We start from the raw sequence: 288,358 nt of genomic DNA, 5'->3' as shown, positions 1-288,358 counted from the left end.
TAATGTATTTTTATGTTTCCAAGCAATCAAGGCTCCTTTGGTAAGGCACAGGTTTAGTATCATAGACACTGCATAAATTTTTCCTATGATAGAAACATTTCTTTTTTGTGAAATATTATTCCTAGCATTTATTTCTTTCTTTGGACACAATAAAAGACACTGTTTAATCAGCAGCACTAATCAAGACACCGTTTAAGTAAGTAGGATTTCTTCCCTTCAATGGTATTGCAATATTTCTTGAATCATTCCTTTCCTTGAAATTACTGTATAAAATCTTTGTCCTTCTTACCAATAGCACAGAAAATATATGTCATCCAACCCCATCAGTTGCCTCAACAAAATAGAGCGAACAAATTGTTGTTAGCTAAAAACACTGGAGAGTTATACATCAAAGGAACAGATTTACACCCATGCCTTGTCTTGATTAGAGTGTTCAAATTTAATTCAGCATGCCACTATTTCCTGCTGTCTGTTCCTCTTCATCAGTAACAAGCACTACTTAGAAGTTGTTGATACTGAACACATGGACCCAATTAAATCTGTCATGACACTCACTTATTTGAAGTTTCAGCCCTGATGTGGTCTCCGATTCATTCACTAAATTACTTCCATTTACTGAAGGATTTTTTACTTGCAGTGGAACTGTGAAGTGCAAAACTGAGTGATCATAAAGTGGACAAATTAGACACAGAACTCGCCTTTGATAGAGTGCCCCATTTAGCATTTCACTTAAACAAACTACTAGTTTTTGAAACTGTGGCCTATTCTGGTCAGTCTTGGATATTTGTTGAATACTACTCTATGTATAATATTTTATATTAAATATGCATCTACAGAGAATGTGTAATACATATAATATTGACTAAATATTATATTGTGGCACACCAACAAAAGCACCTCAAAAGATAAAGTAACAAAATAAAAAGTAACTAAAAAATCTGGTCACCTTATTCCTCCGTGGTTCAAGGTCATGATAAAGAAAGAAAAGGTGATCTGTTCACACCTCATATTGTGCCAGAAAATATTTAATAGTACCACTAGCACATTTCATTTGGTTATCCTTTTACCTTTGAGGCAGATTGTAGTTCCAGCATAGTTGGTTAAGACAGAGATAATTTTTTTCATAGATTTTTTGGAGCTGGTTTGGCTTTGTGATGAAAACTGGGTTGAAAACAGAGGGATTTTTAGTTATTGCTGAGCAGGGCTTGCAGAGTCAAGGCCTTTCTGCCCATCACGCCACCTCACCAATGAGTAATCTGGTGGTGCATGAGAAGCTGGGAGTTGACACAGCCAGGACAGCTGACCCCAGCTGATCAAAGGGGTAGTCCTTATCATATGGCATCATGCTCAACAATAAAAGCTGGAGGGAAAGTTGCCAAGGCTTCAATTGTGAGGTTTTGCATCACTTGTTCCATTTTGGGTTTTTTAGGAGTGGAAGTTTTTTGTTCCTTTTTTTAACTTATTAAACTGTCTTTTCCTCAACCCTTCAGTTTTCTTACTTTTGTCCTTCCAATTCTGCCTGCCATTCCAAGGTGTGGTGCTGAGCTGTCAGATGGGGTTAAACCACAGCCAGTGCTCACACTGAAAATAGTTTTTGTTACTGTGGATGCCATAGCATCTTGTCACGAACCAAACTTTTTAACTATTAAAAACTATTAAAAACACTCATAAACACCTAAAACCCAATAATTCGGCATTCTTATTGCTCTTTAAGGAGAGGAACAATAGTGGAAATAGATAGATGAAGGGTCACATGGAGATAAAACCAGTCGACATTAATTTTATTGAAAGTGGTGTTGGCAAATGCACTATGCTTGTGGAGGGAGGCACTGCCCTGAGGCAGAAGAAGTCCTGTAGTTAGAAAGTGCATGGCTAGTGCAGATGGCAGTAGTCTTTCTGATACATCCTGGACTCAGCAGCCCACAGAGTGCTCACATGAGGGTGTATTCTCCAAGCCCACTTACAGATTGCTAACACCCTATTCCCTTTCAGGAATCACCAAATCTCACAAAAAAAAAAAAAAAAAAAAAAAAAAAAAAAAGAAAAAACAACAGACAAAAAAAAAATAAAAACAAGATGCACAGAGACCACTTAGGAGGATAGAAAAAAAATTGTTGAGGATCTGATTAAATTTCATATCCAAATAATGACAGGAGATAGATGGTACATACATATTTTTCAACAGTTTAACTTCAGATTTCAGAAGAAAAGAAAGAATATCTAGATTCTAGCATTTATCCAGAGCCTTGAGGAAAGGACATTAGGGCAAAAGCCATAAATATGCCTTTCTAAGGAAATCTTTACCAAAATGAAATCTGAAAGGGAAGAAAGTCATATTACAGGAACAATTTATGATAACAATGCATATCAGGTTACAGATACCCTTCATTCTTCTTGAAAGGATTGTTGCAGGTCTCCTGCTCTATCAGCTTCTGGTAGGTGTGACACCTACACTAGAGCAAAAAGGGCAGAGCACAGCATGTGAGGGGGTGGTGAGAAATTCAAGTACCAATAGCAAGTTTCAGCAGGACACTTCATTTCTAGTAATGCCTTCCCATTAATTACAAAGAGTTGATCCCAATGCTTTTTTGGGATGCAGCTGAAATATAACTGACCTGAATGTGTACATCATTGAAAAGGGAAAACTCTACTGCACAGTTTATGATTATTTTCATCCAAGAGGGTGCACCCCAACTGGTGATGATTACTCATAACCTTGAGGATATACAAGAATTTTAAAAGGTTTGATTTAGAAAGAAGCTGCTTAATGAATGAGAAGCTGAGAGCTGAAATTTGATTATTTCTTACCCTTTAGATGTTTGATGCTGCTATTGGAGTACAACAGCTTGTATAGCTCAATCTGCCTGGTGACCAAATCACTGTCTTTAACTTGCAGCCAAAACCAAGAGCATCTACCTACTAAAAAATTAACTGAGCAATAGTAAAACACCACACAATACACAAAATTTACTAAGAATATCTAATGGAATGACCCTTACATTTGGCTTTTTTACTCTACTCCTTCATATATCCATGTATTTTTGTCTCTCAGTTCCTGAGAACAAACTCTTTCCTTCTTGGGCTTCTGCATTTTGTAGAACATCCAGCTAATGGTAAGTAAATACAGATAAGAAAAGAGCCTTCCAGTTTAGGTTGGAAGCTGCTATGAGACAACTGCTGTGTTTAATTAATTTTAAACTGTTTATGTAGCCTCTCAGCCTCTGAAGAAGCGTCCTTTACCAAGGATGCCTTTACAAAGTGTAAATTAGTTGTAACTTGTTTTTCCCATTAGCCTTACTCCTTTGTTTTCCTGAATAGGGTGTTGAATTCTGGGTCCAGAGAGGCTTTTTTCCAGCTATTTTTACTCTGTGTGGAAAAAAAATCTCTTTCTTTTCTAGTTTTTGTGACAGCTATTTTATATGTCTGTACTGAATGCTTTTGCCAGTGATTCTGGATCGCAGTTCAAAGGGCATTTGTGATGGGGAGTCCTTACTGCCCTGTGCCCTTCTGCCAAGTGCATAACACAAGAAGAGTAAGCTGGAAATCCTGGTGGTCTCCAGCAAAGGAATAACTGTCTTTGCTGTGGGAAGCCTGTAAACCCATGTTTGTTTATATATTTATATTTCCTCTGTTATTTTTCTTTCCCCTTTTTCTTCCACATTTCTCTAAAAAAAGAAGCTACAGCAGCCATCCAACCCACGCATTCTCCCTGGTTAAGGCTCTCAGTTTTCACATCTCCTACCCCTGGCACCAAAGAGAGGATTTCAGCAGTTCCTACAGATGCCTTAGAGAGTCCTTGCTATGTGACATACCCCAGAATACCCCAGAACCACATCAGGAAGCATCTGTCTTCACCTCCTGTGTTGTATGTGCCAACCCCATACAGATGTGCCTCAGACAACTGCAGTGCACTTGAAATGATTCTGCCTAAGAACCTAAATCTCTTTCCAAATAAAACTTTCTAATATGACAGTAGAGGGGGAAAAAAGGGGGGAAATGGGAATGGGGGGGTGAAGTAGGGGAAAGTAGAAAAAAAAGAAGGAAAGAAGAGCATGGAAAGAAGAGTGTGCAACTGTTGAAATCCAAAGTAAATTGAGCTGGCTCATCTGTCTTGGAAATACAGTGCATCTTAAAAAAGAGGCTTTAAACCAAATTTACTTAATATAGCTTTCATAAAATCCTGCTATGAGGTCCTAGAGAATTCTTTCCAATGCAAAAATAGGTGTCCTGCCTTCACAGGCACTATTTGGGGATCTCTAAGAAGTAGAAGATATTTAATGAAGTTGATTTTGCAAAAAGGCATCCCCACACAAGTTTTTTCAGTCAAGGAAGGGGAGAGAACCAAGGGGCTGGAGTGTGCAGCACCTCAAAGTGATGGCATCCTGCCAGCTTCTCTTTGCATGCATATCCATGCCAGAAGTGCTTAAGTGCAAATGGCATGTAAACCAGAAACACCTGTCATTATTGTGTTGGGGGTGTATGTGGATAATTACGTGAGACTCTGTGAAAAAACTGTGCTTTCCTGCCCAGAGAATGTAATGAAAAGTTTCACTGTGTTGAGCAGCATGGCTGGGGTGGTTGTGCTGGTTTTATCAACAGCTGGCCTTAGAGCATGCAGCAGGGCTCTGCTCAGCCCTCCCTGGAAGCACCGGCACACCTGGACCTCCCTGCCTCCTCTAGATGCCTTTTCACACCCGCCTCACCCTGCTCACCCTGTGCATCACTCACAGGAGATGGCTACGCTGTGGTGAGGCTCACCCGAGACCTTTTCATTTCATTTCAGCAGTACTAAATCTGTCATTTAGATTGTAAATACGGATTTTTCAGTATTACCCTGCCACCTTATCTTCTTGTCTTTGTCAGCAAGCAGTAAAGCTTTGACAAGACCCTGAGAGCAGTTTAGTAAAGGGCACTCAGGCTCTGATTTTGTGCCAGCATGGCCTGAAGCCAACACACAAATAAGCTCCCCAAGCAAGCAACAGCTCAGGCTCTACAGCTCTTTGATCCATGTTATACTATAGGACCTCAGTACATATGTCAAGGAACTGCACTTATCATTTGGGTGTACATAGCTCTGGATGAAGCAGTCTTTGAGTTCAGTATAGCAAGAGAACATTTTCTTATGAATCTCCTCATGGCTGTGAGTATGGAGTGAACCACCATAGCACAGGAGAGACCCTCATTTCCCCTGCCCTCCTCCCCAGTCAGGTGTGATGGCACAGTGTTGTTTTCACTGCCAGCTGGTACAGGAACAGTGTCTGGGATTAGCTGCTGAGATAATTAGGATAAACTTCTGTTCCTTAATCATAAACGTAGCTGGTACTCAGGACTGAAAAACCCTCATCTACAGAACTCCGAAGTAAAAGTTCTACTGGTAGCACTTAAAACACAGAGAACGCAGTATGTCAGAAGACAAAACAATGAAGAAGGAGCAGAGAACACTTTTATACTACAGAAAAGCTGTTTAGCTGTGGGACTTTTCAAGTCAGACCTATTTGCCTGTAGTAAAGGAGGATCATGATTCATAAGAAAGTGCATGAACTGAACAGGAAAGATATTTTATAGCACAAATGGCGTTTGTTTGGGACCCAAGAATACCTTAAAGTGATGAATAAGACTCAGAGAGGTTTATGTTTCATCTAGATCAGTTACTGAAGGACAGCCAGTCTTCCCTTGCTCTCCTGCAAATTTGAACTATAGAAGTTGTACAGTCTACTTGCTACAGAAGAAACCAGTGAGGTGAGGCTTCCATCTGGCTGGGACTCAGGATGTGTGTGTGCATGAGCTACAAAAATATGTCAGATTGTGGGAATTTCATCATTCATCAGAGGAGCCTAGAAAATTTCTACATACCACAGGTGTCACTTGGAGAGTTTAGCCCACAGCAAAGCCTACTCAATAGGATTTAGAGATTATCTTTGTGCCAGACTGCCAAGCACTAACTGGAGCTGCAGAAGCTGGGACTACCCTTCCTGTTTGCTCTCTGGCCACATTTCATACAGGGAGCAAAGGACAGACATGTGCCTGGGCTGAAATCCCCCACACCCCCTTGGATCCATATTTCCAGGCTGTACTTAGAGGCCTCACGAGTGGAGGGGCTGCCAAAGGTGGCCTTGAAAAGTGATTGCAGTGCTGTGCTACCCAAACAAATAGATCTCTCTAAACTATATTAGATTCCCCAAGAGCAGTACTCAGTTGTGGGGTACAGTTTGGGTTGTGGCTCAGGCTCTTGGCAACATGGAAACCAATCAGTTGAACTTTCCATATTTGAAAAGTAACCTAGGAGCTCAGATGAAAAATCATGACCAGGGACTACCACTGGGAGTCAACTGTTGGGAAATGACAGAATTATTTCCAGGGATTGGTCTCTGGTAAATTTTGAAATTTAAATAGTTTCACATGCTGTGCTAAATTTTCATTAATAAGGATGTTTACAGCAATCTTCCCATAATTTTTTAGAGTTAACCAAAATATACTGCAGCAGAAGTTCATTTGTTGCATTGATGTATTTTAAAGTTGGTTCAAGCGAAACACCCACATTTTAGAGCCAACTTTTCATGTCCCTGTAGTAAAAGTTGTTCTTGTCTGCAATGAATTTAATAAAAATAGTAGGATTTTTTTGTTAGTCTTGAAAACATTTTCTTAATCTTAAAATTCTGCCTAGATTTCTTGTTCCCAAATTAAATAAATGTGGTCTGATGTACCTCAAGCCAGCCCAAAAAGTGCTCCTGAGTCCAGGCCCACAATTGTCAATAAAAGGAGCTGCTAACCCTCTACAAAGGGCCCATGCACACATTTTATTTTCAGAGTTGTTCTTAGCTCCCTGAATTAAGATATATATATATAAAGTATATGCACTTTTACAGACATTTTATACATTAAACTAGTATCTTTTTTTTTTCTTTTCCCAGAATTTCAAAGTTATCCAGAGGGTAAACCACTCTGAAATGCTAACATTTCTGCTTTCATTCCTGTTGCTGCAGAATTCTACAAGTGATAAGAAATTGAATCATGCTTTAGAAATATCTTACAAATTATTTAATCATACATAAGAGCTTCTTAGGTTTGATCAGAGTCCCAGGTAGAAGTGTCTCATCCTGAAACATCTCAGGGCTGCATCTCAGTCTTCACCTGGAGACCATGGGCCATGTACTGATCTAGCTGCTCACACAGAGGTCAGTTCTGCAGGCTTTGTTTAAAGTCAATTTTCTCCAAGTTAAGCAAACAAACCACTCAGCCTCTCCTCATTCCTTGTATGTACCAGCCCCCCAGACATCTTAGTGGCTCTGCACTGCACACCATCCCTTGCTAATCTTTCTCTGGGGATGCAATACTGGGGAGATGAAAGCTGGACACTGAAGATACAGACTTACAAGGGCATAGTAGAGTGGACTAATTATAGTTCTGGACCAAATAGCTACTACGGTCCAGAATGTGATGAGCCTTTTTCTCTGCAAAAGCATCCTCGGGACTCCTGTTCAGCTTCTTCTGTACCAGGACCACCAGACCTTTTATAAATTTTCTCTCTACCAGTCAGTTCCCAGCCTGAGTTCATTCCCTCCAAGATGAAGACCTTTGCATTTCTCTCTGCTAAATTTCTTGAGATACTTGTCAGCCTACATATCAAGGTCCCATAAGGCAGTCCTACCCTTTTGTGAATCAACAACTTCAGACAAGAATTCACTGATATTACTGTATGAAATCCACCTTAACAATTACCACTCATTCCTAAAAATAACTCACATAATTATTTTTATTCTGTAAAATAAGTCAGTATTCTGTGATGTGTATGTCTCCAGGATTAAAGATATTCCCAATTTCTTCTTGTTACCGCATTGTTCAAATAAATTAATAAAAATCAGTAACTTTATTCTGCTCTGGTCTGTTAGCAGGGAATGACAATAGGGTCATATGAAGTCTTCCCACTCACTAGGTTTTCATTGTCAGATATTTGCCAAGAGTTCAGCCACAGTTTGTTAGCTTGTGTTTATAGCACTGGAAACTCCCAGGTGGTCTCTCTATCCAATTACCCACCAGGGTGGAATTAGCTTCTGTGATGAGCTGGAGGCATCACACTTTAGTCTGGCAGAGCCAAAGGCAAAATGTGCTAATATGAAGCATTCTATTTCAACAGTTTGTTAAGCAATATACATTTCCCAAAAACACTTCCTTTTTTGGGCTGCCAAATAATTTTTAGACTAGGAAATGTATTAAACCTTGGGTTTAAGTTTGGTGAAAATCCTCAAAGTTTTATCTCCATCAGACATTGCATTTGTGGTCTTTATAGGAATATTCTACTTATAATTTAAAAGTCCATTAATCAACAGAACAATAAAAATTGGTCACAATTTCCATCACATTGCTACTTTCATGGTTTAGTAGCATCCAGTATCTTCTTTTTTCATTCTGTACAACTTACAGGAGAATCTTCTAAGTTTCTTTCAAAATGTAGCATGATGAGAGAGACAAGTGGTAGAAAATTCAACTAGGTGAGTTTGTGGAGCCAAAAATATGTGAGATAAGGATTAAGAAAATACTCACAGAATAAATCTCTCCTCATGTGCATATGAGCCATAAGAGAGACAAGAGATGTTGTCACCATCCCTGCTAATATTTACCATCTGCACAATGACAGGATCCAAATTAGAAAATTTGGAAGCTCTGACCTAGACAAGACATCAGACAATATGTTTAAGCCACAGTGTGGTCATAATAACTGACATAAATGTTGATCAGAGAGCAGGACCTGGAGTCTAAAAAACATTACCATTACATGAGAACTACTCATCAGACCAGAACTTCTTGCTTCTCAGGCAACCGTAGCAAATTGAATAATAAACTCTAATCCAGGACTATTTTATATTGAACAAATTCAAAGAAATAGTGTTCTTTCACAAAGGATTGTGACAAACTGCTTGCATTTTGTAGATTTTTCCCAGTCTTCTAAGAAATGAGCAGTATTGTAATTCTTAATTTTAATTAATTTTTCCAGTAGAACTTCAGGAACCTGTAGGGGTCTAGAGTAATGAGACTCCACCATGAAATCATGCTGATGCCCTTACAGCTGCCAGCAGTTGAACATGTTAGGATGGACTTTTCCAAATTTGCTGTTGGCTCATAACAACAAATCACTACATACCCAAGATTATTCTATGCGCTGGTGTTACAAGCCTTGTGGGCAAGGGACTGGGACTGCTTTCTATTACCTATTTTACTTACAAAAAATTCAATGAGGGATTATTACTTCTATTTATCACTCGGAGGAAAATCAGCTTCAGCTTATTTCCTTGTTTTGGCTACTAGATGACACAAAAAAAGTCACAGTCTATTAATTTTATTCACATTTGAACTGAGATTAAAAAAACAAAAGGCCAAAGCATGAAGACTTAGCAGAAAACTAGGAGACAGGACTTTATAATACAGCGGGAACCTGGTATATTTAGCCATGTGAAAATAAGAAGGATAAAGTAAATTCTGTTGCAGAAATACATTTGTTTATTTTTCTCAGCAGCTTCAAAAAAATTCTTCAAATTCATGGAAAACACATCTCAAAATCTCTAGTGACCATACTCTGTCTACCTAAAAAGCTGCTACTTATTGGTTGAGAGAACATTATCAACTTGCAAAATAGAACAAAAGAGAACTTTCATAACTGCACTAGTTCTGCTTATCCCATAAAGTATCCAAGAGTTTACTTTCTGGGAAATACCAACTGGAGACTGTGCAGATCTTAGGCTAAAAATTGCAACCAGAACTTCAGTGTATTTATCACAGTCCCTTAATTGTGACTTAGGCCAGACTATGCTCTGCACCATTTGTCTTTATTAAAAGTTCTGCAGAAGTCAGGTCATAAGACATTTCTGGATTGTTTTCTGCATACCTTGGATGTTGTAGACAGCCAATTGTATTTACCCAGGTAGTTATGCTATAAAAGGACCATTATGGCCCTGTTCCCAGTTTGAACTCTCAGCAGCTTCTGCCTTTCTTAGCCTTCAGGTAAGATAATTTTTTTCCGAGAGACTTATAAGTGCCTGTATTTGACTTCACCCCAATCCTTGAAACAGGACTACTTGCTGAAGTAGATTTCCTTGAAAAACATCTCAGGGCTTTCCCATGGCAAGGCTCTTACATAATACAGAGGAAAGAAAGCAAACACACTGTTCAGGCCTTGATCTCCCACTTACATGAAAAATTAATTTCACATGCAAAAATATTTCCATTGATTTAGGACTCTTCATAGGTGGAATATGCAGTTCATATGTATTTGTAGAACTGGGGGGTCACACACCGTATACAACTGGACATCTGGTATTATTATTGGGGAAATGTTGAAGTAAAGGTCTGGATATTTAAGTATTAAAAGAAAGTTTTATGGTTTATAGTGTGGAAGCCTTTTCTAGGCTCAAGAAGAGTCACAGTGTAATGATTTTCTGGCTATTGGCACATAGGCTTTAGGCTTTGCCAGGTCACCTCTTCAACAATATTGGCTAATCCAAAACGTTTTGAAATTTCCCATTCTCTAAATTACTCCAGTCTAAACAGATCAGTGATTAACTTTAAAACTGCTTTCCAAACAGCACAATTCTCCAGCTCTTTAGTTAAGCTTTCTCTTTGCAAAGGAATTCTTATTTGCTTTTATTGCAGTGTTTCATAGTTTTTAGTCTAGATGTGAACGCTGTTTAAGCATTTAAAAATTAACCTGCTGTTTGGAATAAGTGGAGTAAAAGTTCTGGAAACCCTCAGTTCCTTTGTCTGACTCCAATAAACATCATAGAGCAAAATATTTTTAAAAATTCCAAGTAGATCAGCTTGGAACAGCTATTGGTATGCTGGCAAAAACTTTGCTTAAGTATGTGCACTTAATAAAACTTTCATATTGGGAACAATTAAAATTCTATTATATCAGAGTTCTGAGCAGGCAGCCATGCCTTATTTCTATCTCTGTAGGAATAAAACAATTCATGACTTCAATGCCCACTTCTCACTGCACAGAACTGTTTAATGCTGTCAACAACACCACGTTCCCCTCCAGCATCTGCGTTATTGGCCAACACATATAAACAAAGTAGCTCAGGTCATGCTTCCTGCTCATTCAAAATAAGGTACCAGGCATTGAACTCTTTTACCCTACTTGTACTGAGCTCCATAATTTAAAATAAAAAGAATCCTTTTCCCCAACATTTCTTGCAATTCTTATGCCAGGAGAACACATTAATATATAACTGTGACATAAAGCAGTACTCCCTTATCAAGTAATATTTGAGGTGAAAAAGGATGAATCTACTGAATATAGGCTAACATTATAAGTATACGAAAAACATTACTAAGCTAATGCAAACTAAGATATGGGCTTCTTTCTCTAGTGATGCTAACATCTGTACTAGCAGCAGTTTGAGGAAAAAAAAAAAATTTTTTTTTGCATTGTTTGAAATGTCTGGATTCTTTCACAGAGAGTTTTGTCTAAATCACCAGTCAGGTTCATTGAAATTCAGGTGCCACACCAATAGCCCCTTATTACCAACTTCCTAATATTTACCAGAATTTCCAAGCAAATTTACCCCCAAACCACCTTTCATTTTAGAGCACTAATCTCTGTAAAAGAAGAAATAGTAACAAAAGGTTTTCAACCTTCCTTAAGAAGAATAGTCACTAATACTCTATCATTTTTAGCTACTGTAAGGTAAATGATTTAGTTCCTAGATAAAGAGAATTACAGAGATTAAACAGCAAGGTCAAAATCCACATGTGAATCGCTACAGAAAAGTTCAAATAAAAAAATAATTCCATTCTTCATGTCACTCATTAGTGAAAAGCTGATAAGCTGTGAATGTTCAAAAGTATCTGTGATTTCTGGTGTGCAGCACAGTCCATTCATATGCAATTTTCCTGCCTAACAGCATCAGATCACAGAAACAGAAATGTTTCAGAAAAGAACCCCTGCAAGTCTCAAAATCCCACTCAGAGAGAAACAATTGTCAGTATTAGATCAGGGATGGCATAGTTTTTCTACCCAAGGCTGGAAAACCTCCAAGAATGGAAACTCCATCAGCTCTCTGGCTGACCTAGGCCTGTTTCTCCAACCTCTCAAAATGAACTCTGTGCCATTATATCATCTGCCACTACTATAAAGACATAAGATCCACACTTTTACAACTGCCATTCAAGTATTTGTAGGCTGCTGCCAGACTATCCCTTCACTCCCCTTTTCCACGCTGAATAAGCCAGCTGTACTAACCCCTGTGCAAAGGCCCTCTGTTCAAAATCCCTGCCCACTGAAGAAGGTTTTCTTCAGACTCTTGCCATTTCTCAACATCCACATGAAAGCAGGACTTAAAACAGGTTGCTGCATTCCTGATATAGTCTCACCAGAGCATGCAGAGGATTATAATAAATTCCTCCAATTGTTTGACCACACCTTCCTAATGTGTGCCATAGCTCATTATCCACTTCTCCTTGTTCATAATGGCAGTGCACTTTTGTCTCTTATTCCAGTAGTTTTTCAGAAAATCGTCTGGTGTCCCTGTGGAAAAGAAACTGATAATGAGTCAGTAGTGTGCACATGCAGAGAAGAAAGACAGCCAGATTTTGGGCTGTATTTAAAGGGTTTAGCCAACAGTCAAGGGAAGAGACTATTCCCTCTTTCCAGCTCTGTGAGGCCACATGTTTTGTATCCTGTTTTGAGTTCACTCCAGTACAAGAAAGATATGCAGCTTTGGGATCGCTCCAGCAGGAGAGTGACCAAGGTAGTTGGTAGGCTGAAGCACAGGATGTTCAAAGAGAAACTGAGGGAGTTGGGTTTGGTCAGTATGAAGAAAGAGGCTGTGGGAGGTACTACTGCTACGTAGAGTGTACTGGGAGAGTGTAGAGAGAATAGGGCCACTCTTGTCTGAGGTGCAGGAAGGACAACACAGAAAATTCCAGCTCAATATAATTGGAATAGAGAAACACTATATCAAGTTGAGGTGTAGAGAGATTCAAAATACAGTAAGACAAGGCTCTAAGCAACCTGATCTTAAAATGTCAACCTCCAGAGACTTCTTCAACCTATGTGAGTCAGTAACTATTTGTCCCTCACTGTATTCCCAAGGTCTCCTGCAGCAAGGCTACTACTCAGCCAGCCTGTTCCCAGTCTTCCACATGCATATATTTGTTCTTCTTATTGAAATTCATGCTGGCCCAATCCTCAAGTTTCTTAAGGTCAGTCTGAATATAAACTGTGTCCTTTGCTGTATCAGCAGCTCCTTCTTAACTTAATGATGCCTGTAAATTAGCTGAACAGTGCTTTCTGCTTTATTATACAGGTCGTGGACAAAAACACTGAGGAACATCAGCTCCATTATCAGCCTTGGAATACTTTGCTTTTTACTGACCACTACCTGAGCATAGAGCCATTTCAACTTGTCCAATGGTCTGATCACCCAGGCCATCATTTCTCAGCTTCCAGATAAGTCTGGGGTCAGAAACCCTACTAAAGGCATATCCACCCTTTCCCCCTCATTCTGATAATCAGTCATTTCACTGCAGAAAGCAATCAGGATGTCTGTTTCTGATTACCTCCTTGTCCTGTTTGAGTTTAGAAATGAGTTCCAAGAAAGGATCGTGCACCATAATCTTTGCAGGGACTGAGGTAAGCCAGCAGCTGATTGCATGCCAGATCCTATTTTTTGCCATTCTTGAACATGACTGTATTGTCTGCTTTTTCCATTCATCATGATTTTTCACAGATAATACACAGTGGTCTTGGAATCACAGCAGCCAAGAAGGCAACTAAAGCATCCAACTTTTCCAGCACCTTTAGGTCAGTACCAGGAATATGAATATGTCCAGATGAAACAGTTTCTAGCTTGTTCACAAAGCACTGACTCCTTCCTGAACTGTTCTGATACTTGTAGAGATCAGGGAGAAGGTTCTGGCTGTGATAAGAAAGGTGAAAAAGGCCCTGAGTACTTCAGCTTTTTCCATATAACCCACACTCTGTTGTCTCTTATACACCAGCAGCCCCAAATCTCTCCTTTACAATTTGTCCTTCTTGCTCAATATAATGAAGCTATTTTAAGCTTTAAGGTTTTGACTTTCCTGATTTTGTCCCTGCACACCTTAGTGATCCTTTTATATTCTTCTTTTCTTGCCTGTTTCTGTTTCAAACACCTTCACTCTTTGTATTTCAGGTCATCAAGAAGCACCCTTTCAGGCAAACTGGTCTCATTTTGAAACTTGTTTTCCCACATAAAAGGATACCTTGTTCATGATTCATCAATGAGTTGACTTTGAAGGAGTCACTCAGCTCTGTTGGATATTCTGCTGCTGCATGGCTGCTTCGCAGAAGACTTTACTTAGCAATTCCTTAAATAGCCAGGTCTGTTCTCTGCAAGCCTAGAGCCTTAGTTCTGCAGTTTTATTTCCAGACTTCCTCCAAATCCTGAGCTTCATTGCCTTGTGCTCCCTGCAGCTCAAGATGCCACCAGTGACTGTGTTTGTCAGTCCTTCTCAGTCTGTGGACAGCAAGTCCTACAGAGCAATGCCCTGACAGCCTCTCAACATTTGCATTGGAAATGTGTCACCCACGCACTGCAACCTTGGGCTGGCTGCATGAAGCCACAGTGACCTCATAGCAGTTGTCTGGACAGCTGAGACCACCCATAAATACAAGTGCCTGCAGGTGGAAGGCTTCCACTGGTTGTTTGGAGAAGGCTTCTTCCCCTGTTTTCTATCAACCAGGTCTGTGGCAGACTTCCAAGATGTCCTCAGTTTTACTTTCCTCTCCAAAGCTGAAGCAGAAGCTTTCAATTTAGCATACCTCTACTTTTGCCCTATAGAGCCCTGTGAACATAAAAGATAATCTGCTGCTTATTTTCCTTGGATATCACTCCTCAATGGCCTGTTTGCTCCATGGATTTCCTTCCCAGTATATTCCCTGTCTAATGCAAACAGACCCTGTTGAGATTGGCCCCACCTTTTTTCTCCACAAACCTTGATCTCCTGCTTCATCAAGAGAGGTCACTAAAGGCACCAAGGGCAGTGAAATATTCTAGATATTTAAAAGAAGCCATATAAAGGTAGGAAAAAGTGAATAGCTTATGCACAATTATTCTCAGGAGCAAATGGGATTTTAAAATAGTATTAAAATACCTAATATTTGCATATAGCTGCATATTAACATAAATTGCAGAGGTAAATAAAAAGCATTCATCTGGGAATCTTAAGATCAATTTTGTGTTCTTCATCCTTGGATCCATAATCTGACTATAGGGCTTCTGTTCTTTGTGCTAAGTTTTTAGATTCATGTAAGAAACAGCTGAAATGTCATACCAAAATCTTAAACCTTTTTTCTACTGAATTCTACTAGTTCAGGCTGCAGAAAGATCAACTTTATTTATCTTTATTTTAGCTGTTGTGGCTCTTTTAACTGCCAGATTCTCTGCATTTGTACTGAACATTATTCACAACAATACTAAGCATTGGTATGAGCATCCATGTTTGAATTCTCTTTCAGTCAGTAAGCAGCTTTATTTGCAGCAACTAACATAATTTTACTTTCACTTTGTTTGAAAATATTTTTCTTTTCCTCTAGCCATTATATTGTGCACTACAATAAACACTACAGTAAAAAATTGTAAGTTATATTAAAATGCTCTGGCTTCCTAAATGTAATGTAAAACATTTGGACTTAATTTTCTTCCAGATACATTAAGTTTTTATGACTTCTTTTTGAAAGATTCTGTTGTGCTTCATTATTCATATTTGTTTCTGCTCTGGCACATTACCCATTTACCAATAAATTTATTATAAAATGGATTTTGGATTTCTTGTATTTTGTGTTCTTGTATTTTGTATTAGGTGCCAGCAAATCCTATAGAAAATATTTTTAGATTTACAATGTCACTATTTTAGGCAAAAAAAAAATACTTGTGGAAAACTAAATTAGAATTTCCATCACATGAAAAAAACCCACCTTTTAGTTTCTCATAAAGTCTAAGGTTTTTAAGAGGTGGCTGAAGGCAGCTTCTGTTAGAAGCATTGGCACTTACCATCACTATGATCCTCATCACACATCTGTAACACTCAGTTTGATTTGAAACTCTTGACCACATGGGGTTTACAATCAGCCTCCAGCTTCTGGGGTTAAGGTTGTTGTTAGAATTAATAGTGTTAGAAAGCTTTCTTCTCCAAGGCCAAAAATAGTTTCTGGTGATCTGCTTCTACACAGAATTCTGCACCTGCATCTGCCACCAGCACTCCTTGCAACTGTATTTTCTGAAAAAATAAACCTTTTTTCTGCCTGCTTGCAGTGCATCCTTTTTATAATAGTGATCATAACTTCCATGGTGTAAGAATGCACCTGGTGCATAAAACAGAGCTCACTGATCCCCAGTCAGGTAGAAATTTGACAGAATAAATACAACTCTCCTTTCTTTCAGACCCATGTTGATTACAAGGCCCAAATTGTAAAACTTGAGAAAGCTGTATCGATGGATAAATTTAAGCCATATCAAATTAGATATTTTCCAGCTCCTGACCCTGAACCTTTTGTTAAAACTTGTGCTTTTCAAACCAAATTATTTTTAGCTTAAAAACTCTTGGCTAATTTATTTTCATTTTGCATGTCTTTGTGCCTCCAGTTTCTGGCAACTTCTACAAGTAAGAATGCCAAAGTCCTCCATTCAAATTGTATCCTCAGCCAAGGGAAAGGGGGAAAACATTCAAAATCATGCAAGACAGTTTTTTCTCATGAGTTTTCTGTTCTCATGAACTTTGTAGGCCAATTTTGGATATACACAAGTTCATAACATAAGAGACATCAGATAAGGAATCAAACTTTTGGGATTCACCCATTTGTCACTAATTCCTCTTCCTTGCAGAAATACAGAATACTGGATGAGAGCCTATGTCCTGGATCCAGTATTGCTAACAGTTGCACCAGTATAATGCAATTCAGAATAAGAAAAACCTTGTCAGCAACCACCTTTTTCAGCCTGACACAACCTTGTACAGTTTCAGGAAGGCATTTTAATTTCTGCCCTCTTGGAGAAAAATTCCTGGCATCTGAGTGGGTAAATCCATGGCTCACAAGGTTCTGCGGCAATCACCAGGAGCAACAGGTCTGCCCTTTGCTGGTCCTTCAGTCAACTTCTCGTGTGCCTGGTAATGCATTCCTAGGGATGAACTTTCTGCTGAAACATACATTTCCTCAGTGAAATGCAGTTAGGAAAGGTTACTCCTTCCCTTCATTATTTCAGCTTCATGCTGAATACTCAGTGGGACATATCCAGGCCTTGCTGACTCTGAAAGGCTTGCAAACCAGCCACCACTTTGAGGTGCATCTGTCTGCACTTAGAGGGAGGGTGCCAAAACTAGCAAAGGTTTAGATCTCTGCGGCCAAGATTTCTGAAAATGCAGCCCAACAAGCAGTAACTTTGACATCAAAATGAGTCTAATCCAACAGACGAACGATTACAATACAAGGTTAGAAAACAAAGCTGCCCTTTGGCATGCAGATTGCTTTCACCAGCCTTCTCTCAGGCCAACAGATTTCTCCTGATGCTCTAGGCTGCAACAAACACTGGGCAGTCTCTGCATGGGGTCCACTGGGAAGGTCTTCTTCCCACCACCTTTAAACAAGTGTTTGTTCCCTAAACCTCTCAGAAAACTTCTAACATCTGAACACTACAGACTCCCTCCAGCTGCCTCCCTCATGCTCCATACTGACCATTCCATCTTCTGCTCCAGATGCTTAGATAGTCCAAAAGAAACCTCCCAGGAGCTACAGCTGTCTCAGAGAGTAGCATCCAGAACAAGTCAGCCAGGGGCCTTCTCCTGCTGCCCAGCCAGTAATAAGGTAGTAGGCACATCAAATGAATGTATAAATGTTCCTATGTCTCTTTCATCATCTTTTCTTATCTTCAGAGATTACAACTCTGTTGACTAAAAAAAAAAAAGAAACAAAACCAACCAACCAAAAAAAAAATGAAAAAACCAAACAAAAAAAAAACCTCCCAAAACTTTCTTCTCTCCCCAGACTTTAACTGGTGAATATTTTCTCTTTATTTGCCCTTGTGGTGTAGGCCCACAGATACTCCTCTGATTTTTCTAAACTCAGGTGAGAAGCTAAAGTAATTTTAACAGTCATACATTTCTTCTATGATATGACACTTATATGTAAGAGATTTGTTCCATCATATCCTGACATACATACATCCTGAAATACATAAAAGTTTTAATTTCTGCTGTTTCTGGTAACAAATCCTTTTCCTTACAATTATGTCTTTCAATTTACTCTACATTTCTAATGCTGTCTCTGGTCATATATCTACAGTCAGTGTGGGCTTATAAAATAGACCTATTCATGTCTGGGGATTCAGAAGATTATTTCTCTAAAATTCCATGACCAAAATGCTGCTAATAAACATGTATACAGGCCAACCTTCACTTACAGTGGTGCTCCTTTACTGCCTATTTGCCACTAACTGCTTAAAAGGGTAATCTGGCAGATAACATATAATCAAGTAAACTTCCAGTGTGTCTGACTTGTCTGTCTCAGGTAGCATCCTTCCTCTTCTGTGTCTCAGCTCTATGGACAGGAGCTGTGTAGGCCATGGTACTATGCAGAAACAAGCTCTTGAGAGTTGTTCTATAATTCACTCTAAAGTCTGGGCTGGAGAACAGCTTATTACCACTACAAAATTGTATTTAGACTTCAGTGATTGCACAGTTGTTTCTGTTTTCCCTTTAAGTGCCCAGGAATGATGACCATCCCTGCCATTAAAAGTTTTATGAGTAATATGTCAGTGGAAGTAAGGACCCTTCAATTCATAATGTGATAGTCTCATTCATCCTTAATGTCTCAGGGGCATTTATTTTTTGCATAGCAGCTCATGTTACATCTCCATGAGAGAGACCTTGAGCATGTCCCTTGTGTTTTTGGCAAAGGATTTGTAAACTTAGGACACGATTCATGTAAAATGTGTTTATAATTAAATGAATGGTCCATGTTGCCCAGTCTGGCAACTCCTAAATCTAGAAACATCTAAAGTACTGAGGCCCTTCTGATTATCCTGAATGTTCTGTAAGCAGATGAAGTACATACTTGAGAAATGCTGGATTCAGCGTCAGATCTTCTGTAAGGAGCTGGAATTTCTGGTAGTTTGTAAACTGAAATGATCATCTATGCTCCATTGTTGAAGAAAACAGAAAAATCCCATTCTGACAAAGAAATTAGGATCTGCAAAGTACATGACTAAAAAAATCCTTTTCATATGGTTCAGATGATAGAAATTTAGCTGAAGTATTTTGTCCAGTTAAAGGTGCTGCAGTCTGGTAAAACTGTGGATCAATTAGGGAGAGTCCAAATGAGAGCAAAGAGAAAGTATAGAAAAGGATACCTAGGCGGGAAAAAATTAAAGCTACCAGAAAAATTATTAAAGTGCAAAAGAGAAATAAGACCCCTAATCATCCTTTTGTTAGGAAGATTTCTGTTCATTTGCTCTGTTTTACCAATAAAATGGTCACCCAATGGAGACAGCATATTTGAAAGCATTTCCACAATTGACTGAGCTTCTAAATATTTTAGAACAAATTATAGGATGTAGGAATTTAGCTTCCTTCCTTACTTTGTACTATCCTTAGTAATGGATCTAGTAATCTTACTAACAGCTGACTTCAAAAAGGACACTACTCTTCAGATTCTGCTCTGGATTCAAGGATGACCTCAACCATTTATCTTTCACTGCTGTTCTTTTCTTGTAAATAAAATTCCACCAGCTGCTACATTTACACTCCTTGAAAAGTGAAGATGTCACTGTTCAAATATTTTAGTGGTTATTTCTTGGGGTTTTTTTTATGGCTTTGTCACTAGTCTGTTTTTATGCGAGGTTTTTTCCAGATATGGTGTTTGTATCAAACCAGTAAGAAATAGCTGTGGTGCCAGGATGCTGAGCTTACGTAAACAGAAATAATATAATTTTAACCCATGGACTTGTATTTATGGAGTGTTCTGGACACTTCTCCAAGGTCAGTAGATCTGGGTCAATGAACATCACTGATATCCAGAGGGTAGAAAGAGTCATTTTTAAACATGCTGTTTTCTGAAAATGCTTTTGAGCTAGTAGGTCATCCAAGACTTCCAGACTCTTACAAACAGGGAAGTTTGTAGTTTAGACTTTAAATACGTTCCATCACCTTGACCCACACAATATAAGGGCAATAAATAGAAAGATTTTGAATCAGGGGAACTAATTAAGTACGTTAGCCACCTCTCATATATTCTGCTCCAACACTGTGCCCATGTTGACTCATCACATGTTTCTTCTCCCATTCCCTAAGTTTAAATCCTACCTGTGTAGGAGCATGAGCTATGGATATGATCTGTATAAAGGGTTTCTGTTAGGGCCTGAATAATTATGGAAAAAAAAAATCTTCCCTGAGATCAGCGGCTACTCAGAACATACAGCAAATTTGAGTATAAGCCTAAAAGTCTATTAAGGTCAATTATTCAACTGAAATGCCAATGACATTTTAGGGCCTATGAAAAGAAGGGGATGTTCAATGCTACACAATGTCACAAGCTGACCACAATTAAAAAGAAAAAAACTTACAATATATCTTCCTTCTAGGATATTCCACTTATCTTCTAAGCCAATGAAAAAAATGTCTAAGGACAAAGTTTTTTAACAACTTAATTCTTAGAAAAAGTACAGTATCTTACATGTCCATAAGTCAAAAACTTCAGAGTAGGGTTTACCCTACGCAGCATTAACGTAGGTCTGTCTTTGTGGAAATTTTGTTTATCTGTAGGAAGTAATACTGCAGTGAATAGTAGCAATGTTGGCAGTGTAAATGGCCATTAGGGAAATGATAAAAATTATTCCAAAAGCTAAACATTTTTAGAAATGCTTCAGTTGCCCTGCTGTTTTCTTCTTTTTTTCCTCCTGCTGTTTTTATTCAGTCTTTTTCAGTCTTTGCCAATCACACAGCAGTCTTTCTTGTTTTACACTCACACAAGGATGCCCCAAAAATCTCATGCTAAGACCATGAAAAACATTTTTAAAAAATGCTTATCCTCTGCCCTTCTGTTCAGCCACAGATGTACATGTAATGGGACTGTGTCAAGAAAAAACATATGTATATATTAACTTTGATCAGCAATGAGCATGCTGCTAGTGTCAGGAGCTTGATTCATCTTTCCACATATCTGATGCCATTTCAGGAGTATTCTACACATGCTCCAGCTACAGGTTTCAAAGGTCATATCAGCATCTTATTTCCTGGCCCTCTGGCAATCTCTCAGATTCATAAACATAAATATCTAGGATAATTTTAGGCACCCCAAAGTAATTGAAACACTGCTAATAGAATGTCTACATTAGGGTGAAGTTGTTCTCTGGGCTCAGAGCAATGACAAGAGGCTCAGTTAGATTCATCTGACGTGTACAAAAAAGTCAAGAGAAAAATAAATAGCATAAGCAACAAAATAAAAGAGCAAAGCTGTAATATTGAGCAAAAGGCCCAAAGCAATGCCTGAAAATATTTCTACTCCAGTGATGGATATCCAGAAATTTGGACAGAAAAAGCACTGGGCAGACAATGTGTAGTCACCCTGATAGAACAGCACATCAGAGGCCTCCTGAAAGGAGTCCGAAATCCCCCGTTTGTAGTTAACCAGCTTTAGAGAGGCAGGATGAATAGGTGAGGGAGTAGTGCTGCACTGGAAGTGCTACAGTTCCAGTATCAAAAGAAAAAATAACACCCTGAAGTTGCTAAGGGGAGAAATCCCTTGTTCTAAAAGGAAAAGCATAATACCAGAGCTGCTCTACTGAGCTCATTTTGGAATTAAAATACTGATCAGGAAAAGCTGGACAGGAATACAGAAGGTGCAAATATTGAAGATTTAGTTTCAATGTGAGATTTCAGCTTCACAGTAAAAAACTGCTTCCTCAACCATCCAGCTGAGGGACCTATAAGATATGACACTATTCCAGATTTGACCTTGAGTGTTCCCAGGACTTAGTTCAAAACATATTAATGAGAAGATTCTTCTCCAGTAATATCCACAATGCAATTGATTGCAAAGCTGTAATAACAGGCAGTAAAGTAAATCAATACATCACAAGGAATTTCATGAAAGAGGACTCTCTTAAATCAGATAATTAGGGGAGAGGGGGGGAAAACAAACATCAACAAAATTAATAAATAAACAACAAAGCAGCAACATAAAGAAATCACACATGAAATTCACAAAAAATGCAATCGCAAAAGAAAATCCCCACAAGCAGACTGAAGATGCTTCAAAAAACACCAGCATACTCTAATAACCTCAATACTAATTCTGTAATTCAGAAAGAAATTTAAAAGTACTAAAAATAGATAGGGTGCCACTCACTCAAGAGCTCTGAAGTAACTCTAATATAAAACTGCAGAACTGCTGGCTAAGGTATACAATCTGTCATGCAAGTAGCCATGAGGCCAGAGAACTAATGATACAACAGAAGGAGATTCTGAAGCAAAACCTGGGCACCATAGACTAAAGAGACAGATCTCAGCCCTGGTGACATGACAGGGTTTATAATTATGATCTATACCACAGAACACTTGATTTATTTACAGATAAATCAAGTCCATTATGAAAGAATCTGTGTGACTTCTACAAAGGGAAAATCCTGCCTCATTAACCTGGTACCCACAGATGTAATATATTCATATCTTTAAAAAGCTTTTATAAAGCTCCAAGCTAACTTTATTATTACCAGAAAGCAGCAAGAGAAGGGCTGTTCCAAGAGGGGGTAAGTATTTACAAGTGTAAGTACAGCCCAAGCAGAGCCCAGCTTTGGGCTCTGCAGCGCATCACTCCGAGGGCAGGTGGGTGAAGGTGAGGGGTGACACCCAGGCAGGGCGAAGCCAGGTGCTGAATGGGGGCCAGGTTGGTTCAGGACATCCTGCCAGGAGGAACAGAAGAGAAAGCAGGAGATTAGAGATTACAGTATAGGCCCAACCATGAGACAGGTCTAGAGACAAGGTGAAGCCAGCAGTACAGTAAAATCTCACCCAGAGCAGGAAGACAAAAGGCCAGGAAAAAGATTTGCCCACAGCATGACTGAGGGCTAGAGCTGAACTGAAGCCCCTGGGCTCTCAGTTATAGGTGTGGATGTGGCCCCAGGTGAAGATGGTCAGGGCAATTAAGGCTTATTGCTGCCCTCAGACCCTGAAAACAAGAGACATTAAGTTCCACAGAACTGTATTAAATGTCCTATTGTGAAATAAGAATTGGTTAGACAAGAGGAAGCAGTGTTTCAGTAGTAGCATCCCTTGGGATGTGCTCTTTTGATTTGGTTTAATTCACATCTTTATCAGTGATCTGATGAGAGGAACATGGTTATACAACAACATAATGAACTATCAAAGTCTGGCAATGATACTAAAACCTTTCACCTAATAAAATGCTCAGTGGGTGGGCAAAATGTGGTGAGTTTCAGTATAGAAAAAAAAAAAAGGTGATGCATTTAAATACTAGAAATATGATTTGGGGCCTGTATCACCTCAGTTGTGAGGAAAGGCTGGGGGAGCTGAGACTGCTTAGCCTCGAGAAAAGTGACAGGGAGTCCTAACAATGCATACAAGTATCTGAAGAGAGGGTGTCAAGAGGATGGAGCCAGGCTCTGCTTGAGCAATAGGACAAGAGACAGCTGGAAATAAAGGAACACAGGGGAAGATCTTCTTTACTATGCGGGTGACTGAGCACTGCAACAAGTTGCCCAGAGATGCTGTGGAGTCTCTTTCTCTGGAGACTTTCAAAAGCCATCTGGACACAATTCTGTGCAGGGTACTCTGGGGGACCATGCTCAACAATGGCTATTGGACTAGGTGGCCTCCAGTGGTCTTTCCAACTTTACCCATTCTGCAACTCTATAATTCTGTGAAGTAGAAATTATGTATATCATGTGTAGTGTACAGATGCATTTCTCAAGTCTAAATTCAGCAGCTCTGTGCAACTCAAACATTTGGAGCCAGTTCTCTGAAATCAGCTTAGTGTGCAGGAGCAGCCTAGAAAATACCACTGCAGTGCCCTTTGTCACTAGAAAAGACATGGAGAACTTCATGGGCATCATTTTGTCGCACTTGCTTTTGGTATAAGGTGTATAGTCCTGGTCTTCACCTCTACAGGGAGCAGAGAAAGGCTCTTAAAATGATCAGAAAGATGAAGCAGCTGCCATATAGTATGAAACTAAAAACCTGGGACATTTAAATTTGGAAAATAGGAGGTTGAAGAATATATTCATGTGGTTTACAGAGTGGTTAAAAAGAACACAAAACTTTTTTCAGCATAATCCACAAGACCATAACAGCAGGTACTGGCTGAATTAGCAGGAGGTTATTATGAAACAGCTTTAAACTGAAATACATTTTTTATACAAGAGGTAGGGTGTGGGAGGATGGATTGTGAGAGAATAGAGATAGTGCTGAAGGCAGCCTTACTCCTGAAGAGTTGCAGCTGTACAAATTACCAAAGAGTAAGAACAGCCTTGCCTTGAATAGGTCACAAATGTGTCCAGTAAGGATGGGTGTTATAAGAGTGTGGGTCAGGTGGTTGAGAGGAGAGTTGGAGTCTGTTGGCTGTGCTGCTGCAAAGGTCAGGCAGTTGTGCTAGGGACAGTGAGGATTATTATGTGCTGCTAGGGACAGAAGGGGTCAGATGGTGGTGACAGGGACAGGTAGAAGTCAGCCAGCTGTGTGAAAGAAAGAAAAGGAGTCAGTGTTGCAAGGAAGTGCCCATGAGAACTCACAGAGTGAAGGTATGAAAGTCTTACAATAAGATAATAAACTAACAGTGACTGTTCCCATCCACCGTCGATTGGTGCCAAGCACCGACGCCAACAATGTGTGGCCCATACAGGGAACAATCCTGACAGTAGTGAACTTCTGGGACTTTTTGCCACAGATGTTTGTGGAGACAGGAAATATCAGCAGGCTTAGAAGGGTATTAAACAAATCTAAGGGCAGCAGATCTACATAGAGATACTTTGGGACTACAAATTGTTCTGAGTAGGAAGTGGTTCATTCTTTACTGTTCAGTATGGTATTCTGATTGTTTGTCCTCAAGGCGTTGTTGGACAGGCTTTTATAACTGGCAGTGTAACAGTTATCTGTCGTTTATCTACATTTATTCAAACTACTCTTTGTTAAAGCCATCATTAGCAAGGAGCAGAAATCCTAACCAGCTTTACAAAGCAGTAGAGGGTTTGGAAGCCAAGCAGGTAATCTAGAGCAGCGCAGAGAAGACCACCAAGCAAATTATTTAGGCTCACAATCTCTGAAAGGCTCGATACACATTGTACGTACCTGGCTCTGTTGCCCAATTTACTTCATAACAAAAGACTCTTCAAATTAGTACAGTTCAGTATGATATTTGTCTCAGGAAATTCCCTGGGCTGAAATAGTTGGAGGTGAGAAGAGTACTGGGGAGAAGTACCTCTCTTGGTTGCCCTCCAGGATTCCCCTTTTGTTAAAGGATATTGGTCTGAGTCAGCATGGTTGCTCCTACTCTGACCTGTGCTCCTGCCATATATTGACTATGTGAACAGAATGTGCTAATATTAAATTTGAAATTAAATCTACTTATCCATTGAAGACTATATAACTAATATACACTCTCTATAATGGCACTAGTTCACTTTAGGACATAAAGCCCCAGTATTTCAGAAACCATGCCTTGACAAAGCTTAAGAAGGGTGAAGTGCTAACTCAACATACTGATGGAAAGCCAAAGCCTGGAGATAGCACATGACTTTCTTGAAGTTACTCAGGGAGCAGCAGAGGAGCTAAATTAGTGCTAAATCTCTTGGGTTCTGAATCACAACCACAACATGGCCCTCCCTCTTCTCACTACTGCTACTCAAACCATGGCTTCATATACTGATCTTCTGCAACTACATTCCTAGGGAAACCCAATGGAATCTATCTTTTTGGACCTTCCTTCTGTGGGTAAGTGTGCTGGCAGATGGGTGGCCGAGTCACAGATGCCAAACATCTGACTGGGTGAGGCTAAGCAGTAGCCAGTGACCAAGGCTGCCAAGCTGGTCCCTGCAGACAAGGATCTGAGCCTGCATATAGCCAGCAAATGTCCAAATGAGGATGTTAACAGAGACACAGCTCTTAGCAAGAGTCATGTGTTTTGGCTCCTTCTCTGCCTTATGCCATCATACTGACCCATCATGGAAACCAAACTTGGAACAAAACAAAAACTCTGGACACATATAAAAATTCAGTTTATCCAAAATAGTATTTTCCAGGCTTTCTCTGGGGTCAATGCAATATTTGCTTACTCTGAGCAGTATTTCTCCCAACAATACAGACATTGTTTGAACAATATGGACCCAGACTGAACAACTGCCCTTAACAATACAAGCCCTTAAACTCATCAGCCAGAGAGGTTAGCAGAGTTAATGAAACTGGAAAACTCTGCCATCTTGGACTATTTGCTTAGAAGTGAAAGGAAGTGCCAAAGGACACATTCCCAAGAGCTAAATTTCATCCAGTACCCCAGACCTGTTCTGGTCAGGAGAGAAGGGCCTGAAAGCAGTAATCTGAAATACAACTTAAAGGTTGTTGGAGAAGAACATTTCCCTTCTTTGCTTGTAAAGGTGGCCATTTGGGGAAAGAAGCTTCCCATATGTTCTCAGGCCTTTGGACATGATCCAAGGCTTCTGGCCTTTGTGAAGGACTTACACAAACTTCAGAGGGACTCCTGAGACCTTGTGAGCCATCTCTCTCTGACATAGGGACTTGAACCTTTTTCCCACTCACCTGGTTTTCTCAAGTCCATTATCCTTCCACATCAGGGCATATCCTGTGGGATACATTAGATATTAATTAACTAATATTAATGTATTCTTCTTTGTGTCCAATCTTTAGATCACAGGTGATTTCAAGTCCAGATAATGTGTCATAAGGAACAAAGCCAATACTCATAGCAGCTGTTTTGCCAAGAAGCCTGGAAAATCTGAGCCAGGATAGAGAAAACCATTTAACTTTTCTTCTCTTGTGACTGTCTCTCTATTCTGCTTATGGATCTTCATTGAGTTATTCCCACAACCAGATCATATGTTTCCAGTGTGCACAGCTTTTACTTAGAGATTTAAATTGTGAGAAATTACATTTCCTTAGTTACAAAATTTTAATAGTTACCTTCATAGTCAATAGTGTCACCTGGTTTATTGGGTTTGATTTCCAACTGCCGGACCTTTTGTTTTCTATTTTAAGCTGCTTTAGTTTTTCAGTGAATTAAATTTATATCCCCAATGAGAAGCATGGGAAACTATTTTAATAAATGATGGAACATGAATATATTGTCAGTTACTGGGTAATGTGCTTTAGCTTTTAATAGGTGACCTGAACAAAAATACTGTGAGCTGCCTCTAGGTTTTTACATAAATAATTATTCAGAAGAGTAGTGATACATAGTAATGACATGGCAGTTGGTGCAGTTTTGCATTGCTTTTGAGGCAAATGTTAGATCCAAAAATCAGAGAGAAAAGATTTCTTTTTAAAAGTAGAATCCAAAGTATCATGAAAATGGTGAACTATAACTCAGGATGGTCAAACCTTATCCCTGACCGCTTTTTGAAAACCACATCCTCTGATAATTTTGTGTTGCAACAATAACAGTGTTTTCACAAACATTCCTTAGCTCAGCAAATCAATTTTTTGTTGTCTGTTGTCAGTAATAAAATAGAAGGACATTTTAGTGAGTAGCTATATGCTCATATAGATTTGCAGGAAAAATAATGTGTGTGTGTCATTTCTATCTCAACTTTTCCAAACTTGTTCCCTATCTGACACAGCCTGATTAAATATTAATGTTATTAATATTAATGTAATTAAATGTTAATGTTATTAACAGATGTTAGATTCCTCTCCCTTTCCTACACACATGATAATTTTTCATTTCTCTCCTGAATGGAGCCCAGGATAGGACCTCATCCCCTAACACATGGAGGAGTGTCTTGTGACTATTATTACTGCTACTTTTTACTGATTATTTGCTTTAGTGACATCTCTGTGTGTCAGTCACATTCAGAACCCTTGTGCACTACACAGAAAAATTTATATAAAGGAAGAGAAAATAGTTATATTTACATAGATAGATAGTACTTAACCTGATAGGCAACTCTCTCAGCATTTCACCAACTAATTCAGAGCCCCTCAGGTACTATAGAAAAGGCAGATGCTAAAACATCTCTGGGGTTACAGAATTTATGAATACATATGAAGAGGTTTCTATCTCATCAGAAGAGAAACTTCGGAAAATGTATGAAGATGCTTCTCATAAATATGTGATAGGAGGATGGTACTGTATTGCTTAGAGCTTGCACTGGCAATAAATAGATGATAAAACAGCTGGAAAGGCCAAGGAAAATAACAGTTGCAGAAGCATTCCTAATTAGGAGCCACAATATTTGGCATGCCATTTTCAGGTCAGGTGCTAAAATACTATGCTAATATGAGGCAAAAACTGCAATCACAAAGGAGGAAATCTAACCTTTTTATTTATTCCATTACATATCCTAAATAATGGTTCTATATTGCTTAAATTTGTGTTAAGAAAAAGGTTAGTCAACAGATCCTTTATTCCAACGTACATGGTTTCCCAGCTACATCCACCCATCCAGGAGCTGCCAGACCCTTCTGGTGGAGAGAAGAGAGAAGGGGTAGCAAGAGCTGATAAGGGGTGTCTGCTGTACCTTTCTACTCCAAAGGACAATCAGTGCATTACTTAGCTGCATCTGAGGCAGCAGCTCCTCAAAAGTATTTATCCCAGCTGGAGAGTTGGAGGACTTCTACAGCAGGCTGGACTGCCAAGGAGTGCAGTGGAAGAAACGGAGAAGAGAGTGAAGCTCAGGGTGAGGGCTGAGTCCTGGCTCATCTCCCTACAGCAACACAGCCTTGTTGAAAGCTAAAGAAGAACATCTGAAGGAGTTCTACAAACCAGTGCAAGAAGCTTCAAAGCAGTCTCGTAGAAGTCATGTCCTGCAACTGTCAGCAGAGTTAACTATTACTTGAAAAGAAACAAAAAGTACTGAGCAGAGCAGAATTTTGAATATACCAAAAGAAGACTCAGGGCTCTTGCCTATTTGTTGTGATTTATATCAAAAATGAGGAGTAAAAAACACAGAACCCTTCTCAATTCTTTGTCTCGAGTCTTACAAGTAAAAAGTAGCTGTATGATTGTGTTGGATATGACCCAGATTTGCCAAGAATAGAAAACCTATTCAATTCTTCAATTCTTTGGCTTTAGATAGCAAAAAAAAAAAAAAAAAAGAAGGTGCAAGGAGCTATCAAATAGAAAGCACTGCTCTGTATGCATTAGTGTTCACATGTTCAAAAAAAACCCCAAACCTTGATGCAAGAACAGAGACAACCCTAGTCTAGCTGGGTTTGGTAAACACATCCTAAGGTTCTTTATGACTGTGTGGTCCTGCTCATTCTTCTAGCTGCTGGTGGGAGAAAAGGGCAGTGAAAATCCTTAAATTGCCTACATGACAGATTAAACAGTCTGATGTCACAGGAGCATTAAGGAACTTGCTTACAGACAAGGCTGAGCAGGAAAGCAGGACAATTTAAATATTATCATTAATATTTACAGTGGTATAGACAAAATCCAGACATCCAAAGATTGCCTATATTTCCTTCAGGCAATCCATTCCAGATGCTGTCAAGTGACTTCTAGCAGTGACCTGCTTGAAAAGAGGAATTAGCTGGATGATCCCTACAAGGACACTAACTCATTCCAGCATAAAAAAATGTCAGAAGGACAATACATCATAATTATTTCTATTTCTGACACACTTTATTTACACTATACAGTTTCAGAAATTGAAAAATATAGTTAGTAAAACCCCAGCAGTGATGATGTAATTTGATCAGAACACTAATATGGTATAAATCAGGAAGGAATTAATGAAAATACTACCATGAATACAAAACTTTGCTCCTACTGACTAACAGCCTCTTTCCTGTTGGTATATCTCCAGAGAACTTCCAAAAGTAAATTCAACTGGTTTCTAAGCTATACATTTTGGATTATACTTCTGTAACTAAGTGATCATAGAAATTACATATCTAGAACAGGAAATTAAAAATCTGAACATTAATAAGGAGAGATTTTTTTAAGGAACTTGCAAGGAACAATAGTTCCAATTTACTTAAATGTAGATTTAGAAGCTGAATAAAGTTTTCTAAGTATCATTGTGATTTTTGGCATTTCCAGCTGAAAAATGATGTAAAATTCCAAGCCTGATCACAGTAAGAGAAAAACCTTCCCAAGGTCAGGGAGTGGTCAAAGATAATGCTCCAAATCCCCTTGCCTTCCTTCTGTCCTGATTTTCCACAATTAATTTCTCAGGGTCATGAATGTGTCAAATGTAGGATAATGCTGATTTTTTTTTTTTTTCCCTAAAAATCCTACAGGATTTTTTTCCCTGAAATGGACATCTGTTTGTCTGCTGCACCTGTTCATGAGAAGTGGAAGTATAGGTTATATGGCAAGAGGAGGTGCTGATACTCACAGTGAACCCAAAGAGAAGGACATAACAACTGGAAGAATTTAATCAGTGTATGTCTTTTCTCTGTCCCATAGCCAGTGTCCCATGCTTTAGCTGCACTGTTCTGTTCTATTGCATCACCACATTCAACTCTGGCTACACCAAACACTTCCTTCACAGCAGCTAGACAACAGGAGGGACCAGATAAATTAGAAATTTCCTTGTGTCCCTAAAGCTGCAGACAAATTCAGATTGGATCCACAGAGAAAAAAATAAATTTGTAGGGGATGGCCCAGGCAGAACAAAGGAGAAATAGCCCTAAGAATATCTGTGGTGGGAATAGAATCAAGTCTATGGGCATAACCCGACCATGTGTGACAGCCTTTCTGATTAAGGGAAGACAGCAGTTGTTCTGCTTCCAGTCTTCCAGGACATATGTTGTCTTGTCCTAAACAGACTCTGAAAAAGGCACAAGCACCCGTTTCTGTTTGTTTGTTTGTTTGTTTCTGTTCTTTTTGCAAGTTAAGAAGAATCAAGAGCACAGTCTAGTACAGGTGGGCTTGGTTTGGACTATGGCTTTGTAGCTCCTTTAAGATTAATAATGTTAGGGTTTATATATGGGAAAAAAGCTGTTCCTCACCCTCACATTCATTCTATGCTCACGTGTACTCCCAATCATCCATGAAAGGTCTGCAACATAATCACCAAACTGGTCAAATATGAAAGGCAATCTTTGAAAATTTTACTCACAATGCCTGTGTGAGTCACCTTTTATTTTCAGCAGTTAAGTAAAGCATTTTTTGGCTCCTGTTGTCACCACTGATGAAAATAGAGATGAATAGATTTTCTGTAAGGCAAATTCTTCTTCTGTGCTACTTTTTTCATGGCATTTTTGCAAGTCTGAAGACAAAGTGTTTAATTCTGATCCATTTTTCTTGGTTTTTTCTCAAAATCTATATGCTTCCAAGACACAAAGAGCACCCAGTGCATATACAAAACCTCATATTTTGATTTAGCTGCAATTTCACTTTTCAGGATTTAATCAAATGACAATGATAGCCAGCTAACTTTTGGAGAATTTTCCATGATTTCCCAGAACAGTGAATAATTGTCTAACTAGATGTTGCCCTCTGTCATGTGTTCAGTTGTTGATGTCTAGCACTCCTCTCAATGGACATACTGGTAATGACTCACTCTTGAACGTCTTCTGCCATATTTGGGAAGGTGCCACAAACCTGAAGATTTTTTCTTTATTCCTGAAACTGATTGATAAACCAGGCCAGATTATAAGACTCCTTCTGAAGAAAGCAATTGTTAATCATTTTTTAAGCACTTGTAAGCAAGGAGCAACAGTTTTCCAATCTTCTCACTTCTGTTCTTTATACACACTAAACCTCTTGGGAATATCTGAAGCATTGCCAGAAGTAATTTTTATTTTCTTAGCCAACATGAGTAAAAGGTTACAGATGCTGAATGCAGTTTACATTCTACTTAACTGTGCAATTGATTATGCTCACCTGGAGATGCAAACACATCCTTCTCAGGAATACCTATGGGGAACTAGCTGCCAGTACAGAAAACAGCTGTCTTTTAGACCACCAATTCTCAAGAAAAGATAAGCAAATTCTTAATTATTTTGGTTATTGTTTATGTAATTATTCTTGCAGTGTTTTCCATCTGTGCACGTTAAGTTTCCTGAAAATGACTTACTAATAGTCTAATTTGTTCCAGTGAACAGAATTTTTCAGGTCATTGGTTTCTGGTATTTTTTTTATGTGATGATGGGAAATTAAAGTTCAAAGCACTCACAGTCTCTTAAATGTTGTACTTAAAATCAACATGAGAAATAACTTTTGAGACCCATGACTGTTCTCCAGTACTGTATGACATTATGTTACACCTGAAGAGATTATCTGAGTACCTCGATAGAGTGTACACAGAAATTTCCCCTGCATGTTTTTGCAGCTTCCTTGGTAGCTGTATGCCTTGCGGTCTTCAGTGTATTTATCATAGCATAAATATATACATTCATTGGACCTAGTCTCCACAATAGCAGACACTGTGCCATGTAATCCCTTCCTAGACTCTGGCTACCAACTTTGCCAGACTCAGATTGCTCCCATAAAATTCCCCTCCTTAGATTTACCAATCTTAATCTCAAAACTCATTTGTAGGTTTAGCTTACATCAAAGGTCTGCTTTCAAAAATCACTGTGTTCCTACTTTCCAGGCCATTTTCAGAATTACATTCCACCTTTCCTGAGATTTACTAGTTCCTGCCCAATATGCATCTAGCTAGGAAAGTTTTTGTTATTTTTTTAATAGCCGAGGACTTGAGTCACAAGAAATCTCAGCACCCTGGAGGACTGGAACAGGTTGGATAAAGGCATCTTTCTTTTTGTAAGTGTGACTTGGATTTAAAAAAGCTGAATCTTTGAACTCTGGCCCACTGCCTGCATTTCCTGGTAACTATAACAGACATGGACCATTTGTGAACAGCTCAGATATTTGGACGCCACTTACATACACAAGACTTGATCCAAAACCCACTACAGTCAATGGAAAGACTTTTGGTTGACTTCCATTCTCTCTGGATCAGGAATACTTCATAGGGCTAGAACATACATGCTGTCTTTTGCTGCTTTTTCTCCACGTAGTAGCACATCCATATTGCCTTTTCAAATATTTTCCAAATAATGGTCCAAAACAAAGACCCAAGTGCCTCAGCACAAAGTTCCCTTCTTCACAGAAGAATTCCAAAGGGCACAAACAGCAACTGTGAGTCACCACACCCAAAACAACAAATCAGTAAGTAGCAAACGTTCAGTAGAGATAATACATCATCTATAATGTGTATAAAACAAACAGAAAAGCTTTTTAACGGGACTACCACTATGAAAGTATTATTTGTACAAAAGCTGATCCATTTATGAAACACTGCAGCAATCAGAATTGCCAGGGAAATTAACAAAAGAATAATGTGTAACTCTACCCTAGGAGCCACAGACACAGCGATTTTTGTATATTAAAAGAAATATTTCTTCAAATTTCTAGTGGAAATAATTGATTGTTTTCACTGACAAAAATTATTGTTAGATTGCCAAAATTGTAAAATAATCAAGAGATGTTTCATAAAACGTGGCAATTGAACTGAGCTCATAAAAGAATGGGAAAACTTGGCACACTGAAAATTTTGGGCTCTTTGCACAGCCTGTGAGCAAAAGAAGATTTTCCCTGTTATGAAAGGATCAGAAAAGTGTCTGAGAGAGGGAGCACAGGAACTTCTGTGCCTGGGGCTGCTGGACGTGGATTTTTTGGCGTGGAAAACCTATAGCTTCTGGGACACTGATGAGCTAATTGCACGAGTACAGCTGGTGCTGTGAAAAGCAGCAGTGGCCCTGCTGAGTCTCCATCCCATGGAATCACAGCAGTCTCATGAGATGGCACAAGTGTCAGCATGTACAACCAGAGAGAGCCACCACAGCAGCACAAGGAAAAAAATAGGGATTTAATAGTAATAGAACATCTAGCCCAGATTCAGTCTCCAAGGAGCACCTCAGGGTACCAGGATCAGAGCAGGTGGACCTGCTGCCCTGTCTAGATGTGTGGGCACTTGGAGGCCCTGGGATCCAGGCACTGGACATACAGCCACTTCTACCACCTTGCCTCGTTGCTACTCCCCAATGAGGAGGACCCAGCTCTCACTGCCATGAGATAATCAGAATGGTCTAAGTCCTTCTTGAGCCCAAGGTCCTGCCATGAAAACAGTCTATTTATTGTGTCCTTGCTCTTGTGAGGCTGCTTCTGAATTTGAATTTGAAGGTAGGGCAAAGTGCTCCAATTCATGAATTTCCAAATGTTCTGGAGTAGCGTTATGGTTTTAAATAACCCAAATTTGATTGTAAAGTTGAGGTAATTGAAATGATCATCATAAATCTGAACACGCCAAACCAAAGTTTCTCTTTGGGGATGCAAAAATAAGAACAGGAAAATAAATCCACCTGGTTTTCCAGTTGCAGGTAAACACTGAACAATCAAGGCCACTGACAATCCAATTACTACTGGATTAGTGCGAAGGAGGATTAGGATAACCCATCAAAAAACTTAAAATGACAAATAAAATATCAAAAGAGAAGATGTCTACAGATATAAAAGATAATTTTTGCTTTTCTTTCCAAACCATGTGTGAGAACCCAACATTCTTCGAGAACAGACTGTACTGGCATGGGCAGACAAAAAGCAATAGGAAAGACCAGTAAATCCCCCTTCAGTCACATAAACAAACTTGTCTCTAGGCATGACATCACAATCCATAAAGGCCTCCAGTGCTAGGGTTTCATTATGCTTCGAGTGTCATAAGCATTAATTTTAGACTTGAGTTGTTGAATAACCCCAGAGGGGAAAGGAAAACAAGCCATCAGGACTTTCCTCTATCCATCAAGTTCTGAAGGCAGTTTCCCACCAGCTGACACTATGTATTTCAGCCTTTTTCTTGAAGAGCAGCATAGCTAGAAAGTGCTATGGGGCATGGATTTTACTCCTAGCAGGGAGGTGAACTGCTGGTTTATATATTGAAAGGTCAGATGTTTTTGTTTGTTCACAGTATATTGAACCAAGAGGGTCTACTTCGACATGTATAAACATATAATTCATCCCTTCCTGAAAATTTTTGTGTTTGTGATAATGCCTGGCAATATAACAAGCTTCCACTGAAAGACCTGAATCTATGTCTCCAGAAAGAAAAAATTAGTGATAACATCAAAATAATATGTTACATCCAAACAATAATGTGCCACAAAGTGACAAACCACTGAGAAACAGATGTCAGCGATCTGAAAAATCAACAAACTCCTTCAATGGATAAGAAGGTTCCACCTTGGGCAAGTCACTGGTGTTCCAATTTGTGCTGGGGTCCACACTCCAAAGTTTTCTCTGAGTGGCAGCTAATGGTTCATTTAAAAGCAGAGCATCTGAATGAAGGGAAAGATTGGTCTTCCACTTCTTTCTCTTCCATTGCTTTCAGAGTCTTATGAGGAAAGAGAACCAAACTGGGCAAAAAAAGAGCTGAATCTGTTATTGCTTAACTTTTTTAGTCTAAAAATAAAAAAGGTTCTTGTAAAAATCTCACTTCCCATGCTGTCTATAATTATTTATTTTGCAAGGTGCTGGGGAAAGGTTAAGAGTAGGAATTGGATGAGTACAGTCAGAAAATCAGGTATTTTATGACCTACCAACTCCATTACTCTTCCTCAGTCCTAAGATGGCTCCTTCCCTAAAAGCTTTTCCATGGAATAAATCGCTTCATTTTTGAGTTCTACACAAAGCAGTTCAGAACTGCAGTTTTTCAAACCATGGTAGAAACTAGTGTTTGAGACACAGCACACAGTTCCTTTGTGTGTGGGATCAGAGCTACGACATTCTGGATAACCTGGGGTGGGAAATTATGCAGTCCCTGGAACTGGGTCCATGGAGAACCCAACAGAATGCTTATAGCCAGGTCTGCACACATCTTCTACCAAAACTGCAGCCACTATTCAGTATTTTGTCATCTGTTTGCATAAAAATTTTGACCTCTCAAGGGTTCACTTCTGAAAATAAGCCTCTGTTTTAAATGCTTTGACAGTGACTGCATAAATTTACATGACGCATTTCACAATCCTTGGAAAATTGCTTTGCTTATGATGAATAGTCAACATTTCTTTGAGATAAGTTTGCAGTGGGAGCTGCGGGGGAAGGCTACACTGGCAAGACATCAAAATCTGAGGAAATCATAGAACACTGCTAATAACATCTTTGTGCTTTACTTCAACAATTATTTTTACATCTTGAGCAATTGTGCCAGAAATTCAAATTACATTCATTTTATTACATTTGCCCAAGTGTTTTGTATGCAGGTATAATCCACCTTTTATCACAAGAATTAAGTAGGAGCCTATTACTGAATTATATAATTAGAGAGCTGTTGAGCCTGGAAGGAGCCTCTGGAGGTCCAATCTACCTAGAACCAATGGCCCAAGACTATGTCCAGAGAGTTTTTGAATGTCTATCCAGAGATGAAGACTCCACAGTCTCTGGACATCCTATGGCACTGTTTAGCCACTCAGTCAGTTAAAAAGGCTTTCCTGATTCTCACACAGAGCCTCCTGTGTTTCAGATTGTGCCCATTGCCTCTGGTCCTGTCACTGGATACCACTGGAAAGAGCCTGGCTCTGTCCTCTTTTCTCCCTCCATCAGGTGTTGATACACATTGATGAGATCCACCCTGAGCCTTCTCTTGCCCAGAATGAACAGTCCCGCCAGGTTCTTCCATCTGCTGCCATTATATTTATTGAGTGTAAATGTCCAGCTGGTAAATCTGACCTGCTGCTTCTTTACCCTCTGCCCAATGCCCTTTGAAATGTGTTTAGATGATTACAACATGGGGCTTTACTACATCAACTTTTTCCCCAGTTTAGAATAGCAGCATTAACATTGACCTCATTTTTCAATACACATGAAATCACAATTGGAAGGAAGCAACATCTGAAAATATTGTAAATGTTAAAGTGCAAGAAAAGGCAGAGAGGTAAATTGCTGGTTATGGTGTTTTTTAAATTGCTCTTGTTCAACTACCTACATTTCATTTAAATCTATATGATGACAGAGAGACATAATAATTACAAAACTGATTTCATTTTTACTCATCTTTTGCTAAAATAATTTGGCTTTTATATAAGCTAGCTCATATGCTTCTGTTCAGTGAGAGAAATTTTGAGCAGATGTGTCTTGCCTCTTAGGAAAGATGGATGGATACTTTTAATATGAAAGACGAAAGAAATTCTTTTATCTATTGTATTTATCCTTGGAGAATTTTCTGGTTTCTACACTAATAATTTCCCACAGGAAAATTATTCTGCATTTTGCTTTTGTACAATGTACATAACATATTTATCTAAGAGATCCAAATTCACCCACTAAAAGATTATGTTTTCCCAGTCTTCATCTTGATGAAGTTCAACAGGAAATGAGGTTTTATATCCCAAAACATAAACTAGACATGGGATCCCCACCACAGAGCACTTGCTATGCAGTTTCTGTCTAGATGTCCTGGTTGGCTCATAAGGGAGGAAAATATTTTAACAAAAGGCTTCATATTTTACTCTTTGCTCTTCACTTTTCTGCAAGAAGGCACCTCCTCCTTCCTCATGGAAAGCACTGGGTGACTGCAAAGCACAATTTCATGATTTAAAGGGAATGAGTTTACTGTAGCTATGGATGGCAAGTAAATTAACAAGTGTACTAATATGCATGCTCATGGAAGTCTCACAATGAGTACTTATGTGGAAGGAATTCTTGAAAACATGACCATTTAAATTAAGGCTGCATAGAGACACGTTATCCCGACCTGCATCTGAAGATGAGGAGTTACAAGTCACCTCCCATTCAGAAGTTACTTAGATGTATTAATGTGGTACTAGATCTCAGCAAAAACTGCTATCATACTCTGCTGTCATCAGATCTTGCTAGCTAGGGCTCAGCACCATGATAAGCACAGCTAAACAGACTTCTTTAGAAAGCTAGTTCATGTCTGAAACCAGAGTATAACCGGCCCCTGTGCCAAACAGAAGCTGAACTTTCTTGGATACAAAAACTAACTTAACTCAGGGTACTGAGACCTATTGGAAATCTGGCCATAATTTATGAAATTCCATGCTGATCCATTTCCAATAAGTTCATTAAAGGCAAAACTCAAATGGTTTGGAAGAAATTTGTTCTTTCTCCAGTGGAATTTCCACCACACTGAGATGTGGCTTTTCCCACATTAAAATGCACAATGCTACTAATGTTACAGCATAACCATAGTCCAATGTAATGTGCCAAAAAACTGCATTCTAAGTGAGAAATGTTGGTTGTAAAATCTGGTTGCCAAAGCTGAATTGATTAATTCAGCTTTAGAAATAAGTATCCTTTTGCAGCAATTTCTGTAGGTCGGCAAACTGGGGAAAGACTAGCAAAAGCACAATCCAATGCAGTTTATAAAGGAAGGTGAATTTTAAACTGAAACAAAATGCCATACTATGTTGGTATAAACGTAGGATCTTCCCAGCTGTTGTAGCTGGAGCCATTCTCAAAACTGCAAAATCACTTGTATATGAGAAACATGTATATAAGTCATGCTAGTGAATATATAACTTAAGAATCACAAAATATTTTATTGTAATTATCATAATTTGTCATAATGATCCTAATTTATCATTCTATTCACTCTGTGTACACAGAATGCAAAACAAGGGGAAAACAAAGCCATTTACATGTGAAATGTAAATGTAAGCTATTTGGATCTTATGGGGTTCGAAAAAAGCACAGTTGACTACACTTTCTTAATTTACCATGTAGTGGAGTGTCTAGGTATCATAGAAGTGTTCTTCCAAAATGAAAAATATTTTAATGAAAGTTATGGTGTTGTAAGTTATCACAAAAACCAATGTGTTATATTCTGACCTCCATACATTTTTGAAGACTTCAATATATGCAAAAGGTCTGACAAAAACTGTTGATAGGTAACAACAATGATATCTGCCTTTTTTGATCACTTCTAGGTAAGACCTATACCTTGATATGAAATGAAACTGTTCTTGCACATGTCCAACCAGAGGGTTTTTTAACCTCTCTAGCATTTCTAAGTTCAGTTTGAACACTACCACATTTTGTGAGACCATCTTAGAAGCACTTTTAAGAAGGAATGAATAATATATTTTGGTTTTGAGACCTCAAGTAGTCTTCATTTACTCCAGTGTGCAAGATGGATCTATTAAAATACATTGTATTACTATACAGAAAATGGGAAAAACTCTTCTTGTGAGACCTAATCATATGTGTGTATACACACACAAACACACACATACATATATACATATATATATATATAGCCATGATATTACCCATTCATATCTGAATAAGAGACACAGAATGATTCAGAACTAAAAAAAATATTTTTTTTATGTGAAAGACAAATTTAAAATTCTAAGTTGCAACTCTAAGTAATGTATTTAGACTGAGTTTGAGACATCAAAAATGGACTGAGTCAGTCACACAGCTGAATGGTTAAGGTTGTTAAAAAAAAAATCTTTATTTTAGGAAATCAGTAAATCACTCCTGATACAGTCAGTGTTTGGCTGAAAGATTTATCATTTATGCCTCCTTTTAATGTCTTTCCATTTAGAGCTAATTTCAATGAGAATTGTCTAAAATATTTATTTATAAAAACTGCCTGTGACTCATTCATTCTACATTTCTAGGACTATTTCTATATACTGGTACATAATGCAGGATATAGGTATCATTCACATTTCTAATATATTCCCTTTTGAAAAAATATCAGTCACATTCTGCTTTCAGTTATTGTGTTTAGAATATGCATAAATTGTGCCTGTGTATCGTCTGCCAGAAAGGGATGGTGAATACATTTATTTTAAAGCATAGGCCTCTTACTTCTATTTTTATATTTCTGTAGATCATCAGCTACAATCTTCACCATTTTTTCCCAGTAAGTCTCAATTAATCACAGCACAAAGATTCTTAAATTTTACATTTATTTCAGTGTCTGTAATTCAATTATTATGTGTGCAATATCTCACTTCTTAATTTATTCCACTTCTCTGTTTCCAGAGAGGCCTCATTTTCATCTTTATTTAGTGACAAAACTCATTCTCTTCCATCCCTTCAGCAAGACTCTGCTGTGCTGAGTCACGTTCCAGTGTCAACAGCCACTGTCCCTCCTAACACATCTTCAGCCTTAGTAGGATCAGCCCAAGAAACCTGTCCTAAGGGAAAGGTTTTGTACAGTTTTACCATCCAATCTAGTGAAGGAATAGTCCCAGTGGCAATCATTTAAGGATTTCCCATACTAAATATTTTTAAAACACTGCATGAGCAGAAAATAGTAGTTTCAGAGAAAAATGCTGAGCCTGACTGCCCTTTCCAAACAAACATGGGGGACCTCCCCACCCTCCTATGCTCCAGGATGCCATTTCAGCCCAGCCTGGGGCATTCAGCCCCTGCCCCAGCACTGTTATAAATCATGAAAACACTTTAATTTTATACCACTAAAGAAAGATTTTGATCTTTACTATACATTTAAACATCTTTCTCTTAAATTTTCTGAAAGCTTCCTATTTCACCAGGAAATTTCTTGCCTCATTTGTAGGAGAAGCTAGTGCCATAAAAGGAAGACACATCTTTCAGACTGGACAGAAACTGGACAGATATAGGAAATGTTTGGTGCTGTTTTGACTTTTGTTGCTACTGAAAAGAGATCCAATCAGGAGACTGAGAAATATAACTGCAGGATACTACCTTAGAGGATGTACTAGCTGGGATTTTACAATCTACAAGCATTTTCTGTAAAATGTCTGTACACAAGGGCATTGCCAAATAACAACAGAGAGTATTCATGGTATTCTGAGGAACTGCCAAAGAAAACAAGCCTGCAGATTACCCTTTATTTGATGTTATGGTGACATTTTTCACATGAACAGGGTTTCTGGAACTGAAGATTAAAGGATGAACATCTAAGAATGGATTCTGGGCCAGGATTCCTGCTTTCTATTCAAACATTAGTTATGGTTTTATATCTTTGCTTATTTACCCATAATGCAAAATAATATTAAGATTAAAGGCAATTGTAGTTAAAAGACTTAATCTTTTCCACTGTTTTCCAGTGCATCAAAAAAGTACTTTTGTTCCTTGAAATTGCATAGAAGTAATAGATTTGAGTTTAAATACCGTCTTGAACCATCTCACTTCTTAGTTGACAACTATGTAAAGCTACTGATAAGAAGAAACTAATATCATCTACCCAGAAGACTTCCCACTTGTTAATCTATCACAACAGAAGTATAAAAGCTGGAAGAGGTCTAACAGTTCGAAAAGATACAGATAGATTTGGAAAGGCCAATACTTATAAAAGTATCAGCTATAAAAAACTCTAAAATTCTGTGTCCAATCCCCTGCTTTGGAGTTCTGGATGCAAGATGGGTACTAGCAAAATGCAAGCACATAGAGTACATGATTCAGGAACCCTAGAGACTTTCTTAACCTTTTGTTCATGTACTGCCAGAAAAATAGTAAGTCCGTGGAATAGCAGGAAGGCAAAAGGGAGTGGAAGAGAGCAGAAAGATTTCTTCTTGTCAGACTTTACTTTGCCAGGCTAAATAAGCCCAACTCATGCAATCACCAGGTGCTCTAGGCCCTGGGCCCCTTGGTGCTCCTCAGATGAACTAGCTGTAACATGCCCTTATCCTTCACATTTCCCAGAGCTAAACAGGCAGGAGGCCTTTAGAGTGAGGAACAGCACATAAGCCTCAGGAAGAAAAGAGGGCATGGAAGAAGGGAAGGAACACCATGCCAAGTTGGCATGTTGGCATAACATGAGACACAAAAATGCTCCTGTACCACGTTCAGTAATTTTAATTACTTTGCTCTGTTCATTGTCATGAACAGAACCCAAAGCTGCAAACACTGAATAAAGTGTTGCAATTTTTCAGTAGAGGTTGCTATGAGGCTTAAACATCTAGGCACTAAAACTGATAAACATCCCACTTTTTTTCAGTTTAGCAGCTTCAAAAATTGTATTGCTCAGAGTATTTATCTGTTTTATATATTTCTGCTTATCCCAGACAAGAATACTTTTTTTTTATAATGCTGGAGCTCTGTTTCTTGCTCAGAGACCAATAATTCTGGTGAGGTTCATGACAGTAGGCCCTGGATATGTTACCTCTCTAATGGAAAAAGAGACAGCTTTTGTTTTCTTCTTTCTGGTATTTCCTGTGCATCTGAAGATTTTCTCCTCTCATTGCAGATGAAGGAAGAAAATACTCTCCTTCAGTATTTTTAACTTCAGAACTTTACAGGGATAACACACTCTGAAAATGAGAAAGTATGGTATTTCTTCACTGTCCCATTTTCATTGATTTGTTCAATAAAGAGAACAAGTTATTAGGGCCATATTGCTTTCTGAAACTCAGAGATCAATGGGTGTCTCAAAGTAAGCACCCAGAAATGTCATGGTCTTAAAACTTTAGGAACTCTTGAAATCCAGTGAGTAGCTTGCATCAGCCTAGGAAGTAATAAATATAAGCTTCATAAATAAAATGTACGGAGGTAATTAATAAAAACCTCAAGACATCTTGAACTGTCTATAGAGGAATGACAGATGGGGGAGTCAAACTGTGCACAAAACTATTCTTTACAAACAGTTCAGAAACAAACAGGATTGCTCAAGGATAAAGAAATTCATAACCACAAAGCTGACACATAAATGAAACTGAGACCAGTGCTTGTGTAACAGCTCGATACAGTCCTGCTGCATTTCCTCATCAAAAAGCAAATCTCTGACTACTAAGGGTTTTCTAAATCTCCAAGCTTAGGGAACAGATTTGTTCACTCAAGGCAGGAGTAAAAATGCAACCTCACTAAGTTTGGTGGAAAAAACATAATTGATCATACAAGAGAATTTCACAATCACTCTCAGAGGTGTAACTGTCACAATTAACTCAATGATTGCACAAAATAGCAAAAACAAAAAGGTGGAAACATATTAAGCATAAATCAATGAAAACACAATTGAGCATTTTTTTTTTCAGATGCCAAGAGTCATCAGCACTAAAATCACTGTTGTATTCTATTCTTTTTAGCTGAGTGTCATCTAAGAAATATTTAGATCTGGAGAAGCATTCAAGAGAGTTTCTTTTAATCCTCAAGTCCTTTTCCAGAACGTGAAAGTGATCAGTAAGCATTCTTTAGCTAGTTGGTCAAGGCAAAACTGCGAGGCCTTCTGCAGGATACTGAAGGTAATAAACCCTTTATTAGAAGCTGTGTTTTCTCAATATAGCTATAAGCTATATAAGGTATGATCTTTTTTACTTTGAAGACCAGAAATACAACTACCTTCATACCAGTAAGTTCAATGGTGCATCAAAAATAAAATTATAAACAAGGTGTTCATTCTTATTTAAAAATTGACATTAAAACAATTTCTATTCTCACAGTGCAACATCTTCCCATATTTTTTTCCTATTCATAGCTGTGATCTGAGCTGCAGTCAAAAAATGCCAACACATTATTTCATTTCTTAACAGCAAGGGACAACCTCAAGGATTATGTGCCTTCTTTAATATGTTTTACATAGAAGAACATATTTTTGAAACTTGCTAATAAGAATTATTGCCTTTAATCTATAGAGATTGATCAATTTATCACTAATATATATATTTAATTTTTTTTCTACAAAGAGGAACCTTCACGGGTAACCCTTTGTGTCTGGCCAAATCAGTTATTTTCCCTGTATCTTCTTCTTTTATAAGTCTCTCTGCACTGTCACACTAGGGAATTCAACAGAGTACTTCAAAACCACAGCAAAAGTAAAAATGAAGGACAGCACTATTACATCCTTTCCTTTGCTCCATTTTTGCCCACTATTGCACAGAGATTTTAGCAGAGATGCATTACCACAATACTTAGCCTCCATAAATCAGTAACATTGGGTATTTTTTCAGTTTGGCTATCCATGCTATCAGAAATGCAAAGCACTTGCTCTCTGAGCAGGGGGCTTGTGGAACAAAGGCTGTCTTCATTAAGCTCCTCTCTGCAAACACGGAATAACAAAATCACAGAGTCACAGAATTGTCAAGTTTCAAAGGGATCACAGTGGGTGATGTGGTCTAACCTCCCTGCTCAAACAGGGTCATCCTGGAGCATATGGAACAGAATTGTATACAGATGTTTCTTGAATATGTCCAGTGAGGGAGACTCCACACCCTCTCTGGGGAAATCTGTTCCAGTGCTCAGTCATTCACAAGTAAAGAAGTTCTTCCTCATACTCAGATGGAACTTCCTGTACAAGAGTTTTTGCCCATTGCCTTTTGTCCTGTTGCTTGGCACCACTGAGCAGAGCCTGGAAACATCCACTTGACACCCTCCCTTCAGGCACTCACAGATTTTGGTGAGGTTGCCTTTTCTCGAGGCTGAACACGCCCAACTCCCTCATCCTATCAAGGGCTCCATACTGATTGCCAGCAAGCATCAGCCCTTTCCCACCTGCTTGTTTGAATCCACAGCTTTTTCCAAAATGAAAGGAAATGTCTATGCAATTAAAATTGTGCTTTCCCTGCCGGACTATGTAAACTGCTCAGTTGTATATGAAATATTCAGAAACTGAAATTTGTTTGTATTTGCACTGAATCTGTATTTTTGCAGGATTTCTTTGGCTTGCCTTTGCAACAGCTTTCCCAGAAGTGCCATCAGTAGCCTCTACCACCTCCTTAGAGCCTTCCCCTGAGAATTCCTGGAAATAAGTTTTCTTCTTTGTTGGCCTCAAACAGTAAACACTCGTTTATAAGCTGCCCAAACACCTAAAGTATTTTCTTTATATTCTGGATGGCCCAGTCAAAGTTCTTTTTGCTTCAAAATGTAGTCAGAAATCTGACACATTTCAAACAGGTGAAAGATGTGTTAACCAGTTTTGGGGATTACAGAGATTTTAAATGAAACATAAACACTTATCAGCACTTATCTCAAGTACACAGATGGTCACAACTCATACATTGCAATTCTGTAGGGAGCACACAACCTAGAGCTTACATCTACCCTACAGACCTATGAGCAGAATTTTGCCATTAAAAATGTATTGATTACCAATAGGCTCAGGTTTCATTGAATGTTTAAATATTTCAGGCCACCAGATAGTCAAATAGTGGCATCTCTGTTAGGATTGATACTGATAAAAACACAAAAAAATACAAGGCATCCTTGGCAGGCATTTGGTGTATTTTGTGAAGAAATAAAAAAAAAATTAAAATATATGCTTTAAAAAAGGTAAAATTTTCTGTTTAAAGGACAGAAAGGAATCTTTTAAATGAATACATGGGTATCTATTTAAATTTGTCAGAGACAATGCCAGAAACAGACAGATGCAAGATCAGTGCAAGATGACATTATTGTTAGATACAATTCATATAAACCTTTTAAATTCTCCAAATTTCTACCAGTATCTTTTGCTTTTACTGCCTGACGTATACCTTTATTGTACATGAAACTGCTGAACACTTAGAAAAAAATATAAAGAATTAATAGCTTTGATTCTCCTTCCTCAACCCAGTTCAACCCAGAATTAGTCTAAAAGACATGTGGATGCAATCTGGATCACTCTTTGAAATGCCATTTGTTTTTATTTCATTTCACTGATAACAAGTCAGGCAGTCTATGGAGTAATTTCCATTTGTGGACACTAATTTACCATGCAGCTTCCAGTGCAGGGTAAGATTCAGTGATCAGGAAGCCAGTCAGCACATCTACCTTCACTTCTGTGACAGACGTCTTGCATGATCTTAAGAAACACAGCTCCGGCTTTCCTAGTTAAGTCAAAAGGCTTTGCTCCAGCTCCTATGGCAAAAGCCATTCCTACTTATCAGGAAGACAGTGGAGATACCATGGAAAAGAAGCATCACCACAGTCCACTCTTTCCTCCTCAGTTAGCAAGTAACTCTCCTGGCCCACTGTTGCTCTCTCCCAAATCACTCTTATCACCCTCTGCAGGTAAAGCTCCATCATGGCCACTACTGCGGTCAGATCAAAATCTGTGAACACAGATGAGCACCCAAGCAGGGAGGAGTCAGCTCTCCTACAGTCCCTGCAGGAAGGAGCTTGGCAGACACCACACCCTGCTTCCTCAAGCTTTTTGCTAACGTCAGTGCTGCCGCAGCACACCAGCAATGAGAGGCTGTGTAGCTTCAGGCACTCTCTGCAGTTCAAGTAGTTCTTCAAGTGGAGAGTCTCTCCCTACAGCAGCCATCCACCAGAAATCCCCCAAAAGACAGCACTTAATCCTCACAGTCAATCTCATTTTCCTCATCAAAAACCTTGCAGACTGAATTTCTTAAAAGTTATTCACACCTCAGACAGAGGAGGCATCTCCTGCTTTCAACCCCACCGCCTCTAGCCACCACAGCCCAAATACCTATTAGACTATTCCCATTCTAATTGACTTTTGATATCTGGCATTTCCAGATTGTTGAGCAAGTAACACTAATACAATACAAATACATCAGTCCCACAATGCCTTTCAAAAAATGAATAGACACATACATTTTCAGTAGTTTTATTGAAAAATGCCTCTTTCATTTCAGAAATAAATAATATAAGGCAGTGAAATTCACAATTTGCAGTTAAAATATAAAAGCAGCAATTCTATATCCATAGTCTTGCAAACAATTTCCAACTGCTTTTGGTAACTAAGAAACATTGTATTCTGGAAAAAAAAAAAATCCATACTAAATATACAACATAAACATGCAATTCCATCTCTGCAGGATTGACTGCAATTTGGAATAAATGTAACTGTGTCTACAAACAAGGAGATTTCAGTCATTATTAAACTGTACCCAGCTGATACAATGATTTCAGCTACTTAATGTTTGTGGTGTTTAGAGGAGATGTATAAGAGCAGTATATGCTCTGCAGATTGTAACTCAGAATAGAAGAAAATTACAATGATACTGGAAGGAGAGGGAAATTTTTGGTTCTCTTTAACTAGATATTGCAGACCTGTGATCTGACTGAACTGAAAACATGCATTTGAAAAAGAAGAAAAATGTAGAGCTAAAGCGGACAGTCCATAGAAAATTTGCAACAGCACTGTGGTTATTTCTGTTTTGGTTTTCTTTTTTTTTTATGAATTTGTTGTTACATTATTTTAATGAAAAGGCAGCACTGGAATAACTGAATGCACACCTTAATCTGTATGCAACCACTATAAGCAACAGTATTTTACAAGCATTTCCAGAGCAACATGAAGTGTTTGGGTACACACATTGCTATCCCCACATAAGCGAGATACAAAACAGGGGTGCGTCTGATTTGAAAAGACCAGAACGGAATGATGCACTCTCCCTGTGTGTATCTGCAAATGCAAGCACAGCAAAACAAACAAACAAACAAACAAACAAAAAAAAAAAACAGCAACCAAAGAAAACCGACACACAGATCTTTTACGGTTTTGTTTTTGCATTTCTTGACAGTGATCTTTTCCAGCGCATGTGCTCAGGGTATTCTGGTGAATGCATTTCAACTCCATAGTCCTCATATTCGTCCTCTCTCCTTTCTGACTCCATAGGTACTATAAAGGGTTCACCTTCAGGCTGATAGGGTCCACTTTCAGGCACGTATGGTTCTGGTTGAAAATAGTTGTCCGATTGAACATAATAGTTACCACATGTCTTTGAATCCACATATGCAATGAAAGTTAGTCTGTCTACATAATGTTAGTTCAACCTTATTTTCATATAATAAATATATAAATAATTATTTCACTGGGGGTATTTCTCAGGTTTGCTCATGAATGCTTTTTTGGCAGTAAAATAATAAAAGGTCTGAAAGTCATCTTTAAAGACTTTGTATTTATAATAAACAAAGCAGTGCAGAAAGAGTCATAAATTATGCAAGGGACAAATCATGGTAAAACTACTAAAAAAACCAAACAAAACCAAGAAAATCAAATAAAATTACTATTTTACAGCTACTTCAGTAAATCTAAGCATTGGGCTTTATTTTAAACTGCATAATTAAAAGAAGACATGGAGCAGGTAAAATGAAGAGATGGGTTTGCCATATGCTAATTTTCTCTGAGAATGGGAAAGTAAGTATAGACATAACTATCACCAGCGGCAATATACAGTACATGTCATTTTGTCGTGCTGTTCCTCGTAACAAACCGAGTTACAGCTGGTGCTTCAGGAACACCAAAAACTACAGCAAAACAGAAGAAAAATTATTATAAAACTTTGGTATTTATAACTGCAGTTACAGATCCAACAAGATTACACATTAAAAAAGGTATATGCCCCAATTCAGACATGTTGGTAACAAGCAACAGACAGGTAGGTTTCATAAGTTGTCAAAGATGTTATTCTGGCATACAGCAAGCAGCAGCAGGCTTTTATGCAAAAGTATCACATAGAGTTGTTAACAGATTTTAGTGGATACAGTCCCATACAAATCATCTACAAGCCACAATTAGTTTACTATTTACATAAGTTATTTCTCATTTTCCAGGTTAAATCTGTCTCTCTTCTAATGGCATTACCTTTGCTGGTTAGTAGTTTTACAAGCCTCCTTTGCCATTGAGGTTTTTTTGGTGGTCTAGGTCTTTTTTTAAAAAGAAAGACTGTCTATTTTATTATTGAAATGCAATAGGCTTAATGAATTGACGTCACTGTCCTTTATCTCATTCATGAGTTGTGTTAGTAAAAGTATCTCCCCGTTCTATGAGGTCAACATGGTTCAAGAACCATATCCGTGGTGAAATATCCATACGGACTCATTTTCTAATAAGCACGTGCGCAAACATCTCAGAAACAGGATTTTCATGTATTCAAACTGTAAGCAGCACTGGCGACTTAGAAAATGTGTTAGCCGAAACCTGAAACAGGTCAAAGATGATGTTAGTCTTTTAAAAAGTCCATCTGATGTGCAAAAACATACTTTCATCCAACTAAATACATAACAATTAAGTCTTTGGCATATATTTATATATGTATACATAGCTGCTTGCTAGAAAAAACACTGCTGAATCACACACTCAATTTTCTTTATTTTTCATTTAAATAAGAATTTTTTTGTGAGATCTGCACAACCACCTGGCTCTTTAACCAGTATCACTGAGTCTGCAAGTGTGTACATATATATATATATTTTCTTTTCTTTTGCTTTTCATGGATACATGCACAATTACACTAACAGCAAACCATATCCAATAGTAGTATCACATACACTAATCTGGCAAGGCATACATATTAATTTGTTAACAATACTGTGGTCCCCAATACAGGATCCCCATGTTAAAATATATTAGAATCTTTCCAGTCAAAAATTGGTGGTCACTGTGACCCTTCATTTTGGTTCCAGAAGCAGCCTACTGCTTTGAGCAATGTCACAAAGTGGAAGGCTTATATGACTCAGGGCTAATCAGAGACTCCATGGCGTTTAACTTGGTAGATATTGTAGGACAGTGGAGCTTTTCAGTTGTCTGCACTGTTATTACCAAACAGATTTCCTTTATGGAAAAATTTTATTTCAGTAATCAATTTTGTATAAATAATCCTGACATGGCTCAAAAAGAGACACATGGAAACTGCCAACCACAGCATTCCTTTTATTTTTCAAGAGAAACATGGAGAATTCAACCTTGTTCTGAAGACGATTGGAAGGGGTGGTGATAGAGGGGGGAAAAAAGAAGAGAAGAAATTCGTCACTTAAATCCTATGAGCAACACTACCAGCTAGTAACCATCTACATTAAAAAAAAAAAAAAAAAAAAAAAAACAGAAACAAAAGCAAAAAAAACCCCAAGGCTAAAATATTTACTCACTACTTCCTATTTAAAACAAACCATGCATAGCATCAAGTAATCCTACACCAAATTCTAATGGCTGCTCATATACTTGCACATTACAATGAGGCAGACCTGCTCACTGCACCCATCTCCTCCTGACTCACTATGTTCAGATTAGCAGGACTGTCTCTTGTAAAGCAGCTCAATATCAACAGCCACATCTGTGAAGGCTATTTAGGGCAAGGTTAAGTTGTTCATAACCTACCTGGGAATCCTTGGCCATTGTAAGGGATGCTAGCACACTGGGATGAATCACAATATCCTGGTGGCCCTGGGGGACCCCGAATACCCGCATTGCCAGGACGGCCTGGTGGCCCTGGTGGTCCTCGTGATCCTGTGGAGCCTGGTGGACCAGTTCTAGATTCTCCTTGTGGACCTAATTTTAGAATTGAGAGGTTGGGAGGTTGTTTTCTTTAAGAGACATAATAAACAATAAAACAATTAATAATACTTCTGTCTAGACTACACAGCCCAGGCTGTCTTTGGTGAGAAAGCACTCGCACTCTTTGCTGTATGGGGGTCAACAAAGGAAATACAAAAGAAATCTAGAAATGTGACTCATCATGAGTTGCTTCCCTGTGTGTGGCTTATTTAAGTATTTATTCTTAGAAACTAATTTAGTAAGGTTTGAGCCAAGTAAGAAATGTCAATGTATTCTCTTGTTAATTTCCCCTTTGTGTAAGATATGATGATCTCAAGGGAAACTACTAGATTAAACAAGGAAACTGGATTTCTATTAAAATATAGGAGTACATCAATTATACTGCCCAGTAGCCCCAGGATAGATGAGGTAATGTTGGTTTTGGAACCAATCTTATTATGGTTAGCAGAAAAGTAAAGCTTCAAATAACTGGGGCTACAATTTGCTGCAAGCATATTATGGTTCCTGTAATGAAAAGCCATTTTAGCCTAATAAACTACAAGCAGAAACAAGTGATGCAGCTGATTCATGCTAAGGTGTAAACAAAATTTCATAACACAAAAATCAAAATTAATAATCAAATAACCTGTCTCTATTATCTGGTAACTCTGCATTCAGGAGTATTTTGTAGTCCAGCAAGTAAAAAAAACCAAAAACCTACATACTACAAAAGAATCATCTGATAAGACTTATGAAAAATAGCTGTCAAATATTTGGACAATGTATTTTCATGAAACACATTTTCACATTAACAAGCATGCCAGATGACTAAATTAAAAGATAAACACCTATTAGCCATGTCCAAAAATCTTTCTAAATTGCTATTTTTGTGGTGATATCCCACAAATTTATTAGAGTAAACTCTAATATATGTCAAAAACATGAAGTGGGCAAAGGATTTCATTCACCATTTCAACTCTGGTTCTCTATGAAGAAATATTTGCTTTTCTCCTACTTTGATGTAATCTGATTAAGCAAAAAATATTTACCAGGTGGTCCTGGCAAACCTCGTGGTCCTTGGGATCCAGTCCCTCTTTCACCTTTCTCTCCAGGGATTCCTACAGAATAATACAAAGGCAATTAAAATCAAAGAAAGAAAACCACATCAACATATATTTCTTCACATTCTCTCACTGACATTAATATTTATTTCCCATTATTTAATACAACAAGAGTGATTGAAATTTATGTTCTACATATGTTCAAATGTGAATTTGGGAAAATAATTTGGATATAAATATAGTAACCGAAGAATAAAATAGGATGTAGATGTAACTTAACATGAATAAACTCTCTCAAACATAGAAAAGTTTTGAGATACTGAAGCACCACAGATTTTAATTTTAAACTAAAATCAGAATGGTATTTTCAGTCTTGTATACTTCTGCACTCTCTTAGGAGTAGTTATAATCAAAAAAGTTTAAGAAGTTCTTCTGAATAACTTAATTTATTCCTAGCTTTTTTAAAAGAGTGCATAAAATACATCCTAGAAAACATAACACCGAGTCTATGCTATAGTAGAGTAGTGGAAATAAGCAAAGGCCACAAAAGAGTACACTACGGACACCCCATGTGATTGCAGTGATCCAAGATAGATGTAAAATAGGTTTACCCATATGTTTACATTCAGTTCATCTTCTTCCTTCCCTCAGAATATTGTAAGGAGCTAAGGGTGTTGATCTAATTCTTTAAAGTCCTACATTTATACTTGTTAATGACTAGTTTTTTCTCTTAACCACTGTTCTACTTTGCAAAGAGTTGTCTTACTCCAAACAGCCTTTCAAGATGCAGCTGTATAGTGCCAGAACAGATCTGAGAACATTTGCTTTCCTGGGATATTATGTGGAAGTCTCAGACAGCAGCCAAAATGCTATACCAAATTGTATTTCATGAAACCTGAGCAAGAGAGAATCAGGAAAACACTGATCGAGTTAATCTTGTCCATCAGTACATCAGTGTCCCTTGGGCAATCCAACTGGCCTAGCAGGGCTTCCTAGTCCAACATGGTAAAGGGAGAAGACTGCTCCTCTGGCAACCTCTGCACTATGTCCCCAGTACAGCTGCCTTGGAATTTATTCACCTCTTTCACCAGGTGGTCCTTGAACCCCAGGAGGTCCTGGAAATCCTGGTCTTCCTCCAGGTCCAGGCTCTCCTCTTGTCCCAGCAGCTCCTGGGGGACCAGGTGGACCTGGTGGCCCTGGCTGGTTTCGGTTTGAATAATAATCATTCGGGATTTGATTCAGCATTTGATTGAATCGGCTCATTTGACCTTTAAAAGAAAAATAAAATGTGAAATGAGTGAAAATCTTTTATGAGAATGGGAAGGAACAAATTAAACCCCATTCTTGTTTCTATTCAATAAATGAGTACAGATTAATTAGAAAGACTTAAGATGAATATCCGATAAGAAAACTGAACATAAATGGAGGAGGGAGGGGATCAGGGAAAAAAAGTAAGGGAACTTCTGGAAGCCAATGACATTAAAACAATTATCATAGAACTATTCAAATCAAAAAAGAGGCAATTTTTTACAATACTCTTGCTCTTGGAGTTCTATTTAGGGGTTGTTTTTACTCTGAGAAACAGAAAGGATTTGCTCCACTTCTAAAACTAGGATCATATTTCTATGTACTTTCAGACTTCTGCAGCTACTACAGGCAATATAAATTATTCATGTGTAGAGTTAGCAGCACAGTCGATGAAGTCATTTTCTTAAGCCTGTAGGATGTGCATGCTTGCACCTATACACCTTCTGCATATGGGCAAATTTCATTTCCAAAAAAAAGGATTTGTGAACAAAAGAAACACCATTTTGAGGCTATGGAGGAAGGAAGCCTTAATGGAGAGACACATGTGATTAGTATAATGCGTCTGTCCTACTGTCCTAGCATAACATCAGCTGAACACAAAAAAAATGAGGCAGGTACGCTCTAAGAAATGTTAGATCTTGGACATGATATCCTTATTTATAAGCATATCCTTATTCATTCATATTCACAAATGTACTTTACTTCTTCCGTGATGGTGAATAGAAATGTTTTTATTAGCAACCATCACAGACATTTCAAAGGACATACTGTCCTCCTCCTGTACACAGGCACTCTTAAAGATCCAAAAGGTATATCTGCTTTCCTCAGTCAACACTCAACCTTGTAATTAATATAATATTGAAAACCAGTTTACCTCTGTCTTTTTTGGCAGGTCTACTGATAGCAAAAGCACTGCTTCAAGATCAGAAAGAACGCCTCTGTAGAGAGCAACTTCATGGGCTGCAGCGCTGCACTATGTGGCAGTAGAGGACTGAAATTGAATTCTAAGTCCTTTTCCAAATAAATATTTTTTCTACTTGCATAGCATCACTTATTCTGTACACAGTGTTTACTCCACCACTCATCTGTCTTTCCCTGCTGTCAAAGTACCTGCAGTAAGCATCGTTTTCTCACTGATTCCCTTCTCTTGAAGTTAAAACATGTTTAATGAGAAAATATATACCGATTTTATTTAAAAGATGAAGTAATTTTGGAACAAAATTACAAAGGAAACCTCACCAGAATGTTAAAATTGCATATGTATTTCCAAAGATCACAGATTAATTCCAATTCAGTTTATTATTCTGTGATTATCAAGTTAGCCTCTGGATCTGGCAAAAATTTGCTGCTACATTTTTTCCACCAAATCATTTGCATTGGACAGCTATCAGATTATCAAGCTCTTGCTGTGCTCTGTGGCCAATATCTGTCACTTCAAATTTAAACCATTGTTTTATCTTTTTAAGAAAGTAGTTAATTACTTGTATGGGATACAAAGCAAGCAACACTGTTTACCATTTATCAGTTGTTCACAAACTTGTCTTGCAACTGCTCGCATCATGTTTTGAGAAGCAATATCACCCTAAATAATCAAATGCAAAACAAGTGTTTCATTAGTACTTTGTACTTTTAAAGACATGGTGTTTAATTTTAAAATTATGAGGACTTTTAAGCAGACTTACTCTGTCGCCTTTTTCTCCCTTCATTCCAGGTGCACCCTAAAATGAATAAGTAAAAATTAAGCAACTGAAGGATTATGTTATTTCACCCCAACAATTGGTCATCTGCTGCTTTGCGTGGCTCTCTATATAGTAACACACACATCCTGAGTGTTGCTGCTTTTTACAGTGTAGTATTTCTTTAAGGAATGTATTTATCACCATTAACAAAGCAAAGGCCAAGTGTGGGCTGCAGCTGTTTCTCATAACATTCCTGCAGTACCCGCAATTAATTTCAACAACATGAAACAGCAAATCATTCCACTGAGGTCACAGCAGACACCTCTCGAATGTGGTGACACTGTTTCACAGACTTCTGTCGAGGGTTTGGGCAGACAAATGCCCTTGGGGTATGTCAGGGTGTGAGCTTAGTGTGGTCTCTGAGCTTCTCTGCTGCAGAGTTGCACACACCTACCCCATGACATGCCACAGAAAATATGAGACAGTTCATCCATCATCGAGTTAAGTAGTTGTCATACGGTACATTTGCATCATGAATAACAGATCGTTCTTGCAAAATTAATTGTACAGATGTAAATGAAAGATTTAGAATGGTGACACCATAAATGTGCCATTGGAATAAATTATGCCACCAATGAGGCAGCTGCTAATATGTATAAAATATACCCATGAAGCTGATGAATATCCTTTTCTCTTCTGTCCTTTGCTTTTCATCTATACTTTTCTTATTCTGTGAAGTCCATGGGGAAATGTTTGTCTTTTAGTTTTAGTTTATTACAGCCATATGCTGAAACAGACTATGGACTTGCAAATGCCATACCATAAAAAATAGTAACAACTAAAACCATCAGGAAAATATGACACTTCTGTCTGTCATTCTCCAGTAATTAACATTGTGGTAAAAGATGACGTATTGAAACTCTAAACAAACCTTAATTTGATTCCCAAATAAGCAAACATTAATATCTCATTCATAAACTATTACATGTACCTGAAATATTCATTGAACAGAACTGTAGGGTTTTAATTGCACTAGTCTATTACATGAAAATCTGGAAGAGGAAAGTGGTAAAGAAACTATTCATGCTTTTCTTTCTGTTTGAAGCTTGCCAATTTTTCTATTTCCTGCAAGTGTTTTCCTTTGAAATTATCTGCTGTGTACGTGTTCATAATACATACTTGTTTTATTCTCATTCTTTCTATGGCTTTCATACTATGACCTTCTACCAGAAGCAAATCATACAGTATGCCTTTTGTTTATTCACTAGGTAAGGAGGGAGGCAGAGAGGGGAGGCAAAGCAAGGCAAGACAAGGCAACAAGGTCCCTCAGCTAGGAAAATGCTAATGCTATGTCAGTCAGTTTTAAAATTCATTGAAATAAAATGAGCCTCGTTACTCAATTTGTGACCTTGCAAATACACACTGATTCAGCCTTCTGGCTGGAAGTCTACAGCCTATTTGGAACTAACTTTAAAATTTGAAGATTAGAGGCAGACTGGCCGTGTTAACAATAAAGTGCATTTTGCACCTGGATATTTTAGAAATAAATTTTTAAAAAAATATTACAACTGCAATTACTGAGTTACTATTTGCATCTTCCTCCCACTTGGTTATATGCCTCTTAAATTTCAGTTCATTTTCTTTTAATAGACAAAAAAGTGCAGTTTAACCTACTGCTTGACAGCATTTTGAGAAACAGCAGCTGCTGCTGGCATTCTGTTTTGTTGCTATCCTGCAGCGAGGGAGTCACTTGGGGTCAGTGCAAGGAAAACTTGGTTTATGCTGCATGTGGGATTTTTCTGAGCTGTGGGATGAAGGCTGGGGCTGCAGCATAGTTCTACTTCTGAAGGAGGACAAAACAAAGGAAGTTTTGCTATTTTTACTTTTAAAGATAATGTGCTCAATTGTTTTTCCCAAAAGAATGTTTGCTTTCCTCAAGAACCACCAGCTCATTGCTCCCAAAGCAGCGCCTTTTTGAGGCTTCATCTAGGACATCTGCATAGATGGATGCAAAAGCAGTGAACACATGACAGCAGAGAATGCAAAATTCTCAAAACCTGCATGTAACTCACAACAGATTTGGACTACCCTCAAAAGGTTTTCAGTTTATTTGATCCTGGAGACTTCAGTTTAATAGCACCTTACTTATTAAATTTAAATGCAAGTTTTCCCAGGAACTGTCTAAATCAACTAAGTCAGACCCTGTTGTCAGAGAGTCTGTTTTATAAACAGGACAGCTCTACCTTAACACAACTTAGTCTGCCTACCCATCATTACAATTTCCAGTCTATAAAATAAGCACTGGAACGTCTCCTCTCTAATAGTCCAACATCTTCTATTTACCACTATATTTATTCATAGAAAACATATCCATTTCTTCTTGAACCAATATCCTCTTCTAGTTTAATGAGTCTTTCTTACTGTTGATGGTTTTTACCTTATGATATGTGTATGAACCACTATGGAATTCTAACTCTCTAACAGATATTTTAGTCTACTCAAGGATAATCTGCATACAGTTCTCAATAAATTACCAACTCATTTGTATTCTTATGGTTCCTTTTTCAGTCATTTTGCTGCTACACTGGAAAAAACACCTAAGTTTCTCTTGGAGCTATTTGTAAGCAGACCAAAAAGCCAAATTTCCTATTTCCATGAAAATTCAGTTAACACTTCTAGGATTTAGTTGTTCTAGTGTATAAGTACACAGTGAGGTAGAGAAATGTTTACAGTGTGGTTTGCCTCAGCTTAGCACATTAGTGGTATTGAATACATCAGGAAGGAGCTCCAGCTGACCACATTCACTGGGAGTAACTTCAGAACACCAAGGCTGCTCATAATTTGCAGATAACTGTATACCTTTTACCTGGAATGCAATATCCCTCAGTTTGCAGGGCTTTTCACTTTCATTTAATAGTACTAGCAATACAGATTGTTCAGGTAGAAGAAAAACTGGCAGGATCTGGTAAAAAATTATTTATTCATTGTATTTACCAGAGGCAAAGTGAAGCCTCATTATCCTTCTCTTCAGGCAGAATTATGATTCCTGACAGTGCAAGTTGCATTTGGCTGTCAGGCTGCACCTTTGGCAGCTGTAATACTGCAAACAAAGGAAGGCCTTGAAATTCTGTCCACCAGGAATCTGATAAAACATCTGTACCAAGGTACAAGCCAGAATTCCTGCTGGGATCTGTTCTAGAAACATTAGAAATGGTAAATATGATGCGTAGTGTCCCATTACAAGACTGCAGGGGAAAACATTTATTTCTAATTGAAAGGAACTCTTAAGAACTAGAGTACAGGAGAATTTAAACATGGTGCTTGGACAAGATTTGACTGTCTTGCTTTGCAAAAGCCTTTTAAACTGGGCTTGTTGCCAAATTTCCTTCTAAATACATTATTTACTTTCAGAACATCTTTACTTCTGAACTGGGTCAGTTATCAATTGTCGCAGGTGAAGGAAAAATCAGATACACCTGACAATTTAAGACTCCCTCATGAACAAAGCACAGCACTTTGTGTTCCAGCCATGTCTATTCAACATATTACCAAGCACAAATATCCCATTAGCCGTTTACGTCTATAGGCAGGAAAGTGTCAAGACCTTCCTAAGACACTCCATGTCCTCTACTACAAGGAGAAATAGAATCTGGCAGACACAGATTGAATTCAATTTGTGCATGAGAAAATGACCCAGCTTCCAGGTGCTCCTGGGAGCTTCCACTTCATGGCAATCAAGTTTCCCAGCATACTACATATTCTTTCAAATTATCCAGCTTTTTTATATACCACTACACTGAGGCAGGATAGAAAATTCTAGATGACTGCCATATGTTATCCACAAGTAATGAATGAGTTCTCATTTCACTTGCTGTCTCCACTCCTGACTCAAGGATAATTTCTCAGAGATCCTATGAATGAATCAAATTAAATTTCTCTGAAACTGTTGGTGGGAGGCAGCACCTCCTGATCTTTTTCCCTGTTCAGGAAGCACTTTAAATGTTTGAATAGAACCCACAGAAACCACTCCTAAATAATAGTGAAATAACATTGTAAAAATAATGAAACATTTGCAAAACAGAACTGATTATGTAATATTATCAAAGATTGTCTACCTTCAGCACTTTATCACTTTTTTACTACACACATATGCACTAGTGTAAAGACTTTACAATCATTTTGCTGACCTAGTTTTCCATGCTTATGCAGTGTAGGAATGAATATATGTCTTGGCATATAATAGCCTACAATCTTCTTAGTGGAAACCAGAGACTACAATTTCCAGCCCCAACTATTAAACTCAGCAAAATGGCATACTGTAAAAATAAAATTATTTTTTAAAAAAGACTTGTGGGTTTAGGTCAGCTCCACTGTATTAACCACTATCATAAGTGCAAGACAACTATTTAAAGCAGCAGAAGTCTCATGTTCATCAACAGACTGTAATTTTAAATTTGATACTCCAAGTGTATCATTATCTTACTGGTGTCCCACGATCTCCTGGTTTCCCTGGTTTTCCACTTGGGCCAGCAACTCCTGGAACTCCGGGAGCACCCTGTAACACAAGGCATGTAAAATGATTTGTGGAAATGCACATTTACCTAAGCACTAATAAGAAATGTGTTACTGTATTGAGTACTAAGCAATATTGAAAGAAGTTCCTATCACGTTGTTTTTTCTGTTAGGTACATATCAGGCTTGAAATTTTTTTATGGAATAAATAGTTTGTTTTTTCTTGGAAATGTGTTCTTTTATGTGACACCACAGTTTAACGGCATTTTGACACTGTATCAGTGTGTATATGTTTTTGGTATCATTGTCAATGACTGATTCCTAAAGCAAACAAAACAGTTTGGCCTTCTAAGTTTGCCTAGCAGATCTGTGATCCACATAAAAATCCACAAAAAGAAGACCATAAGCCATTGTAGTGATAGTAGATAAATACAAAATATTAAAAGACCAGATTACGGGACAAAAGCTCATCTGCACATTCACAAAAGAACTTAAGAAAGACAATTCTGGGGGTGTGGGGCCAGCGCAGATAATACCCTGCCTTAGAGAGTGCTGTCTACATATGTAATGCAAATATGTGTTCTGTGTTCATCTGCCTTCTGGAAATGCACCTTCCAACTTGCTATAGGTTGGACCTGGTGACATGGGGCTGCAGAAAATTGCCTATCTCAGGCTGTCTGATCCAACATAGGCTTTTCTCTAACAGCCAGCCTCTTTTCTAGCATGGTGCCACAAAACACAATGAAGCAGCTCTGTAAGCAAAAACTAATCCTCAAATACCCTGGTCAAGAAAAATTTGTATTAACAGTGTTTGTTTTCACCAGTGTACAAGCAATAAGCCAATTGGTTTCAGAAGACCTAGTTATTCACTTAAAGATCATGGCTAAAGAGCTGGATAAACTAGTTTTTCACTTATTTACCCTGGCAGAAATCAGTTTCAAAATCACTGTTACGAGTGTTTGGGAATATATGTTTTGCCCAGCTATCTGCTCACCTTCTACCAAGAGTTTTTCAGACCCATTTAGAAGATTGAGCAAAGGATCCATTTCAGAATTGGAACATGTCAATGTGGCTCTCCCTTGGCTCAGGTCTCTTAATTCAGAATATATCAAAGACAAAATTATATTTACCGCTGGTCCTGGTGGGCCTCTGGGACCTGTGGGACCATCTTTTCCTGTGAAACCCTATTCAAAAACAAAAGCAAGATTACAGAAAATTATATAATTGCAATACCCCTGATTACTACTAGCATTTCTTCTAAAACCTATCCACAGTACAAGTTATAAAATAGCTATCACAAATCATGCTGGAGAAGGCTATGGAACAATGAGCTTCACACACTTTAGATGTTCAGCTGCTCTCGAGTAACTGAAAAGGAAATAAATTTTTTTTAATATTTTTTTAAAAAGGAATCATTATTCTATCCCAGTGGAGCAAAATCTCTCTTTTCACTGTTCTCTCTTTCACAGTTTAACTGGACCATCAGAGGTTTATACTTAACCGGAGAGCCCCCTCGCTCTCAGATACTTCCCCTGCAAGAATGAAGGCTGAGAAATCCCATTTCAGTAATCCAACATAGCATTCACAAGTTGATGTTGATGGTCCATGACCCACCAATCCAACAGTATCCTCTTTGGCAACTGGCTATCACACAGTCATCTATTTTCCTTTCCAGCTATGAATTCCCACTAAAGGACAGCTATAAATGCATATATCAGCTATTAATTTTGACTGCAAGGGCAAATAATTGCTCCAGTCATCTTAAAAGTGATATTCCATTGTGACAACAAAAGAGATTTACTTGACTCCAATTTAAATAATGGAATTGCAGCTCCACAATGAAATAACCAGTGTACATGCTCTTCATTAGGAAGACATTTCTGAGTTCTCCATCCAAAGAAGCCAAAGGTTTAGGGGCAAGTCTAACCTTCACAGTAAGTTGGGCACAGACAGATTCCTTATGAATATGGCATCTCCCAGATGTTGAGATAAGCAGAGTTTCAAAGGGATTCCCTGTAGCAGCAACAATGTGGGGAAGACAGCAGGGCTGAGTCCCTCAGCAGAGCCCTGCCCAGGGGACACACTGCTCTAAGGGTGAAGGCAGCTGAGAATCTAGTCAGGGGAGGAAGCAGGGCAATTTTTACAGAACCTATATGTCTACCAATAGCTGTCTGGAGAGATTTTCACCCCTGAAGTGTTTTCCTTCTGCTTGTGTCTCTCCAGAAGGGATGCTGATAAAAGGACTCCTCTTGAAAAAAACATTTGAATATTGAAAGATATATAAAGAATGGGAAAAATCCAACAAAACATAAAAATGACATTACTTGGTCTTTTCAGAACATAAACTGAGGAAAACTTACCCTTTCTCCTGGAGGTCCCACTGGTCCAGGTGGACCAGGTAAACCTGGCGTTCCCTGGAGGGAGAAAGAGTGAGAAATTGTATAATGACAGAACAAACACAACTGCTATGTCATTCCATATATATCAAGTATATATGTTCTTCCCTCCTTTCTGTCTAATGTCATTGTACACTGACATGTAGCATTGCTTCCTACAGGACATTACTACTCCCTAATAGTATACTACTCAGGGTTATAAGGACTAATGAAACAGATAAAGAATACAAGGCCCTTGGCCCATGACTGACCTTATCTGATACATGAAACTAAGTCCACCACAACACTTAAGCATTCCTCATGTAATTTTTTATATCATCAGTAAAATTAAGTAGTAACCAAGGAATATTCATTATGCCATGACATGTCCAGATCAATGATCTTAGATAATCTATAAATATGGCAAATTAAAAAAGAACTTTTTTCTCTTCCTTGTATAGTTCACAATACAGAAACCTACAAGTAACTGAACTTTAATATTGTTTTCTTCTTTCAGAAAGCATACAATTAATGTCCCAAAGCTATTTGAATTCCAAAAGTAGAAAGTAATTAGGCAACATTGCTAAAGAAGGGTGCAGCAAAGGTTCTGCAATCTTTATTATAGGAAGACATTTAACTGCAAGTGGTCAGAAGACGAGAGACCTTCCTGGGGAATTATCAGAGTACTCTTCCTAATCAAATAGTCTGTCATTGTGCATTCTCAGCTGTCCAGAGGGACATTTGGCTTGACCAAGCACAGCTGGATTTTTCACATTTGATGTTGTGAAAGACTTACTATTGCCTTCATTTCAAATTTCTAAGTGTAAGGTAACTGTGTTTCCAAAACTGTGGCCCAGGGAGGTATGAGAAGAGCCTATGGCTCCTAGTGAGGTCAAAGACAGCTATCCAGCAGCCAATTGAATCAGGAATAGAGCAAAATCACCTTGTCCAAGTATCAACTTACCGATCGCCCTGGGAGTCCAGGCTGGCCAGCATCCCCTTTCATTCCTTGACGACCCTATAATTTTCACAGATTATTACAGAATACACCATACTTCTAGGACACAAAGAGTACGAGGATATAAAGAAGCAATTTGTTGCCTTGCACAAATAGCTGGCCTTCTGTATATGCTACAGCACTGTAGTATAAATGCACAGTCCAAATCCACATGAGCTAAACTTGACAATAAAATATTTATTTTTTTTACAGTGGCTTGCATGATAATCCAGCATTAACAACTGGTATTTGTAAATATAGACTGAGAATGTGGTTTGCAATTGATATGAAAAATGAAAGTACATGACTCAAAGTGCTCTAAATTCTTGTTAGCTAATGAGAAATTCCATTAATGTTGGTGTTTTCATTCTTTAGACTTTTTCAAGTGAACAAATAAATGTCTTATTTACATTACACATGTAAGAGGAATGCTTTTCCTTTCTTGCTGTTTGATACCTCTAGATCATCTTTAATAAATTTTTCCTCCCAGTGTATAACCAAAAAAAAGCATGAAAAGAAACTACACAGGGTAACAAAATCATTCTACTTTGTCCTTAAAAAACAGGTGTTCCTAATGTCTATCTTAAAGCATAATTTGTTTCCCATTTCCCAAATTCCATTAGAGATGGAGCAGGTAACCAATTTTCAAATAAAAAATGACACAGTATGCAATTAGACATTGCTTCTTCTTTCCATAGACTTTATATTCTGATCAAAGACTTCATGAAAAAAACTCCTGAATATATTAAAATTCAAGCTAATCCTAAATAGGAAACATCAGAATCATATTCTTGCTTTTAGGGTGATTATTTTTGAAATATGGCAAAAACAGCCTTAATAAATTCACAAAGAAGAGTCAAGCATGTAGTCTTCTATAAAAACCAGAACATAGTGAAACTTCATCAGTGTTAATAAGAATTACTCTGACTTTGAAGGCATGCACATGAAATCAGAAATGGCATCTTGCGAAAATATGGATGCTGTTGCTAAGAAAACCCCTAGCTACTGATTTAAGCCAGACAATAGAAGCTGAATATATGTCTGTGAAAAAGTCTTTGCAGCAATACTGCATGCTTCATTTTTCTCTATCACAGTTTGATAGTTTTGAGTCCTTAAACTGGAATGCCTAGCAACTCTACAGAAAAGACTGACAACAGAGTGGCACAACTCACATTGCTGCACTCAGACTTTTCCATTCATTAGAATCCCATAAGCACATTTAACATTCAGGACAGAAAATACTATTTTATTAAGAGACTTGTTTCAGAAAGAGGTGCGTTTCACAATACTACTGCATTGTAGGGACAAACAAATGCTCTGGCAAAGCTGCCACCCTCTTCCCAAGACCACCATCCCCATGGGCAGCTCTGGCTCCACACAAATTGCCCGCTGATGGTGTTCAAAAGGCGCACTCACCGGTTCGCCTGGGATTGACAGCCCATTGGGACCCTGTGGACCTGGGGGACCTTGAGGGCCCGGAGGACCTGTCTCACCACGAGGACCAGGTGGCCCCTTAAAGCAGAGAATTAAAACAACATTGTAAATGACACTCCTGTTTGAAATCCAAAACTGCAAAATCCTTTGGGTTAGACACTTAAGGTAAGTCAGAAGCCTGAAGACACATTTAATACTTCAGAACAACAGCGGAAATAGTTGTTCAAGAGGCACACTCTTTCATAAGCTATTCTCTGATTCATGTTGGCAGTCTCAGGCCAATACATGCCCTCTGGCAGTGCCAATTAGAAGTATTGCCATGTCCTCTGTACAGATGAGAGAACAATAATGCTGCAGAGTGTGTATCAACACTCTCATGACATAATCCCAGTATCCTGATATGTGGTCAAGGCCTTTGAGGCTACATAGACTGTGATATATAGTCTCAAATAGGTAGGCTGCACGTAAGTATCATAAAGGCATATTTTTAACTAAATTTTTAATCTACATTCTTAGACTAAAACTAAGCATAAAAATTTTCAACAGGTAAACCTGTAGTAATACCATTATAGTTTAATTTTGGGAAACATACTTACAGATGATCCAGTCAAACCCCTTTCACCTCTGGGACCTTTAGCGCCTGGGCCACCCTAAATTGAGTATTTGGAAAGAAAATATATTTCACACACAGAAAGCAAAGGTGAATAATACTTATGTGCATTATGAATTCTCTCTAACAAACTCTTAAGTGAAGACCCAAAATTTTGAAGTGTACAGATTGTACTGCTAAAAAATGTAGTAGAATGAAATATGCATCAGGAACTCGGGAAAACCACAGCAGCTTCAGCCTTGCCAATTCAACCAATGAAAAATTATTTGGATTTTTGTCTCTGCAGACATAAACTTCAATTTATATTAATCAAAAACTCTGAATACATCTCTAGTAGACTACCAGACAACTTAACTGGGCTTTAGATTCCTCATGCAGCACTTTTGATAGCTTCAAAATATGACTACTAGGCTGACTATTACTCTCTAATATTCAAAGCAATTGATAGCACTATGTCCATTACATAAATTAATATCTGTCCCCATAAAAAAAAAAGTCATTTATTTCCCAGACAGAGTAAAGACTCTTTCCTTGGAGTGAAATCTGGACTCTGTATTTAGGAAGGATATTTTTGCAGTCCATTAAAAATGTCTTGTACATGATGTGCAAGAGACTGGGCCAGAGTCTTTCAGCCTTTCAAACAATGAGAAGCTAATCTCAGTGATCACACTGGAAATATAGGAAAACATCATAAAAGCAAGTTAGATGTGGTGGGAGTTCATCAATAGAGGATGGATTAGCATGTTGTTAAGGATATATTGATAGAAACTATGTCTCTGACTGACATTTGTTTCACAAAACCACAGACCAACATAAAACTACTTCCATAAATATAAAAATCATAGAATTTTTCTATTGTGAATAGTTACAGCTGGTAACTTACAGCTGGTCCAGGAGGTCCTGGAGGTCCAACGCTGTCTTGAGTACAGGTACAAGCATTTGGAAGAGCTGGGCACTTTGCTTCATCTCTCTGAAAATTTAATCACAACTTATTACTGTCCTTTTAAAGAAATGTACTCAGTGGCAGCATGCTTTTCTGAAACAATAGCAGGAAGTTTCTCCATTACCCTGTTTCCAAGTAAAACTCAGCTAAACTGTGGTTTTGAAATGTTTCTACAGGATCTTTTATATTTTTAGAAATATTCTCTGTGAGCTATGCTAGGCATTAACGATAGAGACACGAGCAAAATGTTCAAGTATTTATATCCATTTGACAATCAGCTTGTGCTGACAAAGAGGAGTTACTTTTTGAATGCCACTCCAAGAACAGATTAAATAAATAAATAAATAAATTCCCCATTTATAATGCCCAGAATTTGAAACATCACTGGAATACAAATATAACAAACTTTTTTTATACAATTTCTAAGGGGCTCAAATCTAGCATTACAGCTATACTGTCTCAGACACAAAACTTTGAAATAAGTTGAAGGGCTGCTCTGACAGCTGTGATTTAGATGTGTTGTCAGTACAAGGTTTAATAGCAGCCTAATAGTAATATTATTAAATTTACTGTCAATAACATTTTTCTGGATAGCCTCTTGTTCATTTATACTTACCATAGAAGGGAGATCACAGCATCTGTCTCTGCTAGTCCAAACTGGACTGCACACAATGTCAAAATTCTGGATTTCTAACTGTAAAAGAAAGTAACACTCTTGAAAGATCATTAAGTTAGGTGTGTTGTTAAGTATGAAATCTATTGACATTACCATTAAAAATCACTCCTCCATTATTTCCAATGATAGAGTATCCACAGTAAATGCACTCAATTACTATCTGCTCTCCCTATTAATAGAAAAATATTCCTGCCCTTGTTTGAGTTTACCTGAGTGCAACTTCCAGCTACTACATTTTTGTTCTTGCAATTCTGCTAGAACAAGAAGCTGTAAAGACTAAACTTCTCAGTTAAGTACATTGGGTTTGACAGTACAGATGCTTGAAAGCTTCGGATGCAACAGTGTTTTCCCAATAATCCCTAATCTCTCTCCTCAGAAAATTTCAAAGTCTTGCAATGATGAATGGATTCATATTTGTTGCTTACTGTTGCTGATTTTCGGTCCCCTTTTAGAAGCTTCCCAAGTATTTCATAGCCATCAGTTGTGATATTGCCAGCCTCCTTAATTGGTTTTTCCATTATTTCACTGCAGTCAATGTAAATCTTAACATTTGATGAAGTTACAACAATATGGACCTGAAAAGAAGTTTAATGAAATATTGAGACACAGCACACAGGCACAGTTACTTTAACACCTTAATAGCATTTAACTGATTCAATAGTACTGTTTTAAATTTTATTCCCAGTAATCATCCTTTACTTCCAACTGGTGGAAACATTCAAACTTACGGAAAGTCTATTATATTTATAATCTCTTTAGAATGTGTTGAAGGTCAATAAGATGAACACACAAGCACAGCTAAGAAATACTATTTAATGTAATAGTTGAACTATTATTAACGATTTTAAAAACTTGCCTTATTTTTTTTTTAAGATGGCATAAAAGTAAAAAAATAAAAACTTTTGAGAGGAAGTGAATATAAGCATTTCTTGTTCTCTTCTGATGGCTGGGACCACACAAGACGTTTATAAGCCTGGGACTGCCCACTGGCTAACTGACTCTGTAGTTCAGAGGCTGGATTGTTTCAGACCCAAAGATACAGAGTTCAGTTTCCACAGATGACTCAACCAGAGGTATTAACTACATTGAGATCCAGGAAATGACCGGAGAAAACTGCCCAGAACAAGACAAAATAATGGAAGATGCAAGAGAGAATTTCCATGAAAGAAATCTGGTTACAAAAACATATGCCAAAACAAGGGGAAACAGAGAAGAGGAAGAGATTCATTATTGGAAATAGAAGACACCTAGGAGGAAGAAAGGAATAATTGTAATGAAGAGAGAGTACGTTTACCAGGAGACAAGAATGAAGTGCTTGGGGAAAACATAGTAAACCTTAAACAGAGGAACATACAAAACCTAAGCAAATATTATCTTTCCAAACATTTATGGCAAATGTTACAAAAGTTAATTTTCAGCATTTCTCTGACAGCACAGAAAATATTTAGGGGTCTCTGAGAAATAAGCAAGGGCCACTTGAGCATGTCTAATACGCAGTTGATAAAAGAGCAATTTCAGGCAACAGGAAGTTTTCAGGGGCTTTATATACCTTACTGAAAGCACATATTTCATATACATCATTATAATATCTATGTAGTTGTTAAAGTATCAACACATTAAGATCAGGAGTAAAGAATCCCTGAAGTATGTATTTATTTTTTAAATCTTCTCTTATCACAGTACATAAACATACAGAAGCATATTCTTATTTGATGACTGTTTTAAAAATTGGCATAAAGTTGAGAGATTCCCCTAAATGTCCTGAGTCAATAAGTGCCTGAACAATCTCCTGGGAATTTTTACTTTTTTTTCCCTTTTGAATATTTTCCCATGCAGACTTGTCTCCAAGGCATCAGCACAGCTTATCTAAACTCTTTAAAAATTATGTGCTTACACTTTTTATCTCAGTGCTGTGTATACAAGTGGGGATTGTAATTAAAATTCCCAACCATATTCATTGAACAAATAATAATAAAAAATTATTACTGCATCATCCAGTTTAAACACATCACAGATGTAATTTGCTAGCTCTGACAGGTACTTAATATGCAAGTCCTTCTACTGGAATGTTAAGTATTTGTCACAATTTAAATAAAATAAAACACATTGCATAGCAAATATAGATTATTATATTTTCATTAGCACAAAAAAACAATTTAGGAAGGGTAAATCTACATCAGAATGTTGAATGTGATCAGCTTGAAAAGGTTCAAACAGGAATAAATGCTGAGCATCAGCTATCCATCCAAAGAAGCAATCCCAACAATCAAAAATAAGGAGAGCTCTCCCAGGTCATTGACTCAGTCAGTTAAACTTACATTTACTGCCAGATCTGAATTCCAGCCTGAATCTCACGGCCTAGGCAATAAATCTAATTAAAGGAGGCATCTGGTGTTTACAATAAATAACACGTCTCTGTACTCAACTCCAACTTATTTTGTTTTCAACAGTTTCTAACACACCAGCATAAAGAAACTGTTCTGATTAGTTCTATTTATTTTATTTATGACATTTTAGGAAATAAAACATAATTTAATTTTTCTCTCCAACTGCCTTATAAGATAAAGTCTGATGGTGCTCTGATCTGCTGCTAAGTGAATCACATCAATAAGCCAAGCAAATATGTATATCCCATATGTATATCAGGAGAAAAAGATACTCTCATTATCAAATTTCCTTTTGCTAACTACTGCAAAATGGCAAGCTAAAAGGAAGTCTAGTGTGGTAAGGATAAGCAAGTAGAAGCTGTCTGTCTCTCCAAAACATCAGTTGGAAATTTAATGACTGTCTCAGGCAGTCAGAATTTTTCCTATTGAACTTGCCAGATTCAACAGCTTTCACCATGGCTCTACTACACAGACTGTTCAAGGACGCCAAAGTAAATTTCCCCACAGTTAGGTGTAGTTAACTGTACTTTAGTGAATGAGCCAGTAAGTCATCAAATGAAAGCTACAAAAATGTTTAATATTTTGGAAAACCTCTCCTTGCATTGCAAAGATTCACCATTTCTTTGAAACAGGATGGTAGGAGAAATTGCAAACGTACCTTTAGAAATGTGTTAATCTTATCTTCCTTCCTTCATCCATCTGAAACCACTGCTATCCATTATTACAGATGATACATAAGGCTTTCTCAGCAATTGGGCTGGGGAAGCTCATTATGCCATCATTAACAACCTGACTGAGACAGCAAATTTAGTAATCATCTGGAGAGAAGCCAGAAAAGTCATCTTTGTTTCACGGTGAAAACTCCCAAATAGAGCTCTAAACCAAGGCTTTTCCAGCTACTTTAAATACTATCAAAATCTGAACTTTTGATTCCTTTCTGGGAAAAAAAGATGGGGAATTACACATTGCATTAAGTAACTGAGAATTTTTTTTTAAGAAATAGTCTCTTCAGCAAGAATTTGTAATTGTAAAGCTTTAAGATAATTTGAAAGTCACTGCTACTCCTGTCCATTTTTTGGCATCTTAGGATCACTTTCTCTCCATATGTATTTGTGTATTTAGCTATTAAAATGATACCAAATTTTTGATTTTTATTTGCCCTGTAATTTTTTTTTACTATCAAGTGTAATAAACAATTTTACATAACTTCTAATTTCTGGCAGCTAGGAGGGGTCACAGATTTTTCCCCATTTGCTCTGATAAATGAGCAGAATATCACTGCAAGTGCTGTCAGATAAGTTTGCTCAGCTCTATCAGATTTAAAGAAACTATAAGGAAAATGTGATTCTAAACATCAACTAAATCAGCAACAGATATTTAAGAGATGTAGAGAGCTCCACACTACTGACCTGAAGATGTGTCAGCTCTCACAGTGTTATCTAAAATGAGGCATGCTACACAATGCTTTGCATCTAAACAGTACCTGGGGATGACTCAACCCTCATACCAAAACAAGATACATCCTACCCTTTACTGACAGTTTTTCTCAACCCAGTAGATTCATATATTTCCTTAAAATTGTCCTGTCCTACTAAGCTATTAAAAAAAAAGGCAAATGTCAAAGGCAAAATAAAGGCTGCTTAATGTACATATGACCCAAAGCTACTCTTAACTATCAGTTACAAAATCAATGACATAAACATTTCTTCATATAGTCAAAAATAATCAGGCCTAAATTCTAAACTAACCAGGCATAAATTCTAAAACAATAATACCTGGATATAAGACCAGTTTGGGGGAATTACTCCAAATTCTGAGGAAACCAATAGCTTTTATACTGTGTTATTTTCATAATCACCTGTGTTTTAAACAGATGAAGTCACAAAACATTATAATACTGGCACCAGTTATCTTTCCTGGCTTTCAGTCTAGCAAAGCTCAGTTGACAATTTGGCCTACAGTATCTGGAAGTTGACAGAGGCAACCCCTTATCAGTATCCTCAAAGGAATGCTGGTAATGACAAGTCATGCAGAAGATGGTATCATAAAGAAAACAAATGCTATACTCAAGCCATATTTAGTCATCAGATGAGAATTTAACTAAATAGAAGGGAGATAAATGAAAATATGAGAATGTGCATTTCAGCTAACCAAAAATGTTGCAATTTCAGCTCACTTTCTTGCCTTAAACATATATACTTAACACAGCAAGAAAACATTTTAAAAATATTTTTAGGTGTACATGTAGCCTGAGTCAAGCACTTTCTCATGACTAGAGGTAAAGAAGATTAGGAACATCAAAGTTTCATAACTTAGTGTACAAAATTAGATATGCAAGCACAAATCTATGACAAATGAAGGCAGATGCAGACACATGTAAAGATTTCACTAGCCATTTTGTCAATTCAAAACCTGTAAGTTTCATTCTAAATTGTAAAGTAACATTTTATGCGTTCACTTTCTTGTTGTTTCCTCAGTCAACATGATATCGGAATATTTTAAGCCCAGCGTTTTTAAGAAAAAAAAAATATTTACTAAATATATACATACACATGTACTATGTTTGTTAAACATACAAATCTTATTCAATATGTTATTTACCTCCCAACACTGGTTCCCTGCCTTCTCACTTTCTCTGGCTGTATCTTCCTCTGCTCTGAATAATTTCAAATCATTACTCCCACGCAATCTTTTCTCACCACAATTTCCTTTCCTTTCCTTTCCTTTCCTTTCCTTTCCTTTCCTTTCCTTTCCTTTCCTTTCCTTTCCTTTCCTTTCCTTTCCTTTCCTTTCCTTTCCTTTCCTTTCCTTTCCTTTCCTTTCCTTTCCTTTCCTTTCCTTTCCTTTCCTTTCCTTTCCTTTCCTTTCCTTTCCTTTCCTTTCCTTTCCTTTCCTTTCCTTTCCTTTCCTTTCTTCCACTTTAACTTTTGTTCTTCTTCTTTCATGTGGCAGGAACCAGACTATAGTTTCTTCTTCAGATATATCCCTCCACTTGCACAATCTTAACCAATTCTTGACATATCTCTTACATTGATTTAAAGAAGACCTATAACTTCTTAGATCTTGTTTTACATGATCTGCAGGTCCTTATGTCAGCTTAAAATACCATCCAAAAACCAGATACAATCACCTGAGAGGGACTTGTGCTTGGCTTTCTTCTATTTAAAAGAACAGTGCTTCAGAAAGCAACATCATAATTTCAATCCTTTACCTTATGGAAGCTTCCATAAAAGATTTTCTTTACATCATCATTATCAAAAGTTACAGTTTGAACCTCTCCTCTTGCATCCTTGTTAAAGAATGACAGCACTTTGCTGGCAGCTGCAATAAATAAAAATAATACATTTCATTTCATGCATACTACTGAAAACACCATACTAATACAACCTTATAGATAAAGATCTAATTTACCCCTTATTAGGGTAAACACAAATCATAGATTATCTTAATGACCTGTAAGTATATAGATGTATTTTGATTTTAGAGTTAACCCTAAAGTTGAAATGCAGTTTAATTATTCTTAGTCGAACTATAGATGTACAAAGTTTAAAAGAAATTTCTTAAAACTAAAAATGTATAATCCTTTTAGCATGTAGAAATGCTTTGGGCTTGGAAATATTTGATAAGAACACATGCAAAGTAACATAACATGTAACTTCTCCATGCAATATGTATAATCATGCTTACGATCAAGCACAACTCCAACTTGTGGTTTGTAATCTCTGTCTGTAATCTGCCAAATTGCAAAAGGCTCATTGGGGGATTCAGGCAGAAGACGGAATAACAAAATGATAGTGTATGCCTGTGGCAACCCCTCTGGGTGAATCTCCCTGTTAAGACAATACAAAGACATTTTTTCACATGGAAACACATGATGAAATTAGATCATCATCATTTGCTCATTTTCAAAGAAAAGACACAAGAGTAAAAGGGAAACCACAGCACTTAGTGGAACAGAGCATTTTAACTACTCCCTCATAGAAAAAAACATTGTGATATAAAAACACTATGATTTGTTAAGATGAACTCACAACTGTCTTCAGTTGGTCCCAGCACCACAATTAAAGAGGATGCCAGAATATGACCAAGATCTCTTGGGTATGTATTCTTGTGGCAAAATTCTATATAAACTACACATTTTAAATTTATTGTTGATAAGTACAGGAAAAAAAAACAGGCCACAGCTTTATTCATTTTTTTCATCTGGCCTGCTTCACTCAGGCAACAGCATTTAACTATTGCTGCCCTTCAGGCACAGATACAGAGATTCTTCTTTGCAATTGATGCTGCATTTGGGCTCCAGCTCATTCTTTAGTGGCTCAGGTTTAAATTTCTGATATATGGACTGTTACACATTAAATAAGCAGAGAGCCAAAAGTTCATAAATACATGCATGAAATCGCCTCCAGAATTTTCTGCAGGGGAAAGGAGAGAATGGAGGAAGAGGACGGCAAGAAAAGTGGTAATCACTGCTTCTCCTTAACCATTATAATGGAGCTCAGAAGATTTAGTCACATGAACATAAACACAAAAACCTTAAAATGAAAAGAGAAGCTGCTTTGTATGTTGGACAAAGCTTATGAATCCATACAATTAGGAGTACTGCAATAAAAACCATATCACTGAGGTAACAACATCATACAGCACAATACAAGAATTCAAATATTAAAGTAGATATAGCAATACAATTTATAACTTGGATAACAAGTTATTTCAGACATGGAAACAACTATGCCTCTATGAGTTTATTGCTTTGCTGACTCAGTCTAGAGTTTTATTTTCTGGGTTCTCATGAAAAATAAGGGCCCAAAATACTCTGACAAGTCTATTCCACCTCTTGAGCAAACATTAAACTATGTACCACAATATTTCTAAAAAACTGAAATAAATATGAAGCCTATCTTTTTATTGTCTTTTCATCAATTTATCCTAAATGCAATGTCTATCAATGCAAGACAGTTGAAAAACTGGTATTATCTATATTTCCCTAGACTGCAAAAATCTATGCTGTTGGAGACCTGTCATTCTTACAGGTATTAATGGCATGACAATGAACTTAAAAATCCTCAAATCCTCCACTTTGGAAGCTGTGATCTCAGAAGGCTAGCAAAAATAAATTACTTCTTCATAAACCTCCGCTTCTGTGCTTGTGATCTTATCTTTACCCAATCTGGCAGGATTGCAGACGATTTCAAAGACTTCCATGAAGAGAAAACTAAATTTTCCTAAATTTAATAGGAACAATGGGATATTTTTAGGCATCTCCTCTGAACAAGAATAACCTTTTTTGAAACTTACTTAAATAGATGGGAGAGAAACTAATTAAAATAAATTTAAAAGGGAGAAAGGTACTGCTCCACTTCTAATAAAACTAACTGCTAACTAAGTCCTTTTTCACTTTGGGAAAAAATGTTGGCAAAAATAACCATCATATTACCCATCCATAACCAAGCTCTAAGACCACAGGCCCTTGAAAACTCTGCTCCATTTGCCAAATAAGGCAAGTCAAGTAGAGGAGAAACCACCCTAAGTAAACAGCATCAATGTGCTGCCTACTGCAGTAAGAACAATGCTTCTGGAAAAAGTGATGCTAATGCCTCCATATTGAAACCATTTCTGTCCAGCAATGTGGAATTCATTGTACTAAGGAGGTTGGTGTTCAACACCCTAGGTATAAACTGTGGATTATATGCAACTTGAATGGTTAAGAAAAATAATCTCAAAGAAAAATAAGCAAATAAATTAATAGTGAACTATGATTGCAGTGGAAGAAATAGATTAGCATGTAATGAAAACAATGGTAGATGTTCTTCAAGAGTGTATTTCTTGAAGCTCAGAAAAAGAACATTAAATTAATCCATCTTCCATAACACACAAATGCTATCTATAAACGCTATTAATCCTTCATCACCTGGTCACCCTAAATATAAGTCTTGAGGTTTACTTACCGTATTGGCTGACTAACAAAGGCATTTTTGTGAAGTCTGTAAGCTACATAGCTTGGGAAAGAGCCTGATTCCAGTGAAACTCCTTGTACAGAAGCAAAATGCTTCTCTGTTAGATTGTATGATTCCAGCATCTTGAAACCTTCAAGTCCAGAAAGAAAATAAAAAATAAGAAGCTTTGTAGAGTTGCAAAAGACACAAATGAACCTATGCCAAAATATTAGACAATTGCTTACCGGGTGAAGTGTATCCATCCAAGTAAATAAGGGGACAAGCTGAAAGACATGAAACAATACATAATTCAAAACTACTAGGCCTAACAGGATATGAACATGTGTATAGTTCAGAAAAATTTATTACCAAGAAGTCTATGCTATTATTATTTCTGAAAGTTTTTGTTACATTTGTTATGAGCTGTGGTAGATGTAATGTCAAAATCTTTACTCATCACTTTTAGTAGGGTATTTCTACTCTGAAAAATTGTATGGAATGACAAATGAACCCCAAATGTTTTAGGATTATAATTCATAAGAAGAAAGGAGGACAATGACACAGTCTTTCCATTAATATTTAAGGCATGAGTCAAGCTGCATAATAGCTGTCAGATTCTCAAGAAATAACTGCAAATTTATGTGTCTTCTCAGGAGCCAGCAAATGAGGCAGTTAGGGAACATGCCGTTGCACATGACAAGCCTGAGAATTTCTTATTTTTGCCATAGAAGGATTTCACTTGAATAAACAACTAAGCTTTACTTAGATAATTTTAAAACAGCATCACACACTATAGCTATACATCTTTAGCACCATTTACGTATTCCAGTGGTAAATTACTTGCTGTGCCCTGCAGTTTACATTAGGCATCATTCTACTTCTTAACCTTGTCAGTGACTGTTATTCTTTTCTTCTTCTACTAGTACTTTTGAAATGCAAGATTAGATTACATAAAACATAATACTCACTTCAAAATTTTAAAAAGCAACTTGCTCCCTTGAACAATATCCAGTTATTCTGAAATTTAACTTTTTAATATGAACGTATCTTCTGATGTACGTTAAATAAGATGGCAAATTGTATTTGGTTTGTGTGGCAAGGCTTTGGTAATGGGGGTGATACAAGGGTGATTTCTGTGGGAAGCTGCCAGAAGCTTCCCCTGTGTCTAACAGAGTCAGTTCTATCTGGTTCCAAGACAGACCTGATGCTGGCCAAGGCTGAGCCCATCAGCAGTGGTGGTAGTGACTGGGGAATAACAAATTTAACAAGGGAGGGTGGCTGGGGTTGGGGGTTATATGTGTTGGAACTGCACAACAGCCTGCAGCTGAAGAGAGGAATGAGAATATGTGAGAGCAACAGCTCTGTCAGGCACCAGAGCAGAGATTCCACTGCATTCCTCGTCTTCCCTGTGGTGAAGACTATGGTGAGGCAGGCTGTCACTCTGCAGACTGTGGAAGTCCACAGAGGAGCAGATATCTGCCTGCAGCCCCTGGGGGACCCCAGGGCAGAGCAGGTGAATATCTGAAGGGGGAAGCCCATACTGGAGCAGGTTCCTGGCAGGACCCATGGCACCTGGAGAGAGAAGTCCATGCCAGAACAGGTTTGCTGGCAGTACTGGTTTATCTCATAAGAGACCTACAATGGAACAGGCTGTGCCTGAAAGACTGCACCATGTGGAAGGGACCTAATGAGGTTCAACAAGAGCAAGCATATTCACACTGGGAGCAGACCTACTAGACAGCAATTCTGCTGAAGAGGACATGGGAGCAGACTGACTATGAGCTGGCAGTGTCCTTGCAGCCGGAAAGGCCAATAGTATCCTATTCCATCAGCAAAAGTAGCCAGCAGGTCAAAGGAAGTGATGCTGCCCCTCTGCTCAGCCCTAGCAAGGCCACATCTGGAGCACTGTGTTCAGTTCTGGGCTCCGCAGTGCAAGAAAGACTAGGAGCTACTGGAAAAGTTCCAGCAGCGAAGCATGAAGATGAGAGGTCTGGAGCAGCTCTCTTTGAGGCAGGTGAGCCTGCTTGGTCTAGAGAACACTAAGAGGGGAATCTCATTAATACATATAAATATCCAAAGGTGGGTATCAAGAGGATGGTGCTAGACTCTTTTCAGGAGTGCTGAGCAACAGAAAAAGGAGCAAAGGCCACACAAGAAGCTTCCCCTCAATATGAGGAAGATCTTTCTTATGTTGAGGGTGGCAGAACATTGAAACAGGCTACCCAGGAAGGTTGTGGAATTTCCCTCTCTGGAGAAATTCAATATCCACCTGGATGTGTTTCTGTGTAATCTGCTCTATGTGACCAGAGGTGTTGGACTGGATGATTTCCAGAGCTCCCTTCCAAACCTAACAAGGTGATTCTGTGACCCACACTAACACAGCTCATTAAGAACTGCAGCCCATGGGAAGGACCCATGTTGAGAAGTTTGTGGAGGACTGTCTCCCATGGTAGGGACCCTCACTGAAACAGGGGAAGAGTTTGAAAACTACTTCCCCTGGGGAGGAAGGAGCAGCAGAGACAACATGTGATGAACTGACCACAGCTCTCATTCTCTGTACTCCTGTGGTGCTCAGGGAGAGGAGATAAAGAAAATTGGGAGTAAAGCTAACTCCAGGAAGAAGGGAGGGGTGGGGAAAAGGTTTTTGATACCTGGTTTTATTTCCTTATCCTACTCTGATTTCATTGATAATAAATTCATTTTTCACATTGAGTCTGTTTTGCCTCTGACAGTAACTGCTCAGTTATTTCTCTTTGCCCTTATCTTAATCCATGAGCCTTTCGTTGTATTTTCTCTTCCCTGTTCAGCTGAAAAGGGAGAAATAGAGCAGCTCTGGTGGCACCCAGCAAACAGCCAAGGTCAGCCCACCACTCACTTTTAGCAGTATATAAGCAAACATATTAATTTGGGAAAAAGGAAAACAATGTCTTCTACTCACTTGAGGTAGCTGTCTCACACACAAAGGTGACAAGGTTATCTTGAATCTTTTCAAAGGCATCGAAATCATCAACAATAAATACATGACGCTCACTGGGCTTACTGGCAATCTTGGCCAGTTCATTGTAATCCACATCAGCCACACCAACCACAAAGACACTGAAGCCTGTAAAAATAACATTTGTTACTTGAAAATCAATAAACATACATTTACATTTTTTTATGTCAATATTGCACAAACCATTGACTTGTGACGAGCTACCTATGAGCACATATTCCAGATCTCTTTTCACCCTGTCAAAGCTCTGAAAGATATTTCACATCTTTCTTTCACAACTTTCTCCTCTTTAATTGTTTTCTGAGGCATCATCCAATCTCATGCACTCTTGGCTACATAGTCACCTCACTCATTAACACAATACAATTCTCTCAACTCTCCAGTGTCTTAAATCTGTTCTGTGGCCAAAAACTGTACAGATCATTACTTATCCAGCTGTCTATCCGTTTTGATCTCTTGCATTTCCTGCCTCTCAGTTTCTCTTTATTAGAGACCAACTTCTACTTTCCAAGTTATTGACTAATTTTTCTCTATAATTGCCAGATAGACATGGGCAGATTCAGAAAGCAATTCATCTTAGCTCCCTCACATGCTGAATTCAGGATAGGAAAAGTCATAGATGCCTGTCTGTTGCTCTCTTCACCAGTCATAAAAGGACCCTACATGATGACCTTAGACTAGACATTTAGTTGTCAGATGTCTTAAGGTAAATAAGAACCAGACCATAGAAATCATTTATATCACCAGGTGTAAATTTCATTGAAGAGAAACTGCACAGACATTGGAAAAGCCACTTGGAGGCTGAAACTGGGATTCACATTTATTCCAAACTATAAAAGTAACTTTTTTTTTAAAAAAAAGAAGGTAATTATTCCCCTGTAGCCAATTTTGATGAAACTTTGGCTGAAATACTCTGTCCAGCTTTAAGCATGCTTTGATATGTGTAGAAAACAAAGCAAGTAGAGAGGAAACTAAAAATGATAAGGGGTTTCAAAATCACGATCAACATGACATTGAAGGAAATAAGTTCATTTGGTCTAGAAAAGAGAAGACAGAAAGAGGAGATGACAACAGGTTTTAAATACAAAGACCCCTTACAGTGTACAGTGATCAGCTTATTTCCTGGTTAACTAGGTAAATGAAGACAACAATCTCACTAGCATGGAGAAGGACTTAGGTGAAATGCAAGACAAAGGTCTCCTACAAATAGCACAGTTAAGCAATGAACATATTGTCCAGGGAGACTGAGAAACCATTTAGACAGAGCTAATTCTTCCAGATTAAAGAGACAGAGAAGATGACCACTTGTGCTTTACATGCATGTGATTCCCATAAGGATGTACAACATCTCCCTGCTCAGAGATCAGGACTAGGTGGTTCATGCACTGAAATGCAAAATGCCGAGTGCTGGGTCAGAAACAGCTTAATACACTCACATAAACCACAATCATTAAATCTGATGAGGAAGTGCTTCTTAGCTCAAAAGGCAACAGAAGAGTCTATTCAGACCCAGCTCCTTCAAAAACAGTTACTTAAACTGAAGATCCACTAGTTGATACCAGATAAAACATAAACCTCAGCAAACCAGGCCCGTTAAAACATAAACACTACTATGGAGTACACTTCCCAGTGATTTCTGGGGTCCACACACCAAAAAGAGGAAGTAACCAAAAATCACATCTTTGAAATAATATTCATATGAAATCTTTGGGAAGCCACATCCTTCCCCAGAGAGAAGGCTTAAGAGAGAAAATGTAAGTCTAGGTCCAGAGAGCACAAATTCTTTGAATTGTGCTGAGGTTTTCCCAAATACACAGAATACATTTCCGAGTCTGTAAAGGATGAGTAAATGATTCCCAGATAATTGAAGCAATACAGAAAATAAATAGCCAGGTAGGTGCTGTGGATTGCTTACCAGAGTGCTGTATGACTGTTGCTGCTTTCCTCACCTCATCCTGAGACCGACCATCTGTGACAACAACAAGTACCTTGGGAACACCTCGCCGCATGCCACTCTCCCAAGTCAAAACCTTTTCTTTGATAAATGTTAGGGCTTTGCCTGCAACGTGTACAATAAACAAGGAATCATCCATATTATCCACAAGCGAAGAATTCTTTTATTTCATAAGGGCAACAGCCACAGAGCTAAAACACAACAGAAGAACCTATTTCTTCAGCCATGCATATTAGGATAATTACACATTTTCTGACAATAGTTTATCTTAAATAAATATAATTACAGCCCAGAATTACCTGTCCTTGTGTTTCCTCCTCTATACTGAATGTTTTGAAGAGCTCCCAGGGCCTGGGCTTTGTCATCAAATGTATTCAGTTTAAATTCAGATTTTGCCTCATCACTGTACTGCACAAATGAAACCTGAAATGGAATATGACAACACAGTGTTCAGTCTCATACCTCTACATTCAGGTCAACTCTCTCCACTGAAGTATGTAAGTTTGTATATTAATAATTCTTAAATAATAAAAAATCCTGTTCCATATGTATCTGATTGTATACATATATATATATTTTCTATATGTCAACATCATGGACATGTGCACACAACTATCTTTTCTTTTTTTTCCATCTTTCCTTTTTTCTTTCTTTCTCTTCTGTGTATAAAATGTAATATGGCCTTAAATGCAAATGATCAAATTCTTGCTATTACTATGGTGAGGTATATATTCCTATTCTCTATTTCTGAGCAGATGTACAGTAGCTACTAAACCTCTTCCAGCTTTCTTTTAGGGATAAAAAATTATTTGTCAATAGAATGTCAATAAAGTTGAATACACATATAAGTGTATACTCTCTTGCCTTATATAGAAATATTTCTATATGTATATATTTACATTTGTGGTAGTAAATTCCCCTTTTAAAATTAATAATTTTCAATTAAAAACCTGAGATTGTTGCATCTCAAGTGGCATGTGACTTCATTTTTTTATTAAACATTAGTGTTTATATGTGTCTGTCACCAATATTGTCTTCTCCACTTCCAGGTATGTATTAGTAAGAAAAATATATTAAACCAGAAACAAATTAAAAGGAAAACTACCCAGTATAGATTAGAAATTTTTAATATTTAAGAAAGGTAAAGAGTGTCTGACACAGAGTGACTCTAAGGAGTATCATTTCCTTAAAAAGTCTAGAGAGTTAAAGATAGGGAATCAAATGACTAAACATATGCCTAGAAGATTAAAAGCAGATCTTTAACAATGCAACTATCCTGTCCGCCTTCTAACCAAAGAAAATGCATTGCACCTGCAGCTCTGTGCAGCCAGAAATACCACATAAGAAACTCTCTCAGACCTCATGTTATTCATTTCATCTAGTGAAAGAGAAATGGTTGTGGGAACCTACATACACATTGATTTCATCCAGCTTCCTACAAGTAGAAAACTGATAATGGTGCAATGCTTATGGTAAGAAGCCTGACAGGAAGTTACTTTGACACAACTGTGAGCAGCCCAGAATTCCTGAAAGTCAATCCCTTATTAGCTGTTACTGTTTACTCTCTCCTAATGCACTAATTCATTAGGAGGACCCTCTTTCATACTTTTACTATGCCCACTGTGGAGTGGACCCATGTTACCACAGCATGAAAAGGTTTCTGCAAGTGCCGTTTTCAAAGGCAATCTGCCATTTAGTGCAGTGGGATTCTAGGGAGCTGAGCAATGGCAAGCCAGCTGAACCCTGCAGGCACATGACTCATCTTTTACACTGAAAATTAAAAATTTAGCCCTCAATCAAAAGTCAGAATGTCCCTAAAAATTTTTCTGATATGACAGAGACAAAACTTAGGATATAAGAACTAAGCAGTGTGCCAGTTGTTGCTGCTGTATGCAAATAAACAAAAATATAAAACTGACTATACATTGTCTCAATTTCTCTACCTGGAGGATTCCCACAAACTGTAACTTTTGTATTTCAGAATATTAACATCTCAAAATAAACTGAAGTTCCCTTTTATTTATAAAATACCAAATATATTTAATAAATAATAGGCATGCATACCCATATACATGTCTTTTACAACAATCTAATACAAAAAATGACAGCATTCTGAAAGAATGTAATAATCAGTTAATCTTCAATTTCCCTACAAAATGTACCCAACAGGAATAACAAACCTACCTGGATTCCAGCAGGATTGATTAAATCAAAGGCTCCTACTGTACTAAAAACAAATTTCACTACTTTGTTGAAATTATCATCACCAATACTCCAGGAAGCATCAGTCAAGAATACTATGTCTGCTTTGGCACCTCTGCATACTGAAAGTCCAAGAAAAGGAACCCTTAAAATACATCAACCATACCACCATGAAATAATTATTGCTTCAAATTTGAAAATTCAAGAATGAAAAATATTTAGCAAATGTCTACTACCACACATTCAACCTGGCACATGAATAATACTCTACACAAAAACATTTTTAAACTATATCAAAGAAAACTTCAAGAAACGTGAAAGAGTTCAAGAATAAAATGCAAATGTTGTAAATTACTTTTTTTCCTACCATAAAACATGAATTGTCTGCTGAGAGCAGATAATCTCATAGAGTTTCTGCAGAGCTATAGAATATCAATAATTTTTTCCCTAAAGGTTTTCATCTTGCTGTTCTAAAACAGGAAATGTGGAAGTCGAGTAAAGCTCTAGAGCAAAGGGATCGCATTAGGAAGGGTCTCAATCCTCACTTCCCTAAAATGCTGTGCTGTTTTAAATTCACTTAAAGTTATGAAAAATGGAGGTAAACTATGAAATAGTACAGCAACTATACAAAAATATTGAATAATTCTAGAAATAAACATACCATCCCGAGCTGGAGGGATTGTGGGAGGTGGAGGAGGTGTAGGTGGTGGAGTTGGTGCCTCAGTAGGTTTGAGGACTGAAACGAAATCATAATTTTATTCTACAGCTGAAGCAAGACAAATTCTATAGCTAAAACTTAAAGTTCACAGTATCTGTTACCTACCTGTATATGCCCTCATAGAGACTGGAGGTCCCTCAAGGTTAGGGGTCTGAACAAAGACAGTAGCATTGTATTCTGTGTCTGGTGAGAGGCCAGTAAAACAGTGGCTCGTTTCTGACCCACGTATTGTGATTTCCTGTCCTCTGGAACCTGTCAAAAAAAGCCCAGTGGAAAAAAGTCAGAACCTATTACTTCCCTTCTAAGGTATATATACATAAGTGTAGAAATGAAAAAAACTTCTGGAGAGGAGATTGGGACAGCACTCTTATTCTCGTTCCATAACAACCTTTCTAGATCAAAACTGTGTGGTGATTATGAACCCTGGAGCACACTGGAAAGTACAATTGCAGTGCACATGTGAAACCAGCCAACTGGTAGGTGTAGTCCACTTGACAATAAGCAGTACTCCCTCTTTGCAGCTTTTTCACCACTCAAGAAAAACAGGTTATGCTGAGAGCTTTAAAGTTCAACCAGATGTATCATTATGTTTGGCGCTTGCCACAATCACAATAAGTGGCGCTGTCACTGACATTAGACAATTATGTTTCTAGAAAATGCAAAAAATAGAACACACTTACCATCAGTTGGGTTTAGCTTCAGTCTGTAGGAAGTTGCTGACCGATGAGGGGACCACCGGATACAGAGAGTATCCCAACCCACTTTGTAACTTGTGAGGTCAGTGACATTCAAATATACTGTGGAAAGAGAGAATTTTTTTTTCTCTGGAAAATAGTATTTAATAGGTAAAGCACACCAAAATGAAAATTATATTAGCAGTGCTTGGAACTTTATTTTTAAAAATATTTGCAGAAAGAAAGAGCAACTCTAGTCAAATCTCTTTATTTTACACCCTACACATCCTCACCTAGCTATTTGCAAAGACCCCAGATCCCACAATGGGTAACAGCCCATTTTATGAGTTTTCACATGAAGTTAATTTCTTTACAAAATAAGAAACTTTCAAAAATAAAAATCTGACACATATATATAGCAGCACAAAAAGAATGTCCTGAGTCAGGATTCTTGACTCATCATAACTGAAGAAATTTTTAGACATTTCTTAGCTGAGGCCATCATCAAAATCACTGGACATTCCTATGAAGTAAAAGCAGAGTATCAAAAAGCCTAGACTTGCTTTTTTTGCTAGATTCTGTAGTCCCCTGGAGACAAGTAAAGATTGACGCCAAGTATAACTTAATAACATTTTAGGAAATGGACTGGAAAATTTTATTTCATCAAGTCATTGCTTTAAAATATAGTTTCATTACTCTTTCCAAAATTATTGTTTTTAAGATGTACATTATGGACAGATGACAAGTATTCTCCATGAGAGGATGCTCAGGCTTCCTAGCAACCAGCCATCAAAATCTTCTCTTAATCAATGTTATCTCAGAACAGCATATGTATCTAGCATGACTACAATAAAATTGTTCTGACTTACATGTAGTGCCTTGATCTGTCAAAGGTATGCTCATTCCAGAATCATACTGGGCATAAACATTCACATCATAAGTAGTACTGGGAGACAGATTATGCAAAGTGTAGGAAGTCACTTCTCCCACAAAAAACTCCCTGGGCTCATTTGAACCTTGAATTAAGGAAGCATTAAGAACAGAGAAAGAAAGACAGAAAGAAAGACAGAAAGAAAGACAGAAAGAAAGAAAGAAAGAAAGAAAGAAAGAAAGAAAGAAAGAAAGAAAGAAAGAAAGAAAGAAAGAAAGAAAGAAAGAAAGAAAGAATCCTGATTACATGAGTTACAAAACTTCCATCTCTTATACATCAATCAATGTTAACCTCATTTTTTCTAAAATAAAGCATATTGATTTCTTAAATTTTAGCATATTACATATTACAATGTTGCAAACAGAACATACACATGGTTTTACAAACTATTGTGCAATGTTTGTGTTCAGCTTCTAGAAAGATATATATATTGTTTGAAGGCCACATACAACAAAAGTTCTGCAGGCCATTAGTACCCAAATACCTGTCCAATATCATCTCATATAGACCAGTTCATAGCCTTAGAAGGACAAGAGGCATTAAAGAGGCTAAAAACAAATCAAGTCACTGTATAAAGTTTTAACTATACAATTCAATCCCTGTAATTGAATGTATGAAACTGCGATTGATAGTTTGTGTTTATTATAGAATACTGATCATAAGATTAAACTTCTCATGAAAATTGGTAAACAGAGGAAATAAATAGATCCTTTAACACAAAATTATACATATGATTTCTACTCTGGTCTGCCATTAGCTACTCACTGTTCTGAAAGTGGTATACTCAGAATGAAAAAGTATTCTTACCTACAGGCTTGTATACAATTTTATAGCCAAGAACAGGGGATGGTGAAGGATCCCAGGAAACTCTGAAACGTGTATACCATTCATCAGTTATATACATATTTTGAGGAGGAAGCAGGCCAACTATAAAGAAAGAAAGAAAAAACATTCTAATTAGGCTAGGAATTGTTTTCAATTTTTAGACATGCAGATTGTTACTCTGCAGATATCACATCAGGGACATAATTAACTTAAGGAAACCTTTACAATGCTGAGGTGTTCAAGGAATATTTCTTAAATTTAAAAAAGAATAATCAATATGAAAACTATAATTACCAGTTCTGCCATTTCCAGTCAGTTGACCACCATCTCCATCTTCATACACAGCAACAACAGTAATTTTATATGGTGTATCTGATTGTAGTGGTTGTAGTATCACATTATTCCTTATGCCAGGAACTGTTGTCTAGAACACAAAAGAATCAGAGGGAAACACATTCACACTCTTGCAACTGATCAGTAGTGACAATAGCTAGAAATAAAAATATGTTCTGACATTTGACACACTCTGTTTTATGTCCACCATAAAAAAGTCATTAAGGATACCTTAAGGGTAACAGCCTATAAACAATTATCAGTATTTGTTATTTTGAATTACAAAACACTGTGAACATCACAAAAACATAAATCGACTCTTGAATCCCAAACCTCACATTAGACTGAGATGCTGCAGTTCTCCACCAAGATTTCAGTACTCTTTCCTCATAGAAATACAAAAGTCATAATGATGTGGTTTTTTCCCTTGGCAGAAACAAGTTATTCTGAGAGAGAAGCTCTAAATATATTGATATATAAAAATGTCCCTATTTATGCATCCCTCAATCTCAACTTCCTTATGGAGCCATGTACTATTGCTCCCTTCTAATGAAAATGTAGGTATAAGGCCATAAGTGATCTTGTTCCATAAGAAAGACATAAAGCACTGAAACTAAGGGAAGTAACTTAAGGTATCTATCTCAAAAGTGCATGCCAGTCAGTACTTGCTATGAATACTCAATTAAAATTTTCAGTTGTTTGAGACTTGCTATTTTTATGGATTGTCCAATCTTTTCTGCAAAGAAGATATGTGTGTTGACAATATGTGTGTCCTGATTAATGAGTCCAGTAGGGAATTTTCAAACTGTGAATTTTCAGCATGTGCTATACAGTAATATAAAAGCAATAAAAATGTCATTTTGGCTGGTGGCAGTTGGGAGGAATTCTGCTATTGTCCTCTATAGGATCTGAGCTTAGATTTGCTATAAATACTCTGTGAATTTTATAAGCTTCAGAATAACTTGTGTTATCATTAAGGTTAAGGAAATGAAACACAATTCATACTGAAACTCAGAACAGCAAGTTTGATGCAGAATCAAAGTTACCATTGCTATCTTATTAGACTGTCAGTTATCTTCTATTTATGAAATGCAGACTTATGTTTATTCTGTATCCTAGAACACTGACTTTTTAATGAATACAGTATGAATTAATAGATGGCTATTCAATGCATCACACTTCAACAAAATGCCAGGAAGCAGATTCTGTTCAGAATCTTCTGATAAATGTGTGACTCACATATTTAACATTATTTCACACACATATTTGTTCAAGAAACCATATATTTTCTTACCTTCATGGGAAAAAAAACCCCTGTTTTATACAAACCATGTCTTTCTAACATTGACAACAATGACCAGAAAAGCCACAAAACCTGCACAGTGTTCTTCATGTGGAACAAGTGTCTTATTTTTTCTGTAGCCTAAAGAATTGACTGAAAACATCTCAGTGCTTACTAAGGAATTACAGAACTTACATATTCATCAATAGGGTCTCCCACAGTGGGTGAATAAATGATTCTGTACTGCTGGACTGGCCCATCAGCATGATCCCATTGTACAGAAAGGCTGTTTGTAGTCTCATCAAATACTCTCACATTCCTTGGACCACTGCGAGGCACTGAAGAATGAAAATACAGAAGGTTATATGTGGCATGATACCTCTAGAATCAGTGTCACCCTCATCAATTCAAACGCTGCCCTGAAAAACCTGAATAAATAAATATAGATGGGGAGATTAAGTACATGGTCATGCAGCAGTGCCTGAAGGTCTTAAACAGAGAGAGCCCAATTGGAGGAACTGGAGCGGTATGGAAGGGAGAGAACATCCAGATGTGAAAAGTGAGCATCTACACACATTCTGCTTCTCAAAATCCTTCAGACAAGTATAACTATAGCCTGTCACATCTTCAAGTTTTAGCTGAATTTGGGGAATTTACAGGGAAAACATAGAAGAAAAATTTCTTGTTGTTGACAGGTTCTGCACCTGTTACTTCTAGTATGAATTTTAAAGAATCTAAGCATAACTCAACCAAGATCCTGTGAGATAAGTTTCAACAAGGAGATTTTGGTGTTTAGGTATCTGCAGCAAAAAACAAAGGGCTGGGGAAGCCAACACATACAATTACTATATCAGACACTGAACATGAATCCCTTTTTTTCCTACTGACAACCAATTCTACCCATCTTAATAGACTTTTTTTTTTTTTTACAAAAGATTAGTTGTTATTCACCAGTAATTTGATTTTGGAAAGAGCTTTTTAACTCTTACACATTCAAATTAAACTTATTTCACAGTTTAAAATTACATTACTAATTGTTAAAGTACCACAGCTGACAGACAGCATAGCAAAAGTTCCCTGCCACAGAGGCCTATAATTGCTGCAGGCATAATTCAGATTCATTAATTCAGACTTGCACTAAATAGCTTACATTATTTATGATGGTAACTAATTTTATAAGTTCTTCACACACCAGTTTTGACATATATTTCATAACACAAGCATTGACTGTCTCTTACATGTTCTTCCCTGTGCTTGGCTTGGATTTCCCTCTCCATCTGCATACAGAGCTATAACACTTATTGAGTAAGCGGTGTCAGGAGTCAAGCGCTCAAGAATCACATCACGAGTGTTGCCTGGCACCACAATCTAAAACAGAAACAACTTTATTTATTTATATAAATAAAGTTTCAGCTTATACCATCTTTTTTAGAAAATAATTTGAATGAAATATAGAAAAATTGGAAACTCACTGTCCAAGAAAAATAGCATCAGTTTAAAATAAACATGTAATATTGATAAAAATTCAATAGCAGTGAAAGAAAAAATCGTATAAGGAGCTCTTGTTCTGCAAACACAATTTTTACTAAAAAGTCCTTAAAATTCCTTACATAAAATCATGTACAACTACATGTACTATATGGGTATACATTTTGTGTGAATACATTTATGGTCGTAATTTTAAAACTGCACTTATTTCTATAGAAATCCAAGAATTCTTACTTCACACCTGGAGGGTACCTTTTTACCCATATCCAGATTTCAGTGCTCACCAACCCGCAAAAAAGAATAATGATTTGGGATAAGCAGATAGTTTGGTGGTAAAATCACATAAACCTGGCATCTGGTTTCATTATTACACAATTCCTAATAATATGTGTTGTCTCCAATTCTCTTGGGAAAAAAAAAACTTGTATTTACCCGCAATATGATAAAGGATACTTCATCCTCAATGCAGAGTTCTAAATGGGGGAGTCTAATTTCTTTCATTTTACCAAATTAAGCCTTTATTAACAATGGACTAGACTCCTATAAAAACTGTGCTTTCAGCAGAGACTCTCCTGGGCAGACAGTTGGCCTCAGTTTACTATTATTTTTTACACTCATGGAAGGAAGCAATATTCTCTACACACTTTTGACTAATAGTATAAAAGCTAAATTACTTACAGATTCTGATGGCCTTGGGCCAGACAGTGGAGCATAATTAATTCTATATTGCTGTACTGGACCTGGAGCAGGTTCCCAACGGACATTCATGCTGTTTGGTGTGGGATTGTAAATGTGAATGTTTCTTGGTGTTCCTCTCTCCACTAGATCAAGGATAATTTAAAATACATTTTACAAAGTTGCTTGTATAAGTTCCATTTCTAAATGAATTTACAACAGTGCTCAAAAGAAGCTGAAAAGCACCTCAGCCCAAGATAAACACATTACTTTTGTTAGCCCAAAATTTATTACTTTTGTTAGCCCAAAATTTACAAAGCTAAGAACCTCCATATTCAGTCTTTCCAAACTTCCATACCAAGCAGCAAAGTACATGTTTGTACTGCAAATTGAAAATATTATCATAACACTTTGTTATCCTATTGTTGATCAGATATGTATGAAAAATACCCATAAACTACACATTTGGGCTACTAATATCAGGTCAAACTGACATTAGTAGCCCAAACTTCCTAGAAAATTTTCAGTACATACATGGACATTACCATGGATTAACACCAATATTTACTCTTTGTTCACAAGTATTTCTACTAGCACTGCAATTACTATTTTACTGTTCTGTGAAGTAAACAGTAAATGTGCTGCACAACTTTTGGAGCTAAGCTTGCCTGAGTTAAGTGGACCAAAATCCCCCCCACAAATAAGCAAAAGAAACAGAATAAGTTTAAAAGCTGCAAAAATAACCAAGCAGGTAAACTTTTAATGTAAAATCAATTTCTAATCATCTGAGGCCATTCATTAAAAAATTCTAACATCTTCTTGAAAAGGGCCATTTTACTTACAGGTACGTCCAGTGTCAGAGGTACGCCCACCATCCCCCTCTGGGAAAACTGGAACCACAGTTACAGTGTAAGGTGTGTTGGGTTCAAGAGTCCTCAGGATGACATAGTTTGTATTTCCTGGTACTGTGGTCTATAAATTTAAAAATACAAAAGCTTACAGTCACATGACTTAGCAGTAAAAATGGGTAGAAATGAAATCTGCTAACTTTATAACCTTTTGCACACCCTGAAGTCAGCGTTACATTCACACACAGTGCCCTAGGGATAAAGAAACTGAAAATTGTGTGTGGTTTTAAATCCCATGCTGAGAATGGTCTAGTATATGAAATCAAACATCTTTAATACATATGGGAGGAACTTCCATGGAGGTGCTGTGCATTTTCTACAGACTGGCTATGAACAGAAAAAAAGCCACTGCATAGGCAAACCAGACCTACTTCACCCAGCAGCATTTCTCTCACCACCACCATGAGCTGTAATTTTTCTGAGATGGTTAGTGAGATCCACATGAAAAATTTACCATTTCTTCTGCACCTCCAGCTGTAGGTCCATAAAACACTTTGTACTGACGAGGACTTCCTTCTGCATGGTCCCATCGAATATTCAGAGTACTGGTGGTTGGGTCATAAACTAGCAAGTTCTTCACAGTGGTGAGAGGTTCTGAAACAGATCAATAAGATGTCAGAAATGTGGAACTCTGTTATCTCCTTTTTGCTGTCAGAACATGCCTCTGTAATATATCCTTACATTACATTAAAATTTTAAAAATAGGTTTCATAGCACATGCTAAATGTTATTTATCTTCATCAATCAGAACACATCAGCCCTATCCAACACAACAATGCTAGTCAGAAAAGTTTATTTCTAGACACTATGTTGGAATTATGCAATGAGTTCACTAGGATTTTTTCTTCATTCCTCACCAAGTCCATTGTTGTGTCCGACTTTTTACTGCAAGCTCATAATTAAAGTAAATGAAATGGAATTAATAATCTTCTAGTCATACAATTGTTTAAGTAAATACATTGAAATGGGTTTTATACCCTTGGAGTGTCTCTGATAGCAAATCACTCAGTGATTTCTATAGCAGAATCAAAATAATGCATCAATATAAAATGGCAGAGTCCTAAAGTGCACACTTTATGCACTATGAAGATCAGCCTCTCAATTGAAGCTGCTTAAAAGCACACATATATGAGGGTAACATGCTCTCAGATGCTCTAAGGTGTTTACTAAATTATGGCATAAAACAATTAATCAAATTAAAATGAGGAAGAAGTTCCATAGTAAGATTAGGGTTTCTCTCAGCTGTAAAAACTAGGCATCCAGTCAAAGGCAGTGGTCCAAGGTTTATGTACAACCAGTAGACTAACAGGTGTTCTTACTTCAGAAACTTGAAAGCCACCAAAGGAAAAATTACAAATACAAATTATATGAAAGTTTTCTCAGCTCTTCTGAAAAGCAATACATCAATATTTTCTTGTACCTCATAAGACCTGAAGAAATTACTTACTGGTTCTGCCTCGTCCTGTCATTCGCCCCCCCTCACCATCTGCATACATTGATGACACAGTAATAGCATATGGTGTGTCAGGCTGCAGCTTCTGTATCACCACGCTGTTCTGTCGTCCCCCAACAGTAGTCTGCAGTAAAACAAAAGGAAAATATTAAAATCCCTTTTATACTCTCTGTTGGTGCTTATTGCTACAGTAAAGAACACAATCATTTGATGCAGACTGGAAAACACTGTGATGCATCAAATGCTGCAATTTTCTTGTGACTGACACTGGCAGTAGACATTGAACAGTAGTAATATTTAGTATATATTTGTTTTAGCAAGTTTAGACACAAAGCCAATATTCTTTAAAATCTCTAAACTTAAATACAACCACAATTATATATAAGCCCACAGATATGTACCTGCACAAATTATAATGTAACTTCTATCATTCTTTGTACTTTTAAGATCATTTTCAAAGCCTATTCAGCTAACATGTTCAGCATAACACTTCAAATAATCTGCTGATGAAGAACTGACAACAAGAAAGCATTTACACATCTTCACATTTCATAGCAGTAGATTATTTTAATTTACAAGCAGCCTACTTTAACTTACAATCAAAGAGTTTTTTTGTACTCAAGTGTATAAAACTCCTTTCAAAGCACAAATGCTTTTATCACCCCACTATGGCTGCCTCTACATTTTAATATCTGATTGCCTTTCAAAACCTGACCCTAAATGATCCTGATGGTCTCTCCAGTTCAGTGTGCAGATTTTGCAGACCTTTTTTTCTATCTTCAATTCACCTGTAACTCCTCTTGGTGCTGAGACTATTAAAAGTCAGACAGGGCAATGAAAACCCCCCAGAAATTATATTTTAAATACTTTGGTGGGAACTATTCTACTGCCTACCCAGCACCTACAGTTTAATAAAATATCAGAGTAGCAAAAGACAAGGCATTATGATCATGTGACTGCAAGTCATTTGCAAACAGACATTAAATGCCGTGAGTAGACTAGGAGAGTTCTGTGTGCTCTCTTTAAAAAGAGATTTTTTTTCTCCAACAGGCACTGCTTGACTCTATAACAAGCTGTAAGCAATTAAGTCTATTAATCGTATTCTTTGCACAGATTTCAAGACAATGATCCTAATTCCCTTTTTACTCGACTGCCAGCAATTAATTACAGATGTTAATTAAACTTATTGCTGTTCTTTATTCCTCTAGTGATTTCTCACTAAAATATTGTTTGACTGCTCAATATACATTTCAATTACCTCAACCCAAATGCATGGTGTTCAGGAGAGTTAAAATGGGTGTGTAAATATCCAACTGATTCTAAAGTAAATATTCCTAGATATACTTCTGAACATGTGTGATCTCCGATTGCAGAGGCGAGCTAAATGAATGTGGTTCTCATCTGAGACTGTTCCTCTGACTCATTTGACAGTAACCACAACAGCCTCCCACTACAGAATCAGGCATTTTTAAGTAGCCCACACTTCTGATAAACAGCCTGACTGAATTACCATTCCCAGTCTGTGTTGCATAGGCTGCCAGTAGCCAAAACCATTCGTGCTGACAACACAGGGAAAGCTGGCTGATCTTAAAATACTGTCTCCCCACAGCATTACAGCTTCTCATCACAGTAAAAGAGTCTAAAATACCTTAAATACTTCATTAGCATATGCTTTGCATGTAATTCTCCTTGCAAGTGCTACCTCTGTGTGTTTATTCTGACCCTAGAGTGGTGAGAGACAGTCTCAACTGTTCACAGCATGTTCCATGGCAGTCTTCTGATAACATGGGAACCACACTATGGGAACTATGGAAAACTCTGGACTATGAAAGTAGTCATGGTAGTTCATATTATTGATTGTCCTGACACCTCTATCCGTGACTTGTAGCCTTAGATGCTGATTGACTTATTCCTCAACACACTTTATTTTAGTTTTATCCATGGATAATCAGTTGGAATTTATGAACTCAAAGATCTTTTCCAACCTAAATGAGTCTATGATTATGAGATTTTTTGAGAAAACAGGATGCATCCAAAATTATTGCTGTTCAATTAAGAGTATTGTAACTTGGATTTGAAAGGGGAGGAAAAAAAGGTAGGATTATATACTTACTCACTAAAAATATAAATCTTCACATAAAAGGTAATTAGTAAATACAGTGTTGTGCTTTGAAAAGAAATTATTTGAATGGATTACTTTGCAGAAAGTTGCATTTAAGGTTGAATAACTTTAGCACTTCAAAATTAGTTACCGACTGTTCAGGGCCATCCCCACTGATAGGTTGGTAAATGATCCTGTATCTCTGCACTCGACCACTGGCAGGATCCCATTTGACAGTCAAACTGTGTGAAGTTGCATTGTACACCTGAAGGTTTCGTGGGCCACTCTTTGGGGCTGAGAAGCATAATAAAGAAAATAATAAATATGTTGCTCACCAAAGAGCAGAGACAAACACTTCAATCTTACTTTTAAGGCTGTGTGAATGCCTGATCAAGAGCAGAACGTATTAAGTACAGAGGAACATAAACTGTAATGTTTGTAAAATAATAAACATGTGGTAATCTAGTGTTTAGTATTCTTCTAAATACGCAATAATATTTATTAAATGATCTCAGCTTTTTAATGTCAACATTCATCACAGTTTAGAAAAAGAGAGCTATGAGTTTCCTTCAATAAAATGGTACCTGAAAATTCAGATTCTTACCTTGTGTAGTGATAGGTACCAAGGGTACTAGGAAAAAAGTAGAAAGAATTTTCAGAATTCTTGTATGTGTATGCCTTCTGTTTCAATAATTATGAATAACAACATGCAGAATCCCTTAATTTACTTACATGTTCTTTCACTGCCAATGAGCTCATCACTTTCTGATTCATCAGGATAGATGGCAGTAACTGAGACATCATATAATGTATCTGGATTCAAATTTTCAAAGACCAAACTATTCTCTTCCCCATTTAAGATAGTCTTGTGAAGAAATTAAAAAAAAAGGGGGGAAAGATAAATAAACAAAACCAAAACATACAAATTAAACAGGCAAACAGAGTGGGATATAACTGAGTTTTGACTCAGTAATATCACTGAATATGGCTGTAAGAACATGGCTGTAAGAACATGGCTGTAAGTATGCATCCTACACTTTCTCACTGAATTTCCAAGTTATAGACCATTTATCAATTACATTTCTGGGTTTAAAAATAGACCCTCTGAGATACTGCCCATAAAAGTTTAAGGTGGCTGTCTATTCTTACCTCCTGTTTTTCTGCTTTTCCATAGGGCCCCCATGTTATTCTATATAGAGAGACATCTGGAGCTCCATGATCCCAAGTACCCCTGAAACTATTTGTAGTTATATCTGTGATTCTGAGATTGACTGGTGCTGGCACAGGCTCTATTATGAGAAAAAGAAAAATATTCCACAAAATGTAGCTACAAAATAAATACAGTTAAACAAAGGAATTACTCAGACAAATAATGTCTGATTTAGAAGATTATGTAGAAGATTCATCTCTCAGATACCATTCTTCTAATGACTACAATCAAATGCTGTCACATAACCCAGTGCACTTACACTAAACAAATTATCCTTTATAAGGTCACATCATTAGGTCATTGTCTGATAAAACAGACCTCAGCAGAGCAGCAACTCACATGTCTACTCAAAACAACTGAAGCCCTGGTGGTTGCATTTTGGAGTTACATGGAGTGAATATGAACTCCCATAGACACAGGTCAGGTTCCTGCATGAGTTTCTCGCAAATTTTAAAATTCTTTCTATAAGCCAAATAAGTCACCACTTATTTTGAAAGAATTCACATAGGTTAACTGAAGGTTATGGAGGGAAAATATTATAGCCACTGGGAAAAAATATGTAAATAAGTACAACCAGAGAATTAAACTTGAAATAATTTCTTTGGCAGACCTTTCCTCTTCTTTCCTCACACACACATTCACACAAAACCACAGGTACAGAGCAAAGACTAGCACAACAGCAAGCAGGAAATCTCCAAGCATTTTTAAATACATTAGACTACCAAATGAAAAATTCAGAAAAAAAAATGAGAGAGAATATGAATGGGATTTTTCTTCTTTTCCACACCAGATGGAGGGCCAGTGAAAAGGTAAAATTACTCCTTTCTATTGTAGCTTTTCTGGTTCACTATATTCTTAAATCCTAAGCCTTGATCAGGATGAGAACTTCCTTGATAGCTGCTTTCTCCTTTCAGTCTTTCACATCTCTTATATGAAGATCAGTTCTTACAGCCTGTGCAGTCCATTTGGTGAGGTTATTCAAATGCTGCCTTTATGATTCTCTAAAAGTAAAGGTGGCTTTAGCATTCCATGATGCAAAAACTCTCTTGCATCAGAGGTAGGATTGTGTCTCTCTAATCCTCTAGTATATGGCCCAGCTTCTTACTCACTTGCCTAGATTCCTGCAAAGATTTGATAAACCTTTTCCCTATTGTCCTCATATTTTCTTATCAATTCTACACCTACACTTCTCCTTCAGTCTGTAAATAGAAATAGTTTTGCTTCAGTGGTTCTTCACCTCTCTGCAGACTGCAATGTCAGTGTTCACTGCAGTAAGATGCAACTCATCTAAGATTTCTGCTGTTTATTATATTGCAAATAATGCTACAAATATAAATAAAGTATTTTTCAGATTAGAGCTCCACCTAAATTCAGTAACATATTGCAACACGCATCATTTAAATCAAACATAAGGCAAATACAACCACAAGAATTATTATTAGGAAAACTTACGAGTGACAGCTTCTGCATTTGTTGGTATGGATTCCCCTTCATCATATACTGCGACAACTTTTACATTGTACAGTTTTTGAGAGGAAAGGTCAGAGAGAGTAATGCTGGTTTTGAGTCTGTCAAGTTCCACCTAAGAATAAAAATAGTGACTTAAAGAATTGTAAATTGCTCTATTTCCTATTCTGCATTTGGTCTAATGGCAGAAGTTCCTGAACTGAAAAACAAAGAAGTATTTTGCACTAAGTTTTACCATTTGCTCTTAAGTTTACACCTGAATGTTGAGTGTTCTCTACTAATTCCTTTGCAAAACATTATATCAGATACACATAGCACTTGTGGAATCATTCACTGTTTTATTCCTTTGGAAACAAGGATGCAGACTGAACCTTTGGAAAATTCTGGTTCCTTTAAAAACAAATTTAATTCTTCAAGAGCTGGTTTATGCCTATACAAGCAGCACAATTAAGGAAAGCTTGTACATAACTAAAAGACATCTCTAACAATGCTCATGCATATTCTGTCAGTAGGCAAAGGGCCTAACATACCTTTATTCCACTATCCTGTCTTCTTAATTGTAAGCTGTTCTCAGACCTTGGCAGTACAATATTTAAGTAGAGCATAGAAATGGCTATTTACCAAAAGATATGAAAATTCGTCAGTCAGTTTGAGGATTTTTTCCCTCTCTGGAGGAGGAGAAGGAAGACTGTTCATTCAGTTTCCAAGAAATGTATACCCTTTCCTTACTGCAATCACTATGAACTGATGTTCTTTAGTCTCACTGGTAAGCTAGAATAGTACCTTTACTATTATTTTAGTAATCTAGCTTCTCAAAATAAAATTTTCCTAGTCCTTTAAAAATGTTACCTCCTTTACATCAGCATCATCAGCTATTTTGTATCTTAGGATGTATTTTCGAACTTTTCCTGGGGCAGGATCCCAAAGAACGTTCATGGTGCTGTGAGTAACATCCTGAATTGTTAAACCTCTGGGTCCAGGCAAAGGTACTGTAAAAAGAATGATAGTAGTAAATGAATGCTATTCATAGCAGAGGTATAGGTCTCTCACAGATGGAAGTGAATTCTTTTCATGTCTTTCAGTTAAAGTCTTTTCAGTGAATTGAGGCAACCACTTTCTGAAAAGTTCATTGACCTGAGCATTAGAGGAGAGAGTTCAGAAGCTCATTCTCCCAGCAATGAGCAAAAAATATCGTAGTTTCACCTTTGTAACTTATGAGCACAACACTTCCAGAAGTAACTGGAAGACCATAATGTTTTGTGACAACAGTCACTTTTCTATGGCTAATTGTTTAAAAATTTTAAGGACATAAAAGTAGCCATGCTGCATGCATCTAGACCAGAAGCATGCCTCTGCCAATAGGAAATCTTTAAGGAAAGGCATAAAAAAGAAGCCATTTTTAGATTTTTTTTTCTTGATATAGCATGTTTCTTTAGTATTTTCTATGCTTTAGAGGATGTCTGAATTTGGGAACAAGGTTTCTAAATTAATACAAGCAAAATTGAAACCTTTTAAAACACTGTGATCTCAAGATTTCCTTCATTATTTAAGTTAAAAATTATATTGTTCCCCTTTTAGTAGCTGGACCCTCCTCATTGAAATTACCTTTGAAGTCTTTGGGAAATGTGTAAGTGTTAGAAAATGCATAATACATGGTTAAGATGGTCTTCTAAATGAAACAGATGATATAAAAACTGTTGCATGAAATATAATTAAAAATAGGCATTGCTGAAGCAATAAAAAAGCAAAAATCAAGATGTCCATACATGTCACTTCCTGTGTGGTGAGTGGGTCACTCTTCATATCACCAAACAATACGTAAGCTGTTAAAGTGTACTCGGTGTTGGGAATGAGATCTACCAGCTGCACCTCATTCACTGATGGTCCCACATGCATCTGCGCATGAAAAATAACACAACACAACATGTTTGAAAACTGAAGAAAGCAAGGGCAGAAAAGCAAACAATGATTTAGCTTCAAGGGAATTTTGTTTGTGAGATTCACAGTATATTTACAGTTTCCTGACTGATGTCATTGTATATAATATCCCAGTAAGTTCACTGCACTTCAAGAAGTGCATGCTAGTCTTTTGACTACTATGATAGTCTAACATTTTTTCTTAATTTGTTTTTGGTAGAGTACAGGTAGCAAAGACAAGTTCTCTTACCTCTTTCTCCGTGGCTGGGACTGTAGCATTCACAGGTTCATATGCTAACAAATAACCAGTAGCTCCATTGAGAGGTTCCCATCTCACTCTCATGTAAGTTGATCCAATGTCATAAACATTCAAGTTTCTAACTGAAGAGATTGGCACTGTCAAATAAAAATATATATTAATTTATTTTGTGCCGCTTCTTAATATTTTATATCACAGGTCATACCAAAGAATATTGCATATGGGTATTAGGGCATGTTATGGGTAGTAGACAGGTGATATGCAAACAGTGGCATTTAAATACTTAGTATAAGAATGAGGTAATGGTAATACTGTTTTGAATGTGGCCACAGATTTTCTACACACGCAGCAAAAACTCTAACAAGTAGTCTGCACTGAAACATTTTAATCTTTTAGAAAGCAACATTAACTCACTTGAAAATTTAAATACAAAACAATATAACTGGCTTGTCCTTTCTTTTTGTTTTCTATATTTCTCAAATTATTAAATAAATTAAAATAAATGAAAATTTTCCATGAAACCATATGAAAAAGTAACACAGACTTCATAAAAATGATACACATTTTAAGGATTTTCAATAAGCCTAATACAAAATAAATAAGTGAAATGAATAGCAGACATTCAACATTATTAAAGAGGCAGAAGAGTCACTCTATATTGCATACAGCATAAATATACCTGAAATCAATGTAGACAGCTCAAAGGAGAAACATAGCTGAGCTATAACTCATAGAAGTGGCATAATTGTGTTGAATTAGCTTTTGCTAATTAGAAATAATTCTTTCTGGTAGTAGCAGGAATTAATTATGTAGCATAAACAATTTTTCATCAGATTTCAGGAATTTATAAAATCTGTCTTGTAATTCATGTCTCTTTTTCTAGTTTTGTACAGCCATGCTTTATGAGCCTAGAAAGAAGCTGGGACAAATATTTTTTCCCACATCGTAGTTTCACTTTGCTGAAGTCTTCAAGACAACAAGGTCTAAACAATCAGAGTAAGACTATACAGTTTGGTAATTCAAATTAAATATTTTACTTCTGCTAAGAAGAAAATCCATAGTGCTGAAAGTTCTACTGCCCTAGTGCTGAAAGTTGTACTGGACAGTTCCCCAGGTGCCAAACTGGCTGTTAACATGTTATTCAAGACCCATTTCTAACTTACAAGTTGTTTCCCTGCCGATCAGAGGTTCACTGCTTTCATCTTCTACCACAGAAAACACATTAACCACATATTCTGTTTCAGGTTGTAGATCTTTCAGAACTGTTGTTCTTTCCATCCTACTTACATAAAACTACAAGAGAAGCAATGTTAATCACTGTAAGAAAAATATGTTTGTAATCTTATCTCTAATAAAAGCAATCCTTCCTTGTGAAACCGCAGAAATCAATGACAAGGAGATAATTCTGGTCCTAATTTTGCATACATTTTGTCTGACAATATAGCATTATTTTTGCAAAGCAAGCTGTAGGAAAATCTCAGGTGGACACATTTTAAATTATGCTGGATCTGCTTAGCATCACTTACAGTGCATTCTTATCTCACATATGGTTTGCACTTTTACATCACTAAAGAACATAAAGAATGGACCAGGGAAAAAATTTGATAAAAAATTCAAAATCCAGGATAATCCAGATGGTTGCAGCACAGGGCATTGGAAACACTTTGTAAAACAGAAATGCCAGGAAGAAGTAAAATTGCAAAGTCAGTGTGCACTGGAACAACAGCTCAAACTTTAATCAAAGGCCAAATCTTTAAGTCTCCATGAGCTAAATTCAAGGTTTGAAGACACAGTCAAAGATGGGATGTTCAGAGCTAGGTACGCAGAGGCACCTAACTGTTCTTCTAAACATTTCATTTTCCTAGGTACTATTCTGTTTGGTTAAATACAGTAATGAGCAATTCAGATTTCTCAGGACCAAGAGTTGCCAGCTCTCTGTGTAGAGAAGTAGTAACCACAAGTTTTATCCTGTGTAATAAACAGTTTGGAGTCATATAGTGTTAATCTAAGTACTTCTTACAACCTGCATCCCCCACTGTCTTTTTCTCTACAAAGAAGGAAGTGCATAAAAAGGACAGGGGGCTTACCCTGTATGGTCAGAAAATTTCTGGTACAGACATATTTTAACTAATATATGACAGTGGAATATGAAAATAAAGGAGTTACTGGAGATAGAAGACAACTCTTTGTAAGAAATATGTTATATTTCTGGATTCATGACACTAAAACAACCAAAGTAATATATATGCTCCTAATTTTTGTAATTTTGTGTAACATTGACAAAGGCATTATATTCTTGACCTTAGGAGCATTTTTACGTAGCTTTTACATCCTGCTCAGCACAAATTTAGAATTATATTACCATGATATGGAAGCCCAAGGTTATACTGGACAATCAATGTAAAATATGAACATACAATACTTACTTGTTTAGGGCTACCTCCAGAGGTAGGATAATATTCAACTCTGTATCTATCAACACTCTCAGGAGGTGGGCTCCATCTCAGTCTGAAAGAACGAGGTGTCACTTCTGAAATAACTAAATTTGAAGGAGGTGGCAAATCACCTGCAAGAGGGAAGCAAATTAAAAAGATATTCATTTATCTTATCAGAAGGGAAAAAACCATTTTGTGTAGTTACTTATATTTATTTCTCTTCAGGAATTCTTAAAACAACTGCATGAAGAGATAGCTCATATTAATACATTCAAGATTAAACAAGTTCCCTGTAATTCCTATTCTACCTTCAACAGCAGTGTTTCACTGAAGAACCATCATCTAACATTACTGGTCTTTCATGCTCAGCTTTGGTTTTGGGCTGTCAGACATTAACACTTGAAAAGAGCAGGGCTGCTAAAATTTTCCTTATTAGGTGTGTATCATCAAAAAACATGCCACAATGAATAAAAAGCTGACACACTAAGAAAGATACTTCATGATTATTGGGAGAAAAAGAAGGCACATCCAGCAACGTCATGCTGCGTTAGTTATAACACAGTCACTGTTGGAAGAAAAGGAAGGACCCCTGCAGGGTAGTCCAGGTGGTCTGCACAACTTCCTCATATCACCAGCTGAAAAAACAGCCCACAGCTAACACAGTGTTCCCAATAAGTAATAAAAAGGAACTAGCAGTGCAAGCATATAAATGGATAAAGAATGAAACAGACTGAAAATATGATGTACCTGGACCTTTCACGCTGTTACACAGATTTGTGGTTACATTATCAACAATGGTAGCCAGGAAGGAGAAATCTGCAACATTGTAAGCATGGATGTCATCTGGATCTGTTGCAATCTGCTTCAATTCATTTTCATCTGCATTTTTGATACCTTTCAAGAGAAGAAGAAAGCAAAACCTGTTAGAAATTAGGGCCATGAAGCACAATAACATGCAATTAAGTCCCTAAACACATTATTTGAATAACCTTTTATGTACTTATGTATGTGGTCACTTCTCTCTGCGTTTAGCAGATGAGCAGGTGGGGGTTGCTGCAAGCCACCCCATCATAGAATACTTACCAATTGCATACAGTTCCACTCCCTCATCTCTGAGTTTTCTTGAAGGGGCAACTACATCATCTTGTGATTTACCATCGGTGATGAGAACACCAATTTTGCGAGCTCTGGGCCTTAAACCAGCAACTGGTTTGAAGTTGTTTCTTAAGATGAAATCCAAGGCCATTCCTAGCATGACACAAAGAAAGTAACCATCACTGCAAACTATTTTCATATAGCTGTCACAGTAAAAGAAATTAGTGCATCCTAGTGACTTCACTCTGACAACATCGTTCCACAGTTTATTTCCATATAGAAGAATTTTGAATCTAATTGCAGCTCACCATATAGATCATAGCAACTGGCATTATTCAGGTGCTCTCTTACCTGGTGTGCATCACCCTCCTGACTTCCACTACTCCTCCTTCTGGTTGCTGGTTATCTTTACCCCAACACTGATATGGAATTGACCTTTCTTCTTCTTATAGGCTCAACAGAAACACAAGCTCTTCATCACCCAAAACCTCTTCTAACACATTTCTCCTGAGTTTACAAGACTATGCTGGACCTCTTCCAACCATACTGAGCTGAACTGTTAAGTCCCTTTCATCACAGACACATTTGGATTCACTGAATAATATGAGGGTCAGCCACTAGAATAATTTTCACTATAGCTTAAGTGAAATCCTGGCCCTGTGACTTACCTGTTAGAGTATTGCCTCCTTTGTATGGTAAGTTGGCTACAGCCTCTAACAAAGACTGTTTGGTTCGGTAAGCATTGAGATTCCATTCTGTCCTGGGATCACCACTATATTGTGCAAGACCTAGGAAAAAAGTCATCATTTACTCAATCATTCTGTGTCTCTGTAGCAGTTATGCTCCATTTTTCCTTCAACATATGAGAACTTACCAATCTGGACTTTGTCGGGACCAATATCAAAAATTTCAACAATACGGGCAATGAAGTTCCTGATGGTTTTAAAATTTGGCCTCCCGATACTCCATGAGCCATCCACCAGTAGCACAATATCAGCTTCTGCTCTGGTTCTACATTCTAAACCTGCCGTGTCAACCAGAAAAATATAGCCTTAGCATGATGGCTTTCTTTCCCCATCCTTTTAGATGACATATGTCATGAGTTAGCTTCCAAAATAGCTCTAGTTTTATTCACTGGCACTCTGTCAAGTATGACCTATTTGAGAGCACTATTCACACTAGTCAGTGGTTCCATGGCAAAAGCTGTCTAAATTCCTTCATGTATGTTTCCCTTTAAAAATAAGCCTTTGCAAATGTCAAGGCCAGTGCTCTCTTTTGTCATGTCATTGTCTGTTCTGGCCTTTAAATATAGCGGATAACTTGATTTCAGAAGTTTTGTAAAAGACTACTAAATGAACCACTGATATGGAAGTAATCACTATTAGATTATACAATTTTATGGTAGTTTGGTCTGTCATATATAGATAGCTAAACTACTGATTAATTTTCAACCATGTAATAGTAGGATTAACAGCATATATTACAATCACTTTCATGTAAACAGCATTCCTCAAATTTCAGGGGAAAAAGACATAATAATACGTGTGGTATAGAAGTTTGCATGTACAGAAAAGAAAGAGCACAATCCAGAGAAGACACACAAGCATAAACACAGGTCAAGAGATACAGAGGGAACAAGAACAAACATTCATATAAAGCTGCAATGTTCTCAAAGGGTAGAAGGTTATTTCAGATATCTTCAGTTTACAAATTACAAAATAAAATATGCATCATATTGTTTTCATCACAGGGAAAATAACAATTTATACAAAACAGAAAGACATAATAATTTTATCCACAGCCATTAGCCAAAAAAAAAAAAAAAAAAAAAAAAAACCACAAAAAACTAAATCCTTTCTCTCTTTTTTCCTGTAGATTTTGTTACCAGCTGCAACTTTTCTGGCTTCCTGCCATCAGAGCTTCTGGTCTTTATATGGAAGAAATCCCATTGAGAAAAATCATCCACACTCATCATAGTTGAAAGATATTGTGATTTCATATATGTTCCACAGAATTGATCCAACACTGTAGACTCATGAATATAACTATTCCATGTACCTGGGGGTTAAAAGCATGATCCTCTTCTGCACAGAAAATATAGATCTAGTCTTTAGTCAGGACAATAAAATCAGATGGGAGTAGGGTTTAAGTCAAAACATGCTAGTTCAAAAAATTGCATGCATAACTTTAATATGAAAGTTAAAGTTAACTTTATGTACAATAAAAAAGTTAATCTATTTTGACTTTTATATTTCTTCCAACATATTATAGTCCCTCACATGGAAAATTCTATTAAATGTGCCAGATCTAGCATGATTTCATCCCCCTTTAATAAATAATTTACTGTTACATTTGCAGTCCAAGATATAAATTAATTTTTCACATTAACCATGACTCAAATCCATGCATTAATAAAACTAATTATCTTAAAGAGTGCAACACTGAAGACAGAAATGAGAGCTGCTATAATGAAAAATAACAAACCACTCTTTGTGCAATTTTTTTTGCCAGCCTTATTAAAGTTATAGTCTAATGTCACCGATGGCCTGTCCTAGGGTGGTTTTTTTTCAGTTTGACCCTCTATTATCAGACAGAGTAGGACACAAATTATTTAGGAAGTTTCTAAAAATGTTTCAATAAAGTCATATACAAGATGAGTATTTTTTACACAGCCTAATGTGGACTAAGCAAAAACAATATAGTCAGCTGTCAGAAACCTTTTTTCTTTATTTAACTCTGAAAGGGCTTTGCAGTTAGGTTCTTTCTCCTCACCAAGTTCTCTCTGATGGTTATGCAAGAATTGAAATTACAGAGGAGAAAAGGCTTTACTTATTCATGTATACTTGGCTATTCAGAAGCAGACCTGCTTTTTTATGCTTTCCATGAAGGACTGAGAGTACACTGAGCACAAATATTAACATGCAGAGGCCTACTAACCACACCAAAGGGAGATAATATCATAACATTCACAAAAACCTTGAAAGAAAGGTTTACTAGCTATACAGTGAGCAGCTCCCAAAGACATACTTGAGAGCACTCTGCAACTGCCTTTGTGAAAAAGTCTCCTCCTACTATAGAAAAAGAAACAAAATACTAAACAATGACTATGTTGAATATGAACTTAATAATATACATTAACCCCAGGACATTTGCAACAATCAGATCTTTGTTCATATCATCTTAGTCTTAAAACAAGAAGTCACCATATAAGGACAAGCAAAGGGCCAACAATCTGCTTAAAATTCCTTGTTCTACTCCTGTGAGGACCCCTGTAGATGAGCCACGATCTCTGTTCAAAAATTTGACCTTATGTGATTTAACACAGATGTGGACGACTTGAAAATGCAATGCAGATGACTTTGAATAATCAGCAAAACACAGGTTGCCTGTGTTATCATCTTTGTAAGATCATCTGGAGGGTGCAGAGGACTAGAATTGTGAATTGGGACATGCTTTGTGGTCATTTCAGAACAGGGTTTATGTCATCAGGGAAGGGAGTATAATGAATCCTGTAAACAAGTATGTATGCACATTAGAAAAACAAAAGAAAAATGTAGTAAACTTTTGACCTATTTTTTATCCAAAATAAAGACTGCATTTTCTTCAAATCAGTTGTTTACCTCTAGATAAAAATGGCTCCGTAGTAGTATCTGAAAGGGTGGTCATCTCTTGTCCAACAAGAGGGTTGCTCTCTCCTCCTTCAAACATCCCAAAAACATTTACCTTATAGGTAGTTCCTGCCCTGAAATAGTCAAAGAGGTGTACTTTAAGTAAAGTCATTTGGTTAGTTAAATGCTAAACACTTCACTTATTAAATTCTCAAAGGAAAAAATGCTTCATGGAAAAGAAGGTGCTAAAACATTTAGCCCAAATAATGACATTGATATTACAACAATTTAAAAGCTGATTTTACATTCTATACTTAATTTTATAGCCTTAATCATTCAAGTTATTTAATTCTGTGAAGAGAAATTGTCCAGGCAGCCAGAGATTAGGTTAGGAAAGCTAAAGTCCTTATAGAGTTAAATCAGGCCAGGGACATCAAGGGCAACAAAAAAGTTTCTATGGTATATTGATGATAAAAGGAAGATTAGGGAGAAAATGGGCCCCCTCCAGAAGAAAATGGGAGACCTGGATACCCAGGACATAGAGAAGGCTGAAGTACTGAATTATAGTTTTGCCTCAGTTTTCACTGAAAGGTGCTCCAGCCACACTGCTGGAAGGTCACAGAGAGCAAATTAAGGGACTGGGAGTGACGCCTGAGCTGCATCACAAGAAGCAACCAGAGGGTCAAGGGAGTTGATTCTCACCTTCAAAGTACAGCATCCAGCTCTGGAGCCACCAATATAAGAAAGGCTTGGACCTCTTTTAATGAGTCCAGAGAAATATTAAAAAGATGATCAGAGGGATGGAGTATTTATCCTGTGAAGACAGGCTGAGTTTGGGTTGCTCAGCCTAGAGAAGAGAAGGGTCTGGAGAGACCTTATGGTAAACTTCTAGCACCTAAAGGGAGCCTAAAGAAAGCTGGAGCAGCACTTCTAACAGAGGCATGTGGTGATAGGGCAGAAAGTAATGGCTTTAAACTGAAAATAGATTTAGATCAGATATTAGGAAGAAGCTATTTACTGTGAGGGTGGTGTGACACTTGAACAGGTGGCCCAGAGAAGTTGTGGGTGTCCCATCCCAGGGCATCAAGACTAGGTTGGATATGGCTTTGAGCAACCTGATCTACTGGAAGGTGCCCATGTCAACGGGGTGGGAACTAGATGATCTTTAATCACTTTCAACCCGAACCATTCTATGACTGTGTGATTCTTGTGAAGCCTGCTTTAAAAATCCAAACCTCTGAGAAAATTAATCCAGAGCTAAACTAAGCATCTTTTTAGAAATATGGGACAAGAAACTTTAGAAACCCCAAATATCCTTCATTATCTTTCTTCATTATATGTGAAATATGGAATACCGCCTCAGCCGTATTATATCTTTGCCTCCTTCAGTTCCTGTGAGAACACCACAGTGATGTAAATGAATAATCATAGAAAGAAACCTGTCAGGTACATTTCAGAGATGGCATAACAGGATTTTCATAGCTAATTGACAAAATTACTCACTTAACTTACAGTAGATTTTGCCAAGCATTTCAATATCAGATCATGATTAAACAAAACCCTAGGCTAAAATTATTTAAAGGAAACAAAACAAAACAAAGACCAATATAAGGGAATATCCATACCTAAGCTCCTCCAATACAACTGTGCTGTCATATGGCCCCACAATTAATTCTCCAAGACTCCCATCATCTTCAGTAGGGTGGAAAGTTACTTTGTACCCCTTCACTCTCCCCGGGGCTGGCTCCCAGGTTACTCTGAAACTTGACATAGTTGAATCAGAAGTTCTCAGATTTCGAGGTGGCTTAAAGGGAGAAGCTGAAAGGGTGGGAAATAAAAGAGTTTAGATCGGGTCTGCATATGGCAAAAAATCAACAAGTATGCTTTTAAGTTTGTGTGTATATATATATATATATATATATATGTCTATGCAAATCTAGTATTAGTGACAATCCTAAGCTCTTTGTTCATTTCTTTAGACACAAAGACAAGTATTAAGAGATAAAAGATGAGATTCCTGTCACTTACTTTTAGCTGTCTAACCAATAGGTACATGGGCTAAGTCTCTTGTTGAGGCTCCCTCTGCAGTCAGTGTACTGAGGAATAAATTGCCTGGCAGCTAAAGCAATTTCACCAGCCACTGGTGTGGCAGTGTGTCAAAAACCAGTTCTTCTGAGGAGTGCCAGCCAAACAGCTTGAGGTTTTTAGGTCAAGAGCAACTTCCACAGGAGACTAACAGCTGCCCACTGCAGGGCAGTACCCACAGGCAATGGTTAACAAGCTGTTGCTAGCTTCTGTATTTTGTGCAACTTTTGCTTGTGTGAAACTCTTGCTTGTGTGCAACTCTAAAGTGCACTCATGGAAAATAATGCATCAGTGTAAGCTCAAAGTTCAAAAAAAAAAAAAAAAGAGAATTGGAGTAAACAAAAAGCTACCACTATAGCTTTGGCCTGAAAGACAGAGGGAAAAAAATTCCTTTGTCCCTGTGCCTATGCAATTATCTAGGTATAGCCAAAAGATCATAAATGTCCTCAAAATGTGAATTCTGCTGAGAAACAGTAGATACACTCCTACTCACAAGGAAAGTACATATTCTCTGTCTCGTCTCTCATCATACTCCCTGAGTTATCAAAATAGCTTCAACTAAAAAGATTACTCAGGCCCCACTTGCTTCCAAAGAGTGTTTACCACCAGTTATTTAGACTGAAAGAAAATGCATATCTGTATCAAGACGAAGAGTTCAAAAATCAAAAGCAGCTGGATGATCTAAAATTTATCTCAGTATAATTTTCAGCATTAAACAACTACTTATTGGTCAAGAGCTGATCAAGTTTTCATTACTCCTTTATATCAACCACATTTTAGGTTAAGAAGAAACCTTTCTTTAGTAACTAAGGTGCTGATATCTCCACTGTTAGGATACCTTTATCTTACTTCCTGTCATTCAATATAACATATACTCAGAAAACAGAGAATGGCATGAACTATCTACAGAGTACCTCAGTGAATGGCACTAGTGTCAGACAGGCAAAAACATCTTGAAGAAGATTCTCTTTAGGTAATAGCTTTCCATCTATGGAAGCAGAAAACTGACACTAAATCTAATTGATCTGAACATATAGAGAATATTTCCTTACAAAATATAAGACCAGCATCACATTCATACTAAAGATAGAGTAGAAAATGAATTTTGCTTTTACCACAAAAATGCTTTCACTGAGACTTAATAAACATTTTAAAGTTTCAGTTTCTGAGGGAGAAGACCGCCTGTCCAAAAGACTGTGAAGTCAGACTTACACAGATAAATCTTCAAAATCATCTATTCCCCCTTTTAAGTATCTTGTGTTTTCCACAGAAAACATGGTGACCAGAGAAAACAAACCTAAATAACAGGATGCTGGGTAGCTATTTAATCAACACCCACAAGCAAAAGGCAAAATATGCAACAGTTGACAACACTTGATTAAGTAGCCTGTCTTCCTCACAAAACACCTTGTTTGAACTTCTGATGACAGCATTTCAAAACAATTCTAGTATTTTTAAACAGATTTTACACTGTACTTACACCTTTTAATATCAACAGCAAAAAGCTGTGTTCAGGCTATGCCACAATGGAATTTCAAAAAAAATCAATCTCTTCTTAACTTATAATATTTTCATTAATTTTCCTGTCAATTCATGATCTTGGCAGACTCCACCATATTTTTCTATGTTTCTTGATTATTAATTTTAAGCACAAAGCTTGTATTATGAAATCCTGTATAAACTTGTGGTACATACCTGTTGTTCCTTCTCCTTTTCTTGATTTCCCATGTCCAAAATCATAAATTGGAACAACAGTTAGGTCATACGTAGTACGGGGCTTAAGTCGCTTTAACACTATGCTGGTAGCAGGAGCATTTACTCTTCCAGACATTTGTCTTCCTCCACTGCGTGCTCTGTAGTTCACACGATAAGACAAGACTTTCCCAGGCGCAGGCTGCCATGTAACTCTCATTGTATTTTCTGTCTCGTTGTCTACTGTCAGAGTCCTGGCATTTGGTGACACTTTTCAGTGTAAAAATATGGATAAATTTTTACTTTATCATATACAGATATATTCAAATGCATGACTACAAAATTAGTTCTACTGCATTAAAAAATAAAATTGCCCTTTTTAAAATTCCAGTATTTGACTGTGGGGAAGACAGAGGGGAATCTCACAGGACATTGTTAATTATTTTTCAATTGTAATGGACTAAACAAACAGAAGTGTGGTTTTCACTACTGAGAAATAAAAAGGGAAGTAGAAATCACATGTGGCACAGCATAACTGGGAGTTTTATGTAGTCATGTTTTTCAGTAATCCATTAAATAATGGATTCAGCACTCAAATGAAAGTGATAAATTATAAAGTCATTGATTTTCATGAACACAATGTCCTATAGCTTTTCAAAGTTTTGACTTTACAAGTCTGATAACATACTGGTGAATATCTAAACAGCTGGTTGTTGAACCCCATGCAAATTGTCCTTCAAATAGAGGTGAGTGACTTTCCAAATGCTTGGAAAATCACTCATCACAACATAGCATATGTGCTGAAATAGGCCCTTGAACTAATAAAGCATTTTCTCGACAATTGCAACATTCAGCTTCTAAGATATATTTTCCAGACTGTACAAATGGTATAAATAATTCCAAGTGAAATGACAGGTATGCAATGCTGGCTGTCAGCCAAAATCAGCCATCTAGGTTTTGGCAAAGCTGAACTCTCTTGGCATGGTGGAATCCATCAGTATTTCAACACACAGTAAGGTAGGCTTTGTAGGTCCTGGGAATTGACAATTTCTAATTGTGTGTATACCAGAAAGATACAGTATTAGTTTCAGGCTATTAACCCCAGGTCTGGGGCTATTGATAGACCCAACAGTGTTCCCTCAGTCAGCACACAGAGAGTCAGCACAAACGATAAGGCTAGGCTACCCAACTAACCTGGAAAAGCTCGAACAGCTAGTGCTGCTGTACTTGAACCAAGAAGGAAGCTGTGGGTCAGCAGTCTGCTTTGACCCTGGGGAGTCAGCTCTTACTAACAACAGCAATCACTACTCTTCCAAAACCTTAAGAAAAACTGCACTGGGTCAAGGACAAAGGTTAACGTAATTCAGCAGTCTGTCTCCAACAGTAGTCAAAACAGATGCTTAGGACAGAGCATAAGAACATGTAAACACAATGATGCTCCCCCAGAGCCTTCCCTCAGGCTTTGTCTTCACATGGCCCCTTTAGGCAAACAATAGAAATGTCAAGCCTTGTCCAGGACATCCCTTGATTCATTCTGACTCCTTTACTTGCCAGTTCTTGCAAAAAAGAAATAAGTCATCCCTAGTCTCTGTGTTTTTCCACTTTCCTACACTGCAGGAGAGGCTTGAGCCTGCTTTGACAAACACAACATAATGTTCAGCAAATAAGAAAAAGAAAAGCCCCAAAAAGGCAGATAACAAACATCAAAATCACCCAGTGAGGCTCAATTTGAGGACTGTGAAGATTGGAAGGGTAATAACTTGGAAAGGAAACTCATTGATTCTGTGGGAATGCATCCCATCTTTCCTTCTTGCTCTATCTGTATTTCCTTCACCTGATTTTTAGCAGTCACGCCAAGCCTATAAATGGCTGAATTCAGACTAATATGCATACCAAATCATATCTTGACTTGGAAATCATTCTTGCTGAATTCAAACCTATATGACATATAAGAGATTTTTGTAGGTTTTTTAATGGTCCAACAAAATGTCAAAATTGGCTGAGGTGAGGTGGCATTTTGGTTTAGGAAACTTTTCACAAAAAAAAAAAAAAAAAGGAAAAATAAGATCTATTTTCTTTAAAAATTATAATTTCATCAAAACCAGAATTTTATATATGGTGGTAATATATTACTCTTACCATCAGTAAAAGCCTCTCCTTCTACTGGGTCTCCTTCTCCACTGCTGTAGGCTGCATATACTGAAATCCTGTATTTAGTCTCTGGCTCCAAGCCTTCTATCACAGCATCCACTGTATTTCCATGGACTCTCTTCTCTCCCATGGTATCATCATAATGTGATTTCCATACTATCCTGTAATGGTTAACTGTTCCTGGAGCTGGTGTCCATGATAACCCAACTGTAGTGTCGGTTATGTCCGTGGTAACCAAATTACGTGGTGAACCGCGTTCTGCAAGAAAGAAAACAGCAAATTCTCTCTTAAACACGAATAAGAAAATTAGCAAAGTACAAATGTAAAAGTCAAATGATCTTAAGAGATAAACCAAACTTTTCCCATCAATATTATTTTCAATAACATACAATGGTAGTCCCAAGAGAAAATAGATTAGGGTTTCAACAAAATACTTAAAGCTAACTTTGGACTATGAATGATCCTCTTTTTACCAGGGAAGATACTTAGCAGTCATGCTTTAGAATATGCAAAATAAAAATGACAGTATTCAAGGACCTGGCATTAAGCCAGTGCGTAAATGTGGTGCAGCTCACTTAGGTAATTTTTCATTCATTCATTTTCATTGTTATGTGTGTAATTTTTTTCCTAGGGTTAAATAATGGAGGCTTTTCACAGACTCATAGAATCTGTTGAGTTGGAAGGGACCCAGAAGGATCACCAACTACCGGCCCTGCACAGCACCATCTCCAGGAGTCCCAAGTTCCTAAGAGAATCGTCCACACACTTCTCAAACTCTCTCAGGCTTGGTGCTGTGACCACTGCCCTGGGGAGCCTGTTCCAGTGCCCAATCACCCTCTGGATGAAGAACCTTTTTCTAATATGCAACCTAAATCTCCCCTGACACAACTTCAGGCCATTCCCTGGGTCCTGTCACTGGTAACCACAGAAAAGAGATCAGTGTCTGTTCCTGTCTTCCCTCTCCTATTCAACTTTCCATCAGAAAGGACCTCCCAGGTCCCTTTCTATGGCACTGCTTTCCAGCATCTCATTCCCTGCTCTGTCTGTACATCCAGGATTGCCCATCCCAGGTGCAGAATCTGGCACTTTACCTTATAGAACTTCAGATCCTTGATGACTGCCCAGGCCTCTAATCAGAGTCCTTTCTCTGACAACTTTATTTTGTTATTTATTAGTACTGGCATATTCCAGAGTCCCACTTACCAGATCAGCTCTTTCATTTTATGCTCACAATTAATTTGCATGTGTTTACATCATCCCACACTTACTGCAGAAAACACTCTCCATCTTTCCATTCATAAGACCTGTAATATCTTTCCTCCCTGTACTTCGTTTCAGTCAGCTTAGAACAAAGGAAGCAGCTCATTAGTCTATGAAATCCAGTGTCAAATGGATATTTGAGTCTCACCTAACACACCAGAGTAATTCCTCTGCTTAAAAGTGAAGCTCATTGGTCTAAAGTGTTGCAGTGAAAGGAGTGCCTCTGCTTAAGATGTTTAATGTAGCAGTTTAATTTTAGTTTAATTAGTACATATGTATACAGTAGTTTAATCATAACATATGTTCAATTTTCCTGTTGCGATGGCTTTCTTTTGATAGCAGGAAAGGAGCATTGACTGGTGGATTTAGTGCAACAGCCTCATCATAGAAAAATCTGCAAAAGGGCTCTATGAAATCAGATCCACATAGACAAAGAAGTACTCGGTTCTTTAATGTGTATTCTCTGTGGGATTTCTCACTGTACAGGACTCCTGAGTGGCTCTTGCTTAGCAAGAGGACTTAAACACTTGGGGTGGCCTCATGGCATCACAGTTAAGTTTTACCCTCACTGATAAAAATACATCCTTGCACTAACCCATAGCAGCCACAGGAGCAGAATCAAAATTATTTTAACACAGAAGAATTCAATACTTATCCAATTTCCACTACTTAGTCTCATTGCAAGAACAGACCTCACTGCATTCAGAAGCCTGACGCAGTTTCAGGCTGAGCAGCAAATTGCTCAAAGTCATAATCTGAGTTTTCACTTTTCATATTCGTCTTTTACTTCTACCACAATCTCCAACATTTCCAAGCACAATCCAAGTTGAGCATAAAATATTATCTGTAAAAAGTTTTGTTTTAGAAACATCTCATTGCCGATGCAACTTCATTAAAAGTTAGACAACTAATCCCACCTGACTTAATGATGAATAGAAATTAATGTCAACCTATCAAAGATTCACCAGCTACACAGAATACAGAATTAGAGTACTGTAACAATCACAAACATGACTCTCAAATACAACTAACAGAATACGTGTTGTGGGGGGGGGGCTTTCTGATTTTAATTCAGTCTTAGGGACATTCTATCATGTTTTTCTGGAGACAGTTCTTTTTCTGCTCTAATTCTGCATCAATTTTTGAAATTGTACCCTTCAAACTGATTTCTAGCTACATAATATAAATTACCACAATTTATGGCATCTTCTCTTCCAAAAAGGGTTAAGATACAGAGATTTTGGTAAAGTTCAATTAACATTTCACAGTAGTGATTGCATATACTGAAAAAGTTATAGTGAAAAGGCCCAATTCAGCTCATGCTTCATGAAGTCTCACCAAATTCAGTGACTGCATTAAATGAAAGCCAGGGAAGAATCTTAGCTCCAAATAACAATTTTCCTGGAAGCCTGAAAAAAAGATTTGCCTTCAAAAGTAAATTACAACAATTTTTCTGTCTGCTCTTAAGCTCCTACTCTCAAATCTTGGCTTTTTCATACAATAAAAAAAATATTAAGGCAATCCAAATGGAAAAAATATGGAAAACCTAACTTGATAGAATGCACAGATGTCTCACAATAAAAACCTTTCTTTCCATATTTTAATGTAATATAAATATACAAGTCACTTTATCTTGGCTACTTTAAAATATGGCTCTGCCACAACATGATTTCAGTATTCAAGTATCTGCTGCCACAGCACAATTTTTTGCAAGTCTACTCTTGGATACTACAGCTAATGATATATATTGGAAATACTGCAAAAATAACTTCTTATTTAAAACCCTTATTGATTAAGTCATTACTGAGGTCATTAAATAACAGAGGAAAATAATTTGTTTGGAATGAATTATAATGAACAGCAGTTACTGTAATATGTTGGTTCTGAAAGAAATATTCTTTGGAACTAAATGTCTTTTTTATAAGTCAAGGTAAAAGAGGGAAAAGGAACTGGGATTTCTACCAAACCACTAGAACTAAATGGAAAAATTTTACTTCAAATAGTTGGAAACTGCTGACAAGACAACTTACCTACTAAGGGAAATTGGACATTTTATATGTTACACTGCAACTGAGAACATTTCTTCAACATAACACGCTAACTTGATTTGCACCTCACGTGTGAGGTGGAAGTTCACTCACAGCTTTTTTCTGCTTTACTTGATCTCCCACAGTGTTTTTTTTTTAATTTATTATTAGGAGAACACCTAAGTTTAAGATACAGTCCAACTGTAAGACTTAAACTGTTAGGATTCCATGAAATATTATCAAAGCAGCTACACTCAGAGTCAAGAAACACAATTATCCTCCACAATAACAATGGTATAATGTGGCCACTAACAAACATACAATGAGACCTTGAAATATTCTTCCCCTGGATTAAAACAAATACCTGGGTAGTTTGCTTATATTTCATGTACACACAAAAATCTACAATACTTGAACACTCATTTTTTTTCTTTGGTCAATGTGTTCAGAAATGCTTGTTGAACATCCACTTCTTGCCTGCTTGTTTAAACAGGATGGTTAAGGAACATGGAGAGACAATGCATATCATAAGAAGGAAAAGCTGCCTGGCTAGCAAAAGACTTCTGCTTTTCCTTGACTGGAAATGGAAACTAATGCATGTTCATCACTTCATACAGCCCCCAAGACATCAGCAAACAAGGAGGGAGTTGGTTTAATAAAATTATTCCCCAACAGGCATGAGTCCTATGATGCTTTGGAGAACCAAATCAGCTGGTGTAAGCACAGCTGTCAACTGTGGTGAGTATGTACACAGGAAAACAAAGTGCTTGCATGGACAGGTCAAACCCCTGCCTTGGAGAGCTGACCCAGCTTCAGACTGTCAGATTCACTTTGGCAGTTTTTAGCTCAGAGCATATTTCACTGCCTACAGTCCCCTGTACATCTCTACCATCGCTTCAAGCAGACACATGTTCAAAAATTCACTTGGTAACCTTCAGTCAGGTGCTTTTATATCCTATTCTGGACTTCTGAAATGTCCAGTTTCCATATTAAGTTTTTCCACTGTAGTGTGCCAGAGACAATATGATATTAAAGCAGTTTCCCTCTTGGGAAAGCCAAGTCCACTTGGCTTACTTCCCGTAGCTCTCCAGCAATCATTGTTGTTATTGAACACAAGACTGAATCAGCTAAAATTAAAATGTTGACAGTCATAAAAATCAAATGTCCTTATTCAAATGGCCTTTCCCCTCAGATACATTTACACAACTCCAGCTGATCTCAGTGGTATTTTTACATGCAATTTGGGGCCAAACTTTAAACAGCTTTCAGTATGTGTTTTTTTAAAACCAGGTTTCGAAATCAATCTGCAGTGGTAAATTTTGTGCAGAGACATGTTTCATTTAAGTTAAACATAGGATTTTTATAAGCTAGCATCCTAAAATGTCAGAATCAACTAAGCCTTCGCTTGTAGAGGCACAGACCAAAATATTCTGGCCTGAGTCCTGTCTTGCTTACAATGGGCAAAAGTCAGGAGTATCCTATTGAGTCAGGAGTATCCCATTGTGTCAGCAGGCTAGATTGCCACAGTGCATGTATCAGATGAGATGATAGCAGGTAATACTCTAGATAGCAGATAGTAGATGATATTCTAATGGTCAAACTCTCCTCAGCACTGGAGGAGGCAACCACTTGGGTGGGCTGATATCTCTCCCTCCAAGACATAAAGTGGTTAGCAAGCAGCCCTCAGGCAGGTAGAGAGGGGATGTGGCCACAGTGCAGGGGAAAGCCAAAGTCTTACTACACAGAGGCCTCCTCACATGACCCCATTAAAGAAGATTTCTTCTCTTCTGCAGAAAGGCAAGAAGATGCCAACCAGGAGAGTTCTAACCCAAAACAATGGTTAGAGGAACTTTAGCCAGAGCACTCCTGAGTCCCTGATATACGATAATGCCAAGAGGTGTTCACATTCAGTCCCTTTAATTTTTTATCTGTCTTTTATAAAAGTTATTCAGTTAACACTATGAAGAAATATCTTATTATTCACTCAACCTTCCCCCACTGGGTTTTTTTTTTTTCTGATACATACTTCATTTCCTAGATAAAACTAAGATAATTTTCCTCAGATTATCAAGTCTATTTCAAAGGCCACACTCAAAAATCTTGGAATGTATAATTTTAAAAATGCATGATACAGCATTAAGTCTCCTGAGGACAATGAGTCCTTGTTTGTGTCAGGACGGAAGCAGCACTACACTGTCTGACCATTACGTAAAGTGCCTGTGATAGGCTAAAAATCTCATTGTAAGAAAATGTCACTTGAATTTGTACTGTTCTGTCTGTAGGAGGCCATTCATTTCTAAAACATTCTTATGCTACTACAGAAACTGCAAAAAAGAACCATTTATTTAGCAAAGAACTGCTACTCATTTTCTGACCAAAAACGAGCCTGCCTCCAAAATCTCCAAACCTAAACTATAAGAAATATATACAATGGAAAATCACTTCAAACTGAAAATGACCCAGTCATGACAACTTTTTTTCATATCTTGTTTTGGTACAGCTTAATTCTCACAACACAAATAGATAGTCTTCAAACAGGATGGAAGGTTTGGGCCTTATATCACTGAAACAAAGATTCTCTTTCTAAAGAAGAAGACATAATGACATAATTATCTCTCAAATTTATTTATACTCTCCTGAATATAATACAATATGTCTCTTTGCTTATTCTAAAAAGCACAGAGATAAGAAACAAAATGGGCTGACACCTCTGCTAATGGAGACCAGCAACCTCATATGCCAAAGAACTTTGTTCTTTTTTACTAACAGCATGTCTAGGCTAGGATCTTCACTGATATAAGTGAAAATACTTGGAAATTTCTCAGTGCAAGCAAGATGGAAACCTGGTTACTGAATATTCTTCTGGAGAAAAAAATTGAACCAGCGTTTTTTCTAAATTTCTCTGAAATCTGTATTTAAAAGTGTAATGACTTCCCTGGTTACAGTCAGTTACTCAAATATTCTAAAAACTTTTCTGCAAACCATATATCTGCCAGCCAAAGGACACATAAACCAGATCTTCAGCTTTCAAGTTTTTCATTAATTAGGATTAAGCATTTCTGTATTGATTGCTTAATCTTGCAATGAATTTTTTAGTCTTTAAAATGACTGCAATTTATGAAAGTTAATCTGCTTAGCAGCTAATGTACAGTATGTTCTTTTCATCTGACAGCATGCATTTGGGCAGAAAATCAAATTCTTTCCAGACTTAAAACCACTTCTCTTATTAAAAAACAGATTACAAAAACAGTAGCTCTTACAAACTGCCCGCTGTCTGCTGCATTTAAACTCACTGCCTTCACCATGTTTCTCATTGTATTTTATTTCTGGTGTATGTAAAGATCATACAATCCCAAGAAATATTGAAAGCCAAATGGTTTGTTTGGAGTGTTTGGAGATAAGAGAAAGACTTTTCCCTAAGACATTCCATGGGTGCTCCTTGCTTGCTTTTCAATCTGTATTACTTAACATCAAATACAACCATTAGTGCAAATTTGTTTAGTACCCCCAGCTGTCACAAGCCCTGTTCCACCCCAAGGCCAATGGCAGCCTTCACTGATTTAATTTAACAGTTTCAACAACTTTGTGTGAGCTGAGGGGAATCATAGCCAAAAAGTATGTCTGAGGAAAATTTTTACATGGCACCTTTATAGAAGTGTTCCAACCAAAGCTGCCCAGTGATGGATTGCCATGCACTTTTGAAAGTGAGAGAATAAAAGTGGAGAGTTTTCTACAGCACATATTTTGAACATGCAGTTATATTTAATGCAGTATGAAATATAAAGCTCCAGAATTTTCACCTCTGGATGGTACTTAATAACTGTAGACAAAATCAGCCAATGACTGAAAGAGGTCATATAAAAGATGAGAAGGGTATACATTTCCTAAAATCTGGATTACTGGAGAAGGAAAGCATACTCCTTCAACAAAGGGGCAAATACAATGTTTCCCTTTTCCTGCTTCAAACACACACACACACACACACACACACAGAGAAATAAATCTATCCTCTCTGAATAACAATTACCTGGTAATGGAACAGCACTCTCAGAAATGAGTCATCTTCTGATTACTCATTTGCTAAACTCTCTACACTGTGTTGTCTGTGAACAGTTCATAAAATGCTGATCCTCTGGCATGTGTTTATCTTTGGGCTGGACCAGAAAGCTATGCAAACAGTTTATAAAAGAGATTATCTACAGTTACTTGGCGGACTATTTGCCCTCTCTGTTTCATGCAAAGAATCAATAAGGGCAAGCATATGCTTAGCAAAAAGAAAAACACAAGGAGAAACTGAGATTACCCAGATAGTAAATTATATCAAGTACACAGAATGGTTTCTGGGTTTCTGTGGATTGATTTTCCCATGAATCCTGAAACAAACAAGCAATTTCAAAACACTGCAAAACTACCATGCAGAGGAAAGCAGATGAATATGGGGTAGATTCTAACTGCTCCAAAATATTTTGGAGATAACAAACATAACTGAAGGGCCTTCAATGAATTCCTGGGCAGAGATGTCCATGCAGGTCAGGTTAGAGCAGCCTAAAAATTTCTGGTTTTTTCCTGTATGCTGAAGGATACTCTTGTCTGAGAGTAATTGCCCATGTGAGTTCTACTACTACATGCAGAACAAAATAAATCATAACTGAAAGTAGGAAAAATGTTTGCCTACATCCTTAATCACAAGAGACCTTTTAGTGATTCAGTAAAATTCCATAAACATCTGAGAGTTTGGATTTTTTATTTCCTGCCACTTGACTATAAGATAGTTGGAGAAGGTACTGTATCCAACTCTTCTTTTCTCACTTTTCTGTTAGTGCTGAAATGTTCTACACCCAAACTCCTCCTCTTAGGCTGCATGTCAATTCCATGAGCTAGCAACTATCCCAGTTTGAAAGGCAATCTCAAGCCTAGCTCCTGATATGATGAGCAACTATGGCACCACTGACTGAATTGGTTTGGGGAGAATTCATATGGTGAAGACATCAAGTAAGCCCCATAGGGATTCCTGATACAGAAAAATACTTAAGTGCTCAGTCTTTCTGGGTTGCTGGCAATGAAAAACACACACCACACTATTTTGTTTCTCAGACACCATGGCTCATGGAAAAACTAACTAAAATACTAAACACTTTTTTATGCTTCCTTTCACAGCTTTTTTGTCATTACTGTTGATAAGTTTATTTCTCCAGAAGTTAAGACCTGTCCTATTTCCAGCCTCAGTCAGACAAGTTATTTCAGCTACTCATTAGTCAAGTATTCACTTCACTGACCTATGTAACTTTTCATCCTGGTCCAGCCATATTTATTTTAGCTTCCCAACCAGCATGACTTCTCTTTTTATGTAAACTTCTATACTGAGCTTTGACATTTGAATGTTACCTTTCAGTTCCAAAATTGCAACTCTTTTATCCATAATTGTCTCAATTTCTTTAAAGGTTTTGTTATTTTATCCTTCACTGTGGTAAGATAGGGCCATACAGTGAAATACTGTCTTATGTGCTGCAACAAATATTCTGAAAACCTTTCATACTGTTAGTCAGAGAATCTTTTAAAATATCTATGACTATGTTCAAAGAGTTCTGGCCTAATTCAAGTACTTTTATTGCCCCATGGAACTGCAGATATGCCGATTACTGAAATACACAATAGATATTCCATGAAGAAATATCATGAATTAGGTCTTTGCTGTCATACAAAAATAAATTTGTATTCTGTTGCTTCCCTTTGATCACCCAGTAAGGATTGACATCTCTACAGTGCTTTTACTAACATTTTATCTAACCAAGAAAATTTAAGAGACAGTTTTAATATTAAAAGTAATGCTTTCTGAAGAGCAGCCTGATAGGATTTTCAAATCTTGCTGAATCTTCAAAGAATTTACACTTAAGTCATAAAGCTATACATGTCAAAATGGTAAGTAATTTTTAATTTGTTTCCTCCCAGCTGAAGAACTGGATAAGAAGTCATTCAGTTGAGTGATAGGATGCTCCTTTTTCATATTTATCCCAAGAAAAAAATCTGTCACTGAATTTTTAATGTAATGTTTTAATTCAATGGCTTAGAGCAAAATTTCTTACAGAAATGCTTCTGTGACTTTTAAGTCCAACACCCATTTTAAACTTAGTCTGGTTGCATATAAGCCTATTCCTAAGACAGAGGCAAATATTCTTATAAATTATTTGGCTCTTTAACCAATGTCTAGAATGTTTTTTTTCTTATTAACAATCTTTCAATGCATAAAGTCCAAATAAGAATCAGAGCCCTCAAGGGAGACACAGGGCAGGGAGCACTGAAAGGACAAGACCATCTGTACCGGAGACTGAATTCTGTTTTTCTGATGATTTTGGCTTTTGGATTCTACTGTATTTCATTCACCGCTCTCTCTAGGATGTGTTTTAACTGAAGCTCTAGGCAGTGCCCCAAGAGATTTTTATTTTGTTCAAGTTTTATGATAGGATAAAATGCTAAGCTTACTTTATGAATTTGAAACATACTTGATGTCTCCACAACTCCTTGTTAATAAAGGAGCTCTTCTAAGTTTACTGCAAACATTCTCAATGAAAATGTTTCCACCAAATGTAAACAGCTAACTTGGTCAAACCTTTACTAAAATTCGAGGTATGTCCCTAAGGAAGTGAACCATTCAGTCTGTTTAACAGTGAGACAGAGGCTTCTCAAAATTTGCAAAGGAAGACTGAGGCATTCCTCTATACACTGATAGCACAGAGGAGAAAGCAGGCTGTCAGTTTCCTATGTCTGCTTGGGACCCAGTTTGTTTTTGTTCTGAGGGTGAAATTTGTATTCCTGGATTGACAGTGGCTCTTGTTCAGGGGAAAGAATAAAAGAGACTCTTGCCCAATATATTCTGCAATACTGTGAACCTGCTGGGGTGTGGAGGTGAATTCAAACTGTCCCACACAGCACAAAATCTACATTTGCACCCTCCCTCTTCCCTCCAAAATATGTTAGACCTAGGAAGTGTCAGCATCACCACCAACAGGGAAGTTCATTATATCCTCATCATCTCTGGCTTTTCTGGAGAGTATGGGAAGAATATTGATACCAGATCTCATTAACCTGGATCTCAGCAATATTCTGGGCAGGAGATAGGCTCTTTTCTCCTACAAAAGGAGATTTCTGGACCTTGCATTTGTAGTGAAAGCAAGGGAGTTAGGAAACTTTCAGTATGAACTGCAAGTTGCCTGATTCTCTGACAGCTGCATCCATCAGGGTAAGCAAGTCTCAGGCAGTGGGATGGACAGGCAGTTGGTGTCTAGATCTCCCAGTTACTCCTTGTATAGTCAGTAGACAGAGAAATGCTCATTTGAAGGAAAAATGATATCTCAGATGGACTATCTGCCTACTGGAAGTGTTTGCCCTTCTTCATCAATCACAGAAGAATCCTAGGGAGCCCATGCTGCAAGCGGCAGTGTTCATGTGCCTACATTTTAGTAGGAAGAATTCAGCACATTGATGAATCATTGAAACTGACCTTTAAAATTATTTTATTTTACAATTTCCTATTTAAAATATGTTTTCTGGATTTTTTGTAACCTATGTCATAAATCAAATTTGAACTAGTGGAGAAACTGAGAATCGAGTGTATTCCTACTATAACCTGACTAGCATCAACAGACAAGTCTTAATTCCACATAATTCATCCATAAGATGTTTTTAAGTGTGATGCCAACATAGCTGCAATGCCAGCTTTCAGCGGTGCATTCCTGGCCAGAACAGAGCAAAGTCGCACTTCCTTTCAAGGCCTATGAGGAAGCTTTCTCTAACTTCTGACAATCTACAGATCACATTGAGAATGCTCACAGAGAATTAGTTTGGTAAATTATCTGCTCAGTGTCAGAGAAAGAACAGCCTTTCCTCCTTATAAGAAAGGCTTTGGGTCTGACTTACACTTTTGTCAGCATTCTGTTTATGGTCAGCTTCCTTTGTTAGAAGCAGGATTTGACTCTGTATGCCTAAGACTACATGTTGTTTCTCTGATGCAAAATGGTCCCTGAACGTCTTTCAAACATCTTTCAGTACCGTAGAAATGCTGCAAATTTTCATATCTATGAGATATGAGACACTTTAACCCCATTAATTAATCCTGTTACATTAAGAATACGCCAGTAAATCAGCTTGGAAGATGATAGTTATATAACAAAATATTTAAAGGAGGCTGGTGTGGAAGTAAGGTCAGTTGTGTTTGGTGCTTCTGGCAATAGCTTTTTCAAAAGATACAGAGTCACCTCCACAACTAGTGATTTAACCCACTTTTTTTTTTCTTTGAGGACAGAAGATTTGGAAAGTCCATATAAAGCAGGAGAGTGTCTTTACATCTATTTTTCATTTAGATATTTACTTCTACAGAAAACTTGTGAAGACACTTTAAGACACCATAAACATCAGCCAGACAATACATAAATAATAACAGAACCAATAAATAATTACCTTCAAGTGTTTCTCCCTCTCCAGAAAGGGCATCTCCTGCTCCAGAGGCATACAAGGCAGACACAGTCAGTGCATACCTAGTGGCTTGGTCCAAGCCTTTCAGCACTTTAGAGGTAGTGTCACCTTTCACAGTCACTTCCTTAGTTTCACCTCCTGCGACTGGAGTGTATGTTATAAAGTACTGCTGCACTTTGCCAGGAGCAGCACCCCAAGACAGCTTCATTGTTGATGTTGTAGCATCAGAAACTCTCAAATTCCTTGGATTTCCTCGGACTGCACATGTTAAATAAAAGATGTTGAAAAAAAGTTGAAGCAAGCTTAATTTCTTAGTCTAATCTCTTAAACTAACACTACATAGGATTTTATGTTAAAAATAATTCTCTAATAGGCTGTACCGACACTGATACAGTGTACCTTTACTGTAATCAGGACTGTACATTCCCATCCCTGCCCTCCTTAGGCAAAAATGCACAATAAAGTCCACTTCATTTTTTTTTTGCTGTTAAAGCAGGCTCAATCCTGGAGCACTTATACATACTAGCACCTCTAGATATGTTCAGATTCAACAAAGATCCATGTTGAAGTCACTGTCTTCAGAATCAAGGCAAAGATGACCAATTAAATGTGAATTTAACATGTTTTGGTTTCCTAAAGAGGTCTTTTTGATGATTTTTTTAATTGGTCAGTGAAACTTCAACAATGATCAGGACAGTCATACTGCCTGTACGCTCTAGATTTTATTTAATATGTCATGATACATGTTAAAGGATCATGCATTTTCACATAAGTTAAATCTACGATAATAACTTGAGAAAACTAAATGTTTCCTTAACTTATTGCTAAACATTCAGCACAAAGTGCAGAGTCTGAATTTGCTCAAAAGGTATATAAGGAATATAATTTATATCATTGATAATATGAAGAATGATAAAGACAATTAATTTAACATACAAGTAGATCCTTTGCTCAAGTAACCTTGCCACATCAGGTTCAAGATACTGTATTTTAAAATGAAATATTGCAATTTTGATGAATTCTGTTGTCTTAAGTTATCTTTCAGCTAGGCTTGGGCAATGTTATAACTCTCTGTTCATTTATGATAATACATATAGACTATACGGTTTATTCCCTTTTCAGTATGAATATGTCGACATGCAGTGGCTTTTTCTCATGCTTACTATGTTCACAGCATTGATCATGTACCTTCATCAGTTTTTGCATATCCAGTCAATGAACTCCCAGGCCCAGACTGATACTCAGGAACAACAGACACTTCATATCTTGTATCTTGGTTCAAATTCTGCAGAGTAGTTGACCTATCATTTGCTGAGACAGTCACTTGTCTCCTTTCTCCTCCAGTAAGTGGTCCGTAAACAAGCCTGTACCGTAGGACATTTCCTGGAGCTGGAGTCCAGCCAACTACAAAGCTATCAGTAGTTTCATCTGTAATCCTTAAGTTTCGAGGGGCACCTTTAACTACAAAAAATATACACATATAAGTTGTAAATATTTGCTTTTAGTGAAGCAGTATCTGAAGCAAAACCATGTCAACAATTCTGTTAGCTCATCCAGTTTACCAAAGCTGCTTATATTGCCCCCCCATTGCTCTAGGGTATACACGCCTTTAGTAATTTCTGAAAATTTAGGGTCATAGTTACATTCAGCAGTGGAACTATGTTGTCTCCAAAAGTACATTCATCCCAGTTTATACAACTGCTTCTGAAAATTAAGACATTCTGACTGTGTTTAATGGTAACAATAGAACTAAACTGTGTAAGGGACATTTGGGCATAGTGAGGAAACTTCTTAACACAATAAATGGTATACGTTTCCTTGCTGCAGCCCTTTGCTTCTGCACCCTTTCCATTTACAGATGGAAAGTAGCAGTTGTCAGATACACCTGACTACACACAGGCAGCTATCCTATTTGCAACAAACAAGGAACAAACAGCAAAAAAACCCCACCAAACCAATTCTGTTTCCTTGAATTTTTCAAACAAAAATATATTCATTGCAAGATGAGTTGCATCTAACGTTTAAAAAAGGTTTCTGAATTTAGTCTCTAACTCAAAGAAATGGTTTGTTATCCTATAAACTAAAGAAAAACTATGGTGAATTCTTTAACCTAGCCTACTCCTTGACAAAAAGCACAGCAGTTCAGATGCACCCAGTGGGCACAGCAAAAGACTCTTCCAACAGACATACAGATCTACTGCACTGCATGCTGCCTAGCAGTAAATAGCATTGTCACTTAGGGAAAAAAAAAAAGTTCTGCTTTTTTGATGTTTGCTATCTCTATTCCATAAGTATGGTTCTTCAAAGTTATGACTGGAGTAATTAATAATCCCAGTTTTAAAAAATAAACTTGTTTTCTATTAATCAGAAACACAATACTCAACCTCAAAGCCTTTAAAAGCCTGAAACCAAAGTTAATTGCCAAGAAAGCCATCTGGCTCAAACTGTTACTTAGATCTGCATGGAGAGCTGCTGATGTTTATGTGGCTGTAGAAGAACTCTCTCTTCTGAGAGAGAGTTCTGGGATATCATCAGATCACAGTTAATAATTATTTAAGGTAGTATCAGTTACAAATGGGAAGACAGATTATTTTTATTAAATCTTTTCCTTCTCCTGTCCCTTATGCACACAAGCTACATGTTCTATCAGCCAAGAGATTGTTTTCCTAAGGGAAAATTATGCGTGGCCAAAATATTCTGACTGGTACAGTCATGGAAATGTGCACACTGACAGTGAAACCTGTATCTACCAAACTTAACATCCAAACTAAGCAATTTTATAAGTGTTTATTTCTATCAGTCTTAAGAGGAAAGAGCAATTAACAAATCTTCATGCTGTTTCTTTTGCTCCATTGGAACCATTTATGTCACCAAAGGTCACAAATGACAGCATGGAATAATGAAAAAGAGTAGATCAATACTTTTAAAAGCATCATTTAGAGTGGACTGAGTTTTCAACTACTGGAATAGAAAATCAAATCTACTGTCACACTGCTCTTTTCAATCAGGAGAAATGCATCATGGCAACTCCATCAAGAAAAAGTAAAGCTACCATGATTAAATTTACAGCCACTGATCACATAAAACACATACTGACATCAATGGAAGTTTTGAATCAATTGTTGGATCAGACCAATGAGTTTCTGATAAAAACAAAACAGTTAACCAAAACTCAAGGCTTTTTAAGCCTATTGTATATAGAACAAGATTTCTATTAGTATTATATTAGATGTAGACATAGCAAATTGCATAGGCACACATTTGTCTTTAAATGTACTGAATTCAACATGCATTTCTGCATCTGTCTCATAATTATTAAATAGAGTCAAATAGAAATTTATAGTTCTGTTGGAAAGAATCTACAATGTTCATCTAATCCAATTGAGTCCATATTGACAATAATTCATGCCATGGAATTTAATATTGAGAACGCACTACTTCATTTGAAAGGAGAACACTGCAGAGGAACACAGCAGAGGAACATATCCAACCTCGGAAAAATAAAAGTACAATCTTAGCAACTTAATGTTTGCATATTATTAGAATACTAAATCTTTACTGAATGCATTGAGATACAGTAATGTTAATTCGCATCCTGCACTGCAATACAGCTTCTCAGCCTTAGTTGACTGTTCCTCATTTTCCTCTTCTCCAGCTAAGCAAATTCTTATTTGAACATATGACTCCCTCGTGTCTGAGAATAATGGGAATCCTACCTTCTAAGGTGGTTTCCTCTCCATCCAAAGGAGGGCCATCACCGTCTTCATATTCAGAAATCACACTGACTGCATAAGTAGTTTCAGGTAGTAAGTTGGTGAGAACAGAGCTAGTACTTGAAGCTGGTACTGAAACAATGAATTCATCTCCACCGACTGCTACTTTATATTTGATGAGATAGGACAAAACCTCAGATCCAGCTGGAGACCAGCTCACTTTGAAACTCTCTGATGTTATGTCAGAAAAGACCATGTTCTTTGCAGGTACATAAGCTGCGTGGAAATAAAAATGTGCATATGAGGCATGCTTGCCAGAATATGTTAAACACAAAATTTCTAAAATAAATAATAAATGTTCCTCAATAATTTGATTTATTCTAATTTAACAGATATTTTGTTGCATATGCACAAGATTTGTTTTTTACACTAGCTTATATCTATCAAATTTCAAGAAGACCATATCTAGGCTGCCTAAAATCATTCACAGTAAGTAGAAGCACCAACTTAATGATTTCTAGATCAAATGAAAACAGTCCATCAAAAAATATATATATTTATGAAAACTTAATTAACAATCTGATTATCAAGTTGAGTTCCCTATTTCATATGTCCAATGAACAGCAATAACATTATGTCCTCAATGGAAACTAAACATTGTTGGGGTTTTTTTCAGATCTAGATTAAAAATAAGACAAAATAAAAACCAGTATTTTTTCAGGAATGAAGTCAAAGGAGGAACAAGGAATTTGACACAAGGCACAGACACAAATCTGACATCCTGGGCTTGTTTTGCTTGGCCTAGTCAGCCTGTCAGTGGGGATCTTAAAACTTCAAGCCTTCTAAAACAAAGGCTGCTTTTCTGGTTTATTCCTCAAAGCTATCCTGAAACAAAAGGTTTAATTTTAAAGAGAGTTGGGCTTTTAACAATGGGGTCTTTTCAATGTTAGTGTCCTACTAAGCATAGGTAGGGGCACTGTGGGTACAACTAATCATAAGTAATTTTATCTGACCAAAGTTGACCATTTAGAAAACTTTTGAATATTAAACATCATCCATGCTGGCTTAATTTGGATGTATGTGAAGACCCTCATGCGCTACTTCATTTCAGTCTTTACAGTCATCTGACTGTAATCCCTCTCACCTAGCACCTGCTGTCTCAAGTTGTCTTGGCTAAACCCATTTCAGAGGGCCATTAATTTTACCCTAAAACTTAATCAAATTTACCTCTAGAGTTGTTGGCCTTACTTCATTGCCTTTGAACATCTAAAAGACAAGCTTAGACTTGCCACCTCATTTTGTAGAGCTAAAAAAGAATGCTCTGGTAACTTTTACTCAAAACATTGAGTGCAAAAGCAGAGTGTATCCACTAAGGTAATTCCAATAGACGCACATTTTATTAGATTTTTAGATACCTAACAAGGGTGGGGGAAAATTTTCTCCAATATTTTTTTCATTTCCATCTATTCATTAATTTCACCTGTTGTTTTTAATATATTTGGAAACGAGAAGCAAATCCCCAGTTATTAAAATTATCATTTGTATATGGACAGTTTAATCAAAATAAATTCTTTAGGTAACTATAAGCATAAAATATTGGTTCAGATCCTATTTTTCTACATTCCTCTAAGTAACAGTAGTTGCTTACATTTTCTCCTTATAGCAGCCAGTTCCTGCTCAATTCGTAGGCAGACAGACTGTGTAAGTTCAAATGATATTCTTTGAAAGGCATCAAAATCTTCTACTGTGTAAACATGGGTGTCCGCAGGAGGTGATGCGATAGCTTCCAACTCCGTACGCACTGCATCCTTCACACCAACTGCAAATATTTCTACATCTGCATCCCTCAGCTTAATTGCAGGTTCTTTAAAAGCATCTGACGATTTTCCATCAGTGATAAGAATCATTACTCTCGGCACGTTTGGTCTTGATCCTTTGCTGGTAACAAATACTTTCTCCCTCACATATGTCATTGCTTTGCCTGTGTTGGTAGATCCACCTCTGTAGGGGAAGGTGTTAATAGCCTGAATTATGTCTTCCACTCTGTTGTATCTGTTCAAAGAAAACTCCATATGGGGATCTCTGCTGTACTGGACAAGACTTATCTGTACTTTTCGAGGTGATATCTCAAAGCTTTTAACCAACACTTCCAAAAAGGCTCTTACTTTAACAAAATTGGCGATACCAATGCTGTAGGAACCATCCACTAAAAACACAACATCAGCTTTTACATCCACACCACGTGAGCATTCTGCAAAGGAAAAGAATAACCACTGTAAACAGATTTTCAATAGCCGCACAGCATTGCAATTGTTGTATCTGTAGTTCATGTATCACACACAACTGTTTATAAGCAAACTATGATAAGCAAAGCTGTTTCTCAAAAATAATAAAGGTATGATATTAAAACAAGCATCAGAGGTTCCATCAATGAAGAGCTACAATTTGAAAATAAGGTGGCTCCAAACTCACCCACTTGAACTTTTACTTGTTGTGTTTTTTCCATTATTGTTATTGGCTCACTGGGGGTCAGTCCTTTCATTGCATAAACATTAATTTGATACTCTGTGTCTGGAGAGAGATCTTTAACATTCAGAGCAGTTGTCTGAGGACCCACACTCAGTACATGTTGTTTTCCCCCAGCTATCATTGGAATGAATTGCAGACGATAGCCAGTTATTTGGCTTGTGGATGGATCCCAAGTGATTCTAACAGACTTTGAGGAGATCTGAGTTGCCACCAGATTTGAAGGAGGCTCCACCACTGAAAGAAATCAAAAGCAAATCCGCAATATTAGTTACAATTATAAACATATTTTCTTAACAGTTTCTATTTCTGGAATAAGTTTAGTTATCTTTGCTTGATCTTCCCTAAAAATCACTTTTGGCTTTTTTTTTTAGCATAAATAGACATAAATTAATTACAGGACAGTCCAAATGAGACATCAGTGAGAGGGCAAAAATATGAACAATGCATTTGTGGTCCCCCAGGTATAGCATAAGTTCCAGGAGAAGTGCTGCCCAGTTCTAAAATTGTTTCAGCCAAAAGTGAAAGCGACACTCACAGGAACACAGTAGAAAGTGTGAACAAATGCAGACTTGAGAAGAATACGATATCAGCAGAGACATCTCTACTGTTGTTTTTGTCAAAGAATAAACTAGTTACTTAAAACCTTACAGGGCAAGAAAGCTGCAGTGATACAGCTTCATGTCTTTGTCTTCTCAGTTTTCTCCAGTTTTCATGCTTTGGTTCTTAATCCACTGCATATTCTGACCCTTCACCAAGCAGCCTTTTTCCCTTTAATACATTTTTCCACAGAAGTGATGCCTGTGTCCAAACTGACTCTGATAACTGCACATCACTGTGTTGCCTTTGAAACTATGGAATGGAGCTATTCCAAATCTGCTACATCACAGGTTCTGTTATCCTGTGTTTGAAGACACAAAACTGAAACCAGTTTTCCAACTTTCTAAGTGAAATCTAGAAATAGATGAAATCTAGCAATAAAGCAAAGGAAGTAGGGATAACCTCCTCAATAGCCATCAGGATAAACTGAAGCTACAAACACATTTTTACAAAGTGTCTCACCTTCTTCCCCACTAACCAGTTCACCTAGTTGTTCATCAACACCAGAGCACACTTGCAAGATAATTTCATTCTGTATATCCACAATTCCATCAAAATTAGCCACATTGAACACATGCTTCAGTGATGGCTGAGATGCAATTAGCTTGAGTTCCTTTGCATCTGCTGCTTTGATACCTAGAAGTTTCAATAGACAGGGCTGTGTTAAGTAGACATAAAATACAAACACCTGTGAATGTACTCATGAAGTATCAAAACATCCTGGGGTAAAGCTGAGTTTAAATTAGTTCTGCCTTCTATCATGATCAATAATCAAACTACAAAATAATGATTAATGAAATGAGGCGGCAGACTCAATTTTCAATCAGGGAGAATAATGTGGTGTAAGTGAAGAATGAGGCCAAGGTTGAAACTATGCTGGTCAGTCATATCAATTTCCATGCAGGAGCAACATAATTATCATCAAATTAACACAAGTGATATGTTCCACTCTGGAGGGACCCATTTCAAGGCATGCACATGAAAAGAGGGCATAATGAAATTCATCAACCACACTGTCTGCAAACTTATAAATTAACTTTTTATGAAAGTTAATCTCTCAACCATTAGAAAAACTCAACATACCCAAGGAGAAAACTTCAACTCCTATGTTGCGAAGCTCTCTTGCAGGAATTTCTACATCATCTTGAGCTTTTCCATCAGTAATGACAATGGCTACTTTGGGAAAGCCTTTTCTTGCTCCAGCAGACTCAGTGAAGGTGTTTTGAACAAGGTAATCAATAGCCTCCCCTAAAACCAACATCACAAGTTGTGTCTTTTTAGACTTGTACGAATTAGGATTTAAAGCAAATTTGAACTATGAAATGAAATGCTGAATAAACATGTATGTGGGAAATCTGTACCTGTCATTGTGTTGCCACCTTTGTAAGGTATCCTCTTAATTGCATCAATAAGATCGCTTCTTCTGAAATACTGATTTAAATTGAACTCTGTTCTTGTATCTGAACTATACTGAACAACTCCAACTCTTGTCTTTTCTTCCCCAATGTCAAAAGCTGATACAAGGGCAACCATGAAGTCCAGAATATATCCAAAGTTACTTCTTCCTACACTCCATGAACCATCCACCAGGAAAACTAAATCTGTCATTGCACTTATGGAGCATCCTGGAACACAACAGAGAAAAAAGGAAAACCAACTCTATTAGCAAATGATCAATTTCATTCTTACAAATCAGTGAGAAATGTCTAATGTAAAGTTAGTAGGTAAAAGCCTAAGCAAACAGATATTTAAAAGATTCATCTAATCTGGGATATTTTGCTTGGAGAAATATTACATAAGTGAGCATCCATATGAATTTTCTAACAGCCATTATCAAAAAGGAGCTACTTTGAGACACCTTACATGCTAATCCACAAGATCTGTTATGCCACAACAGATAAAAATACCCATACAAAACTTTTGCAATAATTCGATGTTACAGAAAAAAATTATTTTGTTACCATTTGTGCCTTGCATCTTTATTTCCCCATTGTAGCTGCACAGGTTCTTCTGCAATCCTTTTATCCACAGTACAACACCTTTTGCTGATAGGACCAAGACACTCATGGACTTACTCAGGTCACTTGCATGAAGTCCCTAGTTTCAGTACCAACTTTGCACTTTAATCTTTCAGTGCAGGTTATCTTTCTATCACTAGTCCCTTCACAAGTTTTCTTAATTCTGCACAACTTTACAAGTTAACTTCTTGGTAGGTAGTACAGAAGCACAGTTTAACTTTGAGCTAGACTTCAGATAAGACAAATGTCAGATAAGTTGAAAAGCAAAGCACCTTACTTTGTAATTGAGCCTCAACCTTCTTTTCCTCTGGTATGCCTGGGCCACCTGTCTGAACTACACAAAACACAAAACAGAATGAATGGGAGAAAGAGGGTTAAATTTTTAAACATCAAAGAAATTAGAAGAAAAAAAAAAAGGAATTAGAGACATGCATCTAACAAGCCTCAGAACATGAAAACATAAATGCAGGTTCTGAATATACCACCTGCAATTACAGATTTGACAACATAGTATTCAGCATGACACAAAATACAGAAAATGTAAATATCTAAAAATCTTCTGTACTTGTACATCTTGTAGAGTTATTTCCTGAAAATTAACTGCAAGATGCCTAGAAGAAATACCAGTATTACCCCTCTCTAACACCTAGGGAAATTGGTAATTTTCCCATGGTTCTGCATGAAGCCTGAGATACAGAATGTGTCATAGAAAAAAGTCTGCTGTGCATTTTTATTTAATTAAATTTATTCTATGCTTTTTTGATTATTAATATAAATTATTTAAGCTTAAATTCCATATTTTAGTATGCATTTAGGTATATTGTGTCACATTTTATTATTATTTGATTAATATAGCTTGCTTTCTCACACAGGGTGCCAGTTCAATTTATTTGTTACTGAGATTATCTTCCCCTTGAATTCAGCAGATGAAATTTATTGGAAGTAGGTATAGCTCAAAAAATGTAGTGGCCTCCTGCCAAGAATTCTATAGAGGTTGGCAGACACTATATCCATGTTAGCATCCTTTGATCTCCTGCAAATTTTCTCTGATTCTACTAGGACCAATTGAAAAAGGCTGTTCAGACAGCTCCATCGAAGGAGAGTTCAGGTATGTGGAAATTTTGTTGGAGAACAAGATCAAAGCCAAGTTTTTTGAATAACCTCTCAGTTATCTTAACTGGCTTTCTAATTGTACTGCAGCTACTTACTTGTCAGCTGGCCAAAAACAGGCAGACTCTCCTCTCTGTTGTCATATGAAGCTATTGATACAATATACTCTACATCAGGTATAAGATCTGATATGACAGTGTGGGTAGTGCTAGGTGAAAGAGTAAATTCTTTAGTAGGTCCATCTGCAAGAAATATATATAACACTCAATGCAGCCTTAAAATCCAATAATATTAATAAGCGATTGTAAAACAAAATACAACAGGCAATCTCAAACCCAGTAATAATTTTAGACTGATACACTTTCTGTTTTCATGAAGTATAAATATTGAAACATGAAACTTTAGGCTAATATGATTTTTTTAATAGTGGAAAAAAATTGCTAAAGTGTTTAATAAATTCCAGGAAATTTGAAACTTGAAATGTGCATACAAAATGTACTATTATCTAACAAATCATGTCCTGTTCTGATTCAATATCACTTTTACACTGATTATTTCTCAAAGTGAAATAGAATAATGGCTGTCTTACACAGCATAATACAATTCTTGTACTTTAAGGTGAAAGCATAGAAGAGGAGCAGAGTGATGATTCTACCTTCTTTTTCCTCCTTGCAAAGCAAAGGCATCCAAAGCATGTTACTTTCAGTCCTGAAATGGTAAACACTAAGGCAAGAATAACTCTAGCTTGGAAGAATCAGTGTTTTTCCTGTATGCCCTTTGCTGCTACCCAGGCTTGATAACTAACTTCCAAAAGATTTTAATGGCTACTCTCATACCTAAGTTAGATATAGGCAAAAATAAACTCAACATTTCAAAACATGGATTCACATAAAAAATTTTCACACAACTCACCATTTGCTGGAACAACAGTTATTCTGTAACCCACTATTGCATCTGGTGGTCTTTTCCATGACATTTGAACATTATGTTCATCTATAATTGTAAAATTCAAGTCTGATGGTGGGTTAACTGCAAAAGATTTATACCAGGTAGATGTTTAAAATCTTGAGCAAGTTTTGGCAAATGAATAAATAAAACAAAGTTTAGCAAAGCTTACTAAAATTGTCTTTGCATAAATTTGTTTCCAACAAATATAAAGATATATTGTTGGAAAAAGAGTAAAATAAAAGCTGACAAAATATGACAAAACATCAAAGAGTATATGCATTACAGAGGACAGCACAGAACATATGTTTCTTGAGTTGCCAAGACATTCAAGAATGGCCAGCAAAATCAAGCACAATAGAAAACACATTTGGATACATGTACAATGAGTTCACAGATAATCACCACATATGCAAACATTTCACATAACGATTAAAGGAATTTTTTTACATGCTGGGTGCAATCCGTACAAGCATGCCAAATCACAACCTGCTTACAATATCATGAGATCATTTAGGATTTGGAGAACACAGTACTCTTCTTAATTAGACATCAAAGACCTGATCAGCTTTTTTAATATAGTCTCTGCATATGTCATTTTGTATCAATTTCACTGAATCTAGAAATGTGGCAGAGAAAATAAACTATTTAAAGAATACAGAAAAAGACTGGTCATCTAATGTTCATAAAACAATTTCTGTTAGGGTCTAGATAGGAATATACATGCAAAATGTATATCAGCAATAATGATACACTGATATATCATTATATTACAAAAATGTGGAGAACTCCACCCCTTTGTTCCTAGAAGCCACTAAAGTGACATACTTTGCATATTGCAACAAAGGATTTAGGAACTAAGGGAATAATAAATTACATTAGCAGTGGTTGCAATTTGCCAAAATATTTGAGCTGATGCGAAGTTCTCAAAAATAAAATTCTACCTGTTTACACCAGATTTCTGTACAATTTCAAAGGTGTAAACCGTTGTTTTTATGTTCCCTTTGCAGCAGGTGTACCCATACTAATAGCGGCATTTTAACATAAAATGCCAGTATGGTTCCAAACAACACAATGGTTAATTATGAAAAGACAACATCAAAATATATTTAAGGACATTTATTTTACAGAATTTATAGAAAACGGCAAAGAGGGCACCAGTGAACTGAACAAATGTCTGCAAATAAAACTTGTAGGAGCTGATGACAGAAGTAACTGAACAGTACAGAAAGAAATAGTTTACATACGCTAATTTGCAGCATCATGCATATGTAAATGATATGTTGATTATTGGATTTTTAGCTTCCCACAATGGACAAAGCCTCCATGTACAAGGTTCATTACACAAAGACATTTAATAAATATTTTATAATGATATTCTCTTTTTTAAATTGTCATGCTTATTCATGCAGTATTTTACTGACTCACTGTCAGTGCATGGTGTATTATATATTATTGTTTAAATAGGTCTACAAAGTAAGATTAGATCCAGCCATACTTTCCTTAACTACTAGTGAGAGAGTTTTGCAGGCATTTTAAAAAGACAGATCTTCTGTTTCATAGAAGATCTCCATCATATATCAGATTTCATATAAGATTTGAATCTAATTTTAAAAGCAGATAAAGTAGTAAATGCTAGAATGTTTAATTATGAAAAGACATTGTCCAATTACAAAAAGTAAAACTGAGCTAAAAATATATGACATTTTTTCCTTTTAATTTTCTGCAATTTCTGACAATAGGATAATATGGCTTTATAATACTGATACAATAGATAACACTAGTACTGAAGTAAATGTTATTTTTCCTGTTGTCCATACACAGGCAGTGAGATTAGACCATTAACCTACATGCACAGTTCATTCATCATTCAGTTTATGAATATCACAATGCTAGAGATGGCAGGGTAGTTACTTAGTATCAAAATCATGCAACATGTGTTAATAGTAAAATACATTTAGATGATAAGAATATCATTATAAAATATTGTTTCAGTAGCAATGGCTCAGGACAAATTTAATGCAAAGGCAGAGACAACTGACCTGAGCATGCTTTTAAAAAAATAATTCAGTACATGGAAAAAGTAGCACCACCAACCTTGCAAGTAAATTGGCATGTTGCAGCAGAGACTTTAGGCTTTAACTGCTGAAGGACAGCAGCAGCCCAGCTTGTTGATATCCAAATGACCGGATTCCAGATAAACTGAAAAAGCTGACTGTGAGGAAAAGTCTTTAGCATTTTAAAGGATATTTTTCTGTTTTATGAAAATTCAGATGTGGGTCTTGCCAGGTAAGAAGAATAGTACATTGACACATGAGTGATGTATCCATTCATCCAGATGATCATAAACAACAACATTGCAGGGGAACTTGAAAGTCCCCTTGTCCATCCCACGGTCAAGACAAGATTGGCCACCCAGTGTCATTCCTGACATGTTTTCATAGATCATTCTTAAAGACCTCCACTATTGTCAAGACTGACAGCTTCCCACAGAAATTACTCCAAAACCGCATTGCCTTTATCATCATAGTTATTTCTGACACCTAATTCCCATCTTCTTTGCTGTACTTTAAATCCATTCATTCTCAGCCTATGGCTGGCTTATCAAACTCAAGCACTGAATACTTTTCCCATAGAAAACCAAAAATGAATCTTGCTTGAATGAAAAAAAAAAGCTGTTTGGATTCAATGTCATCAAAATATCTTCCAGATGGCCTGCGAGCTTTTGATACTCAAATAGAATCTCCAAAACATCCATGGACCTTCACAGGGGTCAGATTTCACCCAAGTGAAACCAGCTGTGGGGTGAAGACCAAACCATGGTCATAAGACTGAGAGCAGTAAGCTGATCTGAAGTACAGAAAAATGTTTAGATGATAAAAACCTTATTGTGATAATAAAACAGGGCAACCGTTACTCCATCTCATTAAAATTCTTCTTCCAGAAGGGAATGCACCAGTGGAAAAATAATACATTTGCAATACTGAATCACACCAGAATCTAGGAAAAAATGCTCCTTGTTGTAGTAGTTTTCCCCTTTACAAGGACAAACCTTAAAACTTCACTCAACAAAATCTTATGTGTGAGTGCAGCTTCACTCCAGCAAGCAGTCTTGATGTCAGGCTACTTTCAGCAGTGAAGTTGCACTTATCCTTAGTGTAGTGACACTGCTGAACCTCTGTCCATCAAAATCCCTGCCAAACCTCTCAGTGACTTGTCAAGGTACAGGATCATGATCATAACGTGTCATGGTGTTGTAGTATTGCCACATACAGTGATCCAACTGCTGATGCACAGAAATGCGTGGTTCCCCTATGTGGTTTCCAGAGCAGCAAAAACGTATCCTGCTGTACAACAATCATGTTCCCACAGCACTAATTTTGACCACGCTTAGAACTGTGTTATGATAATTTCCTTAACTGGATCTTCTATATTATGCACCACAAAAGAAAAACAAAATAAAAAAATCAGAAACAAAAAAAAAAAAAAAAAGAGGGCAAAGCATCTTTCCCATGCTATTCAGGTCTTATATGTCTTATGTTAGCTTGTATTCACAGGAAATATAAAAATTTTACAGATTTTTGCAGATAACACAATGTGACTGCTAGAGGATCCCAATGAATGCCTTAACAAGACAGAAAAAAAAATGTAAATGGAATACCAAGTAATTTATATCTAGAAGCAGGTTTAAAAGTGATATAAGTTGGAAGTAGCTGCCATCCACAATCCCTATGTGAAATATATTTTGTGATTCCATCACTGGAAAGGGCACACTATAATTAGTATGTAAAATAATGTGTTGGTCCATGTTAAAATATCATACAGTCTACAGAAGCTGAAGAGTTCAGCCTTATCATCCCAGCGATAAGGCCTGCTGAGGCTGGAAGGTGCCAGAACTCTTCATTTGCTATTTTTTTCAGAAATGGCATGAATTTGGTAAAACTAACTAGGTCATGACCCCAGTTAAACTCCTCTGAAACCTGCATTGTCAATGTGACTAGAATGACCTACAGCCTAGAAATGTAGTAAAGAGCAGCTTCTAAAAAGAGCAGCTTCTCAGACTTGTTAGATATTCATTGCCAATCACAACAAAGAAACATTGCCATCTGTATCTTTGCATTTTTAAATTTTATGTATGCTTATGAAATTTATTCAAAATTGAAGATGCATAGCTCATAAATGTACTTTGAAAAAAAATTCATTTAAAATCTATATACCTATACAAACAAAGACATACATATCTCAACATGACCCATATATATATACACATTGTATGTATGGAATTTTACACATTTGTGCATATATATGCATATGTATGTGTATATGCACTTACACGTGCATGCATATTTTGCTTCTAATTAGCAGCAGGAAAAATATTAAGATGACTATATATCCTCATGTATATAAAAATTTCAATTCCACATGTCAATCTATATGGCTCTCTATTTAGGAGCTTTGAAATCAACAGCTGCTTTCTCAAAAGATACTGCCATCAAAAGATAATAAAATAATGATTCTACCAACAAGTTTCAAAACTTCAAAAGTTTCAGCTATCCCAAATCACCTCTGAATCATTCAGTCAATGAAAATTAATGTACTCAACACAGCTTTATTACAAGCCAAAAATTCTAATCTTCTGCAACTGCTGTGCTGCAATTATTTGTCACTTACTATACTGGGTGTCCTGGTAACAGATTTTTCACCAGACAAACTGTTTTATGCACAACACAGAGATACTACACCTGGATCAGTGATGCCCTCCTTCCCTACTTCCAGCTAGAAAACAGACTTTTCTTGGTCTGAACCAATTCCTGAAAAACTGAAAAGTCAGCACCTTCAGAAGCTCAGTTAGGCTACGCAAAACCAATTATTTCCTCATTTCTTTCCTGTGCCTTTAAAAGTCACTCTGTATTAAGACACATGATATGCTACAGAAGCCATGACAACATCACAGCAGTAACTTAAGGTTGTAATAAATAGATTCTTCACATGCCAATAAACTTGACTTAACTATGATTTGAATAAGAGCCCTTGGCTCTTTGTGATTACAGATGAAAAAAATACTGTAACAGAAAGAAATTCTGACATGTGGACAGACATGGAATATACTGGAGTATTGCTGTGGTGGACTAAAAAGGCACAAAACAACTTTAAGTATAAACAACTTTATGTTTAAGTATAAAATATAGAATCACACACAAGGAGTTTAAGCTGGGAGATATCAGAAGGATTGCAAAATAAAACAAGAATTTCACTGTAAAAGAAAAGAGTAAAAATGCTGAGCATGAAAATAGATTTGCTTCCTTGACCACTGTAAACAAACAACTTCCCCAGTGAAAGGGCATGAATGCATTTAGACTATATGCGGGCTTTCCCCCCTCTACTCCTACAGTGACTGCCCAACTAGAAACTCCTGTTCTGCTGTACCTATGTGGAAAAGCTCTAACACCATTACAGCAGCTCACTTCCTGCTCATTGCCAAGACCAGCAGAGCACAGCTCTCACAAAGGACTTCAGAGCAGCTGTGATGCTGATGAAGAACCAGTTTTGTACTGGAAAGTTCAGGAATCTATGGACAGCAGCATCAGATTAACTCCAGATCTGCTCCCAGGGGAGACTGAAAAATGAAAGCTGAAGGAGGGCAGAAAATAAAACTAAGCTTTTTCTGTCCTCTGCTCTCACCCCATCTTTACACATCATATCAAGAATCTTCATTACATTAAATGACCCTCTCCCTTATTCTCCTCTCACTTTTTCACCTCATCAAGTGTCTACCCACACCTTTAGGAAAGAAATTTTAAAATGCATGTCCTGTGAATGGTACATGGAGAGTCAAAAAAAAAACAAGAAAAGAGATACAGGACTGACTGACTGGTGAGGGAGGATAGCTTTGCCACAAAGTGATCTGAAATTTGGAAAAATAAGACCAAGGGACAAATGTTCACAGGAGAAAGTCAGTTGAGCAGACAGAATCTAAGTTGCAATGATACCCAAATAAAGTAAGTAAGGAAATAACTTGTTAAAATAAATAAGATGCAATTTACAAAACTACGCAAACTTGCAGCACAAAATTAAAACAGTGCAGAAAAATGATCAGTATAGTGCAAAAAAAAACCCCACTGTAAAAATCTCTATAAAAGCAGTTCCCATCAAAGCAAGTTCTAAGGCACTCCTAGTTTTGAACTTTCATTTTCAGCACCACTATTTCTCACTCTGTTTTCAGCACCACAATTTTTTGCCCTACACGTCCCTGCTCGTACTTCAAAACTCTGGAGCTAAGAGAATTTTCTCATAGAAACACGATCATTGATTTTATGTATCAAACATTTCTGAGTGCAAAGCAATGTTAGTTTTGTCCAAGAGCCCTCTACAACTCTCAAGATCAGGTTTTATCCGTTCTTTTGCTTGGCAATAGTGCATCCTCCAACATCTAATCAAGATCATCCAGCTATGTGTCAAGATTTGCTGTTATAACTCTGCTCCTCCAAATATATTTTTGTAGCTTGCTTTAACAGTACTAAAGCTGTGACTGGTTTAGTCTACACTATAGCTAAAGAAAGCACCTTCACTTACATTCAGTACTATGAATTCATGTACTCCATACATGTAATTCATAGTGCAGGACAACAGCAATATTACTCCAGCTCTAAGTGAGCTCCCTCCTAGGATGGGGAAGAATACCCAAACACATCCACTCCCTCTATCAGAACTGTACACTTTCTCTGCTTTCTCTGGCATGGCCGTCCTGCATTTCAAATGCAACTCTGAAATTACTTCAAATGGCCTTTTTCGGTTCCTTTGCCAATGGTAACACAGCATGAGAGGAAGGCAATGGACTGATTCTCTCCTAGGGGTGACCAGATGTTGCACTACTGGCAAAAATGCCATTTTTCCAGAAAGCCAGTGTATTGTACATCTGTATGTCCCAAGCAAACACTACTAATACTGCTTTGGGGGTCAAACACAGCAGAAGCATCTCTGACACCCCATGCTTTTTGAAGAGATCAGCCAAGGTGACCAGGTCCAGACAAGGGAGCTTGCGGCAGACCATGATTAGGGAATTTCTTTTGGTTCAAGACAGAAAGAGAAGGAAGGCCAAAAAAAAAAAAAAAAAAAAAAAAATATTATCAGTTGCTGGCTTCTGTTTGTTTCCAGTAAAACCAGGGGAGTTCACACCTACGATGGCGTCAAGTCCCAGAGGTCAGATCAAGTTTTTTCAGTGCAGGACGTTCAGCCTTTTTATTTCCCCTGGAAGACACTGCTGGCAGAAATGCCATGACTATGACCAAAAAGCCAAGCAGCTCACACTGAGGGCACAGGACACAGTTGCTGTTAATCCACTGTGGAGCAAATGCCAGGCCAGGCCATTTTGAGGCAAGTGTGGCAGTGAAGATGAATCTCCCCACATCTTCAGCTGGAGGCAAGATGCTGCCAGGGCTGACAGACTCCAGAGAGACTGCTCTGGGAGCTGAGGAGGAGAAGGAAAAGGAAAGCCTTTTCGGAGGTGACGGTATCACATGCATGCCACAGCAAGGCCTGGCCCAGCCTTCCCTTCAGCGGTGCCCGTGACACGTGTCACAGCACTGGCAGCACCTTCCCAGGCGCGTTTGCCGGGTCAGACCCACCACAGGAGCTGAGGCGTCCCTGAGGGAGGGCCCGGCCACCCCAAGGCTCGGCCGGGGGTCGCCCGGCCGGGCAGGGGAGGCCGATGCAGCGGCAGGCCGGTGGGGCAGGGGCGAGGCGTCCGGCTGGACAAAGCACACAGGCGCAGAGAGCCAGACTCTGTTGGAGCATTTTATTTCAAAGTTGCGGGTTGTTGAGTAGTATGTTTTCCGTTTCCTCTCTCAACATTACTAAAAGAGGCCAGAAACCAGCCCTTCTTGGTCCGTTCTGGGGGCAGAGGCACGTCCCCGGCAGGCCGGGCTGCTCGCCAGCGGCACTGGGCTCCTCGGGGCGCTGCGCCCGGGTGGCCGCAGCAGCTGGCCACGGCTCTGCGGGGTGGTGTGGACAGCACACCAGAGGGACAGAGACAGGGAGCTACGGTCCGGCTCATTAGCCGGGAGAAACAGAACACAGAAGGAGCTGGGCAAGGAAGGAGAGGCGTTTCTCTGAAGGAGAGAAAGAAAGAAGGTGAAGTATTCACACTCAAAAACAGAGAGGGAGAGAGCCAGTAGCTCAGGGCTGATTGGGAGATTTGCTGGTCAGCGGGGCAAGAGGGCAGGGAGGAGAAGGTTACCTTCAGCCTCGATGGAGGAGAGGAGGGTGGCTGCACACAGAGCAGCAACTGCGGAGCACAGCGCTGTCTTCATTTCTGCCCTTTCAGATCACAACAACATGAATGAATCTGCAATGATGGGGAAGGGAGGGAGGGGGAGAAACGAGAAGGAAATGATACATGTGGATTAAAGGACTGCGTGGGTGTATTCATGAAACATAAAAAAGACAAACCGTGGATTTCACTTTGTTCCCTTATCCCCAGCCCCCCACCCAAGGGACCAGGTTGAAACCTCTAGACTTGAAAGCTGTCCAAGACGACGAAAGATCTGCATGACTAACTGGAGAGTCTCGTCTGGCAATAATGTGCCTTTTGTTGCTGAACCCTTTCCAATCACAGTAAGCACATGAAGCTTTAAGCTAGTTGGGGTTAATTTGACCAGGGAAGTGCAGTGAAGATCTGTGCCTCCACAGAGGCAGGAGCCAGAAGGGAGCTCCATGACTTCATCGCTGAATGTGATGATAGCTAATTCAGAGGTCATTCCTGCTTTGGATCAACTAAATGTCTCTTTCAGCTGGGGATTTTAATCGGCTCCTTTTTCATAACTGTTGAACCACTTAGTTAGCTTTGTTTTACCAGTCTCAAGGCAGTTTGGAAACTGTAATAAAACTTTTTTGAGGGGTTCTGCCTACAATTGCACTATTCTTCATTTTGTGAAAGTCTAAAATAGGTTATACAGAAGTGTGTGTAACACACATCTGAAATTTGACACGTCTGTCTAGCCATGATGTTTCAACATCTGATAATTCATTTACATGTCCTGAGAGAAAATATATTTAAAAATACACTATATAAAGCTGACAGGCATAAGTCTTACAATCACTGCAGGTTGAATAGCAAAAGAAGTGGGATTAGGCCAAGTTAGCTCTTAATTGCAAGCAGCCATACCTTCATAACTATATGCTCTAGTTCATGTAAAATTACTGCCAATTACTACAGCAAAACTTCCAAATTATTTCTTTGTCTAAGTAAAGTCTAATATGAACCTACATATGCATGTAAGTGTTTCTATTGTTTCAGATTTTCTATCTCAAGAAGTAGGAAGGTGGCAATTTGTATGAATAAAGTAATTCATGCATCATATATCATAATTAGGCTGGGGGAAAGAGAATTCCAAAAGCAATTAGGCAGCAGATTTTATCAAGAATGTTCCAAGAGCAAAACAAAGGAAGAATACATAAATCATTAGTCCACAGAAAAAAACTGAAAGGGAAAACAATATTCTTCTACCATCTAAAGAACTACCCAGCAACGCACATTTGGTGGGAAGACACTACAGAGAGCCAGGAATTTCCCAGTTACTGACACTGAGCTTAATAGGCTTCATTTGAGCAGCTGTATATACTTGCCTTAGCCAAACATCTTAACTGCACATGAAAATACAAAAAGCCTAACGAAAATCTGAGCAAAGGTTTCAGTCTAATGGCAGTTCCAGTGGCTAAACAGAAGAGCAGTATTGACCATAATGACACTAACACAAGTTAGTATTAAAATGCTCTGAAAGCTCCAAAATCGTATCACTGCTCTGCGTGGGAAACGGCTGCCCCTGGGCAGATCTACAGCATCCTGCAGTGAGTTTAAGGATCGCCTAAATTCAACCGAAAAGGACATTTTGCCCTGATAATGTCGTGCGAGCTCTGACTGCCATCTTTCGATCATTTTGAAAAGCAGCAGAAATTAATCATCTCACAAAGGCATCTAGGAATTCTCCAGTGCTGCAGGTCTACCATTCCTGACACACGTTTTTGTTTCATGAAATACACCACCTCAGCCAAAGCATTCGTTTGCTAGCCTAGAAACGCTGTTTCCTTCTCGCGAATTTAGGTGTGTGAAAGAAGCCCTGGAGGCAGCAGAGGACACCTCCTGGCTCAACAGGGTCAGAACAGACTTCGCGTCAGGACTAAAGGTTTTCTCATTGATCTTTAGAGACCACTTAGAAAAAGTCAAACCTGAGCTTTCACAGTGCCAGTCCCATCTCAGGCTAATTCAACCGACAAAAGCTTAGCCAAAGTATTTCTAAACCACACAGTGCACGATAATTAACACTTTCAAGAAGAAGAAAACTAACGTAAACAGAAAAAAAAAGAAAAAAAAAAAAAAAAAACACGCAGGAAAAGCCCACTACCTATCAAAGCTGGAAGCAGGATAAAGCATCACCGGCAGCTGCACACACAAGGGAGGGAAGCGAGAGCTCCTGCCAAAGCCGCAGCGGTAGCATGCCTGCAGGCGCCCTGGGCGCTGACAGCAGGCTCCGCCTGGAGCCTCCGGCCGCCGGGAGCCTCCGTCTCCGGGACAGCACCGCCCCTGCCCGCATTTCTGCCCAGGCACCCTTCCGCCGGCAGCGCTGGGGGCCGGCATCCCGCCGGGCTCCGCCGTGCCTTTCTTTCCCCGGGCTGACAGCCAGCAGCCCCGGGGCGCTCTGCCCCAGCCTCTCCGCCCGCCCGGCCGCACGCCGGCAGCCGGCTCTGACATGCCCAACGCGCGCACACACGCTCCTTCCTAATCCCGCGTCAGCTTCCAGCCCGAGGTGCCTTGGAAGGGGCTGCGTGCCTGGTGCGTGCGGACAGAGCGGGACACGGGGGTCGGCGGCGGGACGGGCGGGGGACCCCGCTCCTGCGCGGGCACACACAGACCTTCCAGCGCGGCCGCAGGGTGCCTGGGTCGGTGACGGGACAGCTCCTCCGGTGATGACTCCGGTGGTGCCAGCAGCGGCGGGAGCCGCAGCCGTCGGACCTGGGTAAAGGGAGCAGGATAAAGGATGAAGCTCCGGGAGCACCTTGTGGAGGGAGCAGCAAGCAGCAGCAGCGGCGAAGGAGGAGCAGCAGCAGCGGCAACAGTGAGCGCAGAGGAGGCGTCTCGATTACTGTAGCTCCCGATGCGAGGGGTCTGTCTGGGAAGACTTGCCTTCTCCAAGTGGGAAGAGCCTCTTCTCAATCTGCTACTTAATAGAGGGCTGTTCCCAACTCTCAATTTACCCTCGTAAGCGGTTACGAAACTTCAGGGAAGGTGGACTGCTGCCACCGGGTGATATATGCGCTGCTGTGCTCCAGCAAGGAAGGGGATCCACTTCTGGAAACTGGCGCATACCTCCGCGCATTCCTGCGGCATGAGACGGGAGCCGCGGCGGCAGCGCGCCCATAGGCAGGGGCCCGGCTCGCCGCCCCCTCCCTCCCTCCCCCCCAGGCTTCCCAAATGGGGAGGACACGGGAGGGCAGTGGAAAAATTGAGTCTTCGGGCAGGCTTCGACGGACGGCGGCGCGGAGGGTGTCCCCGGGCTGGGGCTTCCACGCGGCCCCCGCCGCCCCCGCGGAGGACCCGAGGCTGGGATGATCCCAGCACAGTCTTGCAGAGACCTGCGGGCACTCCCGGTGGCGCGGCCGGGAGCCTTGAGGGCAAAGGTGATACTAATCATTGTGACACGGTTCAGGTGTGTCTGGCCTCAAAGCTATGCAGCCATACATACATTAAACCTGCATTAAATACACACTCCCCGCGGCAGCCCTCCGCCACATGGGAGTTTTACTTCGAGCACAGAGTGCCGCCGGCGCCGTGATCAGTCTGCGGCGGGGCGGGCTGAGGGACGGGGCGCACGGCCGCACCGACCCTCCCTCGGACCCCGCGGAAAATCCGCGCCCATAGCCCATGTCTGAAATTCTGTGCTTTCAGGGACTTCACCTTCCAAAATCGGGTAATCCGCTGGGGGACAGGCTCCGCGAGGGTCTCCCATCACTCACTCCTGGGAGCCTGCCCGGGTCACCCGACGTGTCCTGGCCTCGGCAGCGCGCCGTGCCAGAGAGTGACACGGCGAAATAGCCGGGCCCTTCTCTGCCCGAGGGCCCAAACCGAGCATCCGAGGGGGCCCCGCGCCAGCAGCGGGGCTGCTCCCACACCCGTGGGGAACGGCATCCCCGGCAATGCTCGCGGTCCTCCGGGACTCCTTCGAGCTAACATACGGGATGTCACCGTCCCCTCGGAGCGGGTGCACAAATTCGGGACGCGGAACAGAGATGACGAGGAGCAGGGGTAAACAGGGAGGGTTCCCCCTCCCTGCGGGTTTCTCCCAGCCGCAGCCCCGCTCGTCCCGGAGCCCGAGCGCCGCGGCCCCGCCGCACCGGGACCATCCGTGGTGCCGGAGCGCCCCCCGGTGGCGGCGCCGGGCAGGAGCGGCGGCCGACAGACCGACGGTCCGTCTGTCCGCCCGCCGAGGCTGCCTGGGCCCCGGGGCTGTGGGGCGAGATGGAAAACAGGGCCAGGAAAGGCGGAGAGAGGGAGAGATGGGGCCACGCCTCAGCGCAGAGCTTGGGACCCCGCTCGGAGCGGCCGGGGGCACTCCGGGACCGACGTGACCGGCAGCGTCATGGCGGGGTTTCGAGCCGGGGGGGAAGTGACCGATAGCGGAGATTAATATTTTATCAGAGGAACGCTCCTGGGCACTTTTCCGCAGGACTGGGAGATCAAGGACCTGCCGGCAGGAGGACTTGTGTCTCCTGAGCTTCATTTCTGCAACAGACCCGTCATCTACGCAAGAACCCAAATGCTGAAAAGAAAGTGATAACCAGAAGATATGTGCTGACATTTCCTGACGCTCTGGGACACGGCACAGTCTCAGCTGTCTGGTATTGATAGAATGCACTTTCCAAAAGCAACATCTCCTCTGCTGATAAAACTCTTGACCTATTAAACCCCCTTGCCCAGCTGCTGAGCTGGATTTTCTCTTTTGGCATCTTTTTGGCATGGGGAACTGGATTTCTTCCTATTCAGGTCTGATATGGAAAAGCAATATTTCTGAGAAATAATACATTTTAAAAATTTTATTTCCCTGAATGAACTCACCAACAACATGACTATAAATGTCATGTGGAAAATAGTTTCATTAACAATGGACATCAGGGAATACAATGAAATATCCTTCCACAGGAAGTGAATTAATGCAAATGAGGTGTTTTTATCACTTGTGCACTACAACAGTATTTTTTTTACAATATACTGTGGATTTTTTTCATCATAGGATAACCAAGATTTTATCTTAATAGTTAAAAGCAATCAATGTAAAAAATGAAGCTGGAAGAAAATATTCATTATTCTATGTAAAAGTTAAATCACTCCAAAATATTGTTTTTAAATGTTTAAATAATTTGGTGTATTGGTACAATTGGATTTACATTAGTGGAGACTTTGAAAGCAAGGGGTCTCTCAGGTCTGCAAGAATCTCATATACTCTCCCTCACAGACCTAGATGCTGCTGAGGGGAGTATCTCCCCTTCCTCTCAGCTGACCAGTTTTGCTTAATTTCTTTGTGAAAAATAAGATTCAGAGCTGGCAAGAGGAAACAATTGACTCCAAGGGCAGCAGGATTTTGTTGTCATCCTTAACTCCTTATTCTAACTCTTCTATCCATGATTCTCCTAAGATCATTTATGTGCAAAATATACCAACAAATTGCATTTAGAGTGTGTGCTTCCATATATCACAGTAATTAAATGGGTTGTTTTCAATCAGCACTGTTGCTATGTACATTCATAGTCTGAGTACACAGTATGTGATGCAGAAGGCATTTCTGAAATGCATAAACATTTACTAACACTCTCCTGTCTGCTTGTTTTTTAGACAAGTGTTAAACACATTATGACCATTGCACTCCAACTCCACAATTTTGTTTGCTATCTAATCTGAACACACTAAAACAGTGTTTTAATTTAAATACAAAACTCAACATTTAATTTCATATTTATACTTTTAATAATATTTTCCATTTCTGGTGTAGGTGTCTAATAGTAATATTGCAGGAAAACAGGAATTTCTTACAAATTTTTAAATGGTTTTTGATCTAAAGTAATTCAGGAAACTTTGTCTTTCTGACACCTCTTTTTTTTTTTTTTTTTTTTTTTTTTTTTTTTTTTTTTTTGGTTACTTCAAACTGCATTGCCAGGGCAGAATAACACTGTATATTCTGCACTTCAGCACTGTAAACTTTGAATATCATTTCCATGTGGCTATCACACTAGATTTGGCCTCTGTTTTGTCCTGACAGTTAGTTGCATCTGCTTTACATATGAATATGGTAAATGCATTATTCATATGTATATATGCATTTGAGTATATGTTTTGCACAGAGGAAGAATAAAAAAAAAAAAGCGTCATCTCTTTGAACATCAAACAATATATAGATTAAGCATTAAGTGTTGTTATACAAGCAAAATTGTGCTGCTGCCAGTGACTTGCAGTCAGTAGAGTACATCTGCCCAGGAAGTACTTTGCTGGTCAGTCTATCATTACATCACTACACTGCATAATGGACAGCCTTCCCAGTATATTTTCTATTCCCTATTAAATCAGTCATAAGACTAATATTGCACAGGAGTATATCTGCACTCATAAAATCCAGAAGGACAAAACACATTAAACTGCTTCCACCAGGCTCTTCCTTATATGTGAGATTTCCAGTCAATGGCAGAAGAAAAACTCAGTCTGGTGTTTGTTTATTTGGATAAGTTCATTTCAGAGCTGGAATTCAGAGAGCAGAACTAGTCTGACCTCTCATAATGAGAATTGGCTTCTTATATTAGCAGTGTCCAGAGAGGATTTGTTCTATTCGAAATTTGCTCATTCAGTGGAACAACTACAGAAGCAGCATCCCTGGAAAGTGTGACAGCCATGAAATAATTATCTGCCTTACCAGGTATGTTTTCCTTAGCAACTATTTATTTCTCTAATTTGTGTAATTGTTTTTTCCCATCATGTAATGTTCTGAAAGTTAATTATTGTGGCTCCAGATAAGTAGAACTGGAAAAGCAAATAAATCTTTCAAAAGCAGAGTTATAAATAGAAAGAAGCTGGTATTTAGTGGAGTTTGAGAGTCTGAGAAAGTCCAGTTAATTTGTAGGCAGTAAGTTTTTAAAAAATATAGAACTTTAATACTAAAATCGGAAAAAATAGATGCAATGATCTTATAGTCCTATATATATATACACAAACACACTTTATATTGTAACATTTCTAAATAAAGTTGTTTTCTTTCAAAGATGCTCGTTCATTATTTCATGACAGAGTCCTGATCTGTTCAGGAAGCACTCCTCTATGAAACCAGTACAAAACTTGATTAAAGAGGACAGGAAAATAAATTGAGGTCAGTGACTGCATATTTTTCAGGTATCCCTGTATGTTTTAATGTAATTGTTCCTGTCACAGCAATGGACTGGCCACAAAGAATTGTGAATGCAGATCTAAGCAGACATCTTCATATAGCTGAGGGTTTATTGGTGAAACAATGATGGTTCACTGAGAAAACCCATAATTTTGAAAAATTAAAATGTTTTTAGAAATCACTAGCCACTAGCTGCCACTTGCAGAACATTATAATACAGTGCTCACTGAGTACCTAATTGGATTCAACATTTGTTGAAGGGTCAATATCCATGGGTTTCCCCATATTTGGTAGGACTTCAACTATTGCAAAGTAATTTCTTCCTATGAAGAAGCTCTCAATATTAATCAGCAACAAATGATGAAATGGTGCAGTGCCAAGCTCTGAACAGGAGCATTTTGATAATTCTTCTTAGTACTTATATATTAAAAACATCAGAATCTATTAGGACAGCAGGGTCTGTTTAGGTGGTGAGTAGTCATATGGAGAAGATGAGCTTGTGTTTGAGTGGGCAAAGTATTCAAAGCTGCAGAAAGTTCAGGTTGCATTAGATAATGAGTGACCTGATCCTTTTGTTGCAGACAGTGGAATAATTAATGATGGGGGGGGTGGAATTTTAAGACTCAATACCTTGTCATTAGGCCAGCTGCTGATGCTGGCCTCCTCTCCTCCACAGACACAAATGGCATGGATGTGGTGATTCCTCTGACTGAGGAGCAGGTTGGAGGAAAGCTGTCCAGGGGGAATAATCAGCTGCTGCTGCACTCTATCCCAATGTGTATCTTTCCAAGAAGGTCTAGAGGATGTGAAGGTCAAGCCCAAATCCTCAGTTCAGCATGACAAACATTCAAAACTTTAAGCATTCTTACAAGTGAATCTGATGTGAATGCACAGAACCATAGTAAATGAGGCTGGAAAAGATCCCTAGAGGCCATTTAGTACATGACCTGTTGTTTCAAGTACCCCAGGACTTCAAAGAGAAATTCTCCATATCGTACTTAGTACTAACAGCATACTTTGGGGAGCTGTTTTGTAGCAGCTGACAATAGATAATAGCTTGTTCTAGGTGGGTTGCAAGTTGTCCAGAATATGACTATAAGTCCAGCCATCAGAAATAAAAAAATACAACTACACTGGAGAAGCCAGTATCTTTGGATTGGAGAATCATAAAATGGTATGGGTTGGAAGGAACCTTAAGGATCAAGTTCCAACCCTCTTGATTCCATAAAAATAGCCTTGGTTTATTGTGAAAAAATTGCTTGCTTAACTGGCATGTCTGCAAACTCTCAGAGAGCAAAGAAGGCAGACTGGGAGAATCCTTCTTGTATGTGACTGTCAGAGGTACAGATCCCACCAGTCTTGCTAAAACCCCTTTACAGTTACAGTATGTCTGTACATGATAGTCACATAATTTTTTTAACAATTTCTAAACTTTGTGGGAGGTGGACTCCATGGTCACCACCATCCCTGCTCCCCACTCCCCCAGCTTCTCCATCTGAGTTTCTTCATATTCAAACTGGCAGACTGTGGCATTCATCAGTTTTCTCCTCTGCAAAAGAAAGAGCACCAGAGGCAAAACTTGGGCTAGAACACAGCTAGGGAATGCACCAGGCCTAAGGAGCTGGATAGCCTAAATTATATATACTTTCCTGAGACATACCATCTGGGGATCTCATCTGCATGTCACCTATCACAGATATTGATGGACTCTTGGAAACTTTGAGGGTTTGTGGAAAAAAGAGTCAGGCAAGAGTTTAGCTCAAAGGCATTAAAAGCACAGCCTAGGTATCACCTGTCACAACATTTATGAACTCCACATAAGCCAGCTTTGAAAAGAAAACCTTTTTCTTTTGCAAAAGTCATAATTGGCAAGTGACTAAGGATGAAAATACATGGACCAAAACACTGCAGATCTAAATCAGTACTTCTTAATGCAGCCTTGTGGCTGCTGCTTCCCAGTATGTTGAATATGGACAGTTCCAAATACCAGAACACAAGATTTATTTGGATTATAAATAGATGTTGCCCTGTGCTTCAGTATCTCTATTGTGTAAACAGAAAACTATTGGCTTTTGTTTCTACTTTTAAAGGTTACTTGAAAACTTCCATGTACTCTTCGCTAACAGCCTTTTTTACCTGCCGGAGTTGAGTCTCTCACTTGGGTATCAACACCTCTACAGCTTGCTGAGAGGTTCCACTTGAAGCTGTTAAAATGTCTCCTCTCATGTTGCCCTTTCCTCCAATCTCTTGGATGCTCTCCAGCTGGACTCGCTACTCTGTTAGCTTTTAGTCAGTCCAATTTAGTGAACATATCTTTGGTTTGGCATTGTCTTGATTTCTGCATGTATTTTTCATCCAGAGAAATGTGTTTGCTACTAGTTCCAGTGTTTCCTATTTGTTTAACAAAAATTAAAAATAAATAAATGAATTAATTTATCTGCTTAGGATTTTTAAATAGGCTTTTGTCAAATCTGACCTGTTGTTCCTTTGCCCTCTGCCCAGTGCCCTTTGAAATGTATTTAGGGGATTTCCTGTTTAAGGCACATCACAACACGGGGTTTTACTACATCATTAGATTCTTCCCCAGTTAAGAACAGCTGCTGCTACTCCCTTTATGCCAGGAGTAGCTTTTGGGACCTTATTTTCTAATAAAAACCCTGAGGTCAGCTTTTCTAACCTCTGGAGTGATTGAGAAGGCAGACAGAAGATGTGTACTCCTTGACACAGGCCTCACTATTGCAGCTTTGCCCTTCAGGAACATTGGCTGTGCCCACTGCTCTGTCTTGCATGGCCAGCTCAGGTGGCATTTGGCTCTGGGTCACGGTACATTACATGCCTACACATGAACCCAGCATCTAAACTTCTGCAGTGGCTGATAAAGACCTGAGTTACTGAACTCAGCAGTGCCTGAGAAGTTTGGCCACCCACCATCCATGGGGTTTGGATCAGTTTCTATCACAGTGGGCTCTAGAGCCATCTGCAATGTTCTGCAGCATCAGAGATCTTTTGTGAGCTGTCAGCTACAGACAAGGACCCCCATATGCTGACACATCTCAAACTGTTCTGGACCACCCAGGAGGCAAAGGCAAGCCCTCGGTGCTGTTTTGGGTGTTACAGGTCTCCTGATAGTTCCCCTTTGCTGTAGTGCAAGTGTATGAGTCTTCTGCAGCTCCTCTCTTGGATTTGCCAGCCCCAAGCAAATGCCTCAGGTGTAATTTGAAATGGTGTTGGGCACCCCAGTTCAGGCACTGGATTAAGCACTTTTACTTTCCATCTCTGGTACATTAGCCAGTGAAGTCTTCTGCTGGTGCAAATCTTTGTAGTCTACTCATGTAAATATCTGTTTACCAGGAACCAGAATAAGATCGGTAAATGGGCCTGCAGTTGATCAAAAGATGTGATTTTCAGGTCCTATTCATCTGTTTTTCTGCTTTTGGATCTCAGACCCAAACAAAGAGGTACAGATTGAGACAGAGATTCTTGCCTAGCTCTGCAAAATATATCATATACAGACCAGCCATGGTGTTGAGGTCTATCCTGCACCACAACCGCCTTGCGACTTTGTTTCAGAAACTGCATTTACACCCCACAATTAATCAAGATGGGGAAACCAAAAGTTGTGGTTCTCCTCTTCTTTCCCCAGAAATCTGCTCATACATTTGAGCACTGTTTCCAGAAATAATAACATATTTCCTTGTTGTTATAAGACATTTTTCTATTTTATTATTTTAATAGAAGATAATTTCTTGATATTGCTTTTCTGAAAAATCAGGCTATTTATGTAAATGTCAGAGTATGGATTTAGCAGTCTAAGTTTAAGCATTTCTTTCTGAAAATCTCAGCCAAAGGGAGGTGGGCTAATATCCCATGCACTGCACTCCAGCTCTGTGGCACAGTGATCCCAGTGCAATGTTCCACACAGAGCACTTATTAGCACACCACACTATATTTAGCAAAATGTGCCCGCTGCTCCTAAGAGATGACTGAATAAACCTTGATAACACAGTTGGCCTGACTCCTGTGGGACTTGTAACTGCCCACTGAGCAATAGAGATCATTATAATGTTTTAATCATATAATTCCCTTTTGCACAGTGCTATGATAGATAAGATTGAGTGTGTGTCAGCCTTTCCATTATAAACTTCAGGACCCAGAACATTAGTCATCCAGAGTAAGTGCTCATGCTGAGATGAAACAATGTAGAACTATTTTTATATTACATAAACATATATAACTCAATTATTATTAAAAACATACTAGTAACTTAAAGGTCCTACCAGAATCACAAGCTTCTCCTTGGAACCCTGTAGGAACAGTTATTCAGAGCAAACTGTCTCAATATCTGCAATAAAGTGTAACAGTACTGAATCTCCCTCTCTCTCTCTTTTATTCCCAAAAGCATTTCCAAATATCTATGAATCACGTTACAGTCCCATTGATGAGGATGATACCATAAAATTTACGTAGAAACTGCTAGAAGAATCCTAATCTGTAATAAGGAACATTTTGGATAGGTCATGTACTTCAGATCCTGCACAGCCCAGATTTCCTGGCTAAAAGGGAAAACTTTCATGGAAAAATAAGACAGCTCTTTAAAAGTATTTAATTTTTTTTCCTGCTATTTCAGATATTGTTAAAACTGGACTATGGCTCTTTGGGCCTGAGAAGTCCTCTACAAAATGTTTAACTCAATTAGTACATTTTAACATTGAACGTCTTACTGTTGAAGGAAAACATTCTTCTGCTGCTCCTGGTGAAATCACAAGGAACTGTATCTCTAGGTGAACTTCACAGGCAGCCTCAAGAGAGCTATTCCACAATATATCTCTAAGGTAAAGGCTACAATTTTATTAGATTGACACTCTACTTCTCTCTTATTTTACAACTCTGTTAGCAGTCAAAGGTTGTTCACAGAGGAGAGTGCTTATGCTAAAATATGCTTTTAAAGCAATACTGTGAACTTGTTAATTTCATACTTAGTTTGCAACAATTCTTTTTAGGAAACCTTAACTTAGGTAACTTTAAAACTCCAAGCCTCCTGTGGTCTTTTTCATTGCAACTCCTTCCATGTTCTTGTGTACATAAAGCTTAAATATTACTGAATCTTACCTCATCATCACTTTCTAACTTATTTCCATGCCCACCAGACAGCGTCTTGCCTTTTCTTGTAGAGAGCAGAGACCCAGCAAGGAAAGGGATTCATTCATTTTCATGAATGAAAATAGTAACGTGAGTTAATAAAATAATAAAAGAATGAAATACCACAGAGGCAGAAGGACGATGAAAAGATTGCACCTGATAAACCAGACTGAAGTGGCAAAAGATCCTTATGTTTCAGAAAGTTCACACTTGTGGCTTGGGAACTCAAAGAAACACATAAGCAAAGGACAAATTCATCTCTTTGGCAGTTTTCTCTAGGGCTCAGCAGACTATATATAATGGGAGTGAATGTTCTGAGAACTTAATGAGCTGTATACGGACACTGGTTTTCTCTGAGGATCTAAACTCAGAACTGCCTGACTGGGGGCTCAGTGGGATAACCCTTTCCTTCAAGTACCTCCCCAGCCCCCTGAGAATGAATTTGGCTTGTCACAACATTTATAAACAAGAATCCCAGCCAACGACCACTTTTGACAAGGATGCATATTTTTGAGGCAATAGGTAAAAGTGTGCTTTTAGTTCTAGATGTGTTTTGGGGGAGGCTGTGATCAGTTAGTCTAATGGAAAACCTATGAATAATCTCTTCAAAAACTCTTCAAAAATACTGAGGCAAGACCAAAACATGCATCACAGACTGTATGTGTTGCTCTCTGAGTTTGAAGACTTGGATATAGGCTGGACTTGATGCTCTCAAAAGTCTTTTCCAACCTAGTCAATCCTCTGATTCTGTGAATACTTACATTCAGAAAAACTACAGTCCAGCCAAGAGTCTCCTCAGGTGGTGTTTCTGAACAAGCCATTATTTTTACAGCAGAATTAACTGAGTACTGAAAAAATAAGTGGAAAGGCTCAGACAAGTTAGATTAGAGAAGGTGGTGTTTATTGCTAAAAGGAACTTCTTTAAAAAAATAATCGCACAAGCATGCACATGAAAAGATACATTAGTTCTGACTTACTCATCCCCTAAATACCTTATTTAGGGTCAAGTCAGGTTGATCAGATTGATTTTGCCTCTGAAAGTCTGATTCACCCTAGCAACTGTGAAGGTTAATCTCCAGCTCTGATATTGAAAATAATTGAGAAAGAATGGGAGAGTAAGGAGTGACAGCATAGTAAGAAAAAAAAATTCATCATGGTTTCTTATAGTTCAAAGCAGTGATAGCTAAGGTGAGCAACATTAGAAAAGTGATATTTTTACTCTGGGATCTGGAAAAAGAAAAAAACAAGAAGTACAATGAAGATCATATACTTAGATATCTCCCTGGGGTTTTCTTTTTACTTCAGAGAGTTTCTGAACTTTTTCACTGTGTCTTTTAGGAAGTCAGTGCGGTGTTATTGTGGTAGTATTAGTACTCAGACTTTTACTGGGGAAATTTTTGTATGTGTCAGGCTAATTGGATGTATAAGTGTATTCAGCAGCCAAGAAAATGTAGCCCAGGGCACCATTCTAAGAGTTGATATACTGAGCTACCTTCCATATGGAGAAAGTAAAACATGGTCTGTACATCTGGAGTCTCAGAAAGGATTATGGAACTTGGAAATGCAGTACTGAGGATTTAATTTCTTGTTTCATCTGATTATTATTTGAATATTAATTTCTCTTACAGTGGCATGAAGAATTATTTTTTTTCATTTTGACAAAGCTGGCAGGAAGCCCATGCCTTCACATCAGTGACCATTTTATTCCTTTATAGTTACAACATTTTTCACATTAGCAAGGAGTAATGGATGTTGCTACTCATATAATACCCATAGGGAGACTGAAGTTAAGATCTTCAGATATTTTAGCAATAGAGAAGAATCATAGCTCTCTTTTTGTATTTTCCTAGAGAGAGACAATATTTGGTCAATACAGGCACCCAGTTTACCTCTCACAATTCGTGATGTGGTTGAGCCTGCAATGAAATCCATGTATAATACTGCACAGCAGATGGGAATTTCGCCGCTCGTGTTCTAATGCAGTCCCATAAACTGGTGCTGAGCAGCTGGCGGTGGGTTTTGTTTGGTTGCCTCCTGCTCTGCAGCAGCAGAGCTCCCGGAGCGCCGGCAGCCCGGCACACGGCGGATCGCGGACGCCTCCCCGTGAGCGCCCGCACCGCACAGCGCGGCCCTGGCACTGCCGCCCGCTCCAGCTCCAGGGACATATCCCGGGGACACTGCACCCAGCCCTGCCAGAACAAGTTTTCGCCATTTGATATTCATTTAAATAACATTGCAAGGCTCTGACTGTAAACAGTGATTGCTCTTTTTCCTAGCTTGGATTTTAACCCCCATGCCCTTCCTGCTGCCGGCCCCACACCTCACAGCCCGCTGCAGATCCCGGGGACATTGACCCTGAGACACAGCTCAGTGCAAAAACACGAACAGCTGCACGTTCTGCTTTGGTTGCACACACAAACATGTACACACAATTTACTACCTAGCTCATCACAGTTTTTTTTTATAATTTGGACTATTTGAAAAATTACTCCTTTCAAAATTCTTCATAATCCCCGCAGGCAGGAAAATATGTGGGCTTTTTAAACATGTTGATCTTTCCTTACGCTGTCTTCCAGATGTCCATCGCTTGGTCTACATCTTGGGCCACATAACCCTGGCATGTGATGGCAGCAGAAGCCTAACCAGCATTGTACAGACCAGATTGCTTCACATTCAGTGTAGTACAGTTTACTGTGCCGTGGGGTTTCTCTTCTTTGTAGGCATCAGTGTTCATTCCCACTTCCCGAACCTTCTCCCAACAAATCCATCCAGGTATTTCTTATTCCTTTAGTCATGCAGTTGGCCAAAGTCACCTGTGCAGAGAAGCTACCATTGAGGGGTATTCCCCTATTCACCTTTTTTTAAGATTTTTGGTTCTACTAGATAGAGTCCTGAGTACACTCATCCTTCTATTCCAGTTTGCCTCCAGTTAACAAGTATACTTTGGTTCTCCAAGATAGCAACAAAAAATTGGAAACAAACTTAATCCACAAGAGGCTTAAAATAGCACTGTAGTGGGAGGCTAGATGTTTGAGCTTGTTTTTGCATTTTGAAAATTCCACTGTTTCCTTGAGAAACAAAAGGATTGCTTTGATGAAATTGTTTGGGTTTTTTTTAGAAGCCCCATATTTGTTACAGAGTCAACACCAAACTTTGGTCATAATAACCCACAAGTAGCAACTTGACAGGAAAGTTAAAAAAGCATAAATTCTGTTAGAAACACAAAACTGAACTAGGGATGCACAGCTACAATATGTTCCATTATGACTTTCCCCAATAATTGCAATAATTAAGCTGCTAAGAGCCATCACAGTACAAGTGATGTTTATGCCCTGCTGTGTTGTCCCTCCAACAGACTGGAGTCTCCCACGAGGCCCAGGGCTGGTGAATATGAGGCTGCTCCGGTCTATCTATAGACTCATCCACTCAGTCCTCCTGGTCAGGTGAACAGCAACAGACCCCACCACAATGTCATCTGTCCCTGTCCTCCCTTTAATCCTGACCCATAAGCTCCCCGTCAACTCCTCATCCATCCCCAGGCGCAGTTCCATGCACCCTGGCTGGTCATTAACATGGAGGGTAGCACCTCATCTTCCCTGCTGGTCCTTCCATCCCATCGCTTCTCTGTGATGCAGCTGAGACCACAGCCTTGCACGTATAAGCACGTCTCTAAACTCCTCCTGTTCATTCCCTGTAATGTGTGCATTCCCACAGAAGGCACTCGTTTCCCTGATGAGACAGACTTCCTGGCTGGAGTGTCTGTGAGTCCTTTGTGTTGCCCTGCAGGTGCTCCTGCTGACCTGCAATCCCTTTCCTGGTTCTGGGCATCTATGGCTGACATTGGCATCAAACTGAGATGAGGAATGGGATGGACTGTGGCTCTCCTCTGCCAGCAACCCTAGTTTAGAGCAACCTCTTCACCAGCTTGGCAACTCTATGACCAAAAATGCTCACACATAAAAACAGATGATACAGTCCAGACATCCACTACACCACGTAAAAACTGCTTTATTGATTGCAGTTTACATGTTACAATTAACATATGATTCCAATCATTAAGCCAGCTGCTTATAATAAGCTGCCACCACAGTCACATGGGAACTGGACAAAGAGATGTTAGTTGCTGAGGCATCCTCAAATGGAATCAGTTCGGCTTCTTGGGCATTGAAGAGACAAGCAGATAATAAACAGTATACATTGTTCCTGAATTAAGAGACAGAAAAGATATTTTCAGAATAGCATGCAGAATTCCTTTGTAGTCAGCCTTCCAGTTTGTTCCAGAAGAAATACTGAACAATAAGCAGCTGCAATTCAAATAAAATACATTTCCACAGCCATGACTCAATTTTTTTTGGTGATTCATATTTTAGAGGAAAAAAATCCTTAAATACATCTCCACAGGGTGCACAAAAATTAAGAGAAGGGAAAAAAAAGTGGGGAGTGGCACGTCTGTGGAACCTACACAATCATGAAATAACAGTTACTCATTCTTAAAGTAGCTGAACTGAAAATCCATTCGATCAACACATTTAAGTTAGAGGCTATTGCAAAATTAGGTAACAAGCAACATAAAGATTACATATATACAGTATTATGAACATTGGTTATAATTCTGCTAGTTTTCATAGCACATGAAAACTCAGTACACTGAGTATCACTTATCACTAAGAAGAGTCAGGCTAGTGTGAAAACTGGTTCGTGCATGTGCTATAATTATAGTTTACTCCTTTGCAGAATAGATGAAGTAGTTCTGTTTTTCACTAACACCATACATGAAACCTGAAGGAGTATTCAGACCATGGCACTTAGTTTGGGAAAAAGCCATATGAAAATCTAAACCTGGAAAAAGCACAAATGAATACACAATAAGTCCAAACATGTTTTTTTCCTCTCAATATAAACTTTGCATGTTATAAAGAAGAGACTGAAGACATCACATAATTACTTTACAAAGAAAACACCATCCATACTGGAGATTGCACCAAAGAAAATATTTTAATATTAGTGCACTGGAAATTGTACCAAAGCATAAATATTTCAGTATTAGCCTTACCAAGCAGCGTCAGACCTGCAGTGGTTCTATACAACAGAGAATCTTTTGCCCCACCTTTAAGATGCACTGGGAGGCCATTATCCTCCTAATGGAAACAAGTGACAAAAATTAACTATTTATATGCAGTTCTTGCAATATTGTGTTAATATAACTACAGTTACCCAGCAGAATTACTACCCCACATTATCTTTCTGACTCTCAAAAGACACTGAACCTTATTTAGCTCCCACTCTGTCCTGAAAGCTTTCACTCTGCTATCAGTTGATGACTCACTGAGAGAGTACAACAAAGCATGTGCACAGTTCATATCTAAAGCAGTGAGTGGCAGATGCCTGAACACTTCTGACACCAGCCAGACCCTTCAGGTGCACAGGATGTGATTCCCACCCGTAGAAACCTCCCATCCCAGCATAGTCAATCCTTGCTATAGAGAGCAAAAGGGGGAGGAGTCTGTATTGTCACTTGGTGGCATACAGGAAACGGTTTTGCTCCACCCACGTTTCCTCCACCCAAAGTTAAATGAAGCACCAGATCCACGTGATCTTTACCCCCCTCATCAAGATGACACTGCTCTGGATTTCAAGCCAGCCTCCAGTGCTGGTGACCTGCACCCTACCCAAGCTTAACCTGCTGTCCCACAAGAAACAAATGAAAGGAGGAAGATATGCCTATAGATCTCTGCCAGCAGAAACTGAACCTCTGACCCCCCTCCCTTCACCAACATCACCCTCCCATTTCCTTCCCCTTGGCTCACAATGAGCACCGTGCTCCTTACTCAAGTGTCTCAACAAGACTGGCTTTCTCTTTCAGGGGAAAGGAAAACAATAAAAAACTAAAACTATTTAAGTGGGGCTTCTAATATACTTGGTCCCTTTCACTGAGCTAAAGACCAGTTCATCCTCAGTAGGAAGCACCAGCTCCAGGTTGTGGCTCACAGCTGGCATTACTCTCTTGAGTGTTCTCTGCTTTTACTACTTCACTCAGTGGCTGTATCAATCAGGAACAGAGTAACTCAGAAATTATTTTTAAAGATTCAATCATTTTCAAGGAATTAATCCAATCGTTTAAGACCTTTACAGTTTTCATAATTGAGAAATACGGTAATACCACATCCTCATTAAAAATTATGGGTCTCATCTATAAGCTATTGAAAGAGATGTATGATTTTAGGTTTACCTTTTCACTGTATTTTTGTCTTTTCACTCTTTTTCTCTATTTGTTCATTGGACATACTCCCCCATACCAACTAATTTCAGAATACTTTATCTTTGTACCATGCCTAATGCTTACAAGAAACTCCAGTACAAATAATTTCATGGGGTAAAAAAAAAAAAAAACAACTAAGGAATCAACAAGTCAAGAAGGCATGTAAAAATACTCAACCTCTGCAGAAAATAACTGCTAATTGCAAAAGCTCTAGTCATACAACTGATTTTGAGAGCTCTCTTCAGATGTAAAGAGGAGCCCGACCAGGCTTCTTTAGGAAAAAAACATGCAGTTATGACCTACTAAAACCCTGTTAATCTACTAACATTATTCAACTCATTTATTACCTGAAATAGCTTCTGATTCTCAGAAACTCTATTTTCAAGCTGCCTGCGTGAAGCAGTGCTTATGGTTCTCTGGGAAATCCGGCAAAGAGCCTGAAATAAAAGATAAACACTTTTAATAACACTGACATTTTACAGCTCTGTCCACACTGGGTAGAAAATGCTTCTTTAAAAAGATGGAAGTGGGTCAGCAAAAAAGAAAGGCTTCTAAAAACAAACAAATATACAAAACTTCACCAAAACATGCTAGTTTTTAATTCAGTAAAATTTTCAGCAAACTGTGTAAAGAACTGCTTCACTAGCTACCTGAAAAGGAGAAACTTGGAAAAATTACTTTCAGTAAGATACAACAGATTTATTAATCTGGAGCATAACCTTCAGGTTCTCTTTCAGGGGAAATCTCAGCCTCTGTTCCCTTAGACCTCAGTTTTAGGCATCATTTTCTGTGTCTGACTAGTGAAATGGACAGTAGTATTTTTGAAAAATGTGCTTGTGAGGACAAGGAACTCCTGTCACTGCTGCAGTTCACCTAGGAGCCACCAGCACAGGAAACAACCTTCACAGCGCTAAGGAGGCACCTTCATCCCACCACACAGCTTAAATCACCTTGCTGTGTCCTGAGCCGGAATCACTTTCCACAGCCTGATCATATAGGGTAGCCTACCAAAATCAATGACCTATATACAATTCTTTTTAATCTGCCTTTGCTAAATGTCAAGGCTCAAAGTGCGGTAGCTCTAAGCTGCCAGCGGCCTCGGCCTCCTTCAAGCAACACTGCCAACAACACAGCGCTGCCACACAATTGCCGCGGCTGAAAACGCAGCCACAGGGCGAGCAAACATACAGGCGGTGCTGGCTGCAGGGACCAGGCATCTCCTCTCCTCACCCGCTCCAAATAAACACACTACAAAACAGATCTCCTTAGAGGCGAGCTAGGCGCACCGAGCCCCGCGACTCAAGCTTATCCTCTCGAGTCGCCGAAGCTCAGCGCCGCACGGCCCGAGCCCCGACCCCCGCAGGCCAGCGGCGCCGCGGCCGAGCCCCGCGGCCGGGCGGCACCTGAGCGAGCCCCGCACCCCGCCGGCGGCAGCGAGCCGCTCTCCCCGGGCCTCACCCGCACGTTCCGCCACATCGCGGCTCTTGGTCCTGTCACCTCCCGCCGGCAACAAGGGCAGCGGAAGGGGAAGCGGCCCCCCCGCCCGGGGCGGACACACCATAGAGAGCGGCCCGGAGCGCCGCCGCAGAGCCCACAGCGCCCCCGCCGGCCCGGGCGGGCAGCGCGGCGGGCGGGGCCCGGGCTGAGGCCCGGCGCCGGGAAGGAGCAGCGGGGACCGCTCGGAGCGCGCCGGGAGCCCTCGGTGGCCCGCGCCGCACCGCCCCGGCGGGGAACTTGCTGCCGCAGGGCTCTGGGGTTGCCGTCCGCCTCCCTGCGCCTCCAGAGGGCGCTTTGGGAAATCCGTGAAGCGTCCCCCCGAGCTCCTTCATACAGAATTTTAAATCTCCTTGTGCTGAAAAGTTGAATACGTGCACAGGGCGGGATGCGTGTCCCGGGAGAGCAGCACCCTGGGCTGCGCCTGTTCGTATAGACTCGCTGCACATCCCCAGGGGCCGCCACTTCAGGCAAGAATGCCGAGCGAGGCAGAGCCTGGGTCCAACTCAGGGGAGGGGTTCTGGCACCCTTGGGTGGATTGGCATCCTTTGTTGAGCCACTACCCTCGGAAAACCCCAAACTACCCCATGTAGTACCTGCCCAGGCCTCAAGCTCCGTCAGTAGCTGGGATACAGAGTACTCTGCATGTGGGGAAAAAAAAAAAAAAAAAAAAAAAAAAAAAAAAAAATCCAACCAACTTCAGCTTCGTGTTTCACGACGTATAAATCACATAGAGTGAAGAAATGCCGGAACTGTATGAAATACAAACCTACTCGAGTCTCAGGAAATAATGATTTGCCCTTCAAGAAACTACTCTGAGAAGCCTGGGGTTTTTTTCTGCATTGCAGATCGAGCCCCGTAATTGCATCTTCTCATGCTTCAACCTCATGCTGAAAAACTGTCGGGAATGCTCTTTCCTGGATTTGCTGCAGTTGAAGTGCACTTAGTTTTTGGCATTACTATACTTTTGCACTGGTTCCAAACTTCATGATGAACATGTGTCAAACACGACAAATTAGTGCTCAATTCAGTATGAAAATAACAAGGATCATGTTTAACAGCATAACACTTCTCAATCTTATGAGCTGTCCCAAAAAGAAACTAAAAATGCAACGATGAAGAAGCATTTATAGGTACAGCCTCAGCTGTGAGGAATATTAAAAATCTCATTTTGAAAGCACAGTCATGGACAAATAGGTGCTTTAACAAAGGACGGAACTGGCTGCATTATTTAACAAATGGTTTTCAAAACACTGAAGCAGTGCTATCACAGAGTAACACTAAAAATACATTACTACCACTCTAAGACAGATTTCAATTCATTCCTCTTACAGGCTTATGAGTGTATACAATATTTTATTCTGATTTTCATACACTCAGTTGTGTTGAGATACTGGTGAAAGGATCATAATTCACAGATAAATTATTATTTCTGCTGAGTGGGCTACTTTCTGGTATGTCTGAATCTAAATTTCAGGGATATTTTCTGCAAAAATACACTTTATAACAGAAAAGCCATACTTAAGGATTGTCATGTGAGTTAGCTACTGATCAAAGCTACATAATAACTGCTCAGAGCAAGCACAGCTGGTCTCTTCAGCATTGACTAATTCGTGAAGAAATTAAAACTTGAGGGAATGAGAAATGGCAAATTCTCATGGCAAATGCTTTAGGATGAAGATGTTTCATTAGAAACACACTGCTTCTTCCTAACTGAATAGAGCAACTCTTGCATGTATTGCATTGTATAACAAAATTGTTTATCAAAACTCATTGTTGAACAGTTCTTTTTAAGCCAGAAAGAAAGCAGGCCTGTTAATCTAGCTGTTTAGGATTTGTCATGAAAAAGTGTTCTACCTATTCAACCAGAAATACAAGGGTACATAAATCCTGCCAAAGAGGTAACACATATAATTAGGCTCAGTAGGAGACGCTAGGGACAATATTTTCTTCCAAGAATATCACAGTCTAGTCCTTCCCATTTTCATAACAGAACTAATGAGATTAATTACATTCTTGCACCTCTAACAGTAAACATCTCAGCGTTTTATTTTGCAAAATTTGGGTACAGACCTCAGGTAAAAATTCAATTAAATTTGCATATAACTGGTATTTCATTTGCTCAAACTGTTTATATTATATTATCTTTATCCCAGGTCTAGTGAGAAAGAGCTCCTCATACTTCCTTTTAATTTATACTTTTTAAAAAACTTATTGTGCTTCCTAAGTAATTGACCTACACTTTTATTCCTCTTTATTTCATCCCTATGACAAAATTAGAGAGAATTTTCCAGCTTCAGACTTTGTAGCAGCAGTTGATGTAACTCAGGTGGACGGTTGCCGCAGTGTCCACCAAGAGTCTTCTTGGTGCTTCCCTGCTAGCTCCAACACAGCGGCTGCAGGGGCCACCCTTCCATGCTTGGTGTGGAAGAGCAGCTAAAGGTTCCTCGGAAGGAACCAGGAGGAGACAATCCAGGCTGTATAAGTCCAAGGTTTATTGGTAGCTCTGGGGACCTCTTGGCCTCCGGGGGTACAACACTGTAAAGCCCCCGAGGAGACCAGAGCAGCCCCTTTTCTTAGGAGGTGGAAACAAGAGAGGGGTTTGTCTATCCACCAACAGAGGGACAGAGGGGAGGGGAGTAGGACATGAAGTGATTGACAAGCAGGACAACATATCGGGGAGCTGAGGAGGGGGACCCCAGGCCCTTGGCCAGTCACTCAACACCCTTCGTGGAAGCTTCTAAGAGAGAGGGGCTGGAGAGTCGAGTGATAGACAAGGTGCCAGGGAGAGCATATGGGGATTGACAAAGAAATTTCTAGGGATTTGGGAGGAGTGGGGATGGGATTGACATTTAGGGAAGGGGAGACAATTTGGGATGAAACAATAAATTAGGGAAAAACAGGGACAAACCAAATAACACAATACAACAGACAGTATCACTTCACTTTGAAGCACAGGCTAAAGATATTCAGACTGGGAGGCTTATGGAGAGGTAGTTTTTTACTTGAGACTCAGGTCATGTAAGGGCTTGCTAATTCTTATCAGACCATTTCGTAATGGTCTTCAGACTTAATTGATACTGTCAAATAAGATTACACTTCACATGTAGGCAGAGAATGCAATATGGTTGGTGATTGAACATCCTGTGCTAGAAGGGAGGGAATTCTTACATTAAAATATTTCTGGTGCTCTGAGGAAAATATAATACTACTACTAATCAAACAAGTAAAATCCCAAAACTTTTCACAATTGGGCTTTCTGAAAATAAACCTCAGAGTCTATTTTTACACTGCCAGAAGCAGTCTTTTTTATAAACTGGCCACATTGCTAAGAAGCAAAGAAGAATAAAATTGACTTAAATTTTCATAGTTTTTTCTTCTCATTTGAAAGACAGCATTTTGGGTAAGTTGTTAAATACAGACAAGCCTTTTATATGTGTAACGTTTTGGGGTATTGGAGAGGTTTCATGTTGAGTTACTGAATTAAAAAAAACGAAAACAACTTAAGTAATATCAAGGGTAGATTACATTTGCAGGAAAGATAAGAAACCCTTGTCTTGTCACAGGAACTTTGAAGATCGGATTATGTGTTTATGCAATGTTGTCTTCTTCAGCAGTTGCATTCCAGTAAGTAACTTTTTTAATTTACTGTAGGTACCTGATTTAGACTTAAAGTAAGGCATGTGAGAGAAGGGTGCAGTCAACATTTCCTGTGAATACAATCCAGTCAGCCATACTCATTGCCCTATTTGCAGATGTTACTTGACCTACACTCTCATGGCCTTTACTCCCTCAGAGATTTCTATTAAAAAAAGACAATACTTGTAATCTTCAAGGTCTGATATTCATAATTAATCCTTGAAAGATTCCAAGGATCCTCCAAGATCGCAATTGTTATCAACATGACATCCTGACAAATGAGCATGAGTTAAGGAAGAGTTAACAAATATTACCAATATTTTGAATTCTTAAAAGCATTTTAAGGTCCACAGGCACACTGTCCCATGTATTTACTGCTAAAGGATCTTGGAGAACCCACTTAATTGCAATAAAAATCAGACAGCAATTCTTACCCTGGTGCACTTCATTGAGATTGAAGATACACTGGCAGCTATAGTCAGTAAGAAAAAAAAAAAGTAAGGCATTGAAAAATATTACAACGTGAAGACAGAATACTTCTTTTTTAATTTTAAGCACAGCCCAAAAAGCAACCTTTCCCTGTAGAGTTGTGTTTGCACTGTATATCCCCTCATAATGGTTTGTCCTTCCATATCCCCTCTTTGTACCTGTTTGTCCATCCCAGCTTTCCTATCAGTACCTGTATGTCCATCAAACCCCAACCCATCCCTCTGTCTCCTCCCAGGTGATGTGTCCATCACCTGGTGACCCTTCCCCTTTGTCCAGATCCTTCCCCCAGGGTCACAGGGTAACTGGACCCTGGCTGGGACTCCTCCCTATCCCCTCCTCAGTGGTCACTCTGAGGCCTTGCCCCCAGAGAGCCACTCCCATGTCCTTCCCCCATTGCCTGCTCGGGTTTCCCCACCCCCCTATATCTGGCAGCTCCGGGCCGGGAGACTCTCTTGCTCTGGATGCCCTTCGAGGTCAGATGTGGCCTGGGATCTCTCCAGGCCCTCATTAAACTTTGGAACTAATCCTGAGGGAGAGCACCTCTTTCCTTTGCTTGTGGGACCAGCTCGTCTTTGGACTCAGGAGGGAGCTTCTCCAAGCCCCCCAGGATCCAAGGAGAAGTTCCTTCCCTCTGCCCACCTCGCCCCACTGCCCAGCTGGCCGGGCTCCACAGGGGTTCTATCCCCGTGGATTCGGGGGGGAGACACAGCATTTCCCATTTGGAAAAAATAGGAATTATGAATGAAGCAGAATATATTTGCATTTCAAGTGACAAACACAAACTTTAAAAATTGAAATATTTTAATAACCAGTAATTGAGAGACATCCCCTTGCTCATTTACTCTATCTTGGACTAGCAGCTACTCCACAGCTGAAAGCCAGTTTAACAACTGCAAGTTTTTAAGAGTACATTACCCTTATTCTGTAACTCCAGCAACATGAATACAACACTGTAAATAAGATCTTAAAAGGCACTATTTGAAAGCGCTGTTCTGCCAGGCTTTACTATGCAAATAAATTATGATATGTAGCTACAAAGAGTCAGCACACTGGAAATGCTGCCTCATTCCACAGTTTACCCAGACTTACACATTTAAACTCTTAGGCTACATGAGTAATTAAGTAAAATCAGTCATGTGATTATGTGATAAATAGTTTTGTTTAAAGTTGCCTGTAGATTAAGCTATTGGATCATGCAGTTTTGTAATAAATATGCAATCCCAGAAATACAACTCATTTAAAACTGCATTTACACTTAATAATGTCTTTTCATCCAGATAAAAATAAATGCATGTTCAAGAACAAAACCAAACCTCTTATTAAATGGTTTGCAGAATTTATTAGGTCTCTTTTAATATGCTCCATACTTTATCAAGCTAGTTGCATATAGTGATCTTCACCATATACATTACAGTTTCTGTGCATTATCTAAAAAAAGTCACCAAAAAGTAATATTTTACACGTTGCAGTTAACTTTTAATTAACCTAAAGGTGAATCCTTTTGTAATTTAAGACACTAACCTGCACATTGCGTCTAACTGCAATATTTAAATTATGTTTCACAGCAAGGTAAACCTGCATTTCAGGGAAAAATGTCACTGCCATCTCAACTTCTGAACTTCTGTAGTCTACTTCCTCAACACCACAAAAAAATCATGTGGTGTTCACTCAAAATAAGGAAAAAGCATACAATTCCCTTAAAACAAAGCCTGCTCAGAATACATATGCTTTAAAAAAATCAGGAAACTTCTTGAGTAAAAGGAATTTGCCCCAATAAAAGGAATTCACCCCGATGTATGAATGGAAAAAAAACTTTTAAGTTCTTCTTGATTAATGATTGGTGCTGCTCATAAAAAGCAAAACCAGCAAAAAGTGAAGTAGGATTGGATATGACTTAAAGTGAAGAAAATTAGAAGATTATATCTGTAACAAGTATGTCCCAATCTTTTAAAGGGTCTCACATAGATAATTAACAAATAGGTTTTCTGGTATTTTCATAGGATGCTCATTTACTGGCCAGGCACATATATTGTAAATATACAAAGAATCCAGAGTGCTGAAGTTTACAAAGCACTTAAAGGATTTAATATAATAGAGATGGGTAGGACACAGGAAAAATATTTAACAACTTGTATAAATATATTAAAATCTCAGCAAGAAATGTAGGAACCCATGCACACAAGACAGCAAATCAAAGAAAACATTTAAGACTTCTTCCAACAGCACTGACACCTGAATTCTGGAAGTCAACAGTTTACAATATCTTATAACCATCTTTCTCCACACAGTCTAAATGTACTGAATCATACTGACATTACATAGCACACGAACAAGCAGCAGATGCATCAAGGGAACAGGAGCTATATGCATCATGTGGCCTGCCCAGGCAAACATCAGAAAAACTGTTTCTGACATAGGCAGAGATACAATCAATGGAGCTAATTGTATACCCGTCATTTTCAAGAGTTAATCCACAGTATGGGAAAGCAGAGCTTTAGGTAAAAATTATGTACCCAGTCTCAGAAATGACAGAAGCAAGCAGCGATTTGTTTTTCAAAAACTGGGTCCATTCTGGACTGGCCTTGATGCACATGCAGTACATTTATTTTCAGAATGCAAGATTAATTGGGAATGTCTGCACTGGTGTTTCGATTGCCATATTTGTGATGAATGAACAGCAATACCACTCCTAAGAAGAAGCATATGGACCCAACAGTGATGTAAGCAATTCCCAGGAAGGGATTTTTGCCTCCCATCCACGAGATAGTGCTTAGGATCATCCTTTTTCGTCCATCAAAACTGTGTACAGGATAATCTGAAAAAAACATTTAGGAAAACAAGAAGCAAGTTTCCAAACCCAGCATAAGTGGGCACATGAAAATATTGGGTCATTTCACTCAGATTACAAATACTAACTGCTGCCTCTGAAAACATTCAGCTGTTCTTTTTGGATAAAACTAATCTGGGCATTATCAGCTACTTCAAAACAAAAGCCATGTTAGGAGACACTAACCCTGAGGAACAGTAAAATGCATGATTTTGTGCGTTTATGAAAGTAGCTTCAATAAAGTGAGGGAAATATAAATTTTAGTCCTTGTGTCTATTTTACTACGAAATTTTTCTTTAAATTCTCTCAGTTTTACGGCAAAGAAAAACACTGCAGTAGCTATATAAAAAGTATCATTAAGCGCTTCTGAATTTTTAAGAATTCAGTAACTATGACAATCCTCCTTCTCTAGTCTCCTGCATTTCTACCTAATATTTAGTCTCCTCAAAAAAGAATGACACACAATGGCACTCCTTCACTTGATCCACAGCTTTGTCATTTTTGTGACCTTCAGAGTCAGTCTTTCATTACATAGTATCATTTTATCTCGAAGTTACAGTTCTTAAATTCCTTAGCTACCAGCTACCTCTGTTCCTTCCTCTTTTCCCATGCTTTTCTCAATTCCTTCCCAGCACCCAACCAATCTGATTTCCCTGTCTCTATGATGCTATTAATGCTATAAAATTAGCACAAAAGATAGTAACAGTCTATCTGGGTCTCAGTGCCAGTTTTCAACCACAGCTCAATACCATCTCTTTTTAGAGATGGTAAGAAAGGCTAGTTCCATCTGATAACTTGCAGATATATATTCACATAATCCAGCTAAGGCCTGCTTTCAAAGGATACTGTAAGCAATATCCAGAGAATATTTTCCAGCCTGTAAGGTAGGCTGAAAGCTATTCTTCCTTTCGATGAGACGATAGAGCTTGCGAAATGTTGGCAGAGCAGCTGTGCGCATCCACACAATGAAGTCCTCATTGATAAAGCCGTTGTTGTCAGGCTCTGAGTCCAGCATATACACTGGCTTGGGCCAGTTCACAGGTTTTGTTGTGCCTAGGATTAAACAAAAATAATAATAAATATCTTGTATACAGGACTGAGTAACACACTGGCTCATCAAAATTCATTCTCCTGTCACAAAAAACAGTATGAAAAGACAGGCTGACTCACTACTATTGCAACACTCTGGGCTGTTTAAGAACTTTTTATTTTACAGTTTAAATAGTATGGATTCCATAAATAAATAACATAATTCATAACAGCACTGTTCACTTGTTTAAACAATTCATGCAGGTGGGAAGTCATGTCTCAAAGCACTGCTTGGTGAGTAATTTTTCATTAAGATGATAGGCCCTCTGCTCCCTGAGTAGAATTTGAGAATCACTTCCTGAACCATGAGCACGTAATATTGTAAACATCATTTCCAATTATATCCAAATGCTTTTGCTACTGTTATTGGAAATACAATTCCACATTGTATTAGGGTACACTATCTGCTTTTCCAAGGGTAGCCATCACACTGACAACATGTCAGTGACTAAGCAAGAAACCCACAGCAGGTTAAGCCTGAGGTTATTAAATACCTTGCATAAACACACATGCTCTTACAGCCCTAAGAAGCGGCTTTTTCAGACATAGTAGCCAAAGGAAACTTATTTGCCAAACTGTGTATAACCTAAAAAATGAGACACAGTCACTTCCAATAACAACAAAAAAGAATCCGTTTTTTCAGAGAACAGCATAGCCTAGCCAAAGAAACATTTAAATGAAATCTCTATACAAAGAGTTTCATTCAACAACTGCATGATTTCTTTGTAAGTGAAATCCAAACATGACAGAACTTGTACTGGTCTTGACTGGAATAAAATTAAATTTCTTTACAGTGGCCTGTATGGGACAATGTTTTCTATTTGTGCTGGACACAGCATTGATAAAGAGTGATGTTTCTGTTATTGTTAAGCAGTACTTGCCAGCATCAAGGCCTCTTCTGCTCCTCACCTCACTCCACCTGTGGGGAGATGGGAGATGTGTCCAGGAAAGACTGGGAGGGGACACAGATGGAATAACTGATCCCAGCTGACCAAAGAGATATCCCATACCACAGAAAAGGGAAGGCAGAGGTAGGGTCTACTTTTGCTCAGGGACTCGGATGATGGTGAGCAATTATTTTCTTTTGCATTACTTGTTTTTCTTGGGATTTATTTTCCTCTCTCTTTGCTGTGTTTTTGGTTTGGTTGTTTGTTTTTAATTACTGAACAGTCTTTATTGTAACCTATGTGCCTTCTCACCTTCAGCCTTCCAAATCTTCCCTTCCATTGAGCAAGGGCATGTGTGACGCTTAGTTGCCAAGTGGGGTTAAATCCCAGCAGTGTACATCACACATTTTTTAGTATTCAGGGTACAAAAAAAAATTTAGACATTAAAAATTATCAAATCAATGACTACAGTAAAGGTAAAAACCAAACACGTTTATCAGAGACTTGCAGCTTTTATTATTTAAAGACAGCTTTTCAAATAGCAGAGTAGTCCTTAGCTTGGATTTCTTCAGAGAACATTTATTTAGCACATTCAATAAAATGTCAGTGAGGCAAAACTCTGAAATCAGAAGGTGTTTGATGCATTTTGCCTTTCTTAGAATTTAACTTTTTTTCTTTTTTTACCTTGAAAAAGTGCAGTTAAGTTGTTTCCATCTCCTGTAGGATTCCTGAACTTTACATTTTTATCTGTCCACCATGCAATGCCCTTTTTGATCAAAGTAATCGGAGTCCTTGTGTCATTGTCAATGCGGTATAACTCGAGTGTATCTAAAGACAAAATCAAATTAGAAGACCAGCTGCAGAAATATTAATTAGATAGATGATCGTGATAAGCACTGAAACAATTACCTCCAGGAGAAAACAAAACAAAAATAACCAAGCAAGGCATTTACTATCTGCCTGACACAATAACAAACTGTTCTGTAAGAATCAGTGTATATGAGATAGCAGTTTATTATCCATATATGTTTCTACATCACAGCAGTAGCAGATTCTCACAACAGGTATTTCCATCCTTTGTGTGCCATGAGATTAAATTAATTCTCCTAATTTTTTTTTAACAAGTACAAGCAGTACAAGATACTTATTTTATTCTGAACAATGAAAATGTGGCATTTCAAAACAAAAAAAAGCCCACGGTATCTTTATCCAGAATAATGTGCAACACAACAAAAAACATACACTAGATCATAGACCCATATAAATGATAACTTAAAATTGTGACCATACCATTAAACATACTGTTGGCAATAGCTCCACAAGGAGCAATGGGTTTGTCCTCATTTGTGCGGTAAGGCTCACATTCCTTACTTGGATTCTGATAGTTAGAAAGAAAAAAGGCAAATGAGTCTGTGCTAGTTTATATAACTAACTTGCTTTTTACAATATGATCAACATGAATTATAATACTTTACAGTTATTTTCAGTAAACAAAATATCAATTCCTTATGGTTGCCTAGTGTTATGCAAAAATTCTAGTACCTCATTACCATGAAACTAATACTCTATGTGGTGATTTATGCAATAGTCAGAAATTAGTTGCTCATTCACATCCAAGCATGAATACCTACAAGTAGTGAACTGTTGTCTCCATTTAGCTGGCTGTCATCTCGAGACTTCACGTAACGACGGTGGTTTTGATAAAAGTTGGAAAGTCCATAATACATGAATACATTGCTCTACAAAAAGCAAGATGGGGAAAGAGGGACTTCATTCAAACAAACCTGCAATTTTAAGTTCTTAAACTCTAAGGTTCATAGCAACATTCATAAAGTAAAAACCTCAATCCTCAAACTTCATACTGAGTACATAAAAGTACTATCCTAAAAAGTTGCCACCAGCTATCAGAATGATATTCACCAGCACCAATCCCAAAACCTATCTTGTCCGATGTAGAACCCATAAGCCTTATTTGCCTCCAGAAAGTACTTATCTGGTATTTCCAATTCCTGGTAAACAGATTTTTTTGTATCATGCAGGGATAGCTGATCTACTCTCCAGCTGTGTGACCCATAAGGTAACTCCAAATGTGTAAAACACAAGCATTCCACTTAATGTTTTACATTTCCAGATAAACGGAGGCATTAAGAAACATCTCATACCTCCTGATAAAAAAGGGAACACAAAAATCAGATCCAAGTTTGAAGAAAAACTAAAAGTAATCCTCTAAAACTGAAAAACAATATTTACGTGACAAAATTTCATTTTCAACATGAAATAGATCATATAAACTGTTCAGACTTCATCCCGCACAGACAGTATACCTCAAATGAATGTTCCAGTGTGAAATTGATGGTGCATGTACAAGGGGGTGTGCTGTCCCAGGACACATTTAAGCATTTGTTGCAGGGACTAGAAGGTTCTGTTCCCGTATAGTCAATCTGTAACAGGAAAAGCAGTCATTAATTTACAATGGGAGAGTAAAGAAAAATTATTAAGCAAGAGTTGCTGTGGCATTTATTTTGCAATCATATCTCAACATCAAGAGCACATTCAGGCCTATCTAACAATCTTAAGAAGTCTCTTGCAACCTTAACCATTCTGTATATGAGTTTTTGATTCTGACCATATGCTTGATTTCAGATGCAAACAAATTGAACACTGAGGTGAAACTACTCCTGGAACAAAACCAAACAAAACCAACAAGCCCCCCAGACAGCCTCAACCCTGCCCCAAACCAACCAACCAAAAGAAAACACACCGAAACAAAATCAGCAGACACTCTCTGGAGTGATGTTTCCAAACACACATACTATGAAAAGCAGATCTCAGCTTTTACATGCTTTCTGGAGAGATGAAGCTTTTCAAAGTCTAGATAGTTAATAAAAAAAGCACTGAGTTAGAAAACTTGCTTTGTTGACCATTTTTAGCCACCTAATTAGAAGAAAAAATTTAAAAATCACTTAATGCCCAAAATATTGTCCTAAAACAGGAAAGATTATTACACCAATATTGTTTCATCAGAAATAGTAAAATAGTCAGCATATGGACAAGAAGGATGATCAGTATTAATCTGGCTTATACAGTATGTTCTGTCTTGAATATTGTAGCTCATAAAAAGCATTTTTTTAAAATCTGTACATTCAGCCTTAGCAGCCACAAGCTCACCCTACAGTCCAAGCCAAATCAAGTAGCTTGACCACATCAGTAGCTTGACCACATGACTCTTCTCATGTGTAGCTCCAGCATGTGTGGCAGGAGAAAGCTTACACCTGCCTATAAAAGATGTATTTCTACACTTACCATAAATTACCTGCTTTAGAATTTAGAGTCAGGTGGAATATATACCTCACTGCAAAAAAACTGTGCAGCAGCAGTAGCATTTAAACTAGAACTTCTACACAATTATATGAAAGGCTGCTGCAAGTGGTCTGTCCTCATTTATGTTTGTAGTGAAAGGCATAGCCAAGAACTAGTGATTTATGATGGGTCCCAATACCCATATTAAGGTTAGCTAAAATAAACACACAAGATGTGTTCAAGAAAGAACTGAAGCCTATTTTCCTCAGCATCTTCTTCAGGGACTCTCTTCCGGTGATTTTTGCAATATCTATTAAGCTGCAACCAGCTCCATCAGCAAGCACTTTTATTGATTGGCATTTGCTCTGCTGCCAGATTTCTGACAGACAAAACCTCCATGCTAATGAGCCTAGCTGAAACTAGACAGCTTCAGAAGCTATTACCAGGCAGAGAGAAGGAGACTGAGAGAGGATCATGATCTTTGCTGCTCAGCTGAACACAATATTAAGTTTAGGCTGATCTAGAAATAGCACTGCTGCAGCAGCCATGTCCAGCTCTGTTTAGCTGCAGCAGACAGACCCCACTGCTGCTCTCAATGAACAATGCATCTCCTTTGTTGAAGGCTAACTCAGGGGTGGGTGTGTTCTGCTAAAGCAAGCTGAAGCAAGCATTTCCTTTAGAAAGAACTTGCCAGTGTGAGAAGTGTTTCAAGTCAAGAGTGCACACTAAAGACTAAGATTGCAAAAGACCTAAAGACTTCACTTTTAAAAATGTAATTGACTTAATTCTGTGGAGTATGAAATTGGTGTATATTGAAGCAGTACCATGCTTTGATGCACTTACCAGCTTGCATGCTATCAAAGAGCTTTCCTGTACAGTAACTGCCAATACAAGTGTATTTTTCTGCATCCACGTTTACAGATTACATTCAAGAGAGCTTTTTCTAAAAGGATGAAGGCATCCATCTTCACCTCTTGACAAAGTAATACCTTTGACTGTGAGAGCTAAGGACTGACTGTGGAGTCCACAGCAAGAACCTGCCTGACCACACTGTTCTGCCCCCTGGGATCAGCCAACATCTGACAACTAGACACAGTGAGCCCTTCCAAAAAACTCCAGATTTAAGGACATTGGGTATATCCAAGTTATTCCACACCAACGGCCTTTCAGGCTGTTGATGGCTGCCAGCTGACATACACCTACAGAAATAACATAATTACTGCATACACATATTCTCCAAACTATTTGTGATTTTGCTACTCTGCTTAACCATTTCTTGTATAAAAGGCAATCCATAAATCTGTTCATCTTTGTAGGTTTAATTAATTTTGTATGATTTCTGACATAGGACTACAGGAACTGCACCAAGGCTGAAGACGTAGGCAACAGTAATGTACTTACTTTCAGTTACCTATTCCTAACCATGTCTTAAATCAATCTGGCTTTTTATCTATCATTATGCATTTCATAGCAGCAGTCACAGCACAAAGATCTCTTTCCTACACATTTAATACTTTGTATATTCCTGACATTTTCTCATATATTAAAATGCTCTGTCAATGCTTCTTATTCACTCTACATATATTCAGAAAAAAAAAAGGAAAAAAAAACACCTCCAGGAAATACATAACTCTCTCATCCTTTAGTAACACGCAAAAAGACACTTACATAGCTGATTAATTTTCCACCCAAATGAACTATTTTAACAACAGACTCAAGATAAATGACTGATTATACCCTTTTGAAGCCAGAGAAAATTTAACAAAAACCCGACAGATCTAGTCACCTAAACTGTTGGAAATCTTCCACTTGAATTCAAGACATCTTGTAAAGGAAATCAATGGAAGAGGTACATTTTGCTGCTCAGTCCTTGCACCTGTAGAAGAACAGCACAGTCCATAGAGATACTAATGGCTACCACACCTTATTTCAGGAAAGAGTGACTTGAACATAAATAGGTATTCAGGGTCCCAAATTATACATCCTATTCAATTCCAATACACTAAGTTTACAGATTTGAGAGGTATGCTATTGCCTTGGAGGCAGGTGTAAATAACCACCTGTGCTTCCTCCCCCAATTACATTTCTAAAAAAGCTTAGTCATTGCATGTAGCTTCTGGATGTCTTCTCTCCCACAGCTAAACTTACAGCTGTTTGTGAATAACTTTTGGAGCTTATAACAAAAGGTTATAACAAAAGCCAGCATTCTAAGCAGGGATGTATGTCATCTAAGCATATATGTTATAGCAGTGTCTTAAACTGCATCCCTCAGCAGTGTTTAGAGCCCAGATGTTGGTCCTAATTGGTAAAATGCTTTATATGTGTTTTGTGGCTGCACCTCTTTTGATTTAAATTTGCTTTTTTTTTTTTTTTTAATTCAGCTGCCTTTAGGATGATAATCTCACTTGTAGAATGCCGCTGGATGAGCACTTCATAAAACATGTAAGAGGATCAGGCAACAGAATACAAGTTTCCCCCTTCTGACTTACCACAGACTCCAAAAGTCCCTTCTGTCCTCACAAAAGCCGAGAATTTTTTGATAATTTCAAACGGTGAAAGAGTAATTCCATATAGTAAAACAAATTAAATTCTTTTCAGTCTTGAGTATCTTGAGATTAGAGAGGACTGAAGATACTGATCTGAAGATTAGAGAGGACCTGCCAGCTGTCTCCACTACAAATGGTTAGTGCTGCTGTACATGCACAGCCTGACTGTGTAGTGGAGCATTGGTAATGCTCCCAGCTCACCTACGACTTTTATACCAAATGTTAGGTGGGAACAGCTGATTTTTGGGTTCTACTGGAACTTACCAGGAGTACCTGACTGAGCTGCTTAAGCAACAACAGTATATAAAAATCCTTTATAAGCACACAGCAGCAATATAGGCACAAAATCATGTATGTTTATGGACTCATGAAACTGATGCACTTCTTATTCACACAGATCAACGCAGATTAAGTTATAATGGAAAAAAGATACATTTGTCCAATTACAATTATCTAAAACTTCATACTGCTTTACTATAGAAATGACTATTTCAAATGCAGTTGTCAACAAAAATCAGAGTTAGCATGGATATTTTTATACTTCTCTCCCCAGAGTCTTGAAAACCCTTAAATATGCTATAACATGACAATTTAAAAACTTATGTGCCCATGACAAGTAGGCCATGTTTTCTGAAGCACCTGTGCCAATTTTCAGATGTTCAGCATAACCTGAACACTTGTTATAAGAAACAACTATTTTCTAAAAAATAGGCTTACATACAAATTAGGATGCTGTAAAATACACTTCAGCTTTTGGGGTTTTCCCTTCTGCTTTTCTCCCTAACTGTAGATCCTAACATAAAAGGGGGTAAAATTGGTTTCATTATAACCTTATTTGCACTTTAAGAGAAATATGGAAACACCATCCATTCCCTCCCTCATGATTTCTTTAGCTAACTGGGCTTCAGTGACAACTTGCCAGCCAAGCTACTGTCTTAAACACTGCTTATTTGAAAGTGGCAGCTTGGTCTAGTAACTAGAGTGATTTAATGCACAAAAATTCATACTCTCCAATTAAAAAACCACGAAGAACAACCACACACCTTCTTCCCTACAATCAATCTCAGTCATATTAGCTCACCAAAACTAATAATAGCTGTCAATTGCTTCTCAAGGCTGTCCACCCCTAAGCCTTGTGAGTTATTTCCTTTCAACACAAACCAGTTCTGTTATCAGCTGGATCTATCTGTGATATACAGTTCAGTTTTCAGCTAAGGCTCAGCAACTTTTCACAACAGTAGCATGGCTGGTTATCAAATGTAAATCAGATAAACTCAGACTCGAGTTTGTGTTATTTAGAAAAAGCCATACTCTTCAATCCTGGTCTCCCATACAGCACCAGCAACATTAAATCATCGGTGCAGGTAAGAATAACAGCAACAGATTCACCACAGAGCTTTGTCCTGAAAATACAATTACTTTGGAGCATTTGAAGACAAATAATAGACAACCACAGACTATCCCACGGATGATGCGCTTACTATCGGTATTGCTGAGGAAAAAAACGTGCACTGAGCTGTGTCGATGGAATGCAGGCAGTAACTTCTCTGGAAGTTCCCTCGGGAGCACTGACAGAACTCACGGAAGAGCTATGCGGAGATGGCTGTCAGCTCGGTGCCTGCCCAGGGTAATTAATGGGCGCGCTGCTGACGAGCACAGACCTTGGGCGGACCGGAGCCGCCCGAGGGCCGCGTCCGCTCCGCACAGAACCCGCCCGGGCCCCGCCGCAGGCCGGGAGGGGACGGAGGCGACCGCACCTCCCAGAGCCGCAGGCGGCCTCCCGGCAGGCGAGCCCCGCTATCCCAAAGCCCCGGCCCGGCACACCGCCCCGCGCACCTCGTACTCGCGGATGTTGTTCGAAGTGACGAAGATGCCGATGCCGATGGGGATGAAGATGAGGCCGATGATGAAGAAGGCCGGCAGCACCGTGCCCGCTGTCAGGATGGGCTGCCAAGCCGGCAGCCGCTGCTGCTTGAAAGCGGTATTGTCAGGCTTGCGGGTCTTCACGGCGCCGCCGCCGCCCACCGCGCCGCCGCCCGGCACGCCGACGCCGCCCGAGGGGTGCCCGTCCGCCTCCTCCTTGGCGCTGTAGTTCACCGCCATGGCGCCGCCGCCGCCGCCGCCGACACGTGACCGGGGGCACCGCGCCTGCGCACTCGGCCGCGGCAGCCGCGGGACGGGGCACGGCGGCGCGCGGGCGGTGACGCGCCACGGCCGCGCGCTTGCGCAGATGATGGCGGCTGGGGGTCATGGAGGCTCGGAGTGGTCGAGATGGGAAGAGACCCGCTAGATCATCCGGTCCGGTCATCCGCCCGGCACTGCCACTGTGACCCCTAAACCGCTAAGCCACGTCACCCAGTGCCAGATCCAGTCACCTCTTGAACACGTCCAGGGATGGTGACTACCACCTTCCTGGGCAACCTGTTCCAATGACCACCGTAATAGTGAATATTTTTTTTTAATATCTGATTTGCATCTCCCCTGTTTCAGCTAAGGACATTTCCTGTTGTCCTCACTGCAGGCACGGCAGACCAGACCAGTCCCACCTCAACCCAACCTTTCCTCAGGGAGTTGTAGAGAGAATAATGTCCTCCCTCAAACCCTCCTTTTCTTCAGGCTGAACACCCAGCCTCCTCAGCTGCTCCTCACAGGACGTGTTCTATGGGCTCCTCACAGAACGTGTTCTATGTGCTGGCCAGGCAGGCTCTGCTCCGTGAGGATGAGGATTCCAGACTTTGGGCAGGGGTCCTGGCACCTCGTGCCCAAGGTTGGGGTAAGACCTGGGACCGCAGCCTTGGCATCCCCCACTCAGTGCTCCAGGAGCACTGCCTTTCATCCTCCCTGTTGGCATGTGCTGACCCAAGGCAGTGTCCTTTGGGTCAAAAACTGAGAAGTCAGCTTCGGCTTCCTAGCCTCATAAATAGGATTAGTGCCACTGTAGAGATGTAATAATGCATGAGAATTTTGAGAGCTGCTGTCAATGGAGCTGTGTGTGCCGACCACCACTTTTGGGAGTGGTTCTGCTCTGTCCTCCTGCTCTGCTGTCGGTGTGAGTGAATCAGTGCAGTGAATACAGAACCACAGAGCAGGTAGGGCTGGAAGGGACCACAGAGAGTCATCCGGTCCAACTCCCCTGCTCAGAGTCATCCCAGAGCACATGGCACAGGACTGCATCCAGATGTTTTTTGAATATCTCCAGTCAGGGAGACTGCAGCCTCTCTGAGAAATCTCTTCTAGTGCTCAGTCACCCACACACTGAGGAAGTTCTTCCTCGTATTCTGGTGGAACTTTCTATGCATCAGTTTCTGCCTGGTGCCTCTTGTTCTGTTCATTCGCACCACTGAGAAGAGTCTGGCTCACTCTGACTCGACACCCACCCTTTAGATACTTATACATATGGATGTTGTTGTTTCCCCTTGTGAGCTAATCTGACTGTGCTAAACAGAATCACAGAATCAATCAGGCTGGGAAAGACGTCTGAGGTCATTGAGCCCACCCTTTGACTGAACACCACTGTGCCAACTACACCATGACACTTGCTACCATTTACAGTCTGTCCTTTAACACCTCCAGGAACAGGGATTCCACCACCCCTCCAGGGCCGTCTGTTTCAGTGGTTAAAACCCTTTCATGGAGAAGCAGTCACCTTGTGGAACGCAATGTGTGAGTATGTACTTGCATCCCAGAAGACCTGCTTTAGCAGGCATTGCTCAAGCTAATGCAACCTTGGAATTTCATGTTTCTCACTTCACTGGCACTTCTGCATTAAAGTCTGTTTTGTGAGGACTTCCTATGCAGTCACTCTAGAGTGCTGCCAAATCCACATTCAGCAAATATTTATGTATTTACTTGATTTCAAGGAAAAAAGTAAGTAGAACTATTTAATTAAATAAGTTTATAATGTAGTCCAATCTGAAGACTTTTTAGCTGGCTATGGAACAGTTGATGTAAAATAAATGCCTTTTAGTTCTCTGGAGCAGCGAGAGCATCAGCCAAGACCACTGGGGGGAGCACCTGACTTGTGCAAATGTATTTCACTATAGAGGCACAAAAGGCCTCCTTGCCATAGTGTAGGGAATTTGGGTATATAGATAAATATCGAAAAGATAAGTATTAATTTGGTGCCTAAATAATTATATAGACTACAAAAGTTAATTATATTCCTTGTGGAATCTATGCTAAAACTGTATTTCATTCCAAATTAATCTTTTCCACTGTCTTGTGGACCCAAACTTTTGCTGCCATTCCCCCTGGATAAGCCCATTGTCTCTAGTACCATGCTTTCCTTATTATCTTCTGTTTGCAATTATTACCTTCAGCTATAGTAATTTTTATTCCCACAGTGTCACAGAGGATCCAGAGAGATGCAACCTGGGATCTCAAGGGAACAAGAAAGCTTGTAAACCTGTGGTGAGAGATGGCAAGAAATTTCCCTAGCAGAAGGAAAATCAAGGGGCGATGTTGGGAAGCTGGGACCTGATGCTCTCAGGTGCAAGAGGACTGGCAAGAAAGGGTGTGTTAAATTTGTCTAATTATGTTTCACAACAAGACAAGAAGAAAACTCACAGGCTGTAGCATTTATCTCTAGAAATCTAAGTATTTGAGATTTTTTTTTCATGGATTGAAACTCTGTATTTTATCACTATAATTAAACTACACAGGTCTTTCAGTCCTCTTTATATGGTAAGAGATCTCTAAGGGAAAAGTAGATCTTTCACTGGTTTTCTATTGCTTAAAAGCTTCTGATATCTATAGCATATATATATATATATATATATATATATAGCATCTATATTTCACATTGTCTTAGTGTGTAAGCTCTTCCCAATTACCTCCATTAAAATTACAGTAGTTGTAGAAATTAATCACATCTTTAGTCTATATTAATAGATTTCTTCCTGAGTCTCCCCAGAATACAGACTAATTATGTGGCTAATGCTCTTTTTTTACATATTTATCTTAGATTCATATCCAAGTTAGGTAATGTAAAAAATTGACCAGGAACATAAATGCAAGATGAAATCACCAGTCTCCTACTCCAAAGTGTTGTAGTTCATCAAAAATATTTTAAAATCCAAATTATTTCGATACACCATGATTGTATGTATGCTTTAAACAAAGCTTTATTTTGGGAATCTTAAAAGCTTAATATAAGTGAAAAACCATAAATGTTTATGTATTTGTTTATGAATAATAAACTTACACTCATCATTAATTGGCTTTATATTAAAATTTAGACAAGGAAAAATATTTTCTACTTTGACTGGCACCTTTTAAATCTAGACTCAATTTTGGAATACCATTTTACTTGTGTCCTACTCATATTTAAAAGCTGAAGTTTATTTCAGGCATGTCACCGTTACTTTCAAATAACCAGGAATTTCAGTGTGGCTGAGCTTAGTGTAGATCTTAACATGGATAGGTTTCAATTCCCAAGTAATGTTTTGAAAATAGAAGATCTGGGTCACTACAATGTTCATTCTGCTGTGCAGTAAACTGAAATGTGGCACACACTAAACTTTATTCACCTCATCTGTATTGTTCTCCAAAAGCTTGAATTTTTCTCAGCGTGCAGTAAAATATGATCTACAAACACAGCTATGTTATTGGCATATATTGTCTGTTGTACAAAAAAAAACCAAACCACTCCTTAAAAAACATGGTGACATGGTGTACCAGCTAAGTATAAGCTATACCAACAAAATTTCTCTTCCACCAGGATAAGCAGCACTTAATTTTGATTCGTCTCTATAGCTGTATTAGTAAACTCTTCACAATGGAGATCTACTCCACAAAAGTTCATACAGGTCCCAGAATATCCTGCTTCTCTAGAGTGTCAGCATTTGCTGCAGAGCTCACATGTAAAAGGAGAAACAGCTCCCGTGGCTCCCATGAAGACCAAATTGACTATGCAGCCATGTGATATTCCGACTTCAAAGATGCACCAACCTAACCATCCCAGTGGGATGCTGCATTAATGCAGTCTTTATGGCATCTCACAGCACATCTCCTGCAAACAACACTTTTCCTTTCCAAAAAAATAATTTATCCCAGTAGCTTCTGCAGTTAAAAATCTGCAGTATTTTAAGTATGTGCCAATGACTTAGAATAAAAATCATTGGTTATGAAAGGTAAAAGAAAAAAAGACCCTGCCTGGATTGCATGTAGCTTTATTTATCATGCATTCAAAAATCACCCTAAGTATAGCTGCCACAGAACTCTCAGGATGCTATTTGAGAAGCTACAGCCACCAGTGTAAAAGGGGCCCCTGAGCGCACGGCAGAGTGCCTGGTGTCTAGTCCAGGACCAAAGATTCTGACAGTACCAGTCAAACATCTCTGCCTGTGCTGTGAAAGCACAAGCTTAGAAACAATTAAGTCATGAAGGGCTTGGTGATTGATCCATCTCTGTATCTTAACTTCTGAGCCTACAAGAAAGATGGGGAGAGTGGCATGGGCATGTTGTGACAGGACAAGGAGGAATGGCTTCAAACTGAAAGGCAGTAGGTTTACATTAGATACTGGGAAGAAATTCTTCACTTTGAGGGTTGTGAGACACTGGAACAAAATACCCAGAGAAGCTGTTGAGCAGCTTTGCTGGAAGTGTTCAAGGCCAGGTTGGATGGAGCTTTGAGCAACTTGATCTAGTGGAAGGCATTCCTGCCCATGGCAGGGGGACTGGAACTACATGATCTTTAAGGGCCTTCCAACCCAAACCATTCTGTGATTCTATGAATCAGTTTCACCCTGTACTTCACTGTGACACTGTATTGAGACACCAGTCAGAAAAAGGAACTTCCTAATCCATATACTGTCCCCATAAACAAATATATAGGTGAGTGCTGCCAGCCTTAAGAAACTGGAGCTGAAATGCAAAAACCTACATTTACATTTGCATAGTTGTGAACATTTATTAGTTACAGTGTAATGAAAATCAACTTTTTTTGATACAGGCAAAAGTAAAAACATACTTTATATAGAAAAAAATCACAGCTTTAAAAACTGACTTACATAGTTTAAAATGACTAAATTTGGTTGTATTTCAAGGCATTGGACTTTAATACTTAATTTTATGCCAAACCATCACACAGTGCAAGAAATATTCTGCAACAAATTCCATACAGCAGTCTTAAGAGTATTTAGTCTCACAGAATCTTATGGTGGCATACTGAATACTTCTCCATTTAAACAGAAAACATTGCTGAAGTTACATTTTCTTTCTTCACATACTCTCTATTACAAAAATATCAAATTGCAAATTTGACAGTGTATTCTACAAATAAATGCATCACAAGCAACAGGAATTGCAACTTTGGCACAGCTACTTTACAAAGTGTATTATAAAAATAAATTATATGGCAAATATCAAACAAAATCAAGCATGTGCCTTGGGCTTTGCAATTAAGAGTGAAATTCAGCTGGCAGAAAGACTGCTGCTCTCTCTCTGATTAGATACTTTTAAAATACCAGCAAGGCCATTGGTTTTTAAAGCTCTACCAATAAAAAAATATATATATAAAACCTAATGGAAGCATTAATACTTCCACAAATAATCAGTAGCACAAGTGACCCTGGTGTTGATGGCAGAGAGCTTCTACAGTGGTCCATCCACAGGCATGGAAGGTAGTGCACACAGAGAGCTCTAGCGGGCGGTAACTCATCTAGAGTTCACGCGTAACTGGTGAATGATGACACTCTCTAAAAGAAAAGAGAGCAAAACATTCTGGTTTATGAAACTACAAACGCATTGCAGCTTACTTGAAAGAACAGTTACAATGGCAGTGCAAGGCATTTTTCTAAAAAAGTCTCACAAACTCACTCTCACATCACTGCTTGACAAAACTACCCTGGCTCATGCTACAAAGGGAAACTAAATTAGTACCTGTCGAGGGCTCAGAAGGCCTTGGCTTCCACCTCAATGTCAAGACCATAATTTGGTTGTCCATAATAAAAAAGGGAGTAATACAGTTGAATGGATTAAAGCAGAGGGACACCAAAGTTCCAGTTCCACATCCAAACTAGGTAGAGAAAGACTTGGAGCTGGGCATCTAGTATCTTGTCTAAGCAACTTCATCATAAATCTGGTGGCAATTCATCAATAGGGATGAGGAAGAGGTATGAAGTCATTTCTCATTTTTTTAAATTTAAACTTGGTTTAAAAACCTATGCTGTGTTTATTCCGTGAGTCTTCTTGAATTTTGCTTCTTGAATTTTAATGGAGATTAATTTCAGCCACAGCATGCAAAACTATGTGTTGGCATTTTCTTTAAAAGGCTGGATTTAATTTTCCCCTGTCTGTAGTCACACACACAGTCCCGGTCCCTGATTAATCCCTGAGCTCTGCTGAAGTACTAATGGCCTGGTCTTCTGTTCTTCTACCTGTATATACAGCTCTTACTGCCAACTTATTTAATACAAGAATTTAACTGTCAGTTAACATTTTTATGTGAAAAGGAGGATTTTATGTATTTAAAATAATGTAACTGTACCAATACTAATTAGAGCATACAGCTATACATTTTCAGAAATATTCATCTTAATTGAAATTACTTTTGTTACCTTCCTTTCTTAATACTCTGAAGATTTTTCAAAATTTATGGGGCCCAAGAAATGACACTATTGATATAATTTTTGCCTTTTACATTTTTATTGATTTTTTGCCTTTATCTGCTTCTTAACTAATATTTACAAGGTTTTTCATGAAGTTACATTCTAAGAAGAAAGAAAAATAAAAATATTTTCCATGTACTCTTACGGCCAGAACTTTGCCACTAGATGGCAGACCCCAGTGCTGCTTTTCATACGTGGTGAAGCAAGAGAAGGGCTGAGGCAACGTCCAATAAAATATGTTAAGGCAAATGAAATAATAGAATTTCCCGAACTGAAAGTATTTATTTTCCATCCAACTTATCAATAACAAATTATTTTCAACAAGAAATTTACATCGGTTCCACCACACTTGAGCAGTGAATGTGAAAGAACCACAAACTTACTGCATGACTTCACCTTACAGCCAGTGCTGTTCTAACTTGAAGCTCTTGTGGAATATGATGTTAACAGCTACATTTACATATTATTTTCTTAATATTAAAAATACTATTTTTTAAAAAAATATTTTCTTAATATTCACTGTGCATATTTAATAAGGAGTTTAGACACAAAAATCTGAAAAATGGGCAGCAGAAAAATATCATGCTCTGTATGAATATATATATTATGTACACACACGTTTAGTTACTAAAAGAGGCGTCTGAACAGTTACTAAGGTAAAATTAGAATAGGGCTGGTTTTGTGAGAGCTCTTTTGGGCCACCCTCTGTAGGAATATGATTCTATTTTAAAGATATGATTAAATAATTTTTTTCCAGCATTCCAGATTAGAGTATTTCAAGGAGCTAAGTATCCTCTTAAACAAAACAATTTATTTTAATTACAGAAAAAGAAAATGTAGTTAATGTAAAACAGATAATTCTGCTTTCAGTCCTACTGATGTAAAGCAGAATTTCTTGAGAAGCACATCAGGATACCAGTTCATATAATGAAGTACATCAAGTGACATTTTAACATATAAAGTTTAATTCCTCCTTACAATATATACAAGTATCACCAGATAATACAAAAATGAATGTACCACAGACAATGCACACCCAAGCAACAGAAGAGAATCATACATCAGTATTTCTGTTTTTAAAATCCCAAGGGGAGTGTTGTTTTGGTTTTTTTTTTGTTTAGAGAACCATTCACAACTGAGTGTTTCATACCCGAGAGCTGATAGTTCTGCACATGACACTAGTTAACCCTGCTTACATTTTAAGAAAATAAAAAAAAAAAAAAAACAAGGTAAGAGCAATGTGTAGGGAGTAAGATTCAAAGTGAAATTAATATCTATAATGAAAAATATTGCATATAATTTTGGCCAAGAGAGCTCAAGCAAAATTAAGAGAAAGAGGATAACTCACACTGACAGAGAGGAGAAAACCATTCTCCTAAATGAAAGCAAGTTCAAAAGATGAGCTCACAAAAACTCCTGCCAGCAAACTGTGTTTCAAAGCAACTCAATGAAATTGGCCACTGATGTGTGAGGGGAACATGTAATTGGTCTGAAAATTGTCCTAACTGTTGCAGCTTATGCCAAGTACCTGAAACCCAGCAGGATAGTAACTTACTCTATTACAGACCTGCTCTTCCACATCTGATCAGAATTACTAAATATTCATATAAACATTACTGAATATTCATGTAACTATTGAGCATATTTTAGAATCTGCATGGCATATTTCAAGCAGTGACATATGACTTGGCATCCTATTGGCATGGATCAAGATATTAATGTGGCTTTAGAGATTACTTCCATGGTGGCAATTACTATGTGCTGTAAGTGGTTTGAGGTTTAAATACAGTGACACGTACTCTGGGCATATTACAAAGAATCACAAAGTGTTTGGGTTTTCAAAAATCACACTAATGGGTGTCACAAAAGAAAAAAAGGTAACCAAAGTAAATAAAAATCTCTATTTTTCTTCTACCATTTGCTTAGGATGTTTGCTATTCTGAGAGAAATCTCTCTAGGCATTACAGTTGAAGCTCTGCACTCCTTTTTCAGTCACACTCAAATGTATTTATCTACTAATGACTACATTAGCAATAGCCCTATGTAGCAGTAAGTCTGGCAATGGGATCTAACTGAGGGAACACAGTAGAAAACTTGTTAGGAACTATATTTAAAATCAGAGAGATCATTTGGAGAACTGAGGGAGCACCTTTTCAGTCCATGTGTGCTGCTCATGAATGGGCTGGAATTTTCCCTGCTATTCACCCTCTCCACCTTACTGCTGGGGCTAAACCATGCATTACTACTGCTGGGCTTGAGTTATCACAACTGCTTATATATGGCCATGTCATCAGCCAAAACATGGCTTCTCTCCAGCTGACATTGATTATGACTAAAAGAACAAAGATTACACAGTCATCTTAGTTTCTTACAAAGCATTCTAACTATCATTATGATTCTGAGTGCATTATTTTGCTACTGAAATTGTTCCACTTCATTACAAAAACCAAAAAAAAAAAAAAAACCAAAAACCAAACCAAATGACCGAAAAAAGTTAAGAGAGAGAAAGCATGATGATGAGTGACTCCAAATGATCATTTAGGAAGGCTGAGTTTATTATGCACTATAATCCAGTAATGGAGAATAAACATATGCCCTGTAAATCCCTAATATTATCCTTTGGATTGATGTGTCAGAGTTTGATTCTTTGGTGCCTAGTAAAAATTGAGGTCTGGACAAAGTTTGTCCTCGTGGCATTTGTGACATCACTCTTGTGTTCATTCTTTGATCCTGTATGAAGGTGAGCTCATGCCCTGCTCTTCCACACAGTGAGACACTGCTAAGGTCTTGCTCCTCTTCTCTGCCGTCCTTTTCATTAAACTGGAAAAACTTCTTATTCTGGAGATCCCTATTGCTCTGTCAGATTTGCATGAAATTGGTTGGTTGTTCAGTGTTATTCATTAGGGAAGGAGAGATGGAAGGATGGATGAACACAGACACTTCATTTTATAAGCCTCCTTTTCATCCGGACCAGGCTCAAAGGCAGCCTTCGGAACAGGGACACAACATCTGGAGGGGCCTCCTTCCTAGTTCAATATCCTGACCCCTCAACCACTCCCTTGTTTCTGCTCAGTGAATACTGAAGCACTCCATGCAGAACAGCACAGCCTTTCCAGGAGGGAATGAGAATGCCACCTTCTTCCTCCTCAGCTGTCAGTGCCACTAGTGAACCTGCCTGCAACTGATGTGGGTTTGAGTCTCCTCAGATACTGTCTCCTACCTTTTAAAAAAGGTTTCAATCAAAAGCTTTTGAAAGTAAGCAGCACTACCCCTGCATTTGTGTGGTATTTGATCTATTAGAAGGCATTCATGATCCTACAGTCACTTTAAAACGCCAACTGGTTTCCTTGTGCCCTCCTTCTTTCTTTTTCTGGCCTGTGAGTCTAGCACTAAGTTACATTAAACCCAACCTTTAGCTTTTTCTTTTGCTGGATTCCTTTAAATTCAGATCAGTTCCCCAGTTAAATTCAAACACTTGCACCAGTTCAAAGGACAACCACATAGTCAGTGAGTACTTTCTTGGCTGCAGGTGACAAAGCCAGGACTACAGCTTTTCAGCCCAGTGTGAAGTTATATCCTGACTTTAAGTGACCATAAAATTGTGAGTTGACTTAAAAGCCTCGGAGGAAATACAAGAATACCTGCATTATGGATCTCTGTAAGGTACAGTGGCTGCAGTGCTACATTTAAGTTGTAACAGAAACACTGGCTAGATAAGGTCTGTAGAAGAACATCAGGAAGATCTTCAGGATGCCTCTTGGGCTTAGGCATTGTTTTTAGATTTGGTTGTTTAAATTGCCTTTTGGAGCTGACCTACTGAATGGTGAATCTTACTGTAGTCACTAAACATAACTGTCTTCAGATTCAGAGGAAATTTCAGTGTAACACAAATAGGCTTGAACTTTTAATACTTCTGAACTATAGGCTTTCTTTTCTCTTCATGTTACCCTTCTTCTACCTTCAGGAAACAAGAATATTAGGTCAATTAAAACAGATGTCAAAGTTTTGAGTATAACAAAATACCTGGTTTTAGATAACAGTTTAACCAGCTGCCTGATTCCAACTCTTTAGACTTCTGCTGCAGAGCAAAATCTGGTTTTGTTGTGCAGCCCCTGGGGAAAAATAACAGGCTCCTAAGTCTGACCTCTCTGGAATTTCTGAAGTCTGTCTCATCTAATCCTACTGACTCTTCAGGAGCAACTCCTGCCTGCAATTTTGGCTGTGCCAGTCTGTGTGCCCTGGATTTCAGGTACTGTGAGGCTGGCTTGTTTTTTCAAATGAATTAGTTTCTTAGACTTCAAACAAAAACAAAATTTTCTACAACAGGCACACATAGAATATTGAGTATGGTGACAGTTAACTAAGGAACTAAGTTTTTTTTGACACAAGGAAGGCTTTAGGCAGCTGTATCAAGCTACATTAGCTTGGGGATCATGTTTGCAGTAATATTTGACTGTTTTGACCTTACAGCTTCCTTCAGTAACAGCATTTAAAGTGAACATGCAGAAAAAAGACATTTTTCTCCTTGAAATATCTGTTAAAAAGTCTGTGTTACAGAAAGAACAGTAAGATCTCAGCAACATTTTATTGACATACTGAGACTTTTAAATGATAAGAATTCCTTGAGAGGATCTGATGTATTTCTGACATATCAACTCACATTGCTTGCTGAAGTGCTGGGAATACACGTTATGAAATAATGCTACTAATACTACTCTGATTTTTGAATGTCATAGGAACTAGAACCTTAAAATTAACAGGCATTTAAAGTGCTACACATGTGAAAAACCAAACCTATGCCCTTTATGTGAATAATAAAATGCCGCTTTACAATGGGATAATTGTAAATATTGGGTCTGAAATTGGAGAGCAATGCAAAGCAGATGGAAAACTAAACATTACTTGGATTGAATATAATTTTCTTGACCTTCAGTGACAGATTTCTTCCATCAAATATCTTCTCCCAGGCCAAATTTCGTATTTCACCCACCAGTGCATTTTCCTTTCTGTGAATTTATTGGTGGTCTGACCACCTTGCTTTCTGTTTTAACCACTAGACCATTCACAGCTTGCTGAGGTGGTTGAAGCATTATACCACTTTAAACCCATCATTTATTTTTCTGGTCAGCTTCATTTCTTTTGGTTCCAACTTTCTTCTGTGAAAATTGACCACTTAATGGAAACGTGCTTTAATAATTCTACTGTTATTAAATAAACAATCATAACAATCATCAGCATCCACAGTATTTCCATGCTGGAAAAATTCCTTAAAACATGCTTAAAAAAATGCAAACATACAGATGAGGAAATCACAAAGAGGGAAGGAAAAATGATGAATCACCATGGTATTGTAAGGTGGTCTGCATTTTATGACAAAATATTTTAAAACAACTGAAAGCTGAGGGTAATTTCCTTACCAAACCCTCTCTCTTTCACTATCTGTACCTGAGCTATGCCTTTAGATAGCAATTCCTGCCACCAAGCAGGCTGTGCTGACTTAGCCTCTAAGACATAAGGATGCTTGGCAAGTAAGGTTTAAATATAAGACCCAATCAGGAAAACTGAAAACCAATGGAATGAGTTGCTTCATAGCCTTTAGTGGTCTTTGGAACAGGCACAAATGAATTGTATTAATTTTTTCCAGATAGTGTTTCTCAAGCTTTTGCTGAGGACTAAACACCTTCTGGCTCACAAGCCTTCATCTGAGCCCTGAGCTAGCAGTATTCCAGTGTTTGTAAGTCAGGGACCTGGTTCTAAGTGTTGTCTACAAATGCTAACTCTCTCTGGAAGCATTAATTGCTGAAAAACATTGTGCAACATCCTTATGCCCCTGATTTTAGATAGTTATCTTGAGAAAGCAGCTCACTACTGAGAAATGGTGATTTTGATTGGAGGCTCCTAGAGAGAAGGCCACATGGTGCCCATCCTTCCTCTCTTCCCCTCCCACACACGAGGTACTGGCTTTCATTAAAACAGGACCTCAAGTGCGCATGGCAAGTCTTCTGGCATTGCTTCCCTAGGCCGTGTGGCATTTCAACAATGTGATCAAGGCAGGAAGGAAAGCAGACCATGCAGCAGCAAAGGTGAAAAGTGATCCATTAAGGTGGAAAACAATCTAGTAAAAGTGATCAAACCTCCTTTGATCTACTAAAAAGTGACCAAGTCTATCATTAAGAATTCCTGAACTAGATTAATAATCTAGTGCAGTTACCCCATTCTCACTTCCTAGACAGAAAACCTTCCTGGCATAAAATTGCCTTTTTGACAGCTTTTTTTTTTTTTTTTTTTAACTTGAGTAAGAAAACAAAAGGATTCTGTTATTTAAGTAGTCAGTGCACACACTTATTAGTTTGTTGTTAAGTGACAGCTGCTAGTACAGGCAAACGTGAACAACTACACAGACAGGGGAACTGACTTCCATGGCAGCAGTAAAACCTGCAAAACGTACCCCCTGAGCCACTGCCATCAGCCCTGACCCCCGCCCAGGGAGGCAGAGCTGCTGGCTGAAGATTTCTTCAGTTCTATTTTCATAGACTGAGTCTCAGCACGAGGCTCGAATTTTGTCACATTTCCTGCTCCTGGGGCTGCCACTACTGGCTTTCCTGCTTTCATACCTTTTGACACAGGAATTCGGGTGGGTGTAGGTCTCAGGGATGACCCATCCTGTCCTGTCTGCAAAACAAAGAGACAGAGAAAAATGCCACACATTAAGGACTTTCTCATACATGTTCATCTTACACTTTTCTTTGGTTCTTCATTTACTTTTCAAACAACAACATCCCAAATCACACCTATTAGCAAAGTAATATTCACACTTGGAATCTGGCCATGGCACATACTGCTAGAATACGGCCAAAGGCACAGTTGTGATCAAACTAATTTCCCAGAGGTGAGGTGTAGTGTTTTGACTCAATGTCACAAGGATGGGAATTTATGCAAATTTCCCATTCTCCAGCATGACAAAGTGCAGGATGGCCTTAGAGGCAACTACAACATTGGCTTGACTGTCAGGACAGGCAAAATATTAGCATCTTGCTAATAGACTAGCATAGACACTATGACAGGTCTTCAAAACAGCATAGTCAGGTAAGGCTAACGATGAATGTAGGGTAACTGCCGAATTTTAGGAGCTGGGGCACGATCACTCAGCATTGTAAGTAAAATTGAATTTTACTTCCCAAAGTATGCTAAGCTCATGGCTGGGGCCACTTATTTCTGCACTGGGAAGAGCAGGGGGTTGGGAGAGAAAGAAAAAGAGAAAATATTTGTATTTCCTTTTCCTGTGGCTATGACAGGAGGGATGGGGGAAAGGGTTCTCACAGTCCAAGCACAGATCATCACTTGAGAAACTCTAGCGAGGGTGAAGCTGCTAACCCAAATTTCCAAGGATACCTCAAGGCAGTGTGCACATGGCCATTTTACTATCTCTGGCAGTTTTCTGCCCTGGACAACAGCCTAGCAAGCACACTTGTCCTCAAGTTTGAGTACTTAAGAATTAAAAAAAAACCCCAAAAAACAGCCAAAGTGGTTGGCTTGGGGCTGGCAGAACCAACACAGTTCCTGTGTCCTTCTGGAGCCCCAAGTGGAGACCAGGCCAAAACTATTCCATAGCTTTGGCCAGACAATGATGCACATACTCTTCAAGGTCAAATCTGGAGCTACCCCATATGAACCATATAAGTATTTTCTTATATTTAAGAAAATACTTATAAACTTGACAATTGTGGAAGGAAAACAGGCTTTATCTCCTGCAGTGTGCAATACAGATACAAATGATAATGGCAACAACTTCAGTCTCTTGGCTAAATTTCCTACAAGACTGACATTTCTGTTCAGATTATGGATTAAGATTTTGATCTGACAAAAGAGAACAATTCTCCTAAAATCCTGGAATGCTAGCTAGACTTACCTGCTGAATGACTAAACTCTGCAACTTGTGACATATAAGCAAAGTAAAACTTAACTGCTCAAATAGACTGGATTGGGGGCCCATGTCAGATGCAACAAGCTTTTGTATACTTAAAAATGCTCTACAAATGTTTTTCAGCCAGTGGCATCAGAGCTTTCTGTCTGCGTCCTGAACATGCAAAGGAAAACCATTCCTTAATCTTCTAAGAACAGTTCAAAACCCCATGTGTACACTCAAAAAAATCACAATTGGAAAACTTGAATGCTGTCTGCCTGACAGGAAGGAAGCCATTTTCAATAACTAAAAGCAACATTTACAATAGTAGTCTAAACGCTAATATGGAACTCACATGTAGATGTCAAAACAAGTTAGGCGCATACAATTCTGTAGGGCAAAACATGCAAATGCATTCCATCAGCCTTGGAAAATATGTCAACATCCCAGGGGACCCAAATGACAAACATCTTGTACTCCCTGAAAGAGTCCCACAGTGAGTAAACATGAGGCAATCAAATGGAGTAGCTGGAATCTCAGGCATTTATTCAGCTTTATTCACATGTAAATTATTAACTAAGGATTTGGGCGCTTTCAAGTTACTCATTTCAAGCCTAAATCACTCAAAAGCACTTTGAAAAGAACTCTAACTTGCTTTAAATTTCTTAGTTGCCTTCATTCCAGCATACTAACGCGTTGATCACATGGAATCTAATGCCTGCTTCCCAGGCAGCTGCAAAAGCATTTTGTGTTTGCCAAGTGAGATGGCACAAAGGTGTCTCCCCAGCCGCTGTCCTCTTGGGCACGGGAAGGGGCAGCAAGCAGAGAACACATCCAGTCTGTAGCATCTGTGGCAGAGAACCCACACCATTGCCTGTCTCTCCATCACTTCTTCCAAGAACTCAAAGCCATTCCTTCCAGCTGTTTGTCTGCAGGCTGCTGTCTTCTGGTTGGTCTGGTTGGGACGTGGCTCCAGCCAGAAACTAACCCTTACACAGCAGGAATGGAGTGCCTGAGACCCCGTGAGACACTGGGTAATGCATGCTGGATCTGAGCTGGCAAGGCAAGACATGGTGCTGGAACAGGGACCCAGTGAGGTTACACAAGACATTAATGAGAGTGAGAGGAACACATGCAGCTGCTATGGTGCAGTCATCATCAGCTCTCACTGCAGACGCAGGTGCATTGACCTGTGAAGTTGCAGTAAGGCTGGGCAGTCCCATTAAAGGAAAAAAGCAAACTGAACATACAGAACATGTAGCATGTGTGAGTAGTTTGTAACAAATCCGGCTTGGTGCATTTTATTGACGCACAAAGAGAATGCTTTCATGCACATACTAGCTTCTGGAATATTTTAAGTAAAAAATGCTTTTTCAGCCTTTGTTCTCAATCTGATCAGGCCCCTGCTTGCCCTGGACAGAAATGGTTCAGTTCAGTGGCCAAAAGACACCTTGTGCAATTTGAAATGCCCTGGGCTACTCAAGCAATGTACACAGGGCTGGCAGACAAGACAGATGACCCAAGGAGACCTAAAACTTTTGATAAAGCAGCTGGAAGGCAGGTACATGATTTGACAGCACTGAAAATAGCACTAAAATAAAGTATCTTTAGGTAACTTTATCCTCAAAGGGTGGGACTTGAGATCTAGTCAATATAGTCAGCAGAGCCAGTGGGCAATTCAGCTCACACAGAAGCTAGCCCTGTCTCAGCTGGATCACCCCCAAGTCACCTCAGGCCAACACACATGCCTCAGTGCTGCCATGGGGACTGATGACTACAGATTGACTCAGTTGCCCACACTGATACTTCTCGTGCCACCTGAGGTGTCTGTCCCATCAGCTGCCACTGCAGAAAGGTACGGGTGGGTTATCCCTCCCAGCCTCACATACATCTGAGTTGCCACAAACACACAGCCAGCACCATAACACCTCTGCACAGGCTGAGCTGCCCCCTGCACCTCCAGGAGCTCCAGCAGCAGCTCAGAGCAGACATGGGACACCTACACAGAGCTACATTTAGATGCCAATCTCAAACTAAATGCTGTCCAATTGCAAGTGGCCTTACAGCTGCATAAACACTTGTCCCCTTCGCTCTGGCACCTAGCAGCTTCTCAGCTGGGCCCTCCTGCCATGGTCACAGGATGCCGTGCATGGTTGGTGCGGTGCCACTGCGCTGGCTCTGCTGCAGCCGGGATTCCCTCTGCTCCCTGCAGATTTGCATGGCACTGGAGTCAGTGCATACCCTGGCAGCATAAACAGATGGCACTCAGTGCCAGGCTTGTAGGAGGAGGGGAGCGCAGGGATTAAGGACTGACACCCATCATGGTAGCCAAAGAAGATCCACATTCACCAGTAATCTTATAATCAAATGTAAGGCCTAAGTCAAACAGGATGTAGGCACCACTGTTTTGGGCTTTTTTCACAAAGAATACTTGGGTTTATTCTGTGGGATTTTTTTTCTGCAAACTATATGAACTGTCCTGGGTACAGAAATGTGTGGCAATGTACTAAGGGAAGACTAACAAGCAGGCTCATTTTCATCTCTATATGCTCTGGTCTCTTTGGTCCATTTGCAATAAAAAAAATAATATCCTAGGTCTGCTAGGATAGTCCAAGTATTTTCCTGGGAGTGAGTTTGATTCTAATCAATCTAAGGACAATTCAACACCATTTTTTCTGTTTCTATGGGAACTATCCAAATCCATAGGCTGCCGTAAAAAAGGCATTAATACATTGTACAAAGCATCTTGTGTGAGGACAGTTAAGACAAAAATTAAAACCAGTGAGCTAAGAAAGCAGCTGTGTATCAGTTAGTCTTGTTCGATTTTATTAACTTAAACCCTCAAAATTGTATCTGTTGGTTTCGTCTGGGGTTACTGAGTAAATGATCACAGCTTCAGTTTTCTGACTAGGGGCAGTGGAGTGTGTTTGTAAAGTTGTCATTTGCAAAACAGATGGTGAATACACTTTTTTTCCTTTCCAAGAGGCCTGGGAGGAAAAGACACATTTGAGCTTGTTCAAAGTTGCCTGCTCAGCTGACTAGAGACACTAAAAAACAAAAGGAAACATAAGATAAAGTAAATCTTATGGCTGAACTATTTTCCTTACATTCCAAAACAGGGAGGATAAAGTAAAGAAAGAATCCAGTTTTTAGCCAGAAAAAAAAAAAAAAAGTTTTGTCTGCCATGGTTCACTGCATCATGACAGTAGAGACAGACATCTAGTTAAAAGAAAAAGTTTAAAAAAGTTTTCCAGGCTTCTGAGAGACAAAGGAGTTAGTAAATTAATTCAAGGCTTTAAAAAAATTAACAGTTGCCTCTAATATGTAAGGAAACACTGTATGATAAACTATCTACAATACATTATATAGGTGGGAAGAGAGAGCAAGTGCATGTGTGATCCCAAACCGATCTGTGTAATGAATGCAAGCTTTCTTAATTCAGAGGCCTTAAATGGGAATGGCAGCTTCTCTCCAGAAGTGTGAAAGTGTATCCTAAATGCACATCGACATTTCAGCTTGGGAAGAGATGGCTGATGAGGTGTGTTGTAGGGCTCTGCTGACTCCCGAGCAGCACGGACAAATGAGGAGGGGATGACTATTCAGTATTTGTCAAGATAGAAGAAAAAGGCTGTAACCAATGAAGGTATTTCATAAAAGGTATCAAACAAAAGAGCTTTTCCCAAAGCCCACAGCTGAATTCACTGCCCCCTGATGTTGTGGAAACAACAGTGCAAATGAGTTCAAAAAGCAATTAAATGAATAAATAGAAGAAAACTCTGCCATGGTCTATTAAAGACAAAGATGTGGCTACAGGCTCTGGTTCAGAGAGAAATACCCACCTATTGCCAAAAACTGGGAACAGACACTGAGGGAAACATTACTGTGTGTTTATCCACTCAAAATAATCTTCCCCTAAGCATCTGTTGCAGACTCTGTCTAGCTAAGTTTTTGGACTAATACAGTACTGTTGGTTTTCTGTTCTGGTTAAATTCTTTCCCAGGCTATTTCCTACTCAAGCAATAAAAATGTATGTCCAGTAATAAACTGGGGGAGGACTATCAATAAATACTGTCCACTATGATTAAAAATAGAGGTGACAAGTCTTTCACTATGAAAAAGAACCTGGAGTACAACAACGGGAGCCCAAAGAGAAAGCAAAAACAATATGCTACAGGAAGCTCTATTGTAATACAGCACTTAGAGAAGTTCAGAGGAACAGAAAGAGCTCTACTATTCGCTGGCTAAAGAGGCTTGGAGCTGTAAGCAATGATAACACATCTGCTTATTTTTCATTTGGAGCTCAGTAATATAGCAGATATTAACTGAATTATATGGGGATCATGGGATTATATCAAAGAAATGCCAGCCTGCATAATTAGAGTCCAAAGACTTGCCAGCTGAGCCAAAAAAAATGAGTGTATTTTCAAAATTTAGATATTGCACTCATAGAAAATAAAAATATAGTTTCCTGCTCTGTCATGCCCACCATTCTTTGTCCCTCTGTCTCTCACTTGTAATTTTGCTGGGTTGCCATTATGAAAATAACTTTGAAGAGTGTTCTGGAAGTTAACTGCTTTGGGAGATAATACCAAAAGTGTACCAGCATCCAACATTGGTACAAAAATACATGAATTGGGCAAATTCTGATTATATAATTAAGCTTGAGCATGGCAGAAATGTAGGGAAGACAAGAATTTCTCCTCACCTCTCCCATTTTCCCTGCTGGTGTCTCAAACCCGAGCTATGGTTTGTCCTTTACCCTACCATGAAGACCATACCATGAGACCACAGTGCTTACCACTGATTGTGTTCCTCGAGTGGAAGATGTTGTAACAGGCGTTATGGTGATAGTACTTGTCACCTTGCTGGCAGCTGCAGGTCGCTGGGACAGGTTGTTCCGAGGTGATCGAAGGACAGTACCAGTCACCACCTCTTTCTCTGCCGCGATGTTCACCGGTCGGACTGTTATCACAGGGCTCGCGCCGTCAGGCGTGGCACTGGGAGAACGTTTAAACTGGGAACCCAAGTGGATGTGGATTTTGTTGTCTTCTGTTGTAATAATGTTGGCATTGGCATTGTACTTGCGGATTGGAGTCGGGACAGTTTGCTTTTCTGGTGTGACTTTGAAAACAGCCCTGCCCATGGTCATATCCTGTGACTGCGGAGAGACGGAGATTTCTGCCGGCGCTGCAGACGTCGATACTGTCATGATCTGAATTGGCGATGCAGGTCTGTCAGCGAAGGGTGCCCTCCCTCCCTCTGGGGACTTTTCCCTGGAGAATGTTGTTATAGTGACTGGAGACATGGAACGATCTGGGCCCATGGGACTTTCACTGCCTTTTCCTTTTTGTGGCATAACATTTGGAGAGGGAATGATGGTTATTCGTGGCTTCTGATTTCCCAAAGTAGGAATGACAGTGGTACTTGAAAAAAATTCCTCTGCGGATGGACTGGTTATCTCCAAAGTTGCTGTACTGTTCTCATGGTCTGGTGTCACCCGAATATGAAGAGGTTGACCTTGCTTTGGTGAAAGGACAACCTCCCCGGGATGTGCTGGACTACTATGGGTTCGGGCTCCTTTATCAGGAGCTGTCTGAGCCCCAGTTTCCCTCTTTTTCATCCATGGTATCCAGGATTTCCTCATAGCAAGCTCATTTGCTGCCGGAGGATATCTCTCAAGCACTGAAGAACGCTCCATGGGTTTTTTCAGACCTACCTGTCGCAGATTGCTCATGATATGATTCTCCTCCTGGAAGGATTTCCTTATGAACACTGCTGGAGTTTCTTCTTCTGCTGCTTCATTGCTCAGAGCATCTGTCTGCACGCCAGTGGACGTCACAGGAACATCAACCATTCTTCTTCCATTCATGCTGGGCCTCAAAGCGCGGCTGTAACGCTTAGAAAGCTCCAGCTCTCTTGTTAGGTTCAAAACTTCCTGTCCCATGCTCTTGTTTTTGTTTTCCTCTTCCATAAACCTTTGCTGTAGAACTGAATAATCGACTTGGAGCTGAGAAAGCTGGTCTTCTTTGTTCATGAGCTCATGGATTTTTTCCTTAAGTGCTTGAACTTCTGCTTTCAAATCTCTACTTTTGGCCTCTTCCAGACGAAACCTGTGTCTCAGCTCTGCCTCCTGGCTCACCACTTCACCTTTTTCTATTGCTTTCGTTTTGGCAATCTGGAGTTTCATCTCCTCCAATTGTTGAGAAAGAAAATTAGCTTTATCCTGCTCAGTCCTAAATTTCTGCTCTAGCTGATCATACTCATCTTCAGTCTTCATCAAATCTCCTTCAACCACTTCCAGTTGTTTGAGACGTTTTTTCAATCTTTCAATTTCAATGGTAAGTTCCTTAATCTTGTTGTCCTCATGACAACCATGCTCTGCTCCTTTCCTAGTTCGACCTCTTGTAATTTCTCTTTCTACTTCCTCCATACCATCAATTTTTTTCTTCAATAGGTCAACTCTACAGCTTAGTTCAGATGATTTTTCTTCTTCACTTCTCAGTTTGCCAATTAACTCATCCCTTTCCTTTGTCAAACTAGATACTTTTTCCTCCATTTCAGATTTCAGTTTCAAAAATTTCTTACTTTCTTCTATCAATTTCTCTGTTACATCCATAACTTTCCCTTGTTCAACTTTAAAATTCTTGTTTAGGCCCTCAACCTTTTTTTCCTCCTGTTTTATTTTTTCCATCATATTTTTTCGCTCATCAACCAACATTACGGTAAATGACTTCAGCTTTGTAAGGTCATCTTTTAAGCTTATTTCAGCCTTTTCCAACTTGCTTTCGGATGTCTCAAGGTCCTTCACTCGAGTCTTCACCACTTCCAACTCATTTATCAAATCCTTAGTCAAATTTTTTTCTTTCTCCAAGTTTAAGTGTAGCTGAGTGCATTCCGACTTACTTTTACTGAAAGCCTCTTCTAGCTTCTCTAATTCTGACATTCTTTTCTGCAGTTTTTCCACTTCAAGTTTCAACTCTTTGCTATGATGCTCTTCCTCTTGCAGTTTATTTTTCAGCTCTTTGCACTGGGATTCAGTTTTTGTGATCTCTTCATCTTTTCCCTCCATTTCAAGCACACGCTTGCGGAGGTTTTCCACTTCTGCCATTAAGCTAGAGTTCCCACATTCCCCTTTTGCTATTTTATCTCTTAGTTCTTGAAGTTCCTCCTCAGTCTTTTGAAGATTTTTGTTCGTTTCTTCTAGCTCCTCTATTCTACGAGTCAACCCCACTAGCTTGAGCCTTAGTTGTCTATTATGTGACTCTTGATTAGCCAGTTTAGCAGTCATCTCCTCATGTTCTTGACAAAATGATGATGTTTTATGTTCAAGTTCTGCCTCTAATTTCATCAGTTTTTGTCCATCTTCTTTTGTTTTTGCACTAATAATTTTAAGCTTTTCTTCTTCTTCCTTTAGTTTTTGGGTTAAGTCCTGTATTTTCTGGCTTTGTTGACCAAGTTGTTCAATATGCATTTGTCTTTCATCCACCAGCATGAGTGCAAATGATTTGAGCTTGACTAGTTCTTCTCTTAGTTTATTGATTCTCTTGGTATGCTCTTTCTCCTTCCGGGCTTGATAGATCTTCTCCTGCTCAAGAAGTTTCTTCAACCTAAAACAAGTCAAAAGAGATGCGTTAGACTAAAATGTATATATATATCTGTGCGTGTATCTCTCTATTTTTAAAATTACCTTTATTTTAGCTTCTTTTTTATTAATTAATAATTAATTTATTAATTTTATTTAGTCTTCAAGAAAAAACTACTAGAGTTGTGTTCCCAAACCAAGTATTTTGAATTACAAAAGTTAAATGAAAAATACATAAAATTGTCTAGAAATCTGAAACACAGTAACATTTTATACATGTACAGATAACAAATACATCAGGATTTAATTTCCTTACATTTATTTCTCTGTTAGGATGATGTTAGTAAAAGCATATAATATCCCAACAGCACAGGTATTATCTACTCACTAACCCTTTTATACCAAATTTGTTTTGCAAGGTGGATTCCTCTTTATGCCTTGCATACAGAAAAATAAGGTAAAAGATTTAAACTAATTGCCATATGCAGCCACATATAAACAGACCAATCCTGGTTACAAACAAGCCAACAGGACAGAAGATTACAGTAGCACACAACTGATAACCATCTGGGCATCACTGGCATATGAAATTAGCAGGAAGATAAATTTTCCAGCAGAGTGACTATTATGCTAAAAAGGTTTCTTCTTCTACATTTCATTTAGTAGATGGCTCTGGAGTTTTGTTGTGAACCACAAGCACCAAACTAGTCAAACCTTTGGCTATAGCTGACCTCTCTGGAAAATGCGCTTCTCTGTATGGTCTTAAAGCTGTGTTTTCAGACAATATAAAAGCTCACCATATATCCAAATTAGGTGTCTCCTTAGAAAGACAAGAATGGCATACATTACCCAGCCTTAGCCATGCAACACGGAGTAATAGAACTATTTTATACCTGTGATTTATATTCAGGATCTGCCGACACCAACCTAGCAAGTTCCTGCAGATGTTCTAAGCACAGATTTATGAAGCTAGTGATCCTCAACTGAAAGAGGTACAGATAACACAAGGATGTATCCCAACCAATCTAAGAGCCTTATTGTAAAAGCAGCAGTCTGACTTAGAAAGACACAGGTATGCACACTGAATTTACTATGAAATAATATTTTTTCCAAACTGCTCTCACAGTACCTACAGTCCCCACATCCTCTATCAAGACACCTGATAATTCAAAACCATTTGCTTTGCTTACCCTAAATCTGAAGCTTCTCAGCTTCCTTTTTATAACTGAGACACACATCCAGGTGGCAATAACAGAGCAATTAATGCCTGGTAATTAACTTGCAGTAACTGGAACATCCATATGCTAGCAAAGATCAACTTTTATCAATATTCTTCTCTTCCATGTTAGATTGTAGATGACAGCAGGTGGAGCACAGATATATATTCCTCTCTGCTACTCCAGCAATGAAGTGGTGCCAAGGGCCCCAGGGCACAGTCATACACAAAGGATGTCTCCCAGAGCCCTCACCTGAACTCTACACTCCTAGCAAAAGCCAGACTAGCTCGGTACTCAGCAACTGTTAATGTTTCACTCCTTGTTCCTGGTGGACGAGAATCAAAAGGAACTTTAAAGAAAAGCTGTAAGAAAAGAGAAGGAAATCAGAAAGCAGAACACAGGATGCAGTAGGTAGGGAAGGAGAAGGCCGAAGAATGCATTTCAAAACAAGACTCAGATAGGATGTGGGAGTAAAAGAATAGTAGGAACCAGCAGTAGAAAGAAAAACAAACAAACATTGCAGCCAACCTTGCTGGGTCACAGATTATTCTCAAAAGAAAAGTCTCTTTAGCTGTGGCAGCTCTTTGGAAAGGACTGAAAAGGCATGCTGGTGGATGCCTCATTATTGGTCAAGTTAGAATGTCAAAAGGTAAAAAAAGACTCACTGTCACTCACAAAGTGTTCACTTTTCACACTGAAGAAGGAACTTTATTAGCATGCAATATATTCCCTGGCTGCTCTGTCACAGTGCTTCATGTAAATGTTTCAGCAAAGAACTCTTTCTCATCTCCTCCAGGCTACATTTTTAAAGGAATAGCATGCACCCTTCCATAAAAATACTGTCTGCCATGACAGAACAGTGTAGTGAATCTGGTGGTCCTCTAAATGGTACATCTTCCACAGTCACAAACATAGCAGAATGTTTCCAGCCACCCTTGTCCCACAGAAAAATTTTAAGGTGACATCTATAAATTAAAAAAGCCCAGAAAACAGCTTTAGAAAAAAAAAAAAAAATCTTGGCACCCCAATGTCTAGAGATGCTTAGAAAACTGTCTTTAATTTGTAATTCCTAGGCCTGCACATGTGATTTTTACCCAGCAATTGCTCCAGGCAGTACACACCAGCCAGGCTGCTTAGCAGAGTGCAAAATAATGCACTGACCACACATGGTTCCACGTGATTAGCTGAGAGTCTACTGGGGAATACTGCCAAGAAAGCCACTGGAAAAAAAGGCAAATACCTGTTAAACTAAGACAAGAAAATGTCAGTCATGAGGCTGAGCAAGAGAGGAAAGCATGTTAGCCCTGTCACTGCCTTGCAGGAGTGCTAGCAGTGGGGAATAAGCAGCTTGGTCCCTCTGGGAAAATAAAGCAACATTCAGCACTTCATTCTGCCTCAGCTTTAGCATGGGGAAACTACATGTCTTAGATATGACAAGCCAGCTTTCAGAGAAGATACTTAACAATACTTCTGTTTTTCATGTTTATGAGAACTGCTTCTAAAATCTGGATCTGTGGGGAAGGAATTGGAAGGCAGCATACAAATATATGTGTTAATTTCCAAAGTAATTTGAAAATCTACACCTTTCCAGTGTTATTTCTAGACACTAAAATAAAGTTGAGTTTAAGCTTGCTCCCACTTTTCCGTCTTTGTACAACTTTCATACTTCAGTGGTTAAACTGGAATTTCAGCGGACTTCAAGGTGAGGTTGTCCCCTGTTGACCCTCACAGTACATTTGCTGCTATCAGGCTTCTCATCGCACTGCTGCTGCTAATGTTTGCTAAGTAACACCGATGTACATGGGCTCCTATGCAACACTAAAAACCCTTCAGACTCCCAGCACCTGGTCTTCAATGTGCTAGCCAGAGCAATTGCATGCTGGATTGTCTAGAGGCTGAAAGCACCTGCATTCAGGATCAAAATCAAAACAAACAAAACCTTTCATACTGAAACATTAGATAGAACCAAAACACTGATAATCCAACAATTGATACCCCCAGCCCAATCTCTGCCTGTGGTGTCTTGGTTTGTGTTTTGTTAGAAATAGAAATGAGAAATGTTTGGATATGACTGGATAACTTTCATTCATCAGCAAGAGTCTCAGGAGTTTGGCATCTAGACCCCAGAATGAAGCATGCAGATGTGATCCAGCTCCCAGCCCAGAGAGGGACAATACTGCCTGCTCTTCTGTGGACAGCACTGCTGCAGTCTGTGTGGCACCTCTTTTCCCACAAATTATTACAAGTACCGCAGCAAAGTGTGCAGCCTGAGTCAGTCCCTGAATACGCAGGGACTGTGTATTCATTGCTGCCATGAGAGTCCTGGTGGCCTCTCCCTCTCCTTACTATCTGTCCTCCCTACGGTAGTTGAGGAACAGGTCCACTACTCAAGACAACAGGCCCATTACCCCGTGCAGTACTGTATAAATAAGCAGCAAACCCTCAGGTGTGATGACTGTGTGCAACTGTTAACTGCCTCAGTAAAAAACAAACACCCCAGGACACTGCTGATTTTGTTCTATAAAGAAAGTTGCCCGACTGGCATGGCGCAGGATGCTGGAGTACGGAAGCTACTGCTGCAAGCTGACATGGTCCCTGCACAAGGAGCTGCCTCTCCTGGATCCCCACCAGCCTGAGCTGTTCACAGCCACACCAGGCAGTGCTAGGGCAGCAGGAGAGCTCTCTTGGCAGCCGTACTGGGGAGGCAGCAGCCTGAAAACTTTCAACAACCAATCTCAGTTGCAGAGCAAGCAGACATTGGACTGGAGGAAGAGCAACTATGGAATTAGTTTTAACAACTTTCATGAATGGTTTGCTGAAGTAGCAAGGAGGAATATAGGAGAGGATGGGCAATAACTAGTTTCTCCCTCTCCTCCTGCCTTTAGGTTTGGTGCTGAAGTGTTTCACTGCACAGCCTTTCTGCTTCCCCTTCCTGCCTCCAAGCTGTGAATCGATCAACAGAAGTGCAGTGGGATGCTGATAGCTACAACTCCCTCCCTCCAGAGATGTAGCTTCATTTCTTTAGTGATGGCTCTTCTTAAAAAAACATTCACTTCCACATGTTTAAAACAGAGCATGCAAAAGCAAATAGCCCCCCAAACATTTATTGAAAATCATATCAGGTGTGTATCTGCCTGTTTGTACTTCTGTCAAGATGAGAAAACATCACAGGTACTCATATAACCTTTTCCACCTCTAGCATAGAAACGGGCATTCACCTACACAAGGAAATCCTGAGAAAGCAGGGCAAGCCAGATGATTCCCTGAAAGGCCATCAAAAGCTGCTCCCGTGGTTTGCATACAGATCAGCACCACATTTCAGCACCACAGTTCAGCTGTGTTGGCCTGTTTTAACCCCCTGCTCTGCAAACAAACAAAGCCAAGCTTCTCAAGGTGTCTCCCCAGTGTTTTATTAAGCACTCAAAGGAGGGGTTAATGTAGAGGGCAATCTGGAGAAGTGGAGAGCCATTTCTCCTGCTATCAAAACTGGCAGCAGGAGGAACAGCAGCCAGAAGAAAGAGGATGAAAAGGAGACAAATAGATAAGGTCTCTAGGGGACCTTATATATTGAGTTCATACACAGCCTGAAGACCCACAGAGTTTCTCATTGCTGCTCTAGCACAAAGCCATGTGACTTACCATTCCTGTAGTACCTTACTTTGCCATTTACATTCCAAAAAGCCTGTTGCTATGGGGTGTAAGGACTTCTATCCCATTTCACGGATGGCCAGTAAGTGGGGGTTAAGGCAAATACGTTAATGAGGACTTGGTCACTCTAAGGATCAGCTGACTGAGGACTGATGAAGGCTGCTTCCTCCTGAGGGGCCAACAGCCTTTCTGTGCCACTCATACAGCAATCCCAAGTAATTTCCACAGGGAAAGTAAATGTCTTCGCAAACTCATCTTTCCACTTCAAACCCAAAGTTTTCTATTGTACATGCAGAGTTAAAGAGACTGGACAACTTCCTAGTGGTAGCTAGAAAGCTGCTGCCCATTAAGTGATGTGAGAGTCTGTAATCCCAGGACAATGAAAACCAGCAAGAGGTGGTTTAACTCAATAAAGGAGTGCCCTTTTTTTTTTTCCTGTTTAATGTACAACAGCTGATTTTGAAGATTATTTCTACAGCCACTGGGAAATCCTCCACATGTCAAGACTATTTTCCAATGCTTCTGTGTTTGGGGCCAAGCTGAGATACCCAAAAGGCTGAATTTTGCTAGTTCTGAGTACTTACAACTTGAGCTAAAGTCAAAGAGAGCCAAAAGATGGTCTAGGGCTCTAGGAAACAAAGGGGCGCTAGGCTCTCTAGGAATCAAAACAATCGGACCTAAGACTTAAATTAGGTGATTGGATCACACTTTCGAATCACCAGCTTCACTACTTCGCATATATCTATCTCAGCTGGGAGAAGAAATATGTAAACGAGATCAGATCCCATGGCAAGAAAAAGAATAAAGCACATCTGTGTTACTCTCCTTACTATCCATTATATTTTAAAGGTAAGGAATGAGAAAAATATTTGAGTGACCTTACTACAAAACTTTCCAACTTCTTGTTCAGTTTATCACAGGGTCAGCTCTGAAAACAAACAAAGCTTGTATAAACAAAGCTTGTTTAAAAAATTTCTAATAAACCTGATGACAATTTTTTGTGGCTACCTAATATACAAACTCAAAGGGTAAAAAAGTGCATGTTCAGCTATGGTGCTAAATTAACTTTTGGAAAGTGATTGTATCAAACTATATAACAAACAAATTAATATTCTTGCTGCTTCTAAACTACATGATAGTTTCCAAAATATACTGAAAGTAAAGGAAATATTTCCTTCTGTAGGAGAAAACATTGTTTGTAATCTATAACAGTTTATCTTAGAAATAGTGTTTCTAACACTGATTTTGTAAAATTTAAAATCCAGTTTGCTGAAATACTTAATTTGTGTTGAAAGTGTCTTACTCCAACTGAGCAGTGACTGAAGGGTAGTATTTTGGAATACGAACACGTACTAAATTCAGTGTACTCCTCACCTTTCCAGCACAACGGTCACGTAAGAAAAACACTAAAGATCTTTAAGAACAAAACCCGACCGACATCCTTTCAGACTACAAAACAGTATCACCCACATTAATTCCGGAGGTTAGAGGAGGGGAAAGGGGATGTACAGAAAGCAGGCACACAGTGTCAGAGAGCGAAGGCGAAGCAGCATTCAGCTGAGAGATGAGAATCGCCAAACCTGTCTCCGGGCTGCGGTTATCCTTCCCTGACCCCTCGGTGCGCTGCTCGGGAGGGGAAACCGCAGAGCACAGCCCCACCAGGTGCACCTTCCAAGGCTCCAGCCCAACGCTGATCAGCCCAGGGCCGGGCCGGCTCCTCAGCGCTGTCCCGCTCCGTCCAGCCCGCCTGGAGCGGGGCCGCCGAGCATCCCGGCGCGCCCGCTCCGCTCCAGCTTCGCTCCGTCCCGCCCGCGCCTACGCCAATGCCCGGTGCGCTCTCCGAACCAGCCAATTGCGCATGCACACAGCAATTAGCGGCGCTCAAATTAAAAATACAGCTCAAAAAATAATTTAAAATGAAAAAAAAAAAAAAAAAGAAAAGAAAAAAAATTCTCTTACCTTATAACTAGACCTATTTTTTCTTTTTTTGTTTTTTTAAGCAAGCAGAAGAGCGAGCGAGGCGGGCGATGCCGGTGCCGCCGCTGCCAGGTGAGGCTGCGCCCCGCTCTGCGCTGCGCTCGCCCGGCCGGGCGGGGCTGGGCCCGCCTGCCCTCCGCCGGCGATTGTCGCTGGCAGCCCCGCCGGGACCTGTGTAGCTACAGCTCATAGGGGAACGATTAAGAAATAACAATTCGATCGCAGAGAACCGCTGGGAGTTGGTTTTGCTTAACTGGAGTGCGAAGCACGAAGCGCCGCTGCTTCCCAGTCCCAGCTGCCGATTCATTCCGCTGGCTCAACAAAAGTCCCTGTTGCTTTTCTCTTGTCTTGCCGGTGTTTGAAGTGCCGGTACTACTGCTGGTACGCGCTGCCTGATCTTAAGATCGGCTGATAAAGGCATGAATACATGAAGAAAATCCCCTGGGGATTTAGTATGCGGGCGTGTTTGTTTTTGAAAATCCATGCATAGTAGCAAGCCTAACCAAGTCTGGTGAGGTCTGAAAAGCACCATTCTGCTAGCTCCCTGCTTTAAAGAAGTCCTAAACCAGCTCTTTTGTTCCCAGAAGAGCATAAAAGAATTTGGAGATTCCGTCTATTTCCCTAATGATTCCCTGTATTGCTCAGTCACTTTTTCATACTTCGTGAGGGGAGCTAGGAAGAAGGCTTCCCTTCTCTTTCCCTTTCTCTTTTGCCTTTGCTTTCCTCTTTCCTTTCCCATTCACTTTCCCCTTTTCTTAGGAAGCTTTCAATAGCCGAAAGCACTGAAAGCATAGAATTTCAAATATTATCCACTAAAAATGGATGTGAGTTTACATTTTTGAGAAACTGTCTAATTTAATGATTTTTCATTATTTTTTTTCTTAGGACCCTTATTCAGCACATAGACTGGACAGGACTCATTTGAAATGCAGGTGCTTAGAGACTGAATTTATGCTTTTTATTCAAGATGTTATGTACCTCACCCTATTCAGACTCTGCTGAGAACAGAATTCTTAATTTCTGGGTGGGAGGTATAAGTACAAAGGGACCAAGGTTTTGCTTGGGATACCTGCTCTGCAGTACACTGGCTGTGGGCTTCAGAGTGCAGCAGGGTGGTCATGCACGCAGATCACAATCCCTGTGATTTTGCCTGTGCCCAGGAATGGATGCTCCAGACTCCTGCACATCTGAGCCCAGATCCAATATGCTTCCCAAAATGAGAACCATTCTTAGAGTAAAAGACATTCACAATCCATGTAAATTAACTTCACGTGACTTAACTAGGACCATGTAGGAAATCCGTCGCACCAACGCAACAGTAAAGTCACATTTTCCAGGGAAATCTACACTAGTCTTAATCATTCTCTCCCATTTCATATTCCTTTACCTCATTTACTAAATACTTTCCAAAAGATGAAGCTGGGGTCCTACAGAGCTCCTGTGTGCTCCCTCCTGTGTGCAAAGTTGATGCATCCTGGTTTGTTTCTATTTTTCCAGTGTCAGAGGAAAGGCTTCTGTACCAAATATGTTTGATTGTACAATTACAAATGATCACATGCATTGAGCATACCAATGTTCTGCTTACTCTACTTACTTTGCAATCCCAAAAATTGTTTGGTAGAGCTAAACATTCTTTAAAAAGAGGAAATTGCATACACAATGGCAAACACTAATATATTGACCAGTGAAATATAGTGGTGTGGCACTTTAATAGATCATAATGTATGATATGCGTAAAAGTCTGCACTCTAAGTTAATAAAATAATTTATAGCAATAGCAGGGTGTCAGCCTTGAGGCAGTTTGATACTAGAAAGGCAGAGAGCACTTTGCAAGCAAGTTTCAGAACTATCTGCTGACAGATGGGTTTGGCTGTGATCAGCAGCCAGGAGCAAGGCTCTGTTCCACCGGCACTGCTGGCTCGGCAGGAGGATCCCTGGTTACACACCCCATCCCAGCTAGCTCTGGGCTTTGAGCTCATTGCACAGCTCGTCCCTGTCCCGCTGCACCCGCTGCCTAGTCCCAGGTTCTCCTCACCTCTGCACTCCATTTTTAGCTCCCACCCCTCCCAGAGCAACAACCCTTCTAGGTGTCCTCTTGTATCTGTTCTGGCTGTTCTTTTGTCTGTGTTGCCACGCTTGGGCCAGGCTGGAATTGCAAGCGACACATGTTCCCTCATCTGTGTATTCGTCATCTCAGCTCTGAGCTGAAAGGTCAGGGATGTCAAGAGGATGTTAGAGAAAGTGCAGTGTAGTAGTGGTGAGCCTACACACCTGCACTGGTTAAGTCTGTACCACCATGAGATTTCACAAAGTATTCTCCCATCACCATTTCACCTACTCCGGGTACCCACCACTACACCAGTAACCAGACCTATAGGGGTATCAGGTAGGATGTCGCAGCTAAGGTCAAGCAGGCCACTAATATTTACAGCTTTTCTTTTACTGCTTAGAAATCACATTGTGTCTATATAAAAATAGAAAGGTACTCCATAGGTTGTTATTTCTCAAGAGTACTTCAACTTCAAGTCACTTCAAAGGCTGGGAAAATTTAACTTGTTCATGAATTTTTTTGTTCACAATTTAATTGGGATGAAGTAGTTCAAGAAACACATTCCGGAGTAAAGCAGCACTTGCAACATTGTGAGAGCAGATAAGAAAAACAACAAGAAATAAAAGCAGCAGAGGGAATAGATAGGAATCCCAAATTTCAGCTCATCTCTGAAAGTCAGAAATGATACTTTGCATCTGGCACAATTGCCTACTACAGAGGAGAGTAACTGAGAAGCAAAAGATGGAATTGGAAATAAAAAAATAATAATGTGCTATTAGACAACGCATTTCTGTGATAAGCTGCTCTCTTTAAAAACTTCCTAACTATGCAGCAGTAGATTCCTCTTGTGGATCTTTGAGATTTATAACAAATTATTGCCTGATTATAAAATTCTCTTTAAACAGAGCTTTGTAACCTTCCCAGCAGACTGCCCCTGCTCTTGGTTGCCTCTTTACCTTCAGTGCAGAAACACGTGTAACATTTATAGTGAAGGCAGAAAGCTTGCAACTCTCTCCAAGTTCTCGAACATGTTACAAAAAGCCCAGAAATTTCTGTTTGTGCAAAGCAAAGCTTTTCCTAAATTTGTGTTTACTTACATACATGAAAAGGTACACTGTGTGCTTGCCAGACTTTTTTTCTTTTTTGTTCATAAAAGCTTCAAAGCAGTGAAAATCTTCCATCACTATTTTGTTTTCCTTTATTCCCCCTTCTCTTGGTTAAGTCAAACTCATTTGGTAATTCAGACCTGACCTCCACTTTCTGCTTACAATTGTCTGCTCTAAGTGCAACAGATACAAATTGATTGAGTGACATCTTGGTAGAACAAGAAAATTTTGAATGTTTAGGGAGGGAAGAGGCTGATTTTAATTTGCTGCTGAAGATATAGTGAGCAAGGTGATCCATTGGGCCTTTTGGAGAAGAGAAATAAATAATGAAGATAAATGCAGTAAATTCTTGAAACATGACTTTGTAGGAAAAGCCTGAGAAAAATACTTCAAGTTGGACTCTGTGCTGTTGTATCTCAGGCAATACACTTTATATGGCATACGTCATGCACATTAAAAAACTTCATTTGGTGAGCTGCCCTGACAACTGGCTTTGTTCACCTTTGTTCTTATTTAAAACAGGTTGTTCCATGCAGCTGTTAAAGAAACTGTGCACACACACACGTTTGCACACAGGCTTTTTTATTACTCCTCAGATCCTTCAGAATAAGTTGTGCTGCCTATGTTTTAAATTATTTTTTTGTTTATTACAGCATGAAAATCCCCCTATGTTGGGATCTGCTGTGTTTTGTTGAAACATGATTCAAAAGTTTAACAAAAGCATTTCTGGCTTTTTTTTTTTTTTTCCCCTGTTGCACTCTACCCCCTTCCTTTTGGTTTTCTGTTTTCTTAGCACTTGTGTGTATTCTTTTGATAAGTGGAAATCTCAGTATCTTCAATAGCACTGGGATTCTTTTAAGTAAAAGTGATTACAGCTGAAGCAAGACCTGCCTATGCCATGGTTATTTCTTCATAGTATGATTTGGTCGTATTTTGGGAATAAGCACCAGGAGTCTCATAGAAACCTGTTGTTCCCTTTAACAAGAGTGTCTTGGGAGCCAAGGGAAAAGGTGTCTGGGAGCTTAGATGAGGACACTGGCAGATTGCCACTTGCTGCCCTGGGTGCACCCACCATTGTTAGTGCCGGCTGCTTCACCCACCTGTGCTCTGTCAGAGCACCTCACTGACACCTCTGCCTGCTCTGGGCTCCACCTTTGTTCTTCTAAGTTACTTGCTTTTGAGGTGCTAGGTGTTCATGGGGAAAAATTAGGTGGAAGAATGAGCTCAAGTCTTTAAAAGCAGGGAGAACTATGCCTATTCTCAGTTTACCCAGAGAAAATTTGTCTTGGACTCTTTGCTCCAATTGGGTCCAGGATGTGAAATTAATCCTGATTGATTTTCTCCTTTCTGTTGCTTTTGTTCTGTTGGCTTCAACCTGTCTCTTTGCTATTCCTCATTTTTAACAATCCAAGCCCATCAGTTTAGTTCTTGTCACATTGCTCTCAGTCCTGCTGATCTTTCCTGGACTTTCTTTTATGTTTCTTCACACTGACCCTTCCTTCAAGCAAGGTAACCCAGTAACTCACTAGGATTGAAAGGCACTTGGGTCCTACACCTAAAACTAAAGGTTTCTACCTCACTGCTCTGCATTTGATACACCACTGGAATACAGAATTTGATAGAGTGAGTAAAACTAGTGAGCAGGAAAAATGAGAGAAAACAGAATTCAAAGAATTCCTGCTTCATTTTAACATCAAACCATACAAGTGATGGAGTGTCTGGAGTCCACCACGAGAGGACATTGGAAACATTGGAAAGTGCACCAAAAAAAAAAAAAAAGAAAAGAATGACAAAATTTAAAATCTGGATTTAGGAAATAGCATCATTAATATAATTGCACACACTGGGCTAGTCAAGCATGGAGTAGCTAACACAGCTGTACAACAGCAATGCAGCTTGGGAGCAAGTAACTATTCAAGTGGAGTAAGTATAAAAACTCATGTCTGTCAATGTAGGATCTCAGACTTTTTTAGAAATACAGCCTTTGTCTGCATTTGTTCATATCATATTCAGCCACTTTTGTCACAATGACATAAGAATAATACGATGCACACCTCTAAAAGCAGAGAAAAATAATCTTATGAAGATTCCTTCTTGATTTTTAAATTACTTCCTTGTGAGCATTATATTATCAATGATTTAGCAAATAATGAATCCTCAGAAAAATTTTCAAGCTCTGTAAAAAGCAGCCAGCAGCTGCTTTTATGATCTAGAGAGGGACTGATAGATTTTAATAACATCAGCATCAAGTAATCCTGGCTGTCACAACACATCCTAATATGTCATGTCCCAGCTCTCAGTCTGAAAGGCTGTGAAGGTATTTCCATTATTTTTCATGCCAGGCCCCTCAGTTCTTGCCCTGAACACATAGGAGCACACACTTGCCTACCACATCCATCCCACAGCCCCACATTTGCTAGTGCTTTTTGCCTGTGCAAAAAGGAGGTGCAGCATAAATGAGCACATCTCCCCTCAAAAATCAAACCAAAAGAAGAACCAAACAACAAACCCATCACAACTGTGAAAAAACACCAAATAAATCTCCCTGCACCTAAACAAAGCTTTTTGATTACCGCATAGCTATTTACTACAGCTCATGCAATTCTAAGGTTTGCTGATTGCATTAGATTTGTGTCTATTGAGGGACAATTAGAGAAGAGTCTGTCCCCACAGCTCCCCTCCCCAGCCAACACACACGGCCTAGACTCACCCGAGGTTTGAGCCTGCTATTTTAATCTTTTACTTCTAGTTATTTAGAGCAGAATCCAAAAAAGACTCCCATAAATATCTTGAATGCAATCAATGAAGCATTTTAAAAGGAAAATAAAACAAAAACAAACAAAAAACCCAAACAACCCAAACCAAAAATGCCCAACCAGTACACATATAAATATGAATGGTCACAGGCTTCTGATTTTTGAGCAGATCTGTATTTTGGTTGCCTAGATCTGCAGTTGCACATCCTTGGTAGTCCCGTCATCTTGCCTGAACTGAGCATCATTCTTCACCTGAGATTATTTGGGTCTTATGAAGTACATAAAAGTCTTTAAAAGCAAGGGCCTTGTTCTGAGGATGAGGGAGACATGGGCTGACCACAGCCCTTGCACAAGAGCAGGAGCTGTCAGTGCTTCCATTCAAAGAAACACTTACTTGCACCAGCCCCTGTGCATCCCTTGCCACAAAAATAAACGTGTGGTTTTCTTTCTCTCCTCAGTCTGAAATACTTCTAAGTTTGCACTACCGCTTTCCAAGATCATGTCCTGACTGTAGCCTGTTGAGTATATGAACAGCAAAAAAAAACAGGTCAGGGAAAACTCAGGTTCTGAGATGGAGACCAAGCAAGAAGAAACTGGGCCTATTTCATACAGTAGGTGGGAATTAGAAGGTGCTATGCTTGCCTTTGTCTTCAAATTACTTTCTTCCATGTCTGTATTGTCCTCTGAATAACTGCAGGGCCTAAGCAGTCTGGCCCTGTTGCTCTCTAATCAGTTATTCAGTCGTTAGCTGTTGACTTCCACTGAGCATCCTCACTTAGAAATCACTATTGTTTTTTAAAATCTTCTAGTGACATAAGTGCAAATGATCCTCAGGCACAAGGAGACAAAAGCTTACAGCCTCCTTGGTAGAATCAATGGGCAATACTGACCAAAAATAATTCATAACACAAAGGCGTAATTTGGTTGTGGAAGTTATATCAAAAATTATAGTTATTAAGACTATGGCTATTATTATTGATGATGTTGTTTTTATTGTTATTGTTGTTATTATTACTATTATGGCTTATTGTTGTTGTTGTTACTATTGTTATTACAATTACTATGATGAACCAAAATGCATATCTAAGTTCTATAAAAATATTATTTTACAAGAAATATATACTGCTGACAAGTTAATTTTCTGGAGAGCAGACTCCCATGCAGAAGCTATAATTACACCCAAGAAACTGCTGTATGTAACACATTTATATATGCATGTATAGACTTCTACAGGTACAAGCATACACACATTTTGGAATTCCTACTCCGATTCTATTAATCCCATTAATCAAGAAGAGCTCTACTGACTTCAAAGGAATTGCAACAATGCCAGCTTTGTGCTCATAAAATACAGCATCAGGATGAATTATTTCCTAAGACCTGAAGAAGATGGATGTGGAAAGCTTGGGTGTGTTAATGGTTGGTGCAAGGCAATGGTGCTTGTCACTAAAAGCGAGTTGGAGCGACAGCACCTGTTCTGTCAGGACGAGGACATGAAATAGTGACAAGCCATAGGACACGAGGCAGTGAAAGCAGGACAGGCTCTCCTCTCCTGCAGCATGAGCTGTGCTCATCTCACATGAGCTGTCCTCCACTCCACACCGCCCGCCTGCCTTTCGCTCCTAGCACACTGCTCTGCCCCTGCTGCTTTTGGAAACCACGCCTGTATCCCAGGCAGTAATTTTCAAAATGAAAAAATGTTGAAAACTATGCATCATTTTAAAACAAGTTAAGTCATCTAGGAAAAGCCTGACATTTAAATGATGAAAGAGAATACATCTATCCTTTTCTAGTTCCTCTGAAAATGAACTTTTTAAATGGAATTGTACAGGAACTTTCATTCTATGATATACGTACTTGTCACCAAGAGATACTTTTTCAGCTATGACATAATTGCTATCCTCAGAAAAACATTGCTGTCATTGGGCTATAATTTAACCTCATTTTCTGCTCATTTCTTTATCTTTCCTCATTAAGGCATTACATGATCAGCTACGTTACTATTAATCATTCCCTAACATAAGCAATTGCATAACAAAGCTGTGTGAGTAATTGATTTTTCAGTTTCAGAGCTAAACAACAACAACAAAAAATATTTTAAAAAGCTTAATTTTTTTTCTATCATTCAAGTTAGAAAAGTGTTTCATGTGGATTTCAGTGAAACATTTGTTTGTTTCAGATCAATAATTTAATTTCCACTTTTGTCATTTTAAGAAAAGCAGGGCATAGAAAGGACTGTAGCTTGGCCCAATTCACCAAACCAACAAGTGAAAAATACTCTCATTTTCAGAACTGATCTGCCTGGACCAGTGAATTCCTCTGTCTGGGAAATTTGAATACTCAGGCCCTGATCTATAAGAAGATTTTCATCTCTTTGGTGAAACAAACCCCAAGTTATATAAGTGACGTAAATAGAACAATTAAAATAGAACAAATTTTCCCATGAAGAATGGGAACAGATGCCCCAAGGAATCAGTGATGTGACCAGGAAGGTCTCCTCTGAAAGGTGGATTCAGGTCCCAACAAGTTGACAGAAGGATTAAAAGTCTATCGTGGTCCAGGTGAGTGGCATAATCACAAGGTTATTTGATTTGTTTTTTTGACTAGCTGGTCTTGTGAATTAGGTCACCAGATCTTCTTTGTTGATATTAGTAATAGTCTTACATCCAAAATGGTATGTCTTAATAAGTTTTTAAAATCAGTTGAAATACTACCTATGGAAACACAATATTATAGTCAGGCACTTACTCAGGTACATTACAAGTCAATTATACATTTTGCATTTCTCTGGCCTCACATTTGCACAGGCCTTGGCAAATTTCACAAAAACACTTTGTCTGAATATTTGCACCCCCTGGATGTTTTATTTCTGCCTTAAGATTTCTTCATATACAAGCCTTAAAAAGAAATGAAAATTGAAATGATGCAAATATAGAACTCATTATTTCTAATCTCCACTGCCGCTGGAGATACTGCAGGAATGAGAAGAGATGCACGATTAAGCGCCCTTTTGGGGAAAGAAGATGGAAAAAGCAGTACATCTGTTTAGGGTTAGGAAAGCTTCCATATAGGCTCACTGATCAGAATAACCCCCTAGTCAGATGATGTCTTGAGGTTCTTCATACAACTTACAGAAGTTATCAGACCATGCAGAACAGGTCTTGGATATTAGTAGGGCATTAGGGCAGTAGGTCATATACTTCACTAATTAGACTGTGCATCTCTGCACAGGTAAACTTTCATTTAAACATAAAGCAAATATCCAACATGTTCAAGCTCAAGAGCCTATTATATATTTATACTTGTAAATAAGTGGTATCTATTTAAGTTTTTTAGAAATTCACTGAAACCTAGCATTTCAACAGAAACCTGTTTCTAATCTTTCTGAATGAGGAAGCAATTTTCCCTACATGACCCTGATTCAATTCTTGTTTTCTTTGCCTAAAAAACGACAACTTAAAAAGATGGCCTCAGTAGAGCTGTGAAATGATATTTATTTCAGTAGTATAATAACTCTGAAACTTGCCAAAGGCCCCTTAAATGTTAAAATTGTTACCTATTGCACCCTGGACAGAGTTTGAGTTCGTGAGTAGATTTTGAATGAAGTAATTTTTTCCCCCTGTCTGACCCTGGGAGCATTTGAATTGATGATTTTAGCAAGCAAACTTGCTAGGAATAATGAAGTACATATAGTTTTGTATAATAATTCTCTCTCAAGGGCTGTGAAGCTGATGCCTACTTAGAAAAAATTTTGGAAAAGTAGCTGAAACAACACATGATGCCATTTTATATAATCCCAGAAGTGACTGAAAGACTGGACAGTTTTGAGGACTATCCAAGTGTAAAGAGATAGATTTGGATTAGTCCCAGCTCACATTGTGTAAGACTTGCAATACTTTCATATTGTTTCTCCACAGTCAGATGTAACTGTTTGTTCTCTCATTTTCAAATTTCCTTTGGAAGCATTTTGTTGGAAGCTGGGACCAGATTCATTAGTTAAAACATAAACTTTGAGTCGTCACCGCCTTGCAGTCAGCTAGAACTGTAAAACAGGACATGCAAAATGGATGACCTTCAGATTTACTTAACTGTGCAGAAATTGTATTTGTCATTGCCAGGATTTTTAATTCATTTCTTTTAATAGAGTACCCCAGAATTTCTGATCTGTGATCCTGTGAATATAGTACATTGACAGAAAATAACCAGCTTTTCCAAACCATACCAATAGCATGTCAACCTGAAAAGAAAAGAGCAAAAATGCACTGCTGCCCTTGTCTTCTACATTATAATATTAAAAGTTTAGAGGTGCACTTACTGAAAAGTAGACAGAGTGACTCAGTGTTCTGGTAAGGCCAGTAATGTGTGGTAAGATGAGTAACTGTTGTAGGCAATGGTGAAGTCCCTTTGGGATGGCTTTTCCTTTTTTTTTTTTTTTTTTTTTGGTCACAATTTGGGAACCAGGACACAGAAACAATCTCCATATAAGAAAAAAAGCCAGAGTACAAATATGGCTAAAAACTCTTGGGGGAAAAAAGAAAAAAAGATAGCAAAAATATTTCTGTAAAGTAACCTAATTTCCAGACTTTAGAGGAATCACCAACAGATTACAGTTTATAGGCCAAAATCTGTGCTATATGTTTGGATCTTATACCTCACCCCAATACTTCTGTATGGGCCTATTCTTAACACAGAATTTGGCTTTATGGTGGTAAGTCACAAAAATTTATTAGTCCTGAACACTTCATATTTTTGGCTTGATTGTTCTCTAAACAAGTAATTGACTGATGGATACTCTGCCCTGCTGTCTTCCTGCCAGCTCCTTTATTTTACAGACTTCATAAAAATTGAGGGAAAACACAAACTGGAAAGGCAACACACACAAGATCTCCAATCTGTATCACACTCCAGCCTTTACACTTGCTTGGATCCATGAAACACAGGGAAACAAAAAGGCAAACACTTCCCAGTGACAGGCTTGGTGCTGCCGTCTCGTGGGAAAAGGGAGAAGGGAAGCTTTGGTAATAAAATCAGAAATGCAAAAAGAGGAAAAAAGGGAGTTTGAAAACTTGTTATCATTAACACTCCCATTTTTGTTTCACGAGGGCTGTGTGCTTTATAGCTCACAGATCAGTTCCCTTTGCAGGTGATGTGGGCCCAGAATTACATCACCAGCAGAGCAGCCAAGAGCACCTCAGTGCCAGCATGACTGAAGTCCAGAGGAATGTATTATCACAGACCTCCGAGGGCCTTGCCAGGGCATTCCTTGCTGGGGGTGCTGCAATGGGGAAGGCAAAGAGGAGACAATTTTACGTGAAGACTGAAAGGGAACTTTGTGGAGGAAAGAGCTGGGGTCACAGTCTTGCTGTCTCCTCTAGGCAGATCTAATTATGGCCATGTACTTCAAAAAGAGGGTTTAACTAAAACCAGATTTAGCAGGGCAATGCTTAGTAAGTACAGACTGAATCCTCAGCCTTGCCTTTGAGGAAAACATGAAATGCTTCAGTGCACTGAGAACACTCGCAGTGGTTGTAAAGAATAATTTGAAGCACTGAAGTAAGCAAGAACCAATATTTAATCCTCATTACTTCAGTGAAGTCTTACAATAAAACATATCTATCCTTTAGTACAGACAACACTGAGATACTGGGTGTATATTTCCTGATCACTGTGTGGTGGGGTGACAGAGTCTCAGCAGTCTCAGGAACCATGCTGGAAATTATCAAATTATGCACAAAGCAGTCGCATGGATCCCCCATAACAGAGCTCCAACAGAGCCTTTCTGCCACATCACACCCTCTGTTCGGCAACCCACATCTCATCCATATAAAAAAATTCCCTCCTACTCCCATTTTTGCAGGCTTTCAGGCTATTTCTTCTATCCATCCTGGGTGGCAGGACTGGCTCAGTGGTCCTCACCTCAAGCCTCTTTCTGAACCTTTAAAAATCAGTGGGAGCTTTCCAGTGCTTTTAATAGCAGCAAAATGTGCTGTAAAACAACAGGATTAAAAGAAGGGCACAAGAAAATAATATTCCAGAGATTAGGACCTCTAAAAATGTCAGCATTATAAACCTCATCTCCTAGGTTAATCAAAACGTCAAAGAAATGCTGAGATTACAAAGAGCTCTACCCTTTCCCCCCAGGAATAAAAGCCCTGCTGATCAAATGAAAAAGTTTACATTTGATAAACTAAAGACTTACCCCCAGCCCTGCCCCCAGTTCCCTAAAAGGGAAGGCAAGATAGCTGGGACTAGGCAGCGTAGAGAACAGCTAAGTACCATTTCATGTTAAGCCTGCTTTATACAAGAATTTTTGGGATCATGAAGTACCAATAGCTGGTTTAGCTGTGCCCAGCTCAGCCAAAGTCATGCCAGCAGCTCCTCCCCAAAGCACTGATGAAGTTCAGGAGGGTGCCTGTGCTGGGAAGACTTAATTTTATCCCTGAGGCTTCTGATGCCTGCTGTGCTGCTCTCCAAGTGCCCACTGCAAGCCACAGCATCAATGCAAGTTCTGACCAGACCCTTCATCCTCCACTTCTCAGATCAGGGACTCCTTATACCACCTTCTATCATCCAAGTCTTTGAGGGGGCCTGGGAGCCTTCAGCTCTTCTCCATATTCCTCAGCCTCCTCAGAGGCTCCAGGAAGATGTCTGCTTCTGCATTCCCCAGAATCGGAGATACCCAAGCACAACTTGGTGTTAGAGGTACAGCAGCTGAGGTGGGCAAGTGTTGAAAAGGGAAATTTGATTGCATAGAAAAATAGAAAATACTGTCCATAACTATGGACATCTTCATTAATAAGTCCATCATTAAAGACTATTACAACATACTATAAGGGAATTTTTAAAACACTTCAGCCACCGTGTCTGTAGAAGCACCTCCCACTAAAAGTACCAGATTTCTTTCATCTCCACCTGGCAAATAGTCATCACTACTCTTTTCCTGTAACATGCAAACCTTTTCCACAATCTTTCTTCAGGTCAGTTGCACTTGGTCTTGCAGAGCCAACAACAACAGTGAGGCCCTTCAGCCTTCTCTGTTTAGCCCCACATCCCCAGCTGTCTATATTTTGAATATCCCAGTGAACAGTTTTCTCTCTTTTATACTTTTCATGTGTCATTATTTTTGAGAAATCATGTTTTCCTGTTACATCCTTCCTGTATGAGGCTGGCCTAATAATTAGTCGCTCACAGGAACTGTTTGCTTTCATGTCATGTTGTTGTAGATGGATCAGAGATAACGTATGAAAGTGCATGTAAAAAATATTCCAAAGTAAATACATTAAGAGAATGTTAGACATACATTAGAACTGAAGCATATTTCTTTCTTAAAGAATTCCCTTTTTGCTTTGTTCAAACTTTCGTGAGACAGTGAAAGCAGACGGCCTGCGAAAGTTGATGTAGACAACAATGGTTAGGGAAGGTTGATAAAATACTGTGAGGAAAGAAACTGCTGAAATTATTTAGATCCAGTATAGAAATGATTACTCCTCTCATTGTAGCAGACTGCTGTGAGGTGGCCATCCTGCAGCACTGTTCTTCCTCTGGCTCACCCTGTCTCATTAACATTATAACTGTGAGTGCAGCAGAGTGGCTGACGGGCAAAGTTCAACTCTGTGTCCCTTTTTGTTTTCATGGAGACTACAAGTCTGTTCAGCTCTTAATAAAATAACCCTCAAAGTACCACTGTAAAATGAATTATATAGTGGTACTTAATAATGCCTATGCAGGACCTTAAAAAATGCCTTTGGGCAGGTCAGTTCTCTCTCCCAATATGTAAATTGAGTATGAGTTTCTTGTATACTTTAATCTGTTGCAATTTAATTTTTCCACTTCAAATTCTTTCTTTTTGACAAAATCTATTGCCATTCTGGGGCTTTCCTAAGAAGTAATCCTATCACCCTCTCTTTCTTTGTGAATATAGCCCTGGAACAATACTACTTCTAGTTTTTAATACCTACAAAGATGTGAGTGCAGCCTCAGTTTCATGTACACTCAGAAAATAAAGGTAAGAAATTGAGATTGTTTAAGACTTTATGCTTAGCGAGTGGTTTCCAGCCCATCCTGATTTTGCTAATCTGCTCTGTAAGTGATCTGAGAGGAGGAACTGAAGAGGGAGGTACATGCATCTTGGTTTTCTATGTTTAGCTGCATGTCATGTTCTTTCTGCTTGGTCACTATTATCTTGAAACAACTTAGTGTCATAGACAAACAAAATGGATTAAATAGCAAACATCAGATTTCTGGTGTTACTCAACATAAATCAAAAGGGCTTCAGCACTGCAATTATTCCCCTGCAGCCACCAGTACAGAGGCACAGCTGAATAAAGCCAGTGGATTTAGTTGCTCTTAAAGATCTGCTTTCAAGAGAAATTAAAATTCAAATTTTCCTTTTCTTATTGCTGTTTTTCCAAAAATTGTAGAATGTAGAAAACTTGAAGTTTGAGAAAGCAGGAGGGGTAAGAGAAAATGCCCACGGATATGGGACATGATATCTTGACAAAAAGCTCTTTAATCACTTCATTAAAGGAAGTCAATCAAAACCACGTCATAATAGCAGACTTTAGTGGCTTTCACACATTGAGAGGGAAAAATAAGAAGGCAACAATTGTCAAATTAATGTGAATATTAAAAAGTAAGGACAAATGTAAATAGTATTTTAATACCACTTTTGTAGCATTTTAATGGCTGCATGTCCACACATACATGATATTTAGCATAAAGACAAAATGTCTTCTATAGAATCAGATGTCAAGTTTGTCCTTACTTGAAAATACATCTTTTATTTCTTAAAACAAATTTTTAAATATATTTTTACATTTTTCCTTTTCTATTGTGAGAATCAATATGCTAAGATGGAGAAGCACTTTTGTTCTTTAAAGTTTGCCAATCAAACTAAGGAAAGTAAAGACAGAACAAAACCAAAACCTATTAAACCAGGAAATACAGTCACTGTAGCTCATATGCCACCTACTCAAAGTTGGCACTGAACTGAGTTCAGGAAATACACTAAACATTTCTGCTCCTGGCTTTTTGAAAATGTCTGCCACAAGCCTGTGGTTTCCTCAAGAGCATTTATTCTTTGAACTTGCCTTAAGTATTTTTCTTAGAGCCTTAAAAAAAAAAAAAAAACCCAAACAAAACAACATGGATTGATTTCAAGCAGTTTGGTATAAGCACAAAAATTTCATACTGAAAAACTGAGGCTGTTACTGAGTGCTCAGTCTTCAGCTAAGGTAGGTGATCTTTCTTTTCTTAGAGACACAGAGAACAAATTACTCGTCCACAAAGCAGGATAAACACTCCAAAAAAAGAAATGTGGTGTGTATGAGACTATGAGATAAACACTGCAGATAGTCCATCACAGGCTGGACAAATTTTGTAATGCACGATAATATTTTCTTCCAGATAACTTGCCTGAGGCATGGGTCATCAAAATATGAAACAGAATGCAAATTGTTTGTGACTTTGAAAGCATAAACGCAATAGGTATGGCAGAGTCCCACCACCTGTGTGCCAGTATCCTGATGTGTGTTGTGGTTTTCCTTACCCTGCCCTCCCGCTGTGACAACAGTGCTCTGTCCTTCACAGAACTTAGCACTTAGCTAAGCAAGCCAGTCCCAAACTTAGCCAACATAAATAACATCTGATCAAAAGCTACCTGGAGGTGAACCCAAAACGAGCATGACTAATTCAGAACAAATTTGTTTTTTAAGTCAAGCTCACACTACAGGAACATGCAATGGTATTCCTCCAGCTCCAGACTTGCACAGTAACGCACTTAAAAATGATAGGAGTGGACTAACACTTACAGATGTTTTACATGTAAGTTTAGTGTCATTGAAATACAGAAAATACCAGGCCAGTCACTGCTGAAGGGACAAGCACTGGGACACTAGGGGTAGTCTTTTACTCACCTCTCCCGCTCCTGTTCCAAGAGGTTGGTAAAGTCATCGCTCTTGTTCATGTAATCTGTATGTTTATGTTTCTCATTCTCTAGCTCGTACACGGTGCGGCGATGGCACTTCTCTGCCAACAGGAGCTGTTCCAGCATGCGCCGGTATGTCTCTTTCTGCTTTTCTTCAAGTCTGTCCAACTGAATTGTAGGAAAGGAGAACAGACTGTTTTAAAGGTCTCCTTGCTTACTTCATCTAGTTTATTGACCAACAATGTTGTGTTTCGTAAATGCAAGTTCCATAATTATATATCTTGGGTTTTACATAAAGCAGTGGCTAGAAATAAGAATAACTGCCCTGTGAAAGTAATGATTTATTTAGATGACATATTAGCAATAAACATTTGCATAGTTTTCAGATACACAAAGGAAAGAATTTAACTTAGTTTTAGGGTAACAAATAATATTGTTGCAGTGCCATATTTCCTCTTGTGGTGAGGTGCTATGCACACTTTCTTCATTTCACTAGGAAAAAGATGTATCTCAGAACTTAGAGCCTGGGAGGCTGAATTCACACACCTGTATGGGGACTAGACACTTCCATGTGGAGCATAAAATGTAATCTGAAGGCTGAAATTTGAGTTATGTGTCTGTAATACACCTGTAAGTCTGCTGAGATAAAGGTCCAAATTATTTAGATTCTGTCCAGATTCAGTTTTACATTGCCAAATACAATTAAATATAAACCTTAGGAGTTTCACTTCAGCCTGTTTTTTGACAGAAATTCTCTTTGTTTATTCACAGCCCTTTACCCATTTTGTCTTCTGCATTTTTTTTATTAATTTAATATGCCAACTATTATTTAAACAAACATTAAAACCAGGGAGGTGTGTCTAAAAAATTGCCAGGGCAATTTTTAAATCTACCACGGCTACTCATGTTGCTCCTTTTGCTTTTTCCTGGGTGCAGATGACCAACTCCAGCCTCCTCCCTGCCAAAGCTTTGGTACTTGTCTGCTTGCCTGCCCCTGGCACGGTGGTTGGCAGAGCCTGTTCTGCTCACTCCCAATCCTTATCCTGTGAGAATCTCATCTTCCTCAGCTCCAGCTGTCCTGGGCTGCTGTTGTTTCACAGCATATCTCAGTAAACTGAGGGAAATAAGAGAGCAGGAGCACCATGGCAATTTGCTCTCCAAAAGCTGACCATGGCAGTCAATATGAAAAAGTCACTGCCTTTTATAAGAGACAGGTTGGGTTCAGGTTTTCAGAGTAGATTTTTGTGCTTAATTTTTCTATTTTATTTCAATATAAGCCTTGTGAATCTGCATGACAAAAATTTTACATTGTGGTCCCTGTCAATTATCAGCTTCTTTGGAAAAAAGCCTTGCTAAGTTCTTTTAATCTTGTTTGAGAGTATTGTATGTATGATCCCACATACTATGGTTTGGTTTCCTTATTTACTAACATCCCAAAAATTCCAGGAGATACTTCTATGAGAATACACAGTACAAAGATATCCCATGGTAGACACAACTCCTGGTGAACAAATTAAATGTTCTAATTGGATGAACTATGTTGTTGCATGTTCTTTCCTCATTACCTGGGGTGTTATGCAACTATGAACAGGAGAAATGGCTGTTTATTTTGGAATTCACTCTGGCCTCAGACATTCTCAGGTTTACTCTAATTCTCAGGTCTCCTTGACATTCATTTATTGCTTAAATTTTAAAGCAAGGAGTCCTATAAGTCTCCTTTAGGGGCTGAACTGACTTTGCAGTCCTAGAGTTTAAGTAATATAAAATGAATATGGATTTAAGATCCCATAAATATAGTCAAAGTCAATCTCCAAAGGTCTTCTTTTCTTAACTACCCTCATGACAGTTTTCTAGTATGCCAAGAAAATCAAGAAGTAGTTACCAGTGCTTTGAGCAGTAGAGGTTGAAGCCTATAGAAATGAATTTAAAAACTAGAAATTTAACACCTGAAGATTTAGGTCTTGCTTAACAGCACCAGCCTTAGGAAGCATACAACCTTTTTATGGTTTGTGTTCAAATCCAGTGGCTTCACTTAAAAATTATTCTGCATATGAGTGAAAAAGATTTTATTTTTGGTGTACAAATTCTGTGTTATCCTTCGTTTACATGCTTTGCATACCTCCAAATTATACAGAGTCACACTTTTGGTTAGGTTTCCCCCTGCACAGACATATTGTTGTCAATCAAGAAGTTGTTACCTCTGAAATTGGTTTCTCGTAGACATCTTCCCCTACAGACTTTTCTTGGGCAAGGATGGCATCCCTGTGTAGCACTCGAAGCACATTCTCTGGAGTTGCAGACCCATAATGAGCTTCTAAAACTTCAGGTTTGGTTTTCTCTGTCTTCAGCATGTGGATCACATCCTCCCTTGCCTGTAATATTGCAAATCACTACCATGAGTCAACCTATTAAGCAAGAGGGAACATGGAGAAAATAGGGGCATTTCATATGTACAGACTGCATACACTAAAATAAATTAGAAAAATGACAGGCTGTCAATGCAAATACAAAAATTTTGGGAGATCTCAGATTAAACATTATCTGTCCCATACAAATATTGTACTTTAAGGGATGAATTATTCTGTTCCTGCATGACATTACATTTGAATGCTATGAATTTTTATCTGGGTTGCAACTATAGCCAGGGAACATCATTATTCTTCATACACTGGATCTCAGTTGTTGCCCATGCTGTTCCCTGAAGGGATGAGGAAATGAGGAGAACAAGCAGCACAAGTGAGCTGAACTAATATTTCTCAGACAGCTACTTCCTAGTCACTCCCTAACTAAATTTGCAACTAAATACTCTTTTCAAGTAACTTCAAAAATAATTTTTTTCTTGTTTTTTTTTGGTTTTTTTTTTCCTTTAAAGAAAACCCTAGACATGTTGCAGACCCCAGGTAGTGAGACATGGAAAGCCTGAGTAAATCCTCCCAGCCATGGAGGATGACTGTGCCACTGGAGCCAGGGCTGGGAGCAGGGGTGCACCTGTGGCCAGGGGCAGCCTGGGGCTCCCTGCCCCAGGTGGAAGCCCCCAGTTCCAGCAGCACGAGCAAACATCTGGGCATCACCAGACAGTTCTGCAAGGCCACCTGGCTATGAATAAGGAGTGTTTTAGGGCTATGCTGTGGACAAACACTTAAGCCAGGGCTCTGTTTCTAATGATACTTACCAACACCTGTTAAGCCATCTGTAAAATGGGGGCAGGGCACCCGCTTGTCTTTCAAGGCATGTTTATGAGATCATAGTCCAGGGAGAGACTGTAAAACCTACAGGTTTTTGGTGGGCAAAGGGGTGCTCCTGGATTTCCCTAGAGAACACCTTGTCCACAAGTGCAAATGGATGAGGGACTAGAAGAATATGGGCATTTTTCTCTTGCTTGCCTTTCTGACAACCCATGTGAGCTTGGGAAGTAAATTAAGCACTAAGGAAAGGTTCAGACATTTAAGAAAAAATCCTTTATAAATCCTGCCCCTATGTAAACAATGACTGTTTTAAGATGTATGAACTGACCAACTCTTCTCGCTTTTCCATGCTGTTCATAACAGCATTCAATTCATTCCTGTAGGAAATCTTAAATCTTTACCCAGAACCATAGAGGCACCACAGCTCAACAAAACTTAACTTGATTTTAGAATGAGCAAGAAAGTAAAGTCAATACATCGAAGGATGGACCCAAGACCGAAATAGTCCCCACCTCAAACTTGTGCCGCCCAGACAGCAATTTTTGAAAATGGCAAAGACCCTTTTTTTTTTGTTTTAAATTTAAAACAGTCTAACATGAAAATAAATAATGAACTTCAGGCAAAGATCATGCCATCTAATTAAGAACTAGCCCAATTACACTGTATAACATTTTGTAACCTTAACTAAAATCTTTGCACTTGTCCACAAGATACAAAATGCAAATTGGAATGGTATTGATGTTATTTCAAAATGAGAGTGGGAAAGGTTCATCACTCATGGATGTTACAACTAATTGAATTATGTGAGCTAGTCCCAAAGAAAGACAGGAGAGCATGTGCACCTCACTACATCACATCCTGAGACTGTGCCACTCTCATTACAGGAAAAAATGTTATTTTAGGCAGGTTCTTGACAGGTTTCAGAATGTATTACTTTTCTCTATCCTTGTAGAAATAACAGGTGACTTAGTGTCTTCATCACTATGAAGGCCAATGCTTCTATATTGAAGAAAAAACCTTTAAAAAGTTCATTAGGATAGCATGGGAGCATGGAGAGATTTCTAAATATCCAGATTTTATGATGTGTTGTCAGAAGCCTTTTTAGGAAGAGGCAGTTCTGAGGCCGTACCTCAGATGAACTCAGGATGAGTTCATTCTCTGACCCTGTAGCTGTTGGACCCCGGATGGCATAATTAAACACTGGCAGGGCTGGGCAGAGCAGACAGAGGCAGCTCAGGATCGGGGATTTAACATTGTGAATTGGCAGATAAAAAGCTGGACTCCAGTCCCTGCAGTGGTTATTTGATACAGAAATAGCTGGTGGAGGCAGCTGCTCTGCCCAGCAAGTGCCCAGGCCCTGTTCAGTTGTGTGCTGCCTGACTTTTCTTCAGGCCTCATTAGTCTGTCATCACTCTGTTAAAATGGAGCAACTTTAGCACAAGACAGTAGGAATAAGAGTCCCTGAAGTCCCTGCTAACTAAGAAAGGCTTCTGGATGCTGCAGGTTTGGGTCACCAAGAGCCAGAAGGAATCAAGCCAGAGGGAGCCAAGCCAGGGGAGTGGATGATGCTGAATGGAGGAACTGACTCCCCAAGAAGGAAAATAGGAGCCCAAGCTCAGTTCAGAACTTTGAAATAAAAAACCCATTAATTGCTTCATCTTTAAAGGGAAGCAGTAATGTTTCTAGCTCCCATGGGGAGGGTACCTAGCCCAGAATCAGGCTGGGTGGCACCATCCCTGGGGGCACAGTCAGCTGTCCTCTCCTGTACCCCTTCCTGGGTACCCCACACTCTGCTGGCCCTCGGGATTTGGATGATGTTAATGTGGCAGGCTGCCTTTTGCCTTTTCTGGGCTCAGCCATTTCTCCTATCCTTATCTTTTCAAGGGTATCGGTTAATTTCACCAAGTACTTTGTTTCAGTTGTGATAACAGTTTGTGAAAAACAAATGACAAACAGACACACAGGTTGCTAGGAAGCATTGGACCAAAAAGGGAAGCTAATGCTAATAATAAACTGGAGACAAATTTGCTTTTATTTGGTCAGAAACAAGCTCCATCATAGGGAGATTCTGAAGGGGAGCTAACCTATGCCAAAGAGTCATCCAGGCAACATCCATCAGCCTCAGGGTTTGTGAATTCCAGTTAGTCTCTCTAAAACTCCTCAGGATAATATAGAGGGAAGGAGCTGAAACAGCATGCCTGTGCATCTTGTGACTTCATATTTCTCCAGATGGCCAATTTTCCCCTGAAACAACTAGAAGAGAAGTCAGATAGAGATGTTTTCTTCCCCTGTATAGTGATCTGCAGGAGGTAGACCATTTTTGGAAAACAGTCAGGGTAATCCTGCAGAGGAGCACTGGGGCTACTTCAAAATTCATACCTGTGAAGAAGCATAGACTCAAAGTGGGGGCCCTAGCTAAGAAGAGGGGACTTTGCTGGCAAGCTGTTTCTGACGATGGGCATCTACTGCTGGTGCCTCCCTCGCCCCAAAGCACGGTGCTGTTTTGCGTAAATTGTAAACTAGGAGGCAGACACAAAGAAGATATTTCAAACTGCAAGTAAACTTGTGTATAACTCACAGAGAGCAGTTTTTAGCTGTTTTGGTAGAAGGAACATGATGTTTGGCACAGGAAAATCATCTCTCAAGTCCTGCTTTTGTTTTGTTTTGTTGGTGCGGTGATGAGAAAGAGCATCCAGGCTTGAGAAGACCACATATTGCAACAGCTAGTAACACAATGAAACTTATTTGCAAAAGTCCAGAAGACTGCAGCTAGTCAGAAAAGTGCTTTAAAGTCAAAATACGTAATTTTAAAAAATTACTTTTATTAGTTTTTCATTACTTCAATTGTCCTACAGAAAACACTGAGCTACCTTTTTGTCTATACTGTTAAGATTGTGAGTTCTTGAAAATAAAGAGACTTTTCCATTAATTAAGTGTCCCAAGTATCTTATTTTCTAAGCAGTAGGAGGAATAAAGGCAGATTAAAGATGTACTAATTTAACTCCTTTGGTTGCTCCTGCTGATAGAAGAACAGCAAAGTTGAACTATGTCTAAGCCTGTTTTATGCTCACTGAAGGTGCCAAAATCTAAAGGCTGATGACCTCAATTCTTGAATACACCCATGAAGGGCCTGAGATGTTGTGGAGAACTGCTGTCCCACAAAGTTTTGCCTGCTCTCCTTTCTCTCCCCTCTATTCCCCACTCATGAGTGCACTTACCAAAGAGATGGGGTCTGCGTTACTACCTGGGAACTCCAAGACAATGCTTTCCTTCTCTCATGAGTGCACCCTGCTTGCCCAGATGGAAGGCTGATGTGAGCCCATTCCTCACAGGGCTACCCTGAAACACTCACTTTTTGGCAGAATAAAGTAGAAGGACTTTCTTTTGCTCACCGACTTGAGCGGAGCAGGGGGCCGTGTTCCAAACCTCGCTTTACTACATGCCTAGTAAAATATTTAAAAGATATAGAAAGGATGTAAAGAGGTTCCTGCATAAAATTAAAACCATTTAGGAAACAATAGCATGACTCTGCTGCTTGTAAAAGGGGTCCTGCAGCCTAGCAACCAGATTCTTGGTCAATGGAAAGACTGTTACATGAGCTGGGCGTTCAGACATGCTTCTTCCTCATGCCCTGCCCTGCCAATTTACTACAGCCCTCTCTGCCCATTCCCACAGTCTTTGGCCTCTCCCATGAGCCTGCTGACAAAACTCAGCACCCACTAAACACGGAATTTTTGCCACAGGCCATTTGTCACCTGGGAAATGGGACTGAACTGATCAAACTCGTTTCATATAAGGCATCTAGTAAATTGGGGAAAAAATTCAGTTGCATTCAAGATGGGTTAAATGGAGTTGAAGTAATCACTGTCAGCTAGGAGTGAAACCCAACTCAAGAGCATTTACCAATACATGTCCTAAACTTTTCTCTTGATTTTTTTCCTAAGTTGCCTTCCTGCAAATTTATAGTTTATCTTTCTCAAAATCAGTTACTGGTAACTATTACCTTCATAGCTCCACATCTGGAGGCATCTAACTACTTTACACCTAACTACTGTAGAGAAATCCCAATATTTCAGTAATGTGATAACAATCCTCTTCATTAGATGAAAGAAGTTTTGAAAATTCAGGAGCAGGAGTAGCGTTTACAAGAAATGCAGTTATGTAATATTTTGGCAATCTGATATTTCCAGCTTTTGAATATTTCTTTTCCGGTTATGAAGACACTTTATCATACCTACAGAAGGAAGTGCACTAAGTAGCAGATGTTTAATATTTATAAAGCTGTATTTTCCTTGCCAGTGTTAATGACAAAAAATAACTATGAAACCACAGACAGGAACCTTTACTTCTACTTGTGTTGTTGTTGCTTGCATTGCACTCAGTTCAGGTTATTTATAGCACAACAGCTGCTCTGTTCAGCATCCGAAACTAGATAAGGTCACAGGTTATCCATGTAATGTTGGGGTCTTACCAGTGACTGATTTCCTAAATGCCAGTAGGCTTTACAAATATTTTACCTAGAGTTAATAAACATCACACTCAAGGCATCCAGAGGCAGATCAGGAAAATGTTCTCACACTGCTTTCTGTGCTATCCAGAACATGGTGTGCTGCTACCAGGGCAGGAATAGCCTTATTTCTGATAAGTTCCATTAGAGACCTCAGAAAGTGGATATCACTGGCTTTGTTAGTTGATTTTAATGAAAGAAAGCACCTTCAAGTAGGGGTACTCAAACACCTGTATCTGAAAATCTTTCCTAACACCAATCCACTAGTCCCTGTTTAAGTCCATTAACTTCCCTTCATTCTTATCTTAGGAGGAAAAAATATAATTAAAAGGAAAGTGTACTTTCTCAATTTTGTCTCATATTACTATAAATATATGCACAGAACATAATAAAAACTACTCCTGACAGCTGGAATGACATTTTTGTTAAAGGCCTGATTGCTCACTCTATCCCTTCTATTGTACAAAGCATGTTTCAAAGCAGGGAGGTTAGATGTCCTATTGCATATTGCATCACATAAAGATCATTTTGCTAAAAATTCAGTAAATTTTTTTTTTCTTCTATACCAGATATCTGAAGTAGCCTTGTTTGTATCACTCACTCAGTGATGCAAAATGCTGGCTAATTATATAAAATCATAGAAACATAAAAGTCCTGAGTTGGAAGGTACTCACAGAGAACATCAAGTCCAAACCCTGGCCCTGCACAATACAGCCCCAAGAATCACATCATGTGCCTGAGAGCACTGTCCAAACACTTCTTGAACTCTGTCAGGCTTGGTGCTCTGTCCACTCCCCTGGGGAGCCTGTTCCAGTGCCCAACCACCTCTGGGTGAAAAACTTTTCCTGATATCCAACCTAAACCTCCCCTGACACAACTTCCGGCCATTCCCTCGGGTCCTGTCCCTGTTGCTACAGAGAAGAGATCAGTGCCTGCCCCTCCTCTTCCCCTCTTGAGGAAATTGTAACTGTGATGAGATCTCCTCTCAGTCTCCTCCAGACCAAACAAACCAAGGGACCCCAGCTGCTCTATGGCTTCCTCTCTAAACCCTTCACCATGTTCACAGCGGTCTTTTGGACATGCTTTAATAGCTTTATATCTTTCTTATATTGTGGCACCAAAACTATGCACTCAAGTCAAAATAAGACTGCACCAGCAACATGATGAAACATCAGGTTTTTTTGCAAGGAAGACTTTAGGTACAGCAAAGTTTATTTAACACCTTTCATCTTAGCTTAATTTCCTAATACTTGAAACTGTGGATTTCACTTGCATGAATTTTTTTTAACTTTTCTGTATTCAAGTCTAGGTACACGATGTACTCTGGAGGTAGAGATTACTTCGGTGATGAAAAGTGACCATTGTTGATTTTGTACAAAGGGTAAGTGAAATGTATATCCAGAAATACAAATGATCCCTCATGACCCTGAGGATATTGAACAGAACTGTCCCGTCTTCTCCACACTGTGCAGAATTTTCTGGCCTTGTATGAAGCCTTTGGAGCTCTACACTGTATTTCATTTTGTTATGCTTTATCTTGTGATAGCTCAGAAAGCTCTTCTAAAATCAATACTGGAGAAAAGGCACACGATAGACCAGCTCAGCCACTGCATAAATCTTCTGAAGTAGCTCCAGAAGAAATACATCAGAAATTAATTTGGCCTCTTATGTTTGAAAATGTCCCTGCTAAAGATTGCAAAGCTGAGGAGAAGCAGCGCTGAGCAATGTATTACTTCTTCTAGCAAGCCTCAAAACAGATCAAATGAGCACTAGAAGACATCTGTCTGTTATTTCCTGCCCACACAGCTTTGTTCTGCTTTATTGCCAGAGCGCTCCATGGATGATGTCACTTTTTTCTGAAGAAAACAGGCCACCAGAGCCTTTCACTGACATAATTAATTATCTGTAGTCTGGGCCACAGCCAGCAAAATTCCCATGGCAAGGCCCTGAGAAGTATTAACTCCACGCTGCTTGATGTTTTCAGAATTATTATGGTCTGGGATACCCTGTCTTGTCTTTTCACACTGAAAGAGTGCTTTGCTTGATATTATCAAGCCATGGGGCAGTTACTGCCGCATATAGAATTACAGTGTCATGATCCAGTCAGCACAAGAGACACCAGGGCAAGGAGTGACTGTCAAGATATGTGCGTGACTCTGCATGTTGGGATATGTTCTACATACTCCAGCAATGCCTCACAATGGCTAAATCCACTGGTTTGCATTTGTATCCAGTCATAGCATTTTTGTCTCAGCCAACATTAACTGCATAATATTCTTCACATGGCCTGAAGCCCAGCAGCAAGCAGAAACCACAGACTGATCCAACTAGCCATCAAGCTGCCATGTTCCTTTTGTAACCAGAACTTATTTTGTGATCTGTTGGAAGTGCTTTAGGAGGGGGAAAAAAACTGACTAATGAAAGGGCAATAACAGGAAAAGCATTTATTTTCCTCTTTCTTCTCTTATCATCTGGCCCTATTAGTAAGTCTGGACCGAGACACAAGGGACCCATGGATCATGAACCTCTTTCTTATGCTTCACACATAAAATTAACCCCAGCATGCTCCAATTTCCATTCTATAAAGGAAATAATATTTCTCATGACTGAGATTTAATTTCCAAATATATAGAAGATCTAGAAATGCTGTGAATGCTACAAAAAATATGGCACTCTGACATCAATATCACTGTTCTCCTATTCATTTCCCCCCGGCATGTTATATTTTTTTTTCTCCAGGTACAGATTCTTCTGTACTATCATCCAATTTGTTGAAATCCATTAGAAACTAAAAAGTATCTTCATTAGATGTGAAACTCGTCTTGTCTAAATTGCTCTTTGCAAATGCTACATTAGCAATATAAAGAACGAAAGCACCTGCAATTAGATGCTTTAACTTTCTGACTTGAATTTCAGGGATGTATTTCAGGCTGCTGTTCTGAGTACCCTGTCTCCAAGAGGAACAAATCAGCCCAGGCATTTTTTTTTTTTTCCACAGTGATTTTGCTGCCTTCTGGCAAGAACAAGCACACAAGGAGCAGGATGGAGCAAGACAAGCTGGAGCCAGCAGGGCTGTAACCACCAGGATGATGAAGTCAGAGGCAATCCTTCTGCCTCCTCTGCGGAGACAGGAGCATGTGGGACACTAACAGACCTAAGTCTGTGTACATGTGTAATAAACTGTATACACAGCTTTCTCTTGTCCAAGCATTTTTTTTGGCTTCAACATGATGTTTTTGAGTACTCTGTGCTGCACAATGCACATCCAAGTTACTGGTGGCTGATGAATGGGCAAGAACAGTAGGACTGCATTACAGCAAGCATGCACCAACACAACCAATTATTGGAATGGAGTTGTCAGAGGAAATGAGGGAAGTGGCCAAACTCTGAGTGTGATGCAACTAGGGTGGATGGGCAATGGAAGGCACAGAGTGAGAGCTCCAAGCCATGCCCATGATGGCCCCACTTGTCTCCAAAATCCCCCTGATTCCCCCCAATGTCTGTCCTTTCCTTTGCCCTCCCCAAGCCCCACTTGGGGACATCCTTTTCCCTCTCTATCCTCCCACTGCACTCCAGGAATTACTCTGAAGCCCTTCAAAATAATATATTACCCGAACTGCTGAGATTGCCCAAGCCAATACTGGAGAATTGGGGTTTCTTATTCGCATCAATATTTCTGTTTCTGATTTGTTTAAACTTGAAGGTGACAAATGTCTGGAAGTTACCATGCAATTATATTTGAGTTAGTTCAGTTCCACTCATTTTTCTGGCATGGAAGAATTAATGCTAATTTTTTGCATAGAAAACAAATAATTTCCAGGATAAGAAAGACATCGCTTGCAAAATCCAAACCCTTTGTGTCTCAGGAAAGGACTTCCCTGCACAGTGCCTCCCTCAGCTGTGCATCATTTTGGGTGCCACATCTGCCCAGCCTTCTAAAATAAGTCAGAGTTTTTATTTTGGACATCATGCAAACACTCAAGGCAGCAATTTTGTAAAATGTGGCAAGACACAGGATGGTCAGCAGGACCTGCAGTTTTCTATGTGAAAATGTTACATTCCTCTCACTTTAGTTAACCAATAGGTGGAGCCTTTAGCCCTAGAAACAATACATTTTCTCAACCATGTTATCACAATTATTATGTAAAGATTTATATTTGCATTTATTAAAGCTTGTTTTGGATAAAAAATAATCTATTTTGCTCTCAAGAGCTTATCTGATCCCCAGCTAGAGGACAACAGACAAAAACTTAATATACACAGAAATGGGGCAGCAAAGTTAACAAAAACAGGTTCATCTACCATTGCAATGTTAAATTAACAACTGGTGATTCAGAGTACTGGACAGCATTATGACACATAAGACATATGCTCATTGCAAACTCTCCAAAGAATCCCAGATATTTTAAAGCCAGAAAGCTCATGCATTTAACATTGATTGCAAAATGATCAGCCATGTGCTCTCCCACAGAGATAACGTTCAAGAAAAATGAGAAAAGATACAAATGTCCTCTTTGCTATTGCACTGAATATACAATTTCTAGTAAGTAAATGTAAATAAAAATAAAAATAGTCAAATTATTTCATTATTTAAAGCTAATTTTCTAAAATTTGCAAGAGAAGACCAGTTTGGAACAAAACCAAGACTTAAAAAGATGGTTGTGGACAATTCTGTTCTGTTTTGAACAGAAGACTAAGAATTTTTGGAAAAAACCCCAAGCTGTTCATACTCTTCCTTCTACTCTAGATAAGATGTTCAATGGATCAGAGACACTTGCCAATTATTCCTCTCTTCTGATCCTTCAGGGCTAACTAACACAACAGACACAGCTCAGTTAAGTACAGCTCAGGCATTACTCGAGAACGATGTTAAAATATCTTTGTGAAAGAGGTCTTCAGCCTACAACTGTCCAGTGACAGTGACATTTTACTGAGGATCATTACTTTGAAAAGCATACATGTAATTCTAAAGCAATTTTAGTACCAAAGAGATGGATGGCTATCATCCCTGTAGTTGATAGTACCTCTGCTCTTTATTTCAGATGGAAGAGGAAATTGCGTAAAAAGCACAATTTAACTATATTTCAGTATACTGTCTTGTCTTTGTTGGTTTTTTTGTTGTTGTTTTTTTTTTTTTTTTCTCTCACAAAACAGCCAGGTTCTATTTTAAAACTGATGATTTTGGGACTTGCTAGACAAGTTCTTACCTCCTATGGTATGTTCTGCACTTTGCACAGCAGCAAATGCAAGCTACAGAAAATAAACCATACTATTCTGGACAAAATTAATCTCTGGTTATAAATTATTCAATAAAAATAGAAGAGAGCATCTGTGGTCTGAAAACATTGGGGTTTTTTTGTGCTGCAAAAGCATTCTTCACCAGGAAAACACAAACAAACCAGGGGTCACTAAGAGAGGAGAGAATTTTTTTAACTCATTGTACTGATATGCCAGACATTTTTAGGGCTTGTTTTTAGGCTCTTATTTTGCTCTACTGTGGACAACATCTTTCTCTTCATTTTCTTGCCTTTTTTGTGCCCACTTTCCATGTCTCTGGCTTGGCTCCATTTATCTCTGTTGTATTCCCCTTTAGCTTACACTCTTTTTCTTCTATTGCCCAGCCTCTTTCCCCTCATTCCATTCTGCTTAAGTCACCTCTCCCTCCTCACATTAACCCTGTCTTCTCTTTTTCCCTGAAGCTCTGTACTTGCCAAGGTTTTTCCCACAGGGAATTTGTATTTCATCTATGATATGCTCATAAATTCTAAATTATTTCAATTCAATCAACAAGATTTCACAGATACCCTGCATGCACTTTTCTCTGGCTTTACCTATTCTTTCTGCCTTGGCTCATCTGCTGTTTGTTAATCTGTGCTATTTTGCTAATGACCATTTGAAAACTCTTTCTCTTCACTGCTATCTCTGGTACCAAGGCAACTTGCCCCAGCTTTCTCTTTTGATTGCTGCACAAGAAACACATCTGGTTTCTACCAACCTATCTATCCCACATTCCTTGCTTGAGCTTTGAGGCAGATCCATATTTATTAATATTAATCCAAGAGTATAAAAAAATGGCACTGAAGAAAAATAAAGAAGTCTGTACGGTGTTTTTTGACTAAACAACTAGGTGGCTCTCCCAGTGTTACAATATCTTGGAATAGTCAATAAAAAAGCAATTTGAGGCATTACATGCAAGTTTACACATTTCAGCAAGAGGAAAAAGAGACAGAGAAAAACATCACAACAGCTACAGAGTCAAATTCCCTTGCTTATACTAGTCAGACTGACAAGTGATGGGAAGGCCAAGTAATGCCATGCCTTAAGAGAAAGGCAAATATGAAACCAAATGCACAAGGCAACAGAGAGCTCTCTCCTACAGCAAGAGGAGTTCACTCCATGTGCAGTTCCAGCTACAGACACCAAGAAGGGTGAGCCCGGGGTGTACCTGCTGCTGGTCAAGGGGTGATGAGGACGTGGAGAGCCAGAGGAAATAGAAAGGATGTGCTACGGCTAGCACAGCAAAAACAAAGGCTCCGAGGATGCAAGGCAGGAGGCAGAGAGGTGGATTTTCAAAGCAGGATCACTGTACAGCAAAGTTTAATAAAGGTTTCACTAGACATAATTAAAATTGTTTCAGAAATTAAAATGGAGAAATCAGAGAAACATTTAAGATTTTCAGCTCTGGGACTATTTTCCAATAAGAGTAGTCAAAGTAAACAACCCACCTAATCTTAAAACACAGCTTACAAAGTTCACAACAAAGGTAAAGGGAGTATTTGCCTAAAAAATTAGATTATGGGATTTGATATACAGTAGATCTTCTACAATTTTATCTCCAGAATTCTCAGGTCAACCCATGCATCTTCAGCATAAGGATGAGGGAAGCCTGAGCTGGGAAGTGACAAAAAGGTAGAGTAAGAAAAAAGGTCACAACTAGAAAAATTAAGAAGGGAAGAAAAGTGAATAGAGAAATTTAGATCTTAGGAAAAAGAGCTGAACAGAGCAATTATAGAATAAAATGTATTATATAATTATGCCTCTGTTGGATGAGAGAGCTTCTTACCCCACAACCACCTTGTTTCAGCCACCAGCAACCAGCCTCCCATACCCGCCCTTCAACAAGCTATTGCTCTGACACCTCCTGTAAGCACTCAAATTAACCATTAAATGAAGTCTTGATTAAATACTTGTAAGGAAGGGACTTGTTTGACAGCAGAGTGATTTGGTCTCTCCCTTTGAACAAGGGATCCTATAGAAAGAGGTTTACCACTGAATATCTGCTACACAGTTTTTCCCTTCAAATACCAAACCAAACCAAACCCAGTGTTACATTGGATCATTTGGAAGTCTGAGGACTTGTCAGAAATTGAGTCTTTTGATTAATTTATAATATATATAATATATATAATATATATAATATCTATAATATATTAAAATATAATATAATATAATATAATATAATATAATATAATATAATATAATATATATTATAATATTTATAAATATCCCTTGCATATTTCACATACTGTTCCTCAAGACATCGCATTTCACATATTGCCCATCTGCTCCCTCTGGTCTGCAACAGAGGAAATGTGCAGCTGGCAACGTAACATGTATTTCCTTTACATGGCTGCATGGCTTTGAGGAGCTCTGCTCCTCAATAGTGCCAAGCTCTCAGGAAACATTTCCCTCAGGCCTAAAGCATGCAAGGGACCTCAACAGCAACGAGGGGCTGAGCTGCAGGGGATGAATGCCATGTTGGCACTGGACAAGCACAGTAAAACATGGACTATAACAAAGGCCTTGAATGGAAAAGTTGCTCCTTTTTGAATTGGTGTGAAATATAGGAAGCTGTCTCCCAGGCTTAAATTGTCCTTCCAGCAATAGGCACAGAATCTGGATAAGAAATTATTTTTCTTGAAAAACCTAATGATTTATAGTGGAATGTTGTCTTTATAAATATTCTTTTATTATTGTGGGTTTTTTCCCCAAATATGCAATAAAAGTCTGAGTTGTAAACATGTAGGAATACTCCTCCTCATTTCCTTTTGGGCCTCCAGTCAGGAAATGTTGAAAATCAGTGTTGGTATTGCTGAAGATTAATGGCTGCTGCTCAGAAACCCTACAGAAAGGGAATATGCTCCTGCCAGGACAAATACATAAGCCATTGGACAAAAATCTGTGAACCACAGATAGTATTATATCATCATTGTAAAGATTCACACTGCCTGTCTTGCTCTGTAATTAATAATATTCACATGTGGGTTTGACTGAAATCACTGTAACAACCAGGCAAATTAATGCCATGCCTTCATGGTTCAATTTATTCTACCAGTATTTGAAGTTTTCTTTTCAAATCAGCTTTATAGTATTTAAAAATTAGATTGTTTTTTTTTTCCAGGTATAGGAAGCAATCTTTCATGGATTTTTTGCCACTATATGTTCAATGTGGGTTTAAAGACCATGTAATCACTACTTTTTTTATATGAGCAGTTAGATCTCACAAGAGAAAATACACTCCACTGAGCTATAGGGCCATTAAAATAAGTCCCTGTCATCAGTTCATTTGCTTCCCACTCTCCTTCAGAGAGGCTGTACTTAAGAGCTCTCCTGCCATGTATATTGGGACACATTCTCATCACTGCAGCTTCTGTAAACTTTTTCTTCCCTTTTGTTTTCTTACAAAATAAGGCATAGGCTATGGTTACCTCAGATGTTTATGAAAAGCTTTCCTTCCCTATATTCAGTAAATGCACAGGGTCCGTCCAGAAAACATGAAGACAGGCAGAGCTGAGTCCAACTTGGAGCTAAAGCACAAGCAAACTACCTGAGGGTATTATAATTTTAAAAAACAATTGAGGTAGAAATAAGGACATAAATATAATTTCCAGGGCATCTCTCCTTGGTTTTCTGGCACGTTTGACTTCAAAATGAAGAGCTGGGGCATCAGGTTGTGAAGTAAGTTGCTCAGTACTGATACCAAGAGCAATGTGGTGTGGGTCTATGTTGTCAGATGATGTGAGTTGTGAACTATGCACATGATGCATATGAATACATTACCATTTGCCTTGCTAACCCCACAGTTGTCACTATCACAGATTACCTCCCATGGTTTAGATCACTGTTTGAGGGTTCCAAGGCAGTCTCACCCTGGTGGTATGGGCATAAGATGCCCCCTGCTCATGGTTGAGTAAACAATTTTGGTATTTTACCCCTATTTTTTATTCAGAAAATACATCTCCCTACAGGTACAGCCTGATGTTATTCTCAAAACAAAATCTTCTTACATATGCCTAGATAATGTTTGCTTTGCCAGTATTGAAATTGCTTCAAAGTAAACCCACAATATGATTTGTCAGTCCAACAAAATGCCAGCCAGCCACCAGAGATGTCTGAAAAGATCTGAAAATAAAAAGCCATGAAATTACTCAGTGCATTAGGTCACTGTGACAGCCAGGAGGTAATACCAGAGTATTTACTTTGGCTGAAGCCTTCCTTGGCTCATCTTCCTTTGTAGTGTTAAAGCCAGGCTCTCATCTCAAGCCAAAGTGCTGTAGCTTGCCCACTTCAGAAATGGGTCAACACAGGTACCAGGGAAATAACTAAAATGGGGGGTTTGACATGAAATTAAAAACTTGTGTTGATTAAAAATAATTACTCTTTTCCCTGCCTGGTTGGAAGGAGCAGAAGAACAGATGCACTCTACAACTACCAGTGTGGTTGTCCCCATACCCTCCTACAAGCCAGGAAGCTTCAGCAGTGCCTGGCATCTCTTTGGGGTCTGTATGTATGAAAAACCCTAAAAGTATTGTCCAGGATCTATTCCCATCATACCCATAGGGATAATGAGAACATGAGCAGTCCTTCAAAGCTTGTGTAACTACCCCACAAAGTAAAAGACTATGGTGAAGAACAGGAGGGTTACTCAAGCAATAAAGACCACATTTATTTGCTACACAGGAAACATTAGTGACTTTCTTCACCTCCCCTTTCCAGACCACAGAGGTGACTTCAGGGTAAATCCTTGTGAACAACATGAGCATGATACATTTCTATTGAGGTTTGGCTCTGTTCACCACAGAAGCTGCACGCTAGCTCCATCTCTAAGGAAATTACATATACCAGTTTTTGAATAAAGTCAAATGAAGCACAATAAAAATGGTTACTTTTCTGTAATGGTAAGTTCTTTTTTCCTCTGCAAAGTTGCATTCAACATATTTTCTTCCTTTTTTTTCCCCTGCAGTTTGTCATTGTAAAATGACCATTCTCTGACAAAATTATTTTGAATGTATACTTCTTGCAACTTGACAGTAGTTTCTAACAAACTAGAGGTGAACTATGTGCAGAAAAAGTGATACTTAATGATACTTCTCAGAGTTGTGCTAATGGTGACTCATGTACCAAAGAAATTAACAGAACAATTGCTTCTTGTAATCAGATAAGATAGTAACAAGTTCAACATTAAAGTAATAATGTTATGAATGTGGTTTTCGGGGGAAAAGTAAAGCCTCCTATGAAAAGCTAAATAGTAATGATTAATTGGAATAAAAGTATTAAGACAAAAGGTTTTCTGCTTGTCCATAGGTTCAGTGAAAAAGGTCACTAAAGTACAACCAAAAGAATGTATGAATTTGAAAAGCAGTCCTACTACAAAAGGGGATAATTTTTTTTTAAATACCATGCTTCAGCTTCTTATTTTGAAATTCTCTGGAGGTTCATGCTACGGAGAGTTCATTGATGTATTAGCATTAAAGAGAATCTCAAAACTGGACGGACATTTGGGGACAAGGTAAATGCAAAATCTGGCTGACAGCCATCAAGGACTTACTACTGGGCTGAATTAACATGTAAACCAGGACAACTGAGAAAGCTTTCAAGTAAACACTATTCCAAGAAGTAAAATTAATGGATCTTTGAAAGGCAAGGAATGTGCAAAGCACCAGACCCCAGAAATCAGACAGGACAGGCAGAGCTTTGTCTGAGGCATCAGTAACATCTAAATATGCAGAAGTTCCAGGGGAGATTCTAAGTCCATTTCTGTATTTCTGACTTGTATAGTTGCCTCTTGAATATTTTCAATAATGATTGTGTTATAAACAATTGTAATTACATTCCCTATATTTACTTGTCATCCCTCCACTCCCTTCTTCCCACCTACAACTGATTCCCCTGTGGTTGTTTTCAGCCTCACCTGCAGATCTACATTTGTTTGTCAGGTGTTTCTTTGACAGGTGTCTATAATTTATCTTGCTTGGGTAGCTGCAGTGGCAAATAAAACATCACTTAAAACTATAACTGTTAAACACCAACTACCACTGTTCTCTCCTTGTGGTCCTTTGCCTTAAATATGGATATTCCTGTTAGTTGAGCCCTGTGCTCTTTGGACAACCTAAAAATAGGTATGTAGAAAATATGGTTTAGAAGATCTTTAATTTACCTGCAATTCTCCTTCCATTATACTGAGTAGTTTAATCAAGTCTTCTTTAGAAAGCTCTATGGACTTCTTGTTCTTTCGCTCACTAGGACCGGGTGATTTTGAGTGCCGTTTGACAGTTGCTGAAACCATGACCTCATCTTCCTTCCGATGAGGTTTGTTCTTTTTCTTGGCATCCTCCTGAAGTTTTTCATTCTCTGTGTGGCTGATGACAGGCTTGGAACTGGAGAAGTGCCCGTTAGACGAGCTTTCTCCACCTTGGTTTCGGGACCTCATCCCTGCCTAGAAAGAAACAAACATAAAGATGCATTTATAAACAAAATTACTTACAAAAAAAAGAAAGCCACAGTGGAAATACTGCCTTTGGTAAGAACAACAGTCTTCTAAAAACTGGAGAATACTGTCATGCTCAAGAGACTGTGGTAGAAAGCTCAACCATTCCAACAACTCTGTGTGTGGCAGAAAAAAAGTCCTGAGGTAAGATTAGCCATTTTTTTCAGCAAGCCAAATGCTGATATGAGTTTAAATGTATGGAACTTAAAATTGATGTGGGACAACACGTTCCAGTGTTTCCTTTTCTTCAGTTGACATGTTGATCACTCACAATTCAACACTACAAAACAAAGCAGGTTGTCAAATAGATCTTATTTAACATGTAGATTACTTGAAAAACAGAAATGCAATTAAATATTTGAAAAGCATATTGCTGAAGTGTAAATTCTCTATGAGAGTGCAGTGCCAATGCATGACAAATGTCAGTCTGCTCTTTCTCTGAAATAAGCAATGATTTTATTGCAGGTAACCAAGAAAACTGAAGAATGCAGAGTAAATCAGGTGGCAAATACTGCACAGGATTATTAGACTATAAGTTCCATAAAGGAAAGTTGAAAAGAAATTTGAAAAATGAGCATGAATGATATGAAATCACTAACAGGTAAACACAGTCTTTCCAGAAAATTCAGGGTTTCTCCAAAGGTCTCATGGTTATTCAATGCTCACATTTCTGTCTTCTTAAGCATTGAGTCTTAGACTAAAACAGCAAACATTCCTCAGCTTTGTCACTTGACCAACTGTATAGCTAAATTTTTAAAGCAATAAATCTAATGAAAAATATTCCACTGCTTCCAAGTATTTCCTGTCATTTAAATTAATCTCTGGTGTTAGTTTGCAGTTTGTTCATTAGTCAAACAGATGCATCAATAACATCACACACACTTCTGATAAGGAGTTCAGAGCAGCAGTTCAGTAGTGATGGAGCAAAACCTAAAATACACTGACTTACCAGCTTTGCTAAATTACACTTGGTATGCAGTTGCTTGCCTGCATATTTGATGAAGGCCAGCATTATAAATCTCTTGCCACAATTAGCCTTGCACTTTTGTAGTTTCACACTCAACATGAAGATTGTCTTTTTATTATGACTGGTTACTCATGTCTTCACTAATTCAGTGGAATTCATCCAGCAGCATAAATAGGGAGATAATTAGACTCTATATTTTGGAGTGAGAGAGTTTCACAAAGAGATTCCTTGCATTGTAGGTCTGCTCTTATCTAAACAATATGTGATACAGGTATACAATGGCCTTTAGCTTCCTGAATGCTTATGCAGGGTGTTTTTCATCAAACAGTTTGGATTAAATACATGAATTACACTTTCTAAAAACAGATCTCCATTATAAGCATGAACAATACCTGAGAACCTCAGGAAATCTTTTGGGTTTCAGATTTATAATGGAAAAATAAACATAGTACTGTTTCCTCTCAGATAGGGCTTTTCAATTTGTTTAACTTTAATGGGTTTGAAACTTTCCAACCATGCTTCCTCTCAGGAGAGAGCACTTGGGATTCAATCTGTCTCTATTTTCTAAGTGTTTCCTTCTGAGTCCCTATGGGTCACTGCCTCCAGCCACTTTCATCTCTAAACCAAGCCTATTTTTTATGGCTTACAGTGAATAGCTTCATGGATCCAGAACATCCCACATGTTTTAAGAACAAATATTTGAAGACTGTCTTGTATATGTTTTGCAGTGTAAAACAGATTATTATATTACAGTATATTCTGCTTAGTAGCATGCCATTTTAGGGATTTCTCTGTAGTAAGACAACTCAAGTTATAGACCTGAAGATTCATAATTCATGTTAAATTTAACTTATGTCTGGTTGAGACACATCATCAACCTGAAAATTGCATAATCAACCAGATACACTTAGCTAAGTATGTTAGACTTCATGAAAGGTGGTGTGTCACCCAGTCACATCATAACTCAAGACAGCCGCTTTGATCCATCTGTCCTTGTGGGAGCTGAGATAACAATTCATGAGGACATGTAAAGACCGAGCAGTTGACTTATAGGCTTATCAACCTGTTAACAGAGAAATTAGGAATGCATATTTCAAGTGTGCTTATGCTCATTGTAAATCAGTAGAGGCCCACAAAGGACAAATGCAAAGTTATGTTCATTAAAATGGCAACAAAGAGGCTTAACCATTTGACCTGGTGTTCCATATCATTTCGCTAACTAGCATATGATTGCTGTACAAGGAGATCAAACTTGGCCTCTTTCAAAATTTCTTTTAAATTTGTAGATTTATTTTGCAGCAAGACTTACTGACAGTAAGTGTGGCAGACAGTCTGTCACACTCAGGGACACTGCCCCTAACAGCCTTTCTTAGTGTGAAAGCCTGCCAAAATTAGAGAAATGCTAAGACTTACTCTGTTTTCCCTTATGATGCTGATACTTTTTCAACACATTACCCAAATGCAAAAGTGTCATGTGCTGAAGCCAGAGATGCAGGTGACAGAAGCTTAAATGGTGACAGAAAAGGCCAAGGTTTTGATATTCACACAGTCATTTCCAAGGAGTTCAAGGGCCAAAATCAACGGCATGATCCAGCTGTTGTGCAGCGCTCCAGGAACACAAAGCAGCTGAAAGGATGACTGAGTTTTAATTAGAGCAGCGTGAAGTAGCCAGAACATACCAGTGATGTTGGCTGCAATACTGTGTGCTGGGAGGGAGTGCTCAGCATTGTCATCTTGGATATCCGTCTGCATTTCTGATGGCATCGCGATAAAGAAAAGTTTCTGAGTATTTGCATGACATTATTTCAGTATGCAAATATCCAAATCCCAAAACTTTGCTTATCTGTTGTTTCACCAGGGTTCCAAAACTGATTCTGGGGACACTGCCAGTCTAATACTGGTAACAAATGACCTCCTGCTGTCAGTCCTGATCACATCTCCATATCTTACAGCATTCCTGATCTGCTGAAGGGATTGTGTTCCCTAAAGAAATAACTCATATGATTTATAACAACTTAAGAATTTACTTTATTTTTCCCACTCCTTATCATATTGCATATTAAACTGGGAACCGTTTTTAACCATTTCCAGTCAAACAAGAAGACTTTATGTGATCAGTCATGATCAGTCACCTTGATTGTGACATTTATTGGCTACTCATTTCAATATGTGCTCACAGCACTGGTACTCTGCATGGGAACTCTTCAGCCCCTCCTCTGGTTCAGCCATTTCTTAAGCTTTATGTACAAAGGACAAATGCTATGATTATTTACATGAGCCTGTGTTGTTGTTCTGGGCATGGATCCTTCAGTTTTCACAAGTTATAATCCACACAAGATTTTATGAAATAACCTTTATGTTAGTTTTACTGACATCAGGAGGAAATCTGTGAGGAATTTGCTGAGTACGATGTCAGGAGAGGACAGGCTGCATGCTATTCCAAGTCTTTCCCCCGCTGATGGCAATTTGTTCTCCCTTGAAGCTCTTGAAATGGCAGGTTAGATTAGGCTCTGTTACTAGTTCTGTTAGAATCAGATAACACAAAGGGGTTCTTTGAACTTAATGTGTAGCCCCTCTTGCTAATTGGACATGATGATTTTGGCTCCATAGTACTTTCCCCTGAAATAATAATAATAATGTAATAATACACACATGCACAAGAGTTGATTGAAAGCCATGATATGGTTGTTGCCATTGGCAATAAGTTTGTAGTCTGGATCTCAGTTGCAGATCTAACTGATTAGAGTATGACATGAAAGTGGTGGGTTTCTGACAGGCTAACAAAGTATTGTAGGGACAGTGCAACTGGGTTAGTGAACCAAAACTGGAATTTCTTTCTCTGATGTGGCTTTGGGAACTGTGTCTTTCAGGGGCTCTGCTGGGCAGGAATTTGGAACAGAGCAAAGTGATGTGCAGAAGTGCCTGGGTACACAGGGCTGATGGAGGAAAACTCAAGCACTGAGCAAGACAAATTTCTGCCTGGTGATTATGGATCAATATATAGGACTAGGAATGAAAAATAAGTTAAATATTTTTATTTATTTTATATAAATTTATTTATTTTAAATAAAGCAGGGACGGGAAGGGAAGGGAAGGGAAGGGAAGGGAAGGGAAGGGAAGGGAAGGGAAGGGAAGGGAAGGGAAGGGAAGGGAAGGGAAGGGAAGGGAAGGGAAGGGAAGGGAAGGGAAGGGAAGGGAAGGGAAGGGAAGGGAAGGGAAGGGAAGGGAAGGGAAGGGAAGGGAAGGGAAGGGAAGGGAAGGGAAGGGAAGGGAAGGGAAGGGAAGGGAAGGGAAGGGAAGGGAAGGGAAGGGAAGGGAAGGGAAGGGAAGGGGAAAAGACATTTTCTCAACTGTCAGGAGGAGAGGAGGATGGGGGCGTCAAATTGACCTTGTTGGCTTAGAAGTCCTCAGCAAGGACCACCCTGATGGAAATGGATGGCTTTAGCCCCAAGGGATCTAGATAGCCACAAGTAAGTTTACCTGGCTTCAGCAGTGTGACTTTCACGGGACAATCATGTAGAGATACAACGGGATGTTCATACCAACTCAGAGTATGACTAAAATTACTAGTTTTCATATTGGTTATTACAGGTAATTTTCCTGTGCTCTGCAGATGTTCATTATTTTATCTGGCTTTAAGAAATTAAAAGGAATCACATTCCCAAGAGGTTGTGATAGGAGCAGCAGGAGCTGTGGCTGTGCTGAAAGAGCAATGCTGTGCAGTTGGACTCTAAGGCTGCGTGAAGCAGATTCTGGATGTGACAGACTCTGAACTGTGAATGAACTAGGCCAAGAGAATGCAGACCTCATTCCTGCATTTGCTTTTGCAGATGACTCCTGTGTTTGTTTCAGTCATGATGGTCACAGGAGAGCCATAAACCTAATGACTAATACAATGAAGAACAGAAAAAATATCTGACCTTAGTAATCCTGGAGTTTCCTGAATTTCTAAATTTTCAAGCCTAAAGTACTAATCCATTGTGCTTTCTAACCCCAGTCTCTTGTTCTCATATGCATCATGATTTGAGCAAACAAGAAAAGGTCTCTGTTCTTTTTGACAGTGTTATACTTTGCCAATGTGCTTTTGTGAGAGCACATGTTTGCTGCTTGCCCTTCTTGTTGGACTCTTGGCACAGAGCTATGGATACTCTTTTAATCAGGACAATTCTCTATTTAATGAACAGCTTGAATAACCAAACCACAGGACTGTAATTCCTGTACAGACTAGGAGAGGGCCTGTGTCTAGTCTAGCTATGTAAACCATTGTTGCTTTCATCCTTTCACCTGGTCTGCTTACTGCCCTGGAAAAGTGTTTGCCATACAGGTGTTAGGAGAAACAGCACCCCAGTGCTGAGCCTCATGCACTGAAGAATAAATATTTGTTTCATCCTGTTGACACTGCTGCCATGGTGGGGTTTGCTGTTTGCAAGTAGTGTAGAAAAGTAGCAAAGTTATAGCAGATGTACTTGCTGAGGTGATGCATGAGAATCAGCAAAGCCTTTTTGTTTAATCAAAGATTTATTTTTTATTTTAAAATTGGTTCTTGTAATAGTGGGGCATAGTAACACATGGATTATGTTCACCAAGAACTATATCAACAATATTTCCTATGTTTGGGGAAAAAAAAAAAGAGCAATAAGCATAAATGTAGTCTCAGGAATAAAATAGATTTCTGGAAATTCCATATCCATGCGTCTTTCTAAATAAGTATAATCAGCATGAAAGCAGAAAAGGATTTCACAAAATTAAAAGAGGAAACACAGTCATCACCAAGGTAGATTTATACCACTTTAACTCCATTTTCTTAATTCCAAGGTAAACTCTTCTCTAGCTAAATTATGGCACAGATTTATAAAGAACAGAGTTTATGCTGGTATAATTCCATTAATTTTGTCATTTTCAGGAAAACTTGTGGTTTCATCTGGAATACTTTTACATGAGTAAAGCATGCTGACCAACTAAGGAGTAGCATAGACTTGTTTCACAAAGATTCATATTTCCCAGGCTTCATCTGGAAAAACATCTTGGATGCATGAGGCATGAGGAATGATAAGCTATTAGATCATAATTGAGTCAAAAAAATAAACTTTTATATATCGCCCTATGCATGTTTTGATTACTGTGCTTCCCAGCTGCCAGAAAGTACAAACAGGAGTCACAGAGGAGACAGTTCAAGTAGCTGACACCACTAGACAAACATGCCACAAGGTCTGATGAGGGCTGAGACATTTATTCTCTGGAGTGGCCATGTGGCTGAAAGGGACTAGCCAGGAGCACGGAGGGTGGCAGCAGTGCCAGCTGCCTGCAGTGCAGCCTTTCTAGCCCATTTCAGCTGAGCTGGGAGAGGTGGACTAATCATCCCTCTTCCCAGCCCACTGGGGTGTCCCATGCCCAGGGACACCTCTGATTTGAAGGAAAATGAATGTTTGGAGGAAGGTAATGCTGCTTCATTCTGGGGCCTTGCACCCAGCTGATGAAGCCTGTCTTGAGACACAGCCACTCTCAGAGCTCTGGATTGAGCACTGAGCCCTCATGATTCCTCACATATTGTTTTACAGCTTTCTGCTCTTTTGAGTTAACCCATTTCAAATCAAACTGTGAACTTCACGTTAAGACAACACTGGCAGTGTCACCATTAGTTCCAGTCCAAACCTCCTAAACATTTGTTTTATCACCTGACAGCCAGAACGTGCCTGGAAAATGGTAAGAGAGGTGATGCAGATTAGCTGGCCTACCAAAGATTTTTCACTCCTGCAGTTGGGAAATCTCTGGTGTTAGGCAAGCACTGGTCAGTTCGTTTTGTTGGCAGCATAGAGCCAAGCTGATAACCCACAAGGTGAAATACACCATGGACACAGGAACAACACTCTAGTATCTCTGGTAAGTAGTTTCTAAGGACACTGCTCCTATAACAATGCCAGCCTCCTGCCAAGGTGGTAGAAAACTGCTGAAAGCAGCAGGAGCAGGCTGAAAATCATCACAGGTCTTGCCTTGTTTGTATCCTCACTATGACCAAGCAAAATACCAAAAAATTATCTATCACTGAGGGAATATAGCACAGAAACTAAAGTCATTCCCTGAGCCTTGCAAGACTGCTTTAACCTAGGAATCAACCATGGGGCATACATTGGCATTCCCAAATACAATTAGGAAATGAGGAAGCCCTTAGCTTTCTACAAAGTAAGTTTCAACCTTCCACTTTGAAATTACTTTTTATTTCAAAATTAACTTGTATTTTTAACAAGTATAAGATGAAACAAGAAGATAAATGTCCCAAAAGCAAACTCTAAGCTTTCATTTTGCTGTCTCTTTCTGACCTGAGGTAGATATTGAATCTATTTTCTTTTCAGTAGCCATAATTTTCACCGCTCTGATTTTGCTGAAACCAGTAAAATACAGCTACATTTTACATGTGACTAATTTATCTTTCTTTTGTTTTTAAAAAAAATACAAAAAATAATCACAATGTAGATGCCCTTACAGATTTTGCAGCAAAAGGAAAAAAATATTAGACAGAGGAACTGTATCTTCTGCAAATAAAGTCTCCAAGAGACAACAGTGTAAAAAAAAGCCATCTGCAGCATCTCAAATTTCAACTGTCAACCAAAGCAGGGAGCAAGTTCCAAATCTCTGTCAGTGACTCCTTTGTAGGAAGTTTCAGTTGTTGATAGACACAGAGTACCAGCTTGCACACGAATGCCTTGTCATTTGGTGAGATGTGAATTTAACCCCCTCCATTAGACTGGGATGTCTTCTAGCTCCCAAAAGGTTCCTCCTCTGGGAAGTTTCAAAAGGTTTCAAAACAAGGAGTTAAATATAATTTCTGATACTAAACCTGCCCTTCGGTTTCACTATCAATTTTGGTGGTTTTCCAATAATATTTTTCCCATTGGGAAAAAAAAAGAATCCTCTGGCTGCATGTATACTGGAGATTAACCATGCCCAGGACTCCTCTCTGACTGTGAGGCCAGCTGTCCTGGAAAATACTTCAGGCTCTTAAGCCCTCTTAGCATCCATAACATGTTGGCTGCATCCACACTGCCTACTGGGAATTGCTCCTAGCCCATGCTGACTCCTGAAACGTGCTCTCAGAGGGGTTGGGAGGCTGTTAAGAGCCTGGCCAGAAGAGTGCCAAGGACCACTCCACTTCCAGCATGAGAACAGAGAGACATTCACCTTCCAGTATCTGTGCTCATGCCCCGTCACTGTTTGATTTACAACCTTTCCTTTCCACAGCCTTAACAAACAAAGGAAATGGAAAACTAATCAGCCATGCTAAGGAAAAGTGCAACTCACCATAAGTACACAGTCTGGAGAGAGAAAATAAGCAGTGGGTGGTGGGAAAACAGAAAAACCCCAAATTTTTCAAGTTAGGTCAAAGGATGCAGAACTCTAGTACTTATTCTAGAGGCATATTTGTAAGTTGCTACTGAGGAATATTTTGGTGATAGAGAGGTTTAGCAGAAGCAGGACGAGTCAGAGAAGCTGAAGCAGAGAGAGAGGTTGCACAACAACCCCACTTCACACCAGGTTTATCCTGGTTTTACTGGGCTTGGTGGCACAGACTTTGAGCTCTTCATGTCACTGATACGGGGACCAGAACTGGGAGGCTCCAGAGTGGCCCTTGCATTACTCAAAGCCCTGGCCTTCACTTGTCATTACTGTTTGCAAAGAGGTAAAAGGAAAGGAGAGTCTTACTTCATTCCTGGCAGTGCCAGCCCAGTGACTGTCATCATTTCCCTGTAATCCTGCAGGCTTTCCACTGACTTCAGAACTTGTGGCAAAGAAAGTAAAGAAGTAAATGTCAGCCTAAAAGATTTAAATAATACCGATGTCTCACACTGACAGGAGCAGCACAAAAACCTGCAGATATTGCACCTAAGCATTGAGAATGGCCTCAGCCACTTTAATAGTTTTCATTTTTAGAAACCATATTTCATTGCCTCTTCTAATATAATGTAATAGTTTCAAAATCCCTAGACAACAATTTCTTCACTTGAAAAGAATGAAGTTAAAGAGTTATCCTGAATGTACAGGTTGAGCTGGTTTTGATGTTTTTTTTAACAGCCTTTTAATGTTAATCTGATTAAATCTTCACCTGTTTTTTAATTCAGAGCAAAACTTTAGGCTAAGCTGAAAATACAACTTAGTTACTTTGAGTAAGGAAGGAAAGGTGAAGGAAGAAGCAAATAAATATTTCTGCATGGGCTTGGTCTTCCATTAGCATTACTAGGATTACCTGTTGCCAGATTCTTTAATGTCTGTGACAGTTTAAAATCCAATTTCATCAGGGATAAAATATAAGTTAATTGTGTTTTTCTTGTTGCAACTAGCCAAACACCCTACCTTTATTAACTTCATTAAAAGGGCTTCATTTTCTTTTTTTTTTTTTTTTTTCCTAGGATAGAGAAAAACTTTCTCAGATGCTTTTCTTAGAAAGTAATTTCAGTTCAGAGACATGGGAAGATATTAAAAAGAGATCCAACAAAGGAAGTGGGTGTTTTACAAGCCTACGTGATGTTAAAGTTGTCCGCACTGGTATAAATTCATACTGCTCAGCTTTAAGTATTTCACTTGTGTGACTTAGGTGGAAGTTTAGGTTTAATCATAATCTGCAGCATCTTTGAAATGGAGTCTGAGCTCTCTGAGGCTATGTTAGGACTGCAGGTGTGTCCTCCTGTCCTCCTCAGTCAGGCAGTTCCAGTGACCACTGCTAAAGCCCACCTTGGCTCCTATCAGGGAAAGCATCCCCTGATTACCTTCCCATGGTAAAAGGTGCTGGGTAGAGGGTGGTGTTGTTCCAGTCTCCCTGTGAGAGGACATGGAGTCCTCTCCATGGAGAGTTTTGCCCTGCTTAGTCAGCCTTAATCTCACTAAAGAGGTTGCACCCTTAATTTGGGCACATCAGTGAACTGACTGATAAACTGAGGCTGGATCCAAAAATGCATCATCACAAAGACCGATTTTGCTGATGGGTGGGGAGGCAATAGCAGGTATTTGGCACCTCGTTATCAATATCTGACACAGTGCCACACTTGGTGGCAAGTGTTAAGACATGGCAGAGACTGTGGGACTGTGTCCACCCCTCACGTTCTTTGCTATAACCAACCCTGCCAACTTTGTATTAATGAAGTCAGGAAATGAAGTGGCTCGTGCTGTTGGGATGGGTTTTCTACAAGGCATCAGACCTCTGCTGCAGGCACGCTTCTGCCTGAGAGGGGCAGAGAACGCAGTATTTCTAACAAGCACTGAAAAGAGTCAATAGGTGACCCTGACCGAGCTCCCTAACTTGGAAATTTGGTACTCCAGCTACAACCCCTCATGCTAAACTCTTTTATTGGGAGGAAGAGTGGGGAGAATTTGGCTGTAATTGTACAAAACAACTAATTTAAGAAAGAACAATAAAAATGGATCTACATTAGCTTCCTTTCAGTTAGGGAAAGTGAAACTAGAAACTAATTTTTATTAATGAAAAATCTGAAAAAACTAATCATAAAATTTTCAAGTTCCTATTTAAGAAGAGATGTATGAAAGAAAAGCAGTGGAGATCTCTGTTGTTGAAGGGAATTGGTAGGATGTCTTTAAATTTTAAGGCATCATTGGGTCTTGGAATACAAATTTAAAAGAGAGATTTGACATTTCACTATAATGCCAAAATTTTGGTCACCATCCCAAAAAAAAAAAAAAAAAAAGGGAGAGACATGAGATATGCATATACAGATGGCATATTATTGGTAGATCAGGTAAGAAAGCAGCACATAAATACATTACTGGTTTTATTTTCTTTATTTAGTGAAAAACTGTCTGACCCTGACATTATGTAGTGTCATATTGAAGGTGCTATACTTACTTAAAAACAAGATTTCATTTGCTATTTTACATTTAACATTTCACTTACTGTTTTACTCCCAGTGAGAATAAACTTCACTCAGGTTTGTATGCCTAGTGTAAGTGTCTAAGTGAGCTCTCACTACCACCGCTTGCTGTGGTAGTATTCACTACAGAGACCACAGATAAGAGCTTTTCCTTATCTGCATTTGTCCACATGCAGACTGCATTAATTTCAGAGGTAAGAGGGTTTTTTCAGACCTGCCCAGATGAAAGTTAAAGGGCAGCTCTACAGAGCATCTAATAGCCAACTGCTAAGCACAGCTGCACCAAAAAAGCAAACTCAAACTAAACAGCTTATCCTCCAATGTATATGTACTGAAAATATTTCCAAGGCTTTCAGAAAAGTCAGAACGAAGTCCCCATGTTGAATAAATATTTCCTTACCTTTGATAATTAAGAATATTTTATCCCTTTCCCTACTTCTACTAATTAAAAATATTTTATACCTTTAAACCTGAAAGATTCTGCTAAATGAAATAGAATTTGAGGAATACATACACCCTATGCCTCTATATTAAATTGTGCAACTCATTTATTCAAAGTAAATTCAAAAACATGGTATCCTACTAAATCTTTTCAATTCATCCTGCACTGCTGGAATCCTGGATGCTGAGAATTTTAAACTTTCTGTGCTGAAAGGCAGACCCACAAGAGCATTTGGCCTGAGGCTGTGGAGAAGACTTCCAAAATTGATTAATAGCACTGGGATTACAAGTGTGTAGTGAGATAGAAGTGTGTAATATCACAGGGTGGAAAATTTATTAGGTTTTTAGAATATAGTAATGGATACGAAGCAAGATGGAAGCTTTAGGGTGGAGGTAAGTTGTTCTTTTTCTTCCTTCTTCTTCCTTCTTCTTCATGGGTTTGGATGGTATCTTGCAATTGGACAGAAAAGTCCACACTGTAGGTCTTGAGGCATCAGTTATTGGGTTAAAAGGGAAAATAATCTAGGTGTCATTTCTTAATTGTGTAGTTTAGTTTTAGTTCAGCCTAACAAGACCTTGAAACTGTACATCTGGGGCCATTTTTGTGGTTTTCCTGCATGCAAGGTCTGGTGCAGATGGTGTGCTGAAGTTTTGATAAGATAACAATAAACAAGAAGCTGAAGACTGAAAAAGGCCAATGCATCTCTCGTTCCTGACACAGAACTGCTCCAGGAGGGCTTCCCCTGTCAGGGGAGCCCCCAGGGAAAAGCCCAGCGTGGGGCCAGCGAAGCCATACTGCACATACCATTGACTGCAAAATAATCCCAACATAAATTTAAAAACAAAGAATTGAAAAATCAGTCAGCAGTTTGTCAGTGAATTCTAGGCCTGCAAAACCACCCTGCTATGAAATGGCCAGAGAATTTAGAGAAACACTGTGCAGCTGGCAGATGGCCACAAGCTCAACCTAAGGTAGCTGTCATGATTGCAAAAAGTATCCTTATTCTGACTGTACTTACTGGTACGGTTATTTCTTTTTGTCATCAAGAAAAAGCAAAAGCCTCCATGGAAAGGTGCTCAGCAGCACATCCCAGTGTTGTGGAATGACTTGGCTGCAGCACAGGCACTGGAATCAACCCAGCCATACCCTGTGGAAGCAGCAAACACCAAGGATTTGACAAACCTTGGACTTGTGCAATAAGCATATATGTCAAAGATAAAGAATTACAATCAAAGGGATAGGAAAGCCTAGAAAATAAAAATATTGGGAGAACCCAACACTTAGGATTATGGTACAAAAGTCATGAACTGGTGTGGCAAGACCCCTGTCCTCTGCACAAGGTCTTGCAAATGATTTCTGCAGGGAGTCAAACAACAATTTAAGTAAGCAAGAACAAGGCTGGGGAGCTCTGTGTAAATACTTGTCACTGACTGATCTCTTACACCTTGAAGATGTATTTCTAGAAAGGAAAAAAAACCCTGAAAATTGTTCTTCTCATTGTATACTCAAAAAAGCTGAGAAGTGCCATTATATTAGTCTTTCTCAAACCTCAGAGAAACTTTTCCAAATGTCTGTAGAGGCAAATATTAAATAAATGGCTTGCTGAAATAATGGAACAGTTGTTGGACTTTCTAACATGCATATATTTAAAAGAAAGAAAATATACTGGAAGGGGGAGTAATTTTTTTTTTTGTTAATTGTTTTAAAGTCCATAACTAGAAATACATTGTTACAGTTTGTACTCACATCAATTTTACATCAGAGAAAAATAAAGTTTTGTTTTTGTAACATTGTTAGATAAAACAGTAACTATATAAATTTAAGAAAGCAAATCACTTATGCCAAGTTAGTGTCAATTAGCATTATGGATGACAGTTTAAGGAGGATTATATGATGTATTGCAGGTTTCAAACAACTAAAAATAGAAAAGCTATACAAGCCATAAAAATTGCACAATATGCAACTTTCAGTTCCAGGAAGATTGTGTTTGCAATCCTTGACTACAAATGGAGTTGCTTTCTGACTGTTGGGATAGATCTTCTGGGGCCATAATTAATACAGACAGTCCAGAGCTTTCCAAATGACTCAGACATTTAAAAATATGATATGAGACTGAGCTTAAAGCAGTGAAATTTTTATAAAATAATTTAGTGTTTGCCTTCCAGTTTCTAAGCTGGGTTCACAATTTCAAAGTATGTTCTCGCACCTTGAGGAAGTTTAAAACTGGAAATAGAGAATGCTGTGTAACCAATGTGTTACTAGCAATGGGGATTTTAGAAGACAGGAAAAATCCAAGATGAATATTGTAAGGCATGTAATACAGTCATGGGATTCCATGGTGCCTGCTGCAGAGTTCTTCATTACACCAAGTCCTTAACTCAGGATGCTTATTTTTAACTCATTATGCTAAAAAATTTCAGAGAAAATAATGTGTTTTGAGGATGCCCTTGGGAATCATCAACAGTCCCCAAGGGCTTCAACAGCTCTGCAATTCAGATGAGCCTTTGAAAAACTCATAGTTTCATGTTCACATGCTCTTGGTTTGAAATAAGTCATTTTGGTTACCTCCTGGAGCTGACATCTGCAGAAAGCTCAGGTATTGCTTTCCAGCCATGCCATCGCACGAGCATGTCCTGAATGTTGCTTATTTAGGTGTGTGGCTCCACCTGAGAGCTGTGTGTCAGCACAACAGCCCATGGTGTGCAGGAATACCTGTGTCGAGGGATGCTCCCAGGGCAGGGGCTTCACTACAATCTAGGTCCGGAGTGGGGAGGAGGGAGTCGAGGGTAGAGGTGTCCCTGTGCCATCGCTCTGCTGCTCCCACCTTGGGCTGGCTGGGGTCCCTGCTGCTCCCTAGAGAAGAGATAAGGCTCAGGGGCCACATGCCAGGACAAAGAGAGAAGCAGCACGTTCTGCTTGTCTGCCAGCCAGCCAACAGGCCAGCTAGAAAACACAGGCTTCCACACCTTAAGTGGCTTGAAAATAGTAATATATTTTATTTAGAGATGCCTGTTGACTTTATCCTTGTCGTGACAGTGCACAGTGGCCTGAAGAATCCAGGATACACAAGGTGAGGCACTTGTAGGATTGATACAGTACAGCAACCAGGGGGTGAAACCTCACACTCCCTTTGCCTCCAAAGAGCTGTAGCACAAGTCACAGCTTTCTGCTGTAATTTGGCAATTAACACCAAGAAACCCCTCCATCCCAAAAAAAGCAGCTGTAATGAGGGAAGGAAAAAGCTGGTAGGTGATGTGCTGGGTTGTAGATCGATGGGAATAGAGCAGCTCTGCAGAGTATGTGCAGGGCAATGACACAGCGTGGTGACAGGACAGCAGAGAATTAATGACACTGCAGAGTATTAGTGACACTGCAGGGTATTGGTGACACTGCAGGGTACTGGTGACACTGAGAGTATTGGTGACACTGCAGGGTATTGGTGACACTGCAGGGTACTGGTGACACTGCAGGGTATTGGTGACACTGCAGAGTATTGGTGACACTGCAGAGTATTAGTGACACTGCAGGGTATTGGTGACATTGAGAGTATTAGTGACACTGCAGGGTATTGGTGACACTGCAGGGTACTGGTGACACTGCAGGGTATTGGTGACACTGAGAGTATTGGTGACACTGCAGGGTACTGGTGACACTGCAGGGTATTGGTGACACTGCAGAGTATTAGTGACACTGCAGAGTATTAGTGACACTGCAGGGTATTGGTGACACTGCAGGGTACTGGTGACACTGAGAGTATTGGTGACACTGCAGGGTACTGGTGACACTGCAGGGTATTGGTGACACTGCAGAGTATTAGTGACACTGCAGAGTATTAGTGACACTGCAGGGTATTGGTGACACTGCAGGGTACTGGTGACACTGAGAGTATTGGTGACACTGCAGGGTATTGGTGACACTGCAGGCACTCTGCACTCTGCCTGCTCAGTGGGAGCACGGGACTCCCGCACTGGCTGAGCTGCCAGCCTGCAGCACAGCAAGACATGCAGCCCGGTTTCTCTCACAGCCCACAAAACAAGGGAAGGTTGGGGACGTGGTGACAACTCCAAATCCTGTGGAGCTATAGATGTGCAGGGAGCTAGGAGCTTTGCTCCAGGAGAGCTGGGGATGTTGCTGGGCACATGGGGATCAGAGCCAGCACACTGGACAAAGGCAGGGTCTCATGTTGATAAAAGCTCATTCATGCATTTGATTAGGTTGCATAAACAAACAGAATTGTGGACTCCCTGAATTCTGCCCTGACCCTCCTGACTGAGCAGCATGGTTATGTCATAAACAAAGTTTTGCAGGTCAAATACACTCCAGACACAGCTGGCATGGAAACACCAGAGCCTGAGGTCTGAGCAATGCTGCATCCAGGCAGGCTCACTGGCAGGACTGGAGGGCTCACACAGATTCTGAGGGCTGTGAAACCATGGAGGTCTTTCCTGGGCAAGGAAAACATGGTGTTCTGGGAAGCAGTGCTCTCTTTAAATAAAACAGTAACAATTTTGTTCAACACTACAAAATTACTGTTATTTAAATAATTTATATAGTTCTAATAACAGTATAGTCATAAAAGGAACATTACATTATTCAAGGAACAAAGCAGAACTACTGCAGTATCTAAGTCAGTTGCAGTCAGAGCAGTGTATGACCCATTTGCCTATTATTTCTTAACAAACTGTATGTGAATTCTTGCAAAATAGCAAGTATCAACTTGGAATTTGTATCTTTTTTCCCTTGCTCTGAGTGGAATGAACAAGAGCTACTGGATTATGGGCAATATAAGGAGAGATACAGTAATGAAATCTTAACCAACTGTAACTGATGCATACACTAAATTGATGCATATTAAAGAAAACTTAGCTTTACAGAAAGTTATTTTACTGGTAAGTATTTTCATTTTCTAGAAAATTTGCTTAGAAAACTTCAATCTTGAGCAGCTCCTTCATGGAAAAGATTGAGCAATTACCCATCTATTTATTTATTTGTGAATAGCAGAAAACATTTCCTACGTGTTATCACACTATTATACGCACAAGCCCTGAATCACAGGTTTCATGACAACTCACAAGAAGCTGAATAGAGATAAATTGTATGAGGCACATGGGATTTACAGCAATTAATTCTTTGGCCTGTGAAAGGTTTGTCCTTCAAAAAAATTCAGTGAGAGTTTTTTTCCATTAATTTGAATGGAGGAAGAACTCAAGACTACTGTCTTTAAAAGTATCTAGACCTAGAAAAAGAAAATGAGTCATGTTTTTGTAATGAAGAACTGAATTTGTAATGTAGTTCACACAATGTAAGAGAAAAGAAGAGTTTGCTGTCAGCAAGCACACACTAGTTATTAAGATACAAAAAGGGTGGACCAAGGCTTAGTGGGTCAAATTCTGACCTCATTTGCCTTTACTCTTCTGAGTTTAAGATGTTACTCTGGATTTTCATCAGCCTAAATGAGATTGAAGACTGGTGTTCTGTAAGCAAAAAAAGTGGCATTATTCATGATTTACAGAAACCTTCTTCACAGAAGATATTGTTTAAAATAGGCACTTCAGGTACTTTCTTTCCACTATTCATTGTTTTAAAGTCATTTTATGAGTGTAGTAATTACATCTATATCTTCCCAAGAAGAGACATCCTGGAATACAGGACTTAAGTAATTTTCATCCTCTGACACTTGACCAAGCAGCAGGATAAGGTAGATATGGAATACTCTTTTTCTTCATTAAGCATTAAAATATCTCAAGATAATATTTATGCCTATACATGTCTTCTTTATTTTAATTAAGTGATGACACAGCAAATATAGAGAGCAAAAGAAGGAGTCAAGGTGAATATCACTGTAGTAATTAAAATTCCCCATTATACAACATTGTGTTGTATTAAAAAGCCCATGAGATTTTGCTGCTGAGCTGAATACAGATGATACTTCACTCACAGACATCACACAGGTGCATCAAAATGCTCCTAAACCCCTGTTAGACAAATGAAAGACAAAGCTTTGGTTGCAGACTTTCCCACATGAGCAACTTAAACCTAGCAGGGCTGCGATAACATCACAGCTTTTTGGGCTGCCTTTTCCATCCCAGCTGTTGAGAGTTTTATCGCGTGCACTAAGCAGAATATTTTACTTTGTTACTCTCAGCAGAGTAGTAAGAAGCTATTGATTCTCTCTAGATTAGTTCTCTTGTCTTTCCTCATTGACATACACATGCTCTCTCTTCCCCACTGAAGCATGGATCAGGAAACCAAATGCAGCAGAAAGCTGAAGTTTTCTTTGGCAGGTTTGCCAAGAAGCCCTAATGAAAGGGGTCAATGAGAGTCCCCATATTCCCATCGATCTACAAGCCACCATTCCCAGGATTTTCAAAGGAAAGCAAAGAGCTCTCAAAGCTGCTTTTCACTCCAAGCTCCAAGCCCCAGCAACTACACTGGGGTTCGTACAACAAAGGGCAAGTCCTGGACAGAGTGTCTGGTGGGTTACTGTGAAGGTCTGGCTGTGCACAGTTAGTCAGAATGGGACACAAAATGAAGCTGATTTTGTCAAGCGCCCTACACCCCACCAGCACCACTGCACAAGGCTTTGGAATGCATGAAGGGGCACCTCCTTCCCATGACCCACAGGCCACCATGGGGGCAGGAGGCGTGTGACAGCTTCTACTACCAAATCAGCCCTTTGACTATCACTGTTATTATCCGAAGTGTTTGCTAGAATTATAGCTCCATTTAATTTATTATCAGTGCCCCAAGAACCCAGGACCTCACATAAGCTCCCCTGGGGCCACCAGCCCCAGTCCCAGGATTGCCACACATCTCCACACAGCCCAACCCTGCCCTGCTTGTCCTTGGAGGCCACCATGCTGGGTCCACAGCATGGTGGGCTGGGCTCCTCCTACCCTGGGCTCCTCCTATCTCCAGGAATGTGCCTAATACCAAGGCCTGGGGCTATCCCCAGCTGTCTCCCTCAGGTCTCTCTTCCCCAGTGGATTGCCATCCCCAGACCTCAGAAAGCAGCCACTCCTGCAGTGCCCTGACATGTATTTCTTTAATTGTCTAGTTAACTGCTTGTATTCGCAGTTGGGATTCTCCTTTGCTTTTATTCAAGTGTTTTAGAAGTTTTTCATTTTCACAGATCTTCATATGTGCATGTAGTAACTTAAATTTGTGCTTCCCTTTTCCTACTGTATTTTGCAAAAGCTCTTTTTGCCTTCTGCCACAGGGTAGAAAAATGGAAATCAGCCTGTTTATTCCTGAGAAAAGAAGGACTGTTGAAAAACAAATGCTCCCCTAGTATCTCTCCTTTACACTTACAGAGACATCCTGTTCCACACTGATCCTGATTCCAAGCACTGGGATGCCAGGCTCAGAACGACTGGGGAAAGTTTCTCTCTGAAGCTCCCCTTGAAACCTGATTAAACTATCAAGTCAGTAAGGATTACAAGTAAAACAGCCAAAAAAAGATTGCTGTCACAGTCTTAAAAGCTGGCAGACAGGAGTCAAGAGACATTGGACACTGGATTTGACATAACATCCTTTTCTCTGTGTCCTGGGAGGTGGTACCCACATTCTCTTCTGCTTTCCATCGGCTCACACCAACAGGAGCACTCTGCAGAGGTAATTCCAATCCTCCAAACTCTGTAACTGAAATTTTTTAAGGGCAATTGTACCTTCTCCAGGAAAGGTTCATCACATACTATAGGGTGTTCATAGGACTTTTCCCAGTCAATAATTGTCAAAATTTGTCAAACAAACTTTCAAAATGCTGGTCCCATTTCTTCAATGATCACTGTCACAAATCTAATGAAATGCATACAACAGTGGCTGAAGATCTCAACCAAATAAAAATTTTCATTTATTTCCCAGCTTTTGATTGAAACTGTAAAGCCTTTTATACTGCAATTTCAATCAACAATCTGGGGGGGAATAGCCACATTATTTCTAATGAAGATCCTCTCAGAAGACTCAAAACCTTTACTCAACCTCCTAAATATTTGGCACAGCACATCCTTGCAAGCCTGAAATTATTACTCTGTTTGCTAGGGTTTCTTTTATTGTACTATTATGCAAGACTGTTGTACTTTGTCATTTGTAGCACATTACCTCAGACTTGTCCAGGTACAAAGATGGACTTCTGGGATGATCAGGGTAATAGAGAGCCTATCATATGAGAAGACAGAATGAAGAGCTTGGCTTGTTTAACTTGGCAAAATAAAGGCTGTTAAGGGATCCAGTTGCCGTGTATAAATATATCAGAGAGGCAAACATCAGGGAGATGGGAGAGCCATTTCCACTAAATTACAGTGTTGGCAATGGAACCCAATGGCATAGATTGGCCAGAATTCAACATATGTGCAAAATAAAAAACAGGTTCTCACGTGGGACAATGAGATTTGGGAACAATTTTCCAGCTCGAGAAAGAGCAGCAAAACTCCTAAATGCACTCACAGTGGAACTTGTTAAGTGTATGAAGGGGATCATAAAACATGATTCCTGCAATAGTATAACAATAAATTTGATCACCCATTAGATCTTTTCCAGTCCTGTGTTGCCATATAAAGTTATAATATCTCATGCAGATTCTGTACACTTCAATCATGTATGCTTCAAAATGAGATGTGCCAGCATACTTTATATGTTTCAAGCTATTGAAAAACAAAGCAAACCAAACCAACAACTCTAACCAAATAGTTCTGTTTAGCAAGTGCATTTGTTCGGGTTAGGGAGAAAACTTAAAATAATTTTCTCTCCCACAATGACAATAAATTCAATAGAACCCAAATATATTACAAAATAAAAATCTTTTACATTCAGTTTTCCCTACCAAAATTCCTAAGATTATTAATAATTAGTTCTACTTGTCATCTAGAACTGTTCAAGCTTTATTACAATTTTTATAAAATATTTTATCCATGGATTTAAAACTTTTGCAGCTGAAGTTCAACTGTTATTTATGGTATTCTGCTCTAAGCTATAAATTAATTAAGGACAAGAACATTTTTGTGCTAATGCATTTTATGTTGGAGGGTATCCAAAAGATATAGCCAAGGGAAGAGAATTATGATTGTTTCTAATTTATGTTGGTCATAGCATGGGTTGAAGGGAGGGAAGACTTTTTTTAAAAACAGTCTTCTGGTTTTGGAGATACTTAATTTTTTTCATGCTTAAAAGTTTTCTTATGCTGAGCTTGAAGTAAAAACCCATTAACTTTTACAAAGCAGAAAATTTCTTGGGTAAAAATAAATAGTTTGTAAAAATCTACTTCCACCAAAAGCAGTAAAACAGTTACATAAAAATTAATCATTTACGACAAGTTTTTCTTTCTAAATGCAAACCCATACACACACACACAGAGAGCCCCTGTGAATGGGACCAAACTATAGCCATGACAGTACTATACATATTTTCACTTTCCTGTAGCTCTTTCTTGGAATTTTGATGAAAAGACCAGCATGCTATCTTCATATAAAGTGTGCTAGCTCAGTGAAGGTAAATTTTACTATGAAGATGCCCCAAAATTATTATAATATAATTAATTAATAAGTGGTAATTAATAGTATCAAATTCTGATTCACTTTACTCTCTAATAAGATGGCTTCATAAACCTAGCTTGAGGTTTCCTGGTTTTATTAGCAGTTCACTGCCTTAGCCAGCATTAAAAATTAGTTTAAAATCTCTCACCACTTTCTTGCAAGCAATGTTGAATTCAGCTCTCAAGATTCAGCATTAGATACTCAGGAAGAAAGGAAAACATATCTCCATTGTCACCAGTTAATGGATGGCTTAGGATCTGAATTACTGACTTCTAACATCTTTTCCTATCTTATATAAAAATTCTTCTGAAAGGTTTCTAAGTTTCTGACTTTAATCGAAGACGGTGAAAATCAATTTACATATGTTTACATAACTTTGCATGCATTTCTTGATTTTAAAATTTTTTTATCGTCTGCACATTCACTTATATTGGGAAGGAACATCCACCCATCCATCTTCTCTAGCCTCTTGTTATTCAACATCCTTCTCCCATTCCTCTTCACACCATTTTCTCTCAAGTAAACAAATCAAAAGTTTCTCTTTTGACTCTGACATTGCTGGTGATTTTCATCATAGTCTCTGATCCTATTCCCATTTGTGCTGATTTTGGCTGGGATAGAGGTAATCACAGGAGCTGGTATGGGCTGTATTTTGGATTCATGCTGGAAACAGGGCTGATAACACTGGGAGGTTTTCCTTGCTTCTGAGCAGAACTTGCACAGAGTGAAGGGCTTTTCTGCTCTTCATCCCACCCCAACAGAGAGAAGGCTGGGGGTGCACAAGGACTTGGGAGGGGACACAACCAGGGCACGTGACCCCAACTGACTAAAGGGGCATCCCAAACCATATGGTATCACGTTCAGTATATAAAGCTGGGGGAGGAAGAAGGAAAGGGGGGACATTCGGAGTGATGGGATTCATCTTCTCAAGTGACTGATGCCCATGATGGGGCCCTGGTCTCCTGAGGATGGCTGAACTCCCGCCTGCCCATGGGAAGTGGTGCATTTGCTTGTTTGTGTGGCTTTTGCTTTACCTGTTAAACTGTCTCTATTTCAACCCACAAATTTCCTCACTTTTACTCTTCTGATTCTCTCCCCATCCCACTGTGGGGAGGAATTGAGTGGCTGTGTGGGGTTGAGTTGTCAGTTGTGATTAAACCAGTACACCATTATATATGATTAAGGATTTAATCAGAAGAGATAGGCATTTTTCAAGTTGCTGATTTGCCTCAGCAGTCCACATTACACATATACATCAAAACAGCCATGTTTTCTCCTTAAACTGCTGCTTTTGTCTCAAGCAAAATTAATTCTTTATTGGAACAGAAGCCATCCATATGCTTTGGACTTTTTCAGAAACAAATTGGTCACAAGTAAATGAAGACTGATCAATTTTCAGAAGACTAATATTCTGAAATATTTTCTCTTACAGGGGAAAAATGTCCATGCTAATTTTAAGAAAAAAATTGATCCATATTCAAAAGAAAAAGTTATATACTGACACTAGATTCTGTATTTACACATTATTAAATCTGAGAAATTCTGATACAATCCTCATGGGCCACATTACTTTGCTCATGTTTGTATGTCAGAGACAAGAGCTTCACCAAGGAATCTCCAGCACTGTAGGTTTTAAGTCCCTGTTGTGAATGGTCAAAGTATAGTAGAGCCTCTGCAAGGAATGCTAGTTTCTGTGCTTCTCTGAAATATTAGTGAGAAACAGTGTTAAGGATGGTCAGAAAATGTATGATACTAACTCTAGGTTTAGAGTCCTTCTTTTTTTTTTTTTTTTTTTTCTTTTCCTGTGGAAGACAAATCTGTTCTCAAGTATCAGATGATTTCTGTGCATCATGGCAGCCAGCATTGCTTTGGCTTTCCTTGTTCATCCACAGCTCAGGGATCTGAGCTCTGCAGGGCTCTGGCACTGACTGCCTTCCATCCTGGCCATGTGCTCCTATCATATTCTGGAACCTGCTCTCTTTTGCTGATTATTGTTGCTTTACATGGGCTTTGAAGCAGTCTCCACCAATAAACAGAATGGGATGGTTCTTCACACACTGAAGAGCAGAACTACATAACTCCTCTGCAAATGCAGAAGTTAACATGACTTGGGAGGAGACATTCTTGGCAGAAATACTCACTTATGATTGCTACCCAGATAAACCACATCAGGTTAAGGCAATCTCTTGAAGTGAAAATAGCTGGAGACAGAAAGAGCGCTCGGGGGAAGTTTCAAATTTGTGCCATGCACTTGTTTTCCCCTGCTGGCAGTTTTCAGCTGCTGGTTTGAGTGTTGGTTGGTTTGTCTGCTTGCCTAGAGTGGAGCACAAATGCAATCCCCAGCTGCCACTAATTATGCTGCAGAGTTCCTTGCAGCTGATTGAATTTCAGGGGTTTGCACAGAGAAGCCTTGAACCTAATTTTGGGAAAACCAGTGGTGGCTTACTACTAATTCAGCAAACTTCCCTCTCTTCATCTGATTGCTTATGACATGACAGGGAAGTAAAACGGGAGGACTTAATGCTTAGCTATTTTAAATTACTGTGGCTTGGCTGGTACCCTTGAAAGCAGGCTTCTTTGTCCCACTGTAGTTCTGACATGAAAAACATACTGTTATCTCGGCAAGGATGGTTTATTGAACTGTTTTGTTCAAATACAAAGGACTTCTATTTTTAGAAGCAAAACTGTAATTCATACCCTACAACAACAAAAGCCAACTGTATCCTGAGCTGAGGTACACAAAAAATTAGAATACCTCCCGGCAGGTATCTGGAGCTGACTTATGTTAGTCTTAAACCACAAAAATTCATTGCCATTTCTAAGCGGTTCAAATGTGAAAGCTATTCTTGCAAAACAGTTACTAATGGGCCTGCAAATAAGAACAGAGCAGCAGGGAACTGCAAAACGTTATCTCAAAAGTACTTGCCTCACCCTTAAATGAAATCCAAAAGCAACTCTTGCCATGGACAGAAAAGAAGGGCAGAGCACGTTGCTTGTAGCTGAGCATGTGAACAAATTGCATGCCATAGCTCAGATGTCACAGCACTTTTTCAATAGCACTTTTAAGCTTTCGCTAATGCCTCAAGCACCTAAAATTAAAGGTGAAATATCTTGGATAGGAAGGATCTTAATCTTATGTATATTTAGATATTTATATTTATTGATGTAACAGTTGTTCCTCAGAAGCTGTTCTGTTGAATTAGTGCTGGAGCTGCAAGTTTTTAAACAATCTGTATCCATATTTTTGTAAAGCCAAAAAGACTGTTTAAGATAAAAGTACTGGAAACATAAATCATGTTTTCAGAGTTACAATTTAAAAGTGTACTGAGTTGCTTCTTAATTGCAGAACAATCTTATATCTGAAATGACTAGCAATGTTCACGGTACATGTCACAACTAAAATTCCATTTAAGCATATTTTTTAAATTATCTCTTCTTTCACTTAGCCATTTTATTCAAGAATCCCTTTCTCATGGATGGGTTGGTAAATTATGCATCACTCAAAGCTCTGTAAAGAATGCAGCCTCTGCTCTGCTTTATGTCAGATCATTTCATCAGCTCTTAGAGAAGGATTTGAAAGGCATGTTGGCAAATGAAAGTCTCTTGGTTTGCTCTAAAACCGTGATTTTCAAATTTTAACAAAACATGCATTGAACACAGGGCATTGAAAACTTATGGAAGAAAATGGGTGGTCATTTTTACTTCATGCTATCATTTCAGGCTGGAGTTGCCTCTGAGGTTCTGCTTCACTTACAGGAGTGAGTGGCTCTAAGGCATCAACACAGTCCTTTCACAGGAGAGGAAGGCTAGGGAATTCTTCTAGTCAGTCCTCACGAGCTGCAAATTCTAATGCTCTACTTTTGCATGGAGAAATGTAGAAGGCCTTACAAGTTCTGATATTGCCACAAATACAAGACTTGTGTGCTCTATTCTGCTGAAGACAAGGGCTCAAAGGGGTTATTTGAGTTTCTGCTTGGTTTGTTGCTGTTCAATAAGGAACAGTCCTCCAAAACCACATATGGTTAAAATTAACTTTTTTTTATTGGCATATTTTTTTATTGCTTACATGTTGCCTTTTGAAGAGGAGATAGTCTTGTGAAATCATATGCCCAGTTGTGCTTGTAGCTCTAAGCACTGTTTGTCCATAAGGAACTAAGGAGACCCAATGAGGTGTTATTAGCTTCAGCTCATCTGACTAAAGTATCATCTGCTGTGCTCATTTAATGAAGGTAGTTCAGGTGGAAACACTGATCCCTGAGCTTTATTAAAATTGTCTGTGTTGTTTTTACTCATCAAATGAAAAGAAAAAGAGGAAAGTAGATATTAATAAAAGATGCATACAGAGGATATATACTAAAGTAATGCCTAAGAAACTAACTCAAAAAATCAGTTTAAACATGTGCCACAAAATTTTTTCCAATGCTAGAATCTTCCAGTGTTAGACATTCAAAATATGCTTGGAAAACAGTCTCTCTAGCTATAATCTATGAGAAGTCTGATTCGATAATAATTAAGTATAGCTTTATAATGTTTTATGCAATTGTTCAGATGATCCCAGGCATTTGTTGTGCTCAGATGAGTGTGACATGAGGGTTATATCTAAACTAGGAGATTAAGCAGGGCCAGGGCTTGGTCCAAATTTTGGCATGGACTAACCAGGTGTCTTCCTAGAATGGTTCAGGAGTTAGTCCTGCCTGGGGATTAGCCTAGCCAGAGTTTGGCAGCCTGAACATAGTCAACCTGTTCTGAATTCTACCTTTAGTAATGTAGGTTTGACCAGCCAATGACTGAGGGTGAGAGAACCATCTCAGAACAGCACTGGTGTTGTTTTGTGTCACCCACATTTTTAACTGCGTGTATTTCTGTGTAGCTTTCAAACTGTGAGAAGTGGAAACACAGATGTTTGCTTTACAGAGCTGCAGCAGAACTGCAAAGCCCTGGCTTTGGAGAGGAGGGCAAGCAGGGAGCAGCAGGGAGAAGAGGAACAGCAAGCACGGTACAAGTATGGAAACAGCAGCTGCCGTAGCTGTTTCTACAAGAGCAAAGCAGGTTGAGCAAATTGCCTTAGGAGCCTGCCCTGTGCCCAAATCCAAAGGGAAGAACTAAGAAGACAGCTTTGCAGGGAAGCGTGGTACCTTGCAGATGGGTGAAGTTGGAAAGTTGCAGCTATTAGAGAGGGATTGGAGATTGAACACTTCCAAAGCTCACAGCTGGAAGATGAGCTGAGGTAGATGCTGGGACCCAGAGAGATGTCCAACTTGCCTGTCAGGCAATGGTGAATGCCAGGCAGTACAATGGCACAAATCTCACACCACATAAAGACACAAACTGAGATAATTCTGATTACAAATATGAATCAGCTGAAGATTGAGATAAATTCCTAATTAAAAGCATATTTACACTGGCAAAGTGTCAGTGTGATTGTTGATTATTCTCTGCCTTCCCAAAGGCAACAATTCCATCTCACAGCAATGGAATGGTGATGGCAATGGTGATGGCCAATATTTATTGCTGGCAAAGAAACCCTGACAGACAAGGTACAAAGGTATCACAAAAGGGCTTGACACCGTGCTATTCCTCACGTGACTCTCCCTAGCAGCAGGAGCAATCATGCTATCCACACATCTTTTGCCACCATGACATAGGCTCTGCTAAGGAAGTATTGTTGAAACAGAAAAGCAAGAACTTTAATCTCATTTAGTTTTGAGTTGTAAGCTGAACCACCAGATGAAGGAGTAACTGTGGGAAGAGAACCCACTAACTGTGAGGTGGAGGTGCTGTCTGGAAATGGCATGTGCCTAGGTCACCTGCAATAGGTGAGACGGCAGGAGCTGGGACAGCTTTCAGCATGTGTGGGCTATTCTGAGAAGTTAGTTACCAATCTCTACCAGCTATCTTTTCACAAGATATCCTTGGTGAAATGCTCTGTTCCATGGCTTTTAGTCTGGTACAATTTTCACAGGAATGGCAAAAGTCAATTTGCTGCCACAGAGCAGTTTCCTGGCTGAATTTCAGTAGATCACTCTGGAACACAGAGACGTTAAAGCTCTTCAATAAAATGGTTATGGGATTGTTTTCACATGGGCAAACAAGAATTTTCTCTCAACTAATTCTTGGAAATGCTCAAAGCATTCTAGCTGAAACTTCCAAAAACAATTCAGACTCAGCCAGACATCCAGCCTGAACAACTGAAGTTTGGCAAAGCTGTAAACAACTGGGCTTCATATAAGACTAGATTTTTAATGAATAGTGTCATGCAAACTTAGATAGAGCTTTGTTATCAGCTTGCTCTGCAGTATGTGTTTTCTAACATTTAATTTGTAAATCAGTTGTCATGACTGTTATATTATAGTATTTTTATATAGCATTTCATATTTGCTCACATTTATACTTCCAATTTTTATCTATTGTGAATTACCAGTTGATTAGACATATTTTACCAATAGTAAAGCAAACCTTCAAACTAAGAGAAATCCATCAAATGCCACAATTAACAGAGTTTCAGGCTATTCTCTAGGTAAGAGAAATCTGTCAGATGCATAAAAGTATCTCATGGAACACCTTGATTTTTACCAGCTTTTTCTTGACTTTAAGGAAGGACTTGCAAAAAAAATTTAAGAGAAAGATACTGAAGAGACTCAAATGTAAATAATGTTGATAAGACTGTTCATCAACAAATCCATTGCCTCCTTTCTGCGTCCTAAAAGAAGTATTTTTAAAGAAGCTAAAAATAAAACCAGAGGTTTTATTAAATAAATTAATATATTTTTGTTTGTAGTCAAAAAATCAGAAGGAGAGAGTGTTCTGACTTTCACTATCTTATTTTTGGTGGATTTTGTGGCTTCTTAGAGAATACATGAAAAAAGGATATGATCACAATCTGTGAGCTGACATACACTGCACATTCTCAGACATGCTCTAAGAAATTTCTAAATATTCCTTATTATTATTTCAGCCAAACTTGCTAAGTTTTTTTTTCTGTATTTGATTTGCAAATAATGCCTATTTTGGCAGCACTCAAAAAAGATGTAAAAATAATATAATGTCTGCAATTTATGTTTTCCTGCCTGCAATGTTCTATGACAGCATTTTTAAGATGGATCAGTCTGACACTGCCAGACTTTCGTGCAATGTCCTTGGGAACTTTGACCTATTAACTACAGCAGATTTTTAATGCAAGCTGTTTCAGGCAGGCTTGTTTCCATAAAGAAAGTATTTTGATTTGAGGGGTCACACAGATGAAATGGCACTTGTCAGAGTTAGAAACCAGATGATTCCACTGAACTTGCAGGACAGAACTGAGAAGTTTTGCCTTCCTTGAGAAACCTGTGGAAGGAGAGTTGCACCAAAGAAGAGAAAATGAATTCAGTATAACACCACAGTGCCTATATTAGATATTTCTTGAACTGTCAATGACTACATAATCTAATATTAGATTCTATTAATATTATCTAATTAATATTACCTGACACAGAAAACTGTGGTACAGTGCTTTCTTCATAGTATAGTGACACTGTATTATTTCTTTGTATTGGCAGGTATGTGTTATAGTGGCAGCTTTGTGCTTGCTTAGGTTCTGTCTCTGCAGAGAAATGGGAGTATGAGGTTAATACCAATATTCCCCAGCCATAAATCAGGTCCCATGGGCCCTAGAGAAGGGCTAGGACACCTTCACACTACCTGCAAAGGCTCAAGGATGTGCTTTTCTCAGTCAGATCCTGGTGTTACACCTCTGCAACCATCCTGCTGCTTGCCTCTTGTGGATTCCCACCACAGGGGAACTGGAAGCAGAGCAGTCTGATTAGAGCCTGCAGCTGAAATTATGCTGGGCAATTTCTTCTGCCTAAAAGAATGGGTTTGAGTATCCTGAAGGAGATTTGGGTAAAATTCAGCATAAAGTTGAAAAGAAACATGAAATGAAAATGTAATATATAAACTACAGAAACAGTTCCTTTTCCTGTTTCTGATATTTTTTTCCCCGCACTAAGATCACAAGAAGTCAGAGGTACTGTGGGAGAGAAGTAGAACAATTTAAAGAAACTTATTTCTCTACCATCTTTTACCAAAAGTCCAAATTTTTTCTGTCAAAGCCCAGTAGTGTCTTAAATTCATAAAATGCAGAAACTGTTTTTCAAATTTGTCTGCAGGATTCGAAAATGGGCATTAGAACAAAAATGTGTGAATTCTGGGTGACAGGGAGTCAACCAACTCTAGCACTTTGCATGTAGCTTTGGGTCTTCCCAAGTGCTAGCTCTAGCTCCAGTGAATATTTAAAGATTTCACACAAAGTTTACTTTTTTTCTGCAAAGTGAAACAGTCAAAGTATTTTCCTGGGAGATATTTTAATGTCTATACTGTAGTCAAAAGGTACTGTAACCTTTTCCTTTCTGATTGTTTTGGTGGTTTTTTTTTCATGGTTCCAAATTCCCACTTGTCTTCCTGTTCTTTAAATTTTAATAGATCAGACACGTAATAAAAGCAGTATTTTGAAGTCTAGTAAAATATTAAATCTAAACAAAAACTAATGGATCTCACTGCAAATCCTAAAAAAAAACCTAAAAAAAACCCAAACAAAAAAAATAGCCCAAGAAAATATAGCAAAAAATTCATTTTTCTTTTTTTAATTCTGTCATCAATCAAAAAAGTACAGATATATTATAATTAATTTTCCTGAGAATTTCTCTGTAGGACTAACTGAGCAATGCCCCTTTCTCACTTTTTCTTGTCTCTCTTTCTTACGTGCTGACTGCTTACCTGTCCTGCAGCTTCTTCTTTATAACAGATATGGATGTTCAAGGACAGAACTAAGAGCACTGTAAATGTTCTTGTTTTCTCCCAGGGAGGAAAACAGTCCTGCATTTTTGAATAGTTCCTTTTGTAGGTGGATCACCATAGTATTAATGAGTGCTTGATTATGATATGAAAACTCCTACGGACCAAGAAGTCAAAGCCTGTTTGCTAGGGAATTATACATTAAGATGGATAAAATAACTTTTATGTTGGCTATGGTAACAAATATAATTAAAACAAAAATATAAGGTGACAACTAATGTAAAATGTAAAATATCAGTTGACATATTGCAGAGCTATATACGCCAAATTATTTTTATTCCCAGGCTCAGGTGCCTATTTTCTTAGCATGTGGGAGAAGAAATGAAGGGAAAAAAGAAGAGCTGTTGCTGCACCATTCACAGATGAGAAATGAGTGATGTGCTCCCCCAGAACACGACCTGCCTGCAGCCCTGTGGCTGCTGCTCCATTACATGTGACCAGCAAATGATTGCACACTTGCTGAGTTGCACAGTGATGCAGGAAAAGCCACAAGGAAGGCAGCATTTTCAGCCTAAGGAAGCCTTGAGACACAGTTGATGTTGGGGTGAACTGAAATGTTATCTGTCAGCTGTAGCTGTCAGCAAAAATATTAAAGGAATAGCAGCTGCATCATGCCACAAGCAGGGGAGTGGAGCAGCCGCAGCTCCAAAATAGATTTTAGAGTCAGACAAGAGTTTTCTTTTCATGAACTCCAGTAATAGTCAAGGACCATTTATTTTCTAAGCTGCTTTGAGCCAGTTGATAATGCTACTGCTTTTAAAATATTTCAAACAAATGTTTGAGATGCAAGTAAAGAAGTGCTATTTAGAATAGAACATATTGAAAGGTATGTTACTAAACCTTTAAAATGTATTTTTTCCGACTAATTGTTTTCTGCTTCTGTGGATTTAAATTTGCCCTCGCTGTTTTATTCTGTAAGTTCTGATACAGCAATTAAACTAATATGACAATCATAACCATGTTTCTCAGCTGGAAGAAAAATTATTTGCTTAATATAGCTTCTGTAGCATTTATTCTTCCTTTTCAGATCATTTGATTAAGATACTAAGTTATCCTGGAGGTATTTATTAAAGAATAGCATCTTACAATCCTTTTGGATAGTCATTAAAGAAAATAATAATAAGCAGTGGTCTCTTCAGGATCTTGAATTCCAAGATAAACGTAATAAACTTTGTGGCAGTGTGTTATTGTTTACTGCTTGGAAAAACTTACGCAACAGCAGAATATTACTCTGATTTTTGGGCTGCTGCTAATGAAGTACAACCAGACAGGGTACAGTTGTTATGAGTCAGGAAATGCGGATGTTCCTGGACAGAGGCCAGGGGGGCTTAAACACACAGAGATGAGATGCATCCTTTGGAGGAAATACACTAGGTTGTTTTGAAGCATCTCAAGCTGCCTGATCCAAGAAGCACCCAAATGACCACCCAGAAAAGAGGTTATTACCTCCCAGTTTCTCAGGGTCCCTTGTTTTTATATCAGGAAAACAGCAATGAATTAGGCTGTCCAGGGGAGCTTAGAGATCGGCTATTAGGTTCAGCCATGAGACAGTAGGCTCAAAATCCTGAAGGCTTAACTTTGTTCTTTCACTGTGAAAAGAAGAAAAACCAATCCCACAAAACCCCCCACCAATCTCATACTCCTAAATTAAAACAAAATACAAACAACCCAACAACAACAACAGCAAGATAACACCAACCAACCAACTAATCAAAAACCCCCTGATGAACTCATTCTGCCATAGTATGGTATGAGTTTTTTGTGCGAGAATGGGTGTTACCACTGTACACATGGGGAGAAGCTCCACTCTCCACAAACCATTTGCTGAAATGCTGTTACATCTCAGTACATGGTACAAATGCAACTCCTCTTCCTTCTTTAGAGTATTCTAAATGTCATCACTGTGGGTCACTATTTTTTTAAGTGAAATGAGCTAGGATCTTTTAAAAGAAACTACTGGTTTCTCTTCCTTTCCACAAATCTTTCCACACATCTTTCTATTCCCTTCCACACATCACCAGAAGACTGATTTTTTTCATTCTTTTGGTAGGTGACTTTTACTTATCTTCCTGCAACCCCTCCCTGTGTCATTCCTCAGAAGGGGACTTCAGCTTTCACTCCCCTCCCAGCAGAGCAGGACATGCATTTTTCTGTGCTGGTAAACCCAGGATGTGGGTTGCTGTTTGGGCTTCTACATTTCACACCTTTTGTCAAGGGAATGCTCACAATAAAGACCTGAGATCCCTTTCATGAAATCAAAGGAAAGGTCATTTATCACCACATTCTCTCCTCAATTTGAGAGGCTCACAACTAAACTGAGAAATTATTTCCAGACCTCCTGCTTTGATTTGGGCTAGTTTGGAGGCCATCTGTGCAGTTGTCACTGCTGTTCCACCATGGCAGGGCAGAGTGTGGCAGGCCCACGCTGCCCTCAGCCGTGTTCCATCAGCCATGGCCTCTTCTGAGTAGTGGCACATCCATAAGGGTGAGACTCTGCCCTGCTCCCAAACTCACTGTCCCTTCTGTCCACTGGCATTGCCAACCACATAGATTCAAAATCTCTAATAAAATCTTCTTTCAGGACATTTTAAAGCATCATGGCACCAGGTCATCAAGAGATCAGAGACTGCAACTTCCTTGAACACATCAGAATTGTATTTTCTTCTTTCTCTGGTTTTAATTAAAGCTGAGTAACATGTTATGGCAACTTAATTCCTTGGTTAAGTCCTTATCAAAAAATCCCCGTCGGCAAGAGTCACTTGAGCTGCCACCATTGCTTTAACAAAGCAGGCACAACTGGAGACGCTGGTTACCTGCTCAGCTTGCAAGAGACAGGCAGCACCACAGGACATTTGTATTTTCCAGGTGCTCCCTCTCCCTCCCTCGCCACAGCCCCATAGTGGCTCCAGAGCTTCCAAACACCAGCTAATTTGGGCAGTCACATTCGGCCCACCCCTTCCCTCAAAACTTCTTTCTCCTTCAGGATTATTTTTTTTCCCAGCAGTCTCTTCCTTGTACTAGAGAGCTTGTCCTGAGCACTCCCAAAATAACAACAAGCTCACAGTCTGACAGCACCCTCTTTACCCTGTGAATTACTTCTGGTACAACTGAACCTGACAGAATGGTTTTGGTTTTCGTGGACCATCTTAGTATTGACATTAGTTTGGTTTCTGTTCTGGTATAGTTTTGTTCTTGAAGCTTTCTGGTCTCATCCCTGGTTCTCCTTTTCTTTGCTGTGCTTTACCAGTACGGCTTATTTATTGTGACCTACAACTAAGGGCACAGCTAAGCTTCCCTCTGGGGAGCTCCTCTAAAAATACATATTCTTGTCATGCAGACTAATTCAACTTCTATTCCTACTTCTCCCTGCAGATTCTGGTTTCTTAGGAGGACTATTTAAGTCTTCTTATTCAAAGCTGTTGACATGATGTTCAATATTGCAACATCTCAGAGTGTCAAAGTCAGTACTCTGTTTATTCTTGTAACATTCCAGGTTGTTATTAAAAGTGGAAAAATAACTTGCTGAGAGTCATACAGGGAGTCACTGATGTGAAAGTCAGCAATTTAACCAGCGTTTCTCCTCCCTGGTATGACAACTATCACCTCACATTTTAAGGTAAAATTGTTTTAAGCAACAAAATTCAAACATAAAGTGATTTTGGGGAGGGAACCTGAATTTAGCAAAGTGTTTCTGGTGAATAAGGAATCTATGAGATGTGCTGCCACTCTTACAGCCTTGCAGTTCAATCACACTCTTGCAGTGTGAGTTAGGCTTTGTTTACACAGCTAGTGCTGGTGGCAAGTAAATTAACCCTCCTTGTGTGCAATTATGCTTGCCTTATTTCTAGACATCCACTGCTGTCCTGGAGGGATTTTTGGAGCTGATAAGAATTGTTGCCATTCTACCAATTCCTTAACAAACTGTTACAAAGTGTTGTGTTACAGTGAGCATATTCACTGAACACTTTGCTGATCATTCCCTTTATTTCTATTTATTTTCCTAGGCTTCTTTTTTGCTAAGAAAAGAAGAAACTCATTACCCTGTCTAGAGCTCTCACATATTTCTCTAGCACTCCATTAGTTCTTATGGACCCGGAGTGATAAAAGTTGTGTGACTGATAGTGATACAGAACAGGGGCTAGAAACCTGTATCACTGCAGGGAGTTTGTTTTTTTGGAATGAGGCAGCCGTGACACTGTCACAGAAAGGGCTCCAAACAGTTCCTCCTGGGCCCCCAAGGACCACAGCAGAACAGTCCTGTTCTGTAAGTTCTGTAAATTTTCATTTGCAAGTAGATGGAATTCTGTACCAAAGAAACTTATATTGAACCCCCTCTATGGTTCTAATAAAAAGCTGTTCCAAAATAATTTGATGTTGTATAACATGTTATCTGAAAGAAAAGGAAAATCACTTTCGGTATTTTTTTCTCCAACCTGCTAGCTACTTTTGAAACCTCTGCCCATATGGATACAAGGAAGGGTAGTTAAAGGTATTTACCAGGTAATTTATGGTTAAGAGATTTAGAGTTTAGCTTTAAAACACACAACTTCCTGGCCTCCTGCTAAAGCGCTTCCTGTCTGTCCTAGACTGTTCTAGTATCTTTCAAAGCATAAACTCTTCTTCCTAAATCTTACTACCTTTCTCATTAACTTAACCCCACCAAAGCTTATGGCAGCTTTTTTAATTAAAAGGCTGCAAGGGTGTATGACGAGTGTGTGTGTACCAGCTCCTCCTGTTCCTCTCTGTAGCCAATGCTGAGTTTGCTCCAGACAAGTACAATGGGATCCGTACACAGCTCTGTACATCACCAGCTTTGAGAATTCCCTCTTTTTTTCCCTTCATATGTACAGATGATGACAATATTCTGGTTAAAGTTCCAGTTTGAGGAACAATATTTATCTACAGAGAAGATTACATGTCTTCAGTGGCTATTCTTATTAGGCATAAAAAATCCTATATGGAAAACTAACTGCCACATCCCTTTGAGTGTCACAAGTCCTCTGCTTTGTCCTTGTTTCCTGCTACAATAGTCACTAACAGGTAAATTTAGATGCTTCCACAAGTTGGGCTATTTTAAACTAGCCTAAGCTAGTTTCAGGTTAACCAAGAACTCCATCTAGGAATCCTGTTTGCCATATGTGCATCATGCTCTGCTCCTGATTAGGATACAATTGGAAAGAAATGTTCAGTGAGAAAAAGAACTCAGTCATGGAAACAGTGTCCAAACTTCCCTTCTTCAAAAGCAGCATCTCTGTTATCCATCCCTATATATTTTCTTATTATTTACAGTCTTAATGCTAGCTTTGCAGCTTATGGGACTACCTGGACAGAATAGACTTATCATTTTTCAGAATTGTTTTTTTGCAGAAACATGGTACCTCAACAGTGACTCAGTCTAAATGTTTGCCTTTCAAACAGAATGTAGCAGGAAGAAGGAAGAGGGTATGCACTCTGAAAGCTGGAGTAAACTAAGAAAAAATATTACATACAAGATTTTTTTGTCATTATTGCTATTTTAGGACAGTAACACATCAAACACAAGAAAATCAAACAAAAACAAACAAACGAAAAACCACTACAGGTGGGTTTTTTGCAATTTTGAAAGTGCCAAAGACCTGTGATTTGTTACTATCAAGCTATCTTTTATTCAGTGTATTATGTATTTTGATATACACATTATCATTTCTTGCAAAATATTCCATAGCCAGCCATGTCCCAAACTTTCTGATCCAAAGATCACAAAGATGAGAGACCTTAGATTATTTATAAATTAAAAATACTCAAGACACATGAAAATAATCAAAGCCCTAAGCAACCTGATCCGAGTCTGGAGATAGTTCCACTTTGAGGGAGACTGGATGACTTCTGCCAGTTCCTCCCACCCGAATTATGGTTCTGTAAATAAGTGGCAGAGGATATGCTATTATGACCCTGCCTTTTACTATTTGCACTCTGATGCCTTTTGTACCTGGGATTCCAGCCTCTGTCTGGTGCCACTTGAAGCAGCAGTGGTTCCCACTGCAGCTGCCTCAGAGCACAAGGCTCCCCTGGCACTCAGGAGCCCCACTGCCCTTGTGTCCCTCTGTGTGTCCCTGTGTGCACAGGGACATCTTGTTCTGCCTGTGTTTGACGTGCTTGAGGACATCCAGCAGGGCATCATTCCCTTCCTGCCATCTCCTGCCCAGAGTCAACAACTGGAATGCATCGTTTTCTCTAAAGAATTTTATCAGACTGTGGAACCGAAATCCTTATCTAATGGAAAAAAATGCATGTTTCTTTTCATTACAGAAGCCCTTGTTGAAAAATAAAAGGAGAGATAACACACTATAGAAGAACTACTGTAGCCTTTTCCTTAGTAGCTAGGTCCAAGAAGCTTTGCAATTACAGAGGGTAAGACAAGTGAGATTTTTGAGATAAGTATGAATGACAGACACAGGAATAGAATAACTTCAGCATGAGAAATATATGTTTAATTAATTTTTAGCGAGCCCAACACTAAACTAGTCATCATTAACCACATGTTCTTTCCCACCCTTTTGCTTATGTCCTAGCTTATGGCTTTTAAAGGGTTAATTTTTGACCAATCTGGATTGTCTATTTTTAAAGTAACAATGTTCTTTGGGACACATAACTAGATAGTGTGAGATTTTTTGAATATCCTTTCTACTGTGTTCACCAATTTAAACTTGAGGATAAATTGTGTATGTTTTTTTTCAGTGTATATTTGTTGTCACAGTAACTGCAGTTTTCCCAATAAATGGAAATTGCATCGTTTCCTTAGCATTCAGGTTTTTGCACTGAAATAGCACCATGAACTCACCATTACTTCTCCCTTCCTGTTGTCAAGTTAGATCTCATTTAGTTGTAGGAGCAGGCACTAAAACAGGTTAGTTTAGATTTGTGTGCATTAGAAAGCTGAAGCAAGTCTGCTTAGCTGCATTACATCCTATGACTCATGCCTGTGTGGGAAAGACCTTATTTTCACAGAGATCTCTTAGATAAACAAGGCAAGTTGGCAGCAATTCGATTACACTGATGCAAGCAGTCTCTGCTTTCTGTTGCATTCATTTGCTTTGTATTTTCTGAAAAACACAAGCAGGCTGATAAACTCTAGTGAGAATTCTTCTACCAAGGACACATGAGCTTTCATTTTCAATTACTTTTTTTTATAACAGGAACAGCCTTAAACCCAGTTTCTAAAAAAAAACTCTATTCTGTTACTGCAATAAAATCCATTTTTTATCAGTTGGGTTTTTAAAAGTTTGTTAGTGAAGCTGTAGCTCTTGCTGTTGACAACCATAACACACTAGTCAGATACCTCCCTTCCACAAACATACAAGCCCCTAAATACTGTGGATTTCAGATAGAAAATGGATTTAGATTCCAAAATATCACTTTTACATATGCGCTGGAACAGATTTTTGAACAGCATAAATCACAAAACATTACACTCTGTCACCATTTCCCCAAAAAGGAAAAGTGAAAAAAGTAACCATTACTGTAGTACAGAGCATCAAAAGTGTGTAAATCAAACTGGACAAGTTTAGTGCAAATTCATCGAGGTTTCTGCTTGTTTTGAGAGCCCACCAGTTTACATCTGAATGACTTCGGCCGCATCTTAGATAATTAAGATTTTCATTGTCATTTTATCAGCTTTGAAATGAAACTCACTCGGACAAAGCGCAGCAATCTTTTGGATTCACACCCCCCTTTGCCTCTGTCAGCACACAGCAACCAGACGGGTTGTCCATTTAAGGGAAAAAGTCCAAGCTCCAGCCTATTTCCCTGTGCTTTGGATGTGTTTGTCCCACTCCTTCAGCAAAGCATTCTGTTGTGCCAAAAAGTGTTTCCTTCCTTGCAAAAGTCATGCGCACATGCACACATTACTCCTATTTCTGATGAAGGTTACATTAAGCTTTTAACTGTATTTTCTCTGTATTTCTGAGTGTGTAAAACATTGTGAAGCATGCCACAATCGACGTAATCTTGCAGATCACCTTTACAGCCACAATTTGCATGCTTTATTTGTGGAAAAGGTTTAGAGACATAGTCCAGACAAAGCAGATTGAGAATCACAGGGCCAAGCCAAATTGAATTAAAAAAGGCAGCACATCTGTCCCAACATAGGATGACTTTCTATTTGCACTTATATTACTGCTTATTTTACTATGATGCTGAGAAAAAAAGATAATATAGAGAATACAGATTATCTGCAGAAACAAGAGGAGTAGGTGCAAAGACCCAAAATAAAAGGGAAAATCTAATCAAGTGTCTTGAAATGCAGGATTTTCATAAATACATGAGGCATCATACATTTTCAACATGATCAGAGACTTTCCCTCTCTCTCCTGAACAGGACACAGCACAATTGTTTCTGCCCTTCACCTCACAGCATAACTGCAGGACCATGTTACAAGTTCTAGTGTCACTAGCTTGATACAAAAACTGGCTACTAAGTAGAAAAAGAGAGATTAAAAAAAAATCTTAATATTTTATGAATTTATTGTTTTCTAAGTTATCCAATATGTTCCAAAATGAAGAAAAGCCTGTTGTCCCCAAATAATTACCAATATTCTGTATGAAATTAGGAAACAACTTTCAGTAGAAAACAATAAGAAAAAGGAAAACAGAACACAAGCTGAAAAGTTTAGACATTTGAGCTTCTTGTAAAGAAGTATTTAAACATTTCTATGCAATAGAATATCCTTATTTTATCTTTCTAGCTTTCAGCTCTTATCCTAGGTTTTATATGCTAAACATTTTTGGTGAAATAGGAAGTATGAATAGATGGAGTTCCTTCTCATTTGTAATGTTATTTCATCTGGCTTCTTCACAAATATTCACTTTTTTCTCCAATCGTCATTTTAGATCTATAGAAGGACAAAACCACTGCCCAAAATTCAATCAATACATTAAAATAACAGGGAAATCAGCAACAACAGACCTTGAAAAAGGAAGGGAAGAAACAAGAAATTGGAAGAAAAATAAAATGTCTCCTAGAAAAAAAAAAAAATTTGGAGAGGAATAGAGATAATCCATTCTCTTAAATTTTCTTGAGGGTACTGGAAATGTATCAGCTAATTTCTGAATATTAAAACCTAATATTATTAAATTCAATGGAAATATCACTCTGAATCAGTGGCATAAACCTGACCTTTGACTGGCACAGCTCTGAGGCACATTCTTAATTTCTGCCTGGGGATACCTGAACTGAGTTAGATAAGATTACCAAAAGCCTTAAATTAAGCATGTGTGGAAAGTCTGCAGCAGAAAAATCCTGTATCAGGAGGAATTTCACTGATAGATCTCTATCAGCAAGAAGCTTTTATTATGGATATGGCTATAGTGGTGAAATTGTACCCCAGAGGAGCAAAACAGGGCATACCAGCAAAACAGAGATGTCCTAATATTCTAATGCTTCCAGTCCACAGGCTGCTTCCAGGAAGCACATCCGTTTTTGCAGGAATCCTACTTTGGCTGACAGAGTTCTATTAATATGAATGTTTAGTCTTTCCATTTGTGTCAGGTGTGACAGTGAGTGGCACTATCTGACACCTCAGATGTCATGAGGTGTCATCAAGCTCACTAAAATCAGTAGCATAAGGGATGTACCACTACACACCAGAGCCAAAGGTCAATCATCTACCGCAGATGAGCAGGAGGAGCTCAGAAAAATCAAGGCATATGTAAGCAGGGACAGAACAGTGCTGAGCTTTAAAAATGTATTTCAAGTCTTGGAATTTGGTGGTAAAAACAATCATATCCTCTATAGAGAGACTGAAACAGAGGTGATGAAAAGCCAGTTAAGATGGTGACTTTAGCTAGGGCTAGATCAGCTAAAATGATAACAAAATTAATATAACAATGAAAAATTAATTATACATAATAACCATAACTATGAAAATATTATAATTAAATTTAAAAACCCACCAACATCGTCTGGAAGTGGATTCAGATAGGAAGGAGTCTTTAGGACCATGAAAGGCACCATCCATTCCAGTTATGTAAATAGAAACAAAATCAAAATTGTGCATGAGGGAGAAAATAAATGGGTATGCTATGTCTACTTATTTTCCACAAAAATCACTATGTGTATCACCAAAACATAAATTATTATTTTATTTTATATAAAACTGACCTTGGTTTCACTGTAGTCATTAGATTTCCTATCTTTCAAATATGAAACCATCTGTTGAATAGCCACATTATATAAACCACAGATTTGATTGGAAAATCCCAGAGCCTCTTTGTGGACACCTGTTGAAAAGAGTAATTTTAGCCTTCTCCTCCATTTTGAAGTGGAAAGGAAGACAGATGTATGTAAAACCACAACTCCATGTGTTAGTTTGAAGTTGCTATTAGACTGTTCAAATGTCACTTCATTTGACAGTTTGTAGGCTAATAATTTGCTTTTTGATTTTAAAAACTTGGCTAAAAGTAAATTATGCAAAAAAAGGGAAGTTGTATAACCACACATTACACTGAGCAACAACTAAACCAAAAAAGGAGCCAATATTACCATAGCATTTTCCCAGATTTTGCCATCCCTACATTTTCAGAAGGTCAAAATTGTCATTTCTCCACAGTTTAATTTGCCAGTTTAATTTTATTTCATGGAAGAGAAGCAGTAATTTTCACTCTAATGTCAAGATGACAAAGACTGTACAAATCATATTGTCTCAGATTTATTTCTCACTGTGTAGCCTTCTTATGAAAAAATAACTTTCTTAGGATATGTCCTTATTAAAAAGTAATTCTGAAGTTTCCTTTTGAGAATTAGACTTGGGATACCATAGTGCTTTAGTAATTCCACAATAATGATTATCACATTAAATGATAGTTGCCAAAATTTGTTTCTGTTTAGTGCTTTAGTGTGCCCCTTACGATGAAATAAAATGTACATTGCGTAACTTTTTACGTTTAAGAATTTTTTCCATCCTAATACTTAAATTATTTTATCATTTCACAAACAGTTACATTCTCAGTCACCAAGTACAAGTTGCTTCAGAGTATTTTAATTCCATCCAATCCATCCACAGCTAAGATGTGGTATTGATGTCATTTATGTAGTATGCAGGGATGCAACTAGAATTATTTGCTAAAGCAAGACATTCTCATCTCCCTGAGGCAGTCCCAGAGTCCACAGACTAAGTGTCAAACACCACAGACAGTCAGCACAGACTCACTTAGTTCATTCCTTCTTTAGGACAAATATTTTTCATCTGAGACAATTCTACATAAATCTGTGAGCAGGGTTTTAGCACAGGGTAAGTGCATTCTTTAAATCTCTGCCTTCATAACTAAATTAATATTGCATATGAACTCACAATCAGTATGTATCTTAAAAATTCTTGCGTACTAGATTTTTTGTTTGCAGAAAACAGCTTTAAAAGAGGTGGCAGGGAGGAGTGGAATTCATTCTCTAATTGACCAAACAGCTTTTGTCAGTTAAAACAAAGTAAATCACTCTAAGCAATTCCTTCCCCTAAATTACATGACCACTATGGGGCCACGGGATATGCATTTCCAACACCACACAGGGTTCCATCCTGCTGCCAGGAGAAAACATCTGAGAACTGGCTTCTCATTTATTTTGCTGATAGAAAAACATGCTTTAACAACAATGACCCAGCTCGAGCACACTTCGGTACCATGAACATAAGGTCAGTCCTTGGGTTGGTCGTATTATGCTGCTAATCAAAGCAGCAGAGATTAATATTCATTCTATGTAAATAAGCACAAGAGAAAGAACCAAGAGTGGTTGTCCCAGAGATAGTATAAAAGGTAGTATAAAAGAACCAGGTGTGTCCTAAAAGTTAGCAAGGAAACAAAAAGTATGAATGCGCTGGGCCACAAACTGTTTGGTTAATTCTGTTACTGAATGGCTATTTCCTTTTATTTATCACACAGGTTGTCACTGGTTTTAATAGCTGCTAGACTATCACCGGTTAGAGATGATATATATTCTATTATTAAATGTTGATTTGTCTTCTGTCTGCATGTAAGCAGATATAAACAAGATACACATCAACATTTCTGCACATTTTTTCATATTACTACTAGATAGTTCATTATGCTTATTCTCAGAACTGCAAAAATAATTTAAGCAATGCTTTTCTATCACGAAAACATAAAAAAATCTCTAAAACTTTTATCCCAGCTTTCATCTAGTGACATTTCCAAATCATTCAGAAGACTGTTCAAAGAGGGAAAGAGACAATAGACATTAGAAAGGAAAATTTTTGTAAAAAAAAAAAAAAAAAAGACACTAGAAAATAAAGGTTCTTGTTAAAAAAAAAAAAAACCGACGGAATGGTTAATTCAGTCTTACCTGTCAGCAACACAGACCTAGGAATGTATCCTTTAGATCACAGAAAGATCACAGTAGCCTGTCCCACAGCACTACCACAGGAGTAGAATGATCCAGCTCAGGAGAGCACAAAGATAGAAACTTTTCCCACTTTTCTAGGTCTACCAGCAGTTGAAGTAATGAAGGAAACAAGGTAGAGAACAGAACACCGGAGCTGCTTCTCGCAGAAATCCCAGGCAGGAGAAGTAGGAGGTATACTCTGTCTGTGTCTCACCCAGACTTTTGTTTAAAAGTTTTTTCAACTGTTGCTAGGTGGTGTTAGGCTTTGGCAGTTTAGTTCTCAGATTGTATTTCCCCTCTTCTGGTCTCTTCACACAGTGTTACAGCAATGACTTTGTTGAGCTCAGCTCGCTTGTGCTATATTTAACCAGTGTTCTCAGCAAGTCAAGCCTGTCAACAGCTGAGAAGTTTGGAGCAGGCTTTGCTGAGTTCCTCAGCTGCTGAATTATCAGTGGATGTTGCACTGCACAGCACAGCTACTACATTCACTGAAAGATTGTGGGGAAACTGTCAAATCCTTTTAAGGGCTTCCAGTGACTTCACAGGAGTAATTACTATTTAAAGCACTAAGTACAAGATGTGTATTTAGGCATATATTTTAGACTGCTAGAGAAAGAATACTTGTGTTCACTGCAGATGAGTTCAATTATTTATACAGCGAGAATTTTCCTAGGACAAGTAGGAAGTTTATAATTTGAAAGGTATGCACTTCACTTGAGGAAAAATTACACGTGGGAAGAACTTTTTGCAGCATAATTTCTTACAGAGTTTAAATATACTAAGATGACATGGAAAAATTAATGAAGGCTAAGGGTGGAAAGTTTTCACTGTTTATTCCAAAGACAACCTTTTTCTCCCAGACCAAGAGCTTCCTGCAGTTATTCCTACACTGTCTCTCACTGAAGAAAAGGAAAGCCACACAAATCATGATTGGTTTGACAGGAATATTCAGAACACATTACTCCAGGGCTGTATGCATTCTGATGTATCCACACTTGCTTCTGGATCTAATTACTATTCCAAATTCTAAGCCATAAGTCTCTTAGTCAACAGACTAGCAGTAACACTGGACAGATTTCAGCCCACAAACTGTCATGATATCAAAGATGTTGCAGATCTCAGACTCTAGAACAAGGTTCTACCATCTCATGGCAGAACAGCCTCTGTAAATATCTCTGCCAAGCACTTCAGGTTAAATGCAGAAAGAGCCTCCTTTGGAAAGCTTTTCTCTAGTGATGATTTGTGGTATTGATCTAGGGCTAGATGAAGAGGCAGGGAAGAAAGAAGACAGAAAAGAAAAAAAGTAAAATTATGCAAAAAAATTTGTTTGTTGATTTTTATAAATGAGGACACACCAACCTTGCAGAGCAAAAAAATATTTGAGCCGGTCATACCAGTACCCTACAGTGATGCTGGGTCTCTGTGCAAGGAGTAGGATGGGGAGGGAAAAGGTATCACACTGTGGCAATTTCAACATGCAGGAATATAATTGGCCACAAGGATGTAAGATATCAGAGGGTGAGTTCAAGCCCTTATGGGAAGCAGCTGTGGGATTAGCTGTAACCCTGTCTCTGCAATGACTTTTGCTTGATCTGTGTCATTATCTAAGCAATCAAGTAACAATGAAAAAATACTTTCATTCCCAAGTTGCTCATAAAGAGAAAGTTAAGTAAATATTAGGTATTGTGTCAAGTAACTGATATTTAGACATTGATGACACATTTATGAAAGCCCCAAACACTTCCATCATGTCAAATATATTTTGTTTTGGGCACCAAGTAATAATCATTAATTTCCATTTGCATTTCAATATTTGACTTGGACAGAAGAGTAAGAATGTATAGAAAATAGGAAAACTTCTGTTTTTCAAAAACAGTTATTTGGAAGATTATTTTAGAGATACAATATATTGGCATAAAGTTTGCTGGTATATGCTTCCACTTTGAACTGAAGTGAGATACAGATATCCACATTCTAAAATGAATCTCTAACTTAGTTTCCTCATAATACTGAGGTGCTCCAACCAGATTAATAACTTTCTGACTATTCTGGCTTTAACTTCTTGCTCAAAGTGCAATATTAACAGAACTTTATTCATTCAAGTATAATAAATCAGGCAAACAAAACAATTAACTTGGCTTATAGATCTCAGAAAACCAAGTGATTCTCAGCATTTCTCTGCCATTAGTTACTGGCACATTCACTGAGTGGAAAACAATACAACTTCTTAGGAGGCTTTCTCTGCTGCCAGCCCTGGTGGGTGAGTTTCAATAGTAACCTGCTGGTGCAAGTCTGCTTATTCCTGTACACTTGCAAACTCACTCCCCAGCTGTGCACCACAGATATAATCCTCTAACACCAGGGGAATTTCAGAAAAAAAATGTAGACAAAACAGGATAGATTAGGTTTTGCAAGTGGGTCAGAGAAAATATAAAGACCGTATGGGAAAGGGTGTAATTAATCAGAAATACTGAAAGTGTACATTTTTTAACTTTGTGCAGGATGAAAATGGTTCTCATCTAAGTTTTTCCCCTACTGAATGATAGAAAAAAAAAGATTATAAATAGACAGATTGTGTAGGGTGGGAAATAAAAGGAAAAACAAAACCATAAAAGAGACTTTTTAGTTTGGCGTCCTTTGTTAGGTCCTAATGTCAATAAAGAGTACCATCCAAAGTGTTAGTGACATCCTCCAAGTCTAAAAAGCAACTTTCTTATAATTTCTGAAAATTATGTTATCTCTTAGTCAAGAAACCAAGATAATGGAGTCCAAAGTAAATAATTCTAAGAAAATTTGTATTGGAAGACAAATATCTCAGTATTATTTCAATCAAACCACCAAAGGCCAGAGCAATGCAAAAAAAAGGGAACAAAATGTGGCACTAGAGAGAAAAGAAGAACAGCAGCAGGACTTGTTGCCATTTTCAAAGATAACGCTAATCACAAATACAGATGAGAGCCTGTCACTGTTCACACAATCATATTTCTTTGTACTTACATTGCTAGAAAATGAAAGAAAAATTTTTATTATATGAGCTGTTCTAGAGAAATTCCAGGCTTGAGGCAGAAATTACTGGCAGAAAATCTATGGTTTTTATAGAGAAGATCAAAACAGATGTCTTCTTCTGACCTTACTGGTTTCTCTTGACCTTAAAATGTATGCCTGTAAATAAGATTTTTCTGGAACACATACAATAGTATTACTATGTAATTTTTATCTCGGTCATCCATCACTTTGATGTACAAATATATCTCATTCTCTCAGTCATAGAGGCATTCAGAGATACAGCCTACTACCTTTGTCCTTTTGAAATATTTTACATCAGCCTTTAGGAAACAAATCTATGTGAATAGACTTAGAGTATCTTAAATATATGCCCTGAAGAGCTCTAATATGTGTATAATTTTCTGTGGGCAACCACTATGAGTTCTTCATTAAGCTGCTCTTTAAAATGCATTGAAGTATGTAATCAATATTTTAGTTTCTAACAAATTATTTTTTCATTTGCTTGAAAGGTAGTGTTTTGTGATTACCTGCTTTCATACTTATTGCCCACTTCCATAAATCTCTATTATTTTAGACTATGCTACTGCTTTTAGCTTTGTTTTGGCTTTACAGTATAACTTGTGCTTCCTTACAGTTTTTTGGAAGGAAGGATGTTGA

The 288,358-nt window shown here is 38.9% G+C and overlaps 4 protein-coding genes and 1 long non-coding RNA gene across 9 annotated transcripts; 1 reads left to right on the top strand and 4 right to left on the bottom strand.

Moving 5' to 3' along the window:
- Positions 1-46,648: 46,648 nt before the first annotated feature.
- Positions 46,649-144,769, bottom strand: COL12A1 (collagen type XII alpha 1 chain). The gene is made up of 66 exons (XM_021553745.3): positions 144,268-144,769; positions 141,596-141,703; positions 133,327-133,443; positions 132,513-132,656; positions 131,582-131,638; positions 130,648-130,911; positions 130,370-130,534; positions 129,749-129,922; positions 128,633-128,923; positions 127,809-128,411; positions 126,164-126,436; positions 123,636-123,908; positions 122,433-122,705; positions 110,680-110,949; positions 108,544-108,810; positions 106,389-106,581; positions 104,776-104,897; positions 102,030-102,179; positions 101,824-101,943; positions 101,144-101,308; positions 100,808-100,954; positions 100,052-100,191; positions 98,789-98,918; positions 97,617-97,762; positions 97,216-97,345; positions 96,299-96,438; positions 95,435-95,564; positions 93,922-94,061; positions 93,505-93,637; positions 93,377-93,403; positions 92,924-93,066; positions 90,666-90,795; positions 89,673-89,812; positions 89,153-89,282; positions 88,314-88,456; positions 87,386-87,515; positions 86,343-86,485; positions 84,827-84,956; positions 84,515-84,634; positions 83,646-83,792; positions 82,783-82,899; positions 82,208-82,354; positions 82,046-82,120; positions 81,367-81,506; positions 79,482-79,605; positions 79,144-79,287; positions 77,172-77,336; positions 74,479-74,517; positions 74,246-74,384; positions 71,985-72,127; positions 71,509-71,618; positions 66,336-66,485; positions 65,851-65,928; positions 65,175-65,261; positions 64,278-64,331; positions 63,664-63,759; positions 62,215-62,268; positions 61,236-61,289; positions 60,006-60,059; positions 58,847-58,918; positions 54,367-54,402; positions 54,200-54,266; positions 52,456-52,644; positions 51,365-51,433; positions 50,160-50,330; positions 46,649-47,735 (listed from the first exon to the last, which is right to left on the bottom strand). The coding sequence occupies exons 2-66, from the start codon at positions 141,666-141,668 to the stop codon at positions 47,554-47,556; spliced, it is 9,369 nt and encodes a 3,122-aa protein (XP_021409420.2). The 5' UTR covers positions 141,669-141,703; positions 144,268-144,769; the 3' UTR covers positions 46,649-47,553.
- A 13,131-nt stretch (positions 144,770-157,900) lies between these two features.
- Positions 157,901-161,749, bottom strand: COX7A2 (cytochrome c oxidase subunit 7A2). Its single transcript, XM_021554280.3, has 4 exons — positions 161,635-161,749; positions 160,524-160,613; positions 158,971-159,055; positions 157,901-158,120 (listed from the first exon to the last, which is right to left on the bottom strand). Exons 1-4 carry the CDS (start codon positions 161,650-161,652, stop codon positions 158,062-158,064), a joined length of 252 nt encoding a protein of 83 aa, XP_021409955.1. The 5' UTR covers positions 161,653-161,749; the 3' UTR covers positions 157,901-158,061.
- Positions 161,750-167,122: 5,373 nt separating this feature from the next.
- On the bottom strand, positions 167,123-178,586 carry TMEM30A (transmembrane protein 30A). Its single transcript, XM_021553734.3, has 7 exons — positions 178,284-178,586; positions 172,926-173,042; positions 172,233-172,340; positions 171,892-171,979; positions 171,286-171,429; positions 169,472-169,678; positions 167,123-168,613 (listed from the first exon to the last, which is right to left on the bottom strand). The coding sequence occupies exons 1-7, from the start codon at positions 178,548-178,550 to the stop codon at positions 168,420-168,422; spliced, it is 1,125 nt and encodes a 374-aa protein (XP_021409409.1). The 5' UTR covers positions 178,551-178,586; the 3' UTR covers positions 167,123-168,419.
- A 1,435-nt stretch (positions 178,587-180,021) lies between these two features.
- On the top strand, positions 180,022-181,116 carry LOC144246008 (uncharacterized). The gene is made up of 2 exons (XR_013339608.1): positions 180,022-180,110; positions 180,791-181,116. It is a non-coding gene; the product is annotated as an uncharacterized LOC144246008 (long non-coding RNA).
- Positions 181,117-183,337: 2,221 nt separating this feature from the next.
- On the bottom strand, positions 183,338-285,025 carry FILIP1 (filamin A interacting protein 1). 5 transcript variants are annotated; one of them, XM_077782328.1, is made up of 8 exons: positions 284,657-285,025; positions 256,676-256,816; positions 242,350-242,628; positions 225,419-225,592; positions 223,210-223,388; positions 197,758-200,566; positions 191,505-191,728; positions 183,338-184,144 (listed from the first exon to the last, which is right to left on the bottom strand). In XM_077782328.1, exons 3-7 carry the CDS (start codon positions 242,620-242,622, stop codon positions 191,522-191,524), a joined length of 3,642 nt encoding a protein of 1,213 aa, XP_077638454.1. In that variant the 5' UTR covers positions 242,623-242,628; positions 256,676-256,816; positions 284,657-285,025; the 3' UTR covers positions 183,338-184,144; positions 191,505-191,521. The 5 variants fall into 5 exon arrangements, with proteins under 5 accessions (XP_077638454.1, XP_077638455.1, XP_021409342.2 ...); XM_077782329.1 differs by having other exon boundaries at positions 284,674-285,025; XM_021553667.2 differs by lacking the exon at positions 256,676-256,816.
- Between the last annotated feature and the right edge of the window lie 3,333 nt (positions 285,026-288,358).

The sequence above is a fragment of the Lonchura striata genome, chromosome 3 (genome assembly GCF_046129695.1).
Source record: "Lonchura striata isolate bLonStr1 chromosome 3, bLonStr1.mat, whole genome shotgun sequence".
NCBI lineage: Eukaryota > Metazoa > Chordata > Aves > Passeriformes > Estrildidae > Lonchura > Lonchura striata.
The sequence above is the reverse complement of the archived record's forward strand: the minus strand, read 5'-3'. Positions and strand labels throughout refer to the sequence as shown.

What these genes read in the sequence shown, in the direction of transcription:
- COL12A1 (XM_021553745.3), bottom strand. Translation starts at nt 141,668, where the DNA reads ATGAAGACAGCGCTGTGCTCCGCAGTTGCTGCTCTGTGTGCAGCCACC. An exon ending in TAACAGCGTGAAAGGTCCAG is followed by an intron (nt 100,192 to 100,807) that starts GTACATCATATT and finishes TCCCTCTTGCAG; the next exon opens with GTGATTTGCCACCTCCTTCA. An exon ending in GAAGCTAAACCCAACTGATG is followed by an intron (nt 82,355 to 82,782) that starts GTAAGTGTGTTC and finishes TTTTTTTGACAG; the next exon opens with GTTCCAGAGGACAGGAAATC.
- COX7A2 (XM_021554280.3), bottom strand. An exon ending in AGAATCAGAAGCTATTTCAG is followed by an intron (nt 159,056 to 160,523) that starts GTAATAAATGAG and finishes TGTTTCCATTAG; the next exon opens with GAGGATAATGGCCTCCCAGT. An exon ending in TGCAGGTCTGACGCTGCTTG is followed by an intron (nt 158,121 to 158,970) that starts GTAAGGCTAATA and finishes CTCTTAATTCAG; the next exon opens with GAACAATGTATACTGTTTAT.
- TMEM30A (XM_021553734.3), bottom strand. Translation starts at nt 178,550, where the DNA reads ATGGCGGTGAACTACAGCGCCAAGGAGGAGGCGGACGGGCACCCCTCG. An exon ending in CACTGGAACATTCATTTGAG is followed by an intron (nt 172,341 to 172,925) that starts GTATACTGTCTG and finishes TGCTTTTTGTAG; the next exon opens with AGCAATGTATTCATGTATTA. An exon ending in TTCTCTGGATATTGCTTACA is followed by an intron (nt 168,614 to 169,471) that starts GTATCCTTTGAA and finishes TGTTTTTTTCAG; the next exon opens with ATTATCCTGTACACAGTTTT.
- FILIP1 (XM_077782328.1), bottom strand. Translation starts at nt 242,622, where the DNA reads ATGAGGTCCCGAAACCAAGGTGGAGAAAGCTCGTCTAACGGGCACTTC. An exon ending in TAATGGAAGGAGAATTGCAG is followed by an intron (nt 225,593 to 242,349) that starts GTAAATTAAAGA and finishes GCAATATTACAG; the next exon opens with GCAAGGGAGGATGTGATCCA. An exon ending in TTGGAACAGGAGCGGGAGAG is followed by an intron (nt 200,567 to 223,209) that starts GTGAGTAAAAGA and finishes GACTTGTTTTAG; the next exon opens with GTTGAAGAAACTTCTTGAGC.